This window comes from Symphalangus syndactylus, chromosome 11 (genome assembly GCF_028878055.3).
Source record: "Symphalangus syndactylus isolate Jambi chromosome 11, NHGRI_mSymSyn1-v2.1_pri, whole genome shotgun sequence".
Classification (NCBI taxonomy): domain Eukaryota; kingdom Metazoa; phylum Chordata; class Mammalia; order Primates; family Hylobatidae; genus Symphalangus; species Symphalangus syndactylus.
In genome coordinates this window covers 27,179,292-27,464,666 of record NC_072433.2, presented here as the reverse complement: position 1 = coordinate 27,464,666, position 285,375 = coordinate 27,179,292, and the positions used below count along the sequence as shown (strand labels likewise).

The window sequence follows — 285,375 nt, the reverse complement described above, 5'->3', positions numbered from 1 at the left end:
TCACCCTTCTGCCATGACTGTAAGTTTCCTGAGGCCTCCCCAGTCATGCTTCCTGTACAGCCTGCAGAACTGTGAGCCAATTAAACTTCTTTCCTTATAAATTACCCAGTCTCAGGTAGTTCTTTATAGCCACGCGAGAATGGACTAATACACTCTGTGTCATACAAGGCTCACTCTCCTGTGCTCCCTATGTCCAGGCGTGAATGGGAAGAGGCAGGTTGGCCACACACATTCATGTGGCTCTTGGGGCCCTTTCTACAGATGTGGCCATCCTGGATTCATCAATGGGATATAGGAAGCTTCCTTTAGGCCTGGCAGCCATGCTGCCTCCCAAATCCAGCCTGTACCCGATGCCCGTCCCAGGCCTGCCCAAGCCTGTCTGACTTCCCTTTGGCTACTGTTTCTTGTGTGTGTTCCTTTCTCAGGCAAAATCCAGGACTCTGGGGACTCCTACTAGTGGTGGTCTTGAAGAAAGGATCAGCCTGTGCTCCAGGCTGCAATGGAAATGCACCCCAGGCCCTGCAGGAACTAGGGCAGGGATGGAGAGCCTCGTGTAGAATGTTCATTGCCACTGCATGGTCCCGGGAGATGTACCCTGAAAAGAAGGGAGACCAGTAGGGCTGGGCAAAGGTGATCACAATGTGGTGGTGCTGAAGGCTTCAGCTGATCCCAGGAGAGCTCTGTATCCAAGTTGATCCCTCAGAGCTGTCTGAAATTGAGGCCAGGGGGCCCAAGCCTTCACAACCGCCCCACTCCATCAGCCAGTCATCAGCTATGGGAAAGGACTTCACCTTGGATGAAGCCGTTTCCTTCTGCCAAGGGCAATTTCCAGTGAAGGATGAAGGTATTCCCAGCACCTGGGGAATGGGTGCTAAGGCCTCAAAGATGGGGTCTATGCAGAAACCACAATATTCACTCCCAAGTGGAGACCCTGCTGGCCGAGGTAGGCAGGGGAGGGAGCCTGGGTGCGGGGACGTCACCTTGTCAGTTCCAGTTCCAGCCGATGGACCCACTGCCCTCCATGCCTTTTCAGAATCCCACAGGGCATTCTCTCCCCATCCTCAGGCTCCTGGTGATCTGAGTGAGCCAGCCTGACCCCCTGCAGAGAAGCTAACGGAGACATCAAAGCCGCAGCCTCTCACTTTCAAGCAGCTTTGAAATATGTTTCTGAAATGGCTGTGCCCAGGAAGATTAAAAGTCCTCCTTTTGATGAATCCGAGGGTCTTGAGCATCAGAAACAGAGTGGGTGGGCTCACAAATATAGAAAAGTGGAGTGCTTTTGTAAACCGGGTGGCGGAATAGAAAGGCCAGAAACAGGGACACATAGAGTAAAAATACGTGATGAAGCTAAGCAGTAAAATCTTAGTTCCAGGGTCTCTAAAGTAGCAATGGGTGTGTGCAGATCCCCCAGCAGGGGTCTGGGAAGTGAACAGATTGTCAGGAGGAAATAAAAGGCCTTCATTGATTCACTCAATCATCTATTCATGCAGAAGTGATGAATGAGCACCTACTAAGTGCAGACACTGCCAGGGTCCAGAGTACAGCGGAAAAAGGAAAGACCTCCCTCTGCCCCTGCCCCTGCCCCTGCCCCTGAGTTGCTGACAGCCTAGCCGGGGAGCCAGTTTGTCCAGTGTGAAATGTGCTAAGATGGGGAGGCACAGGGACCATGGGACTCAGAGGGAGTCAGGGAGGACTTCCTGGAGGAAGCAAAGCCTGAACAGAGCCCCAAAGGATGAGCAGAACTGAATCAAGCAAAGGGGAGTAGGGAGAGGAGAACATGAGTGAGGTGAGAGGGAAAAGAGGTTTGGAAGGGGAACAAAAAGAGATGAGGCCTAGGGGTGGAGTATGATCAGATCACACAAGGCTTTGAAGACCATCCTGAACTATATCAGGATGGCAGTGTGGAGCCATGGAAGGGTCTTGGGTGTGGGGCATGATAGGAGCCCATCTGTGGATTAGGACAATGAGCAGCCCCACCAGCCACTAAAGACTCACCTTTTAAATCCTCTGGGTCTCCTAACCTGTAGCCCTGACCTAAGATTGGAGAGGGCTGGACTGATTGGGACAGAAAAGAGCTTGAGGAGATTCAAGCCCCAAGCCCCTTGGTTTGGTCCAAGGCCCCTACATGACTTTGCCCTTATCTGCAAATGCCTGATTCAGAACATGTCCTGCTCCAGAACCACAGAAATCCTTGCATTCCGCACCATACCAAGCAGTCTCACTCCTCCCAGCTTTTGCTCAGGCCACTTCAGGTCACTGGGATGCCCGCTCCGCTGTCCGCTTCACCTGGCTGACTCCCACCTGTCTTTAGCCACCTCTGCCACCCTCCATCCCCGGGCTGTTCCAGTGCATCCTCTCAGACTCCCCCGGGCTCAGCACTTCCCTAGTCACAGCTCCCTTGTCGTGATCACCTACTTATATGTCTATCCACACCCGGTAAAAGCTGGGCTCCTGAAGGACAGGAACCTCTTCAATGCAGACTCCCCAAAGCATACCAAGCTTAGCGCCGCCCATGCCCTACAGCCTGAAAAAGGAGGACTCCTCAAAGATCATCTTACCCAGATCTGCTATTGTCTGAATGACCCCCACAGTGCACGTGTTGAAAGTTAATCACCAATATGGTAACATTAAGAGGCGGAGTCTGTAGAAGGGAATTAAGCCATGAGGGCAGAATTCTCATGAATGGCATCAGTGGCCTTATAAAAGAAGCTTCAGAGCGCTTCCTCCCTTCCCAACTCTTTGACCCTTCCACTGTATAGGAGGGCACAGCACAGCATTCATTCCCTCTGGAGGATGCAGCAATGGGGCACCATGTTGGAAGCAGAGACCGAGGCCTCACCAAACACGTAATGTCCAGATGCCTTGACCTTCAGCCCCCCAGCCTCCAGAACTGTGAGAAAATAAATTTCTGCTGCTTATAAATTACCCGGTCCAAGGTATTTTGTTACAGCAGTACAAACAGACAAAAAGAAGACCCCCATCTTCCAAGAAAGAAGAAATGGAACCAACAAGTGCAAGGCTCCTACTGGTACCAGGCCTTTTGCAAACCACCTCTCTGGTCATCTTCAAATATCTCTGCCTGGCAAGTATCATGAGTCCTGCTCTGGCTGCTCAGGGGGCAGCTACCTGTCCAAGGCCACAGAGCCAGCCAAGAGCAAAGCTGGAATTCGATCTCGACCTTTTCCAAGACTCCTCCCTTAGAATTTTCCAACCCAGTTTTCCACCTTCTCCATGGAATGACAGGGAACATGGCTACCAAAATGGTTTTCTTATATCTGAGAACCGGAGCCTGCTGCTGTGTAATCTCGAGCCCCAACATCGACATAGTCATATATACTAGTCACATGGCCTCCTGGAAGAGGGCTGCTGATCATTTAATGAACTGATCAGGGAGAATGAGGAAAAGCATCCCCAGGGCCACTACTGTGCTGTCCTTCAACCTCACATGTGCCAGCTTCCACGAACCTCACACGTGCCAGCTTCCCTCGTGGCTCCAAGCCCCACGGCTTCCCAGCAAACACAACTCAGCCTCCTCACAAACACATTCCCTGGCTCCACCGGACCTTGGGCTCACGGATTCAACATGGTAATAATACTTCCTGGAGGCAAGGAAAGCGCATTGAAGCAGCAGATAGTTCTGCAGTATCTGCAGGAACCTGGGGTGGACTGGTGCCCCTGTGACCCTGCAGTACAGGAAGTCAGGCACCCTTGACTCTCACAGCATCTGCCACTGCTCCATCTGGGCAAGCTGAGACATTGCCCCTTTTATAACATTTTCTTCATGCCTGGAAAGCACCAGGTTATGACAAGAGGGCAGCATAAGGAGGCTGATCAAGAAGGGGAGATGAGAGGACCACAGCAAGCAGACAGTGACCTGTGCCTTTCAAATTAGCGACTTTGATTGGGAAGCGAAACTTCTGATCATACATGCACATGGCAGCCTGAGAGAAGCCTTGCATCTTCACATTTAAACCCCAGAAGTCACAAAGCGCTATGTGTTTTTACCTAAAACATGTGACAAGCAAGACCTTTCTGAATGTGAGGATCAGAGAAGGGAGGATAGCCTCATCCACGAAGGGCCGTCAGATGCAAGAAACGAGTGTTGTGATGTGAACAGTGCCTTCCCTTGTTGTTCTTATTTATATTTTATTATGACTTTATTGAATGTTTTCTTGTAGGTTGCCTCAAATCCTTTAGGGAGTGAAGCAATGCAAAATAAGTAAATGCTTTGAATTAAAAGCACCGGAGCGACAGCATTCCAGGGACAGAAGTGAGTGTTCAGGAAATCAGAGGGGGCTTTGCACAGAGACCCCACCAATATCATGCAGCAGCGGCAGCTCCAGTCTAGGCATGGCTAATCTTGCTTAATGCCCACCAGGCAACTTTCTGCACTCCATCCATCACCCAGGCAGGCCTAGGTTCCCGGGGACCACCTCCTTCTTCAGATCCCCAATGAACCTAGCCCTGTGCTGTAAGGAAGGGCCAGGGGAAACAGAGAGGAGTGTTTCAGGGCTCTGGAGCCAGACCACCTGTATTCAAATCTTTATTCTATTTCTTCCTACTGTGTGACCATAAGGATGCCTCATTATTTCTTGTGCCTGAAATGAGGTCAATGCAGCATCTGCCTCCACAGGGTGGTTTTGAGCTCAAGGATGGGAAGCGCTGAGCTTCATACATAAGAAGAGCTCCACAAATATCAGTTCTAAGCCCAAGGCCTGGTCCTCAGGAGCCTGCCCCAACACTGGGGAGGCAGGAATGAGACTGTGCAGGAACTCAGATGATACAGGGCCACTGGGTGCGTGGTGTGGTCTGGACTGTGGGTTCTGTAGAATCTCAGAGCAGGGAAGGGTTGGAAGGTCTCAGGAAGTCTTCATAGGGGAGGAAGGACATGGAGTGTCTCAGAGAGTGAACAGGACAAAAGATGGCACTCCAGGAAAGGGAAGCAGCCTGCACAGAGGCTTGGAGAGGAGAATCACTGGGGAGTGGGGAGAACTGTAAGGAATCTGCTGGCTGCGGTGGATGGGCTGTCGGTGGCTGCCCATGAGAAGGAGAAAAGACTGGCTCTGCAGGGGTATGCTAGCTCCTGGCAGGGTCACAGGGCCCAGCAAATGTGTCCAAACCTGTGCCCTGGGTGTTTGGTTTCTCCCACCTGAATATGGAAAAACTAAGCAAACAGGCCAACAAGATTAATCTGCACAGACAGATGCCTCAAAGCGACGTGTGTGTATGTGACCTGAATCATATGTAAATACTTGAAACGAGTGAACAAGAGAAGAATTCTTTGACTGATCCAAGTGACAGGGGTCCTGCAATTTCTGCCTTTAGCTTGTGTTTAAAGAACTGAAATTCGGCCACACCAGAGAAGAAGGAACTCCTGGTTTTAGCAAAGGCCACAATACTAGTACCCAGTATGCCTTCAATTAATTCAAGAAGGAAGGAATGAAGGAAAGAAAGAAAGAAGGAAGGAAGGAAGGAAGGAAGGAAGGAAGGAAGGAAGGGAGGGAGGGAGGGAGGGAGGGAGGGAGGGAGGGAGGGAGGGAGGGAGGGAGGGAGGGAAAGCAGGGGGAAAGCTCTTTAATATTTTTCAAGCACACTCCTCTTGTCTGAGAGTTGGAGAATAGTTGTAATTCTCATCAGCTGAAGCAGTTCTCACTGGTGTGTTAATATTGAACTTCAGTAGAAAATGTGGCCTTCCAGGCTAGGAACCTCCAAAGCTAACATTGCCAGGACTTTATTAGGAGCATTTGAAACACTGAATTAAATCTTGAAAGAAGGGGAATTGGAGTGGCAGAGCACGGTGGGAAAGCTCTCCAACCCAAAGGAGAAACCCCACACAGAGCCCCTGGCTTCCTGCCCAGGCCTAGCGAGTGGGATGGACTCTCCTTCCTCGGCCTACGGGTAGTACCGTGGGTTCCCAGGTCCAGCCTGACCATTCCTCAGGGGTCCTGCTTCCTCCCACCCTCCATCCCCAGGAGCCATGCTCCCTGTCTCTGCAGGGTGGAGTAAAGACAGCATCTCTCATTCTACAGGCCCCATCTACCCCTGCTGCAAAATAACACTTTCAACAATGCACAATCCTCAAGCACATACTGTGTGCCTGCCCTTGAGCTAAACACTTTGCATTCATTACCTCCTCTGCTCCACATGACAACCCTCCTGAGAAGGTATTATTAGCCCTGCTTACAGATGGGGAAACTGAGGTGCAGAAAAGCCCAAGGTCATATCGCTAGAAGAGTCAGCGCAGGACCTCCCAAGCCTGTGCTCTCAACTCCCCTTGTACAAGCATCAGGATTTTTGCTATATTCACGGTAGACCTGTGGTATTGTTTACTTAATGTTTTTCTTTAAACAAACTCCCTTTATTTTATTTTATTTATTTATTTATTTATTTTAGATGGAGTCTCGCTCTGTCACCCAGGCTGGAGTGCAGTGGCGCGATCTCGGCTCACTGCAAGCTCCATCTCCCAGGTTCACGCCATTCTCCTGCCTCAGCCTCCCACGTAGCCGGGACTACAGGTGCCCACCACCACACCCGGCTAATTTTTTTTTTTTTTTTTTTTTTTTGTATTTTTAGTAGAGACAGGCTTTCACTGTGTTAGCCAGGATGGTCTCGATCTCCTGACCTCACGATCCGCCTGCCTCAGCCTCCCAAAGTGCTGGGATTACAGGTGTGAGCCACCACGCCTGGCCCAAACTCCCTTTATTTTTTAACTTAAATACATTTATTTAAACGAGACAGTGTATCACTATGGAATGCGTAAAAATAGTATCCATTGTCGAAAGTAAGCCAGAAAGAAAACAGGGAGCACAAGTTGCCAGTGAACACTGTCCCCTGCCGAAGGCACGCCCTGGTCCTGCTCACTCTGTTCTGCATTCAAAAGGGAGTAAGAGCCAGAGGGCTCCCTGGCACCAAACCCCTCCTTCATAGATTGGCCGGGCACGGTGGCTCACTCCTGTCATCCCAAAACTGTGGGAGGCTGAGGCAAGTGGATCACCTGAAGCCAGGAGTTCGGGACCAGGCTGACCAACATGGGGAAACCCCGTCTGTACTAAAAATACAAAAAAAATAAAAAAATTAGCCGAGTGTGGTGGTGAGCGCCTGTAATCCCAGCTACTCGGGAGGCTGAGGCAGGAGAATTGCTTGAACCTGGGAGGTGGAGGCTGCAGTGAGCCGAGATCGCGCCATTGCACTCCAGACTAGGCAACAAGAGCAAAACTCTGTCTCAAAAAAAAAAAAAAAAAAAAAAAGACAGAATTGATGGAGATGCCAGAGGGATCTCTTTCTCACCTGTGACCCAGCACTGTAAGCACCGTGCCTAGACTCCTAATAGCATCCCCCAGGACTCATCCACCTAGAATGCCATTTGGCCACCAGTGGAAAATGTTTCTCCATCCTATCATGGAATTCCAAGGTACAATGCCATGTGTCTACTGCCTAGGCCCTATGGCCAAGTGCTCAATTGTCAGGCTCTCCCTCAAAGTGACCCCAAGGCCCAAGACCACAACCAGTGTCCACCCACACACCTGAATATCACACCCTGAGTCCCCACACATCTGAATGGCACCACCATCAGCAAAGGGACCCACACTGGAAAGAAGGAAGCTGTTTCTAACTCTCCCTTCACCCCAGCATCTACTGATGTTCCCTGAAAAGTGCCAGGCTGTGAGCCAGTTAGGCAGGAATCAGGCATCTCCACCATCCCTGCTCTGATGGAGTTCTCAGTTCAATGACAAATAATGGCAGTGCACCCCAGACAGCCCTAACTGGGCTACAACAAAGGTTTGGAAGACAGACAAGGAAATTATTGCTTAACTTGCAGGGAAAGGGATTGGAGAGGTTCACAAAGGAGGTGACGCTTACCTAGAGGTTAAGAAAGCCTCTCTCCTAAGGCATGAGGATCACTTGAAGCCAGGAGTTCAAGACCAGTCCGGGCAACATGATGAGACCCCCATCTCTACAAAAAATAAAAAAATAAGCCAGGCATGGTGGCTTTCGCCTAGAGTCCCAGCTACTCGGGAGGCTGAGATGGGAGGATCGCTTAAGCCAAGAAGTTCCAGGCTGCAGTGAGCTGTGATTGCGCCACTGTACTCCAGCCCAGGTGACAGAGAAAGATCCTGTCTCTGAATAAAAAGAAAAGAAAAGAAAGCCTCTCTCTTCCATCCCCTTGTGACTCTTGATACAGGGCTGTGGATCACTTAGGGATGCCTGGCCCCATTTTACAACTGAGGAAATAGAGAGCCAGCAGGTTTCAGTAACACAACGTCACACTGGCCCTCCAGATGAAGCTGAGGCTGAAAGTCAGTTGCCAAATCTGTTTTCTTTCCCAGTATTCCACTGTTTCTCAAATGGGCACTCAGCAAATGTTCAATGACTTGAATCAAATTCCTACATCTCCAAACTGAGTGAAAAGCACTTGAATGCAGGAGTCATTTCTTGTACTTCTTTCTCCCCCATCAGCCTCCAGTTCCCCCAGTGCCGTGCCCACAGCACTGAGTGTACAGTTCCCTGCAGATCAGAGTTATTTAATGAAATGAAGGTGTGGGAAGTGTTAAGAGCAGGGTAAAGAAGAGGAAGAGGAGGAGGATGCCACAGAATATAGCCCTCGGCTGCCTCCTCGCTGGAGAGACAATGGCCAGGACCTGGGGCAGGGGTCACAGGTGGGCGTGGGAACTCCTCTAGAAGGTTTCCTGGAAACAGTCATTTTAAAGTCAGTTGTGGGCCGGGCGCAGTGGCTGATACCTGTAATCCCAGCACTTTGGGAGGCCAAGGTGGGCAGATTACATGAGGCCAGGAGTTTAAGACCAGCCTGCCCAATATGGCAAAACTGCGTCTCTACCAAAAATACAAAAACTAGCTGGGTGTGGTGGTGCATGCCTATAATCCCAGCTACTTGGAAGGCTGAAGCACGAGAATCGCTTGAACCCAGGAGGCGGAGGTGAGCCAAGGTCGCACGACTTCACTTCAGACTCGGCGATAGAGTGAGACTCTGTCTCAAATTAAAAAAAAATAATAACACTAAAGTGGGTTGTGTGCCATCTGACTGTGGCCAGGTGCAGTGGTTCACCCCTGTAATCCCACCACTTTAGGAGGCCAAGGCTGGAGGATTGTTTGAACATAGGAGTTTGAGACCAGCCTGGGCAACATGATGAGACCCTCACCTCCACAAAAATATTAAAAAATTATCCGGACATGGTAGTGTGTGCCTATAGTCCCAGCTACTCCGGAGGCTGAGGCAGGAGTATTGCCTGAGCCCAAGAGTTTAAGGCTGTAACAAGTTATGACTGCACCACTGCACTCCAACCAGAGTGACAAAGTGAGATCCCCGTCTGAAAAAAAGAAAAAAAAAATTAACTGCGCTTTAAGAACTAGATTGGGCTTCTTCAATACTATCCACCTCTACCAGGCCAGTAGCCAGCCACTGGGTTCCCGTTTCAGCACCTCTTTCAGAATCTGGGAGGGAAAAGTCATTGATGCAGAACAATTCCCTTGGGTTTCACTTTGTGGGAGAGAAGCCCTTTGCCGAGAACCTTGGTTCCCCCTAGTGGCCATCAAGGGCAGTAGCACCCGGCCGGGATGGAGAATCATTTCTTGAAAGCAGGAAGAGAGGCCTCTGGCCAGAGAAGGAGAAAGAAGGTCAAGCCCAGCCAGCCAGGACCTCCGGGCACTGCTCCTGGACCAGTCCCCAGCCTGAGACAGCCCACGGCAGGCAGTGATGGAGGAAGGGTCTGTACAGACACCCATGGAAAATTCATTAACTCAGAATCTGAATGTTTATGAATGACCTTTTCCCCCAAAGAACTTTCATAACCAATGCTTTCGATATGATCTGGAAGCTGGAAATTAACAACACTACTACTGACACAAAGTGGGCTTTAAAAGTGCTCCTTATAAGTTTTCTCTCCATATTCCTGTGTCTAAACAATTGATAGTTTTTAATAGCCATCGTTGAACCAATAGCAGCCGCTTATTAAGGCATTTAACAGCGTTTGCCGTCTCCTTTTGCCTTGGAGGTAAGAGAGAAAGTTGTCTGGTTTTTAGAAACAGTGTTTTGTTTTGTTTTGTTTTGTTTTGTTTTGTTTTGTTTTTTGAGACAGTCTCACTGTGTCTCCAGGCTGGAGTGCAGTGGCGCAATCTCAGCTCACTGCAACCTCCACCTCCTGGGTTCAAGCCATTCTCCTGCCTCAGCCTCCATAGTAGCTGGGATTACAGGCGCACTCCACCACGCCCAGCTAATTTTTGTATTTTTAGTAGAGACACGGTTTCACTATGTTCGCCAGGATGGTCTCGATCTCTTGACCTCGTGGTCCACCCACCTTGACCTCCCAAAGTGCTGGGATTAGAGGCGTGAGCCACTGTGCCCGATATAGAAACAGTGTTTTGGGGGGCAATTTTGGTACTGCTATTCAAGGGCCTAAGCCTCCCTTGAATTTCCCCCAAGTCTGTGCAGGCAGGGAGGGAAATATAGTCAGGACCTTGCCCCATCCTCTCTGTGGGAGCCAGGCCCACTCCCTCCTGGTTGAGGAGCTCCCGGGCAGCCCAATGAGCCCTGGGCTCAGTGAATCGTGCCGGACTGGGGCAGGGAACATCTCCATGGCAGTGGTGCAGAGTGAACCACCCACAAAACAGCTCCTTGAGGAGAAATTGCCTTTGGAGTTTCAGCTCCTTAACTGCCTGTGCACAGCCCAGAAAACCTGCCAGAGGGTGATCTTCATTGAACTAGAGCAGCAGCAGGAAGGCCTTCGCTGAAGAGGCACAAATAACCCTCGCCAAGGCCCTTCTCAGGACCCTGCTGCTGCTGCTGCTGCAGATTGAGGGAGGAGGCACCCGGGCACTGGTGATGGGTTTTCCTGGAAAACAGCTCCCACATTTGTGCCTTACACTAACTGGGGGCCCAACAGCTGGGCTGCTTCCAGAGGCAGGGCCAGGCCAGCAGTAGCAATAAGAAGCTTTAGCGGTGATTCGGTAGACGGCCCAGAATCCCAAATTCATGGGGCATGATTGCATGCCAAGTGCTTTCTTTACATGCATTGTGGCATTTAAGCCCCCCAAAACTCTAATGACAGAGGCTTTTAGGAACCCCTATGTGAGAGATGAGGAGACTGTGGCGTGGAGACATAAAGGAATTTATTCAAAGAGCGAAGTTGCAGAGGCAGAAGCAAACCCACATCTATCTGACCACACATGACTCCCAGGTGCCAAACAGGCAGTGTCCAATCCACTCTTCTACCTCCAGCCTCACCAGCCTTGCCCCTGGTTCATCCCAAAGCCGCTCACCACAGCCAATGCACAACCACATCTGTTCCCATCAGACATGGGTCCCACTTGTTGCCATCTGAAGGGCACAATGTCTCTCTCCATGAAGCTCACCAGTTTGCCCCGTGCAGATGGTGATTGTGATCGTGACTATGACCGTGTTCTGACTCATGGCCGGTGATCTCTCAGCAGCTGCCCTGGGTGAGGGAGGAGATGCAGACAGCCCCTCTTTGCCGTACCCTCTGCCTGCCTTGGGTAAGGCCTGGACCAGCTACTACTGGAATAGCACCCCACAGGCCTCATTCTAAAGAAGCCCACCCTCATCCACCCTCTTAACAACTGCCACAGGTGGGTTCTGAGCACCTAATACCATACCCTCCCCATCCTCAAGTCCTCCAAAAGCTCCTCTTGCTTTCAGGATAAAGCTCAAGTTTCTGTCCCTACATACCAGGCATCTTATGATCTCACCTTCTCAGCCTCTTCAAGCTCACCTCCGCCCTGCACCCCTCTACCCACTAGTCATGCCAGTCAATGTGCCCTTCCCTGCGACATTGTCCACTGTCACCACTCCAGATATTTACACGCAGGCTTTCCTCTCTTTACAATGCACTTCCTTTCCATGAAGCTGTCTGCTGGGAAAAAGCTATTCAGCTTACAAACTCTGGCTCAGGGGTTGTTCCCCTGAGAAGGCTTCCGTGGGGTCCCCTCCCCACTAACCTCCAGGCACAGAAGAGGGTTCTCTTCTCCTGGCCGCTCTCCTCAACACCTAGTGCATCCATCTCTGTACTTTGCTCTCACCTCTGTATTCTTAACATTGATGTGCATGCGTTTCCCCTGGTCTGTGAGCTCCTGGAGAGCAGGGCAGTGCTTGAGCAAGTGCTATATTCTGGGACCCGAATCTGGCCTGGACAGTGATTGACACTCAAAGAATTGTGTTGATTGAGTGAGCAGGAAGAGGGCGTTGCAGTGGTCCAAGAAGGGAAGAAGTGGGGAGGGTCTGGATGAAGTCAGTGGCACTAGAGGTGGCAACAGAGAGCTGCCCATTTGAATTGTTTCCATGAGGTGGGCATTCTAAGGAGCGTGGTGCCAGAGGCCCATGATAAGCTGGATGCTCAAGGATGAGTGACACGTGGGTGGGTGGACGGATGGAGAGGAGAGGACATCCACTCCACTTAGACACAGTGATCTGGGGAGACGTTGGCAGCAGAGGGAAGGACAAAGAACATGAGCCCCTTCTGAGGTCCAGCTGTATTCTTGGCATCGTGCGGGCCAGTTACAGTCTCTCATTTCATATCCCCAGGAATCATCGATAACCAAAAGTCAGGGGGCTGCAGTCAACTTCTGCTCAGCACTGACACCTTTAAGAAAAATCCATAAACAATCTGCAGACTAGGGAGAAAATTTTTCATATCTAGAATATATAAAGAACTGCTACAAATCAATAATAAAAAGACAACCAACCCAATATTTTAAGTGGGAAAAAGATTGGAACAGACACATCACAAAAGAAAACATAAGAATAACCTAGAATTATGTGAAAAATAAGCTCAAAATCATTAGTCATCATAGAAATGCACAATAAAAGCAAAATGAGATACTACTACTCATACCCCAGAGTGGCTAAAATAAAAAAGACTAACACCAAAGCTTGGCAAGGATGTGAAGCAATTAGAACTCTCTGTATTACCAGTGGGAGTGTAAAATGGTACACCACTTCAGAAAATGTTTGGCAATTATAAAGTTAAACATACAGCCACCTGTAACCCAACAATTCCACCCCAATTATCAACCCAAGAGAAATGAAGACATTTGCCCACACAGAGCCTTGTACATGAGTGTTTGGAGAAGCTTATTCATTAGAGCCCGACGCTGCAAACAACCCAAAAGTCTGTCAGTAAGTGAAGGGGAAACAAAGTGTGTGGCCCATCTATGCAACAGAAAATTAATCAGCAATGAAAATAATGTACTACTGATACATGCAACAATATGGATGAACCTCAAAAACATTGTTCAGAGTGAAAGAAACAGTATTTATTGTTATATACATAATTCCAATATATAATACCATTTATACAAAATTGAAGATCAGAGCTTACAGGCTGGGCGCAGTGAGATTTACATCTGTAATGTCAGCACTTTGGGAGCCTGAGGCAGGAGGATCACTTGAGCTCAGGAGTTCGAGACCAGCCTGGGCAACATGGTGAGACCCTGTCTCTACAAAAAGTAGTTAGGCATGGTGGCACATGCCTGTAGTCCCAGCTACTCGGGAGGCTGAGCACAGGGGATCACTTGAGCCCAGGAGGTTGAGGCTGCAATGAGCTGTGTTCATGCCACTGTACTCCAGCCTGAGCAACAGAGCAAGACCCTGTCTCAAAAAAAAACAAAAAAAAACAAAAAAAAAAACACAAGTTTACGTGTTGGTGATGGAAATCAGAACAATAGGTGCCTCCACTCCACGTGTGCAGTAGGAAGTGACTGAGGAGAGCCATGAGGAATTACAGAAGTGCTCTGTATCTTGCTCGGAGGGCTGGTTACATCAGGGGATGCATTTGTCAACATTGAACTGAACACCTAAGATCTGTGTATCTTGCTATATTCTAATTATCCCTCAATAAAAGTTTTTTAAAAGATCGTACAGTCAGACCATCTGGGTTCAAATCCTAGCTACCTCTTACCAGTTTTGTCACTCGGATCATCTCTGAGACTCTATCCTTGTCTATAAAATGGGAATACTAATGGTTCTTATCTGGCTGCACCACAGCTATTAAGTGAGATAGTTAATGTGTGTTAAGAGCGGCTCAGCAGCCTGAGACTTGGCAAAGCATGCAATAAATGCTGACTGAGTAAAGTTAGCTTCCCCGTGGTCCTGCCGTGGAGCAAGTGGAGTATAGGCGAGGATGACCCCAAGGGCGTGGCGCACACAGGTGCAGGCAGGAGGGCAGGGCTGGGCCAGGAAGCTGTGTCTCCAGCCTGCTCACTGCCCTGAGGGTGAAGTGAGGCCAGAATCCTTGGGAAAAACTGGTGCTGGGAGCCCTGTGTGCCTCCGTGGCTCCAGACATAAACAGGGGTTGACATTGTCATTTATGAACAAGTCATGATTTCTGGGCTGCTGGGGGCTGCGAGAAGGAGATGGACAGGAGCTGCCCAGTGATTTGCTGTGGGAGTGCTTGGCAGGTAGAGCAGGCAGCCCAGCTCCAACTAAGCCAGGGGACAGACAGACTTGGAAAGTAGATGGAGGGCTGTGTGGGGAAACTGAGTCATGGGCATAGGCCACACATCAGCGTGCAGGTGAGGAAGCTGTCGCTCCACAGCCTCCCTGGAACAAAGCCCAGGGGGTGTGACCGAGCCCCACCCCACCTGCCATACACGCAGGGGCACCCTCCGTGGCTCTGGGTTCCTTAGAGACCCTAGAGGCACCCATCTCTGCCAATGTTAACAGGGATCACCCCTCTGCAGAGCCACAAGGACCATGGTCAGACACCCATGGGCCTGGCTGGTCCCCACCAAGCCTGTTGCGGGGCCCCTTCTCCACAAATGACACTAATTAATTTGTGATCTCCGGCAGGGGTTCCACTGCACCCTGCATCTGTCAACCTAATTACAAAATAGCTCTTCCAGGCTGACTCACAACCTTGGGTGATCCCAGCACAGGCACCAACAGCTGGAGGGAACAACAATGACTACCAAAAAAAAAAGAAAGAAGAAAGAAAAATCAAGGCTGCTAATGATGATAATGATTATCATACAAGCCATTATTTATCAAGCTCCCAATGAGGTGCTAGGTACTTTACAGATACTATCCCCAATATTCCCAAAGACTCTAAAGACACCATTAACATAATTTCCCAAACCAGGAAACTAAGGTTCAGAGAGGTTAAGGTATTTGTCTGAAGTCACACAGCCAGTTAACAGCAGACCTAAGCTATGAACCAAGGGATGGCTTACTACAGTGAAGCCCATGTTCTTACAATGCAGTACCCCTCCTAAGGAGTTTCTTGCACCCTTTATGGGGACTTTTGTCTCCCCTCAACTAAATGATGTTGCATCTAATCCCTCAACCCCAATTTCCAGGAACACAGCCTGGAAACTTTATTGTACAGATCAATGCCTAGCTGGGCTCCAGTGGTGACCCCGCAAGATCCCACTTCTTAGGGACAGAAACTTGGGTTGGGCACCATTTAAAAGAGAGGCCACATTTTTTATTTTACTACCTAAGGCCATGAGGCTGCTGTCCTGCAGGAAGATGCCAGGTTCCCCCTAAGGTCTCAAAAGGTATGTATGTTCTCCATCACGGCCTCTGCAGCTGAGAGCAGAACACCTTCTGTGCACAGGTCACCTACAATGTACCAGGCACCATGCTAGACACAGGGAGGTGAATAGCCAGGAATAAAACAGATATGGAAATGGGCAAAGGTAAAAGAGAGAAGGCTGTGAAAGGTGCTCGGGATTCAAGACAAACTGCAGTGGGAGCTCACAAGGAGAAGGGGTTGCTTCCAGCTTGGGAGAAGGCTGGGTGCAGGAGGAAGCATTTCAGCTGGGGAAGCAGGTGCACTGTGCACATGAAGGCAGAGGTGCTCGGGGCAGAGGAAACTGCAAAAGCAAAGGGGCCAGGAAAATGGATCCATCCAAGACACGTGGACGTGATTCATTCACACACTCAACAAATTCTACATTGAGCACTTGGAGACCGAAGGACTTGCGAAGGGAGAGTGGATGCAGAGTTCCTGAAGGTCACGCCATATGGCATCTGGTCCCAGGGCAATGGGGAAATGGGGAGCTATGGAAGGACGTAGAGCAGGTGATGGTGAAAGTGCAGATGTCACATACAAGAACAAGACAAGTGGTTCGAGAAGCTGATGGTGGAGAGGACTGGTTTGGTTAGGATGATGCTGAGCATCAGAAAAAGCCCTGCATCCCACCCGCCCTGAGCAGCCACTTCTCCTGCAACCAGACTAGACCAGTAGACAAGACTAGACCGGACTAGAGAGAGTGGCCCTACCCTCAAGGCAGTGGGATGGGCCGCGTGAGCACTGCCCCGAGCCTACACCAGGTTTGAAATTTTCATTTCTTTCCTTTTTTTTTTTTTTTTTTTGGCCTTTTTTTAAAGAGACAGGGTCTCGCTATCTTGCCCTGGCTGGAGTGCAGCAGCACGATCATATTTCACTGAAGCCTCAACCTCCTAGGCTAAAGCAATCCTCCTGCCTCAGCCTCCCAAGTAGCTGGGATTACAGGTGTGAGCCACTGTTCCTGACTGAAATCTTCACTTCCTCATTTCTGTAAATGTATCACTTTCTTTCCCCTCTATTCATTTACTTGGTATTTGCTCATCAGAGAGAAAAATAATCTGCAAACAGAATGGCACAGCGGTGTGTCCTATTTGAGCATTAGGAGAATGAAATGGACTCAAAAAGAAAAGCTAATTTCAAGCAAATGTGGCTTCAGCACACACATATACCCTTTGCAGAGCCTGGTCCTCCCCCTGGGTAAACTGGCCTCACCCTGGTAAGGGAACACCCATAGGAGAGCCACAGGAGGCTCAGAGAGCAGGAAGGGTGTTTGCCAAGCACTCCCAGGGGGAACAGGAACACTCTTGTGACCCACGTGGAGGAAATGATGGGGAGGGGAGCGGGTGGTAGGAATAGTAGGGGAGGCTGGAAGTCTCCACATTTACTCAGGGCAGCCCTGGCTCCTGCCTCTCCCCAACCCTCATGACGCTTAAGCCTGGGTGAGCATTCTACTCTTCAGGCAGCTTGCTGACAATGCAGATTCCCAGGCCCCAGACCAGCTGTATCCAAATTTTGGTGGTGCCTAGGAATCTGTATTTTCAACAAGTCTCCCCAGGTCATCCTAAATGCCCATCTCGGTTTGGGAAGCACACCCCATCCTGCCCTTTAGGTACAGGGACCCACCTTCTCTCTCCCTCTGGGGTCACTTCCAGTACCCCTGCAGGGCTTTCTGACTACAGCCCCCACAGCCTCTTTCTAAAAGTCTTGCTTTAGGGATGAGACCCTGAGTGTCCTGCCCCCTTCCAGCTCAACTGCCTCCAGACATGGGCCCCAGGCCACTTTGCTGGGTGCCACCATGGGTCAGTGGCCACAGTTTGTGGTTAACTCTGTTCTGCTTTGTCTTGTAGGAGTTACAGTTATGAACTTCACGCCACCTCATTGCCGTGCCAGAAATGCCATGTTGCTTGTTTAATAGCCAGTTAATCTCATCTCTAGGCCCTGCATCTCAAAGTGGTGAGAAATTTCATCTCGACTTCTTGGGATGGGGTGGGATGCACCCTTAGGTGCAATCTGGGTGGTAGCGCCTCCAGTTCTCAGGTTGCTCTGTTTACCTTGAGTTCATTGCCTGCTGTTCAAGCCCCTTATTCCCAGTGGGGTTGGGTCAGGGATCCCCTTTGCCCAGGACCATTAGCTTCCTAAGGGGCCCCACAAAGCCAGTACATCTTAGGTCCTGCTCCCCCTCCCCCAAAACCCAATGAGCAGGGCACCCAAAACCCTATGCCCTTTCTAGTCCTGGGAATTTCCTCCCATGGGCTATGTCCGCCCTCTCGCCTCTACCCTTCCAGAGCATTCTTCTCTCCCTCCCCCGCTCCTCTTTCCTGGACATGGCAAAGCTGACCTGCTTTTCCTTACTCACATGCCTCTACGCAGGCATATTTATTGATTTATTTATTTAAGGATTTTTTTTTTTTTTTGAGACCGAGTCTTGCTCTGTCACCAAGATGGAGTGCAATGGCGCGATCTTGGCTCACTGCAACCTCTGCCTCCCGGGTTCAAGCAATTCTCCTGCCTCAGCCTCCAAAGTAGCTGGGACTACAGGCACCTACCACCATGCCCGGCTAATTTTTTGTATTTTTAGTAGAGACGGGGTTTCACCATGTTAGCCAGGATGGTCTCGATCTCCTGACCTCATGATCCACCTGCCTCGGCCTCCCAAAGTGCTGGGATTACAGGCGTGAGCCATCGCGCCCAGCAGGATTTTTTTAAATTAATAAAACTCCTAGTCCACTGGTTTCAAATGAGTGGCTTAAAATCTAATGCTTTTACTAATACTAATATTTGTAACACAATAAACAATAAGGAAGCAAGAGCTCTCATTTGTTGAATTCTGCCATGAGCAGACCCTGTCACAGAAGCTTCCGCACAGGAGCAGTTCTCATTCCCAGCTGCACACTGGACTCGCCTGGAGTTTTTTTTTTTGGAGACAGAGTTTCGCCCTCGTTGCCCAAGCTGGAGTGCAATGGCGCACTCTCAGCTCACCGCAACCTCCGTCTCCCAGGTTCAAGTGATTCTCCTGCCTCAGCCTCCCCAGTAGCTGGGATTACAGGCGCCCAGCACCATGCCCTGCTAATTTTGTATTTTTAGTAGAGACGGGGTTTCTTCATGTTGGCCAGGCTGGTCTCAAACTCCCAACCTCAGGTGATCTGCCCACCTATGAGCCACCATGCCCGGCCACTTTCTTTTTTTTTTTTAAGTGCTGATATCCAGATCTCTCACGCCAGAAATTCTGATGAAATTGATCCAGGAGGGACTCGGGATAGACCCAAGCTCAGTACCTGCCTTAATCACCCTGATGATTCTCAATGTGCACCCAGGCTTGAGAACCTCATCAGGGCCCTTTGAAGTAAGTGTTGTTAGTGTCTCCATTCTGTAAATGGGGAAACTGAGGCCTAGAGGCCTTAGGAAGAGGTGGAGGTGGGAGTAGGGGAGGCAGAGCCGGGGACTGCCCAGACTGGGTAATTCGCCTGGCTGCTGGGGGCGGGGGAACTCTGCCTTCACCATGCTGCTGTCTAAGCAGATCCTGGCTGGGGTTGAGGATGCGGGCTGCAGCCTTGGGCCATTCACAGCGAATCACCAGTGGGTGGCGATGGTGGAGAAAATAGGCTCCAGCCACCAGCCACAGCCAGGGAGGAGGGAGCCCAGGCAGGTGGCCCTGCCTGCCGGTGAGTCAACCCCTCCTTGGCACTGGCTGGTAGCCCCCCAAACAAGGAACATGGTGGGCTCCCGTCTTTTTCCCAGGGCCACGCTGTAGCAGATTTGGCAGCTGGCTGGGTGGGGCTGGCCCAGGCTTATGCAGGAAGAACAAATTTCAGATAGGACCAAATTCTGCAATAAAAAAAAAAAAATAGCAGCCCTGTGAATAAAATAACATATGGGGGGGAAAATGGGGTAGTTCTCCTGGTCCCAGATCATCTGGCTTCAATTCCCACAACTGGCAGCGGAGTAATAGTGGGATATATAATTAGCAGCTGTTATTACATTAACATGCCTGATACATGCTGATTAGATGCCATTCACATGGAAAGAACTTGGGTGACTTACACCCCACCTTGGCTATGAGAGAGCTTCAGACCAGGAAGGCCAAGGGAAATAGTGGGGGGTCAGGGAGAAGGACCCCTGGCCGAGCCTCTGGACCTCTCAGAGTGGACAAAACACATCCTAGATTTGCCCCACCCCCTGTCCTCATTTACATAATGGAGACACTAACAATGCTCACCTCGAAGGGTCCTGGTGAGTGTTACAGCCCATAGCCCCCCTCCCCACCCCAACACCTCGGTGGGACCGATTTTCCTCCCCTGTTGATGAAGCAAGCCCTTTGGCTGGTTGGACCCAGCATCCACTTCCCTCCCACAGCATGACTCCAGGGCCAGCAGCGATACTTCACATTCCCCGTCAGACTCTCGGAAGACGTTCTGCGTATTAATCAATTCAGGACACTTAAGGATTCTGAGCAGCTGGTTATTTCAAAACAGCATTTCACATGGTCCAGCAGGCAAAAGCCCTGCCCAGGACTGAGACCAGACAGGTCCTCGGGGCCAGAGCTGCTTTCTCAGATCTGCTGGGGCTGGGGAAATTGTTCCCCAAGGCTATCGCCCCACTAGTTGATTGAGTGAAGTCTTGAGGGGCTAAGGGAGGGATACTGGATCTCTGCAGGGATGTCTAAACCAGGATCCTCAAACTGTGTTTCATGTGCCACCCATGCTACCCTTGGTGCCTATGAAAATGCGGATTTCAGGGTCCCGCCCGAGCCCTGCTGAATCACTGGGAGTGGAGGCAGGCCTGGGAATCTGTATTTTTACAAGGCCCTCAGACAATTTTCATTCACATAGAAGTCTGGGAAGCCCTGATCTGAGGACAGTAGAGGCCACGTGGTCACCAGTGTGAACATTCAGACTGCAGGAAGGTGGGGATTGTTCAGATGCCCTGGGGCCCAGCTCCACCGTGTGCCAGCTCCTTTGCACACACGGTCTCATTTATGCATTACAACAGAGGGGTGAGGGGTCCCCATCACCACGTTACAGATTAGGAAACTGAGGGTCACAGAGTCCCAGGTCTCAGCTCAGAAGGGTCCCGTCCTCTCAGGGACATGAGCACAGGAGTTACCGGAGCCCCCCAGTCCCTCTCTGTCACAGCACCTGAAACTAAAATCATTTTGTTTAGTTCTTCCTGCACATCATCACCTTGACCATTCTGCCTGTCAGCACAGCCCCAGCACCAGCATGAAGCTGGGCAAAGGGTAATGTGCACTGAAGGGTGGAAAGGACGAGGTCGGGGCTCACACCTGGGTCTGGGGACTCCAGGGCAGGGAATAGGCGGAAAGGGACAGGGTGCGCACAGCCAGGCTGCGACTGTGAACCAGGCTAGAATGAGCAGACAGACAGAGGAGACGGGTTAGAAGCAGAGTCGGGAGGGTCACAGCTCCTGGTTTGCAGGTGAGGAAGCTGATAAAAGAATGAAGTGATGGATCCAGGTTCCCCCCACACATGAACATCAGGTGTGCCCCTCACACCTCTCCCTCCTCTGCCCAGGAGTGGAATACTTCCCCACCAGTATCCTGGGGGCCGGATCCCAAGTTGGACCCAGGCTGGCCCACACTCAGCCCTCCAGGGTTCTGGAAGGGTCTGCTGAGCCAGGCGGGCCAGGATGGAATGCGGGCAAACAGCCCGGTCACATCCACTGGCCAAAGACAATTGCATCAAGCCTCTTTCTGGGAGAGACTAATATTTACACTGCATGCTAAGCAGCTGCTGCAGCTGCTTCAAACCCACCCCGCCAGTGCCAGCTCGGGCCCAGCAAATGGACTTTTACCAGGCAGCAAATGAACACGTCAAGCCCAATCATTCCGTTGCCTGTGGGGGGTGGGGGTACAGCGAGGGATGGTGACCTCATGCACTGCTGTCCCCGATAGCACCGGGCTCCTCCCGTGCATGTAATCTGCTCGGCCCAGGGAACTTCACATCCAATCTCCACACATCTTGGGCCTGGGCAGAGGCCACGCAGAGCAGAGGAGGCAGCTGTCAAGAGAGCAAGGTGGGGTGACGCTGATGGGGACGGGGTGGGCTGGTCAGCCCTGTGCCCGCTGAACCACTCTGCGGGGAGGGAGGGGAATGGGGCCTGACTGGGAAGTGTCAATAGGCAAGTCTGTAGCCCCATAGCCGGGAAGGGTGTCACCCTTCCCCCCCATCTCCACTCCAGGTAAATAGCAGACGCCTTTGTTCTCTACTCTGCCCAGAAAAGCTTTGAGGGAAATGTCCCTGCTTCAGAGGAAAGCATCAGAAGTTTCAATGCCCCAGCCTGAGGCCCTCCTTAGACAGCCCCCTTTGCAGGCACAGCTTTAGTCACTGGTGGATGTCCAGGACCCAGCCCCGACTCCACCCTCACCCCTGCGACCCACCCAAGACCTCTGACATGCCCAAGACCCCCAGGAGTACCTCCTCCTCCAGCCCCGACCATACTGGTCTTAGCACCAGGCTGGATTCCTGTTTAGGCCGTGAGCTTCCAAAGGACAGGAGGGAGTGTTTCCCTCCTGGGTCCCAGGCCCAGGCCCAGCTGAGTCTATGCTGAATGAAGGCAGAGAGGGCACCCATTGAGTGGCAGGCATTGGCTGGGGGCTTCATCCTCACTGAGATCCCTAGAGGCCACGGTGACCCTGAAGGGGTGGTTGTTAGCTTCACCACTTCACCAGGAAAACTGAGGTCAGTGGGGCTGACACTTGCTTAAGTCACACAGCACTTGGGGCACACCCAGGATGAGAAGCCTGAGTCCCTTCTGGTGTCCTAGCTCAGGGCTCTTCCCACCACACAGCACAGCTGACGTCGTTACAGCACTCATTTAGGCATTTTGTGTTTAAGATTTTGGCAGAGAACGGTTTTCATCTCATTCGTACACAGACATAGTCCTTTTTTAAACTAACCACCAGAAACTTGCCCCATTTACACTGGCTCAGATTCCACAGTGAATAACTATTGCCCCAACCCGGCCACACACCGAGCCACCCCTCTTGCTGAAACCTCGTCTCTATCCACAGACCTCACTGGCGGCCATCCCATCATCAAAGGCAGCCACCAGCCAGGCAGATGTGGCCCTCATCCAGATCTCCTGCCAGATGGCCACCCACTGGTCATTCCAAGACTTCATCGGGAGCAATGGCCTCTCTGCCTCTGCCTGCCACAGGGCTGTGCCCTGCCCTTCAGCTCTCTTCTGAAGGAGAGAGGAGACCTGTGGCAGGACCAGGGTGGGGCATAAAGCCGGCTCTGGAAGCAGAACAGGCCCTCTGGGGTTGCCTGAAACCTTCCAGTCACAGACGGGCAAGGCCTGCAGGTTGTGTCTATTTCTGGTGGAATCGGCTTCAAATCAGGGTTTTAAATGGAAGTTCATCTTGCCCTAGAAACAGAGGCTTTGGCAGGAGTCATAGGCAGGTCAGGGAGGAGGGGTTGATAAAGACCCCTGGAGTAGGCTGGGTGCGGTGGCTCATGCCTGTAATCCCAGCACTTTGGGAGGCTGAGGCAGGCAGATCACCTGAGGTCAGGAGTTTGAGACAAGCCTGGCAAACATGGTGAAACCCGTTCTCTACTAAAAAGACAAAAATTAGCTGAGCGTGATGGTACATGCCTGTAATCCCAGCTACTTGGGAGGCTGAGACAGGAGAATCTCTTGAACCTGGGAGGCAGAGGTGGCAGTGAGCCAAGATCATGCCACTGCACTGCACTCCACTGGCTGACAGAGTGAGACTCTGTCTCAAAAAAAAAAAAAAAAAAAAACCCTGGAGTAGATCCAGCTCTCTCCTTTTACAGATAGGGAAACTGAGGGAGGGAGGAAAAGGGGCTTGCCTGAGGACACATGGGAAGTTACTAGCCCTGCCAGAGCTCCAAGCATCACCCCAGAGCCACCAGCACCCAGATGCAGTCCCATTAACCCACAAACAGGGAGGCCAAAGAGATTCTCCAACCTTCCCCAGCCCCACAGGCCAAGCTGCAATCAGACCTTGCCTTCCCTGGCCACCAAGCTGAGAAGAGGTTATAAGGTCAATTCTTCCATCTTTAATAAAGAAGGAAATTGGGATGGGTGGAGGTGCTACCAGAACTGAGCAGGAGGTCCTCACAAAATACTCTGCCTCACCTCCAGACCCCAGCCATGCCCAGGACCTCGGGAATGCTCACACCAGTGCAAGGGGGAGGCCAGTTAGCACATCTTTGACACCCTCACAGAGGAGCAAACCCAGCTGACCTGCCTCAGAAGGGCTGCCAGAGCCCACAAATACAAATATAGGACGTCCGAATCAAGGTGTCCACAGAGCCACGCTCCCCTCTGGAGCTCCAGGGAAGAATCCGCCCCTCGGCGCACTCTTAGCCCCTGCCATTGCGATCATCCTGGGCATTGCATTACTCCATTCTCTGCCTCCACTGAGCCACACCCATTAGATCCTCACCTGTCTAGCTATCCCTTTGGGTCCCACTGGGGAGGGGGACTAGTGGCGTTCTCCCTGCACATCTGTGTGTCGTCACATGTCCCTGGGTCTGCTGTCTTCCCTCTCTGTGTGTCTCTTTACCTCTTCTTTTTTTTTTTTTGTTTGTCCTTGATACAGAGTCTCATTCTATCACCCAGGCTGGAGTGCAGTGGCGCAATCTCAGCTCACTGCAACCTCCGTCTCCTGGGTTCAAGCTATTCTGCTTCCTCAGCCTCCCAAGTAGCTGGGATTACAGGCGCCTGCCACCACACCCAGCTAATTTTTGTATTTTTTTAGTAGAGATGGGGTTTCACCATGTTGGCCAGGCTGGTCTCAAACTCCTGACCTCAAGTGATCTGCCCACCTCATTCTCCCAAAGTGCAGGGATTACAGGGGTGAGCCACCGCACCCAGCCTTCCTCTTCTTTTAAGGACACCAGTCATATTGGATTTAGTGTCCACCCTACTCCAGTATGACCTCATCTTAATTTAATTAAATCTGCAAAGATCCCATTTTCATACAAGGTCATATTCAGAGGTTCAAGGGTCAGCCGGGCGCGGTGGCTCATGCCTGTAATCCCAGCACTTTGGGAGGCCAAGGCAAGTAGATTACTCAAGGTCAGGAGTTTGAGACCAGGTTGGCCAACATGATGAAACCCCATCTCCACTAAAAATACAAAAGTTAGGCAGGTGTGGTGGCATGTGCCTGTAATCCCAGCTACTCAGGAGGCTGAGGCTGGAGAATTGCCTGAACCCAGGAGGCAGAGGTTGCAGTGGGTCGAAATCATACCACTTTACTCCAGCCTGGGTAACAGAGTGAGACTGTCTCAAAACAAAAAAGCAGTTCAAGGGTTAGGGCTTGAATATATCTTCTGAGGAAGACACAATTCGATCCACAAAAATATGTCCCAAATATTACATGGCACATACTTGTAACTTAAAAAGTATCTGTTATTTATTTGAAATTCAGAGGCAATTGGGATGTCCTGTATTTAATCTGGCAATCCTATGCACAACTCACATGGAATTCCCCAAGTTTCCACAGCCTGGCCCCTGGGTTTGCCCTCTAGAAAGTAAACTATTTTAAAAGAGGGAGAAATAATGGAGAAGGGGGAATCAACTATTTATGAACAAGGGTTAGTGTCCAAAAGGCACTTGAAAATGACAAAAGATGAGGGCAAGATAGAAGCAGGGGGAGGACAGACGTTCAGTCCCAACTTATGCCTAGATTTGGGCTGGGCACTGCAGGAAAGACAAAGAGGAAGGGGTCCAATGACAGGGGCAGGTGGCTGCCAGCTCTCGAAGGTCAGGAGGATATGTGGAATAAGAAGGGTACTCTGGGTGCTGCACCTGCCCAGGGCCAAGCAGTCACAGGTCTGGGGAACCTGAGCACATAGTTGGGAAAGCATTTCTGTGGGGTCACTAGCACCCCAGGCCCCTCAGCTCTGCCCTTGATGGAGCATCCCTGAGCCCTGCTCCTTGGTCTCCTGCCTTTCTCACTCCACTCCGTCTCCTGGAAAATGCACCCAAACCCCTCAGTCCCACTCAGTCCTTGAATCTACTGAGCAGAGTCACTGAGCCACCTCCTAGGTTGTCATCTGCCTAGGTCTCCCCTTTGGGTCCCTTTCAGGAAAGGGACTGGCAGGAAGCAAGGGAGACAGGCTGACTCCCTAGCCTGGAGGGCTGATACTTCTAAGTGAGGCAAGACTCAACACACAATGCAATTTACCAAAGCCTGTCTAGGCCTCCCTGCCACAGACTGTGATATGGTTTGGCTGTGTCTCCACCCAAATTTCATCTTGAATTGTAGCTTCCATAATCCCCATGTGTCATGGAGGAACCTGGTGGGAGGTGATTAAATCACGGGGGCGGGTTTTTCCCATGCTGTTCTCATGATAGTGAATAAGTCTCACAAGATCTGTTGGTTTTATAAAGGACAGTTCCCCTGCACACACTCTCTTGCCTGCTGCCATGTAAGACATGCTTTTGCTCCACCTTTGCCTTCTGCCATGATCATGAGGCCTCCCCAGCCTTGTGGAACTGTGATTCCATTAAACCTCTTTTCCTTTATAAATTACCCAGTCTCAGGTATGTCTTTATTAGCAGTGTGAGAATGGACTAACACAGACTGAATGTTTGCATCCCCCCAAAATTCTTAAGTTGAATCCTAACCCCCAGTGTGATGGTATTTGGAGATGGGAACTTTGGGAGATGATCAGATCATGGGAGGGGACCCTGCATGAATGGGATTAGTGCCCTTATAAAAGAGACCTCAGAGAGCTGCCTCACCTCTTCTGCCATGTGAGAACACAGAGCAAAGACAGCTGTCTGCAAACCAGGAAGCAGACTCTCACCCGATGCCGAATCTGCCTGCACTTTGATCTTGAGCTTCCAGCCTCCGAAACTGTGAGAAATAAGTTTCTGTTGTGCCTGAGCCTCCACTCTATGGTATTCTGTTATAACAGCCTCAATGGACTAAGACACATCCCCTCCTGGGTGGGGGTAGAGACTGACTTAGCTGGTGGGTTGCTGCAGCGTTGGGGGTTGGAGTTTCTCATCTGGCAAGAGAGTAACACTGAAGCCAGGGAGAGAGCAGAGCCAGGAGCACAAAATGAAGATCTGAAAGCCAGAAAGGAAAGCAGGGTCTCCTCACCCATCCCCATCACCCCATCAGCAGCATCAGCAACCTTTCCCAAGCACTTACTACAAGCAAAGCAGCAGATCACATTCCTTCCCTCTCTAAACCAAAGGGCCAGAGAGAGAGGGGGCCCAAGAGGGGTGCCCAGTATATTGCTTTGCTAAATTAAACTTATGGCCAGTTATCAGAGTCACCCAGTTGTGATAGAGCTAAGGGCCATTCTTGGGCCATGTCCAGAACAGGCTTAGGTGCCAGGTACGTGTGGTCTGGGCCTCTAGCAGGAGCTGGCTGGTGTGCCTGGCTGAGTGCCCTTGACCTCTTAGAATGGAGTGTGCCAAGTGGAGGGGAACTTTGCAGCCAGGCTGCTGGCAGAGGGACACCATTTGTGCTGCTAAGCTCTCAGCGGAGACAGCGTGCCTGAGCCCAGCCCAGCAGGACAGACACTCACCAAGGGAGCTGGGGATGTGAGCACATCTGCCCTAAACACAGACCTGGCATCCAACTGACTTGGGCATCATTTGGTGGAAGATGCTGGATGTTCGTCCCTCAGGCTGCCTCCTCCAGGGTCTCGCATCCAATTTAGTCTCTCTCTGGCTCCTTCTCTTGCGTGCTGCAAACCCAGCACCCTCACACACATGCACACACTCACAAACACTCATGCACACTCATGTATAAGTCATACCTACTCTATATACACAGCATGCACATCCTCACACACACAAACCCACACCTGGGCACACACACACACCTTTCCACAGATAGATCGATACCGGCACATACACGCACCAATCCATAACAACACGATGAGAGCTATGGACTGGAATTTATTTACAGGGTTCCACACATGCAGAGAGCACTCCCTCACAATGTCCAACTTTGCAGTTGCACCCACGGCTTGTATTTAAAGCATTTCCCTGGCTCACCAGTGGAAAATAAATTTCTTTTCTCATTTTCCAGATTTGCTATCATCACCCTGGTGCCAATTTCCACTTAAAAAATGATACCCAGGAAAGACCAAGAACCTAGAAAGGAAAAATGAATCTCAGCTCCGACAGATAGATGGGAGCCAGAGCTTCCCTACCATGTAGCTGACGCTGTAACCTCCTGTCTTTGTGGCAAGGAAGCAAGGTGATGGGGAATATTTGGATAGGCATGTGGGGCTGGTGCTGAGGCCAATGGTCAATGGAAGTGAAAGGGATGAGGGGTGAGGAGTTTGCAGCCTAGAACAGACAGACACTGGGACCGGCAAGCAGGCAGATGATAGGAGCAGAAGTGAGTGACAAGAGAGCGGCGACAGCTCAAGCACATCAACAAGCACAGGTCAGTGACTGTGATCAGCCCGGGGCTGGTACCACCTCTGAACTGTGAGAGAGCAGGGTGGGGAGGGAGAGTTTGATGGTTTTCCAGAAAGTTACTGCGGCAGTTTCAACCCTCATCAGGAAGTTGCTTCTGCCCCTTTGTGACAGGGAGAAGAACAAGGTAACCTGGCAAACCCAGAGCATTAAAATGAAGGAATCAGGGCCAGGCATGGTGGCTCATGCCTGTAATCCCAGCACTTTGGGAGGCTGAGGCAGGCGGATCACTTGAGGTCAGGAGTTCAAAACCAACCTGGCCAAAACGGTGAAACCCCTTCTCAGGGCTGGGAGGGAAGGAAGCATTCTGGGCCTCTCTCCCTGGCTTCTAGATGGACATCTACTCCCTGTGTCTCCTCACATCATCTCCCACTATACCTGTCTGTCTCTGTGTCCAAATTGCCCCTTTTTATAAGGACACCAGTTGGATTGGATTAGGGCCCACCCTAATTACCTCATTTTAAATTGATTACCTCTGCAAAAACTCAATCTCCAAATAAAATCATATTCTGGGGTGCTGTGGGTTAGGACTCCAACCTATCTTTTTGGGCGTGTTGGGGATTGCCTCATAATTTAGTGCAAAACACCTCCAGACCAGATCACCTTAATAACAGAACTGACAAAGCCCCTGGGGTTGAGTTTAGCACTTGCGGTTCACGACTCAGCAGGAATCACAAAGACAGACCCCGGCTGAGCTCGGTGGCTCACGCCTGTAATCCCAGCACTTTGGGAGGCTGAGGCAGGTGGATCACCTGAGGTCAGGAGTTCAAGACCAGCCTGGCCAACATGGTGAAACCCCATCTCTACTAAAAATACAAAAATTAGCTGGGCGTGGTGGCAGGCACCTGTAATCCCAGCTACTCAGGAGGCTGAGGCAGGAGAATCTCTTGAACCCGGGAGGCAGAGGTTGCAGTGAGCCAAGATTACACCATTGCAATCTTGTTGCAGCCTGGGCAACAAGAATGAAACTCCGTCTCAAAAAAAAAAAAAAAGAAAGACAGACCCCAATTACAGAGGATCGACTTAGCACCATCCTGACCACCTCTAACAGATTTTCTAAAAAAATCAAGGCTCTGTGTAGTGTTTTAAGGTTTTTTGTTTATTTGAGTCACTTATTTATTTTTCTTGCAAAATAATCATTCTACAGGGATAAATGCCTTTATTTGTATTCCTAACTGAGAATGAGCAGTCTTTTGTGTTGGCTGGGCTCATTAGAAACGAGTCCCTGAGGTCTACAATGGGCTCATTTTCACAGTTACTAAGTAAAGCCAACCTCTTATGAAAATCGTAGTTTACAACTTTAAGTAAATAAACAGGGTTTTCTACAAACATTCTAACAAATTTAGTTTCCTATAACAAATATTCACAGTCTCAAATGTAAAAGTCTACAGTCCTTGGAACTATTAAAAATAAGCCTTTCAATATTTCGGGAAAGTTCCCTGTCCCCTTAGGAAATATGCTGGGACAGAAAATCAACTTTACAATGACAAGACACAGCATAAATACAGATTTAACTTGAATTTCATGGTAACGGGTATGTAAATATCTGCTGCACTTCTCTCATCTATCTAAATAGAGGCTAATGGCTAATCCAGGGTTTTGCATTCTCAAAAGTGCTTGTGCCCTCTCAAGGTACCTGCTACCAAAGCTGAAAGCCTCTGGTCTCCACTTAATTTTAATCAAGTCTGATTTAAAAGTGTTTAGGGTTTATAATCTTTAACTCTACATAGCTACTAGAAAACACTCCCAGGGCCCCTTTCTAGAAGTCATGACCTTGTTTGGGCAGGGAGGGGGGCGGCTCTTAGGGCAACTCAGGTAAGATCAAGATGGGTTGGGGGAAAAATTTTGAGGCCAGCCTGCCCGGGTTGGAATTCTAGCCCTGCCATGCACTAGCAGCAAGTACTTGAGCAAAGTATGTTAATTTCTCTGAGCCTCAGTTTCCTCATTTGTAAAATGGGGATGATAATAAGAATTTTGTTAGATCGTTCTGAGAATTGAATGAGATCATATGCGGGTGGTGGACGCTGTAATGTGACTCCCACTTCAGAAACAAAGCTTTCTTCTCCCAGCTGCTGGGCGTGCTGCCAAAGACAGCCTTCAGCTGTCCGCTCTCTGTGGGGGCTGTCTCAGCTGCAGACTGCCCTGCCCAAAATTATACCTCCTGCTAGGGTGGCTTGCATCAATGACTGATCAACGTAGGGATGTAAAGGCCTGGCCCCCTTGTCCCAACTCGGGACATCCCAGCTCCAGAGCTTCCCATGGGGCTGGCCGAGCTCTTCATTGGGACTGCATCACAGCTCAACTTCTCCCTCTGCCCCATCCTGCTTCCTACTCCTTCTTCTCCAAGTCTTGATCCACAGACACCTCCCCTCCTTCATAAACATCCTGTACTCTAATGCTTGATTCAGAGTCAGCTTCCCCAGCCAGAACAGTAAGTGACAACATATAAAGTATTCAGAAAAGCATTATTTAAGCATCTGTTAAATAGAAACTTAGCAGGTAAAATTGAAGTTAGAAACCACAGGATGTCCTCTATGCCTTGGAAGCAATGATGTCTGGGTCCAAATTTGTCTCAGAGGTAGAAACTTTGGGAAGCTTATAGAATGGGATGAAGGGAACATCACTGGACTGCCTGCCTCCAAGTCCCTGGAAAGTAGAGAAGCAAGGAAAGATTTGGGGGCTTCTCTGCACCTCGCTGCCCTGAAGCTCTCTAGTAGAGACTGGAGGAAAAGTAGGAAATGTGGAATTTTCTTCCAGAATTTTTCAATTGTTTTTAAATATGGGATCTCGGGATGATCTCTACTGTTAAGAGCTCAACACCAGACTGTTTCAGAGCAAGAACACCTGGGACAAACAGAAGAGTGGAATTTAGACCAGAGTGGAAGAGACACTGGGGCCAGCTCTTAGTCAAAGGTGCCTGGGAGGGAGTGTAAGTTTCTCATTCAAAACTTCAAATGCCAAGCTTTTAAAGGAAGTGTCTCTCTCCATTGTGATATGGGCCCACTCCCAGTTAAGGAGTAAAGGACTGACCATGTGCCCCTGACTCTCACCACTGGTCAGCTTGGACATATTCCCCTCATCCCCCATCAAAAAGCAGACATCAAAGTCATGAGACTAGTGTCATGCTAAGAAGGGGCTTTGAATGCAGTGGAAGCCCAGAGGGGGTGGAGATTGAGTCTGTCTGGAGCAGTGAGGATAGGCTTCCCAGAGGAGGTGAAGGTCAAGAAGGGCCTTGACAGACGGGTAGAAGTTCTCCAGTCACACAAAGAGCAGAGGGATTTCTAGACAGAGGAAACTGCACATCTATTGACACCTAGACACAAACAAGCAGAGGATGTTCAAGAAAAATGTAGGGGGTTCGGTGTGGCTGGAGCTTGGAGGGCTTAAGAACTGGCTTGAGTGGAAGCTGGAGAATCACAAAGGAACCATGGCCAGCCCCAGATCCCAGACCAAAGAACTTGAATGTGATTCAGAAGGTGATGGGGAACCCACAGGAGCCCTCAAGCAGAGGAGTGACCGAGCTAGCCAGTGCTGTGGTAACATTATTTGGGTGATGGGTATGGAGGAGAAAGTAAAGGGCTCACCTGGCCATAAGGCAGGACTTTCTGGTGTGGGCTCATCAAATAGGAGAAAGCAACCTGAGTTTTGCACTTCCAGATGAAAGCTGGAAGACAAACACCCATTTGGAAAAGACAGAAGGCCCCCAGTTGGAGGAGACTAGGGAGCTGGAGCAGTTTCCTCCGAAGCAGCTGTGGTGTACATGCGTTTGGATTTGGTTTGATTACTTAAACAGAGTGTACTTCTCACTGCCTCTCCTTGTTTTATATCAACATCTGAGGTGGCCACAGCAGTATCCAAATTATCCAGGGACTTGCTCAGCAAACAGCAGACGCTCAGCCACAAATCACAGCTGTAGAGCCCATTTTTTTATGGAATTTTCAGCCATAAAAGGGCCCAGATGTTCTAAGATAATTTTCTTGGTGCTGAAAAGATGCCGGATCTTAGCGAAGAACTGCAAGAAGATGGTTAACTTTGAGTGGGCTCCTTGGAAAGTGGCCCTGGGAGGGATAATCGCACACAGGAGGTTAATCAGGGAGTGTTCCTGGGAGACATACCTGTGAGGAAGTGAGGGAGGCACAGCTGGGTGGAGGCAGGAGCTGACCCACAATGCAGCAGCAGCTGAGGTCTCAGCCATTCCTACAGGAGCTAGGAAGCCTCCGAATGGAAGCAAGGAGGCTAGCCTTGATATCACCTGTGTTGGCCATTCCTTAGCCACAGGCTGTCATCTAGGAGGAGCAAGGAAGCTCGCACAGCTGAGTGCAATGTCCAGAAGCAATGCCATTGTGAACTGATATCCTTAGCAGCTGAGGGATGGGTGCATGAGCCCTGAAGAGGGGAATTGGGCAGAGCTCCCCAACATCCACCACAGCTGGTATGTTAGGCTGTCCTTGCATTGCTATAAATAAACAACTGAGACTGGGTAATTAACAAAGAGAAGAGGTTTAAGTAGCACATGATTCTGCAGGCTGTACAGGAGGCATGGTGCTGGCATCTGCTCAGCATCTGGGGAGGCCTCAGGAAGCTTTTACTCATGGGAGAAGGCAAAGTGGGAGCAGGCACATCACATGGCCACAGCAGGAGCAAGAGGGAGAGTGGGGGAGGTGCCACATACTTTAAACAACCAGATATCATAAGAACTCACCCACTACTGTGAGGACAGTGCCAAGCCATGACCCAAACACCTCCCCCCAGATCCCACCTCCAACACTAGGGATTACATCTCAACATGAGATTTGGAGGGGACATCCAAAGTGTATCAGCCAAGATCCAAATCCGCCTCCTGACCCATGAACCCCCAAAAGATACAGACTGTGCAGCCAGAGCGGGATTCAGAGACATGCCACATTCAGAAGAGAGGACCCAATTCCACCTACGGTGGCCTCTGTCGTCGTTTGGGTCAGCAAAGTCACATCCGAGCTCAAGGGCCACCTTGCTGGACAATGATGCCAGTAGCCTAACAGCAGACAGAAAGCCCCGCTGGAGACCCAAGGTTACTCCAGAGAGCTGACTCTGCTATGCACAATCTGTATGGGGTGGCGCAACTAGCCAAGTGATTTTTGTAACAGTGCCACCTTACTGAGTGACAGACTCGACTGTGAAACTTTTTAAAATACACATGCTCCCCTATTTCTGCTTCAGAAAGTCTGAGATGGGCCTGGGTATCTGTATGTTTCTAAAGCTGAACAGGTGATTCTAATGTGCAGGCCTCCTTGAGATCCTGCTCCAAGGCTAGCCTGGATCCACCAGTGCACAGGCGTGCAGGTCGGGGCAGACCTGGGATCACAGACTCTAATGCCAGGGGGCTCAGGTGGGTGTCACTAGTATGAGTGAGTTGGATGGGGACAGATGCTTCCCCAGTTGTCCCCTCCAAACCTCATGTTGAGATATGATTCCCAGTGTTGGAGGTGGGGCTTGGTGGGGGGTATCTGGGTCATGGGATAGATGCCTCATGGCTTGGCACCGTCCACACAGTAGTGCATGAGTTCTCATCAGATGTGCTGTCTCCATGCTGTGTTCACCCTGTGAATCAGAACACAGTTCTGATACTTACTAAATGGGAATGGGGTCTCAGTAAGACCAGAGCTTTCCAGATAAACTCGAAATCCAGATTGGTGTGCAACATCTGATTTTAAAATGCCGATGATTAACTCAAATATTCTTAACATCACGTAAGCCACACAAAACCAATCTGTAGGCCTGGTTCTGTTCTTGGGGCACCAATTCATGAATTCTGGTGTAGATCACCCCAGACCAGGCAGTGTGAGGAGTCCTATATAGAACAGTGTAGGCTGTGGGTTGACCAAAATGGACAAACCCAAACTAGACAGGTCGAACTATCCTGGATTTGACAGCATGAGTAGTCCTAGCTTGCGAAATTTAGCTCATACTCAATTAGCCAACCTGTAGCATTCTAAATTGAACCATGTATGTTGTCTCCCCTTAGAGACATTTGTCAATATATGGAGCAGTTTTTTGTTTGTTTGTTTGTTTGTTTGTTGTTACTGTTGTTTTTGAGAGAGAGTCTCGCTCTGTTGCCCAGGCTGGAGTGCAGTGGTGCCATCTCGGCTCACTGCAACCTCCGCCTCCCTGGTTCAAGTGATTCTCCTGCCTCAGCCTCACCAGTAGCTGGGATTACAGGTACCCACCACCACACCCGGCTAATTTTTGTATTTTTAGTAAAGACAGGGTTTCACCATGTTGGCCAGGCTAGACTCGAACTCCTGACTTCAGGTGACCCGCCACCTTGGCCTCTCAAAGTGCTGGGATTACAGGCGTGAGCCACCGCACCCGGTCTATGGAATCTTTTTTATTGTCACAGCTGGGTGGATGCACTGGCCTCTAGTGGGTGAAGGCTGAGGATGTTATTAACTACATATCCTATACACAGGACAGCCACCCCCACCTCCAATAAAGAATTATCCATCCAAAAGGTCAATAGCATCACTGTTGAAAACCCTGACGTAGACCATGCTGGATAAAAATGGTAGCCACCAGTCACATATGACAATTAGGCACTTGCTAAGTGGCTAGTGAAACTAAGGAATTAAATGTTTTGTTTTTATCGTAATTCAATTCATACTTTATGAAATCTAAATGCTAATTAGGTATTTCCAGCAAAATATTAACATCTGAATTGAGATGTCCTGTAAGTATAAAATATATACCACATTTCAATGTCATAGGGTAAAAAAAACTCACTAATAATTTTTATATTAATTTTTTGAGACAGTCTCAAATATATATATATATTTTTTTTTTTTTGACAGTCTTACTCTGTCACCCAGGCTGGAGTACAGTAATGCGATCTCAGCTCACTACAACCTCCAACTCCCCCATTTAAGTGATTCTCCTGCCTCAACCTCCTGAGTAGCTGGGACTGCAGGTGTGTGCCACCATGCCTGGCTAGTTTTTGTATTTTTAGTAGAGACGGGGTTTCACCATGTTGGCCAGGCTGGTCTGGAACTCCTAGACTCAAGCAGTCCTCCCGCCTGGGCCTCCCAAAGTGCTGGGATTACAGGCGTGAGCTACCGTGCCCAGCCTGATTTTGTATTTTTGATAGATGGAGTTAAATAAATATTATCAACATTGATTTCACCTGTTTCTTTTCACCTACTAGAAAATGTTAAACAGGCAGCATGCATTATATTTCTATAGAAAAGAGCTGGTGTAGAAATCTCGAATTCTCCAGCATAGATAGTCCTGGGTTGAACAGAGTAGAACATTCTGGATAGGGAAGTTGGAGGTAGAGGGGGAGATGAGATGGAGAGGGGAGAGGAAGGTAAGGTTACAGGCTCTGGGGAGGAGTTTGTAGCTCTCATGACCTAAGTCACCGGGGAGGCACTGGAGGGTTTTAAGCAACAGAATGATGTAATTAGATTTGTGTTCTACAAAGTGCGAAATGGCAAAACCGTGAAATGGATTGGAAAAAGACAACTCTGACTTTTCCATAGAAGATGTCCTAGCAGAGATTGTGACTGTATTAGGCTCCTCATTGCATCTGCCATGCCACCTGGCAGACGCATGGGTGACACTCAATAAATACTTGAATGAATCAATCAATCCCAATCAGTCAATGGCAGGTGCTAAAGAAACCTCTGGCGCTCTGTTCCCTGGTCCAAGGTCATACCTGAGTGTGGTCCAGGAGACAGCAGAGCTTGTTTCTCATCTTTTCTGAGTACAGATTAATTCCCAGCTCTCACCCTCCTACATTTAAAAAAAAAAAAAAAAAAAAAAGAGCATGAAGAAAAATATCATTTCTTGGAAAGAAACACTTCTCAGTGGCTGTTTTTCTTCTTCAAATTATTAGGCAAGAATATGTTTTTCAGAGGGAGGAATTGAAGGCATAAAGCCCAGAATCCATGTTCCCCAAACAATTTTGTTTACTTTCTACGCAAAGAGAAGCGAGGCAAATGGAAACTCCATCAGCTGGGGAATGGGTGCTGTGGAGCCTTATGGAGAGTGTATTAGTCCGTTTTCACACTGCTATAAAGATACTACCCCAGACTGGGTAATTTATAAACAAAAGAGGTTTAATTGACTCACAGTTCCACATGGCTGGGGAGGCCTCAGAAACTGACAGTCATGGCAGAAAGGGCAGCAGGCACCTTTTCCACAAGGCAGCAGGAGAGCGAGTGAGAGTGAAGAGGGAAGAGCCCCTTATAAAACCATCAGAGCTCCTGAGAACTCACTATCACAAGAACAGCTGGGGCAAACTGCCCCCATGATCCAATCACCTCCCACCAGGTCCCCTCGACGCTTGGGGATTACAATTCAAGATGAGACTTGGGTGGGGTCACAGGGCCAAACCATATCAGAGAGCAAGGGACTGGCTCACTGATTCCACCTAGGAGTGGGCCAAGGATGGAGCAAAGCAAGTCCCCGACCCCAGCACCAAGCCCACAGCTGATGACTTTCAGGCTGTGTGACCCTAGGCAAGTCTACACATCCTCTCTGGACTCACCCTGGTCCCCCAGGGTAGTTCCTTTAGCACAGGGGGCAGCACCTAAGAGTCCCCAGCAGAAGACCCCACAGACACATGGATGGGTGGGACAGGAGTGGGAACACAAGGACAGCAAGGGGAACAACTCAGCTGTGCAGCTGCCAGCAGGGGGCAGCGGGGAGGGTGGCCCCTGACCCTCTGGGCTGCAGTTTCCCTACAAGGAAGGAAGAAATGGGATTGTCCCTAAGCTCTCGTTGATGCTGAGTGTGTGAACTCTCCTCTGTGGGGCATGTGTCAGGCAAGGCGGACACCAGGAAGCCTCAGCGAGCACCAAAATCTAAAGCCGAGGAGAGGGTGGTGAGCTGGAGCTGCCTTTCCTGGGGGAACACGGGCTCCTTCGAGGCCTGGAGGGGCCCCCACTTCCCAGGGCAGTTGGTCAAGGTCTTCTCCCCATCCTCCAGTATGTCTTTGACAAATTCCTTTCCGGTGGAAGGAGTTTCCCCCCCATTCCCCTTCCTGCAGCCTGGCATTGCCCACTCCTGTCCCCACCCCAAAGGTTAACATCACAAAGAGAGGGACATTTTTTACTATAACTCAAGGGGAAGGGGGGCACAATGAGGCCTGTGTCCCACGCTGTCAGGAAGTTCACCTCTGTGGTGTGAGGGTTACACGGATGGATTTTCAGATATTGTGCCAGGAAGCTCCTTCTCCCCCTCCTCCTCCTCCTTCAAAGCTTCCCCACCACCTTCCAGAAGGAGAACAATGGAAAACCCCCAGCAGGGGCTCAATGCAGGAGAGTGGGAACCCAGAAACAGTGGGTGAGTCGGTAAGAAGACTGAGCCATAGGAGAGAGGGCCAGAAACATCTGCCACCCTCAGAAGTGGACAAAGACCCCACATCCCAGAACAGAGCCTAGGAGATGCCGAAGGGACCAGAGCGGTCTCCCCCAGTGGTGTGTGTGAATCGGTATGTGTGAATCATTGATGGGTCCCCTAAAACTGGAGCGGAAAAAAACTATGTTCGCCACCTGCGATTTGTGTGCTGGGCCCTCCCCTCCCCCAATAAGGGGCTAGAGCCTCAGAACACACAAAGCAAAATACACACTGAGCGCTTCCAACACTGCCTCCTGGCTTCTGCCAGGAGTGTCTTCTCTACCAGAGACCGTGAATTCCCCTGACCCCGAGTCTTTTCTCACCCCATTTCCCAGCCCAAGTTCCCCTCCCTTCCTCTCTGGCCTTCCCAGGCTGTGGGACCACCTTCTCCAGGTCACTTCACTGACCCCATAAGCCTCCTTTGTCCGAATACATATTGCTTTATAAATATTGATCAATGGCCCACTGTGCAAGGCACTTTCACAATCAAAATCCCATTTCATCTTTAGAGCAAGCTTTGGAAGCCGACTGTGGAATTGTGCCCACTTTTCAGATGAGGACTTTGAGGCCCTCAGGTTCAGGTCCCTGGGCAGGGCTGTCCAGCAGTTATTTGTGACTGGAAGAAACTCAAGTCACGTACCCCTGCTCCCCTCCTCCTCTTCCACTTCCTCACGGTCATCATCCCCTCCATCCCCACAGTCTGAGGGAGAGCGCATCCACGCCAGCTGGCTTGATAAGGTGGAAAGAGCACAGACTTTGGAGTTAGACGTGGGTTTGAGTCCTGACTCTGCTACTCACCAGCTTTTTGATCCAGGTAAATCTTCTCATCACCTCAGCTGGCAGGGACTAAGTAGCCTTAACTACAAATTGGAGGTTTGGTCATCCAGACCCCATCAAATAGCCAAAAGGAGATGATGAGGCAGCATGGATGCAGCTCCTCGTGCCGGGTCAGTGGAGATGGCATCATTGTCATCATCACAGCGATGGCGAGTCACAGGTGAGGAAAGTGAGGCCAACAGATGCCAAGCAACTTGCCCGAGATCCCATAGCAGGCAGGCAGCCAAGATGGGCTTCAGATTCAGGTCTCTTGACTCTAGCTTGAAGGCTACCTTTTGTCCTCCCTCTATTTCTACTGAACTTGGTTTCAGCAGGAAGCAGATTGAGCAGCCCAGAGCCAGAGGGCAAGTGATGAGCTGACTTGGCTTTGCTTGAAGAGCATCCATAACCCCACCTTCCTCCAGCTCTGGCAGAGGACAGAGCTCAGCAAAGCCAGTTTCCCAGCCATTCCCCCCAGCCTTGCTAGGCATCAGCCAAACAAAACATCGCCAGGGGATTTAAGAAACACTGTGCATTGGGCATTAAGAGATTGGCCATGGCTGCCTTCTTGTGTTCCTGTAAAAAAGGTCAGTCACTCCAAGGCTTGAAGTTCATGGACCAAAAGAAAAGAATACATTTGGGGGAAAAGAGTTGCTCACAGCTTATCTCACACTAAATTGGATTGTGCCACTTTCATTGCTTGACATTCTCCAGTGCTGCCATCTAGTGGTGGATCCAATATAGTAGCCATTAGGCATTACGTAGCCATTTGAATTTAAATTTAAAGTAATTAAAATTAAATAAACCTGAAATTTCAGTTCTTCAGTCACAATAGCACACTCCAAGTGCTCAGTAGCCACATGCCGGTAGTGGCTACCATATTGACCATTACAGATACAGAACACGTACATCATCACAGAATCATCTATGGCAGAGGTCCCCAACCCTTGGGCTATGGACGAGGTATGGATCTGTAGCCTGTTAGGAACCTAGCTACATAGCAGGAGGTGAGCAGCGGGCAAGTGAGCATTGCCACCTGAGCTCCGCCTCCCGTCAGATCAGTGACAGCATTAGATTCTCATAGGAGCGCGAACCCTATTGTGAACTGCGCATTCGACAGATCTAGGTTGTGCGTTCCTTATGAGAATCTAATGCCTGATGATCTGAGGTGGAACAGTTTCATCCCGAAAACACCCCTCCACTGTTCATGGGAAAATTGCCTTCCATGAAACCAGTCCCTGGTGCCAAAAAAGTTGGGGACAGTTCCACTGCAGCAGCTTCCCATTTAGGATGGGAAGTATTTAGGATGACGCATTATACTCCTAGCCATTACCCAGATGATCCAGCCCGAGGCGCAGAGAATGATTTTCCTAAAATCAACAAAGCTAATACATGCTGAAACAGATGTGAACCCATGTCTGGTCCATAAGCATTCGCCATCACTTTCGAGTTCTCCATCACTCCACAGCATGAGGAAAGACCCCTTGTCCTACTCCTCCCAAGCATAGCTCGACCCCTCTTCAGGCCCCTGCCCCGATGGCTTGTCACACGGCAAGTGCTGAGATGCCCTTCTGCCCACAACCATACCAAGGTCAAAGGCAGAATAAGGATCCAAGGCGTGGCCTGCGCTCTTCTTTTCCATCCACAGGAGAAGCATTTCCATGGGCCGCTAGTTCTTGTTAGCCAAGAGCCCAGAATGGACAGAGAAGGGAGCAGGAGGGATCCTTTTAAAACAACAACAAAAAAAAAAAAAAAAAAAAAAACATAGCTTGGAAGAAATTTCTTGATGCAACAAACATGTAAACACATGTTTACGCTCAGGGGCACACATCTGGCTGGCACACACACATATACACAGATAAACACACTCAAGGACACACAGGGGCCGGGTGCGATGGCTTATACCTATAATCCCAGCACCTGGCAGAAACCTAGGCAGGAGGATCACTTGAGGCCAGGAGTTTGAAACCAGACTGGCCAACATGGTGACACTCTGTCTCTAAAAAGAAAAGAAGAATTTTTTTAAAAGCAAACACACACAGGTTTGTTAATACAGATGAACAATGCCCACAACCAAAGCCTTTCATGAAGACAGCCAGGAGTGTCCCCCAACTTAATTAATCAAAAGAGGTTTCTCTGAAGTCGTGGCCTTCCAGTTTTAGCTCTAATAAATCTCCAAGCTCCAAAGACAAGCACCCATGAAGGCTGTTCAGAGACACACAAGCAGCCTCAAAGATTGGCTGAAAGCCAGTGAACACATGTGCCAGCAGAATGGTGAGGAAACAAGACACAGGTGCTAAAAGGTGGCCCACAGGGGACAGTCTGGGTGGAGGACAGCAATGACGGGATCCCAGGAAACAAACACATCCCTCTGTCCAGAGCCCTGGACAGACAAAGCAGATACCAGAGCCACCTCCTGGCCTCCCCAGGTGAAACACAAGTCCTCCACAGCACACCCAGTCTCAGTTCAAACCTCCTAGACAACAGCAGTCAAAAAGGTTCTCCACTCCCCCAGCCCCTCCAGAGAGCCCTGACGGGGCTGTGCTGTGGGGCCTGAGTAGAAACCCGCAGTGAGGAGAGACAGGTGGGGCAGGGTCCTCCCTCTGATCCTTCCTGACCACTCCTCATGTGGGGGAAGAAAGCCGAAAATACCTAGGTTCTCTGGAAGAATATCCAGTCCCGTGGTTAGACTCTGAGAACACCCGGGACATTCTCAGCACCCAGAAAACACACAGGAGGTAAGGATATTCTATGCAGTCCCCACATCTCAAACTGTCAGAGCTGAAGGGAGGGCACCGCGAAGCTCAGTTGCTCCATTTTGCAGATGTGAAGGCTGACCCTAGAATGGGCAGTGATTTTCCTCCCAGAGTTGCACAGCCAGTCAGTGTGAAAGCCAGAACTAGAACCCAGTCTCTTGAGACCCAACCCAGTGCTCCCTCCCAGATCTGCTCCTGACTCGGGACAGTCACACCCACCTCCGAGCCTCGGTTGACCCATTTGTAAAATCAGTCTCTTGGTCTTGACAACCTCTCAGGTTCCTTTCTGCCTCATCATCATGCCATTCTCTGATACATGAAGTGGGAGAGGGACACAGATTTCCAGAATTTACTCAGTTTGTTCTTTCTGGGGGGCGATGCAAATGGAGGCTGCAGGCAAGGCCCATTGAGATCTCCACACTCCTTCATCCAACAAGTACTAATCCACCACCTGCTGGGTACTAGGCTCACAAGGAGGTGGGTACTCATTGGTCCTGAAGGCAGTGGAGAAAGGCTTCCACTCGTGGAAGGGTGTTGGAAGTGATGTGCCCAGGCTGGGTGCACTGGCTCACACCTGTAATCCTAGCACTTTGGGAGACCAAGGCAGGCGGGTCACCTGAGGTCAGGAGTTTGAGACCAGCCTGGCCAACATGGTGAAACCCCTCTACTAAGAATACAAATATTAGCCAGGCATGATGGCACACACCTGTAGTCCCCGCTACTTGGGAGGCTGAGGCGGGAGAATCACTTGGACCTGGGAGGCAGAGGCTGCAGTGAGCGGAAATTGCACCACTGCCCTCCAGCCTGGGCGAGAGAGGTGGACTCCGAAAGAAGAACGAAAGGAAGAAAGAAAGGAAGGGAGGAAGGAAGGAAGGAAGGAAGGAAGGAAGGAAGGAAGGAAGGAAGGAAGGAAGGAAGGAAAAGAAGAAGTAATGTCCCCAGATTTGCATAGGGGACAGATCACCATAACAACCAGGCTAGAGTCTGGACTGGAGGTTTGGGAGTTGGAGGGCAGCTAAGCTTGTCCCCTGCAGTGGCTCATTCCATACACAGAGGCTGTAGCTAGGAGAGTGGAGTCAGTGAATGAAGAGGGAGGCATGGGCTCAAGAGATATTTAGAAGCAAAACTTCTCAGGAACTGTTGCTGAACGGATAAGAAGGACAAGAGAGAAAGCAGGGAGCATGAGCTTATGCATGGGCAAGACCTCAGAAGGATGCCCAATACATGGGGCCTCAAGGAGATGTTACTCTCCCACCCACTCTTGTCGCTCTAACCCTTCCATTGAGCTGCCCAGGAGACCCATTGTCCCCTACCACATCCCCCCATTTTCCCTCACCTGCTTTCGGCTGGGATGTCCCACCCCAGAGGGCTGTGCTGCTTCCAGGAGCCATGTCCAATGAAGGAGCAAGGACCCCTGGGTAGCCCAGATCAAGTCTCCCCAAGTGGGGCTGGCCCAAGCGTCTCGCCAGCTGGCACAGACAACACTTATTGACTCATTCATTCATTCATTCATTTACTCATTTATTCAACCCACCGTGGGCCTGAGGCAAGGCTGGGCACTGGACACCAAAGATAGTAAAGCAGATGCAGGGCTCCTGACCTTGTGGGGCTCACAGCCCAGATGGGAGACAGGCAGGAAACACAGAGGCAGACACAAACAGAACTACAAATGGTGGTAAGCGCTCCGAAGGCCAAACCAGAGGCTGAGAAGGGGGCCGAGCGGGGCAGGGTAAGGTCTGGTTGGGAAGGCAGAAGAGGAAAGCACATTGGAGCAGAAACTGCAGAGTGAGAAGGAGCTGGCCACGCAAGAAGTGGGGAAGCTGAACAGACATTTCTCAGAAGAAGACGTACAAATGCCAGCAGCTTCATGAAAAATGCTCAGCGTCACCGATCATTAGGGAAACGCAAATTAAAACCACAATGAGATGCCACCCCTCACCTGTTAGAATGGCCATTAACACGAAAATAAAAGACAAGCGAGGATGTGGAGAAAGGGGAAGCCTTGTGCACTGTTGGTGGGAATGTAAATTGGCACAGCCATCATAGAAAACAGTATGGGGGTCCCTCGAAAAACTAAAACGAGAACTACCATATGATCCAACAATCTCGCTTCTCCATATATACCCAGAGGAACTGAAATCAATGTCAAAGGGATACCTGCAGTCCTGTATTCATTACAGCATTCTTACAACAGCCAATATACAGAATCAACCTAAGTGCCCATCAACGGATGAATGAAGAAAGAAAATGTGACATATATACACAAATGGAACACTATTCAGCCTTTAAAAGGCAGAAAATCCTGTCATTTCCAGCAACGTAGATGAACCTGGAGGACATTATGCTAAGTGAAATAAGCCAAGCTCTGAAAGACAAATTCCACATGATCTCACCTACCTGTGGAATCTAAAAAAATTGAATTCACAGAAGTAGAGAATAGAATAGTGGTTACCAGGGGCTAGTGGGGAGAGTTGGAGGAGGGAATGTGGAGCTATTGATTAAAAGTTACAAAGTATCGGCCGGGTTTGGTGGCTCACGCCTGTAATCCCAGAACTTTGGGAGGCTAAGGTAGGTGCATCTCCTGATGTCAGGAGTTCAAGACCAGCCTGGCCAACATGGCAAAACCCCGTCTCTACTAAAAATCCAAAAATCAGCTGAGTGTGGTGGTGCACGCCTGTAATCCCAGCTACTCAGGAGGTTGAGGCAGGAGAATTGCTTGAACCTGGGAGGCGGAGGTTGCAGTGAGCCAAGATCTCACCACTGCACTCCAGCCTGGGCAACAAGAGGGAAACTCCGTCTCAAAAAAAAATCAAAAATACAAAGTGTCGAATACAGAGGAGGAATAAGTTTTGAGATCTACTGCACAACAGGGTGGCTCTTATCAATCGTATATGTCATATACAGTCATGTGAATAACAACATTTTGGTCAGCGGTGGACCACTTATATGATGGGGGTCCCAAAAGATTGTAATGGAGCTGCTGTATATAGGTGTACTATTTTTTATCTTTTATACCGTATTTTTACTGTGCCTTTCCTATGTTTAGATATGTTTAGATTTACAAATACTTACCATTCACTACAGAAGCATGTTGTACAGGTTTGTAGTCTAGGAGCAACAGGCTCTACCATATAGCCTAAGTGTGTAGTAAGCTGTATCATCTAGGTTTGTGTGAGTTCACTCCATGATGTTCACACAACAATGAAATTACCTAACAATGCACTTCTCAGAATGTCACCCTGTCATTAGGTGACTTGTGACTGTATTTCAATAATTAAGAGAGTAAGTTTCAAACACCTCACCACAAAAAAAAAAAAAAAAAAGGCAAATGAAGTGAGGGGTATGTTAATTCGCTTGATTTAATTATTTCACATTGTATACATGTATCAAAACATCACACTGCACTCCATAAATGTATATAATTATGATTTGTCAGTCAAAAGTCATTTTAAAAAGAAGTGGGGAGAAGAACATTGCGGGCAGAGGGAACACCACGTACAAGGTTCCGGAGGTGGGAAATCTTACCACCAGGCCAGATGGCTTCGTAATACAAGGGAATGTGGTCCAGAGAAGAAAGGATGGACTCAAAGTTACACCAAGCATCAGTGTCAGGGTCAGGAGGAGAAACCGAGCCTCCTGTCCCCTGGCTCGAGCCACCACTCCTGCAGAGTGGCCACACGCCCTGATTCAGCTCCAGCAACCCCAGGACTCTGCACTCCACCTAACCCTGCCTCAACCTCCATGGCTCAGCGTTTTCATGCTACCTCCCTGAGCCTCAGTCTTCCCATCTCTAAAATGGGGTTGTTTTCACCTGGAAAGTTGGCCGTGACAACACAAGGTAGCCCTCCCCAGCCCCACACCTGGCACATAGAACATACCAAGTTCACATGTTCATGCCCTCTGTTTGCCCCTTTCCCTTGTTGCAAATGAGCATGCGCCCTGTGCAGTAGGGGGCAGTAGGGTCTTCCCTACTGAGGATGGAACTCACCTGGAGCCCTGGTAACCACATGGCAGCATCGCAGCCCCTCCCAGGAGGTTCAGGTTCATCGGGGCTGGCTGGGGCTGCAGCACTGTGTTTTTTTACAAGTTCCCAGGTGACTCTCACCATCAGGAGACAGGGGAGCCCTGCTGAGTGGGATGGAGTCACACAGACTCTGGTGGGATGGTGGATCAGTATCTGCCTCACTGGGTGGCTTTGAAAAATCAAAGATGCTACCATTCCAGAGGGAGCACTGGATGAGATTTCAGACTCCCACCCTCCAGTCCAAGAACAGAGTAGGTGCTCGGCCAATTGTGTTATTGTGGGAGACTCAGCAATGGATGCAGGCACGGGGGACCAGGAGGAAGGCCCCCCTGCCCCGTAGGCACACAGCGAGCCAGGGTTGGTCCCCCACCAGATCTTTGGGTCAGTGAGGTCCTGCCAGGAGGTGACGGGTCCCAGCAGTGGGGTGCAAAGCTTCAGGTCAAGGCATTCCCCCAATGGGGAGCCTTAGTACTTGGAAGGGAAACTGACCACAACACAAAACAACAGCTGTCCCCATTTCTGACTCCTGGTGTGTGATCCATGCATCCTAGCAGGTGCCTTGCCAACACCCTCTCCTTTAAGCCCATTGCAGGTTGCAAGGCAAGATGCATCGTGGCTCCATGGACCGTGAGCCCTCAGCACTTTTGCCTTCATGGGCCCCTTCCTCCATAAAACAAAGATTATACTTTATCTGCTGAGCGCAGTAGCTCACACCAGTAATCCCAGCACTTTGGGAAGCCCAGGCAGGTGGATCACTTGAGGTCAGGAGTTCAAGACCAGCCTGGCTAACATGGTGAAACCCCGTCTCTACTAAAAAGACAAAATTTAGCTTGGCATGATGGCGTGCACCTATAATCCCAGCTACTGGGGAGGCTGAGGCAGGAGACTCACTTGAACCTGGGAGGCGGTGGTTGCAGCGAGCTGAGACCGCACAACTACACTCCAGCCTGGGAGACAGAGAGAGACTCCATCTCAAAAATATTAAATTAAATTAAAAAATAAAGATTATACTTTATGCTTTTTGGTATAAACACACATACAACCCAGCCTGGCTTATATTTATTTTTTTCTTCTGATTTTAAAATAAATTAGAATATTTTTGTATGTGTCTGTACCCTGTATTCACTTTCTTTTTTTTTCAGTTTTTATTTATATTTTTGTTTTTTAGAGACAGAGTCTCACAATGTTGCCCAGGCTGGAGTTCAGTGACACAATCATAGCTCACTGTAACCTCGAACTCCTGGGCTCAAGTGATCCTCCTGCCTCAGCCTATCTAGCAGCTGGGACTACAGGCACATGCCATCCTGTTGGGCTAATTGTTTAAAGCTTTTTTAGAGATGGGGTCTCACTATGTTGCCCACGCTGGACCTGGCCTCAAGTGATCCTACTGCCTCAGGCTCCCAAGGTCCTGCTGTTTGCCACTGCACCCGGCCTGTATTAGTTTCTTCTTGCTGCTATAACAAGCTACCATAAATTTAGTAGCTTAAAACAATGCAGATGTATGACTTCATAATTCTGGAGGTGAGAAGTCCGCAATGGGTGTCCCTAGGCTAAAACCAAGGTGTTGGCAGGGCTGCACGCCTTTCAGGATGCTCTATGGGAGAATCTTCCTTGCCTTTTCCTGCCACATTCCTTGTCTTGTGGACCCTTCCTCCCTCTTCCTACCCATTACTTACATTACACACATTCTTACCTCCCTCTTTACATTACACACATTCTTACCTCCCTCTTTACATTACACACATTCTTACCTCCCTCTTTACATTACACACATTCTTACCTCCTCTTCTTACACATTACTTACATTACATTCCATTCTTACATTACTTTGATACTCAGTCTCCGTCTCCCTCTTCCACATTCTAGGACCCTTGTAATCACATTGGGCATCCCAGGAAAATCTCTCTATTTAAGCTCTTCTAATCAGCAACCTTAATTCCACATACAGCCTTCATTCCCATTTGCCATGTGGCATAACATTGTCAGTTTCCAGAGATTGAGATGCGGACCTCTTCAGGGGCCATTATTCTGCCAACCGCATCCTTTAAAAGTATCTTGGGTCCTAGGCACTGTGTCTCCTGTGCCTAAAATGGATACATTGGTCCTGGGCGTTACTATTCCCCTTTATAGCTGAGAAAACTGAGGCTCAGAGAGTGGAAGCAATTCACCCAACGTCACACAGCCAGGAACCATGGAGCTAAAATGCCAGCTTCACCTTGCCTTGTTCTGAAGCCAGGGGTGGGGTGGGTGGCTGTGGTCAGGGTTCTGGGGAAAGTCACACTGGGGGACCAAAGTCATCTGCACCAACAGGCACAGCACCTGGGAGGGCCTGGGTTTGGTGGAGAGGGGAAGTGTTGGATGGCAGAGGTTGCCCCATTCCCTTCTGCCAAGGCTCCCAGTACTCAAGCAGGGAGGCAGCGCCTGCAGGCACCGCGCAGCAAGCAGGGGAGAGCCAGGGAGTGAGTGTTCCAACGCTCGGTGATTCACAGCCCAGCAGATGCTTCCCTGAACCAATATGCTGATTCTTCACAAAACAGATTCATTTATCTGACATTTATGACCAGAGACAGAAATCATGTTGCGGGAAATGTATCACTTTTCAAATTCACATTTGTTTCTTCCTCATCACCTACCAGCAAGCAGATGGGGCAGAGAGTTACTTATTTGAGGTTCCTGTTAACCGGTAACTAAGTCACTAACACACTATGAAAATCAAATGCAATTACACAAAAAGAAGAGAAGCTGGAGACCCCAGTGTGCCCACAGAGCCCAGAGAGGCCAACAGTGGCGGGGGGCGCCAGGGAGGGAGTACGTCCAGTAGAAGTCAACTGAACTCTGAGCCTGGGAATTGGGAAAGTGACAATAGATGTCCCCAGGGCCACAGCAGGACACAAGCATGGTGAGGAAGGGGAAGGACCCAAGACTTGAGGGCAGGGCCCCCAAAAGCTGATTAGTCCACCTCCCAGAATAGTAACACTGGCTGCTTACAGTGTGCCTACTGGGTGCTGGACATCTGGCAGACAGCTTCTTCATCAACCTCCATGGTGGGATAGCCTTGGCTGACACGTATTAGCACGCTGACTATGGATGACATTGTCCCTGCATCTCGCTCAGTGCCTGCCGAAAGTGTTCCCAGTTTTCCAGGTGAGAAAACCAAGGCGCAGAGAGGTGAATTCACATACCCATGATCACACAGCTCAGGGGCTGGGATTCACAGGTGGGCACCAAAGGCCAGAGAGAGGCAGGTCTCCTTGCTCTGCCAGCCAGGTCTGAGCAACCAAGAGTCCCACTGAGAGAGGCCCCCAGACCTTCTCCACTTCCCCAAATCCACCACCTGCCAAGGCAGCGCCGCTGGAATCTCTGCTGCTGCTGCTGTTACTGCTGCTGCTCACCCCACAATTGATGAAGGTCTCAGATGAAAGCAGAGAAGGAGGCGGGGGTCAGGGGGGATTTCACCACCACCACCCCATTCCCCAGCTGCCCACCCCAATTCCCTAACAGATAATTCTCCCTAATGTTTATTGCCTTTCCGCTTATTTATTAGCCAGGCTATGTCAAAATGTATGCTAAATCAATGTCGTAGCACAGCTCAGCTGTGGGGATTGATTTCTTTTATTTAAGGTGAAATAAGTTTAGTTTGGGGCCCAGAGCAAAATTCTAACGTGCTGAAAAGATGCTGCCTGGGAAGGATTCCTAGGAAGCCTCCCAAAAGCTGGAGCCCCTCTGGGAAAGCAGCCTTCAAGGCACTTGGTTCCCAAGGTACCATCAGCAAATCCAGGGAGGACAAGAGAGAGGGAAGGTTCAGGGCTGAGTCCCTCCCACGTGCCAAGTAAGAGCAAAACAGAAACCACCACCTCAGCAATGTTGGGGAGGGTATGTGTGTCCTCCCTCCCACTCCCTAGCTCAGATTACTAAATACAGAAACTGAGGCACAGAAGTGTTGAGAAACTCACCCAAGCCACATAGCTAACTCGAGGTTGTCTGCCTCTAAATCTATGAGACTTCCCCAAATTGCGTAGCTGTAGAGTTTTTTCTCCCAGAGTAAATTCACTGAGTTTCTGAATCCACATCATAAAATGAATTACCATAAAGCAAGACACGTTTTCCCGCAGAAACAACGTTAAGATATTCAGCCGGGCTTCCTGACCAATGACTAGGGGTCCAGTACATCATAAATATGACCAACCCAATGTCATAAATATAAATGTGTAAAAACTATAAATGTCTTAATAATCAGCTGAAAATATAAACCCTAAATGGTCATGTAAAATTTGTCACAAGTCCTAGAACTCGGAAATATAGTGAGCATATTTGTCATAGAAGAAACCCCAAAGTATTATAAATAATGCATACATTCTACGTTTAAAAAATATAGTCCTCCCGTGTCATAAGCTTGACTTTAAAGAAATAAGTTGCTAGAGCAGAATTATAGAATTGCAGAGGAAAGAGGGACCTTAAATATTATTTTTTTCTAGACCTGATCTGTTGCTGAGATCCTTACCCCAACAGCACTGCCAGTGTTTTCCAGCCTACACTTGAACATCCCCTAAGGATGGGGAGCTCACTACCTCCATGGCTTCCTATTGTACTTCGTTTTATTTTTTTATTTTTTATTTTTTTTATTTTTTTATTTATTTTTTTTTGAGACAGAGTCTCGCTCAGTCACCCAGGCTGGAGTGCAGTGGTGCGATCTCAGCTCACTGCAACCTCCATCTCCCAGGTTCAAGCGAATCTCCTGCCTCAGCCTCCCGAGTGGCTGGGATTACAGGTGCCTGCCACCACACCTGGTTCATTTTTGTATTTTTAGTAGAGATGGGGTTTCACCATGTTGGCCAGGCTAGTCTCGGACTCCTGACATCAGGTGATCCGCCCACCTCGGCCTCCCAAAGTGCTGGGATGACAGGCGTGAGCCACCGCGCCCAACCCTATTCTATTTTAGGTTAAACTTTCCCATAGTTGTTTCCTGTACATTCTCTGCTTGCCCTGAAAGGAATGAACACGGTACCAGCAGGCCCTGAGGGAGGCTCTGAGTTATTTAACCTCTAGAAGCCTCAATTTTCCCGTCTGTCAAATAGGGATCAATAATAATACCTATTTCATGCATTGTTGTGAAGGCCAAATAAGGTCGTCCATGTCAGCTATCATTATTTTATTAATACTCTTATTATCCCAACCATTGACCAAGTGGTCCTCAGTTTCTCTCATGTTTGTCTCCCATATTTGGGCAGCTGCTTTTGACTTTTTCTTTTCAATCCCAAATACAAGGCCCTCAACTCATCCTTGTAATGTTTCCTATTGATATTTTGAACCATTTCCTCACCCTGACAAGACCTCTGGATCCTGACTTTGTTGTCCAGCCCATCCTCCATCCCATCAGGGTTTAAAGAGCCCATTGATTGGATCAGTAGACAATCGTCTTCCTCTAAGTTGATGATAAAGAATGCTGGTCCAGACCAGGCACAATGGCTTACACCTGGAATCCCAACACTAGGAAGCTGGGGTGGGAGAATCACCTGAGGTCAGGAGTTTGAGACGAGCCTGGGCATAGAGGGACCCTGCCTCTACAAAAAATTTAAGAGTTAGCTGAGCATGGTGGTGGACACCTCTCGTACCAGCTACTCAGGAGGCTGAAGTGGGACAACAGCTTGATCCTGAGAGGTCAAGGCTGCCATAAGCCCAGGAGGTTGAGACTGCAGTGAGCCACGATCACACCACTCTACTCCAGCCTGAGTGACATTGCAAGACTGTCTCAATAATTAATTCATTCATTAATTTTTTAAAGAATGCTGGTCTAGATGGGCCTGGAATAGAATCTTGTGGCATACCACTGGAGACCTCCCTTGGGGCCAGTGTGTCCCAAACTGTATTCCTTGGAAATTTTTGCCTCCCATGGGATGTGAATATGTGTTTGGGAATAAAAGAGGTTGCACTCAGATGAGATTGATACACAACAGATGCTAAAACAGCGTTTACATGAAGAAGCAAAGACACGACATCTATTGGTAAGCTTCCAGGCTACAGGCTTTACCTTCCAATAGTACAAGCCCTTAAATCTCTTTTGTCCACTGAGATTTATTTTTATAAAAGAATTCCACCCTGTGAGTGCCCTGAGCGTAGTCAGTCACTCCCTCCTTTCTCAGACAGCTTTACCTCTCTCCACCCCAAGCACATCAGTCCTGAGACATCCTCTGGCGCCTCTTGTCTGGCCCCACAAGAGCCAGCGGGGTGGGGAGCAGCCATTGGATTTGAGTCACACCTGTGGGCTCCTATTCAGACCCTGGGCGCAGGCTCCAAGAAGCTGTCCCCTTCCCCCACAGCCACCTTAGTTCCCCCAATTGGAAGCACGACCCTCTCCTCGCCCCATCAGCCTCCACAGGAGCTTCTGGCCATGGCCAAGAACAGACCAGCTTGGATCATGAAGGACTGAGCACCTGGAATATTCTGCGCTTCTCCCCTGATGTCTGGAGGCCAGTGCCGCCTCGGGCCTGGCCCACAGTGGCTGATGGTGGAATGAATCAGTGCCCAAGCAAAGGTCAGCCAGCCCCTGCAGGAAGGTCAAGCTCTCCTGCCCAGGTGAATCCCCCTCATCCCAGATCCCTCTGTGCCTCCCCTGCCTGGGGACCACACATCATGCCTCTCCTGGGGTTCATGAGTGAACTCCCAATAGCTCTTAAACACGAAACCCGTCTTCATTCTACTGTCCTTCTGAAAGGACACCTTTTGGAAAAACGAACCCAAGTGTTCCGAAAGCATCTGCCTGAGCAACTATGAATGATGGCCTTTCCTCTTCCCACGTGTGAACTCCGGGAGCCGCGTCTTGACAAGTCCAGAAGAGGCTCATCTGTTCTCATCGCTAGCCACTAGATGGCGACATCAGGAATTGTTTAATTTTCCAAAGAACGTTGCTGGGGAAATCACACAGTTCTAAATAAAGCAAAAAGCAATGAATAGGAGGAAGGAGGGGAAGTGGAAAGGCAGAGATTTAGAATTCCCCATCCCTTTACATGGCTATATAACTTGGGCACGCCCTTTAATCTCCCAGAACCTATGCACCTGCAAAATGGAGCTAAGAGAGGTAGCTACCTCCTAAGGTAATGCTGAAAGACCTGGGAGCATATTAACCTCCTGGGGAGCTTTAAAAAATAGTGAAGTCAGCCGGGCATGGTGGCTCACCCCTGTAATCCCAGACTTTGGGAGGCCAAGGCAGGTGGGATCACTTGAGGTCAGGAGTTTGAGACCAGCCTGGCCAATATAGCGAGACCCCGTCTCTACTAAAAATAAAAAAAATTAGCAGAGTGTGGTGGTGTGCACCTGCAAGCCCAGCTACTTGGGAGGCTGAGGCAAGAGAATCGCTTGAACCTGGGAGGTAGAGGTTGCAGTGAGCCGAGATCGTGCCACTGCACTCCAGCCTGGGCGACAGAGCAAGACTCTGTCTCAAAAAAAAATAAAATAGTGAAGTCCAGCCCCCATCAGGCCAATTAAATCAGAATCTCTACATGTGCCTTCCCCAGATACTACTTGGATGTGGGGAGGGGAGCTGGCCAGGCAGTTCCAGGGCACAGCCTGAAGTGAGGATCTCTGTTCCAGGTCAGCGGTTCTCAAGCTTGGGCATGCATCAGAATCACTGGACTCTCTTAGTAACACAGATTGCTGGGTCCCACCCCCAGATCTTCTGATTTGGCAGGTCTAGGGTGGCACCCCAGGATTTGCTGATGCTGCTGGTTGAGGCCACACTTTGAGAACCACTGTCTTGCAAAGAAAGAGAGAGAGTGGGTAAGGTGGTGCATATAGAACACTAGGTTGCTTGAGTCCAGGAGTTCAAGACCAGCCTGGGCAACACAGTGAGGCCCCGTCTCTACAGAAAAATTTTTTTTAATTATCCGGGCTTGTTGGTACGTGCCTGTAGTCCCAGCTACTCAGGGGGCTGAGGCAGGAGGCTCACTTGAGCCCAGGAGGTTGAGGCTGCAGTGAGCCATGATTGCGCCACTGCACTCCAGCCTGGGCAACAGAGCAAGACCCTATCACCCTCAACAACTGCCTAGCCCAAAAAAAAAAAAAAAAAAAAAAAACTAGGCTCCATGTCTGACCCAAAGGAAGCTTGTGGGTTTTTTCCTAACAACAACCAATTGTCCAGTTCTCCAACACCACTTGGGTTTCCAACAATTCAAGCCATTTCTGACCCTAACTACCCAGAGTTAGTGCAGACTTCACAGGTTAATAAAGGCTTAGACACTAGCCACAAGCAAGGTCCCCAAGTGAGCCATGCTTCTGCCTGCCCAACTACAAGTTCAGGGGTTGCCCACAGCCTTCCTTCGGATTTGATAATTTGTTAGAATGACTCAGAACCCAGAAAAGGGCTTGACTTTGGATTACTCATTTATTACAAAGAATACAACTTAGGAACAGCCGAATGGAAGCGCTGCTGGGGCAAGACGCAGGGGTGGAGCCCAGAGTTTCTGTGCCCTCTCTGAGAATGGAGGAGGCATCCAAGTTTACAAAGCACTTGGAGAATTGTTACTCATGTGGCCCACTCCGGCTGCCTGTGAGTTCAGCAGAACATGGCAAGGTACAACCTTTTCACAAAGGAGAAAACTGAGACAAAAAGCACTGATGAGCAGTCAGCGGCAGAGCATGGGATCAGAAAACTGGGGCTTCCGGTTCCAAGCCCACTGCCCTTACCACTGTGCCCCTCTGCCCTGGAGAACCTGACTTGTTAGGACTGTACATAAACCAAGAGTTAACAGGCGTGTCTCTGAGCTTCAGCACAGAGGCTGGGAGGATTCCGTCTTTTGGCTGGTCGGAGCCTCTCTTTTTTCGCCTTGGTTGTCCGTGGCATGGCAGGTGGATGAAGCTGGAGGATCCCCAAGGTCTCCACCAGCCTGTGCAGTCAGTCCCATCCAATCGGACTTGAGTTTTTCCTAGCAGCTTCCTTCCCCGGGACTAGCTCAGACGCCTCCTCCCCAGCTGGATTTTGCCCAGGGGACTTGTCTCAGGCCACAGAGTGCAGTGTGCACTGAGGGGTGTGGAGATGGCCTGGAGAAGAGACCCAGACAGGCAGGAGGCAGATGGCCTGGGCTTGCCTGGTTCTGGGCCTGCTGCCACACTGCCCAGCTGAGGGCTGGTGCCAGAGCCATGTCTGCTTGCCCCATCAAGAGGTGGGAGGGATTGATCCACCTTCCTGCCCCACAGATGGTGCAGCCACCAACCTATTGTTTTCCAGGACGCTTCGATGGAGGGCACAAGGAATGTAGGGTCTAGAAACAGGAAACCCTGGCTTCCGCTGGACAAGGTTTCCTCCAGACTCAGGCCTGCCCTCCAGACAATGAGGCAGGGCCCTTGGTCCCACCCTGCCCTGCCTGGCTCACTGGGCCACCCCAAGGAAGGCCTTGCCCTCTCTGGGCCTCTGCAGGTGATGGATACACAGAAGGCTTGGGCAGTGGGGTGACCAATGACTCCAGACAACAGAGGAGGAGGATGCTGCCCAAGGCCTCGACCTGACTGCACGTCTCAGCCCACTCATGCACCAGGAACACAGCACATGTGGTCACATCCATGTGGACGCCTTACACACTCCATGCGTGTTCTTACATATTCATGTGTAGCCACATGGTTGCCAAACACCGTGCACATGCCATGCCCATGCTAACACACTCACATGTATACACGGTCGTCCTCACACACTCACAGGTGCCCCCACCATTAACCTGTCTGTGGCATCACTGTCATGACAAACGTGTATTGAGCACCTACTGTATACCAGAGACTATTCTATGCACTTTACATGCATCTTCTCAATTAGTCCTTTCAGCAACCCTGGGAGGAAGGCAAGCCATCATTCCCATTTTACAGAAGGGAAAACTGAGGCACCAAAGGCCATGTGGCTGGTCCAGGATCAGCCAGACCATAGGTAGCAGATGTGCCCCAGCATGTAACCACGGGGCACCACTTTCTCTCCACCCCTGGGAGCACCACTTCCCTAACAGCCTTTTCAGGATGTTGTGAGAGAAAAGTGAGAAACATCTGGGGAAGTGCTCTGGGCAGCCTCCTCCCTCCTAGCGACTGCAGCAAGGTATTGTTCTCACTGTCAGGAATTCAAACCCTGTTCCATAGGCCTTTCCTGGCCAAAGAGAGGCTACGCTTAGCCCTTTCCTCACCTGGTTCCAGCGGCTGCATCCTGAGCCACCATCACTTGCGGTTCCCCAGCCGGTGGCCTCTCCCTGCCCTGACCACAGCCCACAGGAGGTGGCCCCACCAGCAGGCAGCTGCATGGGGACACGGTACACTGGATGGGGGGCGTGTCTCCTAAAATCCAGGGATCCTTGGGTCCCTGGCCTGCATGAGGACCCCAGCGGTGCCCTGCCTGAGCTCCTGAGTGTGGTGTGACAGGCCCTCCACCACCTGGCCACCTCCCTAGCCAGTCCCTCTTCCCCTCTCAGCACCTCAGTGCTCCCCCACCCCTTGGAATGTCTTCTCCTTCCCTAAGAGGCCTCCTTGCCTTTGACCCTGCCATTCTGCTGTCGGCAGAGCCCTTTCCGCGTTCCGCCTTTGGTGACCTCCTGCTCATTCTTTCAGATCAGCTCGGGGACCCAGTCCTCCGGCAGCTCCCAGGCCACCTCTTCTTCCGGGCACCCTCATCTCAGGGTGCACACCTCTGTCACGAACCCAGCCCCACCCAGTGTGGTTCATGTATGTCTTGGTGTCTGTCTCTCCCACCAGACTGGGGCACATCAAAGACAAGGACCCAGCCCAAGTCACCTCCACATCTCCATGCCTAGCACAGAGCTAGGCAAAGCCTGAGCACCAAATGTATCTTTTAAATAACAAATGAACATAAAACATCGGTGAACAATGGCAAGTTATCAGAAGAAGGGTGGTGCTATAGAGTGAGCATTAAACTGGGATATAAACAGGAATATAAGGGTTGAAATCCTGGCTCTGCTACTCAGACATTGTGTGACCTTGAGCAAGTTACTCAGCCTCTCTGAGCCTCAGCTCTTTCATCAGGGACATGGGAATACAGATAGCACTTACATCTTTCAGGGCTATTACAAAGCATCATTACATGAGAAAATGGAGATGGAATGCATAGACAGACAGAGTGTGATAAAAGCTTCGCGGGGATAAGATGCTTTTCAGAATAGGAGCCTGGAAGCTGCATGGGGGCCGGCGCGTTTGATCTGAGCACTGATGGGCTGGGAGATTTGGGTTGCAGAAGGAGGAAGGAAAGCATGGGGGAGGACAGCATGGGCAAGGCTCAAAGGAGGGAAGCCTCAGATTGGATCTCGAGTATTCAGCAAGGTTCAGCAGACACACACAAGCCTGGTGTGAACCGGGCAGTGCTACACTGGGCTCGTTACTGAATTCTGTAAAATGGGCAGATCCTCAACCCTCTCTCAAGGACCCCATGAAGTTTTAGAAATAAGAGACCAAGCCTGAGACAGGGATGACACATAGGAGGGGCTCAGGTAGTGCTGGTGACTTTAACTCCAGCCCAGCCTCAGAGCTTGTAGCAGGACTGTCTCTTTTAATTCCCTGGATCCCCATTCCCAGCCTGGCACAGAACTGGGCACCAACCAGAACTGAGAGACTGGTTTATTGATTGATTGACTGATTGACTGATTTGGTGACTCCTTGAAGCCTTAGGAAAAAGGACCCACTGTCCATCAGAACATACGACAGAACACAGGCACACACCCAGCCCCACACCTCGTGTCTGCCTCAGCATACCAGTGTTTCATCCGCTCATTCATTCACTATTCACGCATTCATTCATTCATTCATTCATTCAAAAAGTGGGCTCTTCATCCCTGCCCGATGGCCACCTTGAGCTCAGATCCAGGCACCCCAAAGTGAGCCTAGCCCAGTTCCTGCTCGGAGGAGTTCTCAGCTGGGCCTGCAGCTCTCATCACAAGCTTTCTGTTCCTTGTAGAATCACAGCTGAGGATAAGACCCCTCCCTGCTCCTCCTTCCTGCTCTTCCTCCTTCTGTGCCCCTTCTGAGACTACCTCAGGTGAGCCCTATTTTATGCTCCCTGGAGGTGTGTCCGCCCCTCAGCACAGCACAGCCAGCTGGGCAAAAGCGTTTTTCCTTTGCCCGTAACTGAGCAGATGGGCTCATCAAGCCCTCCGCCATCAGACAATCACCTGCCTTGGAACACAAAACGCTCGACTCTCCCCGCAGTCTCTCCGACCCAGGGAGCAGTGGGCTGACTGCCAGTTCTAACGAGTGCACAGTTTCAAGTTCACATTTGGGGAGCACTCACCTATTACCAGGTGCTGGAGATAAGCACCCAAATAGGACACAATCCCAGTGGGAAAGGAGAGGAGGGCTGTGAATGAGGTCTGTATAAAGTGCCCTGGGAGCTCAGAAGAGGGAGTGGAGCATAGAGACAATGAGATCTAGGTGGCTCTGCGCGCAGGCGAGGAAGGAGAGAGAAGGAAACACACAAGGTGGAACAGCATGGGCAAAGTCCTGAGGCGTGAGGCTGCAGGGCTTCACCACGACCGCCCCTGCCAAGCTGATGGCATCGTTTTTCTGTCCCATCCTTGGGTGTCTCGCGCTGTGGGGAGGAAGGAAAAGGAAGTCTCATTTGGGGAACCCCTGCTATTCAACTACAGCAGGGCAGGAAAGCTCCCTGGGTAAGGAGCCGGGCTCTGGAAACAGAAGCGTGGCTCGGAATTCTGCCCCACCACTGACAAACTCTGATCTCAGAAAGGCTTCCACTCCCAGCCTCTGTTTTCCCATGTGTATAATGGGCCTAACAGTAGTACCACCCCCGCAGGGTTGTCCTGAGGTTTGAATGAGGAGTCTCAAGGAGAGCTTAGTGCATTAGCAGCACACGCAAAGGCTGTGGTCCTCAAATGTAACAACACAAACATGTTTCCTGGGGAGCTACAAACACATAAGTCCTGGGATTCTATCACCAGCCATTCTGGCCCCATCAGCCTGGAGTGGGGCCCAATAAATTTGCATATTCACTCCCCTTCTCCCAGGATGGGTGGCTTGAAGACCACACTTTGAGAAATAGCCACTCGATAAGGCTTGCTGGTCCTGTCATTTATTTTCATTGTCTCATTTCATCTTCCAAACGGCCTGCAAAGTCTGAACAGATAATTCATTTCACAGGTGAGGAAAGAAGCTCAGAGAGGCAAGTCGGCTGCCCAGGTCATGCAGGGTCTGACCATCCAAACCTGGGTCTGCAACCCCCACACCTGTACCTCCCTGAGCAGCGCTCCCTGTCGGGTCAGGCTTCATCCTGGCAGAGGCCAGGTGGGTGTCCCCAGGTCTTGTCATCCCACCCGCCATCCCACCCCCACTGCCTCCACTGTTGCTTCCTCCTCTGCTGCTAATCTGGTCTCACAGACCATCCCATTTCCTGCTAGCCCACCGGCCGCCTTCCTTGCTCCCAATGGCACTTCCTGGCCTTGTGCCCTCCTGTCACCTCCTTTGCCTCCAGAGAGGTTGGAGCAGAGGCTGGGCAGTGCCAGAAATCAGGCATGAAATCCTCAGGGGGACCAAGGAGGCACCAGCCTCCCTCCTACAGTCTCAGCTACCTCTGCTATGGTGACCCCCAGCCCCACCCCTGGGGCCCACAGCTCATGCCTGGCTCACCATTCCTTTGTTTATGGAGCACAGGAACAGTAGTTTTCAGGGCAGAGTCAACTTCCTCATGGACTGGGAGTACAAAGGGAATTGGCAGATGGTGCCAGGACAGGCCCTTTCCCCATCTGCCACCAGCCCCGAGTCTGAGACCCAGCAGGAAGCAATGCACAGGCCAGTGTGTCCCCATGTGCACGTAGACCACGAGGACAGGCGGTCAGCACAGGCGGGGGTGAGGGGGATGTGGACTGGAACACAGGGGACAGAGCACTGTCCTGGCTACTCTGCAGCCAACCCACCCTCTGGGCAGGAGAAAGCAGAGTTAATCCCGTTGGAGAAGGAAGCACTGAGCTGTTATTTGTTCATTCCACAATCGGCCATTGAATGTGTTGGATCCCACTCAGAATCCCGCCCCAAGGACTGTTCTCCTTCCAGCAGGTCGCTCCTCAGTCTCCAGCATCATCTGTCTTCCAGTCTGCTGGATGCTCCCTGGGGACATGAGCGTGCTGCCATAGTTTAAAAAAAAAAAAACCCTCCCACTTCTCTGCTCCCATTCACTGTAAGACTTGGGGAAGGAGCTACAGTCACACATGACTCCACGTCCCTGTCCCCCTTTCTGTAGCCCCTCCAATCTGTCTTGTCTACCTTTTCCTGTTTAACCTGTTCTGGTCACAGTCATTGACGACCTCATCTTCCAAATCCAAAGTCAAGTCTCAGCCCTCATGCTCCCCAGGCTGACCCACTGACCACTCCCCTGCCCTCCTCCTCTGCCCTCTCCTGGCATTCCTCCTTCATTGTGGGACCCTCTTCGAATGGATCCCCAAATGTCAGAGGGTCCGAGGCCTCCCTCCCTCCAAGCTCATCCATGCCCATGGCCTCAGATGCCAGCCATAAGCTCATGGGCTCCAAACCTCAACTCCAGGCTGGACTCACCCCTGTCTTCCCACCAGCCTGACACCTCCACCTGGGTATCTAATGATCATCTCAAACTCAACCTGCCTGAGACAGAGGAATCACTATCCCCTCCTCCTCCAAAAATATCCTTCCATCTCACTCCCCATCTCGTGCTCTGATTTACTAAACGGCCCTGGGTCCTCTCTTTCTCAGGGTCTCTGCTTGCCCAGCTATATAACAAAACAAGTTTGGGACTTCCCAGCCATTCACCCATGGAAAAACAGAAGCAACTCTTCAAAGGACAGATTTCCAGGGTCTGCCCTGGGAGATTCCAAATCAGTTGATCTGGGGTGAGCCCAGTCCTCTGTAGTTTTTAAAAGCTCCTCCTATGTCTCTCCTGGTCAGCAGAATCTTGGCCCCTCCCTTCCCCCAGCCTCTTGGTTCTGCTGGGCTCTGATCCAGCCTCAGCGTCACTGTCTTCCACGCCCCTCTTTGATTCTCGTTTATGTCAAACACCTTGTGAGGATGAGGCTGTGATTATCTCCATTTTACAGATGAGGAAACTGTGGCTCCAGGATGACGCAACTGGCCCGAGGTCACATCAGAAGCAGAGCTAAGTCACTTGACTCCACCCAGTATCCCTAAATGCAAATATCCCCTACAGACTGAGGCTGGCGCCTTAGAGCTGGAGTCCATGCCTGCTCTGACCGGGAGAAGCCAACTCGGTCCTCTAGAGCCAAGAGCTGCTGTCCCTTTCCCATCTCCTGAAGCCTCCCTATCACCTTTAAAGTCCATTCCCACAAAGACATCATGGGATCACCATAGAAAATCAAGCTCTGGGGCTAGGCTGACCTCAGCTAGATTTTTGGCTCTGTTATACCCCAGCTGGTGGACAAGCACCTTAAACTCACTGAGTCTCAGCTTCCCGGGCTATAAAATGGGGGTGATGACACCTGCCTGTAGCATTCCAAGGAGGGTTAAATGTGATGCTGCAGCCAAGGGTCCCCACAGCCAGGCTGTTTGCAGGTGCTGGGTTCAGAGTCCCAGAGCTGAGGCCAGGAGTTGGAGTTCAAGTGGGGTGCCCCAGGTGGGGTCCAGGGCCAGCCCTCTGTGGAGACAGGCATCCGAGGCCGAGGCGGCCGCCCACGGCGGGGCCTGCCTATCTGCAGCTAGCCCAGCCCTCACAAAGGAACAATAACAGGAAACCATCCCGGGGGGAAGTGGGCCAGGGCCAGCTGGAAAACCTGAAGGGGAGGCAGCCAGGCCTCCCTCGCCAGCGGGGTGTGGCTCCCCTCCAGAGACGGTCGGCTGACAGGCTCCACAGAGCTCCACTCACGCTCAGCCCTGGACGGACAGGCAGTCCAACGGAACAGAAACATCCCTCAGCCCACAGGCACGGTGAGTGGGGGCTCCCACACTCCCCTCCACCCCAAACCCACCACCCTGTGCCCAAGATGGGAGGGTCCTCAGCTTCCCTGTCTGTAGAATGGGCATCGTCCCACTCCCAGGACAGACAGGCTCCTCGAGGGCATGCTGGGCCTCCTGGTGGCTCAGAGCAGGGTCGGGGAAAGTGCACCCAGAGGTGTGCCAAGGGCACAAATGGGCATCTCGGGGCCGAGGGGGGCAGGGCAAGGGCTTGGCTCTCCCACAAGTGTACTCTCCAACTCAAAAAGGCCCACTGGCCTTCATCAGTGCCAGGCTCAGAGAAGGCAGGACTCTGCCCCAATTGCCCAACATGCCGGGGCAGAGGACTGGCACCCAGGCCTTGGCCTCCCCTCCGTGCCCTTACCCTTACTGGAGAGGATTTACCAAGGCCTGACACCAGCCTCCTCAGCCCCCTACCCATACGCCACTAAAGCTCTATGCTGGGATCTGGGGAGAGGCCCTGAAAGGGGAGCTCCGAGCCTTGGCCTCTCTCCGTCAGCCAGTGCCCCCATTTCAAGATAGGCAAGCTGAGGCTCGGCTCTGGGCCCTTGAGGTCCTGCCTTTCCCTCTGGGCCTTTCCCTGCCCGAACACCATCGGGGCCTACTATGTGTCAAGGGAGATGTAGTCTGGACAGTGGCCCACCATTCCTCCCCCCAGCACCCTTTCAAAGGCTAGGGCGCAAGAGCCCCCAAGGCCCTCACAGCCCAGGAAGTCCCCCGGAAGCAGGAGGTCTGGGCCAAGAGCCTGGCCTGGAGACAGCTGCCCTGAGTACAGATTCCAGCTCTCCCATTTGCTCTGGGGTGATCTTGGGAAAGTTACCCAGAGTTTCTAAACCACAGTGGGGAACAAGGGATGATGTGGGGCTCATTATTTTACCATTAACAACTCCACAAGGTAGATATATTCTTTCTTTATATCTCAGTGAAAGCAACTGAGCTTTGGAAACATATGAGCCGGTGTGGGGATTTGAACCAGGATCTCGTATTCCAAAGTCCCAGCTCTTTCCCCAGGTCTCAAGTGTCTCGTCTGTGAAATGGGGAAACAGTGTTTCCTCAGTCAATTGAGTGAGGTGAGCTACCTCCCTGGTGCTGGGAATGGCACATAACATGAGATCTTTAAGGAATAGTGGCTGGATTTACCAGCTAGCCCAGAGCCGATCCTGGCTATGAATGTCATAAAGGTTTTGACCCTTGAGGTATGGTCAAACCCCATCATGGAGGGGTCCTCAGGTGCCCAGCAGGTACGAGGAAGGGGGTGCAAGTGAGAGGACATTGCGAGCACCTCTGGGCACCTGCTCCATGCCAGGCTCCCTCCCCAGCGTGGACATTTCTCATGTGTGACGGGCAGATAGGATTCTGACAAGAGCGGAAGGGCGTTCCCAGGGAGGCAGCTTTGAGGGTGTACCGGGAAGGCTCTTTTTCCACAGGCCACTGCAGCCAGGACCAGAAGCCCTGGTCCATTCTCAGGTGGTGGGAAGCCTGGGACTCTCCTCTGCCTGCCCTAGAGAGCAGCAGGTATCCACCAAGCAGCCCAAGAGCTGCTGAGCCCCTGAGCAGCCCTAACAATTTCAGCTTATGGTGGTGAGGGGTAGGAGAGGTGTATACTGGCCTGGAAGGGGTTAAGCTGCCCGCCTGCAGTCTCAGCCTGAGCTATTGTGTTGCTAAACAAGGGCCGGAAGTGAGGGCAGGAAGCCAGAGGGGGCCACACATTTTCTACAAAGTTGGATGCTTCACTGCTGACTCGGGGACACCCAGGGGACAGAGGGGACACCGTCCCAGGAAGAATCTTGGGCCCATTTGCCCACATGGATCCATGACTGTTCCCTGCATCCTCTCTCTGCACCCCCTCAGTCACACTGAAGCAACTATGAGAATTCCCATTTGACAGATGGGACCATCAAGGCTGAGGGAAGCTGTAGCCAGTCCAAGGTCACACAACAAACACAAGGTAGAAGCAGGGTGTGAGTGCGGTCCCTTCTGACCCACAGTCCATGCCACACTCCACAGTGAAGCTCAGAGAGGGGGAAAGCAGAGCAGTCCAGGCCACAGAGGTAGGCACAGGGACAAGCCAGGTGCCCAGTGATACCACGGGAAGGAATGTTCTAGGAGGCAGGGCCTGCCTCAGGAGCTTCACCTCTGGCTGAGGAGGTACTAAAAAGTCTGTCCTGATCCAGGTTCAAGCTGGTGTTAAGTGGGTAAATCATGGAGGGCTTGCTGGAGGAAGAGTGGGAATCCCAGATGCTAGGAGGCCTTGGGCAGCCCCTCTGCAGCCTGCACCTCAGTCTTCCCATCTCTTGAGAGTAGAGGATCGTCCCTAAACTAACTCTGGGACTTCCAGGTTGTCTGCCTTGGACCATAGCAAAACAGTCAGATCCTGGCAGGTCCAGATACTGGAAGGAGTAGGAAGTGGGACCCAGGGGCAGGCCGGGCTGGTGGTGAATGAGATTTCCTTCTGCAGAGGAACAGAAAGAGTAGGAGGTGGGCCCAGAGTAGAGCCAGGAAATGAGGTCAAGTGTAAGTCGGCCAGTCAAAGCCACACCCACCAGGCTGGAGAGGGCGGGTAGATAGGAGTCAAGACACCCGCACCCTTACTGAGCACCTACTGTGTGCCAGGCTTTGCACCCGTGATCTCATTTAATCCTCTTGCCCAGGGAGGCGGCTATTGTTGCCTCCATTACAGATAAGGAAGCTGAGGCTCAGCAAGCAAGAGATGAACCCAAGGTCACACAGTCCCGAGCAGCTGGGCAGGTTCAAACAGGCAGGTGCAAGGGCCTCATTCTGTTCCCCGCACTGACCTCACAGTCCCAGACAAAGTCAGGAAGCCCAAAGGAGGCTGGAAGCCTCCTTAGCATGGGTGTTCTCTCCTTGAAGTTTGGAGCTGTCCCTTTAGAAGGCAAGGGAATAGACTAGATGACCTGGAGCCCGGAGGTTCCAGCACAAATTTGTTTCACATCACAAAATAGGTCTGGCCAATTGGTACCCTCTACCTTCATTCAGTGGGAATGAACTTGAACTCAGCCCCTGTATCCTCAATACAGTCTGAGTGACTGATTCATGATGTCTGCCATAGGTGTGGAAAGGGGCATGTGGCAAGCTGAGTTCTGTTTTGCCAGCCCTGTCTTAAGAGGTGCCCTGCTCAGGGGTGTTTGCATATTCATTGGAGACTTTTTTGTCTTTTTTGAGACAGAGTTTTGCTCTTGTTGTCCAGGCTGGAGTGCAATGGCGCGATCTCAGCTCACTGCAACCTCCACCTCCCAGATTCAAGCGATTCTCCCGCCTCACTCTCCCAAGTAGCTAGGATTACAGGCATGTGCTACCATGCCTAGCTAATTTTGTCTTTTTAGTAGAGACGGGGTTTCACCATGTTGGCCAGGCTGGTTTCGAACTCCTGACCTCCGGTGATCCACTGGCCTCAGCCTCCCAAAGTGCTGGGATTTACAGGTGTGAACCACCACACCTGGCCAGGGACTCTTAAGAAGGATAATTTTGTTGTCCATAAAGGATCAAAATCCTATCAGTGGTCTTTTGGGCAGTCCCATGGCAGCCCATCCCATGAGCCATCAGAGGAGCTATTTAGGAACGAGGAGGAGCTTCTTTAAGTTATACCAACAATTTTACCTACTCTGACCACCCCACGTGTTGTCTGAAAACATACAGATTTGTTTCTAAATCCCGTAAGTGGGGAAGGAGTGGTTGGCAAGACCAGAACTGGAGCTGGCACCAGGCTGACAGGCAGCACATCCAGGTCCAGGGCCTTGAGTTCATGCACACAGGTATGGCATGAAGTGGACTCTTAGGCCCAGAACCTGCCTGGGCAGAGATAGGCCAGGAGGCAGAGGCTGTGCTGGTGGCAGGTGGCGATCAGAAGACCTCATGGAGTAGGCAGCCTGGGGCTTGAGAAGAAGTAAAGTGTGTTAACCCAGGAAACACAGCAAAGAAGGGCATTCCAGGCAGAAGGAACAGCCTGGGCAAAAAGCCTGCTGCTGAGAGGAAGGGCATTGTGCATTTCAGAAACTTCTAGCTCTCCTCGAGGCTGGAAGGGGCAGGGAAGAGGAGGAGAGGAGAGCTGGCAGGTGGGCAGGGGACAACCATGCTAGGCCTTAAGGGCTGGCTGAGGAGCTAGACTTCCTCCTGCAGGGAGTGGGGAGGCTGTTGGCAGAACCTGAAGGGAGAGGAACAGGTCTGGGACCCACAGGAGCCTATCTCAGGGCCAAACTGAGCCACAAACCAGGAGGAAGCAGAAGGGGCCAGGTCATAGCTGCCTGGCCAAACCCCATTCCCGACCCTCCCAGGGCCTCACCCTTCATCCTCCCAAAGTCTGTGGCTGCCAAGATGCAGCTTTAAATGACTGAGCTCCAGTAGACCATTTGAGAGTCCCCAGAGAGTTTGGGGGTCACTGGGTCCCAGCCCTGTCCTGGACTGAGATTTGAGCTGTGGAATGGGAAGGCGGTGGGGAGAGCTGCCCAGGGCCACACATGGAGCTGGGTCTTCAGTGCCTCCACTCCAGCAGGCACACCTCCTGCATGTTCTAGGCTGGCTCCTCCCAGCACCCTGCCCCTCGTGCCTGACCCCAGGCCTCTGGGCTGGAGTCCAGAGCCTGCAGGAGGCTGGGCTGGGATCCTAGCTGAAAGTGGGTGTGCTGGGGGTCAGGGAGGAGAGCAGCCAGGGCTGCAAAGAGGAGCCTTGCAGGAGTTGGCCTGGGCAGGTGCCTGTGGTCAGGGGTGTGCACTTGTGAAGGCATGTTTGAGGGTGTCACAGGTCCATGAGGCCTGCAGATGTCATGTGTGTGTCCTGGACCTGGAGCCTTCCTCTGCCCCACCCCTGAGGTCCTTCAGCCTATTGAAAACCCCCCACGCTGCAAAGCCCAGACTTGGCCCCTGGAATCTAAGGCTTGAGTGGGGCTCTGGTCAGGTCGAGGGGCAGGGGGTCTTCCTGGTGCTCAGGGGCTGGACCAGCCCACTGAGGGGCTCCCAGCTGGGTCCAGACTTCCTATGTCCTATTTAGCTACAAAGCCAGGGGTCCCAAGGAGTCCCAAGAAGAGCAGCTCTAGCCCCTCCCCTCCCCTCCCTTCCCTTCCTCTTCTCTTGTATCCCTAGCCTCTCTTTTCGACACTGTAACTCAGCACAGAGCTGAGCTGATCTCACAGCCCCCTGGAGGCAGAACCCCAGACAGATGGACGCCCACAAAGGGAAAGGGACCAAAGGGAGCTTTGTGTGATGTCCCACATTGGGTCAGTGAGAGGCAGGACTCACTCCTGGGACTGTGGTCCTCAGACCCATCAAGGCCCTCCCCGTCTGTATGCTCCCACAGCCTCCTCGATTTGTCCATCAAAGCGCATGTCACAATTTCAAACTGCATTTTTCACCACATGACCGGCATCCCTCTTTCCCATGGAAGTGGAGCCTGTGTTTATTCCTGCATGGAATTAAGTGCCTGGCACATAGTAGATGCTCAGTAAATGCTTGCTGCATGACTGTATAACCCCAGGACTCTAGAGAGAGCTTCAGAGAAGTGGTGACATGTGTCCTAAATCCAGGCAGAGGAGAGAGGACAGCAAGTGCACAGGCAGGAAGGATGCTACCAAGCCTGGTGGGGTGGGGAGCTTCCCAGAGAATTAACATCCTGTGGTCCGGAGCTCTGCCTGGAGGCTCACCAGGCACCTGCAGACCCAGACAGGCAGCTGGAGAGGAGCAGAAAGAGCCGCAGGAGCCCCATCCTTTTCTCAGGCTGCCCAGGTGACTCAGCCTTCAGAGGACCCCTCGGTCACCAGGCTTGGCCTAGGTGTCTGGGTTCTGATCCCAGTGGCCCCACCCACGGTAGATACAGACCTGGACCCCAGAGGCCTCTGCAGTCCCAACCTCCCATGGGAGCATGGTGGAGCCCAGTCGTCCCCATTTTCCAAGGCTCCCCTGCTGTTTATCCTGGGCTGCACGCCTACTCACCAGGGGATTCAGGCCACTGACTCTGTCCTCTCATTTTGGGTCCTCCAGACCTCCCCAGACTGAGGGAGGGTACAGAGGGCCCATCCTCCTCCATTTAGAACTGCCCCCAAACCCTCTCACATGGCTCTGGGGACAGCAGCATCGACAAGCATCCTGGATGCCTGGGACACGGCAGGTACCTGGCCTTGGCGTGCTCAGAACCTACACCTGAGTTGCCAAGCGTAGCCCCTCCCTGCTCACCACTGTGATCAGGCAGTTGCTGGGCTGCTCAGCTGGGAATGTCTGAACATGGAAATCACTTCCAAATTCCTCAGACCCTCTGAATGTCTGGGGTGCCCCAAATCTACCTGGCAACACCTTGAGTCTCTCTGGAAACTGCTGAGAACAACCGAGAGACGTGACTCTTACCTGCCAAAAGGAAACAGGCTAAAATGAAAAAAGGGCTATGACCACATCTCCAGAGGCTGCAGCCAAGAGAAATTCAGTTTTCAGCTGTGGCTGCAGCAGATCTGACCGGCCCGGTTTCCTCTGCATCATGATGGGCAGGAACAACTGTCCAGCAAGACCCCTCCCTGCAGCCCCCATTTTGGTTAGCCAAATTTTTTTTTTTTTTTTTAGATGAAGTCTTGCTCTGTTGCCTGTTGCCCAGGCTGGAGTGCAGTGGCAGGATCTTAACTCACTGCAACCCCCGCCTCCCAGGTTCAAGCGATTCTCGTGCCTCAGCCTCCCGAGTAGCTGAGACTATAGGCATATGCCACCATGCCAGGCTAATTTTTGTATTTTTTAAGAGAGAGGGTTTCACCATGTTGCCCAGGCTGGTCTCGAACTCCTGACCTCAAGTGATCCACCCGCCACAGCTTCCCAAAGTTAGTTGGCCAAATTTCTAACCCAAAGGGCAAAAGACACAAATGAATGTGGCTTTTCAGATGGGAAGGTCACACAGGTGTCTCTGAGATTGAGTACAGAAGGAGCCTAGGATTTAGAAAAAGATCGATCTGGTGAGGGTTCCAGATCTACCACTCATGAGTTGTCTCTGAGCCTCAGTTTCCTCATCTGTGAGATGGGAATGATAAGTCTTACATCCTGGGGATAGTGTGAAAATTAAATGCGCTGGCATGGATGAAGACCAAGCACTGAGAATAGTTCATTATTATTACATGTGAATGTCACCACAGAGATAGAGAGAGGGTGGCATGATGCAAAAAGCACTATTTTGAGGGAAAGACAGCCTAAGTTCGAATCCTGGCTCCACTTCCTCTGGCTGTGTGACCTGAGATGACTTACTCTACCTCTCTGAGCCCCTATTTCTTTACCTGCAAAATGGGAACACAGACAACTACCTAAAGGGTTGTTGCAAGGTTTAAATAAAATAACATATGCCTCGGGGGAGTGCTCAGGGATGTCAGCCCTCCTCCACCGTCCCAGGCGAGAAAGAGCTGTCTTGGGAGGGTGCTCAAGGCTCTGGCATGGGGGTGCAAATGGGATTATGTGATCCCCAGCTCCCAAATGCCCCCAACCCAAGGTCCTGCCCCTCACCAACAGCTGACTGATGAGAGCTGAGCACCCAGGCCTCCCTCTGCCCTGGCAAATGACACACAGGTGCTGTGGGGCGACTCTGCGAGAGCCAGTCCCAGCCCTGTTGGAGGGCAGGAGCTTGAGGGTGGCCCATGTGCTCCAAGGGACTTCTCTCCAGAGCTAGCAGCAGGGCCCCTGCTGGACACAGAACAGAATCCAAGGGGCTTTTCTGCACCGTCAGAGAACACTTTGTTATGTGGGGCCAGGCAAAGCCCACTGAGGAGTTAATGTCCCCCCATGAGCCACGTGGTCCGAGCCTGTGATTGGTGGACTCTGCTTTGCTGAAGTCTGGCGTAGGTATAGCCGTGCATCTTTTTTTTTTTTTTTTTCAAATCAAGGAATAAACCTCATTTTATTCTGAATGTGTTAGTTTTGACCCTCTTCACCCTGAAATTTTCTCTTTTTTTAATTTTATTTATTTACTTTTTATTATTATGCTTTAAGTTCTAGGGTACATGTGCCCAAGTGCAAGTTTATTACATATTTACACATGTGCCATGTTGGTGTGCTGCACCTGTGAACTTGTCATTTACATTAGGTATATCTCCTAATGCTATCCCTCCCCCCTCCCCCCACCCCACGACAGGCCCCGGTGTGTGATGTGCATCTTAATGACTGGCATACATTCTGAAAAACGAGTTCAGGTGATTTCGCTGTTGTGCAAGCATCAGAGAGTGTGCTTACACAAACAAATCTGGATCGTATAGCCTGCTGCACACCTAGGCTGTATGGTACAGTCTATTGCTCTTAGGCTCCATACCTGTGCAGCATGGTACTGTACTAAATGCTGTAGCCAATTTTAACACGACAGCAAGTATTCATGTATCTAAACATATCTAAATACAGACAAGGTACAGTAAAATTCCCATGTAAAAGATAAAAAAGGAGCCTGTAATCCCAGCACTTTGGGAGGCCAACACAGAAGGATCACTTGAGGCAGGAGTCCAAGACCAGCTTGGGTGACATAGTCAAACCCCTCCACCCCAACCATCTCTACGAAAAAATTTAAAAATTAGCCAGATGTGCTGGCACATACCTCCTCATGGGGCTGAGGTGGGTGGATTGCTTGAGCCCCGGAGTTTGAGGATGCAGTGAGCCACATTCACACCACACTCCAGCCTGGGCGACAGAGGGAGACTCAATCTCAAAAAAATAAATAAATAAAAAATAAAAATAAAAAAATAATAAATGGTACACCTCTCCATGGTACTTACCATGAGTGAAGCTTCCAGGACTAGAAATTGGTCTGGGTGAGTCAGGGAGTGAGTGGTGAGTGGCCTAGGACGTCACTGTACCCTACTGTAGACTTAATAAACACTGTACACTTAGCTTCACTAAATTTACTTAAAAATATTTTTCTTTCATCAATAAGAAATTAACTTCAGTTTACTATTAGGATAGTGCAAAAGTAATTGCTGTTTTTGCCATTTAAAAAAAAAAAAAGCCACCGGCTACGGTGGCTCACGCATGTAATCCCAGCACTTTCGGAGGCTGACGCAGGCGGATCGCCTGAGGTCAGGAGTTTGAGACCAACCTGTCCAACATGGTGAAACCCCATCTCTACTAAAAATAACAAAAAAAAATTGGCCGGGCGTGGTGTCACGCACCTGTAATCCCAGCTACTTGGGAGGCTGAGCCAGGAGAATGACTTGAACCTGGGAGGCAGAGGTTGCAGTGAGCTGAAATCACACCACTGCACTCCAGAACGAAACTCTGTCTCAAAAGAAAAAATAATAAATAAATAAATAAAGCACACAATTACTTTTGCACCAACCTAATATAACATTTTTTATAAAGTTGGTCTACACTAGCATCACCCCAAACACACGAGTAATGACTTGTGCTATGACGTCACAATGGCTGCAGTGTCACTAGGGCAGAGGAATTTTTAGCTCCATTAAAACCTTAGGGGACCACAGTCGTATGTGCAGTCCATTGTTGACCAAAAAGCCATTTTGCAGCACATGACTGTATTTATCCACTTGACCGCTGGCTGCAGTCAGCCCTAGGGATCACTAACCCATCCCAATAGGCCCCAGGAAAGGGAAAACCACATTCCCGTTTACTGTATTAGAGATAGGGTTCCCAGCAGGAAACAGAGCGAACCCTGGGAGGCCAATTGAAGAGATTTTATGAAGGGACTGCTACAGAGAGGTGGGCTTCCTTAAGGAAACCAACCACTGCCTGCACAGAGGTGGGCTCGGATGTTGAGGTACCCAGAGACCAGCAACGGCGCTTCTGCCTGGAATTCCCTTCCCTCTCCTGGCAGTCCTGTGGCTGGCACTCAGATGTGGGCTGAAACGTCAGCTCTCCCAGAGGCCTTCCTGGCCTCACAGGCTCAGCCAGCTGCCCCCTCACTCTCTGTGACACCTCCCATTGTAATACCCTGAACATCTCTGATCGCCAGCTGATACATTTCCTCATTGATTTATTTATTTTCCTGTTGTTCCCATTACTGCACACTCCCCAAGGGCAGGCTCCATCTGTCTTACTTACTGTGGCACCCTCATTGCCTAGCATGGAGCTCATCATGCAGTAGGCACCCAGCTCCTATCAGCTCAGAGCCTGGGCGCTCACCCTGTCCTGCCCAGAGCCCTGAGAACTCTCCCTCTCCCTGTTTCTCGTTTTCACTTCTGTCCGTTTTACTTTGTCATCTTTGAGTCACTTCTCACTTGAGGGAGGAAGAAAGAATCAAGACTTGCACTTCCTTTCTGGACAAAGAAGGAAATGAGCCACAGGGTCTGGGCCCAGTGAGGCTGGGGCAGGGGTCGTGCCTGCCGCCTCCCCTGAGTCAGGGACCAGCTTCCTGGCCAGGACTCCCAACCTGCCCCCTTTCTTCTCCAAGCCTTTGCTCACCACCTTCCTCCTGCCTAGAGCATCCTTCAAGGGCCTCAAGTCTCTTCCAGGTTGACCCCCTCATTTATGGCTGAGGAAACTGAGGCCCAGAGGGGTCAGGGCCTCCCCCAGGCATATGGCACTTGCATTCTGGGGCCTATCCCCACCCTGGGAGTCCACTTCCTCCAGGGCCAGAGGCAGGAACCAGAAGGCAGGGGCCGTCGATACTAAAATCAGTGGGCCCAGAGGTCAGCTGGCCCAGCACAGACACCCTCAGCCCTCACTGAGGTCAGCCTGGCGCCAGCAAATCAGGGGAAATGTTACTAGAGTTTACAAACCTCTTGTGATGTACAGAGTCCAGCCTCTCTATCTGGCCAGGCAGGGGACAGTCAAGGGAGGAGGCCATCCCATCCAGCACCTTGTAGATCCTTGTCTGTCTCCATATGTGAGCCCTGGTTCCCTCTCCCACCCACCTGCTCTTCCTCTACATCATCCCAGGAGTTGCAGGTCAGTAACGCAGGGGCCCCAGAGGGTGGAGAGATAGAGTCAGGGCTGAGAGAACATGCTAATGGCCAAGGTCACAGCCTGCACTCCTCGTGGGGCTGTAGAGAAAACCCCTGTTCCTGGAATTCAGAATGAAGCCAGGCCTTGATCTCTGGGTGATCCACATCCCTACCCCACAGACCTGCCTTCGAGAGTATGCAACCTGTGCAACTGTACAGGGCTTGCACTTCAAAGGGCCTCATGCTTGGTTTAATGTTCTGTCGCCTTCTTAAAATTCTTTTGCACTGGGCCACACAAATTATGAAGCCATTCCTATGAACCCAGACCCTCAACTCACCACCCCACCCACCCCTGCTCTTCTGACAGCAAAGCTGACCACTCACTGTAAGATCTGGAGTGAAGGGCTGGCCCTCAGGGTTAAGACAGTTGGATTTTCCTAAGAGCCTTCTGAAGACAAATCAATGCAAAGTTGTCAAAGGGGCTTTCAGGCAGGAGGATGTTTGCCGAGAGAAGGCTTTAAATCCTACCCCATAGCAGCTGCTGGGACAAGGGAAGGCAGGAGGAAACGATTTGAACTTCCAGGCCAGACAACCTTGGTTCAAATCCTGGCTGTCCTCCTTATAGTTTAGGTGATTTCAGGAGTGTTCTGAAACCTCTCTTCCTCTTCTGCAAAATGAGGGTTGTAATTACACCAACCTGGAGGATGATGGGAAGATTAAATAGATAAGATATATAAAGTGCTTGAAACAGTGCCAGGCAAAAAATAAGTGCTTGATAAAGATTAGCTATCAGACACCTGGATTCCCGTCTGAGTCCCACCACTTACTCCAATGTGAACTTAACATCTGTGTGCTCAGTTTCCTCATTTGAACAATGAGGACAACCTGGGCACCCAATGCCTGGGGACTTAGGAGCTGCCATTGGCAGCAGCCTCACACCCTCTTTCTGGAGACCTTCCCCACAGGCCCTCCTCTGGGCTCCCATATCCCCTGCACTTGCTTCTGTCCTAGCACATGTGAATCGCAAGTAGAATGGTTTCCACATCTGTTTTCACCCTCCCCGATTCGGAGTTCATCAAGGCATGAAGGGGGTCTGGTTCTGCTGGTGTCAGCAGGCAGTGAAGGATGAAGGAGTGAACAGATAAAGGGAGTTTGGTTCCCTATGGAAGCTGCTCACACCCTTAGGCAGTGGCCACCATATATGGGAGATCGGTCAGAGTGGTGGAAGAAATTTTAGGGAAAGGACGCAAACCTTCTTGAAAGGTCAGAAGGTTTTGCATAGCTTCGGGGAAGAATAAGCAGAAGGCAGCTGTTCCACCCTGAGGCAGAGGGTGAGGAGTAGGTACAAGGAAGTGTAGGGAAATTTTTCTTAAATGGGCTTGTTTACTCATGTTGTCCTAAAACAGACCTTTCATCCGAGTGCATGACTGCTCCCTGAAAGGGGGAACAGTAATGTTAATTACCCGCAGATTGTGTTTGCCCCAGGCTTTTGGCATTATAGCTAGCTGCTCTTATGCAAAATACCTGTGTCTAAGTACTCCTTTCATCGTCACTGGCCAGAGTCTGAAGGTGTCTCCTCTTTCCCCAGATCTGTTCCTGCTGGGAAGATGCAGAGGCTCATGATGCTCCTCACCACATCAGGCGCCTGCCTGGGCCTGCTGGCAGTGGCAACAGTGGCAGTAGCAGGTGCTAACCCTGCCCAACGGGACACCCACAGCCTGCTGCCCACACACCGGCGCCAAAAGAGAGACTGGATTTGGAACCAGATGCACATTGATGAAGAGAAAAACACCTCACTGCCCCATCATGTAGGCAAGGTAAGGCTCAAGCCCCAGGACAGGAGAAGCCATCAGCAGCTGGCCCATAGTGACAGTGGTGGTGGTGATGGCGATGGTGGCAAAGGTGGTAATAGATATTGTGGTGGTTGTAGGAGTGGAGATGATAAGGGTGAAGGTGGTAGCAATAGTGGTAGAAGTCGTGGTAGTGGAAGTAGTGGTGGTAATGATAGCAATGGTGGTGGTAGTGATAGTGATGGTGGTGGTAAGGATGGGAAAGGGCAAGGTGGTGGTGGGAGTGGTAGGAACGGTGGTGGTGGCGATGATAAAGGGGTAGGTGGTGGTTGTGATAATGGTGATGGTAGTGATGATAAAGGGGTAGGTGGTGGTCTGATGATGCTGATGATGGTGGTGCTGATAAAGGGTAGGTGGTGGTTGTGATGATGGTGATGACGGTGATAAAGGGATGGGTAGTAGCTGTGATGGTGGTGATCATGGTGATGGTGGTGACAATAAAGGGATGGGTAGTGGTTGTGATGGTGGTGATCACGGTGATGGTGGTGATGATAAAGGGGTAGGTGGTGGTGGTGATCATGGTGATGGTGGTGATGATAAAGGGGTAGGTGGTGGCTGTGATGGTGGTGATCATGGTGATGGTAGTGATGATAAAGGGGTAGGTGGTGGTTGTAATGGTGATGATGATGGTGGTGATGATGGAAGTGATGATGATAGTGATGGTGATGGTGGTGAGGATGGGGAAGGACAAAGTGGTCGTAGTGGTGGTGGTAGTGATGGTAAACGGGAAGGTGGTGGTTGTGATGGTGGTGATGATGGTGGTGGTAATGGTGGTGGTAGTGGTGAAGGATAAGTGTTGATGGAGATGGTGGTGGTGATGATGGTAGTGATGAAAGATAAGTGTTGATAGTGGTGATAATGGAGGTGATGATGATGGTGGTGGAGGTGGTGGTGAACTCTATGGTTCAATTTCTCCCAGACCTTGGTCTGTAAACTAGATATCACTAACAGAAGGGCCATCCAGTGCCCAAGCTGAGGAGGCTCGCCTGGCCTGGGGGTTCAAGGTTTAGGACAGGACCAGCCAACCCTGCCATGAAATTTTCCCATTTGAAAGATCAGAAAGGAACTGTGCAGCCTTCCACAAAATTGTGCTGAAGATGAAGTTAATCATCCAGGCCATATTTTTGCTAACTCCAGTCTAGGCCTTTGAACCTCCTCAAAAACCCCTTCTCTCAGGCTATCCCTGTTCCCTGTGACCCTACACAGCTCCCCATATTCCACAACACCCATAATGAGGTACCTGACCCAAGCCTGCCCTCAGAGGCAGGACCTCAGACTCTGACCCTCACTTTGTCCTCCTTTAAAACATGTCTATCCCAAGCCCATCCTCCTAGAGCTCAGAGCATATCTGAGTGACTGCTGAATTGCCTTACCATGTCAAATTGTCATTGATGTCAAAGCCATCCAGTCTAATTGAAAGGAATGGCCCTAGTAGTGGAATTTCACACACAATGACAGGTAGATGGACTGTGTGCTTTCAGAGTTTTCAATGAGGAAGAAAGTTATTTTGAGTGCGTTAAAATCTCACTTTGTCAGCTTCTTGGAATCTAAATGATAGGTGCAAAAAAGAACATGTCAACGTACTAGAGAAAGGAAGGACCATTCCAAGCACTGGACTGGGTGCTGGAAAGATAACAACAGTGGGCTAAGACAGACATGGTCCCCACTCTCATGGAGAGGGTGGTCTAGAGCAGGGATCAGCAAACTACCCCCTGCAGGCCCAATCCAACCCACTGCCTGGACTTGCAAATAAAGTTTTATTGGAACACAGCCACACTCATTCATTTACAGATTGCCCACAGCTGCTTTCATGCTACAATGGCAAAGTTGAGTGGTGGTGACAAAGACCAAATGACCCATAAGACTGCAAATATTTGCTCCCTGCCCTTTACAGAAACAGTTTACCCATCCTGGTCTAGAGGGGCAGCATACATCAGACAAAGAACCCCACAAATGGTGTGGGGGTGCTCTCTGGCTATAGAGAAACAGGCTGGAGAGGAACTTTTGATGGGAAGGCCCAGTCTGGCCATGGCACCAGAAATGCCGCGGCAGATCTTGGTCTGTGGACTGGCTATAGGGCCATCCCATGCTCAGACTGAGAAGGACAGCGTGGCCTCAGGGTTCAGGGTTTAGGGCAGGGCCAACCATGGCTGCCATGAAATTTTCCCATTTGGGAAATTAGGAAAGATCTGTGCAGCATCTGACAAAATTGGACCAGAATGGGGCCAGCTGGGGAATCTCCACTCGGAGCCCCACCCACAGCCAGCTGGCTGTGCCCATGGCTCCCAACAATAACTGGGATCTTGAAGTTCTCCAGCATGGCCACTCATCGGGGAAGACACTTGCCCAGGGTCACACTAGGAGACCAGGACAGAGCCCCAGGAGAATGCAGCCCTAGGAAAACCGGCATCCCTGACTCTCAACACAAATGCGAGCTCTGTGTCATACAGGAAAATGTCGTCAATCCACCTGCATCCTTCCCGGTGGGATAATTGTGCCTTGAATCAGCCTCTAAAAAGAATGTCTGACCTCAAGGAAAATCTATGGAGTGAGTCAGGGAAAGTCCGTAGAAAGTGGGGGCAACCTTTCAAGGGCTCGCCCAAGGGTCTCTAGCAGCAGGAAGAACGCCAGGCCTGCTGTCATTTGCCAACAGCGTTCACTTGGCCCCTGGCATGGGGCTGGGTCTCCGAGGAACCACAAGGGGTCGTCATGCTGGGAAGAAACAAGGGTGCCTGGAAAAGGCAAGGACGGGGCTCCAAGGATCACCTCCGGCTCCTGAGGATGTAATCCGAGGGAAGGAAGTCCCTGTTTATCAAGGTCAGAGCCTGAAGCCTTTGTTTACAGACCTGGCTGGACAATGGGAGCGAGTCCTGAGCCGCCTTCTGAACCCACAAATACGGGTTTTTGGCATTAAGATGTTATGTTTAAATACAGTGATCTTAGAAAACAGGGGTAGGGGGAATGGAGGCTCCCAGAAACCCATAACCCTCATCTAATCATGAGAAAAACATCAGACAAATTCCAACAGAGGGGCATCCTGCAAAATACCTGTCTCGTACTCCTCAAAACTGTCAAGGTCATCAGAAACCAATGAAAGTCTAAGAAACTATCACAGCCATGAGGCACTTAAAGAAACATGACAACTCAGTGGAATGTGGTATCCAGCGTGGGATCCTGGAATAGAAAAAAGACATTAGGTAAAAAAAAAAAAAAAAAACTAAGGAATTCTGCATAAACTATGCCCTCTGGTAAATAATAATGCATCCGTATTGGTCCATTAATTATAACAAATGCACCACACTCATGTAAGACGTTCATACTCTGGGAAAAAGAGGAGCAGGCATCTGGAAACTCTGCCCTAGTTTCTCAATTTTTCTGTAAATCTGGAACTGTTCTAAAAAATAAAGTCTAGGGAAGAAAAATTGAAGGGAAGGAAAACAGAAACTGGATATTCACATGAAATGGTATGCAGAACTCCAATCACACAGATCCAAGCTGATTTCCTCCCTCCATCCTCCCTGCCCTGGTGGGTCCTAACACACCCACCCAGAACCCAGTTGGAAGGCCACCATCTTATCCTCACCTTGAGCAACTCACACAGGACCCCAAACTGTCCCCTTCTCTTTGAGTCTCCACTGTCCTCGCAGGTCACAGGTTACAGAGCTGAGGCACAGCTTCTTGCCTCTAGTCCAGCTATCCATCATGCATCCTGGCTACTGGGCCTTAGTACCTCCTCATGAACCCACCTGCCCCCTGTGCTCCACAGCCTTTCTCCAAGATGCTTGTTGCTGCCCACCTCTCTCCCACCCTGCCCAACCAAGGGGGCAATCCTCACTCCCTGTCTCCACTTCCTCCCCTTCTAGACTCTTCCCTAGGCTGCATCATCTAACTTCCCACCCTATCAACCCCTGTCACTGCCCTCACTGAGGGCTCCAATGACTGCACTGCTGCTAAACCCTGGGGACACTTTCCAGACCTCATGGGATGTGGCCATACCCTTCTGGAATCTCCCTCTTCTTTCGTGAGACCCCAGCCTCTCTGAGTTCTGAGTTCTCTGGAGGAGTCCAGCCTTTTTTTTTTTTTTTTTTTTTTTTTTGAGTCAGAGTCTCGCTGTGTCACCCAGGCTGGAGTGCAGTGGCGTGATCTTGGCTCACTGCAACCTCTGCCTCCCAGGCTCAAATGATCCTCCTCCCTCAGCCTCCCAAGTAGCTGAGACTATAGGCGTGTGCCGCCACACCCAGCTAATATTTTTTTTTTTTTTTGTATTTTTAATAAAGATGGGGTTTCACCATGTAGGCTGGTCTCAAACTCCTGACCTCAAGTGATCCACCCACCTTGGACTCTCAAAATGCTGGGATCACAGGCATGAGCCACCATGCCTGCCCGAGTCCAGCCTCTCTAAAGAGTCCTCAACAGATGCCTTCACACAAAAGCCCTTGCTCTATTTGACCTTAAATGATGTGAGGCAGACTCAGTAGCTCATGCCTGGAATCCCAGCATTCTGAGAGGCCGAGGCGGGAAAATTGCTTGAGCCCAGGAGTTTGAGAACAGCCTGGACAACATAGTGAGACCCCATCTCTACAAAAAAATACAAAAATTAGCCAAGCTTGGTGGTGCACATTTGTAGTCCCAGCTACTCTGGAGGCTGAGGCAGAAGGATCGATTGAGCTCAGGATGGGGAAGTTGTAGTGAACCAACACTCAGCCACTGTACTCCAACCTGGGCTACAGAGCAACCCCTGTCTCAAAAAAAAAAAAAAAAAAAGAGGCTGAGTGTGGTGGCTGACATCTGTAATCACAGCACTTTGGGAGGCCAAGGCGGGCAGATCACTTGAGGTCAGGAGTTTGAGACCAGCCTGGCCAACATGGTGAAACCCCGTCTCTACTAAAAATAGAAAAATTAGCCAGGTGCAGTGGCACGCTCCTGTAATCCCAGCTAGTCAGGAGGCTGAGGCAGAATAATCGCTTGAACCCAGGAGGCGGAGGTTGCAGTGAGCCAAGATCGTGCCACTGCACTCCAGCCTAGGCAACAGAGCTAAACTCCATTTCAAAAAAAAAAAAAGCAGTGTTGCACTTCCTCAGCGTGCCAGCCTCTGCGGCTACAAACCTAGATCCTGAGAGCCACAATGGGATCTGTGCCCTCTGTACTCCTAGTGGGGGCCTGGCACCTCCCAGGCACCGAGTTATATTTTTTAATTGAATAGAATTCTATTTTGGGGACATACTAACCTTCTATGAGAGTATCATTGTATATGCATAGAATACTATTCTATAGGAACTATACTGCTCCTAATATTTTCTATGATTCTTTTTTTTTTTTTTTTTTTTTTTTTTTGAGACGGAGTCTCGCTCTTTCGCCCAGGCTGGAGTGCAGTGGCGCTATCTCGGCTCACTGCAAGCTCCGCCTCCCGGGTTAACGCCATTCTCCTGCCTCAGCCTCTCTGAGTAGCTGGGACTACAGGCGCCCGCCACCACGCCCGGCTAATTTTTTTTTGTATTTTTTAGTAGAGACGGGGTTTCACTGTGGTCTCGATCTCCTGACCTCGTGATCCGCCCGCCTCGGCCTCCCAAAGTGCTGGGATTACAAGCGTGAGCCACCGCGCCCGGCCTTCTATGATTCTTTAAATGGAGTGTTTAGCAATTCTAGCCTTCTAAGATCCTCTAACCTGTGGCTCTATTATTAATAATTATTAAGTATCATTTATAGAGTCCTGTTTGGTGTAAGATGCTTTACATATATTATTTTCCAAATCTTATTCCTTGGGACATGAACAGGACATGTTACACAGAAAAATGGCTCTGTGGTCTAAGAAGTATGGAAAATCCTGAGTTACACAAAGCTCACTGGAGTTCTTTTCTGCAGAGCTGTACATTGTAAATCTCCAAGAAGATAATTTTTTTTTTTTTTTTGAGACGGAGTCTTGCTCTTTCACCCAGGCTGGAGTGCAGTGGCGCGATCTCGGCTCACTGCAGGCTCCGCCCCCTGGGGTTCACGCCATTCTCCTGCCTCAGCCTCCCGCGTATTTTATGTACCATTTTCTGTACTGGGCCCAGGGGTGTGCTGATAAATGTTTGACAACTGGCTGTCCAGGGGAAAAGGTTCTGATTTGTAGCACTTGCCAATTTCCGTGGTGTAAATACTCTCACCATGTCTCATTTCAAGCTATCAATGTGATGTCATCGAAGGCCAAGACAAGATGGGAGAAGACACTCATGAGCACATCATTATGTAGCATTTCCATCATACAGATCCCATAAACACAGATAACCTCAAAACATAGTCAAAGGTAGCGAAATAATTAGGAAGCGATGAATTCTGAGAATTTGTTGTTTTTCATATGATTTATTTAATTGTAAGTTTACATAATTTAATTTGTAATAATGGCTGTATTTAACAATCAGCTCACAAATATTCCTGAAAATTTAAGCTGGTTCTCAAAAGCCAGGCTGATACAATTCAGCGCCAGCACATCACTGGCTAGGACCCCACCTTTGTGTGGAACAGCAAAAGAGTTCAGTGTTCCCCAGAACTTGTCTTCAAAAGTGCTGTTCTACTCCTCAGAGCAAAGCAACATTGGAAGCAATATTATTTCCATTTTACAAATGAGGTAACTAAAACTCAGAGAGGTTAAGTGACTGCTACAGGGCAAAAATATCCTTTGCCTTCCAATGGCACCAAGTATATTTTTCCACTCAAAAAATGTTTTCTAAGCACCTAATCTGTTCAGGCACCATTCTAGGCATACTGGGGCTCTGCCAGGCAACTCACACCATGAGAACAACTCATTGGTGACTAGTCAGAGGTTCTTTTTTTTTTTGGCTTTTTAAAAATTTTATTTTCAGGGGTACATGTCCATGTTTGTTACATGTATATTGCATATTGGTGGGGATTGGGCTTCCAGTGTACCCATTACCCAAATAGTGAACATTATGGCCGATAGGTTATTTGTCAACCCTCGCCCTCATCCCAGCCTCCCCTGTTTTGGAGTTCCCAGTGTCTATTATTTCCATTTTTATGGCCATATGTACCAATTGTTTAGCTCCTACTTATAAGTGAGAATATGTGGTATTGGATTTATTGCTTCTGGGTTAGTTCACTTAGGTTCATTTAGGATTATGGCCTGCAGCTCTATCCATGTTGCTGCAAAGGACATGATTTTGTTCTTTTTTATGGCTGCCAGAGGTTCTTGAGAAAAGGGACCCTGGCCAGCACCACACACCACGTACACACATGCACATGCACACTTGTGTACACACACTCTCACACACTCTCACACGCAGCTGCTGCCACCCATTCCCAGCTCACGTCACCTCTTCTTTTCTAGATCAAGTCGAGTGTGAGTCGCAAGAATGCCAAGTACCTGCTCAAAGGAGAATTTGTGGACAAGGTCTTCCGGGTCGACGCAGAGACAGGAGACGTGTTTGCCATTGAGAGGCTGGACCGGGAGAACATCTCAGAGTACCACCTCACTGCTGTGATTGTGGACAAGGACACCGGGGAAAACCTGGAGACGCCTTCCAGCTTCACCATCAAAGTACACGACGTGAACGACAACTGGCCTGTGTTCACGCATCGGTTGTTCAATGCATCTGTGCCTGAGTCATCAGCTGTGGGTACGTTGCATGCCCACTCTGTCCTCCTCCCTCTCCCTTCTCCCTCCCTCATCCCCAACCTGAGGGCACCTCTCACATCAGCCACTTCACTGCCTGGGGTAGGAATCCAGTGAGTTCAGGCAGTGATTGTAATGCCTGTGTTGCCACATTATACGATTTGAAAGAAACTCTAGTTCCTAACAAGCTCTGATCTGGCCACAGGCTGAGCTCTGACCCTAGTCATAGACTAAGCCCTGAACCTAATCATGGACTGAGCCCTGACTGCAGTCATAAACTTGGCCCTGATCCTGATCCTGGACAGAGCCCTGATCCTGATCATGGGTTGAACCCTGACACTAGTCACAGACCAAGCCCTGATCCTGATCGTGGACTGAGCCTTGACCCTAGTCATAAACTTAGCCCTGATCCTGATCATGGACTGAGCCCTGCCCCTAGTCATAGACTGAGCCCTGATTCTGATCATGGACTGAGCCCTGACCCTAGTCATAGACCAAGTCCTGATCCTGATCATTGAATGAGCCCTGACCCTATTCTAAGACTGAGCCCTGATCCTGATCATGGACTGAGCCCTGACCCTATTCTAAGACCGAGCCCTGATTCTGATCATGGACTGAGCCCTGCCCCTAGTCATAGACCGAGCCCTGATTCTGATCATGGACTGAGCCCTGACCCTAGTCGTAGACCAAGTCCTGATCCTGATCATTGAATGAGCCCTGACCCTATTCTAAGACCGAGCCCTGATTCTGATCATGGACTGAGCCCTGCCCCTAGTCATAGACCGAGCCCTGATTCTGATCATGGACTGAGCCCTGCCCCTAGTCATAGACTGTGCTCTGATTTTGATCATGAACTCAGCCCTGGCCATCAGAGGCATATCTCACTACTCTTTGGAACAAACTCCACCCACTGCCTCTGACTGTCAGGACTAGCACACCAAGAGTGTAGCCTTTACACGTGAAGACTGTCATGGCCTGCCACTAAGGCAAAAGGATTCATGTCTAGGGGCCATGCTGGTGTGGTGTGGGGGACAGAGCACTAGCCACAAGGTATGTCACCAGCCTGGGCTCTGGGCTCAGGAGGTTACTACTCCACCTCTTCAGTACCCCTCAGACTCCCGAGGGTGCCAGAAGAGAGCTTCCCTCCTCAGTCCAGAGTCTTCAGCCAGGACCCTGGGACCAGACCTTCGGGTTGAGTGTGAGATCCTGGAGTTCAAGGAGATGCGAGAAGTGACACCACCCCTTTGGGGGCACCTTTCCAGGAGAGGGAGAAGCAGCTTATTGCTGTCCTCGGTTTCTCTCCCTGGCCCCAACCCTCCGCCCCTCCCTCATTTCCCCAGGAAGCACACAAACCACCTGATCTCTTTGACCCCTTCAAGGTTGACCTGGCTGGGCTCCCACTGCCACTAGCACTTTGCCCCCATGCAGGCTCCTCAGAAAACAAAACAGCCTTTTATTCCCAGGACCTGGGGGAGGTAGGGACAGAGCACAGCCTGATCCCCATCTGCTCTGTTCCAGGAATGGGGTAAGGGGCCTTGCAGTCACAAGTCAGCAACCCCAGGATTCTCTCTCTGCAGGGACCTCGGTCATCTCTGTGACAGCAGTGGATGCAGACGACCCCACTGTGGGAGACCACGCCTCTGTCATGTACCAAATCCTGAAGGGGAAAGAGTATTTTGCCATCGATAATTCTGGTCTGTGTGACTAACACTCCTGGACAGTCAATGACTTGGAGGGACAAGGGGAGGTGGATACTCCAGGTGCACGTGCTAAGGGAAGTCCAGTCTGACAGGTTTCACTAGCTACTGAACCACACTGTACCATGGAAGTAGTCAGCATCATATGTAAAGACAAGGCGGCTGGTCAAGGGAGAAGGAAGCAGGCAGATGCCCAAGACGTGGACTCAAGTCCAGGGAACAAAATCAGGATCTTGTTACCCAAGAAGTAGCCAAGGGGCAGCAGAGGATGCTGGCTAGCTGCTCTGGGTGCAGGTTCAGATTGACCTGGTTTCCAAAGCCAGCTCTGCCACTCACTCCCTCTAGAGACCTTGGACAAATCAACTAACTTCTGCAAGCCTTAGTTCCCTCATCTAGGAAGTAGGAATGCTTATGTTTATATTGTATGGTAGTTGTAAAGTTTGAGTTAGATCATGTATAAAGGCAGCAAGGCTCATGTGGTGACTTAACAAAAAATATAAGGACTGACTCTTGGGAGCAAGAAAGAAGTCCAGGGGAACTGTCTTTCAGAGAGATGGCAAATACACGGCACAGATGCCACTACTATGCTACAGTGCACCAAGGCAGACATCACTAATCTATCACAGCACTCTTTCCCTCTGAGCCTAGATATAGCCTCATGGTCTTTGTCAACACAATATTTCAGGTGGCGAGGACCAATACTGAACCCAACTATTGGGCCAGCTTTGGCCTCACAGTATAGGTTATGGAGGTAGCGGGTTGTAGACTCACAGTTCTCAGCCCCAGTTGCACGGTGGAATCACCTGGGAAGCTCTTAAGTCAGGTTCTCTCTGGGCAGGCCCTAGGCATCAGTATTTTCTAGAAGCTGGTAACATGGCTCCTGCTGGGACTCTTTTTGCAGGACGTATTGTCACAATAACCAAAAGCTTGGACCGAGAGAAGCAGGCCAGGTATGAGATCGTGGTGGAAGCGCAAGATGCCCAGGGCCTCCGGGGGGACTCGGGCACGGCCACCGTGCTGGTCACTCTGCAAGACATCAATGACAACTTCCCCTTCTTCACCCAGAGTGAGCCCCTCCTCAAGGGCCCTGGGAAGGGGGGCTGGGATACCCCAGACTCAGTGACTTGGGCTCTGGGAGAAGAGTTACACATCCCTTTACCTCTCCCTCTATCCCAGGGTAGGCCTGATGCCCAAAAGAGTCCTTTGGGTGAAGGGAGGGGCCCTGCTTCCATCCCAATACCACATTCCCAAGGCCATCCTGCTGCCCCCTGCCACAGTCCCCTCATAGGCCAGAGGGAAATCCCACTCCCTGCTGGGTGCCACCACTGTACCGTGTCCCACCATGAGACACAAGCAGTTTCACCTAGATCCCACGGGCTTGAGAAAATCAAAGCCCTGAGACCCATGTCCCATCTAGAAATTCCCATAAGCCAGTGAACATGGGGACAGCAAAGTTCTATATCCAGAGCCAGGGCTGGGCCCTGACCCCACCTACACACTGATCCACCCCACAAAGAATGTCTAATGAGAGCTTTTCCCATGCGCTGGGGCAGATGGCTCTCCACTTGCAACTCCCAGTGCTGATGCTGTCATTCAGTTGTTCAGCGGCCCTAGAGACAGGCCAGCTGTCCTGAAGTGGCTTCCTCGTACATGGCATAAGCTCCCTGAAGGCAGGACTTGTCTCTCTTGTCCATTGATAGGTCCCCTAGCAAAGTGCTTGGCATACAATAGGTGCTCAATAGCTATTTATTGGATGGAGGGATGGATAGATGGACATACAGATAGGGAAGACCCTCTTTACCTTGAGAATCCCAGGGGTATTATTATTTATGATTATTTTATTATGCCCCTTTCTTGTATCAAAATATGTTAGAATAGCTGAAAGAGACAATCGCCTATTCTATCTCATTAACCCAAGGCCCTTTGGGGTGCTCTGTTTGCATCAGCCAAGTACACATTTGTCGTGCCTGAAGACACCCGTGTGGGCACCTCTGTGGGCTCTCTGTTTGTTGAGGACCCAGATGAGCCCCAGAACCGGATGACCAAGTACAGCATCTTGCGGGGCGACTACCAGGACGCTTTCACCATTGAGACAAATCCCACCCACAACGAGGGCATCATCAAGCCCACAAAGGTTTGTAGGCCAATGGCAACAATGTCAAATGTGAGGCTTGGGGCTCTTGGCACCCACAGGTCCTGCTTGGGGATTACTCCTGGGCCAGAGACCATCAAAGGACCATCAAAGCTCCAAGCTGGTCATGTGTTCATGGAGACTGTGATCCAGTGTCTTAGGCCAAGTTACTCGGGAAGCAGATCTTAAGGCCATGACTGGGTGTAAATTGTTTATCTGGGAGGTGATCCCAGGAAGCCCCAGGAGCAATGACCCATTGTGGGATCAGTGTGGAACACATCTCAGAGTTGGAGCAGCTGAGGGTCAGGGAGCTGGGGTATTTATACACCCACTCTCTGTGATGTTGACTGAGGGCTGCCCCTGGAGTTATTACCTCTCTGGCACTTTCTGGCCTGCCATGTGTCCTGGCCAGTAGAAATCCATCAGCATGAAGAAAACAGTGAATAATTGTGGTGACATGGATGGCCACTGACACTGGATGCTGCTGACAGCCAGAGAAGCCAGATCAACTGAATCTGGAAGAGGAGGGAGAGGTCCTGTGAGGGGCATAAAAAATGCCTCTGGAATGGCCATACAGAGGACTGCAAGTCCTGGGCCTGAGTCCTTCTCTGACCCAGCCCCATGCTGGGGCTTGGAAACACCAAGGAGAGGCAGACACAGCCTCCAGTGTCAGCAAAGGTCTCAGCGAATGGGGAAGACATACGCATGAACAAAAAAAGTACAGCCAGGTGTAAGAGATACACAGCAGCTCTGAACAGGGAGCAATTACCTCTGCTGGGAGGGGTTTCTGATAGAGCATCTGATTACCTTCTGCTTGGCTTCCTGAGGGATGAGTAGGAGTTTTCTAGGCAGGCAAGGGCAGGAGAAGGATCTTGAGCAAAGGCATAAAGAAAAAGCATGTCCGGCCGGGCCTGGTGGTTCATGCCTGTAATCCCAGCACTTTGGGAGGCCGAGACAGGTGGATCACCTGAGGTCAGGAGTTTGAGACCAGCCTGGCCAATATGGTGAAACCCCGTCTCTACTAAAAATACCAAAATTAGCCGGGTGTGGTGGCCGGTGCCTGTAATCCCAGCTACTTGGAAGGCTGAGGCAGGAGAATCGCTTGAACCTGGGAGGTGGAAGTTTCAGTGAGCCGAGATCGCGCCATTGCACTTCAGTCTGGGCACCAAGAGCACTATTCTGTCTCAAAAACAAAGAAAAAGCCTGTCCTTAAGGACCTGTGGGTAGAACCACTAGTGATGCCCTTAAGAGCAGGACCATAGTTGATCCACTGCATGTCCCAAACGCTGGAAACAGGGCCAGGCACAGAGCCAGGGTTGTGGGTGTGGACATGAGGCTGCTGAGATGAAATGGGGAGCAGCTGAAGACAGACACTCGGCCCAGCCGCTGTCTTGATGACCTCAGAAATATCACTTATCAAGGCCATGGGCCCCTCATCTATAAAATGGGTGTCATCCTGGTACTACCTTGCACGGTTGCTATGCAGATCATGTGCCACACACATGCTTGGCCCAGAGCAGGCACTCACCATCCTTTTTTCTTATGCAGCCTCTGGATTATGAATACATCCAGCAATACAGCTTCATCGTCGAGGCCACAGACCCCACCATCGACCTCCGATACATGAGCCCTCCCGCGGGAAACAGAGCCCAGGTCATTATCAACATCACAGATGTGGACGAGCCCCCCATTTTCCAGCAGCCTTTCTACCACTTCCAGCTGAAGGAAAACCAGAAGAAGCCTCTGATCGGCACAGTGCTGGCCATGGACCCCGACGCGGCTAGGCATAGCATTGGGTAAGGGGGCGCGTGTCGATGAGGATGATAAGGACAATCTGGCCTGGATGTTCCTATGCCTGCTGGTCTGAGGCCAGGACTCAGAGAGGGGAACTGGCTTCTCCTGGCACTTACAGGGAAAGTGACAGAGGCAAGATCAGAAGCCCAAGCTCTTGCACTTGGCAGCCTGGCATCTTGACCTGCCCGGGCTCCCCGACCTAGCATGGTCCTGGGCATGCAGAGCTACTTGTCCTCTGTCCAGCCTTGAAGGCTTATTCTCTGCACCACAGCTCTCGCCAGTCCTATGTGGTAAGATCTGACAGTCAACAAAGCAACCAATCAGACGACACACCAGAGGCGCCTTCACTAAAACTGTATTCTTGAATCTATCTCCCCCAAACCACAAAAGTAAGAAGTGTTCATTTCGTACAGTGAAACAACACAAAGATCTACCAAGAAAACACTGATAACCCCCACTCTCAGATAACTCATATTCGTGGCCTAACCTGGTCCTAATTGCTCCTTTCTTTTCTTGACCACACAAACATGTGGATGCATTTGTGGTGGGTTTGTTGTTGTCTGTTTGCTTTTGATGTTTGATTGTTTTAAAATTTTTTTGGATCATGCCATGCTCATTTCATCGATATTTGCTCTTCTATCTTAACTAAATTTCTCTTTTACAATCTTTAGAAAAAAAGATATAGTTCCAACAGATATTTTTTAGAGCCATATAATACGCAATAGTAAGTATAAATTCAATTCAATCTTATTTTATTGCAGATGCATAGCTGATTTTGCCAGCACCATTTACTAAATATTATAATAATAAGTCATCGTTTTCCCACCTTTGTTATATACTAAGTTCTCTGTATATACCTGTATGTACTTCTAATTCTCTGTCCTATCTACTGTTCTATAGCAAAGCCATTCTGTTTTATTCTACTAGCTTGTATAAGTCCATTCTTCTATAAAGAAATAGTTAAGACTGGGTAATTTATAAAGAAAAGAGGTTTAATTGGTTCACATTTCCACAAGCTATACAGGAAGTATAGTGGCTTCCCCTTCTGGGGAGGCCTCAGGAAACTTACAATCCTGGGGACGCAGGCACATGTTACAAGGCCAGAACAGGAGTGGGAAGGGAGTTGTTACACACTTTTCAACAACCTGATCTCATGATAACTCACTATCTTGAGAGCAGAACCCAGGGGATGGTGCTAACCCATTCATGAGAACTCTGTCCCATTGTCTATCCGTCCCACCAGGGCCCACCTCCAACACTGGGGATTACATTTCGACATGAGATTCGGTGGGGACACAGATCCAAACCATATAGCTTTACACTAGATCTTAGATACATGTAAAAGTCCTTTCCATGTTGCTTTTTCATTTGATAAAATTTTTTGTCAACTTTCATTTTTTCTTTTGTGAAATTTAAAATTTCGTATCCAGGTTTTTTTAAACATTCGAATTCTAGTGTTTGTATATTATAAACACTAGTGTTTATATATTAATTTTGATATAGCTAATGTTTCAAGGGTATTAAGTCTTCTTATTAAGGACAAAATATGTTCTTCCATTTTGGCCTCATATCCTAAGTTTTGGGACTACTCTTTTCATTGCCATTCTATTCTAAATAGCCTGTAATTATAATTTTTGTTTCTCCTTTGATCCAAGGGTTTATTTAAGAGATTGACTTGATTTCTTTATTTTCATTTATAAGTCAGAGGGGATTTTTTTTGTTTTGCTTTAGCTTGTTCTGTGATGTGATACAATTGTATTTGTGCCCACTTCTTCCTAGAATATCTAAGTTTTGACTTTATGTATTTAAATTTTTCTATTCAGTTAACAAAGGTTTGCAACTATTTTACCTTCATTATGGTTTGTAACTTTCATCCGAATGTAATTAGCCAATTTGTTCTGCTTAAATATTTTGCCTTTAATTCTGTTTCCTGATGTTACATTTGTTAGTCCTGTTTTCATGTTGTTCATATTCACCTAATGCAAATTTTCCAACCTTTACTTTTAACTTTACCAGGTCATTTGGCATTAAGTTGTCTCTTGAAAACAAGAATGCATTTGGCTTTGCTTTTTAATCTAAACTGAAATGCTTTGTGTTTAACCTATTTACATTTTTCATCATAATTGATATGTTTGATGTTACTTCTTTTATCTTGTTTTACATTTCTCGTTTATCAAACTTCATGGCTTTTTTCATTTCTTCATCTCTGCTATACAGTCTATGTTTCTTTATTTTTTTTTTCTCCTAGATACTTGGATGAGGTGCATCCATTTTTATTTCTACCAGTGAGATTTACTTCTATCTGCAAAATTTAAAATGTTTTCTTGGACCTATATTTTCTAGTTAAAACTATTATACACATACACACACCCGTTGCTTTTCTATGTATGATAAACAAATCAATAGTTTTGTTTTAATTCTTCCCATACCAGGCTTTTACTTTATATTGAGATGTTTAGTTAGATACAGTAAGTTTTCAAAAAAAAATTCAGGACACAAATATCTTAGTTCTTTGCCTTTTTTGGGGGTGGGGGGGACAGGTTCTTCCTCTGTCACCCAGGCTAGAGTGCAGTGGCACAACCATAGCTCACTACAGCCTTGAACATCTAGGCTAAAGCAACCCTCCCACCTCAGCCTCTGAGTATCTGGGACTACAGGCACACACCACCACACCAGGCTAATTTTGTTTTTTTTGGTGAGACAGGGTCTCACTCTGTCACCTGGGCTGGTCTTGAACTCCTGGCCTCAAGCAAACCTCCAGCTTCAGCGCCTCCCAAAGCACTCAGATTACAGGTGTGAGCCACCGTGCCCAACCTTGTCTTCTAATAACACCTACATATATTCATATAATCCTCAGATTATAAACACTTCCCTTCAAAAATACTATCAATGTATTCTAGTATTTAACTTTGTGGGGGCATCTGAGGCAAATCTGATTTTTCTTTCTTCATAAGGAAATTATTTCTTTCTGTCTGCACTCTTTTCAGTTTCTTCACACAGCCTTGAAATTCATAAGTGTCATCAGGATTTGCCTAAATATTGGGGTTTTTTCAATGACGCCTGATGTCAATGACATCTCATAATCTGTAGACTCAAGCCTTTCTTCAGATCAGAAAAGTTTTCTTTTCTTTTTTTTTTTTTTTTTGTATTTCTTCTGTTCTGTTTGTTCTGGGATTTTCCTCATTAATAGCAACTATTATTCCTATACACACAAAACATATATATTTATCTTTCCATAGATTTTTCCTGATTTCTGAAAGAACTTTTTAAATTTTTTATTTCACAAAGTTAATTTCTTTGTAATTACTTCATATCTCTTCCAGCTCTTTTTGTATTCCTTCCTGGCTCTTGCCCAATGATCTTTTCATTAATCACTAAAACAAGTCCCAGCTATGGTGTGATGTCACCTGTTCAGCTCTGAAAGTGCATCTGATGGTCTCAGGTACCACCTTCAGTCCAGTGATGGCAATGTAACTAAGATCAAAGACATTATCTTGCTATCCTGAATCCCTCTGTGTAGGTCCACTCTTGTCTGAGTGGCAGAGTGCAATGAGCAGTGAGAGAGGGGCATGGAGTGGGATGCAGGGGACAGGTGCAGAAGGGCCTTGTCCATCATGCTGAGGAGTATAGACTCAGCAAAGAACAATGGAAAGCCATGAAACTCTCTCCCCTGGGCAGATACTCCATCCGCAGGACCAGTGACAAGGGCCAATTCTTCCGAGTCACAAAAAAGGGGGACATTTACAATGAGAAAGAACTGGACAGAGAAGTCTACCCCTGGTATAACCTGACTGTGGAGGCCAAAGAACTGGATTCCACTGGTGAGTGGCCACATCTGCCAGGGCACCTGGATTCTTTTCCTTTTCCCTCATTCTTCCAAAACTGGCATAATCAATACTTTGGGGTCTCTAGACGTATTAGAAGTGGCTGCTGAAGCACCCCCTGGTTGGGATGCTATAGAGCTTCCATGCCCAAGTGTGGTCCTTGAACCAGCAGTATAAACATCCCCTGAGACCTTGTTGGAAGTGCATCTCGGGCCTCACCCCCACACGGAATCAGAATCTCATGCATGTCACAGTTTGAAAAGCACTGTCATGAAACAGGCTGTGCAGATGTCTCTGTGACAAGAATCACCCAAGGCACCTATTAAGCATAAAGCTCTACTCCACCCTGCAGGTTCTGGTCCAGTGAGCCAGAGATGTGCATTTAACAAGGGTCCCATGATTCTTAGTATCATGGCTGTTTGGGAAATGTTCCTTCAGAGGCTGTCTATGTACCAGTTAATAGGTAGCATTCAAAATGTGAAGCAGCTTCCAACTTTGAGATTGTGTTTCTCCAGAAATTGTGTAATTTTTGCCAGAGGGAGGGGCAAGAGTTGGAGTTTTGCATCCTTTATCTGTATTAGAAAATCACAATCACCCTCCAGGAGAACTATTAATACTCCCACTTTACCCAGGAGCCCACTAGGCCAAGGATCCCTGGCACCTGCCAGGACCACCCAGACTCACTTCTGCCAACACAGCTGCTGCCCCAAACTGTAATGGACTCCTGCATGTTTGGCCAGATCAGTCTTTGATTCTTTCTCCTCCACATAATCCCATTCATAGACTCTTTACATTTAAATGGTTTAAAATATGGAAAATACAGAAAAGGAGAAGAAAATACTCCTCCCACCAATGCCACCATGCAGAGACAGTTACTATTAGCACATTCATGTATTTTTATGTTTTTTATACATATTTTTATACTTACACGAGATTGTAATGTTTGTGTAAGATATTATATTCCACATTTTTACTTAACCTTATTCCAGAACCACTTTCTCATGGTACTAATTTTTTTTTTAAGAGAGAGACAGGGTTTCACTCTGTTGCCCAGGATGAAGTGCAGTGGCACAATCACAGCTCACTGCAGCCTCTAATCCCTGAGTTCAAATGATCCTTCCACCTCAGCCTCCTGAGTAGCTGGGACTGCAGACGTGCACCACCTCACCCAGCAAATGTCTTAATTTTTTTGTAGAGATGGGGTCTCACCATGTTTCCCAAGCTTGTCTCCAACTCTGGGCCTCAAGCAATCCTCCCTTCTGGGCCTCTCAAAGTATGAAATTACAGGGTGAGCCACGGCACCCGGCCTTAAAACTATTTTTAATTATATTTTTAAGATGTAATTTACATAGGCATTGTCAGTGGCCATCCATTTCATTCTTTTCCAGTGGCCTAGTTTACTGACCCAATCTCACTTAGCTTATTTACCTTTTCAATTCTTTTATGATTAATTTATTATGTTTTATGTATTTAATCAAATAATTAAATTTTTAATTTTAGGAATTTAATTACAATATTTTTTAATGCACTTAGGTGGTTTACCTTTTTGAGTCTCATGATCAGAGTAATACCTCAGTAAACCTTACGGATGAAGATTTAACACCTCCCCCCCACCAAACTCCTTGCATCCAGAATACCAACTGCGAGCCTCTGTTCCACAGCCTCCTCCTGCAAAAAGTGGCCTCCATAGGGCAGTCCTCCTTCCACACATCTTCCACCCCCAGGGCCAGCATCAGCTGAGCCCATAGTGGTGACAGTCTTCTCCCCTGCAGGAACCCCCACAGGAAAAGAATCCATTGTGCAAGTCCACATTGAAGTTTTGGATGAGAATGACAATGCCCCGGAGTTTGCCCGGCCCTACCAGCCCAAAGTGTGTGAGAACGCTGCCCATGGCCAGGTGAGTCTGGTTCAGGTGGAAGGGGAAGGCAGCACCACCCTGGGGCAGGCTGGGGGGCAGAACTGCTCAACAGAGTCAGCGGAGTTCCCCTGTACAATAGCCTTGAGGAAAATAACATTATGCCCATTTTACAGATGGAGAAACTGAGGCTCAGAGAGAATATATGGGGAGTAGATTGGCAGGGCAGGGAAGTAGAAAGAGTGGCTTTATGAAGAACTAAATAGGTGAGTGTTGCAGGTGGGAAACAGCCACGGTCAGGTCTAAACCCAAAGGCTCCATCGCTAAACCTCAGACCACCCCACCACCATCAATGACTATCTCCTGTCTTCCACACTCCAGCTGGTCCTGCAGATCTCCGCAATAGACAAGGACATAACACCACGAAACGTGAAGTTCAAATTCACCTTGAATACTGAGAACAACTTTACCCTCACGGATAATCACGGTAGGCATCAAAGTAATCAGTTCAGCCGGGCATGATAGCCCACGCCTGTAGTCTCAGCTACTCAGGAGGCTGAGGCAGGAAGATCGCTTGAGCCCAGGAGTTTGAGGCTGCAGTGAGCTATGATCACATCACTGCACTCCAGCCTGGGCGACAGAGCGAGACTCTCTCTCCAAAAAGAGAACAAATGTAGTCAGTTGGCTCTAACAGGGTCAGAGTGAGGTTATTTGAGTCTTGAGGCACCAAGGTCAAAGACCAGGCCAACAAATTGAGGGCAGGCTCCCACTGGGATTTTCAAATCATTAGATATTTTGTACAATTTCTGCCTCATACATTGTACAACTGGTCTGTGCAATGGTCAGAGACACTCCATTCAAACTCCCAAGCCCACATCGCCTGCAAGGAGCCAGCGAGGAGTACAGAACAGATGTGAGGATGCAGGCAGTCAGTTCAGTTCAAGAACTAGCCAAGGAGTCCCCTCCCACACTGGAGGCTCTATGGGTCAGCAAAACTGCAAATTAAACATGGAAATTTGAGGTCATTCCCAAAGAGTCAAAACTGGAAATGTGAAATCCTAAATCCCAAGGATACAGTGAGCTTTGTTTTAATTCAGCTACAATGACTACTCACGATTAGCAGGGTGGCCCGTGTGATGTCATTAGCAGCCAATCAGAGCTTCTGAGGAGTAGGTGCTGGCTTGAGTGATGATTCCGAGTTGACTTCATTCCAGCCACAAGTAGGCAAGCTTCCATGGCCTCTGAAATTTCCTCAGAAAAATAGAGAAAATTTCCCTTGGGGTTAAATAGAGTGATCCTTCACCCAGCACAGGCTGGAATTCCTGCCTGTCCCTGAAGGGCAAAACTATGGTGGATGAGGATGGCTGTATTGCAGCAGCCCATTGCTACATTTGAGGAAGACTGGGGAGTGGGGTCCCTGAGAGTTGGAGGCAGACTTGAGGGATCAACCACAGACCAGTCCTTAAGGAGACTCCTGTGGGATGGAGAAGGTGGCCCTGATGTATTGACAGTCAATGACAGACCATTCAACACCCAGTTGTCATTAGAAGTCAATAAAGTGGCAAAAATGTCACCCCCTCCCCAATGTCCACCTCAGTCCCATCTCAGAGTGGGGATCTGCAATACAGTAGAAAGATTCAGTGCCACCCCAAAGACACCCATATACAATAGGAGGCAAGCCTGTTGGTGTCAAATTCACTTACATCATGAACATCCTGTGTGTCAAAATCTCTAGTGTCTCCCGTAAGTATCAATGACATAGTTTATTTTGAAATATAATAGACTTAATGCTGAAATGTAATTATGAATAATGAAATATAATTGGCTTTCATTCAAAATCGAAAAGACGGATTCCTGGGTTTTTCAATCCAGTGTGTGGAGCCTGTGTAGCTAAGTAAATCCTGGAGTAGGGAGTCCCTGGATCCTTCTCTGATCGTTAACATTACAACCTCCTAGGACCCTGCAAAAGGCAGATTATCTGGCCTCTGCCCAGAACCACTGAATAATAAGTGTGTGTGAGCATAGGGGTCTGAAAATCAGCATGTTTTAAAAGCTCCCTGGGGGATTCTTGGGTACAGGAAACCACTGATTGGATCTGTGAAGGTGGGCAGGGCTAATATTTAGACAAAAGAATTTCCCAGTTCCAAACTGCCTGGGAAACCCGCAATTCTATATGTAATCATTTTCTCTGCGCCCCAAGGGACACACCCATTGTTTTTACTGTTTTCAACAATGTAACAATGGATTTTCAGAGACAGCAGAAGCTGCCTTAGAAGTTAGCCTAATGCTAAAAGACTTTTTAAAACTTTGTTTTTCCCCATTGCTTGTCAAAGCTTGAAACAGTGCATTAATTAATTGAGCTGAAAGAGAAAACCTCCTGTTACTGCAGTGGGGTTAGGGAAGAGGAAGGGGACAGGCATCAGTTGCCCACAAATACAGAAAGCAAAGGATTTTACCTTCTTTCACCAAGGCATTCTTGGAGATTGGGTCAAAGCTGCTGCCCCAAAATATCCCCTCTATGGAAGAACAGGCCTGCACTCAGGTGGCTGAAACAAGAGGTGCTGGGTGCAAAGGACAGAAAAGCAGCCCAGGCAGCACGCGGGCTGGTGCAGTCAGGGAGGGCTTCCTGGAGAAGCCAGGTTTCCCCATCTGTGCAGATGGCAAAGCCTGACTCCAAGGCCTTGGTGTTTCCAGATAACACAGCCAACATCACAGTCAAGTATGGGCAGTTTGACCGGGAGCATACCAAGGTCCACTTCCTACCCGTCGTCATCTCAGACAATGGGATGCCAAGCCGCACGGGCACCAGCACGCTGACCGTGGCCGTGTGCAAGTGCAACGAGCAGGGCGAGTTCACCTTCTGCGAGGATATGGCCGCCCAGGTGGGCGTGAGCATCCAGGCAGTGGTAGCCATCTTACTGTGCATCCTCACCATCACAGGTCAGTGCTGGGCAGGGTGGGGAGGAGACACAGTGGGTGGAAGGGGATGGAAGGTGTTGGGAGGTGGGGAAGCTTCACAGGAGAAGTAGAGGCCAGAGGTTCAGGCCCAACCCTGCCTCCAATCTGCGATGCAGCCCTTGGCCAGTTCATGTGCAAGATACAGGATGTGAGCTCCATCCACCTGGGTGCTCACGGTGGGGGATGAGCCAGGGAGGAGGAGGGAGCGGGACTCAGGACTCCTCCCTCACGTATCAGGCCAGTATCACTTTAAAATAACTTATACATAACAGTCACTCCTTCCACTTAGATATTTTCAGCATTTACTGTGTGTCAGGCATTGTTCTGGGCATGTATTTACATAAAACCTATTTTTGAAAAAGGAAAAAGGATCCAGTTCTAAAATGGAAAGTTTAAAAACTTCTAGTTTAGATTGTCTCCACGTGCTTTCTTTCTTTTTATAGAATTCCTCCGGCCTTGATACATATTTTTTTCTTGTTTGGGCCTCGGAAATTTTAGGAGCATTGTAGGCCTTAGTTTGGATTTCCCAGGGACCAGCCCTGCGATGAGGATTGGGGTGGAAGTGGTTTATTTAGGAGGTGGTTTATTTCCCTGGATACCTCCTAAGGCAGAGGGGGAGTGAAGCTGGGAAGGGAGGAGGCCAGCGAAGGTGGAATGTTCCCATCGTGAGGAACTGGAGCCTCCTCCCACAGGGTTGCCGGGAGGCAGCATGGGGCCACCCCCCAGCATCGTCCCACCGGGGGAGCAGAGTGATGTACTGTATCCTGCATTTCACTCGCCATGAGACGCAGCAGGGGCTGATCCTCCAGAGGAAGCCCTCAGGTGATTAGAGATCATCCTGGCACTCATGGCAAGGCCTGGATACAGCCACGGGGCACCTGCAATACAGACTCCAGGCCTCGCCTGCCTGTAGCCCCCCGAGGGCGCCCTCGGTATGTCCTCCTTCTGGGACTTCTCCATTAGAGATTTCTCCTTTATTGATAATTAATGATGATGATGGCATCCCCACCACAAATAGAATTGCATTTAACCTCACAACCATCTTCCCAAACATGAACAGAGCAGGGAGGTCATCATTTCCATTTTACGGACAGGGAAACTGAGGCTGGGGGGCAGGGCTGCCTTCCAGGGCATCCCAGCTTTACCTATGTATATAGTAGTTTGTTCAGTAACTCAAAGCTAGAAGGCCTGAGCCTAATTTTAGAAGCTCTCTGCACTTCAAGGTCCACCCGTCCTCAGGGGTCCAAGACCCTCACATAGCCACACCCCTCAGAGATTCCCACAAGCTAGACATCCGCACCTGCCCATGGGTGTGGGGGAACGGCAGGGATGGGAGTGTCGGGCGAGGTGGGGATGAGGGTGCAGGGGAGCGGCGGGGGCGGGGTGTGGGGGGACGGCGGGGATGGGGTTGCAGGGGAAGGGGGCCAAAGAGATGGGAATGCTGTGGTGCGGGTGCGTGGGGGTGGGGTTGCAGGGGGCGGTGGGGATGGGTGTGTGGGGGGCCGCCCGGGCCGCCAGCCTTGTCTGACTCTGCTGCTCGGCTCCCTGGCCTCAGTGATCACCCTGCTCATCATCCTGCGGCGGCGGCTCCGGAAGCAGGCCCACGCGCACGGCAAGAGCGTGCCGGAGATCCACGAGCAGCTGGTCACCTACGACGAGGAGGGCGGCGGCGAGATGGACACCACCAGCTACGATGTGTCGGTGCTCAACTCGGTGCGCCGCGGCGGGGCGAAGCCCCTGCGACCCGCGCTGGACGCCCGGCCGTCCCTCTACGCGCAGGTGCAGAAGCCACCGCGGCACGCGCCTGGGGCACACGGAGGGCCCGGAGAGATGGCAGCCATGATCGAGGTGAAGAAGGACGAGGCGGACCATGACGGCGACGGCCCCCCCTACGACACGCTGCACATCTACGGCTACGAGGGCTCCGAGTCCATAGCCGAGTCCCTCAGCTCCCTGGGCACCGACTCATCCGATTCTGACGTGGATTACGACTTCCTTAACGACTGGGGACCCAGGTTTAAGATGCTGGCTGAGCTGTACGGCTCAGACCCCCGGGAGGAGCTGCTGTATTAGGTGGCCGAGGTCACTCTGGGCCTGGGGGCCCAAACCCCCTGCAGCCCAGGCCAGTCAGACGACAGGCACCACAGCCTCCAAAAATGGCACTGACTCCCCAGCCCAGCACCCCTTCCTCGTGGGTCCCAGAGACCTTATCAGCCTTGGGATAGCAAACTCCAGGTTCCTGAAATATCCAGGAATATATGTCAGTGATGACTATTCTCAAATGCTGGCAAATCCAGGCTGGTGTTCTGTCTGGGCTCAGACATCCACATAACCCTGTCACCCACAGACTGCCATCTAACTCGAAGACTTCCTCTGGCTCCCCAAGGCTGCAAAGCAAAACAGACTGTGTTTAACTGCTGCAGGGTCTTTTTCGAGGGTCCCTGAATGCCCTGGTGAGGCTGGTGAGGTCCTGGTGCTTATCTGCCTGGAGGCAAAGGCCTGGACAGCTTGACTTGTGGGGCAGGATTCTCTGCAGCCCATTCCCAAGGGAGACTGTGACCGTCATGCCCTCTTTCGGGAGCCCTAGCCCTGCTCCAACTCCTTCATACTCCACTCCAAGTGCCCCACCACTCCCCAACCCCTCTCCAGGCCTGTCAAGAGGGAGGAAGGGGCCCCATGGCAGCTCCTGACCTTGGGTCCTGAAGTGACCTCACTGGCCTGCCATGCCAGTAACTGTGCTGTACTGAGCATTGAACCACATTCAGGGAAATGGCCTATTAAACTTTGAAGCAACTGTGAATTCATTCTGGAGGGGCAGTGGAGATCAGGAGTGACCGATCACAGGGTGAGGGCCACCTCCACACCCACCCCCTCTGGAGAAGGCCTGGAAGAGCTGAGACCTTGCTTTGAGACTCCTCAGCACCCCTCCAGTTTTGCCTGAGAAGGGGCAATGTTCCCAGAGCAGAAGACCTCTCCCCTTCTCTGCCTCACCTGGTCGCCAGTCCATGCTCTCTTTCTTTTCTCTGTCTACTCCTCATCCCTTGGTTTAGAGGAACCCAAGATGTGGCCTTTAGCAAGACTGGCCAATGTCCAAACCCACTCATGACTGCATGACAGAGCCAAGCCATGTGCCTTTACACCTCGCTGTTGTCACATCTCAGGGAACTGACCCTCAGGCACACTTTGCAGAAGGCAAGGCCCTGCCCTGCCCAACCTCTGTGGTCACCCGTGCATCTTCCACTGGAACGTTTCACTGCAAACACACCTTGGAGAAGTGACATCAGTCAACAGAGAGGGGCAGGGAAGGAGACACCCAACTCACCCTTCGTCATGGACCGAGGTTCCCACTCTGGGCAAAGCCCCTCACACTGCAAGGGATTGTAGATAACACTGACTTTTTTGTTTTAACCAATAACTAGTTTCTTATAATGATTTTTTTACTAATGATACTTACAAGTTTCTAGCTCTCACAGACATATAGAATAAGGGTTTTTGCATAATAAGCAGGTTGTTATTTAGGTTAACAATATTAATTCAGGTTTTTTAGTTGGAAAAACAATTCCTGTAACCTTTTATTTTCTGTAATTGTAGTAATTGCAGTAATTGCTCTACAGATAATGACTATATATTGGCCACACTGGTGCATGACAAGTACTGTATTTTTTTATACCTAAATAAAGAAAAATCTTTAGCCTGGGCAACATAGGGAGACCCTGTCTCTACCAAAAAAAAATTAATTAGCCAGGCATGGTGGCAGGCACCTGCGTTCCCAGCTACTTGGGAGGCTGAGATAGGAGGATCACTTCAGCCTGGGAGATCAAGGCTTCCGTGAGCTCTGAACGCACCACTACACTCCAGCCTAGGAGATCAAGGCTTCAGTGAGCTCTGAACGCACCACTACACTCCAGCCTGGGTAACAGAGTGAGATCCTGTCTCAAAAAAAGAGAAAGAAAACCTTTGAGATTCTTCCATTTCTAGAACTGAGAGAGCACTTGTGAAACACACATGCACAAACATATAAACGTCCATACAAGCATGCACATGCACACACAAATACACATACACACACACATGCACACACATACCACCACCACCATCATCAGAGGAACCTACAGAAGAGGAGACATTTATAGATTCCTGGGAATATGCCAAAGCTTTTCAAAGCCTTGTGTGGACAGCTCATTCCTTAACTTTTCATTTTAAAATTTTTGTTAGCTTCTTATTTGCCCCAGCCACTATCACTGCCTCAGGCAGCTGCAACGTTAAACAATTGCCACTGATTACTTTCAACGAATAACCTCAGAGAAAAGGCTGTGTGTATTGAATGAGTACCAAGTCAGGTCGAAAGAACATAGCCTTGCAAGTGGAGTTTCTTCCAGGGAACTACCGGACAAGTTGAATAATGACAGTTATCTGGGAACTGGACTTTGCAGAAGCTCCAACCCTGTTCTGATCCTTCTGTTTGTCTCTAGGCTGCTGGTTTTCACCATGATTATGAATCCACTGGGTTTCAAGGCTACCACAGGTCTTAGGAGAAGGGGATGGGACTAGGTCAAGTTAAAATGCCATCAAGCTCTGCCAGGTGTGGTGGCTCATGCCTGTAATCCCAACACTTTAGGAGGCTGAGGAGGGAGGATTGCTTGAGTATAGGAGTTTGAGACCAGTCTGGGCAACATAGTGTGACCCAGTCTCTATTAAAAAAAAAAAAAGACAATGCCATCAAGCTCACTATTCTTACCAATATTTAGCTGTTTTTTTAAAAAAAATAGATACACCCTGGATTGTTGCAAGTTTTTAATTAGTTTTCAGAGTTCTGAAAAAGTTGGTTTTGACAATTTTGGCCAGTATTCTCATTGCTTTTCTCGGGGAGAAGTGCTCCTTACTCAGCCATTCCTGCCAATGACACCCCTTCCAGCCGGTTTTTAAGCTGTTTTCCCACCTGTCTGAAGTACCTGCTCCCTGAACTCACGGTTGTCCAATCCCTGGAGCCCATGAGATCTGTTCACTACTTCCTTCTCCAGGAAGCCTCCCCATCCCCAAGACACCTCCAGATGAGACAATCTCTGTCGCTCCAACCTTCAAGGGGGCCTGGCTCTGAGCTCTTGTCCGCTCTGGTCGCCTCCTCTGCTTGGAACCTGTTTACCCTAAGGTAGGAAGAGTGATCTTCATAGTGGAGGAGGGCCTGCCTCTGAATTTGTACATTTTATCGTACCTCAAACCCAGTGGCCCTGGAATCTTCTGACTACACTGCACATGCCTGCTCCAGCCAACCCTGGGTCCCAAGCCTACCGAAAGTGGGCAAGGGCAGCAGAGGCTCAGAGCCCTTCCCCTCCCCCAGGCCAAACCTGTGAAGCCGGCAAGACCTTCCTCATTTCACAGATGGCCAAGGTGAGACCCAGACGGGGATGAGATGTGGCCAGAGCCACACAGGCAAGTTAGGGACAGAGTTGGGCCTAGACACTCTCCCATTCCCCTAGCCCACCCTCAACCGTTGCCTCCTGGGTCCCAGGAGAATGCGAATCTACAGACTTCCCAGACCTGAGGGGCTAGAGGCCGAAACATCGTCCGCAGCTGTTGGGTTGGTCATGGGAAATGACCACTAGGGGGCGCGCTGTGTCAATAAATGCTCAGCCAGGGCCGGTGTCTGCGAGCTCCGTGGCCGGGCATCCTGGCAATCAGGTTCTGGGGGTCCTGGACCTTGACAAAGAACCTGGTCTGGCCCCACAACCTGCCTGGGATCTCGCTACGCTTCCCCGTCGCACCAGGCTCTGATGGGGTAGAGAGAGCCAGGGACCTAGTCCCCCACCTTCCCGAAGGAACGGGGTACCCGCTGTCTCCAGCAGCCCAGCCAGCACCAAGAATCTCAGTTCTCCGAGAGCGGCTGACCTTGGCCGCCGGATCTTTGGATTTGTGAGGGTCACAGTGCACCACACCATCGCTCCCTGCACCGGGTGGCCCTGCCGCAGTGTCCACGCCTCGTCCTTCTGCTCGGCCCCGCCCTGCTTTCGCCAAGCCAATCCTGAAAGGTTGACTCTGGGCCAGGAACGGAGCTGCAGTCCCTGAGCGCCCTGGTTCCGGGCGCCTCCCAGGTCAACAATCCTTCGAATAAATTCTACTGTCTTCAAGGTGACTAGTAGAGTCTCTGATGTTCACAATCAAAACCTCAGACTACCCAGCAATCCCCCTTCTAGGGATTGCTAAGGACCTCCTAGGGACCACTGGGTGTATCTGCCTCAGTAAGTTCAGTGTTATTTACGAGCAAAAGATTCGAAACAATGTAAATGTCCAACAATAAGAGATTGGTTAAGTAAATTATGGCAAATCCACAAAACACTACCGGGCAACCAGTAAAAGTCATGTTGGGACGTGGTGATCTTGAGCTAAATTCAAGGTCAAGGCTAAAAAGCAAAACCCAATGAATTATTTACAGTCAGATCTCAATTTTTTCTAGTAGATATCCATCTTCAGGTTATGAAATTATGAAAAATTTTTATTTTTTTCTCTATTCTGTGTTTTCCAAATTTCCTATAAGCAGTATATATTATTTTTATAATCAGAAAAAAATGTTATCTTAATGTTGATTTCTAAGCACTTGTTTGTCACTGGAAAACAGTGAATTGATAAGCAAAATTTATCCCCAATATCATTTTTTAACACTAAAAGTTTCTGTTTTTTAAAAAAGTTGAGTTCACTATTAATGCAACAGAGACTTTTAAGAATTACCAGCCTGACCAACATAGCGAAACCCTGTCTGTACCAAAAAATACAAAAATTAGCCGGGCATGGTGGCAGCTGCCTATAATCCCAGCTACTCAGGAGGTTGAGGCAGGAAAATGGCTTGAACCTCAGAGGCAGAGGTTGCAGTGAGCCAAGATCACACCACTGCTCTCCAGCCTGGGCAACAGAGCGAGACTCTGTCAAAAAGGAAAAAAATAAAAAATAAAAAAAAGAATTAACTGAATTGCTTTTGAAGTCATCACCCTTGAATCCAGAAAATCTGTTGTTAAAAGTTGATTAATTTTGTTTGTTTACTTACTTCTGAAAGCATTTCTTTGAACTTGGTTGGTGGGAGTCTAATCCTGTTAACCTTTGGAGTTCTTTAACAGTCAATTTCCAGCCACTTTCTGGATCAGAGCAGTTACAGTCTATGAGATGAGAGAAACCCGGTTTTCCAGCCAAGTGACTTCCATAGGATTCTGCAGTGCATAGAAATATCCAACATTCCTCTTCCTCAAAGATAAGAGAAACAGCTGGGGCCTATTTCGCTCAGCCCATCCAGAGGTTATTTGGGATATTTAGGAAATCTGTGTATGCCCCAACACTTAGGGAGACTTCACAAAACTTTGCAATGTGGTCTTGTAGCCTAGGGCATAGAAAGCACAGTTATCTTATAATATTCCTGTATAACAGTTGCCAAGGGGATGTTTAATATTGTTACGCAGGAAGCTGTGCTGAACAAGAGTCTTTTGTTTTCAGATCAGACTCTGGGCAGGAAGTGAATCTTCACAGGGAAGGAATCAACAAAACTCTGCCTTTGGCTTTTGCTGGCTGAGCAGGGAAAGGCCTGTAGACACAGGGCGTTGGGCAGGAGCTAGAACAGCCCTCCCTAGAGCACTACATAAAGCAGCCAATATTTTGCAAAGCATAGGGAAGAGTGAAAGTCATCCAGGGCATTTGCAGACACAGCCCTGAAGCAAAACACCAGCATGTACTGGGCAGGGCTTGGGAGATAAGACAGGACATCTGAAGCTAAACATGGTGAGTCCATTTCCTGGGCTTTCTGGAGCTATGCAGGGTGATAGGCTCATCCTAGCTTGCCCAGGACTCTCGTCGTTTTAGTATTAAAAGTCCTGTGTCCTGGAATCTCGTCAGTCCCAGGCCAGGTGGTTCAGAGTCAGCAGTCCTGGATGAGTCAGTGCTCTCCTACAAGCAGAGTTATGTTTCTTAACCTCCCTGAGTCACAATCTTCTCATTTGTAAATAAAATAGGGTAATATACTGCCTACTCTAAGTTTTTGTGAAAGTCAAAAGAAATAAATCTTGAAAAGGTAATAGAACCAAATTTGGCACATAGTAATTATTCAATGTTAACAGGAAGGAAGGAAGGGAAGGAGGAAGAAAATGTTAAAAGATCGTTTTTTAAGGTAAAAATCATAACTCTTTACTCATATAAAATGAATATGTATCAAAGATTTTATTTAACTCGTTAGTTTATGATAGAACCTGTCCAATGTTACAACCCACTGAAAGGAGTATTCAGAGAATCCCACAATAAAGCCAATAAGGAATGCTGAAATCAACTTACATACAGAAATAAAACTGGTCTATCCACAGGGTAAAGATAGACTGCATTCCATTGGACATAATCATTTTTACTCCCATGGGCAAGAATAATTTGCATTAATCTAAGTTTTCTTCAACTTACAGAGTTGTAAAATAGCTCAAAGACGATGAAAGGCAATAACCTAGAAAAGTGTACCAGACAAAAAAACCCAGTAATATATATATATATATATATATATTTTTTTTTTGCCTATTTGAAAGTCTTTCATAATCTTTCCTAACAGAAGAAAAGAAAGAAGGAAGGGAGGGAGGGAGGGAGGGAAGGAGGGAGGGAAAGAAGTGTGGGTCTGATAGGGTTTGGATATGGTTTGGCTCTGTGTCCCCACCCAAATCTCATATTGAATTGTAATTCTCAGTGTTGGGGGAGGGACCTGGTAGGAGGCAATTGGGTCATGGAGGTGGATTTCCCCCTTGCTATTCTCATGATAGTGAGGGAGTTCTCAGGAGATCTGGTTGTTTAAATGTGTGTAGCACTTCCCCCTTCACTCTTGCTCTCCCGCTCTGCCATGTGAAGAAGGTGCTTGCTTCCACTTCGCCCTTCCGCCATGATTGTAAGCTTCCTGAGGCCTCCCCAGCCATGCTTCCTGCACAGCCTGAGGAACTGTGAGTCAATTAAACCTCTTTTCTTCAGAAATTACCCAGTATCAAGTAGTTATTTATAGCAGTGTGAGAACGGACTAATACAGGGTCTTTAGTGAGAAGTTTATACCAGAACTAAATGAATCGTATGTACGGTGGCTTTATGTAAGAAAGGCTAAATGGCTAAATGCAGCAGGATGTATTCCTTATCCACTGCTATGTAACAAATTTCACAGCTTAGAAAAACATGCATTTATCACCTCATAGTTTCTGTGGGCTGGGCGTCCAGGAATGATGTTGCTGGGTTCTCTGCTTCAGGATCCCCTCTGAAAGCTACAATCAAAGTGTCATCCACAAAATCTTATCTCAAGCCTTGACTAGAGAAGGACCCACTTCCAAGATCACATAATTGAATGAATTCAGTCCTTGTAGCCCGTTGAACTGAGGGCCTCCCCAACATGCTCACCTGCTTCATCAAAGTCTGCGAGAGAGAGAGTCCACTAGCAAGAGGACATTGCAGTCTTATCTAATGCAATCACTGAAGTGACATCCTGTCACCTTGGTCACCTTTTCTATTCTATTCATTATAAATGAGTCCCAAGTCCTGCCACACTCAAGTGGAGGGGATTACACAGGGCTGGAGTACCAGAGGTGGGGATAATTCGGTATAATCTTAGAGCTCTTCCATCACACAGGAATTCTCACCTCACCAAATCTGGGATTCCGCATCTGGCTATTCCTGAAGCTGAAGGCCTGGCATATTTTTGAGTGTCCATTTGGATTAGCTAATAAACCCAGGGTCTGTCTACTGGCTGGAGGAGTAAGAACTATAAGGCTAATTGAAATGAATCTACTTAAAATAGTGACCTGATTTTTCTAATAATTACTGGAAGGTAGGGGTTGATTCAGACTTTAAAATAAAACCAAAAATTATTCTAAATTTTTCATATTTTATATAATAAAGTTTTGATTTTTACTGCAACCATTTTCTAACTCTTAAAATAAAGGATAATTCAAGTGTTGATATTTTCCCAACATAAATATACAGGAACATAATGTAGCTTACTTGTATTTTATCTTTGATTTACACAAAGAGAATTTTTATACAAATATTCCAGGCTCATTAGTTTTCCCAAAGGCTTCTCATAATCCTTTGATATTTAAATCATTCCCTCTTTCAAGTCATTTTTTATCTACCTTGTCAATACTCTTTTTGTTAATTTGCCCAACTCATCTGGATCTTCCTTTGTCACTGGCTCTGTAAATTTGAGTATTTCTCCAATAATGCTCCTGTCAACCTTATGAAATCCTTTGTCTTTTGCAAGATTTAAAAATTCCCTTTATAATAAGCATTCTACAGTAAGTGAAGACTCACTAGCAAATATATGAGTGATGGATCAAGAGAGACAAAGTGTTAAAAATTGAGAGATGCAACTTTTAAAAATGAAATTCTTAGTTACAATCTAACAAAATAAGTACAGGACCTGTATGCTGAAAACTACAAAACACTAATGAAGGAATCAAAGAAGGTGTAAATAAATGGAGAGGTATACCATGTTCATGAATTGGAAGTCTCAGAATTATTAAAATGTAAATTCTATCCAAATTAATCTATAGATCCAACCCAATCACAATCAAAATCCTAACTGGCTATATAAATTGACAAGCTGATTCCAACATTCATATAAAAATCCAAAGAATGTAGAAGAGCTTTGAGAAAAGGAGAAAAAAGTTAAAGGATTCACATTATCTGATTCCAAGACTTCTTATAAAGCTACAGTCATCGAGTCAGTATGGTACTGACAAAAGGAGAGACACATTCTATGTATCTATCTGTCTATATATCTATGTGGAATATAATAAAGAGTTCAGAAATAGATCCACAAATAAGATCAATTGAATTTTGACCAAGATGAAAAAATAATTCAATGGAGAAAAGACAGAATTTTCAATAAACAATGCTGAAACAATTAGACATCCATATGCAGGAAAAAAAAATATTTGACCTGTATGTTAATTTTATTCAAAAAATTAATTCAAAAAGAATCATAGACCTAAATGTAAAATATAAAAACTTTTAAACTTTTAAAATAAAATGTAGGTAAAATCTTCATGACCTACAGTTAGGCAGAGTTCTTGGAGATGACATCAAGAATTTAATTCACGAAAATAAACAATTTATAAGTCAGATTTCATCAAAACTAGAAACTTTTGCTCTAAAAAGAGCAAAATTAAAATTATAAGAATAAAAAGAAAAGCCATGGACTGTCATATACCTGACAAAGGATATACAGATTATAGCAAGTACTCTCAAACTCAACAGTAAGAAAATAAGCAACCCAAGTTAAAAATGGGCAAAATACTTGAACAGACACTTCACTAAAGAAGATATATGGATGTCAAGTAAGCATAAATAAAGAAGATATATGGATGGCAAATAAGCATAAGATTCTCAGCATCATTACTCATTAGGGAAATGCACATTGAAACCACAATGACATGCCACTACATACCTACTAGAATGGGGAAAAAACTGACAATACCAAGTGCAGAGCCACTGGAGCACTCATACATTGCTAATGGGAATGCAAAATGGTAAAACCACTTGACAAAACAGTTTGGCCGTTTCTTATAAAGTTATAACACCAAAACCAGAAACAACAAAATGTCCCTCAACTGGTGAGGGGTGCTATGGTCTGAATGTTTCTATCCTTCCAAAATTTATATGTTGAAACCTAATCCCCAGTGCATGGGTATTTGGAAGTGGGGACTTTGGGGTGGGATTAAATTATGAAGGCAGACCGCTCATGAATGGGGTCAGTGCCTGATATGGTTTGAATATGTGACCCTTCCAAATCTCATGTTGAAATCCAGTCTCCGGTGTTGGAAGTGGGGCCTGGTGTGAGGTATTTGGATCGTGGAGGTGGATCCCTCATTAATGGCTTGGCACATCCCCTTGGTGATAAGTGAGCTCTCACTCTGAGTTCATGTGAGATCTGGTTGTTTAAAAGTATGTGGCATTCCCCCACACACACTTTTGCCATGTGATGTGCCTTCTCCTGCTTTATCTTCCACCATGAGTAAAAGCTTCCTGAGGCCTTCCCAGAAGTTGAGCAGATGCCAGCACTATGCTTCCTCTACAGTCTGCAGAATTATGAGCCAATAAAACCTCTTTTCTTTATAAATCACTCAATCTCAAGTATTTCTTTATAGCAATGCAACAATGGACAAAGGCCGAGCGCGGTGGCTCATGCCTGTAATCCCAGCAGTTTGGGAGGTGGGTGGATCACTTGAGGCCAGGAGTTCGAGACCAGCCTGGCCAACATGGTGTTGGGAGGTGGGTGGATCACTTGAGGCCAGGAGTTCAAGACCAGCCTGGCCAACATGGTAAGACCCTATCTCTACTAAAAATAGAAAAATAAGCCAGGCATGGTGCTGCATGCCTGTAACCCCAGCTACTCAGTAGGCTGAGGTAGGAGAATTGCTTGAACCCGGGAAGCAGAGGTTGCAGTGAGCCGAGATCACACCACTGCACTCTAGCCTGGGTGACAGAGTGAGACTCCATCTCAAACAAAAAAAAAAAGAATGGACTAACACAGTGTCCTGACAAGAGAGGCCCCAGAAGATCCCCATCCACCATGTCAGATATAGCTAGAAGGTGCTGTGTTTGAACCAATAAGTGGACCCTCACCAGACACTCAATCTACCAAATATGCTGATGCCTTTATCTTAGATTTGCCAGCCCCTGGAACTGAGATAAATACATTTCTGTTGTTTATAAACCACACAGTTTATGGCATTTTGTTATATAGCCCAAATGGACTAAGAAAAGTGGATAAACCAGCTCTGGCACAGCCATACAATGAAACATTATCAAGCAGTAAAAAGGAAAGAAACACTGATACATGCAACAACTTGGGTGAATCTCAAAGGCATTATGCCATTTGAAAGAAGTTAAACTCAAAAGACTACATACTATGTGATCCCATTTATACAATATTTTGCAAAGGCAAAACTGTAGCAACAGAGAACATATCAAGGTTTCCAGCAGTTGGGGAGAAGGGAGGATTGGACTAACAAAGAGAAGCTGCATTAGAGAGACTTTTAGAGTGATGGAACTGCTGAATATCTTAATTGTGGTAGTGGTTACACAAGTCCATGCATTTGTCAAAATCATAAATCTGTACTCCAAAAAAAAGAATGTTACCATATGTAAATTAAAAGTAAACTTTTGAAAGTCATCAACAAAATTTGAAAATAATAAAAAAATTTGATCAGGGTCTGTCTCATTGTATAAGGGATCAATTTATTGGTCACTTTATTGATGTACAAGGATCAAGTGCACTCTGTTACTTATTCATTTATTCTTTTTATTCTCTTTTTTTTTTTTTTGAGACAGAGTCTCACTCCATCACCCAGGCTGGAGTGCAGTAGCATGATCTTGGCTCATTGCAGCCTCCACCTCCCGGGTTCAAGGGATTCTCGTGCCTCAGCCTTCTGAGTAGCTGGAATTACAGGCATGCACCACCATGCCTGGCTAATTTTTATATTTTTAGTAAAGACAGGGTTTCACCATGTTTGGCCAGGCTAGTCTCGAACTCCTGTCCTCAAGTGATCTACCCGCCTTGGTCTCCCAAAGTGCTGGGATTACAGGCCTGAGCCACCACACCTGGTCTCATTCATTGTTTGTTTCTAAAATACCTGTTGAACAATGTACTAATGAAATTCCCTTGATTCTGTTCTTAACAGCTCTAGAAGCCCTCTCCTTCTCTACAATTCCAACCTTAGTTTGAGCATTCGCTCTACTCTGGTATTCCCACAACTTTTCAATTGGTTTTCTTATTTCTAGCCTCAATCCCCCTACCCCCAGGCCTTTTCCTGAAGCTACTGAAATGATTTTTCTAAAGCATAAATAAGATCTTACTCTCCCTTGCTTAAAACTCAACAGAACTTTTCATATCTTCAGTGGCTCTCCACTGACAATCGATGGAACCCAGACTCTTTAGCCTGGTACCCAAGACCCTACATGATATAGCTTCTCCTTGACTTCTTAATCTCTTTATTGTTGTAGCCACCCTCATGCCATACATTCTAGTTAGACTGAGTTATTAGCCTTTACTCAGACATACGGTAGAGTGTGTTATTGGTCAAAATATTTGCTGCCCTTCTCTGTGGGAGGATTTGTATCCCTGATGCACTGACGTCAAGCTTGGTCATGTGACTCATCCTGTCAAATAAAATGTAAGTGGAAGAGACTCATGCCACCCCAGAGCAGAAACTTTAAGAACCAATGTATGGTTCTACTATGTCTCTTCTCTCTGCCACCAGCAATGAGCATATAACATGAGCTAAAAATAAACCTTCATTGTCATAAGCTACCAATATTTGGGGTTTGTTTGTCACCACAACATAACTTGGCCTAAGCTGACTGAAACACTCTTAGGTTGAAAGCACCCCAATTATTCACTTTGTAGTCTCTGTGCATAGCATAGACACTTAAATGCATAACTGGCATTCACTACATACTTGTTAAATAAATGAATACAATGAGTGAGTGAATAAACAAGTAACCAATGACTGAACAAGTGATCTGGGCCTTTGCACATGCTATTCTCCCTGTAAAGAGTGGCCATCCCTGCTTCCTCACTTGCCCGACTCTTCCTCAAGTCAAACCTCAAAGATCTCCTCTAAGAAGACTTCCCTGACCATCTGTCTTAGGCCTTTTGTGCTGCTATAACAAAACATAGACTGGGTAACTTATAAACAACAGAAATGTATTCCTCATAATTCTGGAGGCTGAGAAGTCCAAGATCAAGGCACAGCATTCAGCGTCTGGTGAGGGCCTCCTTGCTGCATCCTCACATGGCAGAAAACAAAAATGCAAAAAGGGCCTAAGCTGGTTCCTTCCAGTCCTTTAATAAAGCACTAATTCATTCATGAGGGCGGAGCTCTTTTGAGTTAATCACTTTGCAAAAGACCTACCTCTTAATGCCACAACAATGGGGATTAAGTTCCAACAAATGAATTTGAGGAGACATTTAGACCATAGTACCATCCTCCCTCCTCTGCAAAGCATCCATGTATAGTTCTGCTCTTGTAATAATTGTCTGTCTCCCTGCTCTGACTTTGAGACCCTAAGGCAGAGCTAGGTTGGCCTCACCTTAATGGCTCCTATGCCCAGCACAGTGCCTGGCCCAGAGCAAGTGGATGGATGAATGAATGAAGGAGTGAGACAGTGGGGAGTTTGCAGCTCTTCCAAGTAGCCATAGGCCCTCTCCTCTCCAGGCCTTTGCAAATGCTCTTCCCTCTTCCTGGAGCACCAGTCCCCTCCCTACTTGCCTGCCTAACCCTTCTAAATCCTTTAGCACCACCTGCCCCATCCACTGCCCATCCTTGTCACAACTAAGTCACTCCTTCTCCCTGTTACCACAAACTTAACACATCCCTCCAACAGAGCCCTTGTCACGTGGTTGAGATCCTCTGTGGTCTGTCTCTCTCTGAGCACCCTGAGGGCACGGATTGCATCTGATTCATCCTATGTCCGCATACCTAACAACAACAAAATCATGATAGCAAAAACAAAAACAATAATAATAAATAACAACCAACTAGGGCTTGTTGCAGTCAAATTAATGATGAATTAATATTTGAATGAATTAATGAATTAATTTGAATTGGTTCTCACCTCTTCTTCCATTGTCCATCAGAAAGGCCCAGGCTTATTGGAGGATGACTTTCTGAATGTGATGGGACTCAGCTGATGGACCTTTTTTTACCACAGCTGACTTCTCTCCCAGTCCCTTGCACTTGTCTCTAACCTCATGGGCCACATGACCCCATAAGTGCATGCAACAGGGCTGTAAGACTCAGCAAACAGACCCCCTTCCCAAATCCACTTCCCATGTCCCCCAGCAGGCCGGCCAGAGATGTCTCAGAGCACATGACTCCAAGGAATTGTGTACACCAGGCCTAACTGGCTTGGCGCCTCCTCTAACCTGCAACCAAAGGAGACGACTGGGAGAGGGAGGAATGGAGAAAGGTAGGCAGTGAAGGAGGAGCAAGAAGGAGTCTGCAGCTATCCTGAGGTCAACATGCATGGCTAATTGCATAATCAACTGCAGATGGGAGCCAGAACTCTGACAGTGAGATGAACACCCAAGGTCAAGACACACTAATCACCTCCTCACCATGCATTCCTCTCTAACTGACTCTTGCTCTGGAAAATCCCAAGGGAAGAAAGGAGAATGAGAGGAGGAAAGAAAAAGAAGCACTCATTCCAAGCCCATCCTACAGGAAGGCCTCCAGGAACTTCAATCACCCAGAAGCCAACCAGGAGCTAGAAACAGAAAGCTTCTGCGGAACTGATCACGACTCATCAGAGGCCGTGAGAGCAAGGAAAGAATCAGGAACTGCCACAAATTGGAAGAATCTGAGGAAACACAACAGCTACGAGCAATGTGGGATCCTGAATCAGATCCTGAAACAGAAAAAGAACACTAGAGAGAAACTGGTGAAATTTGCATAAGGTACAATAATAGCATGTACTAGTGTTAATTTCCTGGTTTTGACCATTGTGCTGTGGTTCCGTAAGTTGTGAACATTAGGGGAAGCTGGGTGAAGGGTATGCATGAACTTTCTAAATTATTTTTATAATTTTTCTGTAAGTCTAAAATTATCTTAAAAGGGTGTTTTATTTTGTCTTTTAAAGGACTTCCAGGCAGCCAGCAACATCCTGGTAAGAATGAAGTCATTCCCACCAAACCTGGTTTTGCTGAATTGGCCATGAATGTGGCTTATTTATTTAGCAATCATGGATATTGTTCTCTCTAGAAAACTTCAGTTCTTCTGTGAAGCTTGGATATCTCAAACGGAAGGAGGAGGAGAGCTGGAAGTGACAGGAGGAGAGAAAGGATTAATGCAGGCAGGTTGGAGCCATTTAGCACAAGGGTAGACAGGCCTACACACCTGAAGGACCTCTAGAGGCAGCCTCCTGTTCCAGCACAATCACTGGTATCTTTATGATCCAGCTCCATTTTTGCAGCAAATGTTTCTAGAGCCCTGAACCACACATCAAGCTAGGGACACAGTATTGAAGTCCACAGTCCTTTGGAGGGCAGGACTCAGTTTCTGCCCTCCAAAGGCTCACAAACAGGGAGGCAAGTATGCACAAACACAAAAGAAAATCGTATGTGATTTCCATCATTTTGAAATGTGAGGTGTGCTATGGGACCTCAGATGAGGAAGCTACTCATTCAACCTGCAGGGAGTCAAGGTCAGAAAAGCCTCCAGAGAAGGGGTTATGGGCATTAGAGGTGCTAGAGCCCAGGAGTTGAGGTGGAGAGTGGCTAGAATAGAACCTAGAGACTGGGCAGGAACTAGATCAGAAAGGAGCTTGACTATCTTGCTACAAGGCCACGTGGACTTAATTCTGCATCAATGGAAAGTCCCTAAAGCGTTCTAGCAAGGGTGTGGCTTGATTTAAGGAAGCTCGGAGGCTGCAGTGTGGAGAGGTGTCTTTTTTTCAAGAGTCTGAATTGAAGAGAGGTTATAGTGAGGCCAGTCTGTGCCCTGCTTTCAGGTGCGGAATGTACATTGTGTAACAGTGAAAATGAACACAGCAATAATCCAAGCAGAGAGGCTGAGAAAACAACTTCTTCCCCACAGAACCTAATTCATGAGCCTCCACTGCCCATCAGGCCACCCTGCCTTTCCCCGTGTGCAAAAGCTCAGCTGCTCCAGGCCAGGAGGGTTGCTTGTTCACGTGCTAGACCGCCTTAAGGTGACACGATTATTGTTCTCCTTGGAATGACTTCCCCATAGCATTTCAGGTCCATCATGGCCAGCTCAAAATGAATAGCAGAGAGACTCAGCCTCCCGGTGCCTGCCTAAGAGAAGCAGACACAGGGGAAGTGGAGCCCCCTCCCCGCAGCCATCACATTGGGTTCAGGGATTCCCTGTTCCTCTGAGTGTTGTGGATGTGTGCAGGTGACGTGGAGACATTCTTGAGTTCCCAAGAGTCACCAGGAACTCTGGGAGAGAGCACCAGGACAGAAAAGAGAGGCAGGAGCTGGGCAGGTGGCTCACGCCTGTAATCCCAGCACTTTGGGAGACTGAGGTGGGTGGATCACTTAAGGCCAGGAATTTGAGAGCACCCTGCCCAACATAGTGAAATACTAAAAATACAAAAATTAGCCAGGTATAGTGCTGTGCTCCTGTAATCCCAGCTACCCAGGAGGCTGAGGCAGGAGAATGGCTTGAATGCGGGAGGTGGAGATGCAGTGAGCCCAGATCGCGCCACTGCACTCCAGGATTCCAGCATAGCCGACAGAGCAAGACTCTGTCTGGAAAAGAGAGGGAAGGGAAGGGGAAGGAGGAGGGGAGGGGAGGGAAGTGGGAGGAGGAGGAGGGGAGGGGAGGGAAGGTGAGGGGGGTATGGAGGGGAGGGGAGGGAAGATGAGGGGAAGGGAGGGAGGGAGGAAGGAAGGGAAGAGGGAAGGAGGAAGAAAGGGAGGGGAGGGAAGGTGAGGGAGGGAGGGTGGGAGGCAGGCATGGTTCAAAGTCCCCAGTTACACTGCACTGGCCACTTCAGCAGCAGGGACCGCAGGCTGGAGATGCTGTCAAGAAGACCCAGGTCCCAGGAAATGCATGAGGGTGACCTCGTCTGCTGGAATGACATTCTGGAAGGACAAATGATTTGTTCCAGAACACACAGCAAGTAAATGGCAGAAGGGGGATTTGAACTCAGGTCTTCAAATCCTCTAGACCCAGAGCCCAAGGCAGTCCAGAACATCTCCGTGCTTTCTGGAACTTAAAGGAGGCAGAGGCCTCACATGGCCCCCTGCGTTCCCTCCCTACCCCCCTGCTGCCCAGTGCTTCACAAGAGTATTGGGTATCTACTAGGGGCCAGGCCAGTCACCACCCCTCCTGAACCATGGCCTTTTCCCCTTTGTCCTCTGAAATGAACTGTGGAAATGTCTCTCACACACATAGGTTTTCTACAAATGCTTTTTGCACCATTTTTGTTTATTTATACACCATTTTCTTCCAAAAATGCACACATAGTATAATGTTTTATTTAACAAGTGAGTAAACAGAGGCAAAGGAGACATACCTTCGTCTCCATTTTTTTTTTAATCAGGGAGCGATTCAAGCAATAGTTTAAAATAAACAAAAAGAATAAAAACTGTTTTTGGAAGAAATGAAACTATTTTTGTTACTAAGCCTGGAAAGAAAGTTCTCCCATAGACTGAATAAATATTAGTTCCTTTCCCTTTGCCCCTTCTGCCTGGAACCCCAAATTCCTCCTCCATTTTCAAGCTTCACTCTTGCCTTGGCTGGGCAAATGCATAAAGATAAGACACTCTTTTTAGAAAAGTATAACATACATACATTACAATGCACAGAAGTGTACTGTTCTGTCAATTTTCACAAATAAAATACACCTGCGTACCCAGCACCCAGATCAAGAAACAGCATTACCAGCAAGTCCCCCACTTCTAGTCACTATCTTGCCCCAAAGGTAAATACTGCTTGAGCTCCAATACCATGGATATGCTTTTCCTGCTCTGGAACTTTATATAAATGGAATCATATAGCATTTGGCTTCTTTAGCTCAACCCTGTGTTTGTAAGTTATTCATATGTTTGCTTGTAGTTGTAAATGTGTTCACTTTCATTGCTGTGGAATGTTCTCATCCTGTGACTGTACCACAATTTACTCTCCAGTGGATGTTCAGGTTCATTCATTCTTGGTCAGGAAAATAAAGATGATCACAGGTTGCACGTGGGTATTTTTATCTGCATTAACTCTTGTTAATAATTCATGTAAGTGCTTGAGTTCAGGAGATGCCAACACTATTTTTCTAAACTTTTAAATTAGACTCAAATGCAACATCCAAAAACTGTCAGTCTGGCAGCTGACATTATTCTGAACACTGAAATCTATTTTTGTAACCAAAGATGTCTTAGTCCTGTGGCCAGGGAGCAACAAACAAATAGAAAAGGCATAAGAAATGTTTTTTCTTTGCTCTTGTACAAATAGACATTCAACATGTGTGGGCAACATTTATTGAGACGTTATTGTGTGTCAGGAACTGTACTAAACACTTTGCATGTATTATTACATTCGATCCTGACAACAAGCCTCTGAAATAGCTTTACTTGAATTACTCTCATTTTCAAGCTCTGTCTGTGTCATCCCGTCTTTCTCATCCTCAGGACTTACTGTAGGATCCAGTATAACCAGGCACTCAATAAATGCTTATTAAATAGAGCAATGAATGAATAACAGCAGCTACCATTTATTGAGCCCTTAGTATATACAAGGCACTGTGCCAAATGTTTACATCAGTTATCCTGTTTAATCTTACCTGTGAGGACACAGGGAATACCTTCAGGGTTTTTGCCAGGCTCATGAGTTCCACCTTCTCTGAGAACGATGAATGCACATGAAAACAAACTGCCATATTTGTGCTACATGATCCCACCCTTTGGTCACAATTGATTGGACCACGGGTGCAGTTCCACCAATTAGATTCTTTCTTGGGAATTTGGACTTGTGGTTGAAAGATGGCCAGTTAGTCCTGCCTGTGGCTAGAATTGAGGAGCTGTAAACTCATTCTCAAGCTGCAGTGAGGGCTTTTTTACAAAATAATGGAAAAAGAAGGTCTGCAGGGAGAAAAAAAATAAGTGATTAGGCAGAGAGGCGCAGAGACAAGAGGCAGAGTCTCACCTAGGTTCCTGTCTGCTTCTCTGGTTCTCACTCCAAGGCCTCAGAAAGCCCAGACGTGAGTTCTAGTAAATTCTCCAGGTTTTGTTAAAATGGCCCAAGTTGGTTCCTACTAGCTACTACCAAAAAATAAAAATCTAAGCCAGGGACAGTGGCTCACACCTATAATCCCAGCAACTTGGGAGGCTGAGGCAGGAGGATTGCTAGAGACAAGGAGTTCAAGACCAGACAAGGAGTTCAAGACATCGCAAGACCCTGTCTCTAAAAAATAAATAAATCTAAATGAAGATAGATCAATATTATTTTTCCCATTCCACAGATGAAAAAATGGAGGCTCTGAAGAAGTAAAGTGACTTGCCCAAGGTCACACATTCAGTGTGGCAGAGCAAAGACTTGAGCCCAAGCTGACCCAACTCTCTGCAGCCTGAGCAGCCTCCCCTTCCACACACCAGTGTTCCTTGGGACATCTGTCCAAGCCAACGGGACATCTGTCTTTCTCTGCCACACCCCCAACCCCGCCACTAGCTTTTTGAGGGCTAGGGTCATATCTGACTCACTGTAGCAGCTCCACCTAGTCTATACACCATCAGGTGTCACTTGCAAACCACCAGGGTGGAGATTTCACAGGGTTAGAAGAAATATCATGGCATGACTGATGGGAAATTAATGGGTTTTGGTGGCTGCAAATTGTAGAGGCAGAAAAGTGGAGCATGGAACTGAGACACTCCGTGGTAACCTTGACAGAGAAGCCAGTGAGAAATTGATTAAAGTCTGTGGCAATGGACTTCAGATCCTAGATCAGAAGAGGGACAACTATAGACTAAAGCCCTTGGTGGGAGTACTGAATGTCACTGAAAATGGAGAGCCCCGGAACCTTCCTCATGCCCACAGTCTCAGCCCAGCTGTCCTGACTTCGGCCTTGGCAAAGGAAGTGGTTTTGGGTCCAGGCCAAATGTGGGGGCCTGGGCTGACCCAAGAGGCTGGGCCCAGAGAATCCTAAGTCCTCACTCTGCAGAGGCTGGACCATTTGATCCCCCCTGCACCCACATACCCCAACTCATCTTCTATGCAGCAGAGAGATCTTTCTAAAACAACAACCTGAGGCCGGGCGCGGTGGCTCAAGCCTGTAATCCCAGCACTTTGGGAGGCCGAGGCGGGCGGATCACGAGGTCAGGAGATCGAGACCATCCTGGCTAACACAGTGAAACCCCATCTCTACTAAAAATACAAAAAAAAAAATTAGCCGGACGTGGTGGCGGGCGCCTGTAGTCCCAGCTACTCGGGAGGCTGAGGCAGGAGAATGGCATGAACCCGGGAGGCGGAGCTTGCAGTGAGCCGAGATCGCGCCACTGCACTCCCGCCTGGGAGACAGAGCGAGACTCCGTCTCAAAAAAAATAAAAAATAAAAAAAATAAAAAATAAATAAAACAACAACCTGACCATGCCACCCCTCTTAAAGCCCTTATATGGCTCCCAAGGCCTTCACCCTGTCATTCAAGGCCCTTATGACCCACCTTTCCTGTCTTTCCTCATAACACACCATTCATTCACACTCAACTTTGCTCCCAATGTTCTGAGTTACCTGTGTCCCTGGAATCACCTTGGTCTCTCGACACCTATTCCATCATTGTACACATAAGCTATTCCCTCTCCTGGAACATCTCACTCACTGCATCCCATTCATCTGATGAAATCTTGACTGAACTTTAAGCTCAACTCAAGAAGCACACCCTCAAAGAGGCCTTTTCTGACCTCCACAGATTGGGTTAAATGTTCTTTCTTTGAGCACACATCTGGCACAGAAAATATATTGTTCTGGGATCATTTGTTTATACATCTGCTTCTTTTAATACATTGTCAGCTCCTAGAGGGCAGGGACCTTGTTTTCCATATCCTTTTTTTTTTCACCAGTTCATAGCAGAGTTCTTGGCCTGTAGTGAGCATCAGTAAGTATACATGGGACATATGGGTGGATAGATGCAGATGGGGTAAGTGGATGGGTGATGGGAGTTTGAATGGATAGATGAGGAGTGGGTGAATGGGAGGAAGAATAAATGCATGTGTAGAAGGATGGGGAGGTGGTTAGATGAGAGAAAGGGAGGAAGGAAGGAAGGAAGGAAGGAAGGAAGGAAGGAAGGAAGGAAGGAAAGAAGGAAGGATTGAAAGATGGGAAGAGGCCTAGGTGGATAAGTGAGAGGACAGATGGGTGAATGGGTGGATAAATGGATAGATCATAAGAGGATGGAGAAAGATAAGTGGACCCAAAGGAGAATAGATGAGTGGATGGATAGGTGGGTGGATGGATGGATCAGTCCTGCCTAGGCTTAGGGTTCAGTCCTTAGATTGTCTTTGTGACCTGGACTTCTCTCAGAGTTCTGCTGCCTGCTGATGACTCCTGAAATTGAACATGTGTATAATCAAACTCATATTCTCCTTTCTCACATTTGATTCCCTTCTAGCGTTCTGTTCCTTGGTGATTGGCAACACCACCCACCTGGCTGCACCAGGTTGGCCTAACTTGTTTGGGGCAGGTTTAGGTGGAAATCTGGGTTCTGCTTCTAATTAGCTATGTGTCCTTGAACAAGTTACTTGAATGCCATAAACCTCACTGCTGCATGTGAAATATAAAGAAAATAGGCTGGGCGCGGTGGCTCACGCTTGTAATCCCAGCACTTTGGGAGGCTGAGGCGGGCGGATCACGAGGTCAGGAGATGGAGACCACGGTGAAACCCCATCTCTACTAAAAATATTAAAAAATTAGCCGGGCGTGGTGGTGGGCGCCTGTAATCCCAGCTACTCGGAGAGGTTAAGGCAGGAGAATGGCGTGAACCCGGGAGACGGAGCTTGCAGTGAGCTGAGATCGCGCCACTGCACTCCAGCACTCCAGCCTGGGTGACACAGCGAGACTCCATCTCAAAAAAAAAAAAAAAAGAAAAAAAGAAATATAAAGAAAATATTACCCACCTTGTCAGGATGTTGGGAGGTTGGAATTAAATGCTGCATGTAGCATAACACATTGTCAGGCCTCTCTAAGGAGATGTCAGGACTAGCCTGAGGGCAGGAGCAGAAAGTTCTATACCCAGTCCCTGCTCAGCGCTCAGCCACTTACCCTGAAATAAGCTCTAACCTGAATACAGATCTTCAAGAAGCCCCAGAAATAAGTTTCCCCAGAAAGGCCCCTGGAGGTAGGAGAGGAGAGGCTGTCTTATACTTCAGCTCCTGGAGACCTAGCCCAGGATCCTAAAAGAGAGGCTTCCCTCCTAAGGGAAGACAGAAGGGGCAGCCTGGCTGTGTTAAGCCGTTCTTACATTGCTATAAAGGAATATATGAGACTGGGTAATATGTAAGGGGGTAAAGCAAAGACATTTCAAAGAAGGAAAGATGGTAGGGAGGTACGAGCTGATCAGGCCCAAGAGACCCTTCCAACATCTCCATGCCATGGGCTCTGTTTGGGATGAATGACATCATGGATCCTGTTCTTTGCAAACAGAAAAGACGTTTTTTGGGATTGCCTGTGAGCGGCTGGGGTAACATGAAGCACACTCTAGGGCAAGCCCCAAAGCCCAGCACTTGGGGATTCTCTGGGCATCTCACTGTCCTGAGATCTCACTTCCTGATTTCCCTCAGACTCCTCCCTCCAGCATCCCTACCTATCCCTCGGCCAAGCAAACACTTAACACCACTGTGCCTCCCTAGTACCCAATAGATGCCCCTTCTGCAAATCTGACCCTACATGGAAGAAAGCCTCAAAACTATGACATACCTAGAGACATAAAGGATAGTCATGGGCATGCACAAGCCTCCCCATGAAGATGCCCGTTGCAGTGTTGTTTAGAAGTATGAAAAATGGAAACAAACTAAATGCTCAGAAATAGGGGATCGGTTAAAAAAATATGTGCAATACAACCATCTGATCCCATGCTAGGTAGCCACTAAAAGTGTGACATAGGAGAGGAGATATCAGTCAGCAAGCTCACTCCAGTTAAGGACACTTGTAGAGTTACACAAGTAAAAAGAAAGGAAAACAGGAAACCTCAATATTCACAATGACTGCTTTTTCTTTTCTTCTTTCTCCTTTTGGTGTTTTCCAAGTGCGCCACACTAATACATATTTGTGGATGGATACATAGACACACAGAGATTGGTAGGCACGCCGTCATAAGCCAGCTCCCTGAAGCTACACCCAACACCACTGGAAAACAGTCCTGGTTCCAGTCTGAGGAACAAGCCAGATTTGCCAGGCCAGTGATGCACAAATAGGGGAGTGGAAGGGAATTAACTCTTTAGGGCTAGGACCTTCCACAAGGACTCACTCAAAGTGTGCCACACACACCTATCCCCGGCCCCCCACCCCCACAACACACACACACACACACACACAGAGTCTTGCCAAAGGGGGCAGCTTACAGGCAAAATCACTCAACAACTAGAATATCCATCCTGGAAGGGTCAGCAGGTGTCCTCAGAGAGATCAAGGTTATACCGTGGGCACAGCCCTAGCTTGGGAGTTGTAGAGCCTCCAATCCTACCTCTTTGACCCTAGCCTATCCCCTCCTTTCTCTGATCCTTCATTTGTTCATTCATAAAATAAATGCATGAGGTTGGACAAAGGGTCTCTCAGGTCCCCTTCCTCAGTTCTCTGAGAATTATTTCCCTTTATTCTAGCCTCATCCCTTACTCAGAGCTGATGTCCCCATGACAGCCCCAGTCTGCAGGAGGGCGGGGAGTGGGGGGGCGGAGGGTAAGCAGTGCAGGGAGCAGAGCCCAGAATGAACAGTTACCAGAGGAGGCTGGGAGATGTCCTTAGGCACCCAAGCCCTAGACCACGCAGCTTCCCCTGCCTGGCCCCAGGGAAGCCCAAGACGTGATGACTGGCAGGACTGGGGTGGAGTGAGGTTTGTTTTCTCTACTGGAGCCTGCTCTGCCCCATCCTCCCTGCAAGGCCAGTCCCTGGCCAACTTTCCCTTCCACACCATCCCCATGGCTTCACTGCTTCCCCAAGGTTTAGCATCAACATGTTCAGCCCTTTGTCACCATGCTTTATTTTTGAGAACCACTTTCCGGCCAGGGACAAGTCTCTGGGTTTTGAAACAAACCCAGCTTTTGACTCCCCTTGCCTCCCAAGCCCCAGTTTCCTCATCAACAGCAGTGGTTCAGAGAGCGTTAGCAACAACACATTTCATCAATTCCTGCAGCAAATTCACTGAGTGCCCACTCTGTGCAGACCCCTGCAGCCCTACCCAGACGCTGCCGTCTTGGCGCTCCCAGGCGAGTGGCGGAGGTTAAATAACTCCTCCACGCTGGCGAGCACCCCAACACAGTAGAGGTGACAATCATTGGGAGTGCAATCATTGGGAGTAGGGGTGCAATCATTGGGAGCAATATCCTAATGAGAACAGGGAGGCCTGAGAGATGGGCTGGGATTCGTCCAAGGCCCCAAAGCAGGGTGGGGACAGAGCAGGTCCTGGAAGCCTGGAACCCCGGCCTGAGCCAGGCATCCCCTCGGGGCCGGCTTCCACCTGCCAGGGCTGAGCTCTACGCCCTGAGGTTTGGGCAGCGGGGAACGGGGGCACAGGGAGGGTGACGGGGTGAAGGAAACAGGCCTGCTGGTGGCTCCAAAGGAAGGTTTGGGCCAGGCCTAGCTGGAATCACAAAACTCACCTGCCAGCAACCGCGAGCGGGAAGCTCTGCCAGGCTCGCCTGCCCCTTCCAGCGGCCCAGCCACGCTGGGTCCCCCTCTCCATCCCGCCCTTTGCTCTTTGCCCGCGACAGGGGTCCCCTGCTCAAATGCCCAGCCTAGCCTCGGTCCAACCTGTCTGGCTGTCCTTCCCTGACACCTCGTTTATCTACCCTTCTCTGCACGTGTCAGTGGCTCCTCGCTCCCGTCCGTGTGTCATTCCCTACACACGCCTGTGTGTCCTCTTCACACGTCTGACTGGAGCGTCGGCCTCCCGCATTTCCCGGCCTCCTCGCCGCCCTGCCCCGCCTGCTGCTGTGTGGGTGTCGGGCTGGCTGTGCGCAAAGGGGCGCGGCTCGGCCCTCCCCCGCACCCGCGCCCCCCATATCGGAGTGACCCGGGCCGCGGCGCCGCGGTGCTGAGGCCCGGGAGCCGCGCCGCCGCCGAGGGGGGCCGGAGCCGGTGACGGTGGCGTGGGCGGCGGCGCGGAGACGACGGGCGGCCGGGCGGGGCTGCAGCAGGGCAGGGCCAGGGCCGGGGCCGGGGCCGGGGCCTGGGAAGCCGCCGCCGCTGCTGCTGCCTCGGCCCGGGATCGCGGACGGCGGGTCGGCCCGGCTCGCCCGGCTCGCCCGGCCCCGCCCCTGCGCGCCCAGCAGGCCGAAGCGTAGCGGCGCGCCCCCCGAGACGCCCGAGCCCGAGCCCGAGCGCAGTGGCCTCCGAGCGGGAACCGGACTGGGAGCCGGAGCCGGAGCCGGAGCGGGAACCCGAGCTGGAGCCGAAGCTGGAGCCGGCACTGCAGCGCACGGAGCGGAGCGCTGCAGCAAAGCCGAGTAAGGGGCGTGGGGCCGGGCGGCGCGGGGGAGGGGCGGGCGGGGGGTCCCGGCCCCCTTCCCCCGCGCTCTGCGGCGGTACCGGCGAACGACACACCCGGGGGCGCGCCGCGCGGAGCCTCGGTGCGCGGGGCGGGCGGATGCGCGGTCTGGAACGGAACCGCAGCGCACTCGGAACGGAGTGGGATCCCAGGTCTCCCCCGGACCCTCGACCCTGGGCTGGCCACCGGGATCTGCGCGAGCCGAGGCTGACCCTGATCGCGCCCTCGGACCTCGGGGAAGGGGAGGTATCCAGGGTTTCTGCCTGACTCGAGTCCCCGACGAGCATCCACCCCGTTTGGGGAACCCAAGACAGCCTCCCCAGCTCCTCGCCCTCGGTTTTGGGGACCCCTGAACAACTCAACCAAGAAGGGAAAACTAGGGCGCACTCTCGGCCGGGGTGGGAGAGGAAAGGGGCTGGGGCTTCGCGGAGTTTGGAGTTTGATCCTACCCCCACCCCTTTGAGCTAGGAAGTTTGACCCTTCGACGAGCAGGTCGCCTGGGGTATGCCCCTGTCTCCGTGCCTCTGTCTCAGCACTGAGCGTGGGAGAGAGAGCGCGCCCTCCGCACCTTCTCCCCTTTTGGGGCAGACTTTCCCTTGCGCTGTCAGAGGGACACGAGGCTGAGTACGAAGCGAGGCGGCAGCTCAGGCTGGCTGCACAGCGCTGAGTGGCACCGCCACCCCCCATCCGGGGGCAGGGCCCACCCCACCCCAGCCCCGGCTGACTCTCGCTGCCCTTCCTCTCTCCCTATCGGGCTCCGCTGTCTGGAGGCTGGAGAGCGGTGAGGACCAGGGGCTGCCCTCTCCATCTCGGGCGGGTGCCGGGCGCAGGCTGGGAAAGGGAGGGCACAAGTAACTGGTGTGAGAGGCAGGGGTTCAGGGATCCTTAGTCTTGAGCCACGATTTCCGATGGGCACCTGCCGAGAGCATGCCGCTCTGGACTCACTCCTCAAACATCATAACTGCTCTGCCAGAACGAGAGACTTCACCACCCTGTGCCTCAGTTTCCTCATCTGAAAGTAAGCAGGAGTCTGGTGTGAGCGGGATGTTTAAGGGCTTTGGAACCAGAAGGTGGGCTTGGCTGACTTCCTGGCTGTACAACCTTAAGCAAGACACGAATCTCTCTGAGCCTTAGTTTCCCCATCTGGAATATGGGGAAGGTGAATTGGGAGGATTAAATGAGATGATGCTGTGGGGGTATGTAGCCTGGTGCCTGGCGCCCAGCCAGTGGTCAATTGTGGTGGGCTGCAGGTGTCATGAGGTGTCCAGCACCAGTAGATGCTGAGATAGAGTGCCTCTGAATCTGAAGTGGTGCTCCCAGCCCCCTCCAAGGAGGCCTTTGAATTCCCCAAGCTGTTGACATTTAATTGCAAAGCAAAACTTTCTCCTCAGGGCCCACCCTTTCTCAGACACTCCCTTCTCCAAGGCTCTCTACCACCCAGCCCAGTTCTCCCCTGCTACCTCCCATCTCTCTCCAGGGTGAAAAGGCTGCATCTGACTGTAAGGTGCACCCTTTTCCTCCTTGCCCTTGGCTGGTGTCTGCTGCCCCAGAGAGGGGCACCCGCCCATTGCTCGAGCTCTGTACAAGGGAACTGAACACCTCCCTCCACTCCCGGGTGTAGGATTGCTTTCCCTGAGGAGCCATCAGGCTGTCAGGTGGCTTGGACACACGGATGGTGACAGTTCAGACAGGCAACAAGAAGCACCAGGAGACAGCCTAGAGGTCTGAGGCTTGATTCCTCGTAGACTGTGATGTATTCGTCCAGGCGACTGGGCCACGAGGCACCAGAAATGAAGGATGTCGGGGAGGAAATGGAGCCAGTGATTGACTGAGAGGTTCAAACTTCAGAGCAGGGTGTCCCCAGGAAGGGATTTGCTCCAGTCTGTGTGGCTGGGACCTCAGACCCAGAGCAGAGCAGGGCATAGGCCCAGGGGATAGGGGAGGATGCTGGGATCCTGGAGGTGGCAAGGAGCGGGTAGGCGGGCAGGAGTGATGGGAAGAAAGCAGTAACCAGTTCACACCCATGTTGGTCCCTGGCCACCTGTGGCCCAGCTGCCCAGAACAGGGATGGGGGAGGAATCTCAGATGAGGAAACATGTCCACATGGTGCCAGGGTACACCTGGTGAGACAGACAGGATGAGCTGCCACCTGGGGACTCCTACACGGAATCTCCCTCTCTCCTCTTCTTCCTCTGTATCTTCCCCCTCCCCTTCCCCATTCACCCACTAGGGGACACATCGCTGTGTCTTCCAAAATCCTCACTCCTCATCTTCCCAAAGGAGTTAATCAGGAAGTAATTAGGCTTGAGTCTCCTGCTTCGCTCAGGATTTGGAACACAGCCAGCGGGGAACGTGACGGGGATGCAGGCATTACTGTCAGGCTTTAGGAATAATAAGCCGGACACCTTCAGAGGACCATTGTCTGAAGCCCTTGCCCTGGAAGTACTCAGAGGATAGGGTGAGAGGCATCTGCTGTCAGTCTCCTAAAGGGAGAAACTGAGGCCAGGAGGGCTTCTGCAGTCCATTAGCAAGCAGGCACAAACAAGAGTCACAGCTGAGAGCAGTTTTTTGGAGCTGGACCACCTGACCACCTGGGTTTATAGCATGTGGTTCTGGGCAGGTGACTTATCTATCAAAGCCTCAGTTCCCTCTTGAAAATGGGAATAAACGTTACACACCTCCCAGAATAGTGTGAGGATGAAGAACTCATATACAGACAGCACACAGCCATGTCCAGTGGACCTCTGCCAGTGGCCTGCGGTGTCGACATTGTGCACATGCATTGCGCACACGCCGTTTCCTAAACGTATGCATTTTCTCTTTGAATTCTGATAACCAGCTCTCTGATTTAGGAACTATACCTGTCCCCATTTTATTGATGAGAACACTGAGGCTTAAAAAGTTTAAGGACTATCTAATTCTGTCACGTATAGAATAATTAAAACATCACTGTGACTCATCCTAATTGTATGAGTTTGTAAAACTGATAATTATCACATTGTAATTTAGATGACATGTAATCAGTTATTAGAATGATTCTTTCATGTACATCTTCAATCATTTTATGTCTGAGAACTGAAAAAGAATATGTTAATTGTCCACAGGCTATAGAATTTTTAGGCACCTTCGTATTTTGTTTTCCTGTTTGAACAGTAATCAAACTGATTTAAAAGAACAGTTCCCTGTTCATTACCTATCCTTCTCTCCATTTTTCTCTAGAGCACTTATTACCCCCAACATCTGTATATCTTATTCATTTGTCTATTGTATGCCCACACCAGTGTAATGTGAGCCCTGCAAGAACAAGTACTTTTGACTGTTTTGTTCACTATATTCTCAGAGCCTAGACTAGTACCCAGCACTTATTGTGCCTTCCAAAATTATAAAGTGTTTTACAAACATATGGTCTATTATCATTATTATTTTTGCCAAGTGCATAGATTGATTGAAAATAAAATGTTAATAGCAGAAACCATTCCCTCAAATATTTGGCAAATAGGACTTGCTCAAGTGCCAAGGATAATTTGATAAAGGTTAAAAACAATGGATATTATTTTTCTAATATTATAATAAAGCTTATCAGTGAGTTCAATGACAAGTAAATTTAAAAATTTTTTTTCAATGACAAATGACATGTTCAAAGGCAATTAGATTAGCCTTAAAATGTTTCGTTGAGAACACCCCAGCATGGTGGCACATGCCTGTAGTCTCAGCTTCTCCAGAGACTGAGGCAGGATCTCTTGAGCCCAGGAGTTCAAGACCAGCCTAGGCAACCCTGGCTCTTGACAACAAACAAACAAAAACCCCACAACTTCTAATGAATTAACGATCACTGACTTATTCACTTAATTGCCTTTCATTTTGTTAGCACAAAATGTTTTTCAGATTGTTATTAAAGTTATACATGTTCATTGTAAGAAATAAATTGTAAAATCATTAACAATGTAAAAAGCATAAAAATCCTCCTTAATCCTACCATCACCCAGAGAGCACAATGACTGTGAACACATTAGTGTTCTATCTGTGTTCTGTCCTTTCTAATCTTTTGCTATGTATTAATATATTCCCTAGTTTTTTTTTCTTTTACAAAATAAGGATCATGATATATGCACAATTCTACAACCTGTTGTGTGTGTGTGTGTGTGTTTGAAAAAATAACAGGGTTTTCCCCCTCTTAACATTATACTGAAAGTCTTTTTTACCATTTTTTTCTTTTTTTCCCCAGAAAGTCATCTTTAGACTGGACTGAAAGTCTTTATGTTATTAAATTTTTTGTTTGTTTGTTTGAGACAGAGCTTCACTCTGTCCCAGGCTGGAGTGCAGTGACATGATCTCGGCTCACTGCAACCTCCACCTCCTGGGTTTAAGTGATTCTCCTGCCTCAGTCTCCTGAGTAGCTGAGATTACAGGCTCACACCACCATGCCCAGCTAATTTTTGTATGTTTTGTAAAGACAAGTTTTCATCGTTGTCACACCACTGCACTCCAGCATGGGCAACAGAGTGAGCCTTTTTCTGAAAAAACAAACAAACAAAGAAGGCCTCCTCAGTTTGAAGGCTGTCAAACACCTGGATCCCTTTTCTAGTATCAAGACCAAGTTACCTGTTTGCAAACCTCAGTGCCTCCTGCCCACCTCTTTGCCACTGGCTTCTCATTACTTTTCTCCCCCACTCCTAAATTCATTGATTCCTTTATTCAATCATATGACAAACATGAGTGTATCCACATTGGCCAAGGTATGTTATCTATTAGGGAAGTTACTAGCTGGGTTTCACCTCACATGAAGACCTTCCTGGGACAGGAGAAAGGTGTTGCCTGCTGCCTGAGCACCCCCAACTGCAGCTTCACAAGTGAGCCCCTGCCTTGGTGAGGCAGATGCAGTCCTTTCAAGATCAGTGCAACTGACCGAAGTCCCTGGGATTTCTGACTTCCTTCTGGCTCTAGACAATCACATGCACACCCACAGATCCATGAAACCCCTGTGAGATGGCATCATGCATTCACTCAGCAGTCATGGGGGCACTTCCTATGCGCCAGGCACCTTGCTGAGTGCCAGGGACACAGTGATTGTCTGAGCTGTCAAGACCTGGAGTCACCATCTCTCCCATCTCCACCATCTGCCGGTCACCCAGGCAGACAGGGAATCACCTTACACTCCTCCTTCTTCCTCACCCTCTCTATCAGATCCATCTGTCCCTAAAACCCACCAAGGGTGTTCCCGCCCAGGGTCTTTTGCCCTCTCTGCTACCTCTACCCAGAATCCTCTCTCCCCAGGTATCTGCCCACCTAGCTTGCTTCCTCCAGTCTTTGCTTACCTGCACCCTCTCATCAAGGCTTTCCGCAGCCACCGTATCTAACCATCTAACAGTGCAATTCCCACCTGCACACACTGCCTCTGTTTTTCCTGTACTGTTAGCTTGCAGACTCCACCATTACCATTGCATCTCCAGTCCTGGTCAGAAAGGGACGGTCAAAGTGTGGCTTGCCAGTCTGTCCCCAGCACCTAAAACCTGCTGCACCAGGGACTTTCTTCTTTCTTTCTTTCTTTCTTTCTCTCTCTCTCTCTTTCTTTCCTTTTTCTTTCTTTCTTTCTTTTCTGTTGCCCAGGCTGGAGTGCAGTAGTGCAATCTCGGCTCACTGCAACCTCCACCACCCGGGTTCAAGTGATTCTCCTGCCTCAGCTTCCTGAGTAGCTGGGACTACAGGCGCACACCACCACACTCAGCTAAATTTTTTGTATTTTTAGTAGAGATAGGATTTCACCATGTTGGCCAGGCTGCTCTCAAACTCCTAACTCCAAGTAATCCGCCCTCTTTGGCCTCTCAAAGTGCTGGGATTACAGGCGTGAGCCACTGCACTCAGCTGAGACTTTCAATAAACACTTGAACCAGTGATGGCGGCCTCTGCCCTTCCTCTGCAGTCACCACCGCCTTTGTTTAGGCCCCATCACCTCTGGCCACAGCCTCCCATGCTCCCCGCCTCCTGTTTCCCTCACCTGGCACCCTCTCCACCTTCCTAAAGAGAGAATAGCTGAGCAAGCCAATATCCTGCTGCAAATCCTCCTAGGAACCCTCTTGGGGCACGGGCTCACCATCTCATCAGGCCCCTTATTCTTCTGAGTCTCAGTGTTGTCATCTGTGAATTGGGGATTTGTTTTGAGGATCCAGTAAGCTGACAGCATGTGGCAGCAACTGAGCAGAGGCTGTGTAAACAGGTGGCCATCCTGTGGCCTCTTTCACAAGGCCAGGCCACCCCCACAGCCCATCTCTGTCTGCCGCCCATGGTGCGAGGCTGGCCGCTCCTGGGGCCTTCCAGCTCTGTAAGCCTCTGCCACGAGGATCCCCTGACACTGGCACGTCAGCAGACCCAGGCTCTCTCAACTTAGCCACACGCTCCCCTGCCCAATTCTGAGTGTCACAGCAGAGCTCAGAGTGGAGATATTCCAGGAGCAGGGATGTGAAGGGTAGTGGGAATGACGTGGGCTTGCCACACACCATTCAGCCACTTCAAAGCCTGGAGTGCCACCCGCCCGCCCTCGAGTTCCCAGCCAGACAATCCAGTCAGAGATGAGTCACCGGCAGGAGCGAGCCTCGCATGCTGGGCTCAAAGAGAGGCGGGCAGGGGGAGAGGTGACCATGCTTGGCCTAGCAGCTGGGGTAGGCCTGCCCCCAACCCTGACCCCGACCCCAACCCCTGGGAAAGGAACCACAGTCCCAGCCCATCTGTGCCCCTCATGGCTGTCTCCTCACTGCAACTTCAGTCACATGCGTGTGGGACACCAGGATGGGCACTTGCTTACCTGGAGCCGCCACACCCAGCTCCTTTGTCTTGATGACCCCGAGAAAGCTCTACCCTAGCAGAGGGTCTGATGCCACCAGGGAGTGGTTTTCTTCTGGGTCCTCAGACAGAAATCCTGGAGTGGGGGAAGGGAGAAGGAAACAGGCAGCCAGGTTGAAAATCCAGCTCCTATTTTAGGACCCCCCAAAGCCCCTCCATGTGTCTTCCAAGGGTTTTGTGGGACACTGCGTAGGTGCTTGGGAAATGAATCAATGGATGCAAGCCTGGGGTGCTAGGAGGTTGCAGCAGGAGCCTGTGTTTAAAGTGCTGATGGCATTGCAGGAGGCAGGGAGTGGCAGCCCCGGTTACTGTTGGCATCGTGGTCACCAACCGTGACAAGATGCCTGGGAAGCATCTCAACTTTTTGCATAGAGCTCCTCCTCTTCAGCAAGCCAAGCATCTTTGAAAGGCAGCCTCCACCCCTCAGTCGTGCACTTGCATCAGGCTGAGGTTGGCTTGCTCTAGTGTTTCCATGCACTTTTGAACTTCCCCTCAGTTCCCAGCCCTGAGCTAGTTTGAAGAGGCCACGCTGACCCTCCATGCCCTGGAGGAGCTACTGGTCTAGAATAATTTAGATCCAGAGTTGTCCTGGAAGGGCATCCAGGTGTGACAGAAACACAGCCAGTGTGATCATTCTGTCTCCAGCAGTTAAGGAGGACCTCACTGAAAAGGTGTGTTGATCTGGGTATTGACAGCTACATAGGAGTTTGCCAAGTGGAAGGAAAGGCATGCTAGGGAGAGGGAACAGCCCAGAAGGATGATCAGCCCAGTGTGTCTAGGAAGCAGGCCAGCCAGAGCATCAGGACAGCCGGTCTCTGGGGGTGTCCCTGGCAGTAAGTGAGAGGCACTGGGGGTGACAGAGTCCCTCTGCACACAGCTCTTCCTCCATCTCTTCTCTGTGACCTTGGATGGGTTATTTCCCTGAGCCTGTTCTCTCATCTGCACAATGGAAATGATGTCCCCCACCTCAAAGGTCTGTTGCAATGCCATTGGTGACATTAGGCACATGCAGGTATTTGGTGAATGTGAGCCACAGCTGGAGGCCCCAGTGCCCGGAAGCCTTCCTCGTAGGGAAATGCAGCCAAAGCACACTGGGAAATAACTGGTTTGTTTTTGTTTTTGTTTTTGTTTTTTGAGATAAAGTCTCACTCTGTCACCCAGGCTGGAGTGTAGTGGCCCCATCTCAGCTCACTGCAACCTCCACCTCCCAGATTCAAGCAATTCTCCTGCCTCGGCCTCCCGAGTAGCTGGGATTACAGGCACATGCCACCACACCTGGCTAATTTTTTGTATTTTTAGTAGAGATGGGGTTTCACTGTGTTAGCCAGGATGGTCTCGATCTCTTGACCTCATGATCCGCCCGCCTCAGCCTCCCAAAGTGCTGGGATTACAAGCATGAGCCACCACGCCCGGCCAGAATAACTAGTTTTTCTATTTAACATGAATCAGAGAACTGTCTTTGGAGAGTCTGTGCTCAAAAGTCTAATCCTTCAGTGCTAATACCAGCTCTGCCACTTCTTGGCAGTGTTTTGCCTCTCTGAGCCTTGGTGTCCTCACATTCTTCTTAGCCCCTCCCAAGCAGGGATGACAAGCCTCAATTTGCTTTAGGGATGAGGGATATGTACCCCCTCATGACCCCTACAGGGGCAAAGTCTTTTCCCATTGGCTTTAGGGCTGCCAGCTTTGCCCTGCAAAAGCCCACAGGACTTGGCACTCATGATCTCTGCTCACCAATGCCCACAGATGCAGTTTCGCTTCTGCAAGGCAAGTGACCACACTCCCTAAAAATAAGAACCTTATCTCTCTCCTGTTCCTACAGCCTCATGTCCCTTGGGGGACATGAACAAATTCAGATCTTCAGCAACATGGGAGAATGGGCTACTTTTTTTTTTTTTTTTTTGAGACGGAGTCTCGCTCTGTCACCCAGGCTGGAGTGCAGTGGCACGATCTCGGCTCACTGCAATCTCCACCTTCCAAGTTGACGCCATTCTCCTGCCTCAGCCCCCTGAGTAGCTGGGACTACAGGCGCCTGCCACCATGCCCGGCTAAATTTTGTATTTGTTTTTTTTTTTTTTTTAGTAGAGACGGGGTTTCACCGTGTTAGCCAGGATGGTCTCGATCTCCTGACCTCATGATCCGCCCGCCTCGGCCTCCCAAAGTGCTGGGATTACAGGCATAAGCCACTGCACCCGGCCCCTTTTTTTTTTTAAAGAGAGGGTCTCACTCTGTCACCCAAGCTGGAGTGCAGTGGTGTGAACATGGCCCACTGCAGCCTTGACCTCCTGGACACAAGCGATCCTCCCACCACAGCCTCCCAAAATACTGGGATTACAGGTGTGAGCCGTCGCACCCAGCCATGAGTCACCTTTTTAAAATGTTTTCTCCATTGCAAATTGGAGTCAAAGTGACCTGGCCCTCCCTCACTGCTCTAGACATCCACTTGTTCATCAAGTTCCTACTGGGGGGCGGGGAGAGAGGGAAAGAAGCCTTTTCATTCTGTAGGCCTTTGTTTCTGAATCGGTAATTTAATATACAGATGCCTTCTAAAGAATTGTGCTGGCTGACAGTGTGGGCTCTGGAGGCAAACTGATCGGGACTCAAGTCTCAGCCAGTAGTTAGAAGCTGTGTGGCCTTGGGCAAGCTGCATAACCACTCTGAGCCTCAACTTCCTGGTTTATAAAATGAGGATGAAAAGAACACCCTCCTCTTATTTATGTTGGGGTAATAATAATAATAATAATATGGTTTGGGCTAGGTGTCAATGAACACCCTTCAAAACCCAGCTGTGAGAGCTTGAACTAGCCCCTCACCTCTCCAGGTCTCAGTGTTCCCAGCCCCGATAGCTCCAAGTGGCTCATGATGCCATGGTCTGTTGAAGTTGTCCGAGGCAGTGGGATCTCACATTTTCATCATGAGACAGAAGAACTCTGGGATCCTAATTGCCACTCAAAGATCCACCCAAGAGAGATATCTCCTCCCCACCACCCCCACCACTGGGACCCCAACACACACTTGCCCTACCCCTGTGTCCCTCTCCCCATTCTACAGCCCAGAGGTCCCCCAGCCCCTTGCCCAGACTGGGCACGTGCTCTCAAAGAAGTCACCATCCTCTCCCGCAGAGGTTGACAGCTCAGGAGATATGAGCACCCAGCCTACAGGGGCTGTGGGTGCAGCATGGGCCCCCCAACACCTGCCTGTTTGTGTCTCCGCAGGTGAGTGGAGGGGCCTTCCCTGCGAGAAGTCAGAGCTGTGCCCGTGGGCAGGCTGGCTCCGCTGTTCTGCTCCAAGGATTACATGTCCTTCAAACGTCCCTGCCCCTGTAAGTTTCCTCCCCGCATCCTTCCGCCGCTGGGGGCCAGGCAAGGGCAGAGCTTGGAGTCAAGCTGCAGAGACCTGCTTGAGGTGTTTGCCAAAGAACTGCGGGGGTCCAACCAGAGGCTAATGTGGCATGCTGGGTGGGGAGAGGGCAACACGGAAGACCCCTGACGTCTGCAAGATGCTCCCTGAGAACTGAAAATCGCACTTTGGCCCATTCTTCTGTATCAGCCCTTCCCAAAGTGTGGATCGGAGTTCCTCTGAGGGATGTTAATGGAATGACACACACCCACACACAAATAAAAGACTCCATGGCCAAGTAAGTGGGAAAAATGCTGGGGGAGTCACGTTAAGAAAATTTTGCTCCTGCAGGACTTTCCTGAGCTTTTAATATTGTGATGTGTGGCCAGCGTGGTGGCTCACACCTGTAATCCCAGCCGTTTGGGAAGCCAAGGCAGATGGATCACCTGAGGTCAGGAGTTCGAGACCAGCCTGGCCAACATGGTGAAACCCCATCTCTACTAAAAATACAAAAATTAGCTGGGCATGGTGGTGGGCACCTGTAATCCCAACTACTAAGTAAGCTGAGGCAGGAGAATCGCTTGAACCCGGGAGGCGGAGGTTGCAGTGCACTGAGATCATACCATTGCACTCCAGCCTTGGCAACACAGCGAAATTCTCTCTCAGAAAAAAAATAATAATAATTTGGTGATGTGTGTTGTGAGGCTCCCATAGGTAAGAGAAAATCCACTGCTCCTTTCAAACATTAACCACAAGGAATGTTTCATGGGACTGGTGTTCCCCAGAACACACTTCTTGGGGTTTACTCTCCTAAGGAAACTCATCCCGAGCATCCCCACCATGAAGTTCCTCATTCCCGGAAGCCGGTAGATGATCTTGCCCCTCAACAGTCTTCTCAAGGCTCCCTGAGGCCCCTGAGTCCAAATGATGGACTCAGCCAGGGGTACCCCGATGCCCCCTCGACTTCTCTCCTAGTCTCCACCCGCTCGACTCATGCCACCACCCTTGCCCCAGGGCCCCTTTCACTTCTCCCATAGCAGCCACCTGCTTTCTTCCATGATGTCCCCTGAGCCCCCCCAAACCACCACCACTTGCTATAATTTGGGGAGACATGCAAAACTGTCCCACCCCTTCTTGATAAGTCAGGACTATGAGTCTGTGAAATCAGGGACCCTAACCTCAGAGGGGGACCCTTTCCCCTCTCCCCTGCTCACTCTGGGTAATGCCTCCCCCACTCGCCATTGTCTGTTCCAATCTGTGCCATTGTTTACGTGGATCATGGGGTGGGGGCCTCTCTTCCAAAAAGTCGAAGCCCTGATTGTTAAATCATTTGGATATCAAGGGACAGCTGCAGTGGGAGGTAGGGGACACTGGCATGTCCCACCTGGGTGAGATCATCACCAGACACGCCAGGGGGATGAGCTGGCTGTGGGGTTCATTGTTCAAAGAGTGGTGTCCAGAGGGTGGCGGAGCTCGGCCTGGCTGCTCTGGGTACCCGAGGAGGGGTAGTGATGGAAAGTACAGGCTCAACAAATTGTTGTTGCTGTTGTCACTGTTGCTGTGGTATGATCAGGAAAGGAAAGCCCGAGTCCCAGGCCAGGAGAGGAGGCTGCTATTCAGGGCACCCCAGAGCCCAGGGACACCTGCCCTGCAGAGCGCTGGGAATGGTCACATTCTTGGCCCTGTCTTCTGACCAGGCAGGAGCAGCCCGGCATGGAGAAGCCTGGGAAAAGTCAAGGCTGGGGACGCTGAGTGCAGAGGGCTTTCCAGAACCTTTTGGGGTGAACCCCAGGCCGTCGGAAGCTGGGTCCATCTCACTAACAGAGGCCATCCCTGCAGGGCAGCCCTCTGCATATCCACCTCCTGAGGACTCCAGGGTGTGGTCACTGACATTTGAGGCCATTTAGAAGCAGCTCCTGCACATCTCTGAATTTCCCCCTTCCCCAAAGACCCAATACCTGGCATGCAGTAAGCACTCAATGTTTGTTGAGTGAATAAACACATAATTATACACCCTGGAGGAGGAGCTAGAGGCCACAGGTCGGGGAGAAGCTGAAGGCCCTGACCCTGCCACCAGATCCCTCCATGACTTTGACCCAGACACATCTCTGAGACTAAGGGGTCCACCAAGCCCAGTGGATTCCAGGAGCTCAGGACTGCTGTGAGGCTCCATGGAGGCTCCGTCATCGTCTCTGCCAAATTCTTCTCACATTGTCCAGTCTGAACTTGTCCAAGAAGCACCTGCTGTCCCCTTCCAGCACCCGCAGTCAGCTTCAGTCTGGCTCCAGTCTGGCTTGTGCACCTGCACCCTAACATCCCATCGACTTCTGTGTAGTTAAAACCATTCCATGGTTTCCATTTCTCAGCTGCGTCTCACCCTCTTCCATTTCTCAGCTGCGTCTCACCCTGTTGGGTACTACTTTTTTTTTTTGAGACGGAGTTTCACTCTGCCACCCAGGCTGGAGTGCAGTGGCATGATCTCACCTCACTGCAGGCTCCGCCTCCCAGGTTCAAGCAATTCTCCTGACTCAGCCTTCCGAGTATCTGGGACTACAGGCGCCCACCACCACACCTGGCTAAGTTTTTTGTGTTTTTAATAGAGATAGGGTTTCATCATTTGACCAGGCTCGTCTCGAACTCCTGACTTCAGGTGATCTGCCTGCGTTGGCCTCCTAAAGAGCTGGGATTACAGGCGTGAGCCACAGTGCCTGGCTCCTGTTGGGTGCTTCTGTTTGTGATGACTTCTCCTGCTTTGGGTTCCCTGACTCAGAGTCCTCCCTGTGTCCTCCAGCCAGCCTCTCAGACCATCTGACCTTCCATTCATGGTCTCCTTTGGCAGTGGTGGAGGAGCAGGGATTCTCCCTGCCCCTGCCCTGGGATGCTGGGCCCCCAGGGCTCCAGTGCAGCCCCCGCCCTTCTCACTGTGCATGCCCCAGACCTTCTCACCCTCACTGCTATCAGCTGCAGCCTCTAGGCCGGTAGCTTCCAACAGTCTCTCCCGCCCTAGTTTCTTCCTGGGCTTTCTATTCCTTCTTCCTCCTGTTGTCTGTCTGCCTTGGGCAGCCCCCACCCCAATCTGAGATTCAGCCTGACCCAAACTGAACTCTTTGTCTTCCCCTCTAGGCCAGCTTTGCTTGATTTTGCTGTATTGGTTTGGGGCACTCAAGCCAAAAATCTGGAAATGAACCTCAGTTCCCCTCCTATCATACATCCATCACTGCCAGCTGCCCAAGGAGGCCCTTGGGGTTCTGAATTGGCTCAACAGATCATCATTCTGACCTGGCTCCCATCTCGGCCCCCTCTTCAGATCCAATCTAGAAATTGCTCATTCATTAAGTCTCTTCTGCTTGTTCACTTGTTCGTGCCACCGGTGGACGGTGAACGTCCAGGAAGCAGGGGCCATGCCTGCTGGGTTCCCGGTTCACCCGCAGCACTGTGCTCAGTGCCTGGCACATAGGAGGTGCTCAGTGTTTATTGAGCAACTGAACAAGCAAATGAGTCAAGATGAAGCAGATGCTTTGTGGACAGCCTCCATGGCTCACAGACCAGAGGCCCTTACACAGGTTCTGAGAGGGATGCTGGACCCCGAGCGCTCCAGACCCCCCAAAATAGACATAGGATCACTCAGGAAGGAAACCCAGAAATCCCAGGAGGGCACTCACATGGACACACACCCCTGTTTTTAATTCCTCATTCCAGGTCTGGAGCTGTTGTGCATTTAGAAACATACAGAATTGCTTTAACTTCCTTAGACCCCAAAATGAGCTTGCCAGGTACATATGAAGATACTGAAGCCCCCACAAAATGGGAAAGTTAGAGTAGGAGCCCCAGCCTGTTCCCATTTGGGGATTTCCACCCCTACTCCCTGCCAGCTTAGAAGAGTAGCCAGAAAAGTCTGCAGAAGGTAAAACAAGCCCAAACGTTTCCCAAACAAGACCCTGCCCCTAGGAGTCAGCGCACATGAGGTCTGGAGAAAGTGAACAGCTATGCCCACCAAGTGCAGGGTAGCAAGGTGAGTGGCACCAGCCCACCTGTAACCCAGGTCTGCCAGCTTCCATGGCTGCAGGCCCTGGGGGAGCAGGCTTGTCCATCAGCCCCTCAGGAGTCCAGCAGGCATTAATCGGCCAGGCTGGGCTGACCCCTCCTAGGCACTGCTCACACCCCAATTTCCCCACCCCTCAATGCCATCTTACTTTCAGGCATTTCAGCTCATCCCTGCCCCTCACGGAGATAGCACCGGCGGCTCTTATTAACTTCCTCCTTTCAATTCGGCAGATGAGAAGACCAAGGCAGAGAGAGGAGGCAAAAACAAGAAAGGGGGAGGCAGTCAAACCCTGACCCAGGGCAGCCCAGAGGGATTTTGGCCAAGTGGTTGCAAGAGGGAGATCAGTTTCTCTGCCTGCAAATACCAGGCCTGTGAGCCATTTCCCAGCCTTCAGAGGACCTGCCTCAAGCATTGAGTGTGTAGGAGAACCAGCCTGGCTCTTCAGGAAGGCTGGAGGTGGAGGAGCGTTCTCTATCAGGCCCCAGCTGGGAAAGGTGGCCCAGGACTCCCCCAGGATGCAGGCTCCAAGAACAGATGCTTCACAACCTCTTTCTGCCACCAGCTGATGGCAGCTCGGTGGAGCTCCCTGAAAGATGGGGCAGCCCGCCTCCCTCTGGCCTTTGGGAACAGATCTAAGGAAGGAAGGGTTTGGGGGCCCCAGAAGAGACTGAGTCTGTAGCAAAGCAGGAAGAAGAAGGGTGGAAGGTAGCATCTGATCATCCACAGAGAAGTCAAGTGGGGCTTGTCTCTGCTGGGCTCATGGTGGCTGCCTGCAGGCTGGCAGGAATCGCAGCCAGGCAGGGCCTCTGGGTGGGCATGGGTCTCCCTCAGAGATGGTATGATATATAGTGTGTGGGTTCCAGTGCAACCTGGCCCTGCTTCTTATCAGCTGGAGCAAACAGCCTAATTTCTAAAAACCTCAATTTGCTCATCTATAAAATGGGAATAACAATAGCACCCTTTTGGTTTGGTGCTCGAAATTGACATGCTACACGGAGAGTCTAGCTTGGTGCCTGGCACTGAGAAGATGCTCAAGAAATTTGAAAGTCTTCTCCTTTTGGCTACCTTCTCCCTACACAGGTCTATATTGAGGGAGAGGGGGAAATAGAGAGAGATGGGGACTCTTGGAGATGAATTTGGGGTTCAGACCAGATGTTGCTGTTTTTTGCTCTGTTCATTGTGACAGTTATCTCAGCAGAGACCTAGCTACCAATAGAAGAAAGGACTTGAGGGCAAGGAGAGCAAACGATGGCACACACTGCAAAATTTACCACTTCTGTGCCCAGAGCAGACATCACTAATCAATTGTAGCACTCTTTCCCACTGAGCCAGAACACATGCAGACACTGCCCAGTGATCTCTAGCCTGTGAAATGAAACCATTATCCATCCTTTGCTGAAGTGTGACTTTGGAGTGAGCAAGGGGATGGAGGGAGTGACTTCAGCCAGTGCTCTGTCTCTGAGGGTTACTGTGAGGATCAAATAAGATATCACAGGTGAAGGATTTACAAGGCCTTATGATCATTTCTTTATGTGGCCTCCTTGCTTCCTTGAAGAAGTCCTGCAAGGGAGGGGTGAGTGTGCCCATTCCACACATGAGGAAGCTGAGGCTCAAGGAGTTGAAGAAATTAGTCTAGATGACACAGCTAGAAAATGGTGGGGTCAGGGCTACACCCCAAGTGAGTTTGTCCAGGGCTCAATCTTAGCCAAACCACAGCTGGAAAAAGGACAAGGGTGGAGCCAAATCTACTCCTTCATTGCCACAACAGGGGTGAGGAATCCACTCTGCCACAGGACTTCATGGCCCCTGAACATCCTAGCTGCCCCTCCTGACAGTTCTCTGGTCTAGCACAGAGTCTGACCCTAGTGAGTACTCGGCATTTGATAGCTCATCTTAATTTTATTGCTAGCTCATCTTAACTTTTTTTTAATACAAACTCTTGCTCTGTCACCCAGGCTGGAGTGCAGTGGCACAATCTCAGCTCACTGCAACCTCTGCCTCCCCAGTTCAAGTGATTCTCCTGCCTCAGCCTCCCAAGCAGTTGGGATTACAGGTGCCCATCACCACCCCCGGCTAATTTTTTGTATTTTTAGTAGAGATAGGGTTTCACCATGTTGACCAGGCTGGTCTTGAACTCCTGGCCTCAAGTGATCCACCTGCCTCGGCCTCCCAAAATGCTGGGATTACAGGCATGAGCCACCACACCCAGCCCGCTTATCTTAATTTTCAATGCACAATCATATCATATTCAGGTCTCTGGCAAGAGGGCATTCAACCTGGCTGGAGCACTAAATGCAGTCTTAATAGCCCCAACTGTTGCAGAGCACTCTATGCTGGCAAAGTGCTGGCATTTCACTGTCCCCTGGTGGTGAGCTCACTGTCCCTGGTGGCAGCCCTGCCTGATAGCGGCTGGGTGGCTCTTCCCCTGTGTCCACCATGCCCCGAGGAAGGGCTTCCTGAGCCCTTCCCCAGAGCTCCCTTTGTTCTCTGAACTTAGATTTTCCCCAATCTGATCCTTCCCTTTCCTCGTAGAGAGGTCTCAAGCCCCTCCTTCCTGACCTCCCTCCAGGACAAAGGGCAAGTGAGGGCTGCAGGCCAGAGGAACATCAGCCTCCATGGCTTGTAGAGGGGTTTTGAGGCTGCAGGTGGAGCCAGCCAATCACAGGTGGCTGGAGGCAGGTCCCCTCGGTGGTCCCTGCTGGTCACAGTGCAGGGGGAGAATGGAGGGGAGGAAGACAGAGAGAGTGGGTGGCAAAGACCTAACCCATCTGTGAAATTTGCAATTGTTGGCAGATCTTTCTGGGAACTGGGGCTTGAGGACACTGACTTGATCTGTGTCTTTCTCGCCAACAGCCCAGAAAAGGGTAACTGGAGCTGTGTTTTGGAGCACACAGACCTGAGTTTGAATCTTGCTTACATCATTTGTGTACTACCCGACCTCCCTGAGCCTCAGTTCCCCCAGGTGTAAAATGGGGGTATCCTGGTGCTGTAAGAGTTACCATGAGGATTACCTGCCATGAGCGGGAGGTGGGGGCTTAAGCTAATATGTGCCAAATGCCCGGCACTGTGGCGGGAGCATTGCCGCCCCCCAGTTCAAGCTGGCCATGGGTTCCACAAGCCAGAAGGAAGCCTGAGGCTTGGTTATCTGCAGCACCGCTCCATCACGGTTCCTGTTGTAAACCGTGGACAGTCATCCCTGATATCAGGCATCCTCTTCCATTCATTTATTCATTCGTTCAACAAATATTTATTGAGTGCTACATGCTGAAACCTTTCTGGGTGCCAGGGTTACAGCCTTGAACAAAGCAAAGTCCCAGCTCTTATGGTGCCGACATAGCCAGAAGAGACAGACACAAACAGACAAATGAATATCTAATATGTCAAATTGGGGGAGGAGCTACAAAGACAAAAAAAGCAGAGTGAGGTGGCCGGGCGCGGTGGCTCACGCCTGTAATCCCAGCACTTTTGGAGGCCGAGGCGGGCAGATCACAAGGTCAGGAGATCGAGACCATCCTGGCTAACATGATGAAACCCTGTCTCTACTAAAAATACAAAAAGTTAGCCGGGCGCTGTGGCAGGTGCCTGTAGTCCCAGCTACTCAGGAGGCTGAGGCAAGAGAATGGCGTGAACCCAGGAGGTGGAGCTTGCAATGAGCCGAGATCACGCCACTGCACTCCAGCCTGGGCAACAGAGTGAGACTCCGTCTCAAAAAAAAAAAAAAAAAAAAAAAAAGAGGTGATGGGTCAGGGCATAGGCTCGCCAAGAAGGTAACACCAGAACAGAAGTTGCTAGAAGGAAGAGAGGGAGCCACACAGGTGTCCAGAGGAAGAGGGTCCAGGCAGAGGATTCTGAATCAGGAGCAGGTTTGGCTTGATCCATCAACAGCGCGAAGGCCAGGGTGCCTGAAGAGGAGGAGAGGAAAGGTACCAGAGGCAGTAGGGACCAGATGATATAGGGCCTTGGAAGCCATGGGAGGACTTTGGCATCTAATCAAGTAGTCATTGGAGGGGTTTGAGCTGAGAAGGGACCTGATCATCCTGGTTATAGAAGAGGCTAGAGGAGGATCCAGTTGGAAGCAAGTAGACCAGTTAGGAGGTTAAGACAGTGGTCCAGGCTGGGTGGCTCATGCCTGTAATCCCAGCACTTTGGGAGGCCGAGGAGGATGGATCACCTGAGGTCAGGAGTTCAAGACCAGCCTGGCCAACATAGTGAAACCCCGTCTCTACTAAAAATACAAAAATTAGCCAGGTGTGGTGGGGCATGCCTGTAATCCCAGCTACTCGGGAGGCTGAGGCAGGAGAATCGCTTGAACCCGGGAGGCAGAGGCTGCAGTGAGCCAAGATCATGCCACTGATCTCTCCAGCCTGGGTGACAGAGCAAGACTCTTAGAGTGAGACTCTGTCTAAAAAAAAAAAAAAAAGGGACAGTGGTCTAGGTGATGACAATGGTACCTTGGACCAGGAGGTTCATAGTGGAAGTGTCAATATGGGATCAGATTTGAAGGGGAAACTGTTAGGATTTGCAAATTCATTGGATTTGGGATGGATGAGAAGGAAGGGGTCAAAAAGGACAGCGTTTGTGGCTTGAAACGCGAAGGACTGAGCTGCCGTTTGCTGAGATGGGGAATATTATGGGCAGGTTTGGTGGGGGACTGTGAGTCAAGATGCAGAGTTTTGACATGTTTTGTCTGAGATACTTTGCAGGCGTTGGAGTGGAGATACAGGGCAGACAGTTGGGTACATGAATGTGGAGTTCAGAGAAGAGTCTGGAGCTGGGGATGTAAATTTGAGGACTGTCAGTGTGTGAATGCCGCTCAGTGCTGTGAAGTGGGATGAGATCACCCAGAGAGCAAGTGTGGGAATGTGGGGAAGGGAAGGGTCAAAAGACTGAGCCTTGGGCCGGTGAAGGGCAAAATGATTTCTCTATCTAGAAGTCTTGCCAAGGAAAGCATGATCCCCTGGGGTCGTCACCCATGGCACCCCAAAGCCAAGTACACTGGGGGAGGGATTTTCCTACTAACGCGAATGAGTAAGGACATTTCTCTTTCTCTGCCAAGGGCTACCCTAAATTAGCCACCCTGATGCTCAGCTCTGCATCTGGACCTGTGCCCAGGTGATTGGGAAAGCCTGGTTGTCCTCTGCAGGCATCACTGCAGAAGCATGCAGCCTGTATGCTTCCAAGACAAGAGAGAGGAACCCAGCCAGGTGCGGTGGCTCACACCTGTAGTCTCAGCACTTTGGGAGGCCAAGGCAGGAGGATCACTTGAGCTCAAGAGTTTGAGATCAGCCTGGGCAGCATACCAAGACCCTGTCTCTACAAAAAATTTAAAGATTAGCTGAGCATGGTGGCACATGCCTGTAGACCCAGCTACCCAGGAGGCTGAGGTAGGAGGATGACTTGAGCCCAGGAGTTCGAGGGTGCCTTCATACCTGGGTGGCACTTGTGTCCCCTAGGAATGGGCCTAAGGAAGAGGATTGGAGGTGAATGTGGCCTCATGCAGTAACAACAGCAAGAGCTAAGAGACCCAGGTTTGAAAACCGCTGGAGCAAACGTATTTCAATCTTTTGAGCCTTTGTTATTTCACCTGTAAAATGGGATCATTAGACCTAGTTTCCAATGTGACTATGAGGGTTTGGTGAACACAGGGGTGCTCAGTGAGCATGTGTTCTTTTCTTTCTTTTTCAGAGTGTTTATCCTACAGTGACTGTTGCAGAACTAACTCAGTCTTCCCTGCAAGATTCTCCCCAGACTGCCCAGGGAGAGAACACATCTTCTCTCTCCCTTCCCTACCAGCCCCAGGTTGGTGTTGACAGGCAGCTTGGCAAGGCGGCCCACCTGCATTTGCCAAGTTCCAGCAGGGGCCAGCCAGGTGCCAGCCTTGTGCCTGACCCCATCACAAGCACCTGATGGGGTAACTCAGGCAGATAGATTCTCCCTACCTCATAGGTTGGTTGCAAGAGGTCATCTGCCAAGCCTGTGAGTCTTACCCTGGGGCTCTACCCTAACTGTCTCACCCTACAGATGTGGAAACTTAGTCCAGAAAGGAATGGGACCAGGTCACACAGTATGTTAGTGGCTGAAACTTCAACCTCCCATCCTGAGTCCACGTAAGGTGCTCTTTCTACATAAATGTGGAAAATGCCCCAGGAGGGAGCCTGCTGCTCTGTTCTCAGTGAAGATGCAGAGGAGAAGCCCCCTTTGGAAAGTAAAAGTGTGACCCAAGGCACATCTTTAAAAAGACAAATGTCACAACCCGGTCCCCACCTGCCACTTAGGAGGCAGTGGACAGTCAGACCAGCAAAACTTTCCCCTCCTGCCTGTTGCAATCCCTCCCCTGTAGGCCCCAAGACACCAGGAGAATCTCTGAACATCTACAGCAAGAACTGAGAATTGCTTTCCTAGAGAGATGCTCTAGGGTTTTTTTGTTTGTTTGTTCGTTTTTTGTTGTTGTTGTTGTTAGTAGAAATACCAGCTCACAAGAGCCAATAGCTAAATAAGCAGGAGTTTCATGAGCCAGTTGCTAAACCACTGGTAACTGGAAATTCACCACAGTGAGTGTTTACACTGTGGAAAATGACAAGTGGTACAAATCAGGGATTTTTTTTTTCTTTCTTCCTTTCTTTTTCTTTTTTTCCTGAAAGCTGATTTGCCAGCATACCACTAAATATAGCATACATACAGAAAGGTGCACCAACCATCAGTGCAAGCTCAAGGAATGTTCAAAACTGAACACACTCAAATCAAAAAACACGGCTGGGCGCGGTGGCTCACGCCTGTAATCCCAGCACTTTGGGAGGCCGAGGCAGGCAGATCACCTGAGGTCAGGAGTTCGAGACCAGCCTGGCCAACATGGCAAAACCCCTCTCTACTAAAAAATACAAATATTAGCTGGGTGTGGTGGCAGGTGCCTGTAGTCCCAGCTACTTGGGAGGCTGAGGCAGGAGAATCTCTTGAACCCAGGAGGCGGAGGTTGCAGTGAGCCGATATCACACCACTGCACTTGGGCAACAGAATGAGACTCTGTCTCAAAAAAAAAAAAAGAAAAAGAAAAAGAAAGAAAAGAAACACATCCTTGGCCACGCACAGTGGCTCACTGCCTGTAATCCCAACACTTTGGGAGGCTAAGGCAGGAGGATTGCCAGTGTCCAGGAGTTCAAGGCTTCAGTGAGCTACAATCTTGCCACTGTACTCCAGCCTGAGTAACAGAGTGAGACCCTGTCTCAAAAAAGAAGATAAATACATCCTTACTTGCATCTTAGAACTCCCCTGAAGTGTCCTCCCAGTCACTACCCCATGTCAAGGGTAACCATTAGCTTGACTTTTGTCACCGTAAATTAGTTTTGCTTATTTTTGAATTTTATATATATGGAGTTGTATGTTTTCTTTCAGGTCTAGCTACTTTTGCTCAATATTATGTGTTGTGAGATTCACCCATGTAAGTGCACCACCGCGCTCCAGGCTGGGCAACAGAGCAAGACCTTGTCTCAAAAAAAAAATTTCAGATTTTAAGTTAACTAAAATTTAAACGATCACTCATGGGCCGGCTGCAGTGGCTCACGCCTGTAATCCCAGCACTTTGGGAGACCAATGCGGGCAGATCACCTGAGATCGGGAGTTCGAGATCAGCCTGGCTAACATGGAGGAAACCCCGTCTCTACTAAATATACAAAATTAGGTGGGCATGGTGGTGCATGCCTGTAATCCCAGCTACTCGGGAGGCTGAGGCAGGAGAATTGCTTGAACCCAGGAGGCAGATGTTGCAGTGAGCCGGTATCGCACCACTGCACTCCAGTCTGGGTGACAGAGTGAGACTCCGTCTCAAAAAAAAAAAAAAAAACACTAATGAAACAATTTAAAGTTTTTCAAAAAGATTATATTTTTTCAAGATAAAAAGGTACCTCCAATGCTTTAAAATATCAGCAGTGATCCCAATAGTTCAAGGACTATTATGAGTACATGTGGCTATTATAAAGACACGATATGTCACCAACACACTCTAAACAGTGAGAATAGAGCACTGTGGCATTGCTCCCATATTATTCTTGTGAGGGAGTAGGATGATCAATTACACCTGCAATACTAGTGTGCTGGCGTGTCTACCAAGTGTAAGATCCAATTATCTAAAATAATATGATGATCAAATTCCCAGACGTTATGTAATTTATAACTGAATTTGTATATTTAGAAACCTGGGGAGTGCTCTTTAAATTCCTTCAAACTAGAAATTATCCTAAGCATTAAATAAAAACACTGAACTAAATAGTGTAACCACAAGAGTGGCCGAAGTTCAGTATCTGACTTAACAAATGTTTACGTATCATTTCAATATCAATTTTAACTCAATCTTAGCACATCCAGGGTTTCTGCTGCAGTGGGGCTTATTTTTCAGTGCACAAGAATGAAAGCCCCAGCCCTACACAATTGTCTTATTATGAGAGCCGTGGGGATGGCGAGCTGATGAAACACATGCAGAACATAGATGCTCACAGCACTTTCCCTTTGTCTGACATTGGCTTTGATTGGCTTTGATTCAGAATAGAATGAAAAAACATACAAAAGCTGAATGAGGGTCTGTTTCTAAGTGTACTGCAATAACCAAGACCTATACTTCAACTGCAAAAATCGATGCTGGATGGGGTGGCTCATACCTGTAATCCCAGCACTTTGGGAGGCCGAAACGGGAGGATTGCTTGAGGTCAGGAGTTTGAGACCAGCCTGGGCAACATAGCAAGACTCTGTGTATACAAACAAAATTTTAAGATTAGCCAGGTGTGGTGGTACACACCTGTAGTCCCAGCTACTTGGAAGGCAAAGGCAGGAGGATCGCTTGAGCATAGGAGTTCGAGGCGGCAGTGAGCTATGATTGTGCCACTGCATTCCAGCCTCCAGCCTAGGTTACAGAGCAAGAAGACCCTGTCTCAAAAAAAAAAAAAAAAAAAGAAAGAAAGAAAGAAAAGAAAAAGAAAATATCTTTGCAGGATGAGAAGTATTCAAGGGACACCTACACTGAAGCATAGGTGAGCAGAGGTATCAAAAGCACTGATATATGAGTCATCGTTAAAAGACAATCTAGGTAAATACCACACATTTCCATTCAGCAGCTGCTGCGGCTTGCATATTTTGAACTGAAAAGGAATCCTGTGGGGGCTTTTCACTTATCACTTATTTGAAGAAAGGCTGTTTAAGCCCCCTCATTGAACACAAGGCCTAGGTTTCAAAATTAGTTTTCCAGTATCATCTCCAGACATATTATACTCTGTTAATACTGTTTGACACTGAACTGCTGTAATTGATGGTGCAACTACTCTCTTGTGCATCCAACAAAGAACAAACCTATTAGAGTGAAAAGCTAATCATGAAAAAATGGATGATTCCATAAAGACGTGAAGAAGGAACTCTTTGTGTCTTGGGATCTATTAACCACTTCCAGGCACCGGTACAGACAGATCCCTCCATGAGAAACATTCTCCAGTGTCCTGGGGCAGGTTGCAAATAATGAATATATTTAGAGAATCTTCTTTCAAAATCTTTCACTTGTTCCAGCCATGACCTTGACCTTGACCCTGGACGCCTCAGTCCCTTTGCAGGCCCTCAGTCCTCCACCACTTTGCAACCCAAACTCCAGCCAAAGTTTTTTGTTTTAATATAATCCAATGTATCCATTTTTAAATGGTTAGTATCTTCTGTGTCCTGTTTAAGAAATGCAAGGTCATGAAGATGTTCTCTGATGTTTTCCACTTCAAGCTTTACTCTTTTGTCTTTCACATTTAGTTCTGTGTCTAGGGAATGTCTTTAAATTTTGAATATACGATTGTCATGTATTGGGCACCTATTATGAGCCAGGCATCCTGCTAGGCAGTTTGCTTTGATTAGCTCATAGCCGAAATTGCTGCTCCCATTTTACAGATGAGGCAATAGAGGCTTAGAGATCTGACTTGCTCAGTGGGCACTGCCTGCAAGAGGCAGTGCCAGGACTTGAACCCAGGATTGTCTGTGTCTTATTTAACCAGAGTGCTGTCCTAGTCCAAGAAGCAGGTCAGCTCCAGCAAAGGAACTCAGGGCTTTGGCTGCCCAAGGAAGGTGGCTGATGTGTGATCCTTTTCCAGAGACCCTAGAGCTGCTCACCTTCTCAGGATACTGAATGTTGGTGAACACAAGGCCTGGGACTGGGACTGGTTTGATTCTCAAAATAGCTCAGGCCTGCAAAGCAATCTGATGGGGAGTGGGGGATAAAGAACTTCTCCCCAAATGCCCCATAATGTTTTTTGGAATCCACATTCCATGAACCTCATGCTGGGAGACTACTCCAAAGCTCCATGGTTTAGTGTGATGTTGGCAGTCAGTTGAGATCATCAGGATCTATCATGGCAAAGAGGTAACTGTCTTTTCCTATTCTACTGGTTTCTCTCGTCCTGCCTACTGAAGTAACATACTATGCTAATAGATTTCCTGATCTTAAATCATCCTTGCATTTCTGGAATAAGCCCTAGTATACTAATTTTAATATGCTGCTACCCTGATGCTGGTTTTCCAGATGCCCTTGTAAATTCTGGGAAATGAAGGAACCTCTGAGGATCAGAGGACAAAATCCTGTCAGCTTGAATGTGCTCCAGAATCAAAAACCACAGGGCCATGCCTTTTGTAGGCCTCTGGCTTTGGGCCTGGGCAGCGTGGTGAACAGTGAAGGAGCCATAATTGCTGTCCCACCAGAAAGGCCTAAAGGAGTTGGCAAAAGCGTGCCCATCCAATCTGACATTTACCGAGGTCAGGTGGCACCAGAATCCCTCATGGGTGTTTAGCGAAGGGGTCTGTGGGGAGACCAGGAATCTGAGTGGGTTGTCAGGTGAGTGTTTATTGGGGAAATTTCTAGACGCTTTTTGCAGGACAGACATTCCAGAGTGTAGAGAAAAGGAGGATGGGGTTTAGAGATGGTTGGCTTCATAGCTTGGTTTCCCAATCCTCACGGCACCTCACATGGCAGACTCACTTACCCTAATGCCCAACTGTACAGCCCCAGAGTAAGGAAGGGACACACAGCTCCCCAGGATGGAGAAAGGATATCATATTATTCCCTGGGCTATGGAGTCAGTTAGAACCAGGTTCAAATCCTGTCTCCCTCCCCCCAACTAAAAATTGTCTTTGCGATCTTGGGCAAGTCACTTCACCTTCCTGAGCCTCAGTACCCTCATCTATTAAATCAGATTACTAGCACCTACTTCATAAGGCTGCTAAGATTTATAAATTTTATCTTTTCAAAAAAACAACTTTTGGTTTCATTGATATTCTCTGTTGCTTTTCTGTTTTCTAGTTCATTGATTTCTGCTCTCATCTTTATTATTTCATTCCTCTACTTGCTTTGGGTTTTGTTTACTGTTTTTCTAGTTTCTTAACATGAAAGCTTAGGTTTTCAAGTTGAGGCCTTTCTTCTTTTCCTTTCTTCTTTTCTAATGTAAGTATTTAAAGCTATGAATTTCCCACTAAGCATTGCTTTAGCTGAATTCCATAAATTTTGATACTATGTTGTGTTTTTTTAATTCTGTTCTCTCTCTATATATACACACACACACACACACACACATTGTTTTGTTTTTTGAAGACAAAGGCTTCAAAAGGCTGGAGTGCAGTGGTGCAATCATAGCTCACTGTAACCTTGAACTCCTGGGCTTAAGCAGTCCTCCCACTTCAGCCTCCCAAGTAGCTGGGACTATAGGCATGCACCACCATACCCAGCTAATTTTTATTATTTTTGTAGATATAGGGTCTCATTATGTTGCCCAGGCTGATCTCAAACTCCTGGGCTCAAGCGATCCTCCCACTTAACCCTCCCAAGTAGCTGCAACTATAGGCACACACAACCATGCCCAGCTAACTTTTTATTGTTTTTTTGTATATACAGGATCTCACTATGTTGCCCAAGCTGGTGTCAAACTCCTGGGCTAAGGCAATCCTCCCACCTTGGCCTCCCAAAGTGTTGGGATTACAGGCGTGAGCCACAGTGCCTGGCCTAAAATATATTTTTATTTTTATTGTGATTTCTTCTTTGACCTATAGATTATTTAGAAGCATGTAGTTTAATTTTTTTGTGTGTGTGTCGGGGGGACAGAGTCTTGCTCTGTTGCCCAGGCTGGAGTGCAGTGGCACGATCTCAGCTCACTGCAACCTCCGTCTCCCAGGTTCAAATGATTCTCCTGCCTCAGCCTCCCAAGTAGCTGGGATTACAGGCACATGCCACCACACCTGGCTAATTTTTGCATTTTTAGTAGAGACGGGATTTTGCCATGTTGGCCAGGGTGGTCTCAAACTCCTGACCTCAAATGATCCTCCTGCCTCAGCCTCCCAAAGTGCTGGGATTCCAGGCATGAGCCCACCACGCCCGGCCTAATCTCTAAGTAGTTGGGGTTTTCCCAGATAGTTTTCTATTTTGGATCTCTAATTCCATTGTGGTCAGAGAACATATTTTGTATGATTTAAATCTTTTTAAATCTATTGAGACTTGTTTTATGGCCCATATATGGTCTATCCTGGAGAATGTCTCATGTTCACTTGAAAAGAATGCGTAATCTTCAGTTGGTGAAGGCTTCTACGAATGTCACACTGGTTGATAGCGTCATTCAAGTCTTCTGTATCCTGGCTGAGTTTCTAATTGCTTTGTCAGTTATTGAGATTGGGACATTAAAGTCTCCACTATTATTGTTGAATTATCTATATCTTCTTTCAATTCGCAGTTTTTACTTCATGTTTTTGGGGGCTTGTTAAGTGCATATATAATACATATATAGTTTTTATATCTTCCTAATATGTTGACTTTTTTGTCATTATGAAATGTCTTTGTCTCTAGAAATATATATCTTGCCTTAAAGTCTATTTTGTCTGATATCAGCATAACCACTCAAGCTGTTTGAAAATAAAAGGATGGAAGGAGATATAGCATACAAACTATTTGTGTCTTTGAATCAGGTGTGTTTCTTGCAGTCAGCATACAGGTAGGTCTTGTCTTTTTATTTACTCTGACAATCTCTGCCCTTTAAGTGGAGTTATTAATCCATTCATATATCTTCCTTTTCTTTCTTTCTTTTTTTTTTTGGTGAGGCGAGATCTCACTCTGTCACCCAGGCTGGAGTTCAATGGCTCTATATAGACTTCCCAGGCTCAAGCAATCCTCATAGGCACACACCACCAAGCCCAGCTAATTTTTTCTACTTTTTATAGAGATAGGGGTCTTGCTGTGTTGCCTAGGCTGCATTCATATCTTTGTGTTTTGGGGGGTTTTTTTGGTTTTTTTATTTTGAGATGGAGTCTTACTCTGTCACCCAGGCTGAAGTGCAAGTGGCGCGATCTTGGCTCACTGCAACCTCTGCCTCCCGGATTTAAGCGATTCTCCTGCCTCAGCCTCCTGAGTAGCTGGGATTACAGACATTTGTCACCACGCCCAGCTAATTTTTGTATTTTTAGTACAGATAGGGTTTCACCATGTTGGCCAGGCTTGTCTTGAACTCCTTACCTCAAGTGATCTGCCCACCTCAGCCTCCCAAAGTGCTGGGATTACAGGCATGAGCAACCGTGCCCAGCCACCATTCATATCTTTTTTAAAACATAAGTTAATTTAATAAAATATAAATGTTGATATGGTTAGATGTTACATCAGCCATTTTGCTATTTGTTTTCTTTTTGTTTCATGTCTTTTTTATTTGCTCTTCCTTTACTTCCTTCTTTTGTGTTAAACATGTTTAATGTACTATTTTGATTCTTTTGGGGTTTTTTCCCTGTTTAATTATTATTATTATTTGTTTATTTTTTTTTTGAAATAGAGTCTCGCTCTGTTGCCCAGGCTGGAGTGCAGTGGCGCGAACTCGGCTCACTGCAAGCTCCACCTCCCGGGTTCACGCCGTTCTCCTGCCTCAGCCTCCCGAGTAGCTGGGACTACAACCGCACGCCATCACGCCTGGCTAATTTTTTTTTTTTTTTTGTATTTTTTAGTAGAGACAGGGTTACAGGCATGAGCCACCGTGCCCAGCCTTTCCTGTTTAATTATTTAATTAATGGTTATATAGGGATTACATATGCATCTTACTTTATCACAATCTACTTTGGTGTAATATTAACTCAAATCCAATAAGATATAGAAAGCTTGCCAATATATTTCATTTTTCTCTCCCCAATTTTGTGCTTTTATTGTAACATGTATTATACCTATATATACATAAATCCAACAAAATGGTATTATAATTATTGTTTATATAATCTTCTGTCTTTTAAAGAAGTTATGAGAATAAATGAGAAAGAGATGTAGAGAGAACCTTTGATATTTACCTATATATTTACCATATCCAGAACTTTTCATTTCTTCCTGCAGATTTAAGTTAGCATCTAGCATCAATCATTTCCTTTCAGCCTGAAAGACTACCTTTAGTAATTATCATAAGGCATATCCGCTAGCAACAAAATCTCTCGTTTTTTTTTTTTCTGGAAATGTCTTTGTTTTACCTTCAATTTTGAAGGATAGTTTCACTAATATAGAACTCTTCTTTGAGCTGAGCATAGTGTTTCACACCTGTAATCCTAGCACTTTGGGAGGCTGAGGTGGGCAAATCACTTGAGCTCAGGAGTTCAAGACCAGCCTAAGCAACATGACAAAACCCATGTCTACCAAAAATACATAAAATTAGCCAGGCTTGGTGGGGTGCACCTGTGGTCCCAGGAGGGGACCTACTCAGGAGGCTGAGGCAGGAGGATCACTTGAGCCCGGGAGGCAGAGGTTGCAGTGAGTTGAGATTGCACCACTGGGCAATGCGGTAAGACCTTGTTTCAAAAAAGAGAGAGAGAGAAAAGAAAGAAAAGAAAAAAGAAAGAACTCTTCTTTGTTTAGTTTTGGTTTTTGTTCTTGTTTCTTTTTTCTTTTCTTTTTTTTTTCCCTAGCACTTTGGGATTATTTTGTTTTATGGAGTGGTGTGATCTCCGCTCACTGTAAAACCTCCACTTCCTGGGTTCAAGCGATTCTTGTGCCTCAGCCTCCTGAATAGCTGAGATTATAGGTGTGTGCCACTATGCCCAGCTAATCTTTTGTATTTTTTAGTAAAGATGGGGTTTCACCATGTTGGCCAGGCTGCTTTTGAACTCCTGGCCTCAAGTGACCCACCCGCCTCGGCCTCCCAAAGTGCTGGGATTACAGGCGTGAGCCACCATGCCCAGCCTTTCCTAGCACTTTGAACATGTCATTCCACTGCCTTCTGCCTTCCACTGTTTCTGATTAGACATTAACCATTTATCATATTGTTGTTCCTCCTGTTCGTGATGAGCTGTTTTTCTCTTGGTGCTTTCATGATTTCTCTTTGTCTTTTGTCTTTGGCTTTCAGTAGTTTGACTGAGATGTGTGTAGGTGTGGATCTCTTTGTGTTTATTCTACATGGGATTTGTTAAATTTCATGGATATGTAGTGTTTTTTTTTGTCAAACTTGGGGAATTGTCACCATTATTTCTTCAAATATTTTTCAGCACCTTTCTCTCCTTTCCTTCCGGGACTCCCATTACACATATTTTGCTATGCTTGATGTTGTTCCAGAAGTTTTTGAGTCTCTGTTCATTTTTTTCTTCAATCCATTTTTCTCCCTCTTCTTCAGGTTGGATTACTTTTTAATCGATTCATTTTCAAGTTCATCTGTTCTTTCTTCTGCCATCTCAAATCTGCCAATGAATGCCTCCAATGATTTTTTATTTGAGTTATATTTTTCAAATCGGAATTTCCATGTGGTTATTTATTGTAATTTCTATCTCTTTATTAAGATTCTCTATTCACTGAGACATTGTCATCCTACTCTCCTTTAATTATTTAGACATGACTTTGCTTAGTTATTGAAAAATATTTATAATAGCTGCTTTAAACTCTTTGCTAAATCCAACACCTGAGGACACTCATCCACAGCTTCTTTTGATGGGATTTTTGCTTTGGTTTTGGTTTTTTATTTTGTTATTTTTATTTTTCCTGAATATGGATCATACTTTATAAGACAAAGAAACAAGAAAGTGGGATCCATTTGGATGGGCTCTTTCCAACAGTTGCAGGGAAGCTGCTGGTTTTCACAGACTGGGGAGCAGAGCTGGTGGGGAGGGGTATGGAGGCAGTCATAGGCAAGAACATTACAGGTTCTATGCTTACCTGACATTCAGTCTTTTTCATACTAAGTGCTTCTCAGTTCGTTGTATGCCTTTGATCAATTTCCAGAGAATTGCAATGATACTTTGACAGTTTTGTCCAGCTTTATAGTTGCATGTATGGACTGCTAAATTATCTCCCTTAATCCTCACAGAAACACTCTGAGTGATCATTACTCTTTTAGAGATGAGGAAGCTAAGGTACATAGGTGTTAAATACCCTGGTCGGTGTCACTAAGCCAGGCTCTTAAACACTGCATTTACCACTTCCAGGTACATCCTCTCCCAATAGCTTTTAGAGCAATGCAAGAAACACCCCCAAATCAGGATGATTATTCACAGCTACAACAGCAAGTAATGTAATGGTGACCTGCACATAAGTTGGCTCATTCTCCCAAATCTGAATCACAGAGGGAATTTGTAAACTGGCTGTGTTGAATGATGCTAACTAGCACCAGAGAGCCAAAGAAGGACTAGTTTCCTTTCCTTTTGAAGTTGAGCTACAGAGTGTCTCTGAGCTTCCTGGAGGCCAAAGCAAAACAGCAAAGAGGATCAGTTACATGATTCTCATGGTCTATGAGGAGAAAGTAGCTCTTCTGGAGAAAGAAAAGCTTTCCCTTGCCCTCATATCTTGGAGAAATTTCTTACATGGAGCCTTACCTAGGGATACTGAGAGGTATAGTGGACAATACCTGCAGCAACATGCTTATAATAAAGCTATTTTTTTTTTTTTTTTTGCAACAGAGTCTCATTCTGTTGCCCAAGCTGAAGTGCAGTAGTGCAATCACAGCTCACCACAGCCTCGACCTCCCAAGTTCAAGTGATCCTCCCACCTCAGCCTCCCAAGTAGCTGGGACTACAGGCACACACCACTATGCCCAACTAATTTTGGTATTTTTTTAAGAGTCAGGATTTCACCATATTGCCAGGGTGGTCTTGAGCTCCTGTGCACAAGCAATCCGCCCACCTCAGGCTCCCGATGTGCTGGGATTACAGGTGTGAGCCACAGCTCCTGGCTATGATAAAGCTACTTCTTAAGCTAGTCCCCTCAATACAGGCTCTGAGCATAAGGCAAAGCCCAACTCCAGGAAGCTCATTCTTGGGAAGGAGGCTCAGTCACTGTGGCCTAGGAACACAGCTCTAGGCTGGATGAACTTGTTCCAAGGACTAAAATCTTTACTGTACAGAGCAGTAAAGATGTCATGTGGATGACATGGCCTTCACACAATCCTTTGTAAATATTCTCTCTCCCCTGGGTAGGATAGCTGATGAAAATTCGCAGCATTCATGAATTTAACATTTTACATGTCAATTATTCACTAGCTTCCTGGAAAGTCCATATTATAGTCAAAGGTCATTTTTCTGAGCCACAATTTTGAGTAGCAAAATGCAGCTGGGGTGTGGGAGCAAATATCCCCTAGCTGGTAGGTGGACCCAGCCAGCCCCCAGAATCTGCTTCTTAACCCAATTCCACTGTCTCCTATTTATCAGGCATGCACAGTAACTCCACTGGCATTACATATATATATATATATATATAGGCTTTTATATATATATATATGGGCTTTTATATATATATATATATATATATATATGCTTTTATATATATATATGAAAGCCTCTGGGCTCTTTGTGGGAAGTGGCCCAAGAGCCAACTCTAGGTGATGATGGGAGAGAAGAGAATATGAGCAGGCTGAGTCCAGTCATTATTCTAGCAAGAAAATGAGAGCTTGGTGTGGGTTCAAGTGGAATGTTTAATTCTACTGTGGCTTGGTTCTGTGATGTCAACCAGTTTGCCATTTCCTCTGCAGAAACAGGGAAAAGTAATTTGTGAAATTGTTTCGGTGAGTTTTTCAGCCAGTAAATAAGTTCTTCTTTAAGCTGGAGTTAAAACCTTAGTGAATGATGACAAGGTGGTAAACTTAAGGAAGTTAGATACGCGGAGGAATATGTGCGTTAATCTTAGTGAGTTTATTTAAATAAACTTAAGTGGCAGAATGTATCTTAATAGTGGAATGAATTGCTTTCATCTTACATTTATAGAACCATTAAGGGTTTGTGGGTGGTCACTTGCATTTTTCCAGTTATGTTTTAACACAATGGTTGAAAAGCTTCTATTTGGCAGTGAAGTGCTCTCCTGTTCACTCTGACACATTAAACAGATGGAAGCAGAGGTGGGAGCAGGGAACAGTGCCAGGGTAGCTGTATGCTTTCCCCAGTCTGAGAGGTCCATTTTAGTCTGATTCATATTTGTGTTCCCAGTGTCTAGCGTATATCCAGGCATGGATTGAGCATTTGGTGAGTATTGGTGAGGGGATGGGTGGATGGATGGATGAATGATGGATGATGGATGATTAATGGGTGGATGGATGGATGGATAAGTGGATGATTGAGTGGATGGTGAGTAGATGCATAGATAGGTAAATGCCTGAGAGGATGGATGATTTGCTGGCTGGGTGAATTGATGGAGGATCGTTGAATAGGGACTGATGAATAGGTATATGACTTCGCCTTCCATGTCTCCTGTCCACTGTAATCTGCCCCGCTCCCAATGCCACAAATGTCAGGTAGCATGGACCATGACAAGACATTAGTTGACTTCTTGTAGAGATGCATCCCCATTGTAAGAAGTAGTCTGAACACCAAGTATCCTTTTCCTCACCCCATGATCCAAATGTTCAGCTGCCATCAAGGTGACATCCTACAGGCTCACCCCTCCGTGTTCCTGCCCATGCTCTTCTCTCCCTTTACTGATCCTGTTATGCTTAGTTCATCTTTCGAGACCCAGCCCTTCTGTTTCCTCCTCTCTGAGATGTCCCTGGCCTGTCCCCAGGCCTCCAACATCCCTCTGTCAATCTCCTGGTGACCAGAGGACAGATATCAGCAAGTGAGCTAAAAAGTTGCGCAAAAAAAAAACAGCAGCAGAGGAGACTCAGAAGTATCCAAACCAATGACCCTGCCCTGCCATGTCCCCTCCCCCAGCCCTTCTTGAAGTCCCTGCTTGGAGGATGGGACCAGCCAATGGTGAACAGAGGGAAAATGGTGCCTGAGTCATGTTCCCTACACTCCCTCCAATGACTCCACGCCTCACCCTGTCCATTTCAGCAGTGGAGGAAGAGTGTACTGACGAGGCCAGACTTGCCAGGGAAGTTGACCTGTGACAAATGTCCTTGGAATTTTTGTGACAGGAGCCATCCATTAGTTCTGAGTCCTTGGCCCCCCTTCTCCCTCTAACCAGCATCTCTGAGAGAGTGGGCAGGATTGGCAGCCTGAAGGTGCTGAGTCAGCACTTTTGCGTCTCTGTTCCTTCCCTTTGTCACTGCAGCTCAGGTAGCTTCAGGCTGCAAAGAGCATTTCCCTGAACCCAGACAGAATGACTGTGGAGCTGCCTCCATGCTACACTCAGCAAGGACTTGGGAGTGATGGTCTGCCTCAGTTTCCCTGCCCTTAATGTTCCCCAGGTTCCCCACACAGGAGCCAGCCCTGACCTAAGCCACCTGATACAGGCCTGGATCTCTTGCCTCCCCTCATAGTTTTTGGCACCCTCCCCTCCCACCCTGGAGGGAGTTGAATAATCAGTGCCTCTTCAAACAGCCAGCAGGTTCAGAGAGGGCAAGGGGCATGCCAAAGGTCACACAGTGAATGAGTGACAGATCCAGGAACAAAGCCCAGTTCTCCGGCCCCCACCCCAAACCCCTCAGCCCCACAAAATCCTGCTCTCTTCTTCTGCTCTGTGCTACTATTTGATAAATTATCAGATAAACCTGAGTTCAAACCCCAGATCTGCCACAAAACTAGGTGGGCAATCTTGAACACATAACTTTAGCTCACCAAGACAAAATGTCCTCATCTGTAAATGAGAGTGACAATGGCATCCACACAGAGAGGAAGCAAGCCCCAGACTCACTCCCACATCCAGGTCTGCAAAAGGACCTTTTTGCATTTAGGAGCTTCTGATTCCATGGAGTTCCCAGTCCCAGCCCTGGACTAGAAACTGGAGGAGCCAGAGCTGGCTTCTGCCTTGCACAGCGGAGGCCCATGGACCCAGGCACCACTCCTGCCTCATCAGGGGACTTGGGATCCCATCTGTGGAATGCGAATAATACCAGGGCTGTCTCTGAAGCCTGCTCAGAGGACAACAAATTGGAGACGCTAAGGAACTCCCTGCAGTGTCATTCTGTGGCATCAAGTGTGCTCATCCAAGCCGTGCTCAGCTATGTGGTCACCTCTGTGCAGGGCAGGGGCCGTGGGCTCAGCTTCCTCTAGCCCGAGTTCCAAGCTCATGGGGACCCTTGCAGCAGCCTCCTCCCTGATCTCCTGCCCCGAATCCTGCCTCTGCCCATTCTGTCCTCCATCTGCAACCAGAGGCTCTCCTAAAACACTCTGACTATGCCCCTCTTTGCCCTTGGGGAAAAGAACAATCTCTCTTTTTCTTTTTCTCTTTTGAGGTGGTGTTTCACTCTGTCACCCAGGCTGGAGTGCAGTGGCACAATCTCAGCTCACTGCAACCTCTGCCTCCTGGGTTCAAGTGATTCTACTGCCTCAGCTTCCCGAGTAGCTGGGATTACAAGCACCTGCCACCAAGCAAGGCTAATTTTTTGTATTTTTAGTAGAGACAGGTTTTCACCAAGTTGACCAGGCTGACCTCAAACTCCTGACCTCAGGTGGTCCACCCACCTCGGCCTCCCAAAGTGCTGAGATTACAGGTGTGAGCCACTGCACCTGTCCCAAAGGACAGTCTCTTGGTGTGACCTTCAAGACCCCTCACGGTATGGCCCCTGCAAGCCCCTCCAAACTTAGCCCCCAGCAGGCTTCTCTCCAGCCTCTTCCTCTCTTATGATTCCTCAAATGCATCAAGTCCTCAGCAGGGCCCCAAGGTTCTCCTATAATGGAATTTGCCAGACCGATTTATCATTGATGGGTAGCCCATTCCAGACGAGGAATCTTTAAGTCCTGACTTGCTCTTCTGACTGAAAGCACCTACTCTGTTCTGACACTCTGCCACTGCTTGTAAATGTCTGTGGATCCCACGATTGGGCTCTGGGGGTTGGGTGGGTGATGGATGGAAGGATGGCCCAATGGGTGACTGGGAGCAGCTCCCCTGGGATGCACTCAGGCACACCATGCACACCAAGTAACCAGTCACAGACTGCCCCTGGTCCAATTCAAATGGCTCCTGAGCTTCATCTCTGCACTGGCCCTGCCCAGTATCCTAGGCAGATGGGGTGACGAGAGAGAGAGACAGGCCCCACCCTCCTGGCATTCTCAGTCCCTGTGGAACCACAGCGCTGGAGACTGCCAGTTCAGGAATTGCAAAGAGCATTCCAGGCTCACCACTTTAACCAGCTCTGTGCTCAGCTTCCCTATCTGTAAGATGGAGGAAAGACACTCTCCACCGTGCTCAGGGCTGCTGTGAAGATTAAATGAGAGAAGCATGCATGAAAAGAGTTTAGAGCCTGATGGATGTACAGTAAGTGCTGTTAGTGAGAGCTATCTTATCGTTATCATTGTTCTTCCTCAGTAAAATCACCCATGGGTCCCTACCTGCAATCTAGAACATCTCTAGGACATACCCAGAGATAGAACAGATACAGAACAGGAGGTCCTCGCACATCCCTGGATGATTTGCTTCTCCCCAAGCACCTGCCTGCTGTGGCCCATCTCTTCCTGAGACACACAGGCTCCCATCTCTGGAATCCTGGTATCTTATCGCAATGTTCAGCTGCTGATACACCTTCATCCTGAATAGCCCCAGGTCATGGCTGGCTGTGGCTATATATCAAGTGGCTCAGAAGAAGCAAAACATCATTTTGGGGAGAAGAGCTTTTTCCCTTCACAAGATTTAAGAAACTAGAACTCCCAGTGCACAGTGCCTGGTAGCCACAGAATAGCATATTGGCTAAGAGCACAGGGCTTCAGTTTCCCACTGACCCAGGTCTCTATCTGTGGGGCTGTGTGACCTTGGGAAAGTTACTTAACCTCTCTGAGGCTGTTTCCTTACCTGTAAACTGGGGAATCCCATTATAGACCACCATGAGGATTAAATGAGATAATATGGTGCGTGACAAGTACCACGTATGGTGTAAGGCATACAATAGAGTAGGTGCTCAGGAGATGGTAATTACTCATGCTGGCATGGTGGGGAGGTGGTATCTCAGAGAAGAGCCTATCTTTTTGAGGTTTCCACTGGATCATGAGCACCTTTGTAGAAACTGCTTGGGAAGAAAGTCCAGGAAGGAGGCAAAGCTTGTTTCATCTTCTATCCTTGCCGCAGCTGGTACAGGGGGACAGGGAGGCCGGGGGTGGGAAGGGGGATTGTCATCATGTTATTTCTCTGCAGTCATATTTATCTTTTTGGTAAAATAGGCTCTTGGTATGGAAATTGGAAGAATTTCCCTGATAATTTAAAGCAGCGCCTACCTCTGCCAGTTGTGGTGACTGGGAGATTAATTTCCTAGCCGTCCAAGCAGGCGGATGCCTGCACCAACTGGCTCCATCTTGCAGGCATGGGTGATGCCATCTCCCACCCAGCTGGTAATGAGCCTGGTGCTGCTAGACAAGGGCAAGTCTCTCATCTGCTGCTGAGGCAGGTGAAGGGAGGGACATCTTGAAGGTGACCCCATGGGGCTGGTCCCAGAAGCAGGTTCTGAATGCTGTGCAGGGCAGGCAGGCAGGCACGTGCACACACACAGACACACACACACACATACACACACACACAAACACATGCACATCCAACTCTAGGTTTGCAATCTAAGCACCTGCAGCCCTGCCATGGCCAGGGGTCATGGGGGATCATAGGGTGACCAGTGTGTCCCAACCCGCATCTGGGGTCAGAAGACATTCCAGAGCCCCATCGGGGACAAGATTCTTGGAGCCAGCCCACTATTCTACAGCAGTGTGAACCCCTCACACTATCCTCCCTAAGGAGGGCTGGTGTCCCTCACACTCCCAAGTCCTGCCCTGGGCTCTGAAGGGGAGAGGATGCACGACAGAGAGCAATCAGAGTGGCCACTGGCTCAGGAGTGGTAGCAGGGAGGACGGGGATCATGCTAGATGAGTGGTAGCCAAAAGCTCCACTTCATAACCAGCTCTAGCCAGTTGTAGTCACAGCATGGAGTGCTGTGTTGAGAAGGATGCCGCGTCTGCCTTCTGAACTGAACTGGAAAGAAAACGATGGTCAATTAGTAATGTCTGACGCTGGCATAGACTTAGAAAGTGGTGGCAGGTATGCTATAGATTCACCAGACAAGGACTAGATTTCTCCTAAATTGAGGTCAAACAAGCCAAATTAAACTGACTCCATTTGGCTGCAAGAAAAAGATGGAGGAGAGCCTCACCTTGCCACCTTTTCTCTGTGAGTCTTGAAGAAAAATTACAAGCTTTAGTTTACAGTAGCCAAGGGAATAAAATTAGAGGTTGGCACTTCATCCAAAACTCAAGCTGTCACAATCAGTCAAAAAATAGAGAAGAAACTGAATTCTAGACTAATGAAGAGACAGACACAGAGCCAACTAAGTTCTCTGCAGTTCACTCAGTCACCCAACAAATATTTAATGAGCACCTATTATGTGCCCAGCACCTGGCTGGGCACTGCAGATTCATGCAATAAAAGAGTCAGGACAAGGCCAGGGGCAGTGGCTCGCACCTGTAATCCCAGCACTTTGGGAGGCTGAGGCGGGCGGATCACCTGAGGTCAGGAGTTCGAGACCAGCCTGGCCAGCATAGTGAAGCCCTGTCTCTGCTAAAAATACAAAATTAGCCAGGCATGGTGGCACATGCCTATAATCCCAGCTACTTGGGAGGCTGAGGCAGGAGAATTGCTTGAACCCAGGAGGCAGAGGTTGCGCCATTGCACTCCAGCCTAGGCAACAAGAGCAAAACTGTCTCAAAAAAAAAAAAAGTCAGGACAGATGGGATATCTGCCTTCAAAGATCTAACAATCAAATGAGGTGGACAGGGAATCCAAAGACATCACAATTTAATAAACAAGTAAACAAATAAGCAGGATGTTTAGGGATTTTGATGACTGCTGTTCAAAGAAAACACATGGCGTGATATATAGTGGGGTGGAGGTCAATCAGGAGCAACCTGTCTGAGGAGCTGACTTCTAAGGAAAGATCTAAACGATGAGAAAGAGGCAGCTCTGCACCATGTACTTTGCGGGACTACCATGAATAATACTTATGAATATTCATGTACAAATTTTTGTGTGGATTTATGTTTTCATTTTTCTTGGGTATATGCCTAGGAGTGCAAGTGCTGGATCATGTGATAATTATGTTTAACCATTTGAGAACTGCCAGTCTGTGTTCACAAAGCAGCTGTACCATTCTACATTCCCACCAGCAGTTTATAAGGGTTTCCATTTCTCCACATCCTCACCAACACTTGGCACTATCTGTCTTTTTGATTATAGCCATCCTACTGGGTGTGAAATGGTATCTCATTGTGGCTTTGATTTGCATTTCTCTGATGGCTAATGATGTTGGGCAACTTTTCAGTGCTTACTGGCCAATTGTATCTTCTTTGGAGAAATGTCTATTCAGATCTTTTGACAATTTTTAATTGGGTTGTCTTTTTATTATTGAGTTGTAATAGCTCTTTCTATATTCTAGGTACAAGTCCCTTATGAGATAAGTGATACACAAATATCTTCTCCCATTCTACAGACTGTCTTTTCACTTACTTGAAGATGTCCTTTGATGCACTAGTTTTTAATTTTGATGTTTATCTATCTATTTTTCTTTTGCTTCTTGTGCTTTCGGTGTCATATCTAAGAATCATTTGCCAAATCCAAAATCATGACAACTTACCCCATGTTTTTATCTAAGAGTTTTATAGTTTTAGGTCATACATTTAGGTCTTTAATCCATTTTCAGTTAATTTTTGTATATTATGTAGGGAATCCAACTTCATTCTTTTGAATGTAAGCATTCAGTTGTCCTAACACCATTTGTTGAAAAGACTATTCTTTATTCCATTTAATTGTCTTGGCACCCTTGCTGAAAATCCACTGACCATAAATGTGAGGATCTGTTCCTCAACTCTCAATTCTAGTCCATTTATTTATATGTCTATCTTCGTGCTAGTACCACACTATCTTGATCATAGTAGCTCCGTAATAAGTTTTGAAATCAGGAAATGTGTCCCCTCCAACTTTGTTCTTTTGAGGTTATTTCAGCTATGTTTTGTCCCTTGAATTTTCATGTGAATTTTAAGATCAGCTTAAGATCATTTCAGTTTCTGCAAGGAAGGCTGGGACTTTGATCAGCGTTGTGTTGAATCTTCAGATGAATTTGGGGAGTACTGTCATCTTAACAATATTTAGTCTTCTGAAACATGAACATGGGATGTCTTTCTATTTATTTGGGTCTTTAATTTCTTTTGAAAATGTTTTAGAGTTTTCAGAATATAAGTTTTGTACTTTTTTTTTCTTGAGACAGAGTCTTCCTCTGTCACCCAGGCTGGAGTGCAGTGGTGCGATCTCGGCTCACTGCAAACTCCATCTCCTGGGATCAAACGATTCTCCTGCCGCAGCCTCCTGAGTAGCTGGAATTACAGGCTCCTGGCACCACGCCTGGCTAATTTTATTTGTATTTTTAGTAGAGACGGATTTCACCATGTTGGCTAGGCTGGTTTCAAACTCCTGACCTCAGGTGATCCACCAGCCTCAGCCTCCCAAAGTGCTAGGATTACAGGTGTGAGCCACCGCACCCAGCCTAAGTTTTGTACTTCTTTTGTTAAATTTACTCCTATTTCATTCTTAATTTCATTTTAGATTTGGTCATTGCTACCATATAAATATACTATCGATTTTTATATATCAGTCTCGTATCTTGCAACCTTGCTGAATTTATTAGTTCCAATAGTTTTTTAATGAATTCCTTAGGATTTTTTATATACAAGATTATGTCATCTGGGACCACAGGTGTGTGCTACCACACCTGGCTAACTTTTTGTATTTTTAGTAGAGATGGAGTTTCACCACATTGGCCAGGCTGGACTTGAACTCCTGGCCTCAAGTGATCCACCCACCTCGGCCTCCCAGAGTGCTGGGATTACAGGTGTGAGCCACCGAGCCCAGACAAATTTGTTAATCTTTTTAAAAAACCAACTTCTGGGCCAGGCGTGATGACTCACACTTATGATCCCAATTACTCAGGAGGCTGAGGCAGGAGAATCACTTGAACCTGGGAGGAAGAGGTTGCAGCTGCACTCCAGCCTGGGAGACAATGCAAGACTCTGTCTCAAAAAAAAAAAAAAAAAAAAAAAAAAAAAAAAAACTTCTGGTTTTATTGGCTTTCTCTATTGTTTTTCTATTCTTTATTTCACTAATTTCCACTCTAATCTTTATTATTTCCTTCTCTCTGCTCACTTCAGATTTAGTTTGCTCTTCTCTTCCCAGTATCTGAAGGTAGAAGTTTAGGTTGCTGATTTGAGATCTTTTTTCATTTTTAATGTAGACATTTACATACATAAATTTCCCTCTAAACACTGCATTAACTGCATCCTGCAAGGCTTTTGTTTTGTTTTTGTTTTGAGATGGAGTTTCGCTCTTGTTGCCCAGGCTGGAGTGCAGTGGCACGATCTTTGCTCACTGCAACCTCCACCTCCCGGGTTCAAGTGATTCTCCTGCCTCAGCCTCCCAAGTAGCTGGGATTACAAGCACCCACCATGCCCGGGTAAATTTTTTTGTATTTTTAGTAGAGACGGAGTTTCACCATCTTGGTCAGGCGGGTCTCAAATTCCTGACCTCAAGTGATCCACCCACCTCACCCTCCCAAAGTGCTGGGATTACAGGCATGAGCCACTGCGCCCAGCTTGCATCTCACAAGTTTTCGTGTGATGTCATTTTAACTTATCTCAAAGTATTTTCTAATTTCCTTTATGCTTTTCTCTTTACTTGACTATTTATTAGTGTGCTGTTTAATTTCCATGTATTTGTGAATTTCACAAATTTCTTTTTGTTATTAATTTCAGATTTTATTTTATTGCAACCAGAAACATACTTTGTACAATTTCAATCATTTTAAAATCTATTGAGGCTTGTATTATGGCCTATGCTTAAAAATGTTCCACATGTGCTTGAGAAGAATGCATATTCTGCTGTTGTTGGGTGAAGCATTCTATAGATGTCTGTTAGGTCTAGTTTGTGTATAATGCTGTTCTAATCTTATATTTCCTGATTGGTCTCTGACTAGTTTCTCTATACCTTATTAAAAATGGAATATTGGAGTCCCCAACTATTATTGTTTTATTGTATTTTCCCTCAATTTATTAAACTTTGCTTCATGAATTTGGGGACTCTATTGTTAGGTGCATATATAATTGTTATAACTTCCTGATGGATTAACTCTTTATCACTATAAAATGACCCTTTTATCTCTAGTGACATTTTTTGTCTTAAAGTCTATTTTTTCTGATATTATGGCCACTGCAGCTTTCTTATTATTGCAATTTGCATGGCATTTCTCTTTCCATCCTTTTACTTTCAACCTATTTGTGTCTTTGGTTCACAAATGAAACTCTTATAGACAGTATATAGTTGGATTCTGTTTTTTACCCATTCTGACAATCTCTTCCTTTTGATGGGATTATTTAATCAATCATATTTAATGCTTTTCATTCAGTTGGATTTACATGTGCCATTTTGTTTTTTGTCTTGTATATGTCTCATGTCTTTTTTGTTTCTTTTTCTCCTTTTTGCTTCAAGTGAATATTTTATAATGTAATATTTTAATTTCCTTAATGATTTTTTCACTATATTTGAGTTATGTCCTTAGTGGTTGCTCTAGGGCTTGCCATATACATCTGAACTCATCAGAATCTACTTAATATTTATACTAACTTCATTCCAATGAGAATTAAGTTACTCCAGTTACTCCTATATAACTGTATTCCCTCATCCCCCTTTTTGTGCTATTTTTCTTATATATCAGAGAACTTCTTATCTAGCTCCTTATGATTTACTGGGGAGACCAAGGCCCAGAGAGAGTCTGGCTTGGCTATGTACTGGCTGTCTGACCGCAGATGAGTCACTTAAAATTCTTTGAGCTTCAGTGTTCTCACCTGTAAAATGGGGAGAATTGGATGAAATAGCTCCAAGAATGAAATGAACTCTTATCACTTATCCTACACATAGTAGGAGCTCTGAAAACAGTGGCCTGGGTTTGACCCTCAAAGAATTCCAGGAATTTTTATACCCCCTTGTTCTTTAAAAGGCCATATATGCAAAGCCACCCCCAAATGCAGAAGTAGCCAAGAAGCCACAAAGTGAGGCAGACAAATCCAATTTGTCAGTACAGAGTGATTTATGTGGGGAACTGAAGGATGGAAGTGTAGTCTTGGAGAGCAGCAAAACAGGTAGATCTCCACACTGTTGCTCCCCAGACCTAGGGCTTATATATCATAGGGAAAGGGTATACATGCTCTGTGCAAGACAATTAAAGGCAGCCCTCCAGAACAGGCAAGAACGCTACATGCGTCATAACCTATAATTTGTGCAATAACATCAAGGCTGACATGTTCTTATGCTAAAGACAGTAAATAAAGTGAGAATCAGGAGGTTTTCACAGGACCAGGGCTAATCAGAAGTCAACATGGCGGATTAGCAACTGTATTAGTCCATTCTCACATTGCTGTGAAGAAATACCTGAGGCTGGATAATTTATAAAGAAAAGAGGTATAATTGACTCACAGTTCCACATGGTTGGAGAGGCCTCAAGAAACACACAATCATGGCAGAAGGCACCTCTTCACAGGGCAGTAGGAGAAAGAATGAGTGCAAGCAGGGGAAATGCCAGACACTTATAAAACCATCAGATCTCATGAGACTCACTCATTATCACGAGAACAGCATGGGAGAAACTGCCCCCAAAATTCAATTACCTCCACCTGGTCCTGCCCTTAACACGTGGGGATTATAGGGATTACAATTAAAGGTGAGATTTGGATGGGGACACAGAGCCAAACTATATCAGCATCCAAGATGGAGTCCCTCCTGTCTCCACACCCCGAATTCTCACATCGGAGAGTCAGGAAGCATGCATGTCCAACCAAAGCCTTAGGGCGCTCCCTCACTCCAGTGCATGCCTCTCTAGGGGAGTGTCTTACAGTGAACTTCAGCAAAGCTTGGCTCTCAAGAGTGAGATGACATACTGGCCCAGACACTAGGGCCTCCATCTCACTCCCTCCTGATAAAGGCCAGTAGGCTGCAAGAGCCACCAGCATGGGCCACACCTGCCCCAAGGGCATATTTTTAGCCCCAGCTAAGGTCCCGAGTTTGTGCCTTACCACCTGTTCCTGTCCTAGGTTGAGTGTGGTTGAGGCTTTTGGGGTCAGTGCTAGAAAGGTATGGGAAGGAGAAACAATCACAGCTGAGTGTCAAGCCTCTGATTGGTAAATGGCCAGGCCTTCACCTGGGAAAAAAGCCCTCCTACAGCTACTCAGGCAGGTGGCCACCCACGCTCTCCTTGATTACCACCCAAGACAGAGGCCTCACTCTCATGAGGCATCGCAAGGCCTCCCTGCCATTTCCCCATCTGGTCTCAAGACGAGCTACTCACTCAATACATGCATTAGGAAACTGTGGAGTGCCCAGCCCCACTGTTGAGTTTGAGGACACAGACAGTGATCAAACACAAGCCCTGGAAACCAGACATGATCATATGTAACAAACGCAAAGCTGGGGCTTGAACATGGGCTCTGGGAGAACGTGCAAGGTGACCCCTCTCAGAACAGGGCCTAGGAAAGATCTGACCTTCATGGTGCTTGCCCATGACCCTGTGGTTCATTGAATGTCTGAAGCTGGTTCCCTACTGCTGTTCAGAGATCTGGCTGGCAGCCTCAGGAAGGGTTTGCACTGAGAGCAGGAGAGGCACCGAGGGCAAGAGAGCAAGCACTGGACTTTGAAGCCAGATCTGGGTTCTAGCTTAGCTCTGCTGTGGAGTAACTGAGCGACCATGGGCCAGTCACTTACCAGCGCTGAGTCTCAGTCCACCCATCTGTGAAAGGAGAAAGTTGCATCCTGAGTTGCAGGGCTGAGTTGGAGGGAATTCAGTGACACTCCAAGACACTCACTAATGAGGAGCTGACTGTCCAAGTGAGGCAGTGGGTGCCCATGGCTGCCCCTAGCTGACTCTGACCCCTCCCCAGGACCCCAGCTCCCAAGGCCCCAGCATCTTTTTCCGGTGGGAGGACTAAGTCACCCGTCCCCAGGAGCTTCTTTCCGTAGGACTCTCAAGGACCCAGCTGTTAGTCCTGGAGGAGGTTCCTGCACTCTCCCCTTGCTCCCACCACACCACATCCTCCCTGGAAGTCCCCTCCACCCCTCTGTGCCTTTGTCCCTCCTGGAATGCCTCTCCCTGCCTTCCCTGAGCTAACTCATCCTCACCCTCCAAGATCACCTTGGCCTTACCTCTTCTGGGAAACCTTCTCTCATCTGATCTAACCCCCTGACGCATCTGGGTCAATTTCAGCCCACAGCCCCAGGCCTGCCTGAAGCTGGCAGAATTTTTCCTCATACTGTGTCCCCCTGTGCATCCCCCACTGCTTCCTAAGACATTGGTAAAATCATGTTGACCTTTCAACTTGTCTAGCTCTAAGAGTCTTGGATTCAAGCCTCAGCTCTACCACTAATTTGCTGGGTGACCTTGGGCAAGTCCACTGCCCTCTCTGAGCTTCCCGTTTCCTATCTGTGAGGTAGTTCAGCTTGTGCACAGAGGCTTCAGCGGAGAGGAGGGACAGTCAGCCCTCACTACCAGAGGCTCCTGCAGGCAGTGGAGTGAGGTGCTGCTCTCCTTCTCCCTCCCAGAAGCAGCCAGGATAGAGTCCATGGGCCTGAGCCCAGACCCTCCTCCATTTATTCAGGGAGCAATAGCTCACCGGGCAGCAGGGGCAGAGAAGGAAGGGGTGTGGTAGGCCTGGGCTCCAGCTCAGTGTCCTCTCTCTCTGTCCACAGTAGCACGATACAACCGCACCAGCTACTTCTACCCCACATTCTCAGAGAGCTCGGAGCACAGCCATCTGCTCGTGTCCCCCGTGCTGGTGGCGAGTGCCGTCATAGGTGTGGTCATCATCCTCTCCTGCATCACCATCATTGTGGGCAGCATCCGCAGGGACAGGCAGGCCCGGCTTCAGCGGCACCGCCACCGCCACCACCGCCACCACCACCACCACCATCACCACCACCGGCGTCGACACCGAGAGTACGAGCACGGCTACGGTGAGCTGCTGCCCACCCCGGGGCCCTGGGACCTCATCTGATTGTGATTGCAACACAGGAGGCATCAAGGAGTTGGCAACTCTGCCCTGGGTGAAGCAGGGTGGTCGGGAAAACATCTCAGAAGTCAGGCAGTCAGGAAGAGCTCACAGGTGCCCACCATAATGTTCTCGGTGACATGAGAGGCCCGGGTGACTGCTAAGAGAGAAACTCAGAGTGAGGCTGAAGGTCAGAGGGAGAGTGTGTCACACCTCCCCTGCCACTGTTGGTCCAGGCTGCACCAAGGGCTGGTCCAGCTGGCATCTGGATGGATGGATGGATGGATGGATGGATGGATGGATGGATGGATGGAGAGATGAGTAGATGAATGAAGAGAGGAATGGATGGGTGAGAAGGGAGAAGGACTCATAGGAAAATGGCTGGGTGAGGGGTGAGGTGATGGATAGATGGAGGTTGAGTGGAAGAGTCAGTGGATAGGTGGAGAGATGGATGGGTGGACAGTATGAATGGATAAATGGGTAGATGAAAGGATGGATGAATGAGAAAATGGAGGAATGGATAGATGGGTGGATTGAGTGTTATGCCTGAGTGGAGGGATGGAAGGGAGGGTTGAGTGGACAAATGGAAAGATAAATAGGTGGGCAGCGGGATGGGTTGATGGGGGTGAATATATGAATAAGTGAATGGGTGAATTTACAGAATGAATGATGAGTGAATAAAACTATCCCTGGTGAGAGTCAGCAGAGTGCAAATAGAACTGATCTGAGGGCTTCCCAGTTGTTGGGATCACCCTTAAACAGAGTTGGTGGCTAATTCTTGGGTGACCAGTCCCAAATCTGTGCATGTGGCCAGAATGCCTGAACTTTTTACAGAAAGCAGCCACCTGACTGTGTCACTCCTGGAAGGTGCCAGCTGTCTAAGGCAGCAGGAAAACATTCAATTGCATTCCATTCTCAGACGATTTTCAATGGCAGGAAAAAGCCAGACTCTTCCTTCCCAAATCACCATCCACAGGCCTTCAGGGGCCTCTGCCTAGGTCCAAGGCTACCATCAGATAGAGAAAAGAAAAGCAGGACCTTGGAGGTGCTTAACAGCAGTAGGCACCCTTCACACTGCAGGGTGAAGTGATGCCAACCTCCTAGGAGCCAGAGCCACGGCCAGACCTGAGGCGTTTCCCCCTCCAAGGCAGGAAAAGCTTGGGGAAAAGAAAGATAGGAAATATTTTTAAAATAGATTGAATTGGATCTGATCAGCCCTGGCCTTTGGGGCCCCTCCTCCCCCTCCCAGACACACCCTGATTAGCCAGGTTTGGGGTATTTCCTGTCCTTTTTCAGAGTTAACTGGTTAAGGAGGGGACTGATGGGTAGCTGGAGTTGGTGAACAGGAGCCTGGTAGTAATGGACAGTGAGTAAGGAGTGCTTGCTGGGTGCCTGGTGCTGTTTGTGCACATAATCTCACTGCAAAATCCTCACCATAGTCCTAATGAGATGATAAAAGTCCTACCTTTCATCATCATTCCAATTGACAGATCGAAAAGTTGAGGCTGAAGTGATTAAGTAACTGGGCAGGATCACCCAGCCAGCAAGTGGTGGATGCCAGACTTGAGCCCAGGCAGCCTGACCTGGCACCCACAGGCTGCCCGCTGCACAGCACTGCCCAGGAAGGGAGCTGGAGGTGTCGGGGAGACACCCCTGGGAGCCACCCCGTGGGCTCAAGGCAGTGTCCGGCAGACATGTACATGGCCACAGTGGGTGTCACTCAGACCTGGATGTCGCTCCCCTGGGAAAGCTGTTAGGAGAACCAGAAGAGCAGGAGGCTGGACCTTATGTAAGACACAGAGGGACATCCCAGGATAAGTCGGGACAAGTGGCCACAGTTGAGGTAAGACACAGCAGGCTAGTGGACTGTTCTCACTGTCCAACAATGAGGATCAAAGAGAAAGTTCAGCATGAATAAAACAGATGTGGAAAGCTCAGCCCATCCAGTCTCCGCAAGTCTCCCCAGAAGCCAGGGATTCCCCAAAGAGACAAGCTAGGAGCACTCCCAGGCCAGGACAGGCCTGTCCCACCCCTGCATCACCAACCTGAGCCTGGAGAGTCCAGGGCTCCTGCCCAGAGCATGCCCGTCCCCTGCAAGAGAAACCCAGGACCCCAAGCCCTGGAGGGTGCCGAGCAGACCCGGGATGGTCAGTCTGCCGCCTGCCCCTCGCACAGCCTGGCCCTTGCCCAGCTCCTCCCACTCCTCTCCAATCCCCTGTCCATGCTCCTTCCAGCCTCTGCCCTTTGCCTGGGCTCTTCCCTCTGCCCTGACTGCCATTCCCTGGGCTTCTCCAACCGAAAAAAGCCTTCCAGGTCCCGCTCAAAGGCTGCCTCCTTATGGGAGCTTATCTGGCCTCTCCTCGCACTTACCAGGCAGAGCTGGATGGGTGTCCCCCTCCTCTGTACCTCCTCGGCATTGCACCCATGCCTCCCTCAGTGTCTCAGTCATGGGGTGATTGTGCTGCAGCCATGAGAGCAGGGCCCACACGTGACTCGCCCCCACACAGGCTGGGGCCTGGAGGAAGCACTCCATGGGCAAGGTAGGAGCCACCATATTTTATCCTCAAGGCAAAAGATGTAGTTGCCCCCTTTAAAGACTAGGAAACTAGTCAGGTGCGGTGGCTCATGCCTGTAATCCTAGCACTTTGGGAGGCTGAGGCGGACAGATCATCTGAGGTCAGGAGTTCAAGACCAGCCTGGCCAACACGGCAAAACCTTGTCTCTACTAAAAATACAAAAATTAGCCGGGCATGGTGGCACGTGCCTCTAATCCCAGCTACTCGGGAGGCTGAGGCACAAGAATCGCTTGAACCTGGGAGGCAGAGGTTACAGTGAGCTGAGATCATGCCACTGCACTCCAGCCTGGGTGACAGAGCGAGCCTCTGTCTCAAAAAAATAAAAAATAAATAAAGAATAGGAAACTGGGCTGGGTGCTATGGCTCACACCTGTAATTTCAACACTTTGGGAGGCAAAGGTGGGAGGATCACTTCAGACCAGGAGTTTGAGACCAGTCTGGGCAACACAGCAAGACCCTATCTCTACAAAAAAAATGTAAAAATTATCCAGGTGTGGTGGCACATGCCTGTAGTCCCAGCTACTCAGGAGGCTGAGTCGGGAGGGTCCCTTGAGCCCAGGTCAAGGCTTCAGTGAGCTATGATCTCACCACTGCATGCCAGCCTGGGTGACAGCAGAGAGAGACCCTGTCTCTAAAAAAATAAGAAAAAAATTAAGACTGGGAAACTGAGGCACTAAGAAGCAACTTGTTCAATTACTTATCTTGGAGCGCACACTAGGGGCCCACAGTAGTTCCCAAGCTGAGAGGGCTGAGGGGTCGGCCTTGGCGCAGAGGAAAGAGATGGGCGTGGGGGCAGGCCAGCCCCTCTGTAGCCTGTGGTGGCCTCGGGACTGGTGCCTATGAACGAGGCCTCGGCTCTGTCCCTGGGGTGGATGGGATGACTGAGGTCACAGCTCTGCCAAGCGGGGTCAGGCCTTGGCTTCCCCACTGCAGCCTGTGGTGGTGGTGACCCCTGTGGGGTTCCCGCCTCCCTGCCCCACTTCTGCTCTCGGCTCCAGCTTTGGCACCTCCTAGGGCCTCGGCAGGGAGCCCAGAGGTGCTGTTGCCCCATACCTTCCCCTGCCTTCTGGAGGGTGCGCAGGGGCTGCTGGGAGCCTTGGGAGGGTGTCAGGTAAGAGGGAAACGCACTGTGAGCAGCTATGGGTGAACATGAAAGCAGCACCGCCAGGCGCGGTGCCTCACACCTGTAATCCCAGCACTTTGGGAGGCCAAGGTGGGAGGATCGCTTGAGCTCAGGAGTTTGAGGCTGCAGTGAGCTATGATCGCACCACTGCACTCCAGCCTGAGCAATAGAGCAAGACCCTGTCTCTAAAAAAATAAAAAATAAATAAAAAATAAATAAATAAAAGAGGGAGGGGCAGTGCACCAACCAGCCCCAACCTTTGGCACTGGGCCCTTTCCACCTGTCAGACACACCCACAGCCCCCCAGCTCTGGTGACTGAAGCCCTCCTGGCCTCTCTCCCACCCCTCTGGCTGCAGATTCCTCTCCTCTGTCCCTTTATAGGTCAAGGTCCCTCAGATCCCATGCCTTGGTCCTGGTCCTCTCTCTACACCCACTCCCTGCTCCATCTCATACACCATCCATCATCCTCCCTTGCCTGGCTCCAGCCCTCAGGTCAGCTCCATAACTGCGTGCCTGGAAGTCCCCTGGACATTACCCCGTGAAGCCCCACAGGCACCTCAGGCTCCAGGTGTCCACAGAGGCCTGATTTCCTACTTCCTATGCGCATCCTCAGGAAAGTTGCCAAAACTCTCTTTGCCTCAAGCGAGTTGTCTATAAAACTGGTACAGGAGGATCCACCTCAAACAGTTATTGTGAGGACTAAATTAGCACAGCACCTGGCTAATGGGTAAATACATGCTCAGTAAATGTGAGCTATTTTCATCATCTCTTTCTCCAAGAAAACCTGCTCCCAGGCCACTGCACTAATGTCAGCTGTCCCTGCCTGCCAGCCACCAGCCTGGCACCTCCCAGGCATTCTCCACAAGGCAACCAAAGTGACAGGACTGTGACCACTTCCCAATGGCTCCCCATCGCCCTCAGGACAGAGTTGGCCCTCTGCCTGCCCACAGAGCCTTTCTGTAGTCTAGCCAGACACAGAGAGGAACCACAAATGTTTGAGAATGAGATGGAGGTGGGGGAGGAAGAAGAAAGAGGGAGGGAGGGAGGGAGGGAGGGAGGGAGGAAGGAAGGAAGGAAGGAAGGAAGGGGAAATAGAGAAGAAAGAGAGAAAGAAATAAAGAAGAAAAGAGAAGAAAGAAGAGAGAGAGAAAAAAGAGAAAGAAAAAGGAAAGAAAGAGAAAGAAGAAAGAAAAGAGAGAAGAAAAGAAAGAAAAAGAAAATTTTGTAATTCTGTTCTGTCTCAAGCTTTAAGAGAGATCTGGTGGCTGACTCTGTCTCCTGTCACTTCTGCAGGTTTAGAGCAAGTGACTTCACTCTCGGTCTCTTCATCTGGTGGAAGGGGTAACCTCTGCTCTCCTCCCACAGTGGGGTGTGAGGTAGATGAAATCACAGAGATTGAGCACAGCAGGTGCTCATGAGTGCCAGTTCCTCTTCCTCCCTCTCCCAGAGCCTGTCAAGGGGCAGTGAAGTTGGAGTGATGTTAAATAATGAACCAAGGTATTGGGGTAAAGAGGAGGTTTCACCTTATGTGAAGTGAGAAGCAGGGCTTCCGGAGTCCTGGACTATTTGGGTCTGTGCTGACAGGGAAGTCAAGAGAGAAGGGAAAAGAAGGGATTTGAGAAGTTCAAATGGGGTGGAGGGTGCTGTCTCTCAGGAGCTCTGCCCAGCTGGATGTCTCAGGTTTGGGGTCTTAGCACCTTAGGGCAGCCTCAGTTTTCCCAAGACGCTCCACTCTGGGAAGTCCAAGAAAAAGCAGCCCAAGAAGAAACAGTAGATGGCAGTTTGCTTCAGCCCTAACAGCTCTCAGTGCTGCCCACCCAGTCACTCCTCTCAGGTCCAGGAAGCAGCCCTGACTTTCCCCAGGGATCCCTGTGTGACAGGCACACCTGCTGCCCTGCAGGTGGAACCCTCCCTGAACCCAAAAACCCTTCCCTGGCAATGCTGGCTGGTGGGGGGAAGGGGTACCTGGCACCCGAGCCCGGCAGCCCTGGTTCAACTTCCAGCCTCACCTTGTTGCTGTGTGCTGTTGTCTTTTCTTAGTTTCTTCCCTAAGTTCTTCCAAAAATTCTGTCTCTCAGCTGGTGCCCTGAACAGGAGAAACAAATCGCATGTCAGCTCCTTTTTTACAGCATATGTTATTGACTTCATTTCTCCTAGTAGAAAAGTAATGTGTGTTCATTATAGAAAACCTTAAAAATATAGACCATATAAGAAAAGAAATATAAAGAAAGAAATAGGCCAGGCGCAGTGGCTCACACCTGTAATCCCAGCACTTTGAGAGGCTGAGGTGGGCGAATCACGAGGTCAGGAGATCGAGACCATCCTGGCTAACACGGTGAAACCCCATCTCTACTAAAAATACAAAAGATAAGCCGTACGGGCGTGGTGGGGGGCGCCTGTAGTCCCAGCTACTCGGGAGGCTGAGGCAGGAGAATGGCGTGGACCCAGGAGGCGGAGCTTGCAGTGAGCCGACATCATGCCACTGCACTCCAGCCTGGGCAACAGTGAAAGACTCCATCTCAAAAAAAAAAAAAAAAGAAAAGAAAAAGAAATAAGAGTATGATCCTCTGTCATCTGGACAGGGCCACCATCAACGTGTTTGGAATATTTTCTTCTGAGAGCTTTCTCGGTGTTGGTATATAACCCTGGAATTGGAATTGTACCTGCGGATAGAGTTTCATATCCAGATTTTTCCACTCATTATTATATGAAGAGTGGGAAAAAGAGTTTAGGGGAGTGGGAAGAGCAGTCTTTGGGGTTATACAGACTGCATAAATTCCAACTCCATGCTTCACCACATATGTGACCCTGAGCATCAGCTTCCTTGTCTATAGAATGGGGATGGCAACTGCGCTACTCACAGCAGAGAAAGGTTATAGCTCCGCCCCTGATGCCAAGCCCCGGCCCCAGAGGGGAGGAGGCACCTGGGAGCCCTGGACTGGGGAGACCTCGTGTCTCAGCCACCCTTGCAGCTCCCACTGTTCCCATCCAGGACTAGACCCGTCAGAAACTGGGCTGTAGAGAGCTTAGCAAGGAGGAGCCAAGACACCCAGCTGCCCTCCGGCCCAATCACTCACTGTGTGTTGTCCTCCAGCAAGTCACCGGGCCTCCCAGAACCTCAGCTGTGGAATGAGAGGATTGTGCTCCAGCAGCATTTCCTAAGTAGTGTTACTAGGTCTAAGAAAGGAAGATTCTGAGGTCGAATGCTGGACAGGCACAGTTAAATGTGGTTCTTAGCTGCAGGACTTTTCAGAGCCTTTGATGTACTGGTGCATGGTGGAGAATGCAGTGTGGGGAGTTGCCAGACTCATCATAGATGCTCCTTTTTTTCCCCAAGATACCTAAAGGGAATTGAATGTGGTTGGGGTGGGGGAGGGCTGATCCCAGAGTTCTCTGCAGCCCTTGTTCCTTGCTACTCTCCTCCCCATTTTCCATGCCCAGCCCAACTCCACAGCTCAAAGCTCCCTGTTCACACTACACTCTTCTTTCTTATCCCCCTCCTTGGAAAGCTATTCAGTTCCCTCCTCCCAGCCTTCCTCTCTCCCCCTGGTTAAATCCTAGACAAGACTCAGCTGTAGCAGCCCCTCCTCCAGGAAGCCCTCCCTGACTTCTAGACTGGTCAGGCCTGCCTTTACTCCCACAGTCCCAGTAGGACCCAAAGCTCATGATACACTGCCTAGTGCCCGGTTATCCCCAAGGCAGGCTGCCACCACCTTGGGAGCTGGCCAGGACAAGGCCAGCTCTGCTTCCTCTCTGTATCCCCATGCCCAACACGACAATGGCACCCACATTCTGGAGCTGTCACTGATGGCTGAAGGCAGCTGAGCTTGGTGAGGAGAGGAGTAGTCAGGTGGGGAATCAGAGCCTCCATGGCCCCAGGTAGACCTATAGACCCATGAGGACCGTCCCTGGATCCTGGTCTGAGGCCCAGGCCGGTGGTCTGTTCCCTGCAGTGTCGGACGGGCACACATACAGCCGCTCAAGCCACAGGATGCACTATGCCTGCAGCTCCTCAGAGGACTGGCCCCCACCCTTGGACATCAGCTCTGACGGGGACATGGATGCCACGGTGCTCAGGGAGCTGTACCCAGATTCTCCACCAGGGTAAGGAGGCCTCGTGGGGAAGGGGGCATCAGAGGATGGGGCTCTGGACACAAAGACCCCCCAACTCCATCATGGGAAAGAGTGGCACCTCTCCACGTAGTATAAAATGCAGAAAACATCTGCTCAGTGGGCATGGCCACCTTCTCCCCACTCCTGACCAAGTAGGTCCCACTGAGGCAGTGTGACTTAGCAGATGTCACCTGGAAGTGCTAGGAAGGAAAGAGACAAGCCCAGCTCCTCAGGTTGCTGAGCAGGCGTGCCGGGAATGCGCTTGCAGTTTCAGGGGAGGTTCCGTGGCAGCTGTTCTGAATTCCCTGGGGATCTGCTCCTCCAGGTGTCTCCCTGGAGGTGGGATGGAAGGCCAGAGAAATATTTGGCTATTTCAGTGGCCTCGGGATCAACTTCCCCCTAGGGAAAAAAAAAATGCATTGTGTTTCTATAAATAACACCAGGGACTGGGAGGTAAAGAGGGGACAAGCCCATATGCTGACATCTGATGGCCCCAGGTGCACTCGCTCTGGAAATTCTTTCTTGTATGATCATGAGCAAGTTACTTAATCCCGCTGTGCCTGCTTCTCCATTGTTGAAATGTCCACGTAATAATACCTGCCCCTGCCCGGCGCGGGGGCTCACGCCTGTAATCCCAGCACTTTGGGAGGCTGAGGTGGGCGGATCATGAGGTTAGGAGATCGAGACCGTCCTGGCTAACACCGTGAAACCCCATCTCTACTAAAAATACAAAAAATTCGCCGGGCGTGGTGGTGGGCGCCTGTAGTCCCAGCTACTTGGGAGGCTGAGGCAGGAGAATCGCTTGAACCCGGGAGGCGGAGGTTGCAGTGAGCTGAGATCGCACCACTGCACTCCAGACTTGACGACAGAGCGAGATTTCGTCTCAAAAAAATAATAATAAAATAATAATATCTGCCCCACAGGATACTCATGAAAATGACACAGAAGTGCCAGTAAAATGCTCAGCAAGGCACTGGCTCTTCCCACCAGTGGTGTCGTTACTATTTCGAGGCCACAGGTGATAAACTATCCATGTTGAGGAGGACGAGGGGAGGGGATCAGGGAGGATGGGCTGACACGGGGAAATCGGCCTTTGTCAAGGGTGTGTGGTGCTTGGGTTGGGAGGAACTGGGACCTTCAGAGATACAGAGGAGGGTGTGACCAGCAGAGGGCACAGATGAGCAAAGGCCCAGAGGCAGGCAAGCACACCTGTGCCACGCTACAGAGGGCACAGTGGGGTTTGACCTCCTCTCCCCTTCCCCTGCCCTGGCTTTCCAGTCAGACCCACCTGGGTTTGAGCCCATCCTGGACGCCGCCCAGGTTGATGCTCTCAGGTTGATGCTCTCAGGCATGTCACTGTGGCTCTCAGGGGCTCCATTTCTTTGTTTATGAATAACCCTGCTTCCTGGGTTTTCCTGGGAAGGAAGATACTGTGAGTATCTGGGGATGTCGCTCAGAGTTAGACCTGAGCCCTTGGCTCCTGAGGCCATAGCCTGAGGACACAGGCACCTCCCCCACCCCCAGGAGTCAGTGGTTCTAGCCTGTGTGGGGAAGGGCCAGCTGGGCCCCAGAGACCAGGATCTGGGCCCCAAGGAGGCCGCCTCTGCCCGGTGCAGCTCATCTAAAGGACAGGAACAGGTGGGGCTGCTTCTGATAGAGGTGGAGGTGCACAGATGCCCTGGGGGTGCCTGGGAGCCGACTTCTCCCTGAGTCAGAGCAGAGGGTTGGGTTGGCCTCAGGCACGAGGGGGCGCCCCAGCTGCAGGCCTCCATTGTGGTCAGGCATCCCCAAGGCTGGCTGGGTCCGGTGCCTGGACAGGGTTGGGCAGGCATGAGGCAGGGGTGGGGAGGGGTGGGGAAGGTGGGGGCATGACTAGGAAGATGGGTGATTCCCCCTCCAAACACACACAGACACATACACACAGGCACACACGAACACACACACACGCACACACCTGCCGAGACCTCCCAGGCAACAAGGGTCTGGCTGAGCCTGGGGTCTCTGTGGCCTCACCTGCAGCCACTGAGGCAGAGACTGGCCTTAGGGATCAAGACGGGTTCCTCTCAGAGAAGTGGGGGGTCATGGAGCCAGAAGGAGGGAGTTATGCCCTCAGCTCCTGGGGACCCCAGAGACAGTGGCAGTGGGAAGAGAAAGGACAGGTGGAGCTTGTGGCCAGGAGGGCCCTGTGCCTGTGATCATGCCCACAGGAGTGGCTGTGTCCAAACTGCCCTCAGGGCCCTCAAGCAGCCCCCTCCCTGTGGAGAGCTCTTCTCTGGAGGGCCTTGGTTCCTCTCCTGCCAGCCCCCCTCAGGCAGATCACCCATCAGTACTCGAAGAGGGAAAAGGGTCAGGGCCTTCACCATTCCCTGCTAGGAGAGCCCTCCAGCCCTGGATGAATGGCCCGTGTCTTCCTCCTTGCTATTCCACCTTCACCCCTGCCCCAGGGGCTCGGGCAGGGGTGGTGCTGCCAGTCCTTTCCGGGGCAATGGGTGCTCTTTTGCTCTGCATCTGTGGGTTCAGAGGGGCCCAGGGGACCCTTTCCTAAACTGAGAAGGGGAACTTTGGAGTGGCTGGAGACCAAGGTGTCTGGTACCCTGAGGTTGGTCCTACCCAGCCTCTGCACACCCAGTGCGCTGCAGGGAGATGCTCCCTAGACAGTGGCCACTGCTGTTGCGAGGCTTGCGAGGCACCGCAGACCCAGGCAGCTCAGTGTTCACGCGTTGAGCTCACACTGCACATGAGGGCTGAGTCAGGTCCGGAATCCAGGTCCCAGGGGTTCTGAGGTCCCCCTCTGGAGCTGGAGGGAAGTAATAGGGTTTCACTGGAGCCAGCATGGACAAGGCCCACCCTGGTCCACAGCCAGGACAGCTTGTCACTACAGATAGACCCCCAGGCCTTTGGGAGAGACCCAGCCCTAAGGCCTAGGTGGGGCACTGAGGGAGCCTCTTCTCTCGTAGCTACGAGGAGTGTGTGGGGCCAGGAGCCACTCAGCTGTATGTCCCCACGGACGCACCACCACCCTACTCGCTGACTGATTCCTGCCCCATGCTGGACGGCACCTCCGACTCAGGCAGCGGCCACAGCCCTGGCCAACGCCAGCAGGAGCAGAGGACCCCGGTCCAAGGTGGCCTCCTCACGGTCTCCATGGACACCCTTCCCCCCTATGAGGCTGTGTGCGGGGCCGGCCCCCCATCAGGCCTGCTGCCACTGCCGGGCCCAGGCCCAGGGCCAAGGGGCTCCCAGGGCTCACCCACCCCAACCCGGGCCTCAGCCTCTGGCCCAGAGAGGATTGTGTGAGGGAACCAGCCGGCCAGGTCCTACTGGTCCCTACGGGCTGAACCGCATTCTTTAGGCACACAAAGGCATGCGCACACACACACACACAGAGAGAGATGCACACGTGACTCATACACACACACAGACCAAACTTGTATACACACAGACATCTACACTGACACACCCCATGTACACACACAGATCTAGACATGCTCCGCATGTGTGTGAACATGTGCACATACAGGCCTACCACAAACACAAAACCCACCTGCAAAGGTTTCACGGAACGTGGAGCTCTCCTGGCCTCCCGTCCCTCCTCCCGGCCTGTTGGTTGTGCCTCTATAGAGAGCGCTGCGGGGAAAGAGGCGAAGTAGGAAGTGGGACTTTCTCTTCCCTCTCCCGGACCTGTTTGCCCCTACCCTCGCCCAGCAAGCTGCGCCCAAATTCTATTCTGCCTCTGGAAACTGCTGGACCATCCAAGGTCAGCTGCCTGCCCTGACCCCTACCCCAGGGCCAGCTTGTCCTCCTGGGAGGCGGGACAGGCCCCAGTGAGGTTCTGTTGTGCGCTGTGCCTATCTCTCGATTCCAGGGCAGATGAGCCACAACATCACCACCCTGCCACTTACAAGGTGGGGGACCCGGGTCTGGGGTCTCAGGCGCAACCTGGAGGCCCTCACAGCCCACTAGGCCCCCTCCCGACCCCAGTACCCTCAGTCAGGTGGTGCTAGTAGAGCTATCTCTGACGCTGCAGGCCCCAGGTAGATGGGCAGGGCCCTCCGTGGGTGTGCAGCGGCGGTTCCCTCATCAGTCCAGCCACTGCCCAGGACTAAGGGTCTTCAAGGAAGATGAGGCCATTGCTCTTCTCCAGGTGGCTTCACTGCAGTGCTGCCTGGGCACCTCTCTGAGGCAGAGAAGTGGCCCCTCCCTCAGTCCCTGCCTGGCCGACCACTGTGGCCTGCACACGAATGAGTCAGAGCCAGACCCCGGAGCTGGTGCTGTCCTCCTAGGTGGCCGCTCATAGCTGGGGATGGTGAGTGGCTGTGTTCTGGCCTTGCCCACATGGGTGTTTGCAGAGACAAAATGAAGGGGATATGCTCCCCATAAATACCACCTTGCCACCACAAGAGGACCAGAAGGCTACTTGGCCTTGCTGCCACAGAAGGGGATTTGCAGGGTCAGCCTGGCTGCAGAAAGGCTGGCTCAGATCTTGACCGGGAAACCCCAGCGATTTCCATCAAAGACCACGCAGGTAACGGAGGTGATTCCTGAAGACCCAGCCCACCGTGGGTGGCAGCCAAGCGTCTTTGAGGAGTGTCCCTGCTAGCATCGCCAGCGGCCATCACTCTGCCTCCCTCCCACCTCTTGTCCCCCATCGTTAAAAAACAGCACCCTATCCTGCCTCCCCACATTTCCGTTCCTCCAATGAAGGGCTAAGACGATTTAGTAATCTCTTTCTTAAGCAGAGGAGTGGCAAGGATGGCGATCTTGAATTTTATTTTCTGTAGAGATAGCATTTCTTCTGGTGCGGAGCTGAAAGGAATCCACCCAGAAGTTCTGTAGCATCCTGCGTGCAGCCTCCTGGAGCCCCAGACTCCATCTGGTGGAGGGACTTGTTTACAAGCAGTTTTGACCACCTTAGTGGTGTACTGTTTTCTAGGCAAAAAATATCTGTCTGTTGTACTGTATAGCCTTTAAAATGTACTCCAGGAATAAGACTCTTTTAAGAAACACATCCTGCTTCTGCAACTCCAGAGAATGCTGGGGGAAAAAAAGGGATAAAAATTCCTACCTACTCATCAGTGTTTGAAAGATGGAGCTGAATAGCTTTTCTTGTTCCTGGACTAGGCAATGAATAAGCAACAATGTATCTTTTCTGTGTTCAAAATAAATACATCATATCAATAAAATGTAGCAAGAAGTAACACTTTGAGAGAGTGCATAAGGGTTCTTTTTTTTTTTTTTTCTTTTTTTCTTCAGACAGGGTCTCACTCAGTCGCCTAGGCTGGAGTGCAATGGTATGAACATAGCTTACTGTAGCCTTGAACTCCTGGGCTCAAGTGATCCTCCCACCTCAGCCTCCCAAGCAGCTGGGACTACAGGCATGCACCACTACACCTGGCTAATTTTTTATTTTTAACTTTTGTAAAGACAGGGTCTCACTATGTTGCCCAGGCTAGTTTCAAACTCCTGGTCTCAAGCGATCCTCTCGCCTCAGCCTCCCGAGTAGGGTTTATACCTTCTGAAACTTGTAAGGAAAGGAAACACTAAATAGCAACAAAATGAAAATACACCTCCGGCTAGCAATCCCTACCCATTCATTACCTCTCAAGATTAAGCACCATTGAAGCCTTGTCATTTTCCTGTTGATGTGGATATTTGGATAGTCAGTGCCTTACAGGAGTTGCTTTTTTTAAAAAAACCTCACTGAAACTTGGCATCATTTCTCTGAGACATAGCTGGTGTAACGTCATGAGGATGGGCCATCAACTTCAGGACCTGACTCTAGGAACTTCAGAGACTACACGTTTTACTCTAACAGGAGTTGGCTTGTAGCACCCTGATGGTTTGTACTACCAGGAAAGAGAGGAAAATGGCAATGAAACTGAAATGAGCTGTTGTCTCGCCCTCTGCAGGAATTCCCCTCTTCCTTTCCATGCCCTCCACAACACCATGGCTTGGGCTATTGATCTCTTAGCAGACAGAGCCTGGGCCCCTTCCTCTGTCACATTTCCCTCCCACCAGAACTCCAATAGAGCCCACTAACATAGTCCTAGATGCCCCCAAGTGCCTTGAAAGTGGGGTGCAATCCAAAATTCAAATAGTCCATTAATATAGTCCTAGACCCCCAAGTGCCTTGAAAGTGGGGTGCAATCCTGAAGGAGGGTGCAGCGGGGGGAAACACCGCGAGATAGGCTCATCCTTCTGGTTCTCCAGCCCACGTCCCTGCTGGACAGGCCAAAGCTGGCTCTGCCGTGCCCATCACCCCCACCCTGAGCCCACACTGCCACCTGCCGGCTCGCTGCTGCCACTGCTCAAAGTGAGCAAGTCAGGCCCTGAAGAATGAGGAAGCCCCTCCTCTCACCTTGAAACACACCACCCACTGACACTCATAATTGCAGACAAAACCCGTTATTTTAATCCTGGGCTTTTCTTCCACCCTTGAGATGTTCTATGAGGTTTAACCCATTCAAGTATTCCATTTTTGGGGTTCACCCCCGCCCCGCCAGGATCTCTCTCTGGACAGAGCCTGACATTTATGTCCCCTTCTCTGTATGCAAAATAATCACCCCTCTGTTCTGAACACCACTAGCATGGCTCTGGTGCCACCGCAGTGCTCTGGGGCTCCACCTCCTGGGAATGAATGCAGAAACTTCCACAGTGATGGTGTCCAGCCATGTGCTGACCCCCAACCTAAACCACCCCACACTGACACCCAGCTCCTACCGCAAAGACTTAGGATCCCACAGGCCTTTGGGACTGTCACGCTCTTGGCTTTTCCTGCTCCTCCATCCATGACATGCCCTATGCTGTGGTGTGTCACATATGGCACCACATTCGAGGTCCTTTGCACATTCCTAAGGAGATGCCTCCTGTCTGTGCCAGGGGCCAAGGAGAACACCCCAGGTACCTGGGCTCATCAGAGGCCCAAGGAGATGGAAGGTGAAGCTGCATCACAGGATGGTGGAGACAGGGGCCCCAGGGCCAGACCCTGGGATGAGGATGTGGGTGCGAGGGTTTGGTTAGGGAGGTGATCCCAGGAATACCAGATGGAGTGAGGCAGGAAACAAGGAAGGCAAGGAAGCCAGTGAGGGGGCCGCCAAACAGGTCACCACTGCAGGCCACTGAGCGCAGTCCCACTGGTGACTCTGAGAGACAGAGTAGAATGCACCTTGAAGTGACGCCCGCCCTCAGGTGGGGGAGATGGGTTGTTTGTACCCTGATGCTCAGCAGACAGTTTTGGAGGCTGCCCTTTGGAGAATGTTCATTCCTGCCCCTTGTGGAGGCCAAACGGGCTCCTCTGGCCAGAAAAAGTCTTCAGGCAGGGGAGTCACCGTGCTGGCGATGATGCCATTGTGATAGTCCACAAGAGCCATCATTGGGTCCCCGTGTATGTGCGTGGCGAGGTCCCAGGTCTCTGCAAAGGGCTCCAGCAGCTGCTGCCACACACAAGCAACAGGCATCGCCCAGAAGAGGGCGGAAGGAGGGTTGATACAGAGTAAGGCTGTTCACAGCCACCACGAGGAACATCCATTGTCACACTGGCCAAGCCCACATGCACGTACACACACTGGGGCCCCTCCCACCAAGTTCCTAGAGACACCCTTGGCACACACTCACATGTAGCATCCCTCGGCTCCACCTCCTGTGGTTTCGTGGACATTTGCTCAGACAGCTTTGGTGCACACACACTAGTGCCCTTCTCACTTAGAGCTTGTGCACATACACACTTGGCGTTTCATACTCCAGTGCCACTGACACTCCCACTCAGCTGTTCCTATCCATGCCCACCTGCATGTCCAAACAGGCTCTCGGCATGAGCGGTGGAGAGACAGTAAGCTTCATCGTCTGAGGAAGTGAATTTCTGTCCTGGTCTCTGCTTTGCTTCACCCCACATTGCACCTCCTCGGGGCCAGAGGAACTCTCTGGAGCCCAGGACTGGTTGCCTAGATCAGGCCGGGTATCTCTGGGCTTGGAGGCTGGGCAGATCTTTACCCCCAGGGTGGCAGCCCAGTTGTGCCAGCCCAACATGTCTCCAAGAAATCCAAGGTTGCAGGTCCTCAGGCCCTGCCGTCCCCACCTCAGCCATGCCACCACTGACCATCTCACCAGCATGACTCCTGGGGGCCTGGGGCTGCCTGTCTCTCTTGCACTGCCAGTGGCTGCCTGGTCCACAGCCCACCACAAGGCTGGCACCACCTGAACTGTGTGGTGGAGTAGAAGGGCATCCCTTGAAAAGGACCCTCCACACCCTGCCACTCTGAGCCTCATTATCCAGCTGCAAGAGTCAGAAACCCAACTTGAATCTTCATAAGCAAGGAAGAATACTTACTGAATTGTCCAAGTCAGGCATGGCTGGATCCAGAAAGTCTGGGAATATAGGCAGGTATGTCATCTCTCTCTGGACTCTGCTGTCCACCACAGTGCCTGCATTCTCCCATCAGAACAAAAGTATGGAAGCCCCAAGTCTACTTTGGTTGGTTCATAATCCAAAACAAAGAGATCCTCTCTCTCCCAGAGGGCAAATACCAAGTCTCAGAGAAAACTGGCCCAGACATGTTCTCATCCCTGACTCTCTGAATGGCTGTGGCTGGGATTAGGGTCTTGTTTGTTTGTTTGTTTGTTTGTTTGTTTGTTTGGAGTCAAAGTCTCACCCTGTCGCCCACACTGGAGTGCAGTGGTACGATCGCGGCTCACTGCAACCTCCATCTCCCAGGTTCAAGCGATTATCCTGCCTCAGCCTCCTGAGTAGCTGGGATTACAGGCACATGTCACTGTGCCCAGCTAAATTTTTGTATTTTTAGTAGAGAAGGGGTCTCACCATGTTGGCCAGGCTGGTCTTGAACTCCTGACCTCAGGTGATCTGCCAGCCTTGGCCACCCAAAGTGCTGGGATTACAGGCGTGAGCCACCGCGCCCAGCCAGGATTAGGGTCTCTGGCTGACTGAGCCTGGGTCATGCCAAAGCAGCCCCTGCACATCTCCCATGCCTCCATCTCCCCTCCCTGCCTGCCACTCTGTGGAGGGTGAGGAGGAGGAGCCACATTCATCTCTCCTGGAATGGGTTTTGCAAAGAAAAGAGGGGAGGAAGCTGGGAGGACTGGAGACACACAGATGAACAGCCTCTGCCATGTTCCCTTGACAGGGCCAGGCCCTACCCCTCAGATCTCAGTCTGAGCGATGACCCCAAGCCACAGATAGACAATAAGCTGGGCAGTGAGTCAGGGCAGGTGCTGGGTCAAGGTCAGGCAGAGAGTGGTTGCTAAGCAGGGCCCATGGCAAAGAAAGGAGGAAAGAGCAACAGCCTCCAGCCAGGCCTAAGGGCTCCAGGCTCACTGGACACCATCTTGAATCTGTGCCAGCTCTTTCCCATGGTTGCCGTAGCAGGGAGGAGACTTGGACCAGAGAGGCCCAGCTCCACTGCCCACTGGGAGGGGCCCCAGCCAGCTGCAGGGAGCCAGCTGAGCTCCACACTGAGGGCAGTCTGTGACTTGTGGACTTACAAGACTCTCCCAAGGAATACACTCACCCACAGTGTATGGTTACACAGTTTTGTTCCTGAAGAGGAATATAAATTCAGGCAAAAGGCCAAGCTATGAATCTATGCAACTGGGCCTGAGACTCCACTCCAGGCACTGACTTCACCCTAGAACAATCTCACCATGGGCTCCTGCCTCTTCTCCTCCTCCTTACAGCCCTTCCCTTCCTGGGCTGTCCCCAAGGGCCTGAGTCATGCCTCCCAGACTAGGGGCCTGGAATTGTGGCCCAAGCTGACTCCTGTCCAGGTGGCAGGCCCGGCACAGAGCCCAGGAGGGTTTATGGGGTAGATAATCAGCAGGAACTCCCAGCTCAATTATGAGAGAAACGGTGCTTCCTGCCAGTCACACACAGACTTGATGACAGTTAAGTGCTGAGTTCCAGACCTGAGACCCTCTGCCCAGCCAGCATCCCCATCCAGCTCCTCCTCCTCACCCTCTGCAGAGTGGGCACATGACTCAGGCTCAGCCAGCCAGAGACCCTGTGGCCTCTGAGCTCCTAAGCTCTGCAAGGAACCTGGGAGCTGCTGTGAGTGAAGGCTGAGTATGGAGACCCAGAGGTCTGGCTTCTCTGCTTCTGTCATCAGCTCACCATGTGAACTTGAACCAGGCCTCAGGACCCCCTTGCCCCATCAGCCCACCTAGGCCAAAGCAGCCCCTGCAGATCTCCCATGCCTCCACCTCCCCTCCCTGCCTGCACTGTTCCCAAAGCCAGTCACACTGACGGGCAGAGAGAGCAGGTTCTCACGAAGTCAGTCACTCCCCCAAGGACCCAGAAAATGTGAACAATGCAATTAACACCAAATCCAACTGCTGGAGGCTGCGGCGAGCCAATGGGGAGAAGCAAGGCTGACTCCAGCATGAGAGGGCAGGGAAGGGGTGATTTTAGGCACCATGCCCAGCGTTCTCACCCTCACTGTCTCAGCCACCCTGGGAAAGATGAGGGTGGCTGGCAGTTCACAGGCACGACAGGTTCCCCATGAGGGGAACAGAGGATTAAGATGTCCAGAATGAATGTAGTTAGTAAGCAACCAAAAGCAATAGAAGAATCATAGTGGTGGGGCGGCAGGGGGTGAGGGGGAGGCGGGCCCTGGAATGTACCAATTTGTGGAGTTTTAGCTATTAGCAAGAAAAAAACAAAGGCCATTCTAGGCCTCTCCCTAGGGAACAAAACTGCCTGGGGTCAAAGAATGAGAGAAAAAGAGAGAATCTTGGCCTGGTGACTATACTCTTCAACACAACTCAGGGAGGCCAGGTGTAGTGGCTCACACCTATAACCCCAGCACTTTGGGAGGCAGAGGTGGGAGGACAGCTTGAGCCCAGGAGTTGGAAACCAGCCTGGGCAACATAGTGAGACCTTATCACTACAAAAAAAAATTGTTTTAATTAGCCAGATGCTATGGGGTGTGCCTGTAGAACCAGCTACTGGGGAGGCTGGGGCAGGAGGATTGTTTGAGCCCAGGAGGTCAAGGCTGCAGTGAGCTATGATTGTGCCACTGCACTCTAGCCTGGGCAACAGAGTGAGATCATATCTCAAAAAACAAAAAACAAAAGCAAACAAACAGAAAACTACACTGCTGGCTTTTAAGATGGAGGAAGGGGCCCTGAGCCAAGGAATGTAGGCGGCCTCTAGGAACCGGAAAAAGCAAGGAAATGAATTCTCCCCAAAGGAACAAGCCCAGGGAGACTGATTTTGGACCTCGGTCTGACCTTTAAAAGTATAAAATAGGCCAGGCAAGGTGGCTCACACCTGTAATCCCAGCACTTTGGGAGGCTGAGGCAGGCGGATTGCCTGAGGTCAGGAGTTCGAGACCAGCCTGGGCAACATGGTGAAACCCCATCTCCACTAAAAATACAAAAACTAGCTGGGCGTGGTGGCAGGCACCTATAATCCCAGCTACTTGGGAGGCTGAGACAGAAGAATCACTTGAACCCAGGAGGTGGAGGTAGCAGTGAGCCGAGACCGCGCTGTTGTACTTCAGCCTGGGCAAGAAGAGCGAAACTCCATCTCAAAAAAAAAACAAAAAAAAGTATAAGTTAATAAATGCTTCTTCTTTTAAACCACTAAACTCTAGAAATTCACTGCAGCATCAATAGGAAACGAATACACTTGGGTTCCAATCCCAGCTCTTGCTCTCCCTGCCTCAATCTCTTGGTTCATAAGATGAGAGGAAGGCAGATTCGGACAAGTGATGGGCAAAGGCCTCTCCAACCCTCTTTGACCCCAGGCTGTGATCATGCCAACTCTTAGCATTCTCCCACATGAACCTGCCCTGGGCCTTACCTGTGTCTTCATTTCAGAGGGAGGTAGACAGGGAAGCCAAGGGGTGGCCAGGTGTGACCCTGGACCTAACATTTCTCATATTCAGGATCAGATGAGCTCATGTGTGTGAATGAGTAGCACCCGCAGTGTTGTGGGTAGTGACTGTCTGCAGCCAGTGGTGTGGGTGGTAAAGGAATTTACCAAGACAGTTGTGGATACAGAAAGGCAGATTTATTAGAGAAGGTAGGAAAGAAAGAAAATACATTGCAAGATTGCAACGGGCAGCACAGCAGAGACAGGGCCGTCTGCACAGAGGCAGGGGTTGGAGGGAAGTTTTATAGGATCATGCTGGAGGGGGCTACATACAGAAAGGGGTTGTGCTGCTGAACTATCACAGTGCTACTCTAGGGGGATCTATTTTCGAGTAGAACTCCAACTGGGATGCAGTTTCTCAATCAAAGGGATATGAACTGCCCTGGTCACTGAATTCAGAGAACATTATAGGGGGCAGGGGAGTTGGGAGCAGGAAGCAGAGATCCCAGCTGTGGTGAGCCCAGGTCAGAGGCAGCTCCAAGACCAAGCACCCAGGTGGCTGTCCTTCCTGGTGACTGGAGAGGCAGGAGCCCAGCAGAGTCTCATAGAAAGCAAATGACGATCAAGAACCAGGTCGTCAGCCAGACGCGGTGGCTCATGCCTGTAATCCCAGCACTTTGGGAGGACAAGGTGGGCAGATCACCTCAGGTCAGGAGTTTGAGATCAGCCTGGCCAATGTGGTGAAATCCCATCTCTACCAAAAAAGTAAAAAATAAAATAAAATAAAAATACAAAATTAGCCAGCCATAGTGGCACATGCATGTAGTCCCAACTACTTGGGAGGCTGAGGCAGGAGAATTGCTTGAACTCAGAAGATGGAGGTTGCAGTGGGCCAAGATCACATCACTGCACTCCAGCTGGGCAACAAAGCGAGAGACTCTGTTTCAATAAAATAAAATAAAATAAACCTCTAAATTGATTGAGATCTGCCTCTGACACTTTTCAGTTTACAAAAACATACCTAAGAATTGGCCACCCAGGGGCAGGAAGCTGGGGTTTCTATCCAGTAACTCTCACCCTGCTGGCCCTTGGTTGGTTGAGGGTGGCCACCTTCCTGGCGCTTCCAGCCTGTCCCGCACACTAGCAGAGTATGCCTCTGCAGCCAGGAGCACTCAGGCATGAGGCATTACTGGGAATATCTGGATGGGATGGTAGTGTGGAAAGATGCAGATGCTGATGTGCCTGGTCTTCATTTTTTGTGGGGCAGGGGGACAAAGAAAGGACGAATCCTGACCTAGGCCCTGCTCCACTGGGAGGGGCCTGGTCACCTTCCCATCTCAGCCTTTCAGAGTGACAAGCAGTGGCAGGGCCTGGCTGCACATAGCTTTATCTCTTGCTAGCATAACTTCTTTGCTTCCGGATTGGGCTTTGGAGCAGGAGAGGCAGGACCCATCCATTCCTCCAAGTGCCCAGCCTGAGCCTGGCCTGGGACAGGACTCTCTCCTCCATATCCAGCCCCGCTGGAGCCACCATGAGCAGGTCCCAATCCCCAGGCCCAGGGGAAGCTGCTCTGGGTGAGACCCTCCTGGGCAACATCATCAGCTACTACCAGAAGAGGGCAGGGGAGGGCCAGCTCGATGTCTGCAGGCAAGCAGCCCTCACCCCCCTCACCCACAGCGCCAGGTGGCTCCTGGGCAGGAGGGCCCCTCCATGGCTCTGTCTGCCAGAGGAAGTGGCCCTTGCTCTGGGTGGCTGCTGTTCTGGGGATCCCAGCCCTGTCCCAAAAGTCAGCCGTGAGCTGGTGCATGCACTAGAGTTCCTGGAGCTGATCTCTGTCAACCTGCTTCTGTTTCCCTGGAGGAAGGAAATCAGGTCCCTAAAGGTAGGCACTGCCACACGTCTAAGCAAGGGGGGTTCAGCCAGGGGTTGAGGCTCTGCCTTTGGGAGAAACAGCATGCTCATCATACCCATTGACTTCAGTCCCATTTCAGTTTAAGAAATTGAGGGCTAAAGAGACAGATGCAACTTATCTATGGTCAACAGCTAGCAAGTGGTACAACTGCTTCTAACCATGAGACCAGCGGTCCCCAACCTTTTTGGCACCAGGGTCCAGTTTCGTAGAAGACAACTTTTCCACAGACAGGGTGGAGGGATGGGGGCAGGGGTTGGTTTCGGGATGAAACTCTTCCACCTCAGACTATCAGGCATTAGATTTTCATAAGGAGCATGCAACCTAGATCCCTCTCATGCACAGTTCACAATAGGGTTCCACTCCTATGAGAATCTAATGCCACTGCTGATGGTGACAGGAGGCAGAGCTCAAGTAGTAATGCTTGCTTGCCCGCCACTCACCTCCTGCTGTGCAGCCAGGTTCCTAACAGACCATAGACCAGTACTGGTCCAAGGCCCGGGAGTTGGGGACTCCTGCACTGGACTGTACTGCCTCTCCAAGGAAAGATGAACCAAGGAGCTCATAACAAACAAGGGGAGGAGTTGGGCTTTGGAGATCTACCGAGAGGTTTTGTTTTTTTGTTTTTCGTTTTTTGTTTTTGAGACAGAGTCTTGCTCTGTCGCCCAGGCTGGAGTACAGTGGCATGATCTTGGCTCACTGCAACTTCTGCCTCTCAGGATCAAGCGATTCTCCTGCCTCAGCCCCCCGAGTAGCTGGGATTACAGGTGTCCACCACCACACCTGGCTAATTTTTTATTTTTAGTAGAGATGGGGTTTCACCATGTGGGCCAGGCTGGTCTCAAACTCCTGACCTGAAGTGATCTGCCTGCCTTGCCCTCCCAAAGTGCTGGGTTTACAGATGTGAGCAATCACACTTGGCCCCTACCAGAGAGTTTTAATTTCTTCCTGCTCCAGGCCCTGACTGCTAGGCTGGGAGCTGGGATACCTAGAGCCTTACCCCAGCTCAGTCACTCTCTTCGAATTTTTTTGATTTTTTTTTTTTTTTGGGATGGAGTCTCACTCTGTGGCCCAGGCTGGAGAGCAGTGGTGCAATCTGTGCTCACTGCGACCTCCACCTCCTGGGTTCAAGCAATTCTCCTGCCTCAGCCTCCCAAGTAGCTGAGATTACAGGCGCCTGCCACCATGCCTGGCTAATTTTTTTGTATTTTTAGTAGAGAGGGGTTTCACCATGTTGGCCAGGCTGGTCTCAAACTCCTGACCTCAGGTGATCCGCCCTCCTTGGCCTCCCAAAGTACTGGGATTACAGGCGTGAGCCACCACACCCAGCCACTTTCTGTGTGTCTTTGGACAGATGCTTTGTCTTTGAGCCTCAGTGTACTCCTGATCATGGGCCAGGCTTTCCTTTGGCCAAATGCCCTCATCCACATGCTTCTCAGGAGCCCCTGGTGTCCCTCGGCACCAGCCCTTAGTCCTGCCTGGCCTGGACCCTCTCAGCCACTCTGCTGAGGCCTGTCCCACTCCTAACAAGCTCCCTGTCTGTTCTAGATGTACACTGGGAGCTTTACCTACTGGATGCAATCTGTGCTTTCCAGACGCAAACTGGACACCATCCTGGGCAGGCTGGGCTACACAGCCACCTTGGAGTCTGAGTTCTCACTGGTCCAGGCCATCAGCAAAGAGGACGTCAAGTAGATGGTGTGCGAGATCTTCCTGGCGAGGGTCTCATGTGAAGCCGTTCTCAGAACCGCGGGCACACGGATGCTTGAGCCGGGCACAGAGAAACTCGCTAGGACCCACAGCAGGCACAGCTCAGAGAAAAGGCTGGTGAAGCCCTGCAGCTGCCTCGAGGGGGTCCAGCCAGGCCCAGGTTCCGGGGGACCACAGCAAGGTCCCTCAGAAGGGGTGGGGTCCGAGAGGGCCCTGGCAGAGGGCACTGCTGACCAGAGATCTCTGCCCATGGCTCTGAGCCCATCTGAGGTCTCAACAGCCCCCAACAGCCTCCCCAGTGGCTCCCCAGTCCTCTAGGGCCCCCAGTGCCACGGCAGCACACGCCTGGACAGTGAGGAGGTCCTGCCTTGCTTCAGTGATCCTGTCTTACACTGGATGCCCTGGTTTCCCAAGGACATTTTCCTGAGAAGCCTAAAGGGAAACCAACTCCCAGGCCCCGCCCTGGCCCCTGGCCCTTCATCGGGTGAGGTGGTCACTGCCTCAGGGTGCAGCAGGGGGCAGCCCCTGGTCTCAGATGCAGTTCCTGAGAGCAGAGAAGTCACCATTCTCAGCCAGCTCTGCCCAACACCAGGTCCCCAATCTCCAGGGCAGTCCTTAGACCGGAAGCCAGAAGCATAGCTGGAGCTGGCCAGCCCCAGAATAGACGCCGCACCTCCCAGCACCTCTTCCGAGAGGAATGAGCTCTGTGAGTGCTCCCTCACCTTCTTGGCCCCTCAACTCCTGCAGGCCATCCTAGAGGCATCCCGCGCCCTGAGGTGGAGGAAGATGGACAACTAGGGCCTCTTGTGGGGCCAGAGCCAACTGGTGATGATGGCAGCCCAGAACGTGGAGTCATTCCATTCTGGAGGTCTACCCAGGCTCCCCTGAATGGATGAGAGCCCCCCAGCACCCACTAGACCCCCCAGTGGGGGCTGGTGGCACCAGTCCCCACCCAAAGACACCATCCCAGCAATAGCTGAGGGAGTAATCTCTCGCTGGTACAGGGCAGGCACCCTGAATAAGCAAATCGCTCTCACTGTGATGTCCACCACGAGGTGACTGCTGGGAGAGGTACTAGACCTGGGATCAGGGCACAGGAGGAGAAGCAGGGCACGGGGGAAGAGTGGCCAAACCTATGGCTTGCTTGTGAGGCATAGGAGCCCATCTGCTAACCCCAAAAGGTCTCAAATTCCAGCCCTGCCATCGATGGCTTATGTGACCTTGGGCAACTCACCCCACCTCTCTGAGCCTCGTTTTCCTCATCTGTAAAGTGACTATGGTCAGACCTCCTTCCCAGGAGGTTGGGAAGAGTTAGCGAGGTGAGGTGTGCTCAGTGCCCATCAGAGACCGACCCAGAGAAGGGCCCCTCCCTTTAGGCTTTCTGTCCCCTTCATGTCCCAGCTCAGTTGTGTGACCCTGGATAAGTCATCCTGCAGCTCTGAGTAGCCGCTTCCCTCAGCAACCTTCAGACCCATTTCACCTGTCACAGTGCAAATAAAGAGGGCAGAGATGTGTAGACAACTGGATGTGTAGCATACCCTTAATCCATCTAGGATCCACTATTGCCCTCCCTTTTTTTTCGGCTAATTTGTTGGGAGCTCAGGGTCAACTCTCATGCCTGCTCCCCATCCAGGAGTGGGGGCACCCCCTCCACCTGCCATCTCCTGCCCCTTTACACATATACATGAACATGTGCACACAAGTAGGTACATTCAGGCATGGCACATGCCCATACACACACCCTTAGTCATTCCTCTTTGGGATCCCAACGGAGGGCATCCTCTTCCAACCAGGGGCTTCTCTATGTGGTGGCAGGTGTCACTAACCCAGGGACGGCCTCTCGGGCTTCCCATCTGTGAAATGGGAAAAATTAAATAGGTGAAGGTCCCTTCAGGGTGCAAAGCAGGTGCTTAATAATTGTTGGTACCTGCCTTTGTTCTCCCTGAAACTGAGCATATAACCACACCACTTTCAGTCCTTAAGACCGGGGGGTGGTGCTCAGGCTGGAAGGATTTTAAAAGCTTTGGCTCCACCTCCATCCAAGTTAGAGACAGCAGTCCACTAAGACAGCCCCTACACAGGGTTTTTGAGACACAAATCAGGAAGCAGTATGCACTGGGCAGCACAGGGCACACTGGTTATCATCCACTCATCCATCCAACCAACCATCCATCCCTGCCTCCCACCCTCCCCCCTGCCCTTGATCCTTCCTTCCTTCCTTCCTTCCTTCCTTCCTTCCTTCCTTCCCTCCAGCCAACCATCCATCCATCCATCCATCTGTTCTTCCATCCATCCATCCATCCCCACCTCCCACCTACCTACCTACCTTCCTTCCTTCCATCCATCCTTCTATCCATCCAGCCATTCAGCCATCCATCCATCCAGCCATCCATCCATCCATCCATCCATCCACCCATCCCAATCACTTAGCACAGCATCTGGCAGCCCACAGCCAAGCTGGAGAGCTATCAGGGTGTGGAGCATTATTGGGAAAGTGAGGGAGACACACCCCAGCCACAAGCCTCCATCAGGAAAATCAAAAACAAGTGGGGCCAGGTGCAGTGGCTCATACCTATAATCCCAGCACTTTGGGAGGCCATGATGGGAGGATCACTTGAGCCCAGGAGTTTGAGACCAGCCTGGACAACATAGCAAGACCTTGTCTCTATAAAAAAAAAATTAGGGGGTGGAGCCAAGATGGCTGAATAGGAACAGTTCCAGTCTACAGCTCCCAGCATGAGCGACACAGAAGACGGGTGATTTCTGCATTTCCAACTGAGGTACCGGGTTCATCTCACTGGGGAGTGTCAGAAAGTGGGTGCAGGACAGTGGGTGCAGTGCACTGAGCATGAGCCAAAGCAGGGCGAGGCATCACCTCACCCGGGAAGCGCAAGGGGTCAGGGAATTCCCTTTCCTAGTCAAAGAAAGGGGTGACAGATGGCACCTGGAAAATCAGGTCACTCCCACTCCAATATTGCACTTTTCCAACGGTCTTAGCAAACGGCACACCAGGAGATTATATCCCGCACCTGACTCGGAGGGTCCTACGCCCACAGAGCCTCGCTCATTGTTAGCACAGCAGTCTGAGGTCAAACTGCAAGGTGGCAGCAAGGCTGGGGAGGGGCGCCGGCCATTGCCAAGGCTTGAATAGGTAAACAAAGCAGCTGGGAAGCTCAAACTGGGTAGAGCCCACCGCAGCTCAAGGAGGTCTGCCTAGCTCTGGAGACTCCACCTCTGGAGGAAGGGCACAGCCAAGCAAAAGGCAGCAGAATCCTCTGCAGACTTAAATGTCCCTGTCTGACAGCTTTGAAGAGAGTAGTGGTTCTCCCAGCATGCAGCTGGAGATCTGAGAACAGACAGACTGCCTCCTCAAGTGGGTCCCTGACCCCCGAGTAGCCTAACTGGGAGGTACCCCCTAGCAGGGGCAGACTGACACCTCACACAGCCGGGTACTCCTCTGAGACAAAACTTCCAGAGGAACGATCAGGCAGCAACATTTGCTGTTCACCAATATCTGCTGTTCTGCAGCCTCCGCTGCTGATACCCAGGCAAACAGGGTCTGGAGTGGACCTCCGGCAAACTCCAACAGACCTGCATCTGAGGGTCCTGACTGTTAGAAGGAAAACTAACAAACAGAAAGGACATCCACACCAAAACCGCATCTGTACGTCACCATCATCAAAGACCAAAGGTAGATAAAACCACAAAGATGGGGAAAAAACAGAGCAGAAAAACTGGAAACTCTAAAAATCAGAGCACCTCTCCTCTTCCAAAGGAACGCAGCTCCTCACCAGCAACAGAACAAAGATGGACGGAGAATGACTTTGATGAGTTGAGAGAGGAAGGCTTCAGACGATCAAACTACTTCGAGCTAAAGGAGGAAGTCTGAACCCATGGCAAAGAAGTTAAAAACCTTGAAAAAAAAAATTAGACGAATGGATAACCAGAATAACCAATGCAGAGAAGTCCTTAAAGGACCTGATGGAGCTGAAAACCAAGGCACGAGAACTACGTAATGAATGCACAAGCCTCAGTAGCCGATTCGATCAACTGGAAGAAAGGGTATCAGTGATGTAAGATCAAATGAATGAAATGAAGCGAGAAGGGAAGTTTAGAGAAAAAAGAATAAAAAGAAACGAACAAAGACTCCAAGAAATATGAGACTATGTGAAAAGACCAAATCTACATTTGATTGGTGTACCTGAAAGTGACGGGGAGAATGGAACCAAGTTGGAAAACACTCTGCAGGACATTATCCAGGAGAACTTCCCCAACCTAGCAAGGCAGGCCAACATTCAAATTCAGGAAATACAGAGAACGCCACAAAGATACTCCTCGAGAAGAGCAACTCCAAGACACATAATTATCAGATTCACCAAAGTTGAAATGAAGGAAAAAATGTTAATGGCAGCCAGAGAGAAACGTCGGGTCACCCACAAAGGGAAGCCCATCAGACTAACAGCTGATCTGTCGGCAGAAACTCTACAAGCCAGAAGAGAGTGGGGGCTGATATTCAACATTCTTAAAGAAAAGAATTTTCAACCCAGAATTTCATATCCAGCCAAACTAAGCTTCATAAGTGAAGGAGAAATGAAATACTTTACATGCAAGCAAATGCTGAGAGATTTTGTCACCACCAGGTCTGCCCTAAAAGAGCTCCTGAAGGAAGCACTAAACATGGAAAGGAACAACTGGTACCAGCCACCGCAAAAACATGCCAAATTGTAAAGACCATCGAGGCTAAGAAAAAACTGCATCAACTAACGAGCAAAATAACCAGCTAACATCATAATGACAGGATCAAATTCACATATAACAATATTAACCTTAAATGTAATTGGGCTAAATGCTCCAATTAAAAGACACAGACTGGCAAATTGGATAAAGAGTCAAGACCCATCAGTGTGCTGTATTCAGGAAACCCATCTCACGTGCAGAGACACACATAGGCTCAAAATAAAGGGATGGAGGAAGATCTACCAAGCAAATGGAAAACAAAAAAAGGCAGGGATTGCAATCCTAGTCTCTGATAAAAGACTTTAAACCAACAAAGATCAAAAAAGACAAAGAAGGCCATTACATAGTGGTAAAGGGATCAATTCAACAAGAAGAGCTAACTATCCTAAATATATATGCACCCAATACAGGAGCACCCAGATTCATAAAGCAAGTCCTTAGAGACTTACAAAGAGACTTAGATTCCCACACAATAATAATGGGAGACTTTAACAGCCCACCATCAACATTAGACAGATCAACGAGACAGAAAGTTAACAAGGATACCCAGGAATTGAACTCAGCTCTGCACCAAGTGGACCTAATAGACATCTACAGAACTCTCCACCCCAAATGAACAGAATATACATTCTTTTCAGCACCACACCACACCTATTCCAAAACTGACCACATAGTTGGAAGTAAAGCACTCCTCAGCAAATGTAAAACAACAGAAATTATAACAAACTGTCTCCCAGACCACAGTGCAATCAAACTAGAACTCAGCATCAAGAAACTCACTCAAAACTGCTCAACTACATAGAAACTGAACAACCTGCTCCTGAATGACTACTGGGTACATAACGAAATGAAGGCAGAAATAAAGATGTTCTTTGAAACCAACGAGAACAAAGACACAACATACCAGAATCTCTGGGACACATTCAAAGCAGTATGTAGAGGGAAATTTATAGCACTAAATGCCCACAAGAGAAAGCAGGAAAGATCTAAAATTGACACCCTAACATCACAATTAAAAGAACTAGAGAAGCAAGAGCAAACACATTCAAAAGCTAGAAGAAGGCAAGAAATAACTAAGATCAGAGCAGAACTGAAGGAAATAGAGACACAAAAAACCCTTCAAAAAATCAATGAATCCAGGAGCTGATTTTTTGAAAAGATCAACAAAATTGATAGACTGCTAGCAAGACTAATAAAGAAGAAAAGAGAGAAGAATCAAATAGATGCAATAAAAAATGATAAAGGAGATATCACCACTGATCCCACAGAAATACAAACTACCATCAGAGAATACTATAAACACCTCTACGCAAATAAACTAGAAAATCTAGAAGAAATGGATAAATTCCTCGACACACACACCCTCCCAAGATTAAATCAGGAAGAAGTTGAATCTCTGAATAGACCAAAAACAGGCTCTGAAACTAAGGCAATAATTAATAGTTTACCAACCAAAAAAAGTCCAGGACCAGATGGATTCACAGCCGAATTCTACCAGAGGTACAAGGAGGAGTTGGTACCATTCCTTCTGAAACTATTCCAATCAATAGAAAAAGAGGGAATCCTCCCTAACTCATTTTATGAGGCCAGCATCATCCCGATACCAAAGTCGGGCAGAGACACAACAAAAAAAGAGAATTTTAGGCCAATATCCCTGATGAACATCAAGGCAAAAATCCTCAATAAAATACTGGCAAACCGAATCCAGCAGCACATCAAAAAGCTTATCCACCATGATCAAGTGGGCTTCATCCCTGGGATGCAAGGCTGGTTCAACATACACAAATCAATAAATGTAATCCAGCATATAAACAGAACCAATGACAAAAACCATATGATTATCTCAATAGATGCAGAAAAGGCCTTTGACAAAATTCAACAACCTTCATGCTAAAAACTCTCAATAAATTAGGTACTGATGGGATGTATCTCAAAATAATAACAGCTGTCTATGACAAACCCACAGCCAATATCATACTGAATGGGTAAAAACTGGAAGCATTCCCTTTGAAAACTGGCACAAGACAGGGATGCCCTCTCTCACCACTCCTATTCAACGTAGTGTTGGAAGTTCTGGCCAGGGCAATCAGGCAGGAGAAGGAAATAAAGGGTATTCAATTAGGAAAAGAGGAAGTCAAATTGTCCCTGTTTGCAGATGACATGATTGTATATCTAGAAAACCCCATTGTCTCAGCCCAAAATCTCCTTAAGCTGATTAGCAACTTCAGCAAAGTCTCAGGATACAAAATCAATGTGCAAAAATCACAAGCATTCTTATACACCAATAACAGACAAACAGAGAGCCAAATCATGAGTGAACTCCCATTCACAATTGCTTCAAAGAGAATAAAATACCTAGGAATCCAACTTACAAGGGATGTGAAGGACCTCTTTCAAGGAGAACTACAAACCACTGCTCAATGAAATAAAAAAGGATACAAACAAATGGAAGAACATTCCATGATCATGGATAGGAAGAATCAATATTGTGAAAATGGCCATACTGCCCAAGGTAATTTATAGATTCAATGCCATCCCCATCAAGCTACCAATGACTTTCTTCACAGAATTGGAAAAAACTACTTTAAAGTTCATATGGAACCAAAAAAGAGCCCGCATCGCCAAGTCAATCCTAAGCCAAAAGAACAAAGCTGGAGGCATCATGCTACCTGACTTCAAACTATACTACAAGGCTACAGTAACCAAAACAACATGGTACTGGTACCAAAACAGAGATATAGACCAATGGAACAGAACAGAGCCGTCAGAAATATTGCCGCATATCTACAACCATCTGATCTTTGACAAACCTGACAAAAACAATCAATGGGGAAAGGATTCCCTATTTAATAAATGGTGCTGGGAAAACTGGCTAGCCATATGTAGGAAGCTGAAACTGGATCCCTTCCTTACACCTTATACAAAAATTAATTCAAGATGGATTAAAGACTTAAATGTTAGACCTAAAACCATAAAAACACTAGAAGAAAACCTAGGCAATACCATTCAGGACATGGGCAAGGGCAAGGACTTCATGTCTAAAACACCAAAAGCAATGGCAACAAAAGCCAAAATTGACAAATGGGATCTAATTAAACTAAAGAGCTTCTGCACAGCAAAAGAAACTACCATCAGAGTGAACAGGCAACCTACAGAATGGGAGAAAATTTCTGCAATCTACTCATCTGACAAAGGGCTAATATCCAGAATCTACAATGAACTCAAACAAATTTACAAGAAAAAAACAAACAACACCATCAAAAAGTGGGCGAAGGACATGAACAGACACTTCTTGAAAGAAGACATTTATGCAGCCAAAAGATACATGAAAAAATGCTCATCATAACTGGCCATCAGAGAAATGCAAATCAAAACCACAGTGAGATACCATCTCACACCAGTTAGAATGGTGATCATTAAAAAGTCAGGAAACAACAGGTGCTGGAGAGGATGTGGAGAAATAGGAACACTTTTACACTGTTAGTGGGACTGTAAACTAGTTCAGCCATTGTGGAAGTCAGTGTGGCGATTCCTCAGGGATCTAGAACTAGAAATACCATTTGACCCAGCAATCCCATTACTGGGTATATACCCAAAGGATTATAAATCATGCTGCTATAAAGACATATGCACACGTATGTTTATTGCGGCATTATTCACAATAGCAAAGACTTGGAACCAAGCCAAATGTCCAACAACGATAGACTGGATTAAGAAAATGTGGCACATATACACCATGGAATACTATGCAGCCATAAAAAATGATGAGTTCATGTCCTTTGTAGGGACATGGATGAAGCTGGAAACCATCATTCTCAGCAAACTATCGCAAGGACAAAAAACCAAACACCACATGTTCTCACTCGTAGGTGGGAATTGAACAATGAGAACACATGGACACAGGAAGGGGAACATCACACACCAGGGCCTGTTGTGGGGTGGGGGGAGGGGGGAGGGATAGCATTAGGAGATATACCTAATGTTAAATGACGAGTTAATGGGTGCAGGACACCAACATGGCACATGTATACATATGTAACTAACCTGCACATTGTGCACATGTACCCTAAAACTTAAAGTATAATTAAAAAGAAAATTAAAATTAGCCAGCCATGTAGTCCCAGCTACTCAGGAGGCTGAGATGGGAGGACTGATTAAGCCCAGGAGCTCAAGGCTGCACTGAGCTGTGATTACACCACTGCACTCCAGCCTGGCTGACAGAGTGAGACCCTGTCTCTTAAAATAAATAAATGGAAAAAAAAAGAACAGGCTGATCTGGAGGCAGAATAGGTCAGCAATCTCAGGAGAAGGATGAGGCAAGAGGCTGCATCAACTTGGAACCACGACAGCCACTCCAAGGCATATCCCCCAGGGCACCTGACCTGCAGCAAAGGAACCTGGGAGAGCAACTTAAGCCAAGGATTCCAGGGGCAGGAAAGGCGAGCTAATTATTATTTTTTTATTCATTCTTTTCTGACCATTAACATAATAAGCATGCTTATTCCAAACCAAAACATAACTTTTGCTCTCTCCGCTAAGCCTACCCCTCCCGCATTCCCCATCTGGGTAAATGAGTCCACCATCCACTCACTCACTCCAATCCAATGCAGACATCACCCTTGACCAACATATATCTCTCTCCTCTCTCTCTCCTCCTCCTCCGGCTCTCTCTCTCTCTCCGACATCCTTTATCCAATTCCTAGCTCCTCTCTTTCACAAGAGTCTGAATCCAACCCCTTCCCACCTCCTTCCACAGTAACCAAATTCACCATCGTGTCTCACTCACGTCCCTGGAGGCTGCCAGCCTTCTGCAGCCTGTGCTCCACCCGAATGCCAGAGGATTCTGTTAAATGTACATTAGGGCTGTGCATGGTGGCTCATGCCTGTAATTCCAGCACTTTGGAAAGCTGAGGTGGGAGGACTGCTTCAGTCCAGGGGTTTGGGACCAGCCTGGGCAACATAGAAAGACCCCATCTCTATATATTAAAAAATAATAATAAAATAAAAAATGTTAAAAAAAAAAAAAAACACCTACATTTGATCATGATTCTCATGTGTTCAGTTCCCTCCAGGGGTGCCCGAGGCCATATCAAGTCCCAGGCTCAGCCCCTCACTTTCCCTCTGAACTCATCTCAGATCCCTTTCCCATTGTCCACTGTAGCCAAAGCCACCCTGGCTTCTTCAAGGTTCTGGAACATGCTGAGCCAGGCCCTATTCCCAGCCTCTGCACAGACTGTTCCCTCCGCTCTGTCTCCCTACCCCACCCTGCCATGTTCTCTTCCTTGTTATTCACATCTCCCCTTAAATGTCACCTTCTCAGAGAGGCCCCCTCTGACCAACCACCTATCACATCAGCTTAATTTTCTGCACAAAAATTTTAATTCATGTATTCATTTTCCATTTCCCCCCATTAGAAGATAAGCTCCATGAGAGATAAACTTCATCTTGTCTCATTCACCATTATTTCCAAGGATCCATCATATTAAACCATCAAATGAGTAGAAAACTTAGAAAGTACAGATGAATATGAAAATGAAAGCAAACCTTACCATAATTTCCATCATTCAGAGATACCCAACGTCACCACATTCCTGCAATTCCTCCCAGTCTTTTTTCTATATAGGCATATATTAAACATTTGGGATTGTAATATTTACAGTGTAGTACTCTGCCTTTATTTCCCATGAAGGGCATTATTCTAACTAATTTTAGACCGAGAGAAAAGTTGCAAAATAGTACAAAGAACTCCTTTCCACTCCTGGCCCTGCTTCTCCTGAAGCTGACATCTTATGTAACCATAGTATAATGATCAAGAACAGGAAATTAATATTGATACAATGTTATTAACTATACTACAAACCTTAAGTTTCCTCAGTGTTCCTTTAATATCCTTTCTCTATTCCAGGAGCATATACAGGATCCCACATTGCACTGAAGTTGACATCTTATGTAACCATAATATAATGATCAAGAACAGGAAATTAATATTGATACAATGTTATTAACTATACTACAAACATTATTTAAGTTTCCTAGTGTTCTATTAATATCCTTTCTCTATTCCAGGAGCCTATCCAGGATCCCACATTGCATTTGTATGTTTTCCTTTGTCTCCTCCAGTCTGTAATAGTTCTTCAGTTTTTTCCTTGTCTAACACGACCTTGATGCTTTTAAAGAGTTTTTTACAATCACTTATTTTGTTGAATGTCCCTCCATTTGGGTTTGTCTGGTGCTTTCTTATTACTGGAGTCAAGTATGCATTTCTGGCAAGGATACCACACCAAAAAAAAATGATGCTGCCAGGCACGATGGCTCACACTGTAATCCCAGCACTTTCAGAGGCCAAGGCAGGCAGATCGCTTGAGCTCAGGAGTTCAAGTCCAGCCTGGGCAACATGACAAAAGCCCTACTCTACAAAAAATACAAAAAATTAGCCAGCCTGGTGGCACGCACCTGTAGTCCCAGCTCCCTAGGAAGCTGAGGAGGATCACCTGAGCCCAGGAGGTCGAGGCTGCAGTGAGCTGTGACTGCGCCATTGCATTCCAGCCTGGGTGACAGAGTGAGACTCCGTCTCAAAAAAAAAAAAAAAAAAAAAGATGCTGTCCTCAGTACATCTTCATAAAGGCTTCATGATGTCACTACGTCTTATTACTTTGATCACTTATTAAGCTGGTGTCTATGGGGTTTCCATCTCCACTGTCAAATTAGTTACTTTCCCTTTTTACTTGATAAGTATATTGGGGGAAATAGAAACTATGCAAATCTTGTTTCTCCTCAAACTTCTGTCCACTAATTTTAGAATCAACAGGTAAATCTTGTCTGTGATTATATATATATATATATATATATTTTTTTTTTTTTTTTTTTTTTTTTTTTTTTTTTTTTCCTAGACAGAGTCTCACTCTGTCACCCAGGCCGGAGTGCAGTGGCACGATCTCGGCTGACTGCAAGCTCCACCTCCTGGGTTCATGCCAGTCTCCTGCCTCAGCCTCCAGAGTAGCTGGGACTACAGGCACCTGCCACCACACCCAGCTAATTTTTTGTATTTTTAGTAGAGACAGGGTTTCACCGTGTTAGCCAGGATGGTTTCACTCTCCTGACTTTGTAATCCGCCTGCCTCGGCCTCCCAAAGTGCTGGGATTACAGGTGTGAGCCACCGCGCCTGGTCCGTCTATGATTTTTTAACTGTGGTGTTTGTGTAATGGCAAGTCTCTGTTTCCCTCTTGCCTTTTATGTGTATTAACTGGAAATCTATCATAAGGAAGCACTCCCTTTCTTCCCTATTTACTTACTTCTTCAACTGTTTATATCAGCATGGATTCGTGGATATTTATTTTAGTCTATGTGTTAGAATCCAACACTATCATAATTTATTTTGTTCCTCAAACTGTTCCAGCTTTGGACATCAGGAACTTCAGGCAAGCTCCTCAATTCCCTTGACATGGCTCCATCATCCCCCAACACCGCTGCACTTTCTTTCCAGCACAAGATATTCCAGGCTCATCTTGTCATTCCCGTGGCATCCCTTGAATCAACCACATCTCCTAGGAGCCCTGGTTCCTTTTACAGGAGAATGATGTTTAGAGACCATGTTTAGGCTCTGTTGGCTCACTCTTGTAATCTCAGCACTTCGGGAGGCCAAGTGCTCACTGTTACTGGGTGCCATTGCTTCTAGACCCACTCAGGACACAGCTAGGAAACATAGGTATGTATACTAAGCACAGATAAATACACACACACACACACACACACATCTATATTTCTGTATCCATCTATATATAATTTTATTTATTATTTATTTAGAGACAGGGTCTTCCTTTGTTACCCAGGCTGGAGTGCAGTGGTACAATCACAGCTCTCTTCAGCCTTGAACCCCTGGACTCAATCTAGTCTCACACCTCAGCCTCCCAAGTAGTTGGGACTACAGGCGCACACCATCACAGCTGGCTAATTTTTGTATTTTTTGTAGAGATGGGGTTTTGCCACATTGCCCAGGCTGATCTCTAACTCCTGGGCTCAAGCTATTCACCTGCCTTGGCCTCCCGAAGTGCTGGGATTACAAGAGTGAGCCAACAGTGCCTAAAATTTTAAAATAATGACTTTAGACTGACACCTCCTATTCTAACCCAGCACCACAGGGTTTTTCTAGACTCCTATTATTTGTAACCTCTTTCACTAACAGTAAGAAATCCAGCCCTCATAGTCTACAATCTATTTACTTGTTTGTTCAACCTTAGTATACATAGTTTCAGAATCACTAACCTATACTCCTGTGAGAAACACTTCTTTTTGCCCATTGCAACCTCTGCCTCCTGGGTTCAAGCAATTCTCAGCCTTCTGACACAGCTGGGATTAAGGGCATGCACCACCACGCCCGGCTAATTTTTGTATTTTTAGTAGAGACAGTGTTTCACCATGCTGGCCAGGCTGGTCTCTAACTCCTGACCTCAGGTGATCCACCCACCCTGGCCTCCCAAAGTGCTGGGATTACAGGTGTGAGCCACCACGCATGGTCGAGAAACATTTTTAATAACTACACTACAACTTTTATGTACAGAAATTTTTGCCTTTACTCTTACCATATCCAGTAAAGATACTGTTTTCCACAGTTATTTGTTAGTTCTGTTCTTTCCTGCCCCCTTCAGTATGGTTATGTTACTCACCTGTGGTATGGTGGAGTTCATCTGTAATTATGTTTTCTGTTTTACCTACATTCTGGTTGCTCTTATTTATTTTGGCAATATATGAAGGGTATGTGAAACATTGCTACATCACAGTATGTAACAGTCACAGTTATAGAAAAAGACATTTCAGGCTGGGCGCAGCAGTTCACTAATCCCAGTACTTTGGGAGACCAAGGTGGGCATATCACTTGAGAACAGCCAGGCCAACCTGGGGAAACCCCGTCTCTACTAAAAGTACAAAAATTAGCTAGGCATAGTGGCGCACACCTGTAATCCCAGCTACTCAGGAGGCTGAGGCACAAGAATAACTTGAGTCCAGGAGGTGAAGGTTGCAGTGAGCAAGATCACACCACTGCACTCCAGCCTGGGCGGCAGGGCAAGATCCTGTCTCAAAAAAAAATAAATAAATAAATAAAATAAAAAGATATTTCAGAGAAGTGTCATTCCTTTCTCATCCCTGCAGCCCAGTCTCATCCTTCCCTTCTTTCTAGCCTTTTCCCACCAACCTATTTTGTCTCTGGGTGTCCTTCCTATATTTCCTTTGCATCTGTGTATTTTCTTCTATCGCTTTTCTTTTTATTTTTCGAGATGGAGTTTCATTCTTGCTGCCCAGACTGGAGTGCAATGGCGCACTCTTGGCTCACTGCAGCCTCCAACTCCTGGGTTCAAGTGATTCTCTTGCCTCAGCCTCTCAAGTAGTTGGGATTACAGGTGCCCACCACCACGCCTGGCTAACTTTTTTGTATTTTTGGTAGAGATGGAGTTCCACCATGTTGCAGGCTGGTCTCGAACTCCTGACCTCAGGTGATCCACCCACCTCCCAAAGTGCTAGGATTACAGGCGTGAGCTACTGCACCTGGCCTCTCTTCTTTCTAATATAAAGGGTAGCATACTATAGACACTTGTTTGGGCATTGCTTTTTTCACATAACTTTATGTCCTAGACATTACTTCATATCTATTCAGAGAGATCGTCCTCATTCTTCTATACAGCTGCATAGTACTCCACCATGTGAATGGAAAATGGTTTATTTGACCACTCTCTTATGTATGCATCTTTAGATTGTTTCCAACATTTTGTAATGATTAACCATCTCCCAGGACACCTGTGTTCCACAGAGCCCAGTCTGGTAAACAACAGTCTTAAAGAAAAAAAAGAAGAGACACAGAAAGAAATTCAAGACAGCTTCTGTGGACAGCAGTAAATGGCAATACCCATTCTGGATTCCATGACATAGGCTTTCTCTTAGCTTCTGTTTAATGATAGCTTTTGCCAAGTTTACCATCTTATGTAAACTACAGGAACACGAAATTCACTCTAGCCTTAGGAAAGCTGAAGGGATGGGATTATTAGGAAAAGAAAGGGTGTGCCAGTAACCCTGAGGCCTTCAGTGAGTAATCCTGGCCAAGCCCAGAGCAGCCAGGCATGTATTATTGCTATTCCATTCTGAATAATGGATGACTGACATTTGCAAGAGCTTGTCAATTATTTTAATAACTAACTCTTCAGGGTGGAGAGGGCCAAGGAGATGGGTGTTCCTCATTCCACACACATGTGAACACTTGAGGGAGCTCCCCACCCCAGGGCTCTAGGAAAAAAGAAGTGATTCAGATTCCATAGCACCCTGTGGGTAGACAGGTTTCAGGACCACCTTTTACCTGCTCTGAGATTTAAATGGCACCACCGTCCCTCAGGTCTAATGGTGCAAGTCTGCAGGAAGATTGTTCTGACTGATATATTCCCCAGGCAGGGGGACACTTCTCATCTAGGTGAAGGGCTCCTATGGAAATGAAAGGGGCAGAAAGAGAAAGTGAAAAGTAAAAACAAGCTGGGTAATGTTTCCAGAAGTCCACATTCACTCGTTTGTAAATTCGGTCACTCATGTCATCGGAACAAGGATGAGGTGGTTTCATTCCTCACAGAGTTAGGCCTCGCAAGGGACATTACGGTACGGGATGGGAATGGTGAGGGTGAGGATGAGGGTGGGATGACATGGGGGCAGAGGGGAGAGGGAGGTGAAGCCCAAAGGACCCCACAGAGCTGATGCCAGGTCATGTGACCCAGTCTACGGGTGGGCACTGCCCTCTTGCCTTTCCCCCACCTCCCAGGGCCTCTAGCAAAGCCTTGTAGGAACCTTCCAGCTTATCTTAGTTATGCCTTGGAAAGGGACATTATCAGCATCTGGATTAAAGAGTGGATGGGGAGCAGTGGGCTCTGATGCCAACCGTGGCCAGAGCAGGAGCTCCAGCTGCCATCCTAGACAGTCAGGCCCCGGAGGAAGGAAGCCAGGAGCCAAGAGGTGGACCCAAAAGAGAAAGGTGGGAAGAGCCTGGGACCCCGATGGCCACTAAGCCACCACAAAGCCCTGGACCACCCCGCTACACACTTCTTTTATGTAAAAGATAAATATATTTCTATCTAGTTTCCAAAAAAAAACAGGTACATATGATATTTTTAAATGGTTATAATCATATATTTTACATGTACAGTCAAAAAGCTTAAATAAAAGCTGAAATAAGTGCTAATTGAAAGAAAATGTATATGATGTGCAACAAAAAAGTCAGCAAGAGGTAGAGCAGCTGAGCAGCTCTGGGGTGTACTGACTTCATGTCCCCATGGAACTCCAGTCTCCCAGCAAGGATGAGGTGAGCCCAACACATCTGGAATGTCACTTCCCTGGGTGGCCCCTCTGGCTCTACAGGGATGCCAGCCCCTGCCATGCCCCTCCCAGCCATGACCCCCCCAGTGCTCTAAGGACGAGGCCCTGTTGTGCCCATGTGCCATCTGCCCTTCTCCTGCCCTGGTCCACAGTGTCTATGACTGCTCTGTGACCCCTGTCCCCACCAGCTCTGCCTGCCGCAGGGGGACAGCAGCCCTTGTGCAAGCTGGCTTCAGCCATTTCAGGTGTGGTCTCTAGGCTGGGAGGTTTTTGTGACCCGCCCTGGCCACTGCTGATGTGCCCAGCCTCCTCTCCAAGGTAGAAGGCAGGGAGGACAACAGGCTCTTCTTAGACCCATACACTCCACGTTAGGAAACACGGAGTTTGAAAAATAAAAACACGTTACTCTACTGGCAAAAGGAGCTGGTAGAAGCTAAAATCATTGGCCTAGGAAGCACTTCAAAATCAACAACAGGGCTTAGGTGAAGGAGTTATTGGGCATCACAGAGCAAGAGAAAAATCATGGGTACATGTTTTGGGGACCTCTTGAGACTGTGCCTTAGGCAAAAAAAAAAAGAGAGAGAGAGAGAGAGAAGTCACATTTCCCCCAAAATGGATGAGCAAAATGAGCCGAGAGGAAATATTGGACTGTTCATTTACAAATTCTCAAAGACAGACCCCACATGTCAAGATTCCTGGTAGCAAAGTTTCTGCCTTCCCCAGTTTTCCAGCTAATTAGCAGCACGTGGGCTACAGGTGCTGCTAGACACAGCTCCCGCCTGGCTGCTGCCTCTCATCCTGCCAATGGCACAAGAACTGGTCCAAACAGGAAGAACCAGGAGTTGGAGGCCTTGACTTCCTAACTCTCTGGGACTGGCCCAGCAGGGGCACTTGGCACCTCTGCAGAGTCGGAGCATCGCATGTACAGGTGCCCACACTCACAGGGGCCTGGGAGTGGCCTTGCTACCTCTATTTACAGCCAACGGCTGCTCTGAGAGGCTGTGGCCTGTTTCTCCAGAGTTGAGCCTTAATCCTTTCCAGGGTTTGCGTCTAGTCTCCTTGAAGCTCTCTCTGCCCACCTCCAAAGCTTCAGGATCAGCAATGCTTCCAGAGCCTTTATTTGCAAATCCCAACTTTCCAGACTATCTCCAAAGGGAATGTTCTTTCTCTTGTTTTCTGCTTGATCCAAGGGACAGCCTCGCCTTCAATGCAGTTCCAGCTGAGTGAAGCTAAGGAATTTTCTGAACCAACAAAGATGATTTCAGGCTCTATGGCTCGAGGCATTTCCCTGGATGAAATAATATTTCAAAAAGACTTAAGGCCACTTGTGTCTCTCTCGGGCCACACTTTCAGTAATTCCAAAAGCAAAGCTCCTTATACAAGGACACAGACAGTACGGGAGCCTTGGAAGCCAGGGCTGGCTGCCCCTTGCCCCAGCTTGGCTCTGGGCAAACCAGCCAGGCACCAAAAGCGACTTCCCTGACATGGAGTTGGCAGCAGTTCAAGCAGGACCTTCATCACCAAGGAGACTGAGCACTCTTCAGGAGCCAGCGTGTGAATCTCAACGTCCACATGAAGACGTGGTAGAAGGGGCTGCAGCAGCCTCGGGCAGGGAAACCACTGAACACCGGGCTGCAGCCAAATGCAGCATGATTTTGTGGAAGTCTAGAAATGCTGACTGTCCTTGGGAACTGCTCAATATTGGGAAAATGTTATCGGCTCTGCACACTGCCAGCTCTCCCCAAAGAGACATGAGAGCCTACAACCAGAATAGGCAGGGCGGTGGGGAACAGCTCTCAGGAGGCAGCCCAGGGCAAAGGAAAGTTGTGGAGTAGGCTGAAAGTCTGAATGGTGCCAGCTCCACTGCATACGGGCTGTGTGACCTCTGGGGAGCCCCTCAACCTTTCTGAGTTTCAAATTCCTCACCTGGGATATAAGACTTCTACCTCGGCCTCCTAATGAAGGCTGAGTAGATTGGTACACAGCTCCAGCGTGTTGTCAGGCACACAACAGGTGCCCTCCCTAAGGGCTTCATGAGAGCGACTCAGCAGCACAAAGCCACTGGGAGAGGCACCGGGGGAATGTGAGGCTGTGAACAGCAAAGGGCTTGGCAAACCCATTGGTCCCGTTTGTCATTTACCCACGAGGGCCAGAGACGCATGACAAAGACACTAGCAAAGGAGATGAGACCATCAGGAAAATCAAGCTGGCCAGACACAAAGCCCTCCTGGGAGCAAGTTTTTCCAGATTGCTCCCAATAGCTAACTTGGCAGCAGCAGGCATTTTTCAGACATGAGCCATAGACCTTTTGCCTCCTATGGGCAATGCTTCCGATTCTCTGGAGTTAATATTCGATCCCGATTTTGTTCAAAGAGTTCTAACATCCTCTCCATGTGGTGGTCAGCCTCAATCACCTGGAAATTAGATACATGAGTCACAGGGCTGCACTGACCTCAGCAGCATCCTCCTTTCACAGCTGGAGACAGACAGATGGAAGCAGGCAGCAGGGGGCAGGGAGGGGCACAGAAGGTTGCAGGCAGACAAAAAGGAAGGTTAGAGCCAAATCGCTGTCAGCTCTAGGGCAATCTACATTTCCAATGAGGTTTTCACTTAAGAATGTACTACAAGAGCTAGGTATGGTGGCTCATGTCTATTATCCAAGCACTTTGGGAGACTGAGACCTGAAGATTACACGAGCCCAGGAGTTTGAGACCAGCCTGGGCAACACAGTGAGACCCTGTAAGCTCATGAATGATTTGTTTTTTTCCCTCATCACTTTCTACCCTCCTTTTTTTTTTTCATAATGAGGGAGAAAAATAAGCTGTACTTATTTAAAAATCGACTACAGTAGGCCGGGTGCAGTGGCTCACGCCTGTAATCCCAGAATTTTGGGAGGCCGAGGCAGGCAGATCACTTGAGGCCAGGAGTTTGAGACCAGCCTGGCCAACATGGCAAAATCCCATCTCTATGAAAAATATAAAAAATTAGCCAGGCATGATGGCATGCGCCTGTAGTCCCAGCTACTCAGGAGGCTGAGGCAAGAGAATCATTTGAGGCCGGGCGCGGTGGCTCACGCTTGTAATCCCAGCACTTTGGGAGGCCGAGGCGGGCGGATCACGAGGTCAGGAGATCGAGACCACGGTGAAACCCCGTCTCTACTAAAAATACAAAAAATTAGCCGGGCGTGGTGGCGGGCGCCTGTAGTCCCAGCTACTCAGAGAGGCTGAGGCAGGAGAATGGCGTGAACCCGGGAGGCGGAGCTTGCAGTGAGCCGAGATTGCGCCACTGCACTCCAGCCTGGGCAACAGAGTGAGACTCCGTCTCAAAAAAAAAAAAAAAAAAAAAGAGAGAATCATTTGAACCCAGGAGGCAGAGGTTGCAGTGAGCCGAGATTGCGTCACTGCATTCCAGCCTGGGCAACAGAGCGAGGCTCTGTCTCAAAAACAAACAAAAAACTACTACAGTAATATCTCATTTTCCAGCAACCTCACTGCCTGCAAGAGCCATAAGCAGAAGTGTTTGAGCCCAAACAGATGTTCCTATGGCCACGCACAAAAGCTCATGCACAGCCCTGCCTCACATCCCATCAAACAATGTTCCTATAGCCATACACAAAAGCTTGCACACAACCCTGCCTCACAGCCAGTCTCATGCTGTATATGTAACCATCTTAGGTTCCCTCCAATCAAGACTCAGAGGGACCCCAGACTCCGCATTTCTTGGGAGCATCTGGGCCACTGCACGTTTGTCTGAGTAAAGAAATCTGGAAACAGCAAACTGGAAAACAAGGAGATGGGGAAGTGAGGAAATGCTGATGGGGGCAGACACATCAATATCAGTCAGAAATGACACATGGCAGCAAGAAAAAGGAGGGTTACTGTAAAAAGTAAACACAGGAACGCAGAGACATTAGTGGGCAGGGCAGACAGTTCCACACACCTCAGCACTTCCTAAGGGCATCAGTGTGTGACAGCCCAGACCAGACACTGACATTCCTTCTGATGACCTGAGTCACCAAACAAAGGTGAAATGAGGCTCTGTGTCATCCACGGAAGAAGGAAGGTCACATCAGAGGAACTACCATCCCAAATGGTGAAAACTGAAACCCAGGTCTAGAGTCTTCGCTGAAGATGCTGAATCAGTGACAACTGCCAGGTGTGATGGCACTGGCACAGACTGCCTTCCCTAGGGTCTGGCCAACTCACTCTGAGACTCAGCCCAGAAACAGGGACTGGGAGAGAGAGGACCAGCCTTCCCACCTTCCTCCTTCCAAGTTGTCAAACTCTAGAGGACTGTGCCCTCCCCTGTCTGCAAAGTGGCTGACATTCCCCGGGTCACTCCTCTTTCTAGAAGTCTCGTACCCTGTAGGGGAGTCTTACTTACCAGAACAGGGGCTGCCACAGGGAAAAGGCTGCCTTTGATGAGCCACTCCTCATGGAGATGGTGAATTGCTTCCAGGTATTCCTGCCAGGGAAACACAAGCAGTCTGTCGGGAGTGGGCAGAGCAGACCCCACCCACCAAGGGTCTCAAGCAGAGGGGGGCAAAGTAGTCAATGACCATGGGCAGTGACTCAGACAAAGGAACCCTGCAAGAGCAAACCTGGCTCAGGTGGACAGCGGCAGACACAGCCACACACTCGGGGGCCAGGCTGAGCAAAACAGCAGAAGTGCCACCAGCCACTTGCCAGCCATGCGCAAGCTTTTGTGCATGGCTATAGGAACATTGTTTGATGGGATGTGAGGCAGGGCTGCGCATGAGCTTTTGTGCGTGGCCATAGGAACATCTGTTTGGGCTCAAACACTTCTGCTCTGCTCCACTGGGGGTTCGTGGGCACAAACACTGGCCCTTCCCCTGGCGCCTGAATCAAAGCCAAGGCAAAAGGCAGGACCCATACCTGGCTTCTCCCATTTACTGCCACTTCTGCAGCAGCAGGGCCTCAGTTCCTTCAGGCAGGGGCCCAGCCCTGGGCAGCCTCTAAACCCTCCCCTCTGTCTTGCCACCAAGAAGACTGTGACCCTCACCCGTTGCCCTTCTACCCCCTCAACAACTGGTAACCTATAGACCCTCCAGACTATAAAGACCACCAACTGCAGAAAGCCTGATGCGGCAGAGCCCAAGGGAAAAGAGGCACAGGCCCTCCCGAGCCATGGGGCCTGCATGCCGGGCAGAGCAGATACTCGCACTCTCCCAGGCACAGAGTGGGATGGCTCCTCACACGGATTCCACTCGCCATCCCAGAGGCTCGCGTGTCAACTCTGCAGCTGCGTTTTCATCTCCTGCCAGCTCTCCTTTGGCAACAGGAGCCAGATGTGTCCCATGGACCTGATTAAACCCTTAAGACAATGGCTTGGATCACGGCTTGGAGGGACCCCAGGCTTGGGGAGCATCTGGGTCACTGCACAGAGCTGCTGAGCCCATCACAGCATGGTCCAGCCTGGCCCCATTCCACCACATTCCATCTTCCTAGCATTCTTGTCTCCAAGATTTCAAAGGAGCTGCCCAGAGTGAGGCCTGGGCCTTCGTGGCAGGAATGCATCGTGCTGGCACCAGGGAAAAACAAGGTTGAGCAGGGCTTCAGGAATTGGATAGGCTTCCCAAGGACCCCAGTCCAGCCTATCCTGAGCTCAGAGCCCCTGATACCCCACTGAATGCTTGCCCAGCCTCTGTATCCCTCCAGTGGCAGCTTCTCACATGGGACATTCAGTTCAATACTAACTGAGCAACTACTAGGCACCAGGCCCCAAGGCACATGCAGAGGACACAGAGGGAATAAGACCCAATCTTAAAAAGCTCACATTAGTGAGGGATGGGGAACAAAGGTATAAACAAATAGTGTCAGTATGCTGTCCTAAGGCCCATGATCACAGAAAGCCAGGGGGTGGGTTTGGGGGGGTTACAATGGAAGGAAGGTCAGGGGTGGCTTCCTAGAGGAGGTGACATCTGAGTAACACTTTAAAGACAAAGGAAACGACTGTGCAAAGGCACATTTGCATACCTCCACTGTGTGTGTGGATGTTTGTGTGTGGCCACAACTAGTTCCTTATAGCCAGAGCATAGAAAGTAGGGAATGGAGGACGATAACGCCAGAGAGGCCGTTGGGGCCGGGTCATAAGCCGTATTACAAAGTGGGGACTGCATTCTAGCCAGCAGCAAGGCACTGAAGTGTTCTGGGCTGGGAAACTGCATGAGTGGTGATGAGTATTGGAAATATCAGCCGTGCAGCAGCCTGGAGGCCAGATTTTGAAGGGAGATGCGAGGAGGGAAGGGCCAGGGCGAGATGCACAGCCCGGGCCTATACTGGCAGAGTCCCCATGAGAGTCAGTGTGGCCTGAGCAGAACTCACAAGGGCATGGCATCTCTCCAGTGGGCAAACACCACTAAGCATGAGCACCACCTCCGTGCCGGGCACTGTGCTAAGCACTAGGGATGCAGCAGTGCACAAGAGGGCTGGGTCCTGCCCTCCTGGAACTCGCATTCTAGGGAGGACCCAGAGAGCACAAGGCCAGGCAATCTTCAGGAGGCAGAACAGACAAGCCCTGGTGCTGCCAGGATGAGGAGGGGTAGGTGGGGAGGGGAGGGGAACGCCTTCAAGCAGGAGGGCTGCCAAACCGTGAGTCAGCGACCACAGGAAGCCAAGCAGATCTGGACATCCACGTGGGTCTCTGGCCAAACAGGAAGTCAGAGTTCACCCTCTGATATACTTGGTTCCTGTTTCTCTCTCTGCAGACAAGGGCACAATGATCTCATGGGAGTGGGGCTGGGAGAGGAAGCCGGGCTTGGACAGAGGTGGTTTCCCAGTTTGTCTTTAACCAAGTCAAAGAGGCCTCTTACCAGCGGAATGACCTTCTCCTCTTCCCTGCATCTCCTCTTTAACCTCCGGTAACAGGTCTCAGGATTGGTCCGAAGGTAAACTGAAGTTAAAAGAATACGTGGCTCTCAGGACTCTGCTCATGGCTTGGAAGCAAAGCAGGCACACAGGCAAAGGCGGTAGGAAGGTCTGCACAGCTCGAGCAGGAGGCAGGGAGGGCCAGCTCTCGGCTTGACCACTGACCCTCAGCCTCGACTTTCATTCTCTTTCCATGTCAGCGGCCCCATGGGGTCGTTTTGAGGCTGAATGGGATTCTGTTCATAGACAGAGCTCAAAACAGGCCTCACACCCAGCAGGTCTCAGTGAATGTTCAGGCTCTGTCCTTCCTGTTCCTTTGCAAACTAGAAAAACCCATCAGATCACAGTGGATTTCGGTCTGAAAGTAGCTGAGCCAGGGAGGGAAGTTTAAAGAACAAAGGCCAGGGTTCTTCTCCATGAAAGACCAGAAGTCCCGACTTCTGTCTGCCCTCAGGGAGAAAAGTGAATTCCCGTGGGGAAGGAATTCCCAAGGGCAAGTGCCTCACCCACTTCCCCCAAGGGTTGAGGCCCAGCCAAGCACATCCTCAAGGGACCTAGGAGAGAGACCAGAGAGGGAGGTGGGAGGGGTGCATCTCACCTATCAAATCAACAGACACGTCCATGTTCCTCAAGATCCAGTCAAACCATTCCGACAGAACTACATAGTCCACTTCTGGCATCTTCCCACTGCAATAAGAGTTGTAAGGGCTTATTCACCTAAGAGAAAACTTCTAGGCTATGCAATTCCCCCAAAAGGATCTGGAGATGGCTCTTACTGAAAGGGAGCCACCAAGGGTACCGGGGCACAGTGTGATCCGTGCAATACTGGACATGCAGTAACAAGGATCCTAAGCATTCCCGACCTCCTGCTGCCTGGGAGCAGCTTATGGCACAATGCTGCAAGGGCCATGGCACGGAGTGATGGGAGAATTCACTTGGGATTGGAACTCTAAGCAGAGAAAGGAACATTAAAGCTTGTACCCTGAGAACAGAGACAGTGCTCAGGTTGGGCAGTGAATCAGCAAACCAATTTCACTTCTAGAAATTTATTTTGTGGACCAGGGTGGTGGCTCATGCCTGTAATCCCAGCACTTTGGGAGGGTGAGGTGGGAGGATCGCTTGAGGCCAGAAGTTCAAGACCTGCCTGGGCAACATGGAAAGACCCCATCTCTACAAAAACTACAAAAAAATTAGCTAGGGGTGGTGGCACATGCCTATGGTCCCAGCTACTCGGGAAACTAAGGCAGGAGGATCACTTGAGCCCAGGGGTTTAAGGCTGTAGTGGGTCATGATCATGCCACTGCACTCCAGCCTGGGCAACAGAGTGAGACCCCTGAATCAAACAAAACAAAAAATGTATTTTGTGAAAATAATCATGATGCTCACTGTGGCACTGTTTAAACCAATAAAAAACTAAATCTTGGTAAATCTATATAACAGAAAATTCATGCAGTAACTGAAGGATGATATTGTAAAATAATATTTAATGGCATGGAAAAATTTCAAATCTAATGTTCAGTGAAAGCAACAGGATCTAAAACTGTGTATACCCAAACCACATTTCCAAAAGTATTCACCAATGCATCTTGGAAAGGAGGGAAAGAAAAATATCAAAATGTAAAAAGTGCTTTTCTCAAGCTGCAGGACTACATGAGACTTTCCTTTTTTTCTTTATACCTTTTTGTACTTTCCAAATTTTAACAACACATTACTTCTCAAATCAGCAGTGGGGGTTGGGGAGCATTACTACGTATTTTATTTTTTATTTTTTAAATTTATTTTTATTTTTTATTTTTTGAGACGGAGTCTCGCTCTGTCGCCCAGGCTGGAGTGCAGTAGTGTGATCTTGACTCACTGCAAGCTCCGCCTCCCAGGTTCACACCATTCTCCTGCCTCAGCCTCCTGAGTAGCTGGGACTACAGGTACCTGCCACCATGCCTGGCTAATTTTTTGTATTTTTAGTAGAGACGGGGTTTCATTGTGTTAGCCAGGATGGTCTATTTTTTATTTTTTTAAGACAGAGTCTCACTCTGTTGCCTAGGCTGGAGTGCAGTGGCGTGATCTCAGCTCACTGCAACCTCCGCCTCCTAGGTTCAAGCGATTCTCCTGCCTCAAGCCTTCTGAGTAGCTGGGACTACAGGCGTGTGCCACCATGCCTGGCTAATTTTTGTATTTTTAGTAGACATGGGGTTTCACTATGTTGGCCAGGCTGGTCTCGAATTCGCGACCTCAAATGATCCACCCACCTCGGCCTCCCAAAGTGCTCGGATTACAGGTATGAGCCACTGCACCCGGCCTACTACACATTTTAAATGTTAACTTTAAAAGAAAGAGAAGAAGGCAAGAAAGTGGGAAGGAAGAACGAGCCAGGGTGAAGGAGAAATCTGGCATCTATTCCTGATATTCCTGTGGGTTTCCTGTGCCCTGGGAGGAAATCAACAGGAAAGAGAGAGCAGGAACGGCCACAGCTGGAAGGCACAAGCCCATCAGCAGGCAGAGGACCCTCACAGGCCTAGCAGAGGAATTCTCCCTTTAACATCCTCCATTCCACTAGTGGCTCCATGTGGGTCTGGCTCAGAGCTGGGTTCGGCAAGACTGGCCATGGGGGAGTGGCCGTACCTGAGCCATGTGTAATGGGAGGCTCCCAGTGGGGAGGGGTTAGAGAGGGGCTGACTCCAGTCCCACGAGGGGATGAGGATGGAAGGAAGTAAGAGGCTGGAAAAGTGAGGCAGGCACTCCGAGAGGCCAAGGGCACAAGTAACCCTGTCTTGGGGCCCTAACAGCAAGGCATGGCACCAACTGGAGAGGGACATTCTCCCCTAGTCTCTGAAACCACCCCCATGTCCTCAGCGAGAAGAGTATTTGACAGAGGAGCGGGAGAGTGGACAGAGAACAGCAGCGGGGCCTGAGCAGACTGCAGCACAGAGGCCAGGGCAGACCAACCTGTGGGACTGCCAGCACTCCCAGAAAACCTGGGGAAGCTGCGTGGGGGAGGGGAGGCGGGAGGAATGGGAAGGAAATCCCACAGCATTGCAGAGGGGACTCCCAGCCAACAAAACTCAGGCACTACAAGTTCAGGTGACAACTTTGTGCCCACAGGCTGCCTCCCTGCCTCCTCTCCACTTACCTCCTTACAAGTAACCCATTCTTTATTCAGGGTCCATCCACAGACCCAAGGGCTTCAGGGAAACCTCACTCCACCCCAAGCTTCCAAGCTTTAGGGTAGGCACAATCGGTCTAAGGGAAGTCGTCTCCCCTAGTTCCAGCAATGGGTTCAGGAAGCCAAGCTAAGTCAATCAGTGCAGGGCCTCCCCCGGCCAGGGGCCCGATTTGGATTAGGCAGGTGTGAGGGAGGTTTGCAGGGGCTTACAGAAAAGATACTTCGGCACGCTTAGGGAAGAGCCACTAGCAAGACACCTGCCCTTACTCCAACTAGCGAGTGAGAAGCCCAATGCTGCCACGACTACATTGTCACCCTGAGAGAACTGCACTGAGGACACAAACAGGATGCAGAGTAGCAAAATGTGGAGAAACCAGGCCAGAGGCACCAAATTAAGCCATCTGTTGGGAGTTGATGACAACTCATTGTTCAGGCTACCCTGAGTTGGGTTTCAGTTAGTTCAGCTCTGAATATTTGATGTTCAAGAAAACAAACCACTCTCTCTTATTTTCCTTTTCTGGAAAAAGAAGACTGAGAACAAAACTGACGCTAAGAAAATGAGGATGTGCAATGAGGAAGCTGCTGATTAGCTTCTCCCCTACTCCAGCAAACTCACGGCTTGAGGGCACAGAAGAGGTGGCACCGAAGGGGTGGGGCCAGTTAGCAGCAACTGGGGAGAAGCTGAGCTGTCCATGGGACAGTCTCCCAAGTGTCCAAGGCTGGACTAGCCACCGGAGTACCTCATGCATCTGCACAGCTCAAGGGAGACTCTGTCCAATCCCAGAGCTGGGAGGGTGCCCACAGATATGACCATGGAACTGAACCACAGCTCAGAACACATGAAGCAGTGTCAACTAAAACCAAACCGACCACCACTGCAAAACAGTCACAGTGCACGGAGGTCTGCACATGGAGACATGGGGAGGGGTGTCACACCCGTGGGGGACTCTGGGACTGAGAGACTCTGGTGGCTCTGCCCCTGCCACAGCTCCCCTGGGAATCAGCTCCAGGTAGTCACAGGGGCCTGCCACTCCCACCCCCACCACAGCCAAACAAAAGCCTTCCCCCACAGGGTTGGTGCAGACTGAGGGGCAGCCTCTCCCTTCCCAATGCTCTTGGAAGGGGTCCTTGGTCGGGTGGCCTCCCGTGGGCAGGGTCAGTAGGCCAGACCTATTGAAAACCCTTCCATGACTAGAACCGTGTGCCAGAAGAGGCTGGGGGATCCAGGAGGACTGAACGACCAGTGGCTGAGCTGAGTGAGGAAACAGAAGCCTGATCTCCATGACTCCGAGGGACATGGGGCACAGCGGGTGCTGTTCTAACCGTATTTCCTCCTAGGAACTCTGCCCAGCTCCACCTGTGTCTGTCTCAAGCATGGGGCTCCCCACACCACCGACAAGACAAGCCACTGCCTTTATTTCTACAGAATGCACAGAGAGCAATACCAAGTAAATCCAAGCTTGGCAAATCCAAGCACATGACTCAACAGTGGGCACGGGGGTCTCACCCCTCCCCTGACCCCAAGGGGGCAAAACCAAGGTCTTGGTCCACAGGAATCCTGCTGTTACATCAGTACAATTTCTTGCATCCTTCCCTGAGGCCAAGAGAGCCCCCCAGTCTGTGCAGAATGGATTAGAAGAGCTCTCTTGTATACGTTATTTCCTTTTGTTTTCACAAGACCTTGTGAGGCTGGCTTCAGTCCCAGTTTATAGAAGAAACCTGAGGATCAGAAAAGTGAAGGCCAACTCTGTCTGAGCAGGGGTCCAAGCCCGGGTCTCCCTACCCCCAAACCCAAATGCTCTCCATTGCACCACCAACCCGCCCCAGTCTGTCAGCTGACCCGGATCAAGTCCAGTGTCTCTCTAGCCTGAGCTCCAGGAAGGCCACAGCTCTTAGGCACATGACCCGGACCAGGAGGTTTCAGTCTAGACAGGAGCTGGGAAGAACCTAAGCCCCTGGGTCAATCAGCAGGGGAGGAAGCCCAGCCTGTGGTTCTAAACACCAGGTCTTACTCAGTGTCCCCAACCACCAGCCGCAGGTGAGTCAGCATGCCATTTCCCCAGCTGGGACCCACTCCACGCCCTCACTTCTGTTCTTAGAAAAGGACAACTAGGCAATCTTGTAAAACCTTTGCTTCCCATTACTCGGCCTACACAGTCACCTGTGTGGCCTCTTTAGCTGCATGAATCTTGCTCACCACCTTCAGCTTTTCATGCCAGCCAGCTGTCTGCCCCTTACAAGTTCCTGTCTTTGGCCAGACGCACTGGCTCACACCTGTAATCCCAGTACTTTGGCAGGCTGAGGCAGGCAGATCACCTGAGGTCGGGAGTTCGAGACTAGCCTGACCAACATGGAGAAACCCCATCTAACTAAAAATACAAAATTAGCTGGGCATTGTGGCACATGACTAATCCCAGCTACTCGGGAGGCTGAGGCAGGAGAATCGCTTGAACCCAGGAGGTGGAGGCTGCAGTGAGCCGAGATTGCACCATTGCACTCCAGCCTGGGCAATAAGAGCAAAACTCTGTCTCAAAAAAAAAAAAAAAAGAAGTTCCTGTCTTTAAGGACACTGTGTAAATGGAATCTTCCTCTCCAGCAATTAACACAGCCCTCTCGAATCCCTGGTGGCATAACTGCACTTACATTCTGCACACCCCAACCTCGCCGGCGTAGACAGTGCCAGAAGAGGCGGGTCTCTCCCCTGGCGAGCTCTTCATTTGTTCACAGCCCAAAGAGCAAGAACGCCCTTCAAGAAATTTTACTTCGAGGAGATGCAGGATTCCAATATGTGGGCTTTTCTGGGGACCTGAGCCTGCCATACACCCTTCTGTCCAGGCCCCCACAGATCCCAAAACAAGGTTGCAAGAGCTTCTGAGAGGGAGAAAAAGATCAACCCGAGCACAGAAGGGGCAGTGGTAATGTGCCCTCCCACCTTGTGAAGGGCTCCCCATCATGGCATTTTGGGAAGCCTTTTCCTAGAGCATCCCAGGAAATGAGAAAACACGAGCTCCCAGGCAGGAGCTGATGCCCCATATGCCACCGTGTGGTTCCCAGTACCTGGCTGAACTCCCTGCAGGTGGGAACCAATACACTTTATTCTAGGTATGGGCAAAGGACCCAGCCAAACTCAGGTCTATGCTATATTTTGCATAAGTAGTGACGATGACAGTAATCTGCATTTTGGAGGAGCAGAAACCTCTAAAAACATCTACTTTGGCCAGGCATGGTGTCTCACGCCTGTAATCCCAACACTTTGGGAGGCTGAGGCGGGCAGATCACTTGAGGTCAGGAGTTAGAGACCAGCCTGGCCAACATGGTAAAACCCCGTCTCTACTAAAAATACAAAAATGAGCAGGGCATGGTGGTGGGTGCCTGTAATCCCAGCTACTCGGGAGGCTGAAGCAGGAGAATTGCTTGAATCTGGGAAGCGGAGGTTGCGGTGAGCTGAGATCGCACCACTGCACTCCAGCCTGAGCAACAGAGCAAGATTCTGTCTCAAAATCAAAAAAACAGAAAACAAAAAACAAAAAAACCCCACATCTACTTTCTCAGTAATACTTCGTTGTGGATGACCGCTGCATTGAGGGCAGCTGGAGTTGTCCGGAGATTGGCCAAGCTCTACTTTTTCTTCCCTTCATCCCTTCTGTGGCTCTGGCTAAAAATACTTTTTACTTTGCCTTATGACTGCCTGATTCTTGGCCTAGGAATAAGTCCAGAAACCTTAAAAACAAAGATAACACAGCACAGCCCCCAGCAACCCAAATATGAAGCAACAAATGTGAAATTAAGAAACCACAGGCCAGGTGCAGGAAACAGGAAATCCTGCACCATGCAGAACTTTTCACCATGGCCCTGAAGACAACCCTCAGGCTGAGGCTCTTGCTCTTATGACCCCCAAAGGTCCAGTGAAGCCCCAAGGAAGCCCGCCTCACCGTCAGAACTCTAGGGGAAAAGGGTCACGGCATTGGGATGGAGGGCGCCCTGTGGACCACCTGACTACCAGCTTTTTTTATTTTTATTTTTTGAGACAAAGTCCCACTGTGTCACTTGGGCTGGAGTGCAGTGGCATGCTCATGGCTCACTGCAGCCCTGACCTCCTAGGCTCAAACAATCCTCCTGCCTCAGCCACCTAAGTAGCTGGGACTACAGATGTGCACCACCAGGCCCAGCTAATTTTTAAATTTTTTTTATAGAGATGGGGGTCTTATTTTGTTGCCCAGGCTGGTCTTGAACACCTGGCTTCAAGTGATCCTTCCCCTTCTGCCTCCCAAAGTGCTGGGATTACAAGCATAAGCCACTACACCCGGCCCTGCCACCTTCTTCTGAGGCCCATATTCCTCAAAGTGTGATCCCTGACCAGTAGGAGTATGGTCCCACCTGGGCACCTGCTAGAAATGTGGCCTCTCAGGCCCCACCTCAGTGCTACTGAAGCGGAATCTGCCCGTAAACAAGATGCACAGGTGGTTGTGGGAGAAGCTTAGAGTAAGCCCTGTCTGGAAAGAGGCAGAGTCTCCCCCTGGGGCTAGTACCTCAGGATTCTCAGCTTTGGGGGCCTCAGTGGGCCCTGAAGCCTTTGGCCTCGATAAGAGAAATCTAAGTGCCTCCTGCCACTTCCTCATTTGCTGCTTGCCCCCACACAGCAGGGTTCAGAACACCTTCCCCTCCTGTGGTTAGTTCCTGCCCGATCAGGAAGGAGCACTGGCTTTGTAATCCTTTCTCAGTTCCTGATCTGCCCAATGGGGTCAACAACCAGATAATAAATGCAGCTCCTGTCCATGGGTCCCCACCCTGTTCCTTAACCATGAGAGCAGATGCCCCAGTTTCCAGGGAACACATAAGCAGGTGCAGTTCACAAGTGAATCACTTGCCCTGGGAAGGTGTTTTGAATGCCCCTACCCCTTGGTTCTCTGCCTCCTGGACTTAGGCACTCTGGAGTATGTGGCTGAGGGAGTGGGAATTCCAAGCCATATGCAAAGCATGGTGTTTAATACGGGAGCATCCATTGTCCTCAATGATAAGTATGTAAATTATTATTTTTAGATACAAACTTAGGAACATATTATGGAGGAAAATGCAAAATCCCAATGAATTCTAGGTTAAAACAGGAGACTCCAAGAAACTTCTGGGTTGTTGGCAGGTGGCTGCTTTGGACCACAGGCGCTGGGAGGATGAGGAAGCAGTGCTGTGGGGAGCTTTCCTCTGCCTTCAGAGGATTCTGATGAAAGGGTCCGAGGAACACCACCTTTTCTCATCTCCCTGGAGACCATGGTGGATACCCTGGCCCTCCAGGCAGCCACAGTGCTCCCAGCAGCCTCTGGAGTGCCCGAGGCCACATGCCCACTGACAGCCTACGGCTTCAAGAGATCCCAGTGATGGGTCTCAAGGCCCCAACAAGGTCTTCAGGGGAATCTGAGCCCCCCGAAAGCCATATGAACTAAAAACAATTAGGTCCCAAGAACAGAAAGAAGGACACTGTAAGTTTCTTCTGTGGTTCATTGTCCCACAGAAATCCTAACCACAGAGGCCACGCATTCTGGGAGGGCCAGGGAGAGACATAAATATAAAGTCATCAGGACAGGAAAAGAGCTAAAAAAATTAGAAGCTACATTCTCTTCCTAAACTACCCACAAAACAGCTCCAGGCGAGGCCCACATCATCTGGACCAATGCCATAACCATAGAGATTGGGAGATACAGAACTGATGCATCAGAAATGTGGTGACTCAGGACCATGGGCGTGAGTTACCAAAGCCCATGGCCATCAGCAGGAACTGTGACATGGGCCAAAGAAAAATGGCTCCTGGGGAAATTTACCTGGCGCTGGGTGGCCTACAGGTTTGGGGGCAGGATTGGGGAACTCACAAATTTAATAAAGACCAAGGTGGGCAAGGACCCACAAAAGGGTCCTAAGACACGAAGGAGGTGGCAGGTCCAAAGGCTCTTCAGAGATGGACAAGAGGAATCAGTGATGAGAGACGGGCTCAGAGAAATTTAGAAACTTGGTCTTGCTCACAAACAGAGCAAACTTCGGAGCCAGGATAGAACCCAGGCCCACCAAATGCCACACTCTATCCTCTCCCCTTAACCTCTGGTCATTCCATTCCAGATTACTTGCTTCAAAAAGAGCCATGAGGCCGAGCACAGCTGTAATCAGGCTCATGCCTGTAATCCCAGTACTTTGGGAAGCTGAGGCAGGAGGATCGCTTGAGCCCAGGAGTTTGAGACCAGCCTGGGCAACACAGGGAGACACTGTCTCTACAAAAAATAAGAAATAAATTAGCCAGAAGTGGTGACATGTGCTGTAGGCCCAGCTATTCAGGAGGCTGAGGTAGGAGGATCTTTTGAGCCCAGGACATTGAGGTCGCAGTGAGCCATGATCATGGCACTGCACTACAGTCTGGGTGACAGAGCACAAGCCCATCTCAAAAATAAAAAAAGCAACAAGAGCCACTGACCCCACATAGAACAAGCCAAGCTGAATGTGATTAAAACACAGATACAGCCCCACTCTGTGAGGTTCATAGGTAATCCCACCCCACCACCAAGATCTGTTCCTCAGGCTACAGTTTTTTTGAGACAGAGTCTCGCTCTGTTGCCCAGGCTGGAGTGCAGTGGCACAATCTCGGCTCATTGCAACCTCCGCCTTGGGCTACAGTTCTAATCAGAGCAGTACACAAACATAACAGGGGCTCCCGTCTGCTCTCGCTCTTCTCTGTCCTGCCTGTCCTCCCTCTGGCTGAGGTGCTAAGGAGCAGGAGCTGAGGAGGGCAGAGGGCTGGATAAACCTAGCAGTGGACACTTGGAAACCCAGGTTGTCAGGTGAAAATGGGGCTCTAAGGTCAGAAATACCACCTTCTGAGAGGGCAAGCTGCAGCCCACAAGAAAAGTCTGAGGCCAGGGGGCAAAGCCACAGCCAGGACTCACCTTGGCTGCCAGCCCCTGAGCCCACAGCATTGCTCTGATGCTCTGGGTGGATTTGGGGCAGAGGCTCTCATTTTGGGGGGTGACACAGGCTCAAAGGCATGATCCATGGCAGCTCAGGGCTCCTAGGAGAAGCCTTTTTAGTGGCCCCTCAAATGAAAGGTGCAAAACAGTGGGGGACCAGAGCCTGGGGAACAAGTTGGGCTGGAGACCAAAGCACAGCCACAGGTCCCCTCATCCAACAATAGCTAACAAGTATCAACGAGAAGCCTGCTCTGTGCTGGGTCCACACTAGGCAAGGACACCAAACTTGGTGCCTGCCCTTAGGAGCTTATGGTCTGGGGGGGCGGGGGGCAATAAACAATTAGACACATACTAAGTTGAACCATACAAAACTGCCATTTTTGTAGGTCATAATTGGTTAAATGATTTCATATGATTGCCTTAAATACTACAAAGAAAACTAACAGAAAGTAGTCCTTAAGAATAACAAGGGAACCAGGCACAGTGGCTCACACCTGTAATCCCAGCACTTTGGGAGGCCAAGGCAGGAGGATCACTTGAGCCCAGGAGTTCAAGACCAACCTGGGCAACATGACGAAATCCTGTCTCTACTAAAAATACAAAAAAAAATAGCCAGGTGTGGTGGTGTGTGCCTGTAGTCCCAGCTACTCGAGAGGCTGAGGCGGGAGGATGGCTCAAGCCTGGGGGACGGAGGTTGCAGTGAGCTGAGATCGTGCCACCGTACTCCAACTTGGGTGATAGAGCCAGACCCTGCCTCAAAAAACAAAAACCAAAACCAAAAATGAAACAAAGACTAACAAGGAGCTTGCCCTATCTAGACAGGGTGGTCGGGGAGGGCTGGGAGACAGGGCAGCATTTAGGAAGACAGCTGCAGATGAGAGTGGGAGGAAGGGCCTCCAGGGCTGACATCCGAATAGCTCTGCAAGGGAAGGACAGCAGTATCCCAAGCTCACAGCAGGGACAGGTGGGGTCTGCAACCCATTTCCCCAAGACCCCTAGAAATCAGCAGTCTTTGAGCACAGGAATGGAGGCCTCCATGCCTGAGCCCTTGGCACTGACGGGCCACCAGAAGCCCCTAACTAGGTATATATCAGAGAGTCTGCTCTCATGAGGGAAGCTTTTAGCGAAAAACACAACAAATGCGACGCACACCATGCATCTGACTCGCCCAACTCTCCACCCTTCCCTTTAGCCTTGCACCATGCTGTGTAACTCACTGTACCCTCCCACCTTTCCACCCTGGGCTCATGTGACCATGTGACTTGCTTTGGCCAATGGAATGTTAGCAAACTTGGAGCAGAGGCCTGAAAATATGTCCTTGCATCTCTGCTGTTGCTTCTATCCTCTGTCACTGTGAGAAGTGGACACCTGGGCTGGTTTGCTGGTCCCAGAAGGAGGGTGACAGGCAAGAGGAAAAGAGATGAGCCACCTCCAGTCACCCCTGCTTAGGCTATCCTACATCGGCTGATCCCCAGACATCTCATTGAGCCCAGCCAAGGTAAGCAGAACTGCCTGGTGACCACCCTGGCTGACTGGGCAACGAATACACATAGCTGTCTGCCATGAGGATTCGTGGCTGTTTGTTACACCTACACCGCGTTGCTATGGCAATGGATAACTGATACAACAGCGGGTACTCCATATCTGTCAATCGAATAAACAAGTTTCTATTTCATTTTGAAAAATTAGTGGTTTAATAAATTATCAATTATGCAAACTACAGTACCTTCTATACAGGTTTTCTACAAAAACGTATCTTGCGCTGTGAATCGACCTCTCCATCAACCGTACAGATGACACCTAAAGGAAAACAAAAAGAGACTTACTAACTCAGGGGAAGAGGAGACAGCCAGGAGGCCTTGAGAAATGTCTGTTACTCCCCCTGCCTGGGGACTTTGCTGAATATGAGAATCAAGGTGGCGGAGAGAGTGAAGCAGGAGGACCTCCTCACTCCCCTGCCGGGAGGAGAAGCCACATCTGCCACCAGGCTCAGGCTGTGTCCCCCTTCCACACTGACCTGCCCCACACCCCAAAGCTGCATGCATGGCCCAGCAATGCCGAGGCTGAAGGCTCATCAGCAGCCGCCTCTTTGATGGGAAGTGAGTCTCAACTAGAACACGGCCAAGCCCTGGAGAAACCATCCAAAGCTGTCCACTTGAGGCAACATGCGGTGACTATCACGGACCTAAATAGGGTGACTTTGCTTAAGCAGAGGGACCACATGCATGAGGTACAGCCCCACAAGTGTCGGGAAGGGGGTGACGTTCTGGGGGCTCTGCCCATGGAAACTGGGAAGGACCATGCCCAAGAGGGAGGAAGACAGCCTGACAGTGCCCCTCTTTGCCAGGATGCTCAAACCCTCTGCAGATGATCTTGCCCTTTGTCCAGTGTTCCTCTGGGAAGCAAGAGGTGCCCTGAGCCTTGATGCCAGGCAGACAAACACTACTCTCACTTGGCCATGGCCCACAGCACCCATGGGACCTAGGCCAACAAATCCAAGGCAGATTCAAAGCCATAACCCAGGCACTTCCTCCCTCTCCCTGCTGTCCCTCTGTCCATCCATCCTCTACCCATCCATCTTCCTTTCCATTCTTCCATCCTCTCTTTCCTTACTTCCTAGCTCCCCATTCATCCCTCTGGTCTCCTTCTGCTCATCCTTCCTGGTCTGTCCATCTCTCTCTGCCTCCTGAGTTAGATTTCCTTAAATAGAGGAGCGCATTTACATCCCTTCCTATTCAAATATCATTAGATACAACTTAGGTTTGCAACTGAGTGCCTGCTCAGGAAAAGCAGATTAGCAAAGGCAAAATGTACTAACCTCAGATCTTTCGATTTGTGGATTTGTGTCATTAAGACAGATATTTGGGGAGATGGAAATTCTTATTCACCAAAAAGGTCCCGCTCACATCATTCAATTTTAAAAGACAGACTTACAGAAGAATGGTAGCTATTGTTGCAGGTACCCAGACTGGGACTGAACTGTCCAGCCCAGCAGCTGTGCCAATGTTAACTGGCTGTAGGGATAGTCTGTCTCCTTCATGCAGAGCCTTAAAGCTGGCATCATAGGTTGTGCTTACAGCTTTGAAACATAGGTGCTGATCAGGACCTCCACAGCCCCCTTTCTTCTAAGAGACTCTGTCTCTAGATGCATCCTCACTGATGGAATAGGCCTAAGCAGCCATGTTTGTGCCTTGGGGTCCTGTCCCCAACACCTGATTGAACCAGGGCTGGACACCTGACCAAAGCTGAACCAATCAGATTCTTTTTCTCAAGAATTTGAACTAAGAGCCAGATCCCATGAAGGTTCAATTAGTGGTTCTCAAATGTGAAAACAAACAAAGCATGCATTCAAGTCACCCGGAGGGCTTGACAAAACACAGATTGCTGGGCCTCATCCCTAGAATTTCTAACTCAGCAGGTCTGGGATGTGACTAGAAAATTTGCATTTCTTTTTTTTTTTTTTTTTTTTTTGAGATGGAGTCTCACTCTGTCACCCAGGCTGGAGTGCAGTGGTATGATCTCAGCTCACTGCAACCTCCGCCTCCTGGGTTCAAGCCATTCTCCTGCCTCGGCCTCCCAAGTGGCTGGGATTATAGGCACACACCACCACGCCAGACTAATTTTTGTATTTTTTAGTAGAGATGGGGTTTCACCATGTTGGCCAGGCTGGTCTTGAACTCCTGACCTCAGGTGATCCGCATGCCTCGGCCTCCCAAAGTGCTGGGATTACAGGTGAGATCCACCGCATTCAGCTGAAAATGTGCATTTCTAACAAGTTTCCAGGTGATGCTTCTGCTGCTGGTCCAGGGACCACACTTTGAGAAGAACTGAGTTAAACAGCATTGAGCCCAGCAGTGGTCAGGTCATAAAGATGTGAGCTCAGAATGGTGGCAGGGGCACCATCTGGCTGGCTGAGGTTTGTGGGTGGGGGTACTAGAAGCTGGTCAGAAGAGAACCGCAGAAGCCAGAGACCTTGGCCCCACACAGAGAGGCCTGCACAGCACTGAAGGCCTAGCCTAGCTTCCTTGTGAAGTTTCCCTTCCTGGCAATCACATACCCCAAGTCTGAAGAAAACGTTTAAGAAGGTTGAAACTGAGCATCTGAAACATACCTGAGGACGAGTATGCCTGTCCAGCATGGTGAGCTGCACATAAGTCTGTAGCGTAAGTCCCCAGCGAGAGGCATCGTGGTACATTAGGCCCTGCAGAAGGGAAAACACAGCACTTTCCATCAAAGTGGCATCTGCAGGAGGACCCTGGTCTCACAAGGCACTGAAGGACAGCTCAAGAAACCTACACAGGCAGGGCTGGGGCTGGAGATGAACCCAGCATGATCACAGGGCTCTGACAGCAGGGTGGACAAAGGCAGACACTGAAACAATCATAGGACAGTATGGTAACAGCTATAATAGGAGCCTATGGAAAGTCTCCAAGGGACCAGAGCAATTAGGCCAGACAAAGAAATGAAGGGCATCCAAATTAGAAAGGAAGAAGTCATCTTAACCTTGTTCACAGACAACACGATCTTACACTTAGAAAAGCTTAAAGACTCAGGCCATTATCCTAAGCTAATTAATGCAGGAACAGAAAACCAAATACTGCATGTTCTCACTTTAAGTGGGTATTTATAAGTGGGTACAACGGGTACTCATGGACATAAAGATGGCAACAATAGACAGTGGGGACTCCTAGAGTGGGGAGGAGGGGAGGGGGCAAAGGTTGAAAAAGTACCTATTGGGTACTATGCTCAGTACCTAGGTGATGGGATCCATCATACCCTAAACCTCAGCATTACGAAATATACCCAGGTAACAAACCTGCACATGTACCCCCTTAAAGTAAAATAAAAGTTGAAATGACCAAAAAAAAAAAAAAAAAAAAAACTTAAAGACTCCACCAAACAATTGTTAGAACTGATGAATGAACTCAGTAATACTGCAGGATACAAATCAACACACAAAAATCAGTAGCACATATATACACCAACACTGAACAATCTGAGAAAGAAATCAAGAAAGGAATCCCATTTGCGATAGCTACAAAGAATATAAAATACCGGCCAGGCACAGTGGCTCTTGCCTGTAATCCCAGCACTTTGGGAGGTTGAGGCAGGCAGATCACTCGAGGCCAAGAGTTCAAGACCAGCCTGGCCAACATGACGAAATCCTGTCTCTATTAAAAATACAAAAAATTAGCTGGGTGTGGTGGCACGCACCTGTGATCCCAGCTACTCTAGAGGCTGAGACATGAGAATCGCTTGAACCCAGGAGGCAGAGGCTGCAGTGGGCCGAGATCGCACCACTGTACTCCAGGTTGGACGATAGAGTGAGACCCTGTCTCAAAAATAAATAAATAAAAGTAAAATACCAAGGAATCTATTTAACCAAAGAAGTGAAAGATCTATACAAGGAAAACTATAAAACACTGATGACAGAAATTGAAGAGAACACACACAAAAAAAAAGATATTCAACACTCATGGATCAGAAGAACTAATACTGTTAAAATGACAATACTACCCAAAGCAATTTACAGATTCAGTGTAATCTCTATCAAAATACCTATGACAGTCTTTGCAAAAACAGGAAAAAAAAAATCCTAAAATTGATATGAAACCACAAAAGACCCCAAATAGCCAAAGCAATCCTGAGCAAAAAAAACAAAATTGGAGGCATCACACTGCCTGACTTCATACTGTTCTCTATAGTAGCTGTACTAATTTACATTCCCACCAACTATGTATGAGGGTTCCCCTTTCTGCACACCTGTCGCCTGTGTTTTTGATAAAAGTCATTTTTTTTTTAAACAGAGTCTTGCTCTGTCACCCAGACTGAAGTGCAGTGGCATGATCTCAGCTCACCACAACCTCCACCTCCTGGGTTCAAGCGATTCTCCTGCCTCAGCCTCCCATGTAGCTAGGATTACAGGTGTGCACCACCACACCCAGCTAAATTTTTTTGTATTTTTAGTAGAGATGGGGTTTCACCATGCTGGCCAGGCAGATCATGCCACTGTACTCCAGCCTGGGCGACAGAGCGAGACTCCATCTCAAAAAAAAAAAAAAAGCTATAAGAGAATAATTTGAATGTTTCTAGCATAAAGAAAAGAGAGCTAGGTGCAGTGGCTCATGCCTATAATCCCAGCACTTTGGGAGCCCAAGGCAGGAGGATCACTTGAGCCCAGGAGTTAAAAGTTACAGTGAGCTATAATTGTGCCACTGCACTCCAGCCTGGGTGATATAGCAAAACCCTATCTCCAAAATAAATAAATAAATAAATAAGTTTTAAATTTTAAAAAAAGTTATGCTCTTTAAGATCATCTTTAACAAATAACACTTTGGTTTGAATGAATCCCCCAAATTTCATGTGTTGGAAACTTAATCTCCCATGTGGCAGTATGTAGCAGGTGGTGCCTTTAAGAAATGACTGGATCGGCTGGGCACAGTGGCTCACGCCTGTAATCCCAGCACTTTGGGAGGCCGAGGTTGGCAGATCACGAGGTCAGGAGATCGAGACCAACCTGGCTAACAGGGTGAAATCCTGTCTCTACTAAAAAATACAAAAAATTAGCCAGGCGTGGTGGTGGGCACCTGTAGTCCCAGCTACTCGGGAGGCTGAGGCAGGAGAATGGCGTGAACCCGGGAGGCGGAGCTTGCAGTGAGCCGAGAGCGTGCCACTCAGCCTGGGCGACAGAGTAAGACTCTGTCTCAAAAAAAAAAAAAAAGAAATTATTGGATCATGAGTACAGAGACCTCTTGAATGGATTAATCTATTCACGGATTAATAGATTAATGGGTTATCTTACACTGGTGGCTTTATGAGAAAAGGGAGAGAGACCTGACCTAGCACGCTCAACTCCCTCACCATGTGACACCCTGCACCACCTGGGGACTCTGAAGAGTCCCCACTAGCAAGAAAGCCCTCACCAGATGCACCCCTTCAACCTTGGACTTCTCAGCTGCCCTAACTGTAAAAAGTAAATCACTTTTCTTTGGAAATTCAAAAAATAAAATAATATCACCAAGGAACATGTGTTCAAGTCGTTCAGTGAATGGTCTTTGAGCCCTCTGTAGTCTGTTCTCTATCCAGCCACAAGAGTGAGTCTGTGAAACCTAAATCAGTTCTTGCCACTCCCCTGCTCAGAACCTTCCAGTGGCTTCCCATTGCATGCGGAATGAAATCCAAACCCTTATCATGGCCCACAAGGCCTTCTCTCATCTCCTACCACTCTCCCTCTGGCCTGGTTGTCTTCCAACCACGTGAGCTTACTTAGCATTCCTCAAACACACCAAGCATCGTCCCATCTCAGGGCCTTCGCCTCTGCAGCGCCTTCTGCCTAAATACTCTTCATCCAGATATCTGCAGTGCTCACACACTCATGTTTAAGCACCTTATCATAGACACATTCCCTGGTTATCTCATGTAAAACAGAAGCCAACTCACCTACTCAATCACTCTCCATCCCTTCTAGATGCAAAACACTTCATGCTCCAGCGTACTTGCTAAGAAACCTGTTCTGCTATTTTCCTCATTTTTAAATTAATTTTATTTACTTTTATTTCTTTTAGAGATGGGGGTCTCATTATGTTGATCAGCGTGGTCTCAAACTCCTGGCTTCAAGCGATCCTCTGATCTTGGCCTCCCAAAGTGCTGGGATTATAGGCATGAGCCACCACATCCAGCCTTTTCCTCATTTTTGCTTTTCATTTTTCTCTTGGTGCAACTAATGAAACTCCAGTGTTCTTCATTGAGAACTGCAGACTCCTCTGACTGCAGTTGAGAGAAAATCTCATAAAGGCTAGGAGAAACACTCCCTCTTGCCTGATGGCCACAGAAACAGTCACCTTTCTGCATCAGAAAACCAATTCAGATAAAGTGATGAATTGAGATTTTTCACAAAAGTATCGATCTTTCTTTTGGTCTAGAATGGAAACTTATATAAAAATAGCTACTTCTATTGTATTTTTTATTAGGAAACTCTCATTGAAAAGGCTATCTGTACCAAGGACACTAAGACATCTGAGGCTGTGATTCTGTCCTGTGAAATGTCACTTATGATCCCTAACACCTGCAACTCTAGCTGTCTTACTTAATAACTGATCCTTGGCTTCTAGAGAATATGAATGTTACAGAGGTTTCTTTGTTTTATCCAAAGAAGATGACTGGTATTCCATCTTCTCCTGAATGCACAGAAAAGAAATTCTTCTCATGTCTCTTTAAGATTCTTCATTGAAAGACTGAGAGGTTTTGCCTTATTTAAGAAACATCCTTTCACCTGCTTTAGTTTTCTTCCTAGGCCCTATCACCACCCACCAGATTACATGTTTGTCTTCCGCCTCCCCACATTGGAATATTAGGGGCAGGAGAGCAAGGGCTTTAAATTTATCACTGCCATATCATCTAGAACAGTGTCTGCCACATGGCTGACATGCACTAAATACTGGTTGAATTAATGGATGAATGCACAAGCCCCTACTAAGTGCTAGGCAGTGCGCCTTGGTTTTAGCAAATAAGAGTGAACAAAGTAGACACAGTCCCTGCTCCTAGCAGAACTCAGAGTCTAATGAACCACACAGGAGATGCCAATTGTGTTGCTAAAAATCAGGGGGCATGGCCGGGCACAGTGGCTCACGCCCGTAATCCCAGCACTTTGGGAGGCTGAGGTGGGTGGCTCACGAGGGTCAGGAGATCAAGACCATCCTGGCCAACATGGTGAAACCCTGTCTCTACTAAAAACACAAAAATTAGCTGGGCATGGTCGTGCACACCTGTAGTCCCAACTAGTCAGGAGAGTGAGGCAGGAGAATAGCTTGAACCTGGGAGATAGAGGTTGCAGTGAGCCGAGATCACGCCACTGCACTCCAGCCTAGAGACAGACTGAGACTCCATCTCAAAAAAAAAAAAAAAAAAAATCAGGGGGCAGTACAGGCTTCCAAGTCCATTTACTAGCTGTGTGACCTCAGGCAACTTATTTAAGTGCAATTTCCTAAGCTGAAAAATGAGACTAATCATCCCTACCTCACGGGATGGGAGCTCAGAACTAACATCCCCTTCTAAAGCTCTCTCTTGCAGGACCCAGATTCTATCCATCTCTTTCAAGCAGCCAGAGAAGAACCTCGAATTGGGGAAGGTGAAGGAAGGGACACAGCACACTACAGCCCCTGTTGCTAGGTTCGCCCTTGGGAAAGCAAGCTGGCGGCTTCCAGGTAAGCCAGAGGTGGCCCCTGTTACCAGACAGGGCCAAGTTGTAAACCCAAGTCAGGGATCCACCAAGGATCCTGGTTACTTAGAGATAGGTCCTGGGGGGGTTAGGCCTGAGAAGTCCCGGGTTCTGATAGGTTTCTTCTAAGGGAGGGGAGGCTGGAATGAGCCACAAGAAATGGACACCCCTAGTGGCTAAGGTTCGGCCACTGGGAATAATATGGGATAGCTGACAGGAAGTCCCTAGGCTCTGTGCACAGCCACTCAGGCCTCAGAGATCCTTGACCTCAGAACACCAACACGCCACCATTTTCTGCTTGTCCCTCCCTGGTCTTCTCCAACTCAGTTAAGAGTGCAGAGGATGCCTGGGCAGGCTCGGCCTCAGGCAGAGGCACCACCATTCTCAGGTGCTTAAGGGGAAGCCAGGGGTTCATGCAACCAACAACCCACTCACCAGAGGATTGTGGCCACGGACATTTCTCCACTTGGACACAGGCTCCGTTAACACCTGGAAGAAAAGAAAACATCAGAGCTACTGTTTCTCTGTGCTGAACCCTGTAAAAGTGTGTAAGTGTTGAGGGGAAAGCGAGGAGCGAAGGGAAAAAGAGAGAAAAAGACTATCCAAATTTGAGTGCCCAAGGTAGGCCAAAATAGCTGACAACCCCCGTGAGGTCACAACTCTATCTAGACACGGCTTCCTCACATTACTTCCAGAAATGTCCTGAGAATAACTCTATCCATCCCTGTTCCCAATGTGCCAAGCATAGGTACATCCTACCTCTCTATTGCCCTGGTAGCCTCCCCAAGGTCAGAGCTGGCTCTGTCCATCCCGCTTCTGTGTATTCTATCCCAGCCCTGCCTGCCTACCACATCAAGCTGGCAGGTGGGTGGGAGAAGCCAGGAGGGACACTAGACAGGGCTAGGCCTTGGCAGGCCACCTGCCTCTGATCACTGCACTGGGTGCGCTGGCTGCTGAGAGTCCCTGTTTCTTTAGTACGCTTCCTGTCTCACTGGTTTGGAGGCATTCTTTCCTTCTGGTCCTGTTTGTACCTTTTAGGATGACTGCCAACTTCTCCAATTTCCTGTGTGTTTTCAGACACATATCAGGATCTCTGCTGGGCATTTCTAGAGACTCCATCTGTGGTCTAGACACACAAATCTGGGACAACCCCAGACTCTGCTAGAGCCTTTCTGGGTATGAGGTGTGTGCTAGAAAAGATTTAAATGGTGTTCTTGGGGCCAAGATCTTCAGAGTGCCAGGATCCATCTGGGAACTTTCAGAGTACATGTGAGAAGGAGCCATAGGTGACAAAAGACCAATGGCAGGCCATGCATGGAACTCTTGAAAAGTAGCCACCCTGGCTGAGCGCAGTGGCTCACACCTGTAATCCCAGCACTTTGGGAGGCCGAGGCAGGCAGATCACTTGAGGTCAGGACTTCAAGTCCAGCCTGGCCAACATGGTGAAACCCCATCTCTACTAAAAATACAAAGATTAGCTGGATGTAGTGGCGCATGCCTGTAATCCCAGATACTCGGGAGGCTGAGGCAAGAGAATCACTTGAACCCAGGAGGCAAAGGTTGCAGTGAGCCAAGATCATGCTACTACACTCCAGCCTGGGTGACAGAGCAAGACTCCGTCTCTAAAAAGAAAAGAAAAGTAATCACCCCCCACTCTTCACTCCTGACCTCAAGTGATCCACCCTCAAGCAAGACATTCTGTGTCTTTGCTTACATTGTTTCTTCTGACCAGCATTCCCACCCCATTCCACTTCACATCAACTTTCATCACATGGAAAACTCCTATACACCCTTCAAAATCCAGTTCAAATATGACCTTCCCGGCCCCTCTCAAACCCCCTCTCCTTCTTATAGGTCTTCTTCCTAGCCCCTAAGTAGCATACACAGCACCACACAGGCCCACCAGAGTCTGGGTCACAGGCAGCCTTGCTCCCCAACCCAGCTCAGGGGTGCTCCATCCGTAGCACTGTCACCCAACAAACATTTATTGAGTGCCCACTGTGTGCCAGATATCCATGCTAGGCACTGAGGATACAACAATAGCAAAACCAGCCCAGCCTCTGCCTTCACAGAACCTTAAGCCTACCAAGGGAAGCAGACATTACTCAGGTAATCACAGAAGCCAACATTTTTTAAACCCCAAGAAGTGGTATAAAAGAGAGGTACAGAGCGGCCAGGGGATCCTCCGTCAGGAAGCATAACCTTGCTGGGAAGGTCAGGGGACACGGAGCTCAGATCTGAAAGGAGAGTGGTCTTCCTAAAGCCAACAAAGCTCTTCGTACCACAGAAGAACCAAACAAGGGTGTGGCCCCTGGAACCAGACAGCCTGGGCTGGGATCTGGCTGTATCCAGGCTGGGATCTGGCTGTATCACACACTGGCCAAGTGACCCTGGACAAGCCACTTAACCTCACTGAGCCATGGTTTCCTCATCTAAAACTGTGGTAAAAATGGCACCTACTTCAGAGGGACTATTCTTGTGAGGATGAGATCATTTATTATTTATGATGAACCCTTAACACAGTGTTGGGCAAATAGCAGTATACTCATTGGATGTTAATTATCATTGTTGTTAATCGGCTCCAAGGTCTTCAGTGAGACTATAAGCACTTCTAAAGTGCCATTAAGAGTCATATCACTCAGGACAGGGGTCAAGAGTCCCCAGGACCCCCCTCCTCCCAGGTTTGATGATTCATGAGAACTCACAGGACACAGCACGCAGTCATACTCACAGCTAAGATGGATTACACTGAAAGGACAAAAAACAAGATCAGAAAGGGGACCAGGTGCGGTGGCTCATGCCTGTAATCCCAGCACTTTGGGAGGCTGAGGCGGGTGGATCACTTGAGGTCAGGAGTTCGAAACCAGCCTGGCCAACATGGTGAAACCCCATCTCTACTAAAAATACAAAAAAATTAGCCGGGCATGGTGGTGGGCGCCCATAATCCCAGCTACTTGGGAGGCTGAGGCAGGAGAATTGCTTGAACCCGGGAGGCGGAGGTTGCAGTGAGGCGAGATCATGCCACTGCATTCCAGCCTGGGTGACAGAGCGAGACTCCATCTCAGAAAAAAAAAAAAAGAAAGAAAAAAGGATCAGCAAAGGGAAAAAGGGCAGGGCGCAAAGTCTGGAGGAAACCAGGCACAAGCTTCCAAGGGTCTTCTCCCAGGGGAGCTGCACAGTACACACTGAATTCCCCAGGCAACAAGATGTGACAATACAGTGAAATGTTGTCTAGCAGGCAAGCTGGCCTGAACCTGGGAGTTCGGGGTTTTCATCAGTGCTCAGCCATGCAGGCAACCACTTCCTGACACGTGCCAAAATTCTGGACTCCCAGGAAGAAAGCAAGTGTCAGCATAAACCATACTGTTTGCAGAAACAATTTAGGCAGAGAGCCACTGTTATCAGTTAGGAATGGTGGGGGCCCTCCCAAGATCTATGTTCCCAGATGCCAGCCAAAGACCACCCTTGCAAGCAGGTATTTCTAAAGGGCAGCAGTCTTAGGTCTGCTATGTTAACTCTTTCCTGCACAGCAGCACATGAACACAGCAGGACAAGGGCTATATAATGTTTATTATTATTTTTATCAAACTATATATATTTTTCTTTCTTTTTTTTTTTGAGACAAGGCCTCACTCTGTCATCCAGGCTGGAGTTCAATGGCACAATCCTGGCTCACCACAGCCTCAACCTCCTGGGCTCAAATAATCCTCCCACCTCAGCCTCCTGAGCAGCTGGGACTACAGGCATGTGCCACCACATCCAGCTAAGTTTTGTATTTTTTGTAGACATGTGGTTTCATCATGTTGGCCAGGCTACTCTCAAACTACTGGGCTCAGGTGATCCTCCCCCTTCAGCCTCCTAAAATGCTGGGATCACAGGCATGAGCCACCACACCTGGCCATACATATATTTCTAGCAGAAGTAAAAACAGGAAAGGAAGGGAGGAAGGAAAGAAAATGACTATAAAAGTATAGAAATTGTAGCTTCTGTAGTAACAAAAGAGAGCCATCAACAGAGAAGATTATACCACTAAAATCTAGAACAAGGAAGACAGGTCAATGTCTTAGTGTAGAGATGATTCTTAAACATCTCTGAGGTTAGTTTTAGTGACTAGGCTTTAAATGAACTAGAAATTAAATTAATTGCCTATGCATAGTAATACCCACTGCTCAGACATTGCTATCTCAGATGTCACACTTCTAGCCCTGCTCAATAGCCTGTCCTTTCTTCTTACCTATGTAGACTCTTTTCCTAACCAGACTTTGGGGCAGTCAACACTTGCACTGTCCAATACAGTGGCCATGAGCCACAGGCAACTATTAAGACCCTGAAATATGACTAGTCCAAATTAAGATATGCTATAAGTTACACTTATTTTACAAATACAGTTTGTGCATCCCTAATTGAAAAATCCAAAATCCTAAATGCTCCAAAACTTTCTGAAAACCGATATGACACTTCAAATGAAAAATTCCACACGTAAATACTTAACACAAACTTGTTTCATTCACAAAATTATTTAAAATATTGTATAAAATTACCTTCAGGCTATGTATACATGAAACATAAATGAATTTCATGTTTTGGCTTGGGTCCCATTCCCAAGATATCTCATTACATTTATGCAAATATTCCAAAATCTGAAAAATTCTGAAATCTAAAACACTTCTGGTCTCAAGCATTTCAGATAAGGGATGCTCAACCAGTGTCATATTCCAAAGACTTAGTATAACAAGGTAGAATGCAAAATAGCTCATTGATGATTTTTATATTGATTAAATGTTGACATGACCACATTTGGCATATGTTATGTGAAATAAAATGTCCTTTTTATTTTTTGTGGGTTTTTTTCTTTTTTTGAGACAGGGTTTCACTCCTGCTGCTCAGGATGCAGTGCAATGGCATGATCTCAGCTCACTGCAACCTCCGTCTCCTGGGCTTAAGCAATCCTCCCACTTCAGCCTCCCAAGTAGCTGGGGCTACAGGCACGTACCACCATGCCTGGCATATTTTTGTAGAGATGGGGTCTCGCCATGCGGCCCAGGCTGGTCTGGAACTCCTGGGCTCAAGCAATCCACCTGCTTCTGCCTCCCAAAGTGCTAGGATTACAGGCTTGAGCCACTGCACCGGCCCTTTTTGTTTTTTTAATGAGGATATTAGAAATGTTAAATTACACCGTGGCTTGCACCTGTGGCTCAAATTATAGTCCTATAGGACAAGGTTAGTCCACACCCTCTATAAATTATCCCATCAAGCTTTCTCGGCTTCCTTCAAACCTAGGATGGAGGCCGTACCTCAACGTCTGTCGCGTTGGAGAAGAATTCCAGGCATGTCGTCTTCCCACTTGCAATATTGCCCTCGACACAGATCTGGCAAAAGACAAATGCACATTAGAGCCAGAACTCAAGCACCCAGGGGAACTTGAGGCATCAGGGAATGATGGCTAGGGAAAGGGCTCACGTGAACAGCATAATTGGTTCAGTCCAAGACTTTCACATGTAAACCAAAATCCCTCCTTGGGAAACTGGCAAGGTCCCACTGTTAGTAATAACAGATAAGCCGATCCTCCCCGAGTGGCAGGCTCATATGGTTCCCCCAGACCAGACCCTCCTTTACGTCAACTCCTAAACCATACACAGCTTGTCTGCCCAGCCCAGCTCTGCCCTTCCTTAGTTCAACCCCACAGACTATTAGATTTTAGGCCTAAGTGTCCTGACTCCTTAACGAGAGCTTAATCAATGGCTTTGAGGCTAGGAAACACATATATGTTATCTAAAATCAAATTCACTGCTTTACAGAAAAAAAAGCACTTGGTCACTGACTGGAAACTATTAGGAAAGGGGAGAAGAAAAAAAGAGCAAGGACTTTGTTAAGCACCTTGTCACAGGCCAAGCCCTGAGACAGGTAACACACCATTATCACATGTAACCTCACTGAACCTGAGAAGGGTAAGTCCTAAAATTTTTCACAGAAAAGAAAAATGAGGCTTGTAGAAGACAATAAAGCAAGGACAGCTTGAACCTAGACTCTGCTCACACTGACTGCACCTGGGAGGGAAAGGGGGTCATGGCACTAGTGGGAGGGGCCAGAAACAGCCTTCTGGGGTCTACCTATACCAAAGATCAAGGAGCATCCTAGAAGTAACTCATCTTAGGGAGAGAAGGTATTCCAGGCAGCGGTTCTCAGCTCTGGCTATATGCTAGGACCACCTGGGACCTTTTAAAAATCTCTACAGGGATGCCACAGCCCAGACCAATTACACCACAATCTCTGAGAGTGAGACTCAAGCTTCAGTAACTTTTGTTTTTTTTCTTTGAGACAAAGTTTCACTCTTGTTGCCCAGGCTGGAGCACAGCAGAGTGATCTCAGCTCACTGCAACCTCCGCCTCCTGGGTTCAAGCCATTCTCCTGCCTCAGCCTCCTGAGTAGCTGGGATTACAGGTGCCCACCACCACACCTGGCTAATTTTTTGTATTTTTAGTAGAGACATGGTTTCACTATGTTGGCCAGGCTGGTCTCAAACTCCCGACCTCAGGTGATCCACCCGCCTCAGCCTCCCAAAGTGCTGGGATTACAGGTGTGAGCCACCGCGCCCGGCCAAGCCTCAGTAACTTTTAAAGCTCTCCAGGAAATTTCAATGTGCAGGCAAGGTTGGGCACCACGAGGCTGGAGCAGAGCTTCTCCATGTCTAGTCCACAGATGCCTGCTTCAGATGCACCAGAGGAGCTGGTTAAACATGAGGTGGCACCAGGTAGCATCCAGACCCTCTAAATCAGACTCTAGGCTGGAGCCCTTGAACCTGTGGCCCAGTGATTCTGACCAAGCTCTCCTCAGCCAAGCACTGCTGATGACATAGGCCCAGTGGCTCTGGCTCCAGCAGATGGCCACAGGCAACGGGCAGCTCCAGTACATAAGAAGACAAACTGTCCCCTGAGAACACATGTTAGACATCCTCCAGGGGCACACACAGAGAGGGGCCCGACCTGCTGCACAGAGGTCTGTTCCTTTGCACTCGTGCTGGAAGCACCCAGAGAAACCTGGGCAACACAGGTAACTTGCCCAAGTGCCAGACTTGGCTAGGGAAGAATCAGAATTAGAATTCACATCCAGGCCCTTTCTCACGACTCCTGATGGAGCCTCAGTCACACCTCACATAAACACCAGGTCACAGTGGGCCGTCTCACCCCACCCCACTAAAGTCTCCCCAGCAACTAGAACTCTGTCAGCTGGCAGAGAAGGTTCCTCCTGCCTTGATCCTAACGGGTATCCAGGAGACACAAGGCCACTCTCCCATCCTGGGTCCCTCCCAGCCCACTCCTTTAGAGCCCCAAACTACAAAATGAACCCAAGGGAATGAACAAAAGGGCATGAAAAGACCCCATTAGGGCACTAATGGATTTAATTTTTTTATTGTTCTTTAAAGAAAACTTTTCCTCTTCCTAGATATATAGAAAGAGCTCAACCTAGACATCATTCTACAGAGCCTTTTTTCTTTCCTGTTCATTGCAAGCATTTTAACAGGTTGTTCAGATAAGCTCTTCTCCCAGAAACTTGTTCCTATTCCCAGCATGAAATCCTGAAGAGTTGGTGAATGTTAGGCCCTGAATGAGCTCAGCCAATCTGCCCTCCGGTTTAGAGCAGGCAACGCAGGAAGAATCTCACGAAGTTCCCCTGAAATGGAAGGGGGAACAGGAAGCAAGCAAAAGGAGTCTTTACATTTCTTTTTAAAGTGATGTCTAAAAATATTGTAAGGGAAGTGCATGCCCATTGAAGAAAATACAGAAAATCAAAAAGGAGAAACTATCACCCATAATCCCAATACTAGGAGATAAACCCCATGACGTGAGCATATTTCATGCCAAATATTATTTTCTATACAGTCCTCATCTTTGAGCACGTTTCAACTGCTTATTGAAGGCCTATGCTGTGCCAGGCACTGTGTACTCAGGACCTCGTTGCAACGGCCAAAGAGCTCATGAGTGTGTGGAGGAAAGCAACAGGAAACTGTGAAAAGGAGATGGTCCCCACGCTGTGGGAGCACATGGCCAGCCTGGCCCAACGCTCTGTGACTACGCTACAATTTATCTCCATTTTCCTCTGCTATGAGCCCTTGAGTCCAATTTTCCATGATTATAACTGAAACTGTGATGAGCCATCTATCCCTATTATAAGTAACAATATTTAATCTTTCCTAAAAATGGAAATTAAGCATTCTTGTGCTAAGAAATACATTCTCAGTGGCCAGACGCAGTGGCTCAGGCCTGTAATCCTAGCACTTTGGGAGGCCAAGGCAGGGGATCATTTGAGGTCAGGAGATCAAGACCAGCCTGGCCAACATGGTGAAACCCCGTCTCTACTAAAAACACAAAAACTAGCCAGGCTTGGTGGCAGATGCCTGTAATCCCAGCTACTGGGGAGGCTGAAGCAGGAGAATCGCTTGAGCCTGGGAGCTGGGAGGCAGAGGTTGTGGTGAGCCGATATCACACCACTGCACTCCAGTCTGGGTGACAGAGTGAGACCCTGTCTCCAAAAAAAAAAAAAAAAAAAGAAATACATTCTCACACACAAGAATGTATGTATGCATGAATATATGTATATGTTTATGAATATGCATATATGTATTTATCAGTTAGATTTCTCTGATCAAACCTTGAATATTACACAATCTCTAAAAGAAGAAAATAAAAATCACTCGTAAATCCCAGCAATCATTGTCATTTGGATGTTTAATTAGAACCCAGGGTTCCAGAGGCAAACTGGCTTGGGTGCCAAAGCCTCCACAGGAAGAAACCAAGTATCTTGTCTTATCAAAGACCCTGAGAAATCTGCAATCAAAAGAAACTTGCCCAAACCTCTAACAACTGGCAAGTGGATAAACAAAGAGCACTACAGCCACGCCATGAATACTACTCAGCTATACGAAAAAATGACATACTAATACCTGCTACAAGGCAGATGCACGTCAAAACATTATGCTAAGCAACCAGGAGCGGTGGCTCACGCCTCTAATCCCAGCACTTTGGGAGGCCTAGACAGGCGGATCACCTGAGGTTAGGAGTTCGAGATCAGCCAGGCCAACGTGGTGAAACCCTGTCTCTACTAAAAATACAAAAATTAGCTGCACGTGGTGGCACATGACTGTAATCCCAGCTACTTGGGAGGCTGAGGCAGGAAAATGGCTTGAACCTTGGTGGCGGAGGTTGCAGTGAGCCAAGATCATGCCATTGCACTCCAGCCTGGGCAACAGAGCGAGACTCCATCTCAAAAAAGAAAAAAAAAAATGTGCTAAGTGAAAGAAGCCAGATACAAAAGATCCCATGCTATATGTTCCATTTTATATGAAACGTCCAGAAAACGCAAATCCCTAGAGAGACAGGAAGTAGATTAGTGGTCACCTGGGGCCAGAAGAGACTGCAAATGGGCACGAGGTTTCTTTTTGGAGTAATGGAAATGTTATAAAATAAGATTGCACAGCCTGGGCAACATGTAGAAATCCCATCTCTACAACAAATACAAAAATTAGCCAGGCATGGTGGTATGTGCCTGTAGTCCCAGCTACTTGGGAGACTGATATGGGAGGATCACCCGAGCCCAGGAAGTCGAGGCTGCGGTAAGTCGTGATTGTGCCACTGCCCTCCAGCCTGGACAACAGAGCCAGACCTTGTCTCAAAAAATAAAAAATAAAAATAAAATAAAATAAAATTAGATTGTAGCGGTGTTTACTCTGTAGTGCTGTTTACTCTGTAAATTTACTAAAAAATCATTGAATTTTACATTTAAAATGGGTGAATTTTGTGGTATGCAAATTACAATAAAGCTGTTTTAAAAAGGAACCCAGCTGAATTTAACATTCAAATAACTAAGGGAAAACACTTTTACCCCATCACACCACAAACTCTCTCTTATGTGCTCCTTGTTAACCCCACAACTATCTCTTAACTAGACTGAGAATTTCGGCATTAATGTTTATAATATTTCTTTCCTGTTTGTTTCCTAAGGACAGTTTTTTTTTTCATTTGGGATCGTACTTCATATCTTTTGTTGGTTTTGTTATTTTTTTTCATCTTTTACATAACGAGTGCCTTCCCAGGTCACTAAATATATTTCAAAAACATGGTTTTTAATGGCTTTACATATTCCATTATATAAGATCTGTCACAAGTTATTGAACTCCCTATTTGATTTTTTTTTTTTTTTTTGAGAGAGGGTCTCGTTCTGTTGCCCAGGATGGAGTGCAGCGATGCAGTAACAGCTCACTGCAGCCTTGACCTCCCAGGCTCAAGCAACCCTCCCACCTCAGCCTCCCAAGTAGCTAGGACTACTGGTGCATACCACCATGCCCAGCTAATTTTTTGTATTTTTTGTAGAAACAGCATTTTGCCATGTTGCCCAGGCTAGTCTCAGACTCCTGAGCTCAAGCAATCCTCCCACCTTGGCCTCCCGAAATGCTGGGATTATAGGCATGAGCCATTAGGCATGGCCCTGTTGGATGTTAAGTACTGTCCAGTTATTTTATTAAAAAATTTTGTTGTGATACTCAATTATTTGATATTGTAAACTGTGCCATGTGATGGCTGCACCATCCACCCAGACACCTTTAACGCTCTGGACATCTCTCCTCATCCACCAACACCAGTCAACCAACCAGCAACTCCACTGGGCCCTGCTTTCCCACTCAGCTGCAGGCTCTGTGCCATCTCTAGTTTAGTTAAGGTCTCTCCCCTTCCAGTCTGGCCCAGCTGGGCCCTCCACTCATGGTCCCCCACATCGCTCCCTGAGAGGCAACCCAGATCGTGCTGGGTGGGAGTGAAGCCCTTCAGTGACTCTGGGTTTTAGGACTTATTCGCAGTCCCTCTGCACCTATCCCCCAGCCCTCCCCAGCTGCCTCTCTAAGGACTGGCCACAAGCCCAGGCCTGCAGGTTCTCTTTCTTCTGTGACTTGCACCTGTTCCAACACTCCTGCCTCAAACTCTCCTCTATCTCCCAGCAGGCAATAAGGCTTCCCAAAGCTCCTCTCAGTCATCAGCCCCCCTACTCACAGCCCCCATGCTCACTGCTGTTCTAGTTCCACCATTCTCCTAGTTACTGCTGTCTCCCCCATCAGACAGACCTCCCCCATCAGACAGACCGCAGACTCCCAAATGTCAGGGCTGTTTGATTGCCAGGTGCCCAGGTCCTAGCCCAGTGCATCCCACACAGGAGCTCACAGGACTTGAATGGTTACAAACAGTCCTGAGCCTGAATGCAGGCTCCATACCACTTTCTATGAACTAGCTATGTGTCTGGGGGCACATCCAAACCACACCCAAAAAACACAAAGAACAGGCCCAGCACACATCAATGCTAGCTCAATAATTAATAAATATCCAGGCACAGTGGCTCACACTTGTCATCACAGCTACTCAGGAGGCTGATGCCAGAGGATCACTTGAGCCCAGGAGTTGGAGGCCAGCCTGGGCAACACAGCAAGACCCCATCTCTTAAATATATAAACAAACAATAATACATTAATTACCATCCAGCTCAACTTTGCATTTCCCTCCCCTTCTATGGCACCCGCTGGCATATCCTTCTCCTAATTTCAACAAACTTCCACAAATCTCAAGCATTTCAATCCTCTCTATGTGATTTCACTACTTCTTCCCAAGAGCCCTCCATCACCCTGAGTACCCTGGCAGCCTGCCCACACTGTCTACCCTCTGCAGATCCCAGCCATGGTACTCCTGCCACCACATGCCAAGCCACCCCCTTCCCAGCCACAGGAGCTAGGGACTTTCGGTTCTTTTAAGGAATTAAGCCTTGGTTGGTGACCAAAATATCACTCCCTACCCCAGCCAACTAAAGCACCCAACATCCTCACGGACACCAACCTGACCCTTCTTTGACCTTCAACCTCACACTAGTCACAGCCCCAGTCCAGAGCCAGCATCTCGACGCCACCCTGATGACTGAACCCACATCTGTGAACCCTCATGGTTTCTCTCTGATCCCCTGCCCACCCACCAGTCTCAGCACTAGGGGGAAAGGGTGGTGGTCGACAGAGCTTCCCTCACATCTGAGCTGCCCAAACCAAGATAAAACTGACCTTCCCCACAACACAATGAGCGTCTTTCAAATCCTTTCACAATCATCCCTTAAGCTTTAACAGCCCAAATCTACCTGAAGGATACAAATACTTGTGTGCTCCTACCTGTGCAGACTCTGGGGAAAGATACAAGAAATTGGTAATGGAAGTGGCCTCCTGGGAGGGTGACAGACTTCCTTCTCCCTGGAGATCCTCTTGTATTTTTGCTTTTACTCTGGAATGTATTTTTGCTTTTTACTCTGCTTTTTTCTCTCTCCTCTTCAAAAAAATAAATAAAAATTATCCTAGAGCGTACACATAAAAGAGGGACTTACCACTGATTTTTGCTCTTTTTCCTGTTCTTTATCTACAAAAGAAAGGAAATCAGTTTTTAAACTCACTTTTAAATAACTCTCCTCTGCCCTAATTTGCTACATGACCACAAAAACACTAATGTTTATGCTCACTCCCGGCCTAAAAATATTTTCCATTTTGGGCGCCCTCCGAGGTTGGAGGCGCGCACCACCGTCTCGCCTACGTGCCACCCTGGGCTGCAGCTGCGGCTGCGTGGGCCCCCAGTGTGCTCGAGTTCTTTCACTTAGTACATTATACTTTGCATTTTCCACGTTATTTATTTAGATCTTCACAGACCGGATGTTAAGCAAGTGGAAAGGCAGAGCAGCCTCCACTCGGGGTGCACGGGGAAGAGGGGGCGGCGGGCGTGGGTTTGGGCCTGGGACCAGGCCTGGGACCCAGGTGTTCCTCTAGGCCCAGGGCGGGCATGGCTGCCCATCCGCCCCACAGGTGGTTCTGAGGCGCCTCTCAACAGCCATATGGCGGACACCAGAACCCAGGTATAAGAGTGACCCGTTTCTGAGTGGGTCCCCACTCCCAGGGAGGGCAGCAGAGCGCCGGGGGCGTAACCCCCTCCCCCACGCTGGCACCAGTGTGAGGAGAATCGGCTTAAGGCAGCTCCCAGTCCCCGTCGCCCCCAAGGTCGAAAGAATCGGGGCAGGAAATGGGTCGGGGGACCCGAGTTTGGGCCGGAATGTTCAGAGCGTGTCCGTCCTGCTTTTTAAAGCCCCTCTCCCCATCCCATAACAAAAGCCGGGCGCAGAACCCCATCACCCCCCGCGCTCGCTGCGGTCTCGCTCCCGGGTAACGGCCGATGGCCGCCCCGCCCCCGCCGCAGCCGGGGAGGAAACCCCGCGTCTCGGAGGAGGCGCTTCGGGCTCGGGCGGGTTCCGGATGCCGAGGGGCCCGGAGTAGGTGGGCGCATAGGGGCTCCTGGGAGGCGGGACCAAGACGCGCGTTACCCGGAGGCCAGGCCCCGCGCTGCACCCTCCGCGGCCCGGGGCCTGAGGCCGGGCTCCCGGGGCTTCCCGGCCCAAAGCAGCGCAGAGCCCGGGCGGCCCAGCCCCGCAGCGGCCGCAGCAGCATAGCCGGGCGAGCGGATCCAGAGGCCAAAGCTTCCTTCCTGTGCGAGTCGGCGCGGGCGACTGCTGGTCCAGCCCTTGCGCGCCGCCTGGATCCCGGCGCCTGGCCCTTAAAGAGACCCGGTCGCATTTCATCTTCTCAGCGAGAGGAGAAATACTCGAAGGGAGAGGTTCCCCGCTGGCAGCCAGAAGCCTTCCCACTGCTAGGACGCTGGCAGAACGCACCCATAACTTGGCAACAGTCGGAGGATGGATGGCAAATAATACCAGCGACTGACGGGTTAATTAATTATTGCAGATTACTTAATTGAACACCTTCTGTAATCAGACACCTGGCACACACTCATGATGTCACTTATTCCTCCCAACAACCCTGGAAATAGATATTGTCTCTCCCATTCTCCGAGCTTGTCCTCAGAGAATTAGGTAACTTGTTCAAAATGGTCAGAAGCAACAGATACAACTCCTTGCTCTACTCTCTCCCCCCTTCTCACTACTGCACTTGACTAGTCTTTTTAAAACATAAATTTTTTGGCCAGGCACGATGGCTCACGCCTGTAATCCCAGCAGTTTGGGAGGCCGAGGAAGGCGGATCACCTGAGGCCAGAAGTTCGAGACCAGCCTTGGCCAATATGGCGAAACCCCATCTCTACTAAAAATGCAAAAATTAGCTGGGTGTGGTGGGGGGGCACCTGTAATCCCAGCTACTCATGAGGCTGAGGCAGGAAAATCGCTTGAACCTGGGAGGCGGAGATTGCAATGAGCCGAGATCGCTGCACTGCACTCCAGCCTGAGCAACAGAGGGACACTTCGTCCCCCCCAAAAAAAAAAAAAATTTTTTTTTTAATGATCAGAAGCGGCTGGGCACGGTGGCTCGGGCCTGTAATCCCAGCACTTTCGGAGGCCGAGGAGGGCAGATCACTTGAGGTCATGAGTTCAAGACCAGCCTGACCAACATGGCCAAACACTGTCTCTACTAAAAATACAAAAATTAGCCGGGCATGGTAGCGCACGCCTGTAATCCCAGCTACTCAGGAGGCTGAGGCACGAGAATCGGTTGAGTCTGGGAGGCGAAGGTTGCAGTGAGCTGAGATCATGGCCACTGCAATCCAGCCTGGGCGACAGAGTGAGACTATGTCTCAAAAAAAAAAAAAAAAAAAAATCAGAAGCATTCATTAACGGGTGAAGCTAGAATTCCAGCCCATTTCTCTTGCTTTGCAGCTGGAGCTCTTTCCTCTGAACTTTGACAGTTCCAGCGTCTAGACTCTAAACGTACTAGATCCCTCCAGAGGATGCAACCAAATATTCCGACTGTACAGACAAGTAGGGGCTAGGGAGGAAGCATGTAAATTCCATCATACTCAGCAAAAATTCAGCCCAGATGTGGAGTCACAGCGTATTAGAATTCAGCAGGCCCAGGGCCAGTAACTGGAGCTGTTGCCAACCTTGACTCTGAAGGTTCCAGTGCTTGCTTGGAGGGGTTTCTCACCTCTCCCAGGAAGGCATGATGCTGGCAGTCACCACTAGGCAGGGAGAAGGAAGTCATTTGCCTCTAGGTCTGTTGCACCATCTTGTGCTTCCTGCATATCTGCCACACACCTAGCAAGTGTGCTTTCCGTAAATAAACTTCAGGATTAAGGCCATTTTTGTGAGTGATTTGTGATGAAGCTGTTGGAGGTAACTGCCGATCAGATTTAAAGGAATGAAATGGACTGAAGCTGAGATGGGCAGGATCCAAACAGATCTGAATGAACTAGGGTGATGGCCAAATTATCCAAGATAGAATTTAAATCACATAAAAGGAGCGACATATACTTCCCATCCCTAAAAAGGAATGCCCCAAGACGGTGGAGCTCTGGCTTCATGGCAGCACTTGAGAAAACATGAATCGAAGTATCTGAAGGGGCTCAGGCTGTTCCACGATAGAACTAGTACCAGTGGGAGGCGAAAGTAAAAATATGCAGAACAAGTCCAGACTGTGATGCCCTGTGGGCTTGGATAGGACCTGAGGCTGCACACATTGTGCACCAACTACGTGCCAGAACCTGGGCCCTGCAGGGAGAGAAGCAGACCAGTCCCTGCTTTTGTGGAATTTGTATCTTTATTATATATATCAGCTAGCAATAAACGCTGAGAAGTGATGGTGGCTGCTCTAGACGGGATGACCAAGAGAGATCCCCTTTAAGGAGGTGATATTCACAATGCCCAAGGTGTTGGGAAATGGGGCCGCCATTTCTACACCTCCCTCCCTCTCCTCTGCTCCCAACTCTGGGAGGACTTCCCGACAGGAAGACTTCTCAGGAGAGCTGGAGTGCTGCCGTCATTAACGCCAGGCCAGAACACGGCGGGCTAACAGGGCGCTGGCCGGCGTGCCCACCTCTAGGTCTGCTAATATGTACCCAGCTCTAGGTCCGCTAATGCGCTACGCGATAACTGAAAGAGAGGACAAGCCAGAACGGACGGCCGAGAGATCCCGTGGGGGCGCATGCGCGCGAGCGACCGCGGCGCCTTGCGCATGCGCGCAAGAGAGCGGGAAGCCGAGCTGGGCGAGAAGTCGAGGAGGGAGGAGGGCGGTGCTCCGCCGCGGTGGCGGTTGCTGTCGCTTCGCAGAACCTACTCGGGCAGCCTGCTGAGAAGAGTTGAAGGGAAGTGCGGCTGCTGGGTCTGCAGACGCGATGGATAACGTGCAGCCGAAAATAAAACATCGCCCCTTCTGCTTCAGTGTGAAAGGCCACGTGAAGATGCTGAGGCTGGTGAGGCCGGGCCGCGGAGGGAGGGAGGCTGATGAAGCTGCTCGGGGGCGGGAGATGTGGGTATGAAGTGCAAAGCTGAACGCCCTGGTTGCTTTTCAACCTCGCTTTGATCAAGATTGAAAGGCAAGGCATGGCCTCGTGGGGGAAGAAGGAGAGAGATACGGCACTGTCCTCCCCGTAGGAGGGTTTAGGGACACACTCATTCATGAAAACCAGAGAGGGCGGGGCGCCGTGGCGCACACCTGTGGTCCCATCACTTTGGGAGGCTGGGACGGGAGGATCGCTTGAGCCCAGGAGTTTGAGGCTGCAGTGAACGGTGATCGCACCACTGCACACACGCCTATGCGACAGAGAGGCCCTGCCTCTAAAAAAAAAAAAAAAAAACCTTTTTTTTTTTTTTTAATTAAAAATCGGATCTACCCAAATGGTCTACATTTGGACCCACAAACCGGGTACCTAGGTTACCAGGCGAGACAACTGCAGTTATACCTCTCAGAAGCCCACAAGATTTGAAAGAAAAAAAAAGCCTCAGGGGTTTCGGTGAATGTTGTGTGGACTTCTATAAGACAGACGTTTGATGTGACTGAGTTCAAGTCTGATACAGCCCAGAACCAGGACAAGGAGAGAACTGCTCGTTTCTAGGAGCAGACTTCCTACCGGGAGCAAGGCAGTCGCTTCTGAACAGGTTTGGAGAAAGTTGATCATTTGGAGAGAAGTGACCTAGCTAGTTAGAGAAGTGGAAACTATCCTAGTTGAAGGAATCTATTCTAGAAACTCATCATTGAAGGAATTCACAGAGAAACCTTACAGGGAAGGAAAAAAATAAATCGTTTTAAGTTTTAAAGAGTTGACATGGGAGAGGCGAAATGGAGATAGTTCAAAGTTACAAGGAAAACATTTCCAATTAATGTGAGGAGGAATCTTATATTGGGAGAGCTGCCAAAACTAAGTGGCCACTTGGGAAGGCAGTACCTTCCTAGACAAAAGTACCAGGCATAAGTGAGCACTTGGTGAGGATGTTATAAAGGAGACTCAAACTTAAGGTGAGTGAGTTGAACAAAGTGCATATAAGATCCTTCCCACACCAAAAGTCTGTGATTGTGAGAAGTAGCTTTCATATCATGTAAGTTGAGATACATAAGAGGTTTAGAAAACCACTCTGGAGTTGAGGGAAGGAGAGATAACTTTTGATTGGGAGTAAATACTCAGGGCAAAAGTGACCAGAAGGTCTGGGATCTTGAACACTGAAAAAGGAAAGATCTTGAACACTGAAGGGGGAACCATGTTCTGTGAGAATGGTTAGTTTTTGACATATTAATTCCCTCAACAAACCATTTGAATACTTAATATGGTCCAAACTCTGGGCTAGGAGCTGGAACAGCAAAGATGAACCAGGACAAAAATCCCTGACTCATGGAGTTCTTCAGTTTAATTATGAAACAGACACATTAGCAGATAGTTAAGATGTGATAAGGTGGAGATAGAACACAGAAGTGAGGCGTCTAACCAAGGAGAGGTGTCAGAAAAAAACTCTTCCTAGAGCAATCTAGGGTTGGATCTAAGAGCTGCCTGAGTAAAGGCATGGAGGCAAAAAATAGCACAATTGATGCAGAGAAATATAAGAAGTTGAGTGTTACCTCATTTATTCAACAAATAATCTGTGTAATGCCTGTCATGTGCCAGGCACTGTTGCAGGCTCTTGAAAAATACTAGTGAAAAAAAAAACAAAGATCCCTGCCCGCGTGGAGTACACATATTGGGATGGGAGGGCAGGGGAGGCAAACACAATACATTTTAGTATTCTAGAAGGTGGTATGTGCAATGGAACAAGAGAAAAGTAAAAGCCAGGTAAGGGAGTGTAAGGCGGGGAAGGAGTTGCAGAGAAAAGTTGCAGTAATGAATAGAATCCTAGGCTTTGTTGAGATGACATCTGATCAAAGATTTGAGTGAGATGAGGGAGTTAGCTATGAGAATACCTGGAAGAAGAGTGTTTGAAGCAGAGAAAATCCAGTGCAGTGGCCTTATGGCAGGAATGTGTGGGAAGGCATCAAGAAAGAGCAAGGAAACCAGCGTAACTGGACTGGGGTGAGTGAGTGAAGATGAGGAAGGTTTTAAGTAAAGTATATGATCTGACTTACATTTTAAAAGTATACTAGGCCAGGCCCGGTGGCTCACCCTGTAATCCCAGCACTTTAGGAGGCCAAGGCAGGCAGATCATTTGAAGTCAGGAGTTCCAGCAGCCTGACCAACATGGTGAAACCCCATCTCTACTAAAAATACAAAAAAAATTAGCCAGGCGTGGTGGCACATGCCTGTAATCTCAGCTACTCGGGAGGCTAAGGCAGGAGAATCACTGGAACCAGGGAGACAGGGGTTGAGATAAGCCGAAATCACCCCACTGCACTCCAGCCTGGGTGACAAAGTGAGACTCCGTCTCAAAAACAAACAAACAAAAATATACTAGCTGCTATGTTAACAGTAGATTGGTAGGGAAGGACAGAAGGGGATTGCTTCAGGGGCAAAGGTAAAACCAAGGAGACCAATTGCAGTAATCTGGGCAAGAGATGATGATGGTGGCTGGTGGTAGCAGAGCAGGTAATAAGAAGTAGCCACATTTGGGATATAATATTTTGAAAGTAGCACCAACAAGATTTGCCAATGAGCCAGATGTGGGGAAAAAGAAAGAGGAGTCCAAGACAGCTTCTAAAGTTTTTGGTCTAAGCAACTGGAAGGATGGAGTCGCCATCCACTGAGATGAGACAGCCTATTGATAAAGCAAATGTGAAAAAAGGATCAGGAGTTTGATTCATGTGGATAAACTGTGAAGCAAGTCTTTTCTCAAGAAGTAGACAGGAGCCAAATTGTGGAAGATCTTGCAAACATGGTGAGAAGCAGGCTCTAAAGACCCTGGAGAGCCATTGAAGAATTGTAAATAGATGAAGAAATGCGTAAACAAATTTGCATGTTAGAAATTTCGTCATGGGCCGGGTGCGGTGGCTCACACCTGTAATCCTAGCACTTTGGGAGGCCGAGGCGGGTGGATCACAAGGTCAGGAGATCGAGACCACAGTGAAACCCCGTCTCTACTAAAGATACAAAAAATTAGCCGGGCGCGGTGGCGGGCGCCTGTAGTCCCAGCTACTCCGGAGGCTGAGACAGGAGAATGGCGGGAACCCGGGAGGCGGAGCTTGCAGTGAGCCGAGATCACGCCACTGCACTCCAGCCTGGGCGACAGAGCGAGACTCCGTCTCAAAAAAAAAAAAGAAATTTCGTCATGATAGTTCATGGAAAAGATGCTGAAAGGCAGTAGTTGTAAGGATGAAGAGGAGGGAGTGCCCAAAATGTTTAGGCATTAAGTCAGTAGGACCCGATTATTGATCAGTTGAGGAATGGGTAGGAACAGTGATCTTAGGTTCCTGACATGGGTGATAAGGTAGATTGTGCTACCACCAGTTGAGGTTGTGAATCCAGGAGGAAGGGGCAGGATTTCGGTTTTAGACATGGTGAATTGAGATTCCTGTAGGTTATCCAGATAGGGATTCTAAATGGCTACTTGGTGTGAAATGTGGAGAATGGACCTGGGTTAGAGACCCAGACTCATTGAGTGGAATGAGAATGACAGCATTTTACAGGGGAGAATAAAAGGAGAAGAACCCACCAAGAGAGAACAGTCGCAGAGGTTTAAAATCTCGGAGAAGTGACATGGGAGCCAAAAGAAAACAGTAGTAGGGGAAGGATAGCCAATGGCAATAACGTCATAGGGGTCCACTAGGATAAGGAATGAAAAATATTCATTATAAAACAGCAGCTCAAAGTACTGGAAAAAAAGCAAAAAGCATTCATTAAATTTAGTATTTCTGAAATCACTGATGTTAGCAAAAGCAATATCCATAGAGTGGTAATGTCTGAGATATTATTGGTGAGATATGTAAAAGATAACTGGAAACAAAGGCCAGGAGCCTAGGAAAGATGTAAGAGCTGTAAATATAAATCACAGGAGAACACAGTTTGACAGAAACCATAGAAAGGTTTAAGGAAATGGAGTAATCACCAGTGCAAATTACCATGATGCAAAAAGGTTACAGAGGATAGGGACTGAAAAAGTGGCCCTTCATTTCATAATCTGTGGGCTGAAGACCTTGGTCCAATAGAGTAATTGGAGTAGTTTGAGATGATGTGTTGCTAATAGTAATTATATTATAAAGAATGAAGTTACTTAGTAACTAGTTATTTGTAATCAAACTGACCAATTTACAAGTTTAAAAGAAGGGCATATTTATGCTAATAAAGTAATTGGAAGAATTATGAATAAGTAACCTATATGGACTTAAAATGAGTATGTATATGTTACCAGCTGAGAGGATATTTTAAAAGTCTAGCCAGGGAAGACTCTTGACCAAATCATTTACCAAAAACACAGAGCTTTGGAGAGAACTTTATTTCCTAAGAACATTGACAGAACTCCCTTGGGACCCACCAGCTATTTTTTTCACTTAACATTGCCATATTCTGTATCTTCATTTGGAAATGAAGAAATTTCAGAGTTTTTTGTTTTTGTTTTTGTTTTTTTTCACTTAAAATAGCATAGATTCTGATTGCATTGTTTAGGTGGAAGTGTATAAAATACGGTACTTTGGTAATAAAGCTATTAAACATCAGAATTGTTTTTCTTTGACAATTTTTTTTTGTTTTTGTTTTTGAAACAGGGTCTGGCTCTGTCACCCAGGCTGGAGTGCAGTGGCGCAATCTCAGCTCACTGCAACCCCCGCATCCTGGGTTCAAGCGAGTCTCCTGCCTCAGCCACCCGAGTAGCTGGGATTACAGGCGCCTGCTACCACACCTGGATAATTTTTGTATTTTTAGTAGAGACAAGGTTTCACCATGTTGGCCAGGCTGGTCTCAAACTCCTGACCTCAAGCGATCTGCCTGCCTTGGCCTCCCAAAGTGCTGGGATTACAGGCATGAGCCACCGCGCCCGCCCTGACAATTTGTTTTGAACCTTGCTCCTCAGTATTTTTCATGGCAACATTCTAAGTTTAAATCTGACAGTAGACTCCAGATTGTTAAGAATTAAGGAGTGATAAATGGATGGTAAGAAATTATAGACAGCCAGTATACAGATTTTTGAAGAAGCGTAACAACAGTAGAAAACAGAACAAGGGTTTCTGTGGGGAGCAGGATAAAAGGAAGGAGTATGTGTGTGTGTATTTAAAAGAAGATGACTGAGATGTTTCTAGGATGATGAGAAAAGGAGCTAGCAGAGGACAGATTGAAAGTACAAGAGGGAACGGAGGTACCTGGTGGAAAAAGATCAAGAGCACTGATATGGGAAGTGATGGTGTCAGAAGCACAAGAGGAATAATTAATTAGACTTAAAACAGAGAGGAATACCCAGTCCTCTAAAGGACAAAGAGAAATCAATATCCATACACTTTAGCCATGGCTGTTTTATATGTGTGTGTGTGTGTATGTAGAAACCCCAGTATCTGGTTATTTTTGTTTATTTGGAGATGAGGTCTCATTATGTTGCCCAGGCTGGTCCTGAACTCCTAGCCTCAAGCGATCCTCCTACCTCAGCCTCCCAAAATGCTGAGATTACAGGCATGACCCACTGTGCCCAGCCTATTATTTTAGAAATTGTCATTTTTACAGTTTAAATTTGTATTCAATTGTCACTGAATAAATCATGGGTTTTTTTCTTCTAGGCACTAACTGTGACATCTATGACCTTTTTTATCATCGCACAAGCCCCTGAACCATATATTGTTATCACTGGATTTGAAGTCACCGTTATCTTATTTTTCATACTTTTATATATACTCAGACTTGATCGATTAATGAAGTGGTTATTTTGGCCTTTGCTTGTAAGTGTTCAGTTTCATCCTTAAATTTTACTTTTTCCTACCATAGTGAGATATTCTAATGAACTCTGTTTTTTGCTTCTCTTAAACCTTTAAGGTAATCTCTGTTAGGCTTAGGAAGGAGGAGCTCTACACATTGCTAATGTGCCCTGTATTGCCTTGGGAGAGGGTCTCAAGGATGCAGGGCAGCCACAGAGCATAAGTTCTCTGTGCACCATCTATCAGTAGATGCGGCTGACGCTTCTGTTAGAATTCACTTGGATAGATCTTCTAAAGAAATTTAAATTTAGGACCATGTTAATAAAATTATAGTGCATTCTTAATCTTTATTACCTATTTGAATGCATGTTAATATGGCCTCAAAATTGGAATAGAGATGGAGACAGATACACAAGTGTCTATCCCTGCACATCCTTCGTCACTAAATGAAAAATCAAACTAATTGGGGACGCTAAAGTACAATGTTATCTCACTTGAAAATATCTGTAGTTATTACTAAATAATGTTAGCACCTCTTATATTTCATAGTATATAGACTGCAACCTGCCATACTCACATCATTACGAATAACTGCCCAGTGGAATGCCCAGATGGTTCTGAAAACTGTCAAATTGGGCAGATTGAAGTTATTCGTTAAGATGTATGCAGCCCTTCAGCCTGGACTAGAAGCTGATTCTAAGAAAAACTGAGTGACTTCTCCTCTTTCCTCTTGCAAGTCTCATTCCCAGCATCCTGTCTCCGTAGGTCTCCCTCCTAAATCCCCCTGCTGCCCTTCTCCTCTTTGGCTGGACTGATTGCTGCCATGTCTTCCTCAGCTCCACTGGTCTCATCCTCTTGGATGCCACAGTGCTAATATCCAAGCTGATAATTCCTATTAACAAGAAAAGACTTTAGAGCTATTCTTAAACCATAAGCATGCCTTTAAATGGTACCTTCTGGAACCACCTTCAAGGCCAGTGGCAAGCATTCCAGGCAAATCATAAGCTTTTTAAAAGTCCTAAAAGGGAAAAGCTGGGAAGTAGGATCTTCATAGCACCTCTCCTCTCAAAACTACTTGATGTACACTTCAGAGCTGGACTTGGTTGGAGGGAGGTCTAGGAGAAGAGATTACAAAGTCTTCCTCAGTTGGCCCTCATTTAGTGGCAGAAAGGGTTAAACTAAATTGTTCTAAAGATTTCTTCAAGAAGATAATGAACACTGGTCCACATCCTCTTGTATAGTTGCTCTTCACACTCTGCTTCTCTAGAGTTTAATAAAACTAACACATTTTAGCCTTTCTTTTTTTCCAAACATAATTCCTTGGAGTTTCTAACATGTCCCAGTAACAAACTTGGAGCCGGGAGTGTAACAGAATACACTGAGAGAGAATAGCTTATGTGTAGCACACTGAAAGGAATAGTCCCCAAACCTCTAAGGATCAAACTTTACTGATACTGTATCTCTTAGAAATGGGGTGTTATATGGGTAACTAAGTTTTTGCTCCGTTACGAAACCCAGAATCCTTTCTGATCTTGATCTATTGAAATTATTTATTCAGCAAATGTTAAGTATTTGCTAATCCTAGATTCTGTAATTGGTTCTTTGTAAGACAAAACAAAAACCTTGTACCTCAGAAGCTTTAAATGCACCCAGGAAGCAACACAGAGAATAGGTGCTGTGATAGATATACACCTAGGATGGCGTGGATGCAACCCAGCAAGGGAAAGGGACCAAATCACAGTAGCCTGTGAAGAAAAACTGCCCAAACTGAGGGCCGAAGGATGAAACGTAGTTAGCAGATGACTGATACAGGGAAGGGAAAGTGCTTTTCTGCTAGAAAAGCAGCAGCATATGTGAGGGTCTAGGTGGAGAAAGAGCATGACCCTCCAGGACCTGCAGGTGTATCTGAATGGTTGGGTATTGAGTTGTGAACAGCCGGGGCAAGAGTGAGGTTTGTGACAACAGGGTCAGGGCATACAAGGGTTTGTGTGCTCTGGACTTTAACCCAAAAGCTATTGGGAGTTTTTGGAGGTTTTTAAATAGGAGAGTGGCATGATCAGATGATCAGCCTCCATGTCTTGAGAGGATACTGAGAGAGGAAGAATATGTTTAAGGAAAGGTGCAGGAGAGCAGTATGTAATGAGTTTAGCTTGATAAATACTAGATTTTAGTTACTTATGGGATATTCATATGGAGATGTTCAGAAATGGTGTGAAACTTAAGAGGAGCTAGAGCTGCAGCTTTAGGAATCATCACCTTGTGATGTTAACTGAGCTCGGACTGGCCAAAATAGTTCAGAGAGAGTGTAGAGAGAGTTGAAGGTAAAACTGGGAAACGCCAACATATGAGATGAGGAGTGGCCAGAAAAGGCAGGAGAGCACGAAAGTGTGACTGGTGTCACCAAAGCCAAGACGGGAATACATTTCAAGAAGAATGGACACATTTAAACAGAAAGATAAGTATACACACACACACACACACACACACACACACTTTCTCTCTCTCTCTCTCTCTCTCTGCCCCCTGGTGACCTTTTCCAGAGGAGTTTGCCTCCAGTGGGCAAGTGACAGGAAAGTTGTGGGACTGAGCAGGCAAGGAAGGAGACAACTAGAGGGGTCATCTCTGAATTGAGGAAATATGGCCAGGGACAAATAAAAGTAATGAATAGAGTGAGGTCCCTGCAGAGTGGAATTGGAGCCAGAGCACAGGTGGAGAAGTTGCCTGGGGATCTTACCTGAAGTGTAGGACACAGAGATGGCTGACTGTTCCAATTAATCTGTAGGTGGGGAAAAGGTAACTTATAAGTACTTCCATCTGCTAGCCACTGCCTTTGCTAACTAGGAGAGGGCTTGGTCATCTCCATTCAAATTGTCCCAAAGTTGTTGTCCCTGATAACAGTCTGTAGAGCAGGCCTTCTCTGATTGTTCCCCCCAAGAGCCCCAAATGACAGAAAACACAAAAAACCAGTCAACCCGTGGCTTTGAGGAGGTATCTAAGCATAGGCTCAGAATTCCTTTGAAATCCCTATTTTTGTAATTAAGTTTACATTCTACTCTGTGGCATATAGATGTTTCATTTTTAATATAAAAGAAATGGTCTAAATTACTCTTGAGGATCATTGGTGTTCCAGGGCAGGCATATCTTTTTTTTTCCCCTGTGGTTCTCTGCGCTCCCTAGAACACCGCTTTGATCCAAAGCCATCTATAAACACTTGCCCAGATTGCTCACAGGAGGCAGGCTGCCTGTCTGAAGTAGGAGTGTGGTCTGGTGCCTTTTGAAGCAGAGCAAATATCCAACACAGAAGAGAGTTAACCTAGAATAGCTGTCTCAGTATCTCCTACAAATGAGAACTTTTTTCTTCCTAAGTATATCTGATCTTGCCCTACCCCCATTGAACCTGTTCCTACTTTCTTTCTAATAACTGCTTTTCTAAATTACCAGGGTTTTGCAGTTTGCTATTTGTGTTATTCCTTCCTGCCTGTGGTTATCTGCAAACATACATAAACCTTTCTCAACTAGACAGTTTACCTTTCCCACGCTACTCATCCATTTTAAAAATGTAAAATTGCACTTCTTGACGTCACAGTTAAGAATGAAACTAATTTTTACTTTGTAAAAGTATTAAGTGAATGAGCTATATCATCAGCAATAATAACATAATTGGTCATCCATTGCATAGAGATGTCTGTGGGGGTTTCCTGAAAATTACCACTTTCTCTTAAGTATGTGCTATTTTAAGTTTTATTAATTGCCTTTTTTTTTTTTTTTTTTTGAGACAGAGTCTCGCTCTGTCACCCAGGCTGGAATGCAGTGGTGCAATCTTGGCTCACTGCAATCTCCATCACCTGGCTTCAAGCAATTCTCCTGCCTCAGCCTCCCAAGTAGCTGGGACTGCAGGCGCTCACCACCATGCCTGGCTAATTTTTGTATTTTTAATAAAGACCGAGTTTCACCATGTTGGCAAGGCTGGTCTTGAACTCATGACCTCAGGTGATCCACCCGCCTCAGCCTCCCAAAGTGTTGGGATTACAGACATGAACCACAGCGCCCAGCATTAATTGCATTTACTAACTTAAAGTTTGATATACAATGTAGACTACTCTGCATTTTCTTATGTTATTAAAAATGAGCATTTTTACTTCCCATGGCACCTCTTCTACCTTAAACTTTCTACATAATGCATAATCTACTTTATTTCCTAATCATGTGAGTTTTCCCTTCAACTACATTTATGTTAAGTAAAAAAGAAATAAAAAGCTTTTTAAGTAAATGATTGGCATATTACAGGTAAAAGAAAACCACTAGGTGTCATTATAGACCAGTACTATCTAGGTATCATTTTACAGTGACATTTTGGTTTCCTGAAAGATAGATGCTAAATAAATTTGTTTAATAAAATGAAACTTTCAAAATATTTAGGAAGCTGACTCCTTTTGTTGAAACAGAGTCTCACTCTGTTGCCCGGGCTATAGTGCAGTGGTGTGATCTCAGTTCACTGCAACCTCTGCCTCCCACGTTCAAGCAATTTTTGTGCCTCAGCCTCCCAAGTAGCTGGGATTACAGGCATGCACCACCATGCCTGGCTAATTTTTGGTTTTTTTAGTAGAGACAGGGTTTCACCATTTCGGCCAGGCTGGTCTCAAACTCCAGGCTTCAGGTGATCTGTCCGCCTCCCAAAGTGCTGGGATTACAGGCGGGAGCCAGTGCATTTCGCCTGCTGCCTTTTTTTTTTTTTTTTTTTTTTTTTTTAGCATTGCTTGGTAGTCTTCATGTAAGGCTCAGCTTTGTTGTGTGTTTTTAGGATATTATCAACTCACTGGTAACAACAGTATTCATGCTCATCGTATCTGTGTTGGCACTGATACCAGAAACCACAACATTGACAGTTGGTGGAGGGGTAAGTGGAAGTCTTTCTGCTTTCTTTCTTCAGGTTTTATCAGAATGCAAATTTATTTGGAAAACAGATGTAAGAATAGAAAGCTGTACTATATTCATCCTTGAGGTTCCTAGGCCAATATACAGTGCCTAGTGGCTTAATATTTTTGTCTGTGAATGCTTGCCCTGATTAACATGAAGGAGTATGATTTTATACTAGAAGCAGAATTAACCCAATAAAGAGGTTCCTACAGATTTCTTATAGATACATAGGGCTAGACTAGACTGACAAAAGCTACTGGAATCAGTTACAACACTTAGCTCTGAGAAACCTGATGTCAAGCAAAACAAAACAAAAAGATGGATGAGTTTCATAGCTCTCCCTTTTATAGAAAAGGATACATACCATTCGTTAAGATGAGACAGACTGTTTTGAGCTCAGTTATTTCTTGTTCAGATCCTTCAGATCGAATATAATAGATGATGTCCTTGCGGTAAGAGAACATTGGCAGGGCACCTTGCAACTAAAGGATCATTTTGAACCCTACCTGAAGAGAAGCAGGTCAATTCCATCAGACTTCATCCTAGAAAGCAAGCCAGAATATCACTCAAGTAATTTAGTTATAGTTCTATCTTGTATTCTTCTAAGATTTCTCATACAAGGTTCAAAATCATTTAGCTTTTCTAGGTTCTGACCTAGAGAATTGGATTAGAAAGTTCTTAGATAAATCTTCCTACTTCCATGTTCTTTCATAGTATGGGTCACTTAGGAGAACTCTCAGCCATATATGTCAGAACCCATGATTTTCATCTCCCTTAAGCCCTGAGCAACTTCATGAGGAGTCAGAATTATTCTAGAAATGAGATAGCTCTGTATCAATTTCCCCCAGTTGTTGTTGAAGATAATACTCATCTTTCTACTATGAAGAAGGAAGGACCAGGCATAGGATTTACTTTCATTCACTTTTTTACTCATTCATTCATTTACTCATTTCTTAAGTGTACTTTGACAGGGGCTGACAACATAAAGAGTGCTATTCAGTATAGTAACCATAGTTGCTAGCCACATGGGGCTACTGAGCACTGGAAATGTGGCTAGTCTGAATCAAGATCAGCTGTAAGTATAAAAATACACATTTAATTTCAAAGATTTATTACCCCCAACAAGGAATATAGAATATTTTGTTAATAACTTTGTTGATTACATGTTAAATGATAATATTTTAGATATACTGAGCTAAATATATTAAAATCTATGACTTATTTTTTTTTTTTTTTCTGAGACAGAGTCTCTCTCTGTCGCCCAGGCTGGATGGAATGCAGTGGTGCGATCTCAGCTCACTGCAGGCTCCGCCTCCTGGGTTCACACCATTCCCCTGCCTCAGCCTCCCAAGTAGCTGGGACTACAGGCACCCGCCACCACACCTGGCTAATTTTTTGTATTTTTAGTAGAGACGGAGTTTCACCTTGTTAACCAGGATGGTCTCGATCTTCCAACGTCGTGATCCGCCTGCCTCGGTCTCCCAAAGTGCTGGGATTACAGGTGTGAGCCACCGCGCCCGGCCGATTTATTTTTTTCTTTACATTTATAATGTGGCTGTTAAAAAATCTTTAATTATGTGGCTATGTTACATTGGTGACTCACATTATGCTGCTTTCAGACAGCACTGACTAGAGTGTGAGCCCCGTCCTCAAGTTGCTTAGAGCCTAACACAGGAGACACAAGTGGAAATTGCTGTATATAAGCTGTTGACAGGGAGCTGCAGGGTGCAGAAAAGAGGAAACTACCTCTCTGGCAGTGGAATTGCTATTTGCTGAGAATAAAGGAGAAAAAAGGGAAAAGGTTCCAGGTAGAGGAGCCAATATTGTACAGAGTACTAGTCATGAAAAGATTGGTAGAAGGTATTCAGTGTGGTGAGAACCTAGGAGGCAGTGGCTTGAGACTCTGGGTGGAAAAGGAGACTGTGAGAGCCATGTCTGGAGCCAGGAAGCCAAACTTCCTGACCACTGGAAGAAGCTGACCAAACAGCATGCAAGGAATGACATCTCCGTCTCCCACCCCCGGCACCAGCTCTCAGATAGCCATCAGAGTGTCTGAAGGCCCCCATGTGTTCTTATTTATTGTTTTTATCTAATTTTACTTTCTTAAGGCCTATTTAGAATCTCACCCCTTAAGCAGATGTAGCCTAGCCTTTGAGAGTTCACTTTGGATCATCTTATTAACTCCAGTTTTCTGGATCTACAGTCCCCATGATTTAATATTGAGCTGGTGTTAACTTTGACCTTCTGTAGAGTTTGTCAGTAGAGAAGTCAGAGTTGAACACTGGGGTTAGAAATATTAATAACTAAATATCCTCAGTAGGGCTTAAAAGAATACATGCAAGAGCAGGTCAAGAGATAAAAGCAAACAAGTATGGATTTCAGAGCCCACACTGCTTCATTATTTTTCTGCTCACTTAAATTATCTTTTCTCTTTCTATAGGCAAGTATTTAGAAAACTTAGCAATGAGGAGAATAAGATGATCTCTGAAGTCTCTCCATGTTGGTATTAGATGAAGCACAGGGAGCAATCCGAGTACCCTAGCAAGAGAGGAATCTGGTGGGCAGACCACTTAAAACTTGTGTGAATGACAGAGTGGGAACCATGGTTAGGGCAGTGACGCGTGTCTTTCTTTCCAGGTGTTTGCACTTGTGACAGCAGTATGCTGTCTTGCCGACGGGGCCCTTATTTACCGGAAGCTTCTATTCAATCCCAGCGGTCCTTACCAGAAAAAGCCTGTGCATGAAAAAAAAGAAGTTTTGTAATTTTATATTACTTTTTAGTTTGATACTAAGTATTAAACATATTTCTGTATTCTTCCACATATTTTCTGCAGTTATTTTAACTCAGTATAGGAGCTGGAGGAAGAGATTTCCGAACTCTGTGCCCCGCGCAGAGCACTATTGTAACTTCCAAGGGAGCGCTGGGAGCAGCGGGATCGGGTTTTCCCGGCACCCCGGCCTGGGTGGCAGGGAAGAATGTGCCGGGATCCGCCTCAGGGATCTTTGAATCTCTTTACTGCCTGGCTGGCCGGCAGCTCAGAGGTGTGGGGTTGCAGAGATTTTGAGTTCTTAGGCTAGGCGGTGGCATTGCACTCCCTGTGGCAATGAGGGTGGCTCAAGGGCTCGGCTTGTCGGTGGGGCAGCAAAAGCCGGGTGCACGCGCCGGGGAGGTAGCCAACAGCCGTTGGGACGCGACGCTGGTTCCCAGGGGAGAGCCAGCCGCTGTGGTGGCACTGGTTCAGACGGCCAGGCCCTAGGGAACCACCATGGATCCTGAAGACGCCAAACCTGAGTCGTCTGAGGCACCTTCAGGGAACTTGAAACAACCAGAGACTGCTGCAGCCCTGGCAAGTAGCGGCAGCGTAGTGAGTTCTGTACCCAAGGCACAGCGCAACATAGCAAAGACCGCACCCCGGAAGCACCCCGCAGTCTCAATTCGCAGTGCGCAGTCCGCAGCCGCCGCACGTCCCCAAGGCAGTGAGGGCACCGCACCCTCAAGGAAAGCCACCAGACGCCCACCCCCAAAGCCCACACTCCCACCCCCAACGCCCTCTGCACACACTGAATCCAAACTCTTAAATGAGACGGCGATCAAAGAGCATGCGGAGGGCCGAGCCAAAGTCCCGTACAAATTCAGGGACAGCCTCAAGCGTTTCTCCTTCTCGCCCACTGGAATGTTGAAGATCCTGAGAATGGTGAGCGGAGGGCTGGTGAGACCTAGCGGATGTGGCCGGCAGTGGCCTCGGGGAAATGCGCACGGGGTGCTAGCTCCAGAAAGCTTCCATAATTCACTTTGCCACTCACCTTTGTTTTGCCTCACCTTTCCTCCCCACCGCCCCTTGCTCCCCACACACTAAACCTTTCTTACTTAACTTGCCTCTTTTTTTCCCTATTTTTTTTCTTTTTTTTTTATTATACTTTATGGGGTACATGTGCAGAACGTGCAGTTTTGTTACATAGGCATACACGTGCCATGGTGGTTTGCTGCATCCATCAACTCGTCACCTACATTAGGTATTTCTCCTAATGCATTCCCTCCCCTAGTCCCCCACTCCCTACAGGCCCCGGTGTGTGATGTTCCCCTCCCTGTGTCCATGTGTTCTCATTGTGCAACTCCCACTTACGAGTGAGAACCTGCAGTGTTTGGTTTTCTGTTCTTGCATTAGTTTGCTGAGAATAATGGTTTCCAGCTTCATCCATGTCCCTGCGAAAGACATGAACTCATCCTTTTTTATGGCTGCATAGTATTCCATGGTGTATATGTGCCACATTTTCTTTATCCAGTCTATCACTGATGGACATTTGGGTTGGTTCAGTTTCCTCTCACAAAGGAAATTAGGGAAGCAATGAAGATAATAGGAATTTATAAGTTAGGAAACAAAAATAATAGAATCAATCAATACAAGAGCTGTCATTTGAAAGTCCTATTAAATTGATAAACCATTGGCCAACCAAGAAAAAAAGGGGGAAGAAAGGACATATATTTAAAATTAGAAACCAGAAGGGGAAAATAATCACAAACATCAGCAAAACTGAAAGGATCTACAGGAGTACCTTGCAAAACATGTGAATAATTGGATGAAATGGTTGATTTTCTAGAATAATGTAAATTACCAAAACTGATCCCAGAATAGGGAAGAATCTAAACAGGGCAATATAAACATAGAAGAAAATGAGAATTTTAGCAAATGAGTATCTTTCAAAAATGTATCAGGCCCAGACCTTTTTACAAGTTAACTCTTTCAAGCCTTCAACGGATATAATTCTGACACTACTCTAACTTTGTCAAAGAATAGAGAAAGAAGAAATACTTCTGAACTATCTTTACACAAGCAGTATAATACTGATAGGAAAACTTGACCAAGTTCAGAAAAAGAAAACAAAGTAGAGATCTCACTTGCATCAGAACAAAATATCAATATATTAGCAGATAATATTCATCAGTACTTTTTGAAAATACAATACCACAAGAAAGAAACAGGATGATTCAATATTAAGGTTCTATTAAAATAACTCACTGTATTGTAAGTAAAAGGGAAAATGAAATTATATCTATCACATTATAAAAAATTAGGAGATTATGTCACAGAACAGGTGACAAAATTCAACATTTGTCCCTGATTGCCAAGAAGGGAGACCAGTAAGATAGGAGTATATAAATATTCCATTGACATTGTAAAAATAAACATTTCAAACTAAGAGTCAGCATATTTAATTAAATATCAGAAGTATTATTTATTAAATGAGGGGAAAAACGATGCCTACTACACTGAGTCAATTTTTTCTGAAACCACTAGTCATCATAATTAGGAAGGGGAAATAATATTTGAAAAGAGGTGGCCAGGCGCAGTGGCTCACATCTGTAATCCCAGAACTTTGGGAGGCCAAGGTAGGCAGATCACCTCAGTCAGGGGTTCAAGACCAGCCTGGCCAATATAGTGAAACCCCATCTCTACTAAAAATACAAAAATTAGCCAGGCTTGATGATGCACGCCTGTAGTCCCAGCTACTCGGGAGGCTGCGGCAGGAGAGTCTTTCGAACCGAGGAAGCAGAGGTTGCAGTGAGCTGAGATCACATCACTGCACTCCAGCCTGGGCGACAGAGCAAGACTGTCTCAAAAAAAAAAAAAAAAAAAAAAAAAAAATATATATATATATATATATATATATATATATATATATCCTTTCTTTCAGCTATTGTGATTGCATATCTAGAAAAAAACAAATCAACTGGAAACAATTTAGACCAAGATAATTTAGTTAGGTGGGTGACTCATTATTGTGTTAATAAATAAAAGCTTTCCTAGACAACCACTTAAAATATAAGAAAATATTTCTCTTTACAACAGTAATCAAAATGATCAAATATCTAAAAATAAGTGAAGTGTGATACACATATGGGAAGAAAACTTTAAAACTCTCATGACAGATATTTTTTAAAAACCACTAAAATAACTGGAAAGATATACTTTGTTCTTGAGAAAAACTAAATTCTGTAATTTTTTCCAAATTATAAGTATTTCATTTAGAAATCCCAACTAAAATGCCAACAGGCTTAGTCTGGGGAACTTGACCAACACAAACATGGGAGACATAAACATCTGAGAATGAGTAAGAAAAGGAAGAATAGGCCAAACAATAACTCAATATAGAGTGAATTGTCTATAACTTAGAGTACTAGAGAAGGAAGCAGCAATTCAACGGAAGAGAACAGTCTCAAGAGACCAAACTACATCTGAGAATTTCGTATACAATAAAGGTTAGATTTCAGATCAATGAGGATAATACTGGCATTTCCCAATAAATGATGTTGAGATAATCAGCAGCTGTTTGGAAAGAAAGAAAACTGAGGCTCTTCCTCACTGTTTCTACCAAAATCAATGTATATGTACTTTACCAGTATATATACAGACTTCTTTCTAGTATGAAATATAAACTGTTAATAGTGGTTATTTTTAAGGAGAGAGACTAAGGTTGGGTTGGGGGAAGAGAAAGAAATTGGTATTATTTTATCCTTCTATACTGTGTGCTTTTTTTATTATTTTCATGTATTTCATTTCTTCAAAATGTAAGAAATGTTAAAAATGTATGTGCAAAACAGTACAGGCCACTGTACTGCGATATAATCAGATTTACATTCTGACAATGTAGATTTTTTTAAATCATGCATTAAAACAAATCCTGTTTCTTTTATTGCAGAGTCTTATCATAGGAGCATTAGCTTGTTTCATCATCGCCCAAGCCAATGAGTCATTTATAACAATCACAAGTCTGGAAATCTGCATCGTCGTTTTTTTTATTCTAATATATGTGCTAACCCTTCACCACTTGCTGACCTATTTACATTGGCCCTTACTTGTAAGTGTTCATTTTTACAATTCTTCAAATCCAAGCTTTGCCCTCAGCCCCAGAGTAAGGGCTCTCCTTAAGTGAAAACAACGGAGCTATCTCTCTAGACAAGGACATAGCTGAGCTGTGACAGTTAGGGTGTTGCCCTGGTCCAGAAAGATTCCCTGGACCCTTGTGCCTGCAGGACAGCCAACACACCCCTGCTCCAGCCCTGAGTGTAAAACCCCTCATTATGGCACTAGACACATGGTACTTTTCAGCTTGTCCTAAAAAAAAAAATTTACTTAATACATAAAGTAGGTAAGCACATTTCTCAGCCATTGCTTGTAAAACAGTGCATGCATCTACTTTGCAGAGAGCACTCTGATTATAAACATTCTCCCCAAAAGCAAAAGTTGATATGATGGCATTGTAGAAAATTGCTATGCATACCCTTAAAGATTGTAGAGTCAACCTGTGTGTGTGTGTGTTGGGGTCCATATCACAAAGAGGTGCCAGACTATCCAGAAAAAGACATTACAGAGCCTTCTTTAATAGCTTTTCCCAGCCTTTCACATTCTTTGCCAACTGAACAATTGCTAAAGCTAACCCCTCAGGTCTCAGACTAGAGAGGCAGTACGGTTTTGTCCAGAGGCAGCCATAGGCCCGGATTCTGGCCCTGCCACCTTACTAGCTGTGTAAGCTTTAGCCTCAGTTTTCCCATTCAAGAAGTACAGAGAAAGAAAAGTGTGATAATAACTACCTCATAGGGTTCCTGAAACATTCAAATGTGTGCAAAGCCAATAACATAGTATGTGACACAAAGCAAACATTCTAATGTCCAAAAATAACAGCCACCCATCAGACCCATCAGATAGCTGGGTGGCATTTGCCATTCTGTCTTGCGCTGTGAACAATCCTAATTCAGAGCTTAGGCCTCTTCCACATCCCACTTCCTTATAGAACATTTTTTTAACCTTAAAGTCAGAATGTTCCTTTTGAGCTAAAACTCAAACTTCGTCTTCAAATCTGTGAGAGATTTTCTGCAAAGGCTGCTGAGCTCTCTCTGTCCCACAGAATGCCGAGTACAGGAAGCAGACAAAGCAAATATGAGCGACTTTAAATGAACATGTGGAAGACCCTTTTAGTTATGGAGAGGTTTCTCAGGGGAAACTCAAATCTCTGTCCATGGAAGTTTTCAAGAAGGGAAGGTAAAGTAACCATTTTTGAGCATATACCATGTGCCAGATACTTTTTCATGTTATCTTATTTAATCCTCACAACAACCCAGTGAGGTTATGGTAATCCCTCACCCCCCATTTAACAGATGAGAAAATTGGATTAAAGACATTCAATTGCCAACTGAATTCAATTCAATGGCCATATGTAGGTGCCAGAAACTCAGATATGCACCCAGGTCTATCTGACTCTAAAGCCCAGACTCTTTCCAGACTTTACAACCTATTATCTTGTGATGGTTTTCTATCTCCATTCTCCGTTAAGGTAAGAAACTCAGTGAAACTACGTCTTTATGTCCTCCTCAGCTTCTCTAAATTTTATCTCTGTATCTTGTTTCCTCATGATTTTCTTAAAATACAGCACCAAAGGTGAATTGGTTATCCTGGTGGGTGTACACAGGCCCTTGGGGGTGGGTGACTGATGGCTCCACAGCACCATCAGCTGTGGTCAGGAGGACCAGAGCCCTCTGAGAAATGGACTCATGCAGGCTGGGTCCACACATAAAGCTGGAGAGGGCCAGGAGACATCATACTTTGCTGCAGGGTCCAGTGGTAATGCCCAAGAAGTATCCCAGACAGAGGTAAGAACTAGGATCTCCTGAGCATGAACCGTGAGTGTCCTATGAGAGAACCTGTTCTCACAGTGGTCACAGGAAGTTCAGCCCAGCTCTTGTAGGGTTACAGGCCTTTGGTCAACTCCAATAAAGCCAGGCCCCCTTGCTGTGTCTGTCTTAAGTGACAGTATCCTCTTTTTTGGGGATGACTGTGGGAGCCCAGAGGTGATTCGGAGCCCCTGTCTTTTCCTGCTACTATTCTCGAGAGCATGGGCCAGACCTAGCACAGCACAGGATATGCCTTGTGAGCTCCCAGGAGCTTCATGGTGGGGAAACTCTGTGTTACCAAGATGGTTGCCCAGTTATTCTGATGTTCAGCTCACACTAGCAGGACACATACTGAGCAACCACACGGTTGGTCAGATGGTAAGTGATTTAATTAACTTGGAAATTTTTGAAAAAGACTCATCAAAACAGGACCCAAATTGCGTTCTCTTCTCCTATCCAGTCCCTTCCTTCCAAATCCACTCTTTCAGATTCTGTGAGATGAAGGATGTGTATCTACACAGTTTTTCAGAGGGGCAAGTAGCTACACTGGGAGGCCTTGGCACAGCAGGAAATGTGCTAGTTTCGTAAGGGTATTGGTGCTAGGAGGTGATGACTTGGCGTTTCAGAAGGTATGCAGGCTTAGAATCAAGCTTCAGGAGTCACTTGGGACCTTATGATAAGGTCAGTGCAGGAAGCCACAGAACACACGGTCAATTTCATACTAGAACTGTTTTGAGTCGAGCTCTGCACAGCTTCAGAGGCTTGCCCACAGCTGAGAGTGCCCAGCATGCAGCTACCACTTCCTTTCAGCCCTTCCCTCTAGGCAAGAAGGCTTGGGTCCCAGGAGCTATGGGATTAGGGTAAGGAGTACTGACTTTAAGTGGTGATTTCTAACTTAAAGGCTCATAAAAGGATAGAGTTCCTTATTTCCCTATTCCGATTATTGCTTGACAAAGGGATGAGGGTAAAAGTCTCCACCAGGGAGACAGACCGTGATACATCAGGGCTTGGACTCAGCAGGGAAGCCCCAAAGAGAACTGACTGCAGATACAGGTGACCTGCTGAGATCTGTGGGCTCTGGGACCATATTTTGTCAAGGCCTCCTCCTCTGGACAAAGGATGGACCCATACTCAGTCTCTGAGTTGCAGCTGTGAAGGGTGTGCGAGGGACCCGGACACCATGGGGAAGGCACAGGTCCCGCTTTCAACTCCTAACCTATGTTAGGGCCTATGAGGTCTCCTCAGATGGGCTCTTGGCATTCTTGATTAATGTGAACTCACAGAATAAATGTGCCAGCTTCCACAGCACTGGTTTTACCTGCAGACTTGAGAGTGGAATTAAATCAGTAAATAAAGTTAATTTAAAATTTAAACCCATTTTTACCAGCATGAGTCTGCATCAAAGCTAGGAAAAGTACAATTTTCCTCACCCCACACATTCTCTTCATTTTTAGGTTTACCATCTCTCCCCACTCTAGTCTACTGTCAGGTATCAAGATCCTAAGAAATTATGAATTCAAATTATTGTCTTCTAAATAGCTCATATTTTAATTTTTTATTTATTTATTTATTTTTATTTTTATTTTTTTTTTTTTTTTTTGAGACGGAGTCTCGCTCTGTCGCCCAGGCTGGAGTGCAGTGGCGCGATCTCGGCTCACTGCAAGCTCCGCCTCCTGGGTTCACGCCATTCTCCTGCCTCAGCCTCTCTGAGTAGCTGGGACTACAGGCGCCCGCCACGACGCCCGGCTAATTTTTTGTATTTTTAGTAGAGACGGGGTTTCACCGTGGTCTCGATCTCCTGACCTCGTGATCCGCCCACCTCAGCCTCCCAAAGTGCTGGGATTACAGGCGTAAGCCACCACGCCCAGCCAATAGCTCATATTTTAAACACTTCTACATCATAAGGAATAGAATCCAGCATGGTCAGAGAAACTGAGTTCTGGTGAAACAGATGTTTTTGCCAACAGAAAGCAATTTTTTAAAAGGAATAAAACTTTTAAACTAAAACAAAACAAAAAATGAAACCAATGAAAGTTGCAGTTAGTTGAATACCAGATAATATTCATTGTTTATAAATTCCTATTACAAATACTACATTTTGTGAAACAAAACATGTTTAATGTTTTTCTTTCTTTCTTTTTTTTTTTTTTTTTTGAGATGGAGTCTCACTGTGTTGCCCATGCTGGAGTGCAGTGGCATGATCTCGGCTCACTGCAAGCTCCACCTCCCAGGTTCAAGCCATTCTCCTGCCTCAGCCTCCTGAGTAGCTGGGATTATAGACATGTGCCACCACGCTTGGCTAATTTTTGTATTTTGGATAGAGACAGGGTTGGCCAGGCTGGGCTCGAACTCCTGACCTCAGGTGATCCACCCACCTCAGCCTCCCAAAGTGCTGGGATCACATGCATGAGCCACCGTGCCTGGCCTGTTTGACTTTTTTCCTAATATTCAGTGTTTTTTTTTTTTTTTAATAATAAGCACTCATCATTAAGGCATCTTTCTCTTTCCCACTTATAATTCTACATGATTTTAATATCTCAGAGAATAGTTTGGAAGCTTTATGGAAAAATTGTCAAGAAAAAACACATTTCTCATTTTAGTCAGAGAAGTCTACTTGAGTCAATAAGGTATTTAGTGGGGAAAGAAAAATATAACAAGTAAGGATGGTATTTATGAGGAAAGTGGAAGTCCTCCCGCACATGGCCAAGCTCAGCTGCAATTTTAACACAGCCATCAGGGATATCTGTCTGTCTGCCCAGATGAGGCAAATAAGAGGGTCTGTGTGTAAGGCAAAAGGGAGGAGGTTAGCAGGAAGAAGGCTCATAGGCACTCAAATCAGACTGCCCAAGGTCATAGCCACTTACTGGCTGAACAACCCTGGGCAAGTTGCTTACCCATCTGTAAACTGGGGATAATGAGAGTTTGTTGTGAGAATCAAATGAGATCACATATTAACACATTGGCACAGCAAGTGCTCAATAAATGTGAGCTAGCTACAATAGAAATGTTAGATGCAAGGCGAACCTTAGCTCCAACGGGCAATTCAGGAGAGCGCTTCTTTGTAAGTAAGGACCACAGTAAACTATAATGTCCATAGTCCAACAAGGAGATAAAACTATGATAGGAAGTCAAAGACTAGCTGGGCCTGGTCTGTGGTTGGTTTATTATTATCATTATTGACGTGCTTTTGTTCAAATTCTTGTAATCTAAGACCACAGCTGGTTAGTGGTCAGAGAAACTGAGCTCTGGTTATACAGATATTTTGGCCAACAGAGAGCAATTTTTAAAAAAGAATATTTAACTTTTGAAGTTTATACTCTGCTTCTCAGTTGTAAGAATCCTTGTTCACATCTTTTACTACCTTGGTTTATACAATCCTCAGGTGTAAGCTTCCTGCAAAGCTGCAAACCACTGTACCTGCCTCAGTCAGGCCTGCCCACTATGGGCAGACCTCTCGCTCAGCCTGCAGAACCCAGCTGGGACTTACTTCCAACCTCCACCAGCCCTGCTACATACCCCTGTTCCAGCATTAACTACCAGGCACCAAAACAGTAGGCATTAGTGCCTTTTCAAGAGGCAAGTCACATTCCACAAGAGGGCTCCTCGGTCGCCAGCCCCAATAGGAAGAACATCTGGAGTTTGCAGAGAGTTTACTATCTGTTAACATTTTGAGGGCAGATATGAACCTACATTTTGATGCACCCCCACCAGCTACTAGATGCCAGGCATGTTATCAGATGCTTTCAGATTCATTATGCCATTTAATCCTCAGACCCAATGAACCTCAGTCATTATCCCCATATTACAAATTAGCAAGTTGGCAGATGGGTGATAAAATATGCCCAATCTAGGAATTGGCAGGCCAAAAGAGATCATTGACAAAAATACTCAACTGACTGGTGCTGTATCATTTTGACCCTCCAGACCCATTCCACAGAAAATCCCAAAGATGGATTGGATGCTGCACTTCCAGACTAGGAGAATAGCTCATTTCCTCCTTATCTGGGTGTCCCTGATGGGAGGCAATAGTGAGTTGAGTTCTGATTCCACCCATTATTCAATCCTAGGCAATTGAAAAACTCCAAGCCTCCACCATGTCCTCTGTAAACTGGGGATGATGGCAATTCTGACTTTGGAGGCTGCTTTGTGAGGGTTAAATGAGGTTAAATGATGGACTGGGAAATGCTTGGCACATCAAAGAGTTCCATTGGAGCCATTGTGATTCCATGATAGCATACACTGGATGGCAGTGCTCCTTGATGTGTTTGGACGAGTGTGCCAGAAAGGCTGCCTTACCAAGGCAGACCATCAAGACTCAAAGACTTAAGCTATTCAGATTAGCTGTCTGGCCCATATTGTGGTTACGTCCTCCAGGCTTTTGCCCCTAGCCATACACTGCTGCCACTGACACACTGTGTACTCGTTCTTCCATTATTATTTTGCTAAGGAAACCCAGCCACTGCTCACCCAGGAGGGCACTGCCACCCACTCATCCTCACTCTTCATTTCAGCACACAAAGAAGCAGGTTGGGCTAGCAGTTAAAGAACTCAGGACTGGCCGGGCGTGGTGGCTCACGCCTATAATCCCAGCACTTTGGGAGGCTGAGGCGGGTGGATCACTTGAGGTCAGGAGTTCATGACCACCCTGACCAACATGGAGAAACCGCGTCTCTACTAAAAATCACAAAAATTAGCTGGGCGTGGTGGCAGGCACCTGTAATCCCACATACTCGGGAGGCTGAGGCAGGAAAATTGCTTGAACCTGGGAGGCGGAGGTTGCAATGAGCCAAGATCGCACCATTGCACTCTAGCCTGGACGACAAGAGCAAAACTGTGTCTCAAAAAAAAAAAAAAAACTCAGGACTGAAATCCAATTGAAACCCAGAAGAAGGAGCACAATGAGCCTGCAGATGTCAGGGCACACCCAATTCTGGCCATGTTTCAGGAAACAGCAAAAAATATTCACTCCAGAATATCAGGCCTGCTCCTCAGATGAGTTCATATGCTCTTGGGACACATGAACTCACAGAATAAATGTGGCCCAATTTCCAGAGCGTTGGCTTTACCTGCAGATTTGGGAGAAGAAGTAAACCAATAATTAAAGTGCTCATCTAAAATTTTGTTTTTATATTAAAGCAAATGAGTTATGGAATAGAATGCAGAATTTACATTAAAAAAAATACAAGACTTCCCAAAAAAATCTCATTTATGGAGGGCCAGTTTGGGCTAGGCCCCTTGACAACCAGGTTTTTTCATGCTCACTTTCCTATTCCCTTTATGGAAAAAGTTGTCAGCTTTTTTTCTAATGGTATTCTTTAATGAAAATAAACCCGTTTCTACAGACAAAGTCATATCTAGGATCTTAAAATCACATAAACTCATGTCTCTGGATGATGTAAGAATTATGCCTCTGAGGTTTCCTCCTCATCTTAATCAAATGGAAAGTTTTTTAAAGGCATCTATTCTCAGATGTGTAATTAACCAGTTTAAATATTTGTGAAATTATATTTTTGTGTAAACTTGATAATTTTCAATTCTTTATTACAGGATCTTACCAACAGTATCATTACAGCTGTGTTCCTTTCAGTAGTTGCCATCTTGGCCATGCAAGAAAAGAAAAGAAGGCATTTATTCTATGTCGGGGGGGTAAGTAGAGGCCTTCATGACTCCATTTAAGATCAGTATTCCAAGACTTTGAAAAGGGAAATTGGCAGACCCCATTATATCATTAACCAAGCAAAATCCCCACTGCCACCCACGTACTTCTTGCACTGACTTCTTCAGATGATATGAAGTTGCACAAACTCTGAGCTCATGAAAATCTTAATTCTAACATGCGTTCTCCAAATAGGTACAAAAACAAGAGTCTGCTAAACCCCTTTTGAGAATTGTAGACACTATTTTTGAAATGTTAAGCAAGATCTTTTTGTCTATAAATAGGACTTTGATTTTCTGGACTAGAGAATTGTATTTTAAAGACAGATAATAAGAGAGATTGTAAGGGGGAAAAAGTGCACTGTCTAAAGTGGGTAATCCAGCCTATTCAGGAAGGAAGGAAGGAAGGAAGGAAGGAAGGAAGGAAGGAAGGAAGCTGCCACATGTTGAAGTGCCCAGTATATGCCCTGCACCAAGCGGGGCACACTCTGACTTAATCTTTACAACTCTCATTTGTACAGATATAGGAACTGAGGTTAAATACCTTGCTCTGGGTCACAAGACTGGGACAAACTGGGACTCAAAAGAAATGGCAGATCAAATGCTTGGAAGATTCAGGGGGTTGGGAGGGGAGGTAGGGCTTTGGTTCAAGAAGTTAAACAATGCGAACAGAAATTAATGCAGAAAAAGTTTATTTGAATTCATTCTATAATCAATAAATATCTGTCAATCCCATTGATTGTGCCAGGCATGAGCTCAGTGCTGGGGATAGAGTCCCTTCCCCTTTGGGAAAGCTCACAGATTCGCTGGCGCAAGACATACCTAGGAAAAGCTCATTAAGCAGCTAGGAATTAAGTGACCATAAAGAGAAACATCCAAGGTTGTCAAGAGTCCCGAAGTACACAGGGGAATATCCGTGCCATCAGCCCCCGGTCCCCATCGGCTGACTCCGCAATCACTCCTTCTACTGCCAGGGGTTCCCACCCCCAGGTCTCCATTTCTTATCTGGATGGCAGCATCCCACCCCACCACTCACTGGTCTTCCTGCCTCCAGCCTGGTTCACTTTCCATTCACTTCATGGCCACTGCAAGTAGGTTTTCTGAGTCTCACACCTGACCTCTTGATAGAGTCCCAGATCCTGCACCTCTCCAGCCTCAACTCTGCCCCCTTCTCAGCGGCTCCGGAGGTCCTGGCCACACCAGATTCCTTACAGACCTTAGTTCAGTGCCTGGGTTCTCCTCCTCCCCTTAGGAACTCCTTCCTGCCCTTTGCAAACATAGCCCAAAAGTCTTTCCACGGAGAGGCCTTCTCAGGACCTACCCCTACCTGAAGCCACTGCCCTTCCCTAGTCCTTTCCTGGTGCCTCGGACATCAAGCGAGGCTACTACTGGCAACAAAATCCCCCATTTCCAAAATCCCTTTTTCTGGGAAAGGCAGAATCTGCCTGCAGCAGCCAATTGGGCAGGCGCCAAGAAAGTAGTGAAGGGTCAGAGGGGACAGGAGGCCACCCGCAGCGCCCACCCTGGATAGGGGTAGGTTCGAGGGGTTGCTACCGAGCTGCAAAATAACCCCGTCTTTCCTTCCCGCATATGGTCTTGTATCTGACAGTCCCTGTGTCTCACAGCGGTAATCGTGTGTTGCATCGATGCGTTTGTGGTCACCAAGAAGATGAGGACTAACTTGAAAAGATTCCTGGGAGTCGAATTTGAAAGCAAGCTTTCCCCCCGCCAAAGACGCCTACCCCGAAACCGGCCCCGACGCCCCGCAGAGGCCCGCCTGAAGCCAGCCCCGCGCGCTATCAGATGAACGTGTCTGTCGAATCGCTGCCTCCGAGCCCACCCCCGAGCTCGCATGCTGTCACCCATTCCAGCCTAAATGTGACCATAAAATTAGGGCTGCTGCTTTTATCGCGAACACCTGCTTCCTCTCTTTGCCTTGTGTGAAAGTCGCGTTGTATTTTCCTGCGCTTGGCGCTGCGCCCGCCCGCGGAGCTCAGGGCGGTGACCCGGTGCTCGCAGCCCCCTGACCCCGCAGCGGAGCGGCGGCTTACAGACCTGGGGCCACCTGGAGAGGCCGGGATGGGACCGCGAGGGCAGCTCCGCGCGGAGGTGGGACTGGCGGGTTGGGAACGGAGGTGGGGCCCGTCGGGGGCCGGCGCGTGGAGGGTGGGCGGATCCGGCCGCTGCCGGGTGGATGGGAGCTGCGCGAGGAGACGGGCGCGCGTGGAGAGGGGGCGGGAGTTGGCATTCGGTGGTCCTGGCAGTTAGCTGAGCGCGCCCTCTGAGCCGCTCGGTGGACACCAGGCACTCTAGTAGGCCTGGCCTACCCAGGAACAGCAGGAGAGAGAAGAAACAGGCCAGCTGTGAGAAGCCAAGGGCACCGAGTCAGTCATGGCACCTAAGGCGGCAAAGGGGGCCAAGCCAGAGCCAGCGCCAGCTCCACCTCCACCCGGGGCCAAACCCGAGGAAGACAAGAAGGATGATAAGGAGCCATCGGACAAACCCCAAAAGGCGGTGCAGCCCAAGCACGAAGTGGGCACGAGGAAGGGGTGTCGCCGCTACCGGTGGGAATTAAAAGACAGCAATAAAGAGTTCTGGCTCTTGGGGCACGCTGAGATGAAGATTCTGAGTTTGGTGAGCTAAACTGGTATCCCTGGGTGGGGGGCCTTGGCCGAGGGTGGGGGGAAGGAGGAGTAGGCTCCAGGGGTCCTCAGAGAGATGCTGAGAGGCCCTTGCTGCTGGCTCAGGTGTCTATGTCTCACTGCAGGGCTGCCTAATAGCGGCAATAATACTGTTGTCCTCACTCACCGTGCACCCCATCTTGAGGCTTATCATCACCATGGAGATACCCATCTTCAGCTTCTTCATCTTACTGTACAGCTTTGCCATTCATAGATACATACCCTTCATCCTGTGGCCCATTTCTGTAAGTAAGGGGCGATGGGGAGTGCCTGCATCCAGAATGCTGATCAGGTGTGTCTTGGCACCTGGAAAGTCACCAGAGAGACACACCTCACCTCCCATATCTGTGCCTGGGTCAGGGACTCAGAACATCAGTGGGGCCCAGGCAGAGGCAGCTGGGTGCAAGAGGGGTAGCTAGGCAGAAAATGCTCCAAAAAAGCCCATCTGTGTGTTGGAGTGAGAGTGGGGAACTCTTACCTACCTGGTGGTCAAAGAGGGCCTGAGCCTTCGTTCTCTTTAGGGGAAGGGGAGGTGTAGCAACCAGTTGTTCCTCCGAACTCTTGTGCCAGCTCACCTTGACAGGAGATCACCCCAGAAGGACCCCATTCCTAAAATTCAAAGAAGAAAATTACTCTCCCATAAGTCAATAAAATAAAACAAAATGGGAATTTTTTTAAAAAAATCACTTCTAAAGCAGCGTTAGGTCTCCAATGAATATCCCTATAAAGGATGTTTGGATCAGAAGGATGTTCAGCCCAAAGCAGTCGTCTAGCGGAAAGAGACAGAACTGGGCAAGTTACTAAACCATTTCCGGCCTGTTTCCTCATCTGTAACATGAGACAGTCATATTCCTTGCAGAATTGACATTCAATCCTGAGGATTAAATGTAAATTGCTTGACACCATGCCTGAGGACTCATGGAATTGAATCCCTGTCCATCACCTGTGTAACCACAGGGCACACCCACCTAACCGTTTGCCAGTCAATGAAGACCCCAATTCTCAAGTCCCTTTGTTCATTGCACATTCACAGCCTGCCTCCAGAGCCCTCTTGTTCACTGTTTCACTCACGTTACACATGAGGAAATTCGCTTAGAATGGCCAAGTAACTTGCCCCCAGGTCACTCAGCTGGTAAGTAGCAGAAAAAAGCTTCAAACTTAGCTTTATGAGTACATTTCATCCTGCCTTCTTGTTAAAAGCTATTAGGGTCCAGGGATCCAGAGGTCTTGGTGAGGCAGATGAGGACCTCCAATACAGACAGAAAGGACAGGAGGGCCAAATAAGGACTCTCAGAAAAGGGACAAGCAGAGGACAAGGTAAAAGGACAGGCAGAGGACAAGTTCCTAAACAAGGAGCCTGAGAAGACATTTTTAGTTCCAGCAAGATGAAAAACCAATGAACCCTGAACATCTTCCTGCTGTGCTTACCTAAAAATACCAGGGGAAATGTAACCAGTATTGCTTTAACTGAATGAATGAGCTGGCAAAAAAGCAATGAAAATACATAAGCGCCAGAAGTGGAAAACAGGGCAGTGATCACATAAGCTGCAAAGTATGAGTGGGAATGGTCCATGAGGTATTGTCTCAGGAACCTAGAGCATGGATTTTCATGCACTCTCAAATCAGGAAATAAGGCCTTGATCCTAAGCAAAGTGGGAATTTAGAACTGAAAACCCTGTATAAAGCCAGCACCCTGGAAAGACTACCTCCTTAGGGAAAAGATGGACAGAGACACACACCCTTCTTATTCCCAACACAGAGGAATAAGAAAACATGTTCATCTCTGCCTGAGCTTTGAGTGGGCAGAAAGGAAGTCTTCCTTGAGAAATAGAAACCTTAAGCCTGCCCTTTGTACAGACTGGAGTTTGAATTTTTGTTACCTGCAGCCTAGAAACCTTCATGCAGCCCAGAAACCTTCATCCCTGGGAATCACCATAAAAATTGATCCCAGTCTGATGGCATTCTGATGATATCCTTGGACTCCTGATAGAAAGAAATGCAAAATCACAATCAAGGCATGAAGAGATTCTCACAGTGGGGGTGGGGGGAAAACCTTGTCAAAAATGAACTAATAATTCAAAACTACTAAACACCTGATTTTAAAAAATCCCCATTACTAAGAATCAACAAACACAACAAATGGATTAGAATCCTGAGAATATGAGATAATAGAAGAGCTGTCTGAAAATAATAATATATTTTAAGGGATTATAGACATAAGAGTCCTGAGAAAAGAGTAAGACACTATGAGGACAAAATAGATTTTTAAAAAGTACAGTGTCTAGAATAGAAAATATAGTTATTGAAATAAAAATGTCAATAGATGAATTCAAAAACAGATCAGACATAGCTGAAGAGGGAACTGTTAACTGAAAAGTATGGGGAAATTACCCAGAACACAGCACACAGAGAGAGAGAAAATAAGAAAGAGATTGAAACAGAACATGGAGTGAGAACATCCATCAAGGGTGGTCAGGCTGGGTGTGGTAGCTCACACCTGTAATCCCAGCACTTTGGGAGGCTGAGGTGGATGGGTCCCTTTGGTCCAGGAGTTTGAGACCAGACTGGGCAACATAAGGAGACCCTGTCTCTACAGAAAAATTTAAAAATTAGCCAAGCATGGTGGCACATGCCTGTTGTTCCAGCTACTCAGGAGGCTGAGGTGGAAGGATGGCTTGAACCCAGGAGGTCAAGGCTACAGAGAGCTCTGATGGTGCCACTGCACTCCAATCTGAGTGACAGAGTGAGACCCTGTCTAAAAAATAATAAAAGAGGTGTCAAGAAGCCAGGCACAGTGATGTGTGCCTGTAGTCCCAGCTGCTCGGGAGGCTGAGGCAGGAGAATGGCGTGAACCCGGGAGGCAGAGCTTGCAGTGAGCCGAGATCGCGCCACTGCACTCCAGTCTGGGTGACAGAGTGAGACTCCATCTCAAAAAATAAATAAATAAAATAAAAAAAAATAGACATCTATCCAAACCTACACAAACTGTATTTTAGGTGACATTTCAGGAGCATTTCCTTAGAGATGCTTACTAGCTTCTCTTCTATTCAACATTGTGATGGAGACCTTAGTTCAATATGACAAGAAAAACAAAAGGTATAGAGATTGAGAAGAGGAAAAATCTAATAGAATTATCTACACAGAAAATCTAAGAGAATCTACAGTCAAATCACTAGAACTGATTGAGTTCCACAAGGTTACCAGACACAAAAGCAGTAGTGTTCCTGAATACCAACAATGAACAATGAGAAACATAGGATTTTTTGGCTGGGCACGGGGGCTCACACCTGTACTCCCAGCACTTTGGGAGGCCGAGGTGGGCGGACCACTTGAGGCCAGGAGTTCCAGACCAGCCTGGCCAACATGGTGAAACACCGTCTGTACTAAAAATACAAAAATTAACCAGGCGTGGTGGTGCATGCCTGTAATCCCAGCTACTCGAGAGGCTGAGGCATGAAAATCACTAGAACCCAGGAGGCAGAGGTTGCCATGAGCCAAGATGGAGCCACTGCACTCCAGCCTGGGTGACAGAGCGAGACTGTGTCAAAAAAAAAAAAAAAAAATGCTCTTTAAAAGAAACCACTTAAAACAGCAACACAAACTACAAGGTGTCTAAGAATAAACCTACTGAAAAATATGTAAGATGCTACATAGAGATTATAAGACTTTATTAATGGACATCAAAGGAAAATGTAAATAGAGAAACATTCCACATTCACAAATATGAAAACTTATTATCATAGAGATGTCAATTCAATTCTGAATTAATCTATAAATTAAATAAAATTTCAACCTAATGTGGGTTTTTCATGGAACTTTAGAAGGTGATTCTAAAATTCTTATGGAAGAAGAAAAAATACTAACAAGGATGGACTCACCCAACAAGATATCAGATTTACCATAAAGCTTCGGTACTAGCTCAGGGATTGACAAGAAGACTAACAAAATTGTTACAGATTGAATGTTTGTGTCTCCCACTCTGCAAAATCATATGCTGAGGCCCTAACCCCCACTGTACTGTACTTGAAGATGGGCCTCTAAGGAGGTAATTAAGGTTAAATGAGGTCAGAACATTGGGGCCCTGATCAAATAAGTGTCTTTTGTTTGTTTGTTTTGAGACAGAGTTTTGCTCTTGTCACCCAGGCTAGAGTGCAGTGGCACAATCTCAGCTCACTGCAACTTCCACCTCCCGGTTCAAGCATTCTCCTGCCTCAGCCTCCTGAGTAGCTAGGATTACAGGCATGCGCCACTACGCCCAGCTAATTTTGTATTTTTACTAGAGACAGCGTTTTGCCATGTTGGCCTAGCTGGTCTTGAACTCCTGACCTCAGGTGATCTGCCTGCCTTGGCCTCCCAAAGTGCTGTGATTACAGGTGTGAGCCACCACGCCCAGCCAGTATCTTTATAAGAAGAGAGCAGAGAATTCTCTCTCCGTCTTGCTCTCTCTACACACACACACATGCACACATGCACACACATACACACACACGCATCAAAGAAAGGCCACGTGAAAACATAGTGAGAAGACAGCCATCTGCAAGCCAGGAAGAGAGCCCTCACCAGAAACTGAATTTCCTGGCACCTTGCTCATGGACTTCAGCCTCCAAAACTGCAAGAAAGTTAATGTCTGTTGTTTAAGCCACCCAGTCTGGGATATTTTATTATGGCATCCTGAGTAGACTAATACAGGAATAGAAAAGAGAATTCAGAAATAGATCTACAAACATATGGCAACTTGGTATATGACGGAGGTAGCATTATAAAACAGTTGAATAGAATATTCAATAAATGTCCCTGGGATTTGTGGACAGAGGAAGGGAGGGAGAGAGACAGACTATGTATCCCATTAAAATTAAAACTTCAACAGAAGACATCATATGCCAGGTACAGTGGCTCACACCTATAATCCCGACACTTTGGGAGGCCAAGGCAGGAGGATCACTTGAGTCCAGGAGTCCAGGACTTGGAGACCAGCCTGGGCAACATAGGGAAGCTCTGCCTCTACAAAAACAATTTTTTTTTTTTTTTGAGATGGAGTTTTGCTCTTGTTGCCCAGGCTGGAGTGCAATGGCACAATGTTGGCTCACCGCAACCTCTGCCTCCCGGGTTCAAGTGATTCTCCTGCCTCAGCCTCCTGAGTAGCTGGGATTACAGGCATGCAACACCACGCCCAGCTAATTTTGTATTTTTAGTAGAGACAGGGTTTCTCCCTGTTGGTCAGGCTGGTCTCGAACTCCCAACCTCAGGTGATCCGCCCGCCTTGGCCTCCCAAAGTGCTGGAATTACAGGTGTGCGCCACTGCGCCCAGCTTACAAAAACAATTTTTTTAATTGCACAGTGGCAGGCGCCTATAGTCCCAGCTGAGGCTGAGGTGGGGAGGATTGCTTAAGCTCAGGAGTTCAAGACCAGCCTGGATGACATGGTAAAACCCCAACTCTACTAAAAATACAAAAAAAAAAAAAAAAAAAAAATTAGCAAGGCTTGGTGGCACACACCTGTAGTCGCAGCTGCTCAGGCGGCGGAGGTGGGAGAATCACCTGAGCCTGAGGAGGTCGAGGCTGCAGTGAGAAATTGTGCCACCGCACTCCAGCCTGCATAATCAGAGTAAGGCCCTGTCTCAAAAAGTAGAAAATAAAAATAATAAATGAGTATTGGTGGGAGGAGACATAGGCAGAAACCAAACGTGTGATTTCACAGAGATATGGTAGAAGAGGGGGCTGGTGACTTCACAGGCTTCAGCACGAGGGCATTTTAGCATCCTGGACTTTTTTAGGTTTCAATTTAAAAAGCCCAGCTGGAGGGCCACAGATATGTCCACCTAGCCCGGGGTGTGTTTATCTTTATGCATACATTTTAAAATCAGGTGGAAATTTGCAAATCATTCATTTGGAAGAAGCTAGCCAGGGTGCAGTGTTTGTTGATGGGGACCCTAGCTTTGGCTGAGGCTGACTCACCTCTCCACCTTCAGGACCTCTTCAATGACCTGTTTGCCTGTGGGTTCCTTGTGGGAGCCGTGGTCTTTGCTGTGAGAAGTCGGCGATCCATGAATCTGCACTACTTCCTTGCTGTGGTGAGTCTTTCCATGCTGGGCCGTGCATTTGCTCTGAATTCACCTCTTTTGGAGGATAGGTGTTGTCCTCTGTTTAAGGAAAGGGCTTCTTTATTTTTCACAAAAATCTTGGGATCAAAGCAAAGTTTAAAATTTAAGTAGGCCGGGCGCAGTGGCTCATGCCTATAATCCCAGCACTTTGGGAGGCCGAGGCGGGTGGATCACCTGAGGTCAGGAGTTTGAGACCAGCCTGGCCAACATGGTGAAATACAAAAATACAAAATTTACAAAATTTAGTAGAAAATGTATTTTCTACTAAAAATACAAAAATTAGCCTGGCATGGTGGCACATGCCTGTAATCCCAGCAACTTGGGAGGCTGAGGCAGGAGAATCACTTAAATCCAGGAGGCAGAGTTTGCAGTGAGCAGAGATTGCAGCACTGCACTCCACCCCAGACGACGGAGAGAGACTTTGTCTCAAAGGAAAAAAAAAAGTAAAGTAGACAGATGTTTCCAATGGAGCCACCATTTAAACAAAGATGATGTCCGGGGAGCCAGCCCAAGTTCCTTCCTGTAGCTGCCGACCCCAGAGCAAACAGTCCCACTCTGGCTGGGTTTCAAGAGAGAAAAGAAACAGAGATGAGATAGCGGGACGGGGGAGTGGAGAAGGCAGAGGCTGAGGGAGTAGGCACGCTCCTAGCCTCTAGGGGATGGTTGACATTTGAGGGGACATGTGGGACGTGTGAAACAGCACCCCCTGATGAATGAGAAACCAGGAGGGAAACTCACCACCTTTGGAATGAAAAGAAAAAGTCATGAGGACCGTTTTGTTTTCCAGATCCTTATTGGTGTAGCTGGAGTTTTTGCTTTTATCGATGTGTGTCTTCAAAGAAACCACTTCAAAGGCAAGAGGGTCAAAAAGCATATGCTGGTTCCTCCTCCAGGAAAGGAAAAAGGACCCCAGCAGGGCAAGGGACCAGAACCCGCCAAGTCACCAGAACTCGCCAAGCCACCAGAACCTGCCAAACCACCAGAACCTGCCAAGCCACCAGAGCCAGCAAAGGGAAAGAAATGACTTGGAGGAGGCTCCTGGTGTCTGAAACGGCAGTGTATTTTACAGCAATACGTTTCCACTCTCTTCCTTCTTTCTAGAATGGTTTTCTTTTCCATTTTCATTACCACCTTTGCTTGGAAAAGAATGGATTAATGGATTCTAAAAGCCTAAAGTTGATGTAAGCATTATTTTGTTCATTCAGCAAAAGTTACTGACTGTCAGGGTGCAGAGGGCAAGGCCAGGGCAGGGCCTGGGAGCCAAGGCTCCTGAAGTGCTCCCAGGCTACTGGGCACCAAGGGCCTGGGGGACCAGAAGTGTAGGTGTTGCCGGCTAGTGACCCCAACCAACTGGCAGGGGCAGGGAGCCAGGGCGCGGGGAGCAGAGGAAGACAAGAAACTAGAAAACAAAAGGATCATTTTGTTCACACTGATTATTTTAATTTTACTTTTTTAAAAAA

At 48.5% G+C, this 285,375-nt stretch overlaps 7 protein-coding genes, 1 long non-coding RNA gene and 1 pseudogene across 30 annotated transcripts; 5 read left to right on the top strand and 4 right to left on the bottom strand.

Moving 5' to 3' along the window:
* The first annotated feature begins 60,728 nt into the window (after positions 1-60,728).
* Positions 60,729-98,721, top strand: CDH5 (cadherin 5). Of its 5 annotated transcripts, none has more exons than XM_055299367.1 (12): positions 60,729-60,833; positions 73,304-73,532; positions 80,890-81,178; positions 82,752-82,868; positions 83,773-83,937; positions 84,818-85,005; positions 86,551-86,798; positions 90,475-90,617; positions 92,393-92,517; positions 92,857-92,962; positions 95,170-95,415; positions 96,989-98,721. In XM_055299367.1, exons 2-12 carry the CDS (start codon positions 73,323-73,325, stop codon positions 97,504-97,506), a joined length of 2,355 nt encoding a protein of 784 aa, XP_055155342.1. In that variant the 5' UTR covers positions 60,729-60,833; positions 73,304-73,322; the 3' UTR covers positions 97,507-98,721. The 5 variants fall into 5 exon arrangements, with proteins under 5 accessions (XP_055155342.1, XP_055155345.1, XP_055155346.1 ...); XM_055299370.2 differs by lacking the exon at positions 60,729-60,833 and adding an exon at positions 70,317-70,531; XM_055299371.2 differs by lacking the exon at positions 60,729-60,833 and adding an exon at positions 70,530-70,571 and having other exon boundaries at positions 73,357-73,532.
* Positions 98,722-122,526: 23,805 nt separating this feature from the next.
* Positions 122,527-181,276, top strand: BEAN1 (brain expressed associated with NEDD4 1). The gene is made up of 5 exons (XM_055299408.2): positions 122,527-122,588; positions 132,679-132,785; positions 167,959-168,222; positions 175,911-176,061; positions 179,028-181,276. Exons 2-5 carry the CDS (start codon positions 132,761-132,763, stop codon positions 179,365-179,367), a joined length of 780 nt encoding a protein of 259 aa, XP_055155383.1. The 5' UTR covers positions 122,527-122,588; positions 132,679-132,760; the 3' UTR covers positions 179,368-181,276.
* Positions 145,732-156,939, bottom strand: LOC134731869 (nuclear envelope phosphatase-regulatory subunit 1-like; annotated as a pseudogene).
* LOC129493344 (uncharacterized) lies at positions 168,209-176,591 on the bottom strand. The gene is made up of 4 exons (XR_008661117.2): positions 176,262-176,591; positions 175,035-175,298; positions 173,967-174,043; positions 168,209-168,417 (listed from the first exon to the last, which is right to left on the bottom strand). It is a non-coding gene; the product is annotated as an uncharacterized lncRNA (long non-coding RNA).
* Positions 181,277-182,472: 1,196 nt separating the features above from the next.
* LOC129493340 (uncharacterized) lies at positions 182,473-183,867 on the bottom strand. Its single transcript, XM_055299414.2, is given in 2 exon segments — positions 182,473-183,079; positions 183,082-183,867. Coding segments are annotated over 2 exon segments (609 nt in total). The 5' UTR covers positions 183,595-183,867; the 3' UTR covers positions 182,473-182,983.
* A 23,516-nt stretch (positions 183,868-207,383) lies between these two features.
* Positions 207,384-262,325, bottom strand: TK2 (thymidine kinase 2). 12 transcript variants are annotated; one of them, XM_055299395.2, is made up of 11 exons: positions 262,236-262,325; positions 261,176-261,353; positions 246,201-246,232; positions 239,096-239,170; positions 234,237-234,290; positions 228,696-228,785; positions 226,311-226,384; positions 215,079-215,167; positions 214,426-214,505; positions 211,977-212,057; positions 207,384-210,007 (listed from the first exon to the last, which is right to left on the bottom strand). In XM_055299395.2, the coding sequence occupies exons 2-11, from the start codon at positions 261,273-261,275 to the stop codon at positions 209,909-209,911; spliced, it is 774 nt and encodes a 257-aa protein (XP_055155370.1). In that variant the 5' UTR covers positions 261,276-261,353; positions 262,236-262,325; the 3' UTR covers positions 207,384-209,908. The 12 variants fall into 12 exon arrangements, with proteins under 12 accessions (XP_055155370.1, XP_055155372.1, XP_055155374.1 ...); XM_055299397.2 differs by lacking the exons at positions 261,176-261,353; positions 262,236-262,325 and adding exons at positions 246,392-246,394; positions 247,503-247,530; XM_055299399.2 differs by lacking the exons at positions 261,176-261,353; positions 262,236-262,325 and adding an exon at positions 248,791-248,810.
* CKLF (chemokine like factor) lies at positions 249,374-263,631 on the top strand. 6 transcript variants are annotated; one of them, XM_055299417.2, is made up of 5 exons: positions 249,790-250,054; positions 255,760-255,918; positions 260,696-260,791; positions 262,222-262,312; positions 263,449-263,631. In XM_055299417.2, exons 1-5 carry the CDS (start codon positions 249,977-249,979, stop codon positions 263,553-263,555), a joined length of 531 nt encoding a protein of 176 aa, XP_055155392.1. In that variant the 5' UTR covers positions 249,790-249,976; the 3' UTR covers positions 263,556-263,631. The 6 variants fall into 6 exon arrangements, with proteins under 6 accessions (XP_055155397.1, XP_055155392.1, XP_055155395.1 ...); XM_055299419.2 differs by lacking the exon at positions 262,222-262,312 and having other exon boundaries at positions 249,807-250,054; XM_063611809.1 differs by lacking the exon at positions 262,222-262,312 and having other exon boundaries at positions 249,808-250,054; positions 263,252-263,631.
* A 446-nt stretch (positions 263,632-264,077) lies between these two features.
* Positions 264,078-277,049, top strand: CMTM1 (CKLF like MARVEL transmembrane domain containing 1). The gene is given in 5 exon segments (XM_055299401.2): positions 264,078-264,506; positions 267,511-267,669; positions 275,027-275,125; positions 276,744-276,857; positions 276,859-277,049. Coding segments are annotated over 5 exon segments (858 nt in total). The 3' UTR covers positions 276,916-277,049.
* Positions 277,050-277,283: 234 nt separating this feature from the next.
* Positions 277,284-285,090, top strand: CMTM2 (CKLF like MARVEL transmembrane domain containing 2). 3 transcript variants are annotated; one of them, XM_055299404.2, is made up of 4 exons: positions 277,284-277,768; positions 277,902-278,060; positions 283,784-283,885; positions 284,703-285,090. In XM_055299404.2, exons 1-4 carry the CDS (start codon positions 277,526-277,528, stop codon positions 284,937-284,939), a joined length of 741 nt encoding a protein of 246 aa, XP_055155379.1. In that variant the 5' UTR covers positions 277,284-277,525; the 3' UTR covers positions 284,940-285,090. The 3 variants fall into 3 exon arrangements, with proteins under 3 accessions (XP_055155379.1, XP_055155377.1, XP_055155380.1); XM_055299402.2 differs by having other exon boundaries at positions 277,347-277,768; positions 283,679-283,885; XM_055299405.2 differs by lacking the exon at positions 277,902-278,060 and having other exon boundaries at positions 277,353-277,768.
* Positions 285,091-285,375: the final 285 nt, after the last annotated feature.

What these genes read in the sequence shown, in the direction of transcription:
- TK2 (XM_055299391.2), bottom strand. Translation starts at nt 247,431, where the DNA reads ATGCGACCGGGTCTCTTTAAGGGCCAGGCGCCGGGATCCAGGCGGCGC. An exon ending in ACAGGCATACTCGTCCTCAG is followed by an intron (nt 226,385 to 228,695) that starts GTATGTTTCAGA and finishes GTTTTCCTTTAG; the next exon opens with GTGTCATCTGTACGGTTGAT. An exon ending in GTAGAAAACCTGTATAGAAG is followed by an intron (nt 215,168 to 226,310) that starts GTACTGTAGTTT and finishes CTCTTATTGCAG; the next exon opens with TGGGAAGATGCCAGAAGTGG.
- CKLF (XM_055299417.2), top strand. Translation starts at nt 249,977, where the DNA reads ATGGATAACGTGCAGCCGAAAATAAAACATCGCCCCTTCTGCTTCAGT. An exon ending in ACGTGAAGATGCTGAGGCTG is followed by an intron (nt 250,055 to 255,759) that starts GTGAGGCCGGGC and finishes TTTTTCTTCTAG; the next exon opens with GCACTAACTGTGACATCTAT. An exon ending in GGTTATTTTGGCCTTTGCTT is followed by an intron (nt 255,919 to 260,695) that starts GTAAGTGTTCAG and finishes GTGTGTTTTTAG; the next exon opens with GATATTATCAACTCACTGGT.
- CMTM2 (XM_055299402.2), top strand. Translation starts at nt 277,526, where the DNA reads ATGGCACCTAAGGCGGCAAAGGGGGCCAAGCCAGAGCCAGCGCCAGCT. An exon ending in AGATGAAGATTCTGAGTTTG is followed by an intron (nt 277,769 to 277,901) that starts GTGAGCTAAACT and finishes GTCTCACTGCAG; the next exon opens with GGCTGCCTAATAGCGGCAAT. An exon ending in TCATCCTGTGGCCCATTTCT is followed by an intron (nt 278,061 to 283,678) that starts GTAAGTAAGGGG and finishes TTTTAAAATCAG; the next exon opens with GTGGAAATTTGCAAATCATT.
- CDH5 (XM_055299367.1), top strand. Translation starts at nt 73,323, where the DNA reads ATGCAGAGGCTCATGATGCTCCTCACCACATCAGGCGCCTGCCTGGGC. An exon ending in TGCCCCATCATGTAGGCAAG is followed by an intron (nt 73,533 to 80,889) that starts GTAAGGCTCAAG and finishes CTTCTTTTCTAG; the next exon opens with ATCAAGTCGAGTGTGAGTCG. An exon ending in AGAACGCTGCCCATGGCCAG is followed by an intron (nt 92,518 to 92,856) that starts GTGAGTCTGGTT and finishes TCCACACTCCAG; the next exon opens with CTGGTCCTGCAGATCTCCGC.
- BEAN1 (XM_055299408.2), top strand. Translation starts at nt 132,761, where the DNA reads ATGTCCTTCAAACGTCCCTGCCCCT. An exon ending in AGAGTACGAGCACGGCTACG is followed by an intron (nt 168,223 to 175,910) that starts GTGAGCTGCTGC and finishes TGTTCCCTGCAG; the next exon opens with TGTCGGACGGGCACACATAC. An exon ending in TACCCAGATTCTCCACCAGG is followed by an intron (nt 176,062 to 179,027) that starts GTAAGGAGGCCT and finishes CTTCTCTCGTAG; the next exon opens with CTACGAGGAGTGTGTGGGGC.